The sequence below is a fragment of the Dendropsophus ebraccatus genome, chromosome 3 (assembly GCF_027789765.1).
Source record: "Dendropsophus ebraccatus isolate aDenEbr1 chromosome 3, aDenEbr1.pat, whole genome shotgun sequence".
Lineage (NCBI taxonomy): Eukaryota > Metazoa > Chordata > Amphibia > Anura > Hylidae > Dendropsophus > Dendropsophus ebraccatus.
The window spans coordinates 111,780,000-112,068,357 of NC_091456.1; the positions used below are offsets into that span (position 1 = coordinate 111,780,000).

Consider the following 288,358-nt stretch of genomic DNA (forward strand, 5'->3'; position numbering starts at 1 on the left):
CCATCTATAAGGGGGGGGCTGAGAGGGGGCCATCTATAAGGGAGGGGGCTGAGAGGGGACCATCTATAAGGAGGGGGGCTGAGAGGGGACCATCTATAAGGAGGGGGGCTGAGAGGGGACCACCTATAAGGGGGGGGAGGGGACCATCTATAAGGGGGGCATCTAGCATCTATGGGAGGGGGGGAGAGGGGGCTATCTATAAGGGCTGGCATCTATAAGGGGGGGAAAGGGGGCCATCTATAAGGGGGGATACACAGAGGGGGGCATCTATAAGGAGGCTACATAGTAGGGGGCATATACTATAAGGGGGGTACATATAGGGGGGCATACACTGTAAGGGGGTCACATAGAGTCAGCCTACCCACTAAATATAGTAGGGGGGGAAAAGTATTTGATGCTCTGCCGATTTTGCAAATTCTCCCACATACAAAGATGCATGTTTTATTGTAGGCAAACTTCAACTGTGAGGGACTAAATCTATAAAAAAAACATTCCAGAATATCACATTGAGTCAGCCTACCCACTAAATGAGGGCATAAAGGGGCCAATACAAAAGTGCAGTGTGTAGAAAAATGAGGATGGTGCCAGAATGAGGACCCTAATATGTCTGTCTGGCAGATTCTGTGGATTCGTGGCTCGGAGAAGTTCTTATGATGGCCCAGGAGGGATGGAGAAGATGAAAAGGGAAGAACTCCAATCAGAGAAGACGTCCTCTGTGAGTCACCTGATGTAACTGCACTGTGATGTATATGGTGTACAGAACCTGAGTGGAGCTGAGGCTACCTCTATATGACTGGATGCGGTGATACGTGTACAGTGGATGTTATTCAGTAGCAGCGGTGGTGTTAGTAGCAGCGATGGTGTTAGTCAGTATGTGGTGGTATTACTCAGTAGCAGCGGTGGTGTTAGTATATGGTGGTAATAGTCAGTAGCAGCGGTGGTGTTAGTCAGTATGTGGTGGTGTTAGTAGCAGCGTTGGTGTTAGTCAGTATGTGGCGGTGTTAGTCAGTAGCAGCGGTGGTGTTAGTCAGTATGTGGTGGAATTATTTCTTACTTGCTATCTGGTACTGTTTTTTTTTTTTTTTTAATTGGTCTTAGTATACTGGATTTGGTCAGTAACAATATGGTGGTGATGGTAGTGGTTGTGATGTGGAGGTAATATTTCCTTCCTATATACTGGTAATATTGGTCTCAGTATACAGGATTTGGTCAGTAACAGTTTGGCGGTAATATGTATGGTGATAATATTTTCTCTTCCTATATGCTGGTGTTATTGGTAATATCTGTCTTGGTGTGTGTATATATATACACCAATAGCATCACTTGTTCGTGAAAGGAGGGGGCCCAAGTTGACCTCTCGCACCAGGGCCCAGGAGACATTAGCTACGCCCCTGCAGCCGACTAATCTCCCTCCTCCCCCCTTCATAGAACAGACAGGGCCCGACTGTGTAAAAGAGTCAAGATTTCCTGATAATGAGCAATGGATGAGAGAGAGGAAGGGAGGGGGGACTTGAGGAAAGTCTTTAGAATGCAGATAATGGCATATTTGCCTAATGAACCCAATTAATAGGTTTCCTAAAATCGCCTGTACTATTGATTTCTGCAAAAAAAAAAAAACAAACGAAATGACAGTGACCACGTCCTAACATTGCATCCTGCATTCTACCACAGAGGAAAAGCACCTAGTCCCAGACTCCAGCACTCCCTCAGTTCTTCAGGCTCTTCTTTGAGGTAGCAACCTGGATGTTTTAGGCATTGAAGTCCATCCTGCCTTTTCACCGGCGGGTGCTGGTGAAAACTGGGAGCTCCTTAGACTCTGATTGGGGAAGGAATGCCAGCACTCCTCAGTGATCAAGGAGATCCACCTCCTTGTGCTTTACCCATGCATTACAAATAAATTGTACCCCCCTATCAGAAATATTTTCAGGTACACCATGTAGACAAAGAATACGGTTAATAAAGACATGCCAGGATTTCTTTGCTAGGGAGCTTCTTAAGGGGAATCAGAGGGCAGAGGTGTAGTACAGTGAGAGAAGGCACGAAGCCTGGTCCCACCCAGCTGACCCTGCCTACTTGCCTCAAACAGCCCTAGGCGAATGCAGACAACCACAGTGACAGTCTCTTACCTGAGGCTATAGTGAAAACACAGAACAGAGACAAGACAGACAAACACCAAAAGACAGTGGTACAAGCTTGGGTCAAACCAAAAAGACAATGCAGCACAAAATCAGGATGCAAATCGAATAGTAGCCAAGGGCATAAAAAGCCAGATATATCAACACAGAATATAAAACATGCTGAGCATGCTTTAAAGTGACAGTCACCTTCTTTTTGCGAGTGGGCGGGGCCTTGCGGCATTAGCGCCACTTAGCCCCGCCCCCTCATCAGCCATTAGAACAGGCTGGCCTAAAGGCTAACGGTGGTGCGGTGGACGGGGTTAAGTGGCGCTATTGCCACAAGGCCCCGCCCACTTAACAGTCTGCAGTTGATAAAAGATTACTTTTTACTTGAGCAAGCACCATGACGTATGATATAAAATAAGGTATGAAAAACGCTAAATTTACCCTTTACACCTGTGTAGAGATGTCAGAATGCACAAAGGGGGTGACAGTGTCACTTTAAGTAATGACTAATAGCCAGTGTCGAGAACAGGGCATAGGAGGTCATGGACCCAGTCCAAGACGTGATTGCACCAGACCCCTGAGCCTCCATTAAGAACACCTGCTGCCTACGAGAACTGACTGGCACAGAGCCCTGCCAGTCAAACCTCTCTGGATGTAGTACAACTTGGTCTGGCCTAGCTCCGAGGAGTGACGGGCTGTACTCCTGAGGCGCATGGCTGCTGGGGCGGGCCCCTGGGAGTCTGGGGTAGGGCTCCAGGGGCTGGAGCGTGGAGAGATACGAATGTTACAGAATCACTGATTTTTCAATAAGTATGTTCCTTTAATTCTACACATTAGTCTAAAACACAGTCTTACTAGCCAAAGGAAAAAGCAAGACCCTCACCATGTGAAAACAAAGACTTCAGTTTCCTATGGAACCATTTTCAAACCATATAGTAGGGGGGGAAAAGTATTTGATGCTCTGCCGATTTTGCAAATTCTCCCACATACAAAGATGCATGTTTTATTGTAGGCAAACTTCAACTGTGAGGGACTAAATCTATAAAAAAAAACATTCCAGAATATCACATTGTATAATTTCTAAATAATTATTTTGCACTTTATTGCTTGAAATAAGTATTTGATCACCTACCAACCAGCAAGAATTCTGGCTCTCAGAGACCTGTTAGTTTTTATTTAAGAAGCACTCCTACTCTGCATACTCAATCAATTTGGCCAAGACCAAAGAGCTGTCTAAGGACACCAGGGACAAAATTTTAGACCTGCACAGGGCTGGGATGGGCTGTAGCCTATTCTGTGTGATAATAGGCAAGCAATTTTTTAGATAATGGAAAAAACACACAATGAGGCCTGTCAATCTTCCTTGGTCTATGGCTCCATGCAAGATCTCGTCTTGTGGGGTAAGGATGATATTTAAAAAAAAAAAAAATCAGCCCAGAACTACACAGTAGGACCTGATTAATGACCTGAGGAGAGCCAAATCTCAAAGATTACCATTAGCAACACACTATGCCATCATTGATTAAAATCCTGATAGACAAGCAAAGTACCTGTGCTTACACGAGCACATGCAAAGGTCAATTTGAAGTTCACCAGTGACCATCTGGATGATCCAGACGGGGCATTGGAAAAGGTCATGTGGTCAGATGAGTATCAACTCCATTCTGTATTTGGAGGAAGAAGAAGGATGAGTACAACACTGTCCCAACTATGAAGCATGGAGATGGAAATATTCTTTGGGAGTGCTTTTCTGCAAAGTGACAAAAAGAAGAAAAAACACAAAAGGCAGAGCACTTATATCGAAGAGATCATACACATAAAGGGTGAACGGGTTACTGCTTACCTGGTGGGGTTGTGTCAAATCTCAACCACTGAATAAAGCATTAAAAATATATATTGAAGGATGGGCACAGCAGGAGTGAATCCACTGTAACACCTTAAGAATGAAGGAAAATGGAATAATCCTCTGCATTGACCATATACTGTAGAGCTTTATTGTTAAACTATAGTTAACACATTTCGGGACATCTAATCCCAAGGATGGCATATACCTATATGTCCCAAAATGCATTACCTATAGATTAACAATGATATGGCCATTTTTTCATTCCAGATATTCCACTTTTCTGCTAGGAGGACAGGACCACTTCACCATATTGAAGTGAGAATGGATGGAACCAACAACCTTTTTCCCTCAATAAGAGCATTGAAGATGAGCAGTGGCTGGGTAATTCCAGCATGACAATGACCTGAAACACACAGCCAGGGCAAATAAGGAGTGGCTTCACAAGAAGCATTTCAAGGTCCTGGAGAGGTCTGACCTCTGTAATTGCAAACAAAGGTTTCAAATATTAAGTTGTGTTCTTCTGTTGTATCAAATACTTATTTAATGTATAAAATGAGATAAAATAAATTATTTAAAAATCAAACAACGTGATTTTCTGGATTTTTATATGAATTTTTTTTCTCACAGTTGAAGTGTACCTATAATAAAAAATTACAGACCTCTCCATTCTTTGTACGTGGGAAAACTTACAAAATCGACAGTGTATCAAATACAGTGGTGCCTTGGATTATGAGCATAATTTGTTCTGGGACTGCGCTTGTAATCTGAATCCACTCTTAAACCAAACTAAATTTTCCCATAAGAAATCACTGATATGCCGACAATTGGTTCCACACCCCAAAAATTATTATTATTATTATGAATAACATGTAAAACAGATGAAACAAACATTCAGAAACAGCAGAATATGTGATATTATAGGTTACTGTACAGTATAGCAATCAGCATGTGGAGTATATTGTATAGTAACTGCATAAACCTGAAAAACACAGCAGTTTGTAGATACAGGATGGAGGTGCAAAATCCCATAATGCAGTAGTGTAGTACAACAGGCTAGAATAAAGAAGCAGGGCTGCTGTCAGAGGTCTGTGAGGTCACATGACAGCAATGGAGAGAGGGTGTGTGTTCAGCATGGACCAATCAGGACTGACAGACTGCAGGGAGCATGAAGAAATGAGCAGGACAGATTTGGGCACATACATGCAGCGCTCTCTGTTCGGGGAAAGAGGGGTTACAGCAATGGAGAGATTACCTCTACAGTCCTGTCCCCTGATGTAATCCCCAGCCTGTAGTGGATCTGCTATGATTTGGAAGGTGAGGGAGACTTCCTGGGTCAGAGTACAGTGCTGTAGACCCCACTATGCAGACCATGCCCCTCCCCAACTCCCGCTCCCACTCAGTATAGGGAGCTCTTAAACCAAAGCAATGCTCTTAAACCAAGTCACAATTTTGAAAAACTGTGAGCTCTTAAACCAAGTTACTCTTAAACCAAGGTACCACTGTACTTATTTTCCCATCTGTACCTGGGTACAATTGTTGTTTTATGCTACAATAAGTGTCTGATTGCAGAGTAGACAGACGCTCTCACATATCTCCCTTTCTGTAATAATCATATATACCCTGCCCAAACCCTTTTTTGGCATTCAGACATAAAGCCAGCACAATAATAAATGAAGTGCCTTCAATAGAGGTATTGTTATCCTGAGTATGTTCAAGGACAAGGTACAGGAGATTCTTTCACAGAAGCAACAGTCTAAAAATACTTTGCTAGAGATCCCATCCTATCTGCATAAAAAAAATATATACACATGGGAGAAGCCTGTTTGGGAATATACATCCCACAGGTTGTTCAAGGTTTAAGCTTTGGTCAAAACAAGAGAGCTTGCCTCCCTTTTGTATAGTTTCTGGCAGCATTCTCCACGAAAGCATCAGGGGGGTAACAGTACCAACAGAGCTATCTAGTTGGAAAGTGGTCTTTTTGAAAGATGCCTCTGACCCAGGACAAATTTAAAGAAACGGCCTTTATATAGTGTTGCCACTCCAAACTCTTCCACCTTGTTGTATTTACAAACAGTGATGGGGATTTTTCGCATTTGTTTCTGTTTTTTGTTTCCATTACTTTGTCAGACACTGCCTAGCAATGTCAATGAGAGGAAAAGAGAATTTGTAGTCCCGGAGAGTCAGGTCTTGGCAGATGATCTGTCACACCAAGATCATATTAACATTAAGGATGCAACAATGGAATTTTCAGGATCAGAGTGTGGAAAAAACTTAGGCTCTAAATGGGGCAACCTAGAGACCCATGGGTTTCTCAGAGAGTATGAGATTGGTTTTTTGGACAAAATGAAACAAAAGCAATGGGAAGATCTTGGATTATTTGGGATTTGCCGGGAAGAATCACAGGCTGCTAGCAAGGAAGCTGTGAATGAATTTGCAAGATTTATAGCAGAACCTGAGGGAAAACAGCTTGTTGTCCTGCAGCTTGAAAAAGGTAAGTCTATTTTAGTAGACATATGTTGTCATCTATCTGATATATAATATTCAACCAGTATAAGAATAAGTTTTATTCAAATTTATCATTGGATCTATTATTGTACCTATGTACATAGCACCATGGTTTGCATCAAGCATGCTTTTAAGATTCTTTGTTAATGGTAATACTTAAGTTACTTTGTTAATGGTAATACATACTTTTTTTTGGCTTACCTACAGTGGATTGGGAGCTTGGGGCCAGCTTCCAGTTTCAAGGCAATGTGAGGCACCATATCCCTCTTCTTCAACATCTGCACTTGCTCATAGCAGTCTTTTATCCTGATGCACACAACCTCACAATGGGATCACAGGTCACAGTATCAGGTGATGCTGTCCCACAACGTCAGGTAAGTCATTTAACAGAACAGTTATTTGTGAGTAGGGCTTAGTTCACACTGTGTTTTTGCAGTCCATTTTAACTATCCATTTCATAGAAAAAAAAAACGCTTAATTTCTTTACTTATGTTGTATAGCAGGAAAAGTCTGATTTTCCGATTATTGTTTTGCTCCAGGTTGTTTGCTTGTCGTCAGAAACTCGCTATGTTGTTGTCACACTGCATGGAAAGCTTATGAACATTGAGCCAGAGAATCTACGACTCAACACATCCTTCCAAATAACAAAATATTCAGATGGTAAGGATAAAAGCCATATTAACCAATGCCTTGTAATGCCTATTATTGTGTATATATTGTAAAGTATCCAGTGAAATACTCATTTAAAGGCAACCTGTCATGTAGGTTATGTTATTCTTGTTGAAGCAGGATAACATAGGGACAATTCATGTCCCTTACATTGGAATGTACTGTAACCAAGGATAATCTACTTTACCAGATAACATACAGCGCATGGCCAGAGAAGTCACTGCAACAGTGATAGAGGGAAATCCGCCAATCTTTGGCAGGTAGGCAGACATAGCAGCAGCGACTTTTCCCTGTCTGTCTATGTTATACTTTTGGCATGTAGGTTCTCCTAAGCTATAGCACACACCAACATAAGGAGCAAACAGCTAAAAACACATTTTTGTCCCTATGCTATGCTGTCCTAAGCATAACCTACACGTCTTAACCTACCTTACCTTTAAATATTTTCCAAGCTCTTTCTCTTTTTCTTATATTGAAAATATGTGACGCCATGCGACTTGCAGGTCGCTACCCATTGCAGTTTATTTGTATTGCAACTACTGTTTTTCATCTAGCTGTCAATAAAATCAGATTACACATAAATATTTTCCAATTAAAGTGTCATCTATGACTGGGTGTATTCATACATATTGTTACACAGTTTGTATGGATATATAGGTTTAGAAGGATGACTCACTCATCTGCAGATAAAAGGGAATTGAAAAACATCACAGGACAATATAGTCCATATTGAGACCATATTTTGAGAGGGGATTGGATAGAGGCTTGAAATAGTTTAGCATAAGCTGAAATGTAACAAACATATGGGTGTATAAATTGCTAGCTTCGGTTCATTTATTTTGAAGTGCTGATATCCATTTTTTTTGTGGCATAGAGAACATGGAGTTGGGGGGTTCATGTTTTTCCTTGTATGGCACTGCTTCCTTTGTTTCTGCTTTTCTTCCTTTCTTTCTCTTCTCTTCATTTTATTAATTTTTTTACTTTAATTAGTAGGATCTGTTCTTTCAACTTCAGAAGCCACTTGGCCCCTGTTTGGCGTGGACCAGAGATGCTTTACCAAGATCACACCAGTCATATTCATGGTATTAAGCCACAACGCTCCCTTAATAAGATCTGGTCATATTTTCCCAGTCACTGGGTGAGCATGTAACCAATTTCTCTTGGGTTCAGTGAAAATCTAAATATGACATTTACTTTCTGATGTATATAATTCTTATAGAATCTACTTGTAAAAACATAAGTGATCAATTTTATGGCCGGGATGATCTTCTCTGACACCGGCCTTTCCGTGACCCAGCCGGTGTCTTACGCTGTGGGAACATGGCCTTAGATTGTGGCAGTTTTGCAAAAGCGGGTCGTAAATAATTTGAATTGGCCATCCAATTTCTCTTTTTAGCCGTCCAATCTCTCTTTCTAGGCAATGTTCCCACTCCGGAATAATAGCCGGGAAAGCCAGCTGTCTCGTAATATTGATGGCCGCAAATAATGATCATGATCATATGCCCGTCAATATTACAAGACTGCCGCAGCTGTATTTTACTTCAAAATTACAGATGTATTTCACTTTTATTTTACAGTGTGTGAACAAAGCCCTAAAGTGTCACTGTCGTTTTAGAAAACTTTTGAAATGTCAAAGAGACACTTCAAAAGTTTTTATCGGTCAGGGTCCGAGTGTTCAGACTCATACCGATTGGGATATAGCACTGTCCTCTCCTGGCTCTGTGTCACGTGATCGTTCAGACTTATAATGGAGCCCGACTGATAAGTCCAACCGATCACGTGACACAGCCGGGAGAGGACCGCACTTAGGCCTTATTTATACGTCCTGTAATTTATGGATCCATATTTCTGTATTCGAGTTGCACATTGATGTCTATTGGGCTATTTACACTAGAGTCATCAGTAGATTACAAGGATGCAAACCAATGCAGATTAAAAAAAAGGACATGTCCTAGTGTGGACCCAGATTTTTTACAGATGCTCTCATATTCTCTTAAATCAATGGGATCCGCTTTTTTTTACGGATTGCAACATGTTTGACATTCGTATTTCCGTAAAAAGATACCGATGACTCATAGGTCATAAGCAGGGGCGTATAGAGGCAGGGTAGGCAGTTGCTATGGGGCCCATGCAGGAGGGCAGCCCGGGGGAGAAGGTAAGAGCATGTGTCCAGTTCTGCTTAACCCCTTGTGCACTGCAGTGTGTAAGTGACCCAATGTTTACTTAAATGCTGCAACACAAAAAAATGGCTAACAAGCAGAAGACAGAGATCTCTGCTTCACTGCACTGATAACCCATGACCTTTGTTCTCCAGCTGGCAATCAAGTAGAAAAATGTGAAGAGCTCCGTACAGAGGTCAGAGGTTATCAGTGCATGAGCAGTAAAGCAGATATCTCCTTGCCTTTGGAACTTTGGGTCACCTACACACTACAGAATATAAGGGGTTAAGCAAAACGTAGTCTGCTCCTGCACCTATGTATTAAACCATAAGGGCTCCTAATGGGCCCTTATAGGTAAAAAAGTGGACTGCCATAGCAAGCAGCCATTGTCTTTCTGCTCTGCCAGTCACTCTTGTGGCTGCAGGCAAGATTCTACCTCTGGCCACAAGAGATTTAATTTTATGGGCATATTACAGAGTATATATATATATATATATATATATATATATACACGCAGTGCTTTGTGTTGTGCATAGGGGAGGGGGGCCCCTTAAAATGTTTTGTTATGGGGCCCCATGAATCCTAGGTACGCTCCTGGTCATAAGTTTATGTTTCTAAGCAACCACAATCAGAAATAAGGAACTGCAGAAGCACGTGCTTGCAAACAGAAAGAGAATTAACTAATTGGAATATTGGTGCATTATTTAAGTTTAGGTTCAATATGGCTGCTTTTCACACCCTTATAAATTACAGTATAAGGACTGTGAGAAAAAAAAAATCTGTGTGAACTACATAAAATAACATTCGCTGTTCGCTAAATAACGTCCGTGAATTAATGACACGAATGTTAATTTTTTACATTGTGTGCACCAACGGCTGTTGCTTTCTTAGACATTAATAGAATTCATTGAAGACTGGGAAAAACAGCTGTTATTTTACAGTGTGTGAATATATCCTGAAGGTGAGGGCATTTCTGAAATTACCTTTATTTGCCCAGTAGCACTGAAATGTGACTTTTATTAGAACTCTATCTATAGCCACCAAGTGTAATTTAATGTAACTTTACTATAGTGTACATATTGTGATCAACTAGATCTATATGAGTGACTGAAGAAGTGGATACTGTACTATATAATCACTGACACCAAGCACCATGCGTGATTGCCAGCAATTAAATAGTAGTAGTATCCAATTCACCTTACCTAGATCCATATTAGTAACTGAAGAACACAATAGTGAAGGTATTTTCAATTACATTTGGTGGCTATAGAGATGTAATAAAGGATTAAAGGGGGAATGTACCAGCTGCAGTATATATATATATATATATATATTTATATATATATATATATTATTTTTTTTAATAGGTGGTACTTTTTATGGGCTGCGCAAAATTTTAGTTATTCCCAAAAATTATCATTAGGTGCAAGTGCCTTGATAATTCTTGCCAAATTTTTGCCCCTAACACAGCTTGGCTAAAAAACAAACAAACAAAAAATTATGCTATGGTAGCAGTAAACTACTGTTGCACAATTTTTTTTGCGCAAAAAAAAAAAAAAAATCAGCCGAAAAAGGTAGCTAATCTGAAACCACGCCCCTTATGAATGTGCCACAAGCTAGTTAATTTGCCTTGATAAATGTTGCACAAAAAATATTCTGTGCCCAGAAACTCAGTATTAACAAAAAAGAGCACACAGATGTTGATACATATGCCCCTAAGTTCTAAAAAAAGTTACTTTAGGGTACAAACTCACTGGGTGGATCCGCAGCGAGCTTCTCACTGCGAATTCGCAGCGGGACCCGCTGCGGATCCCCGCTCTCTAAAGTCTATGGGTAGACAAACTCGCAGCAGGATGCACATCCCACTGCAAGTTTGTCTGCAGCCCGCCCCGTTAACCCCCCGCTGGCCGGAGTGTACACATCACCTGGTCCGCGCTCCGGCTTGCTTCGGGGGTTCCCGACACGTCCCACTCAGCCAATCAGTGCACTGCGGCAGGGCAGCGCACTGAGTGGCTGAGCGGGATGCGAAGACACCGGGAGCCCTGATGTTCATCCTGCTGCGAGTTTTTCTGCCCATAGACTGTACAAGGCAGGGATCTGCAGCGGATCTTGCTGCGGATCCGCCCAGTGAGTTTGTACCCTTAAAGTGACTCTGTACTCACAATCTGACCCCCCCCCCAAACCGCTTGTATCTTCAGATAGCTGCTTTTAATCCAAGATTTGTCCTGCACTCCATTTGGCAGGTGATGCAGTTATTGTTCTAAAAAATAACTTTTAAACTGGCAGCTCGTGCCCTACGGGAGTGGCCTAGATTGTGTATGCATTAGGATGGCACAACCTGTCTGTCCCTCCTCCCCACCCTCCTTATCATTAGGAATGCTCCAGGCAGATTGCCTACTATTCGTCAGCTGTGTCAGCCCGGCACATGTGCTGCATCGTTAAGACACCTGTGCAAATGTTCAGCATGGAGAAAATGTTCCAGTGGCATTGCTAATGCTGAAGAGGGTGGGGAGGAGGGACGGAGGGGTGGTGCAAAGTTAGGGCACAGATATTCTAAGCCACGCCTGTAGGGCATCACCTGCTGAACGGCTCCCAAGACAGATCTTGAATTAAAAGCAGCTATCCAAAGTGTTTTTTTTGTGGGTACAGAGTCGCTTTAAGATACTACTGGGTACATTTTGGGAATCTATCCCTCTTGTGTTGTGACATGAGCCTCCGGTGCTGCAATCTCTTCTGACCGCAGGTGATGCCACCCAGGGCCCACCAAGCAATTATCGGCTGAATCAGCTGATTGTTGTCTTTTAACATGTTGAATAAAAACAACAGCAACGGTCTGCTGCTGGTTGCTTGGAGTAACAGGACCGGCGGCTGCAGACCGCTGCTTTCTTTAGTGGATCACCCAGACAATCTAGGGACCCCCTGCTCGCTGTCTGTTCATGTAATATCACAGTCAGCAAGTAAGGGAACGAGGAGGAAGCGAGCGCTGATCTGACAGGTCAGTGCTCGCTTCCTCCTTGTAATAGGGCCATGTAATACGGCCCTAAGGTGAAGCTTATGAGGTACAGTAAGTTTTCGCCACTGCATCTACAGTCGGCTTGTGAAACACTGTGTACTGTTAATGTATGTTGCCTATAGCCTAATGTAAAAAGCTGATATGTATATTGTCATGCTTACCTTATGCCAGATGTTTACATTATGCTTCTATGTCATGTTTACAGTGTTCACAACCAAATGATTAATTCTAAGGATGAATTTCTGGAAACCCTATCCCACTTCTCAACACTTCTGATGACCTCTCACACCAAACCATCTTCCACCATCCATGTGTCTATTGATCCTAATGATGAAAGTGCTGGTGACCTTCGTCCCCAAATGTTGAATGTTACAGAGGCTGAGGCATTGGAGTGGTTGGTGGACTCTCAAGAACCCCTTGTGTTTCTGTTTTTACCGGGAAGCAAACATCCATTGGCTAATAGAATCCAAGAAAGACTGAATGGGACACTGTTAGAGAGAATCACAGAAAAGACACAAGAGGTGCTAGAAGACATGAAAGATATCTTTTCAACTGGAAATCATATCCAAATCCTTCATAAACTCATTAACTCTTGCCACAGCCACTTCAACGTTAGCTATTTATCTATAAATCAGGAGACATCAGCACAGTTGGGAAATAAAGAGCATAGGAAGCTGCATTCATTAATGCTCCTTAAAACTTTACAGACAATTCGTGCCTATTGGAGAGAGCGCAAAAAATTATCTCGTCAGAACCGTGGAGCAGGCCTCAAACATCATTGCCGTCTGCAAGAGCTGACCATCAACTTAAAACCACATGCAGAGTATAAGGATATCCATTTCCCTGAAGAAATTAACATCAACAACTGCGTAGGACCTTGCCGCTTCCCGCAGACCACTCAAAGTAATTACCAGGCTCACGTTATTTTGCTCATCCAGCTCCAGGAGAGAAGACAGTCTGGCCTTGATCGACCACCCTGCTGTGTACCTGTTCAATACCAAGAACAATGGCTAATGGTGGCGCATAAGAATGACTTTAAACTCCACCTGTACCCCAACATGGTTGCTAAAGAATGTGGTTGCAGATAGGTATATAATGAATTAGCATTATATTCAGTTTTATGTTAAATATAAAGTGTTCATTTGTACAATTTGGGAACAAGAGAACAATCTCTGGCAGCCCAATTATTACAGTTTAAATACACAATAATAATTCTAGGCATCCAGAGGATATTGATTATACCATGCCATAAAAATGCAGAGTTCATCGAATTTGATAGTTGCAGTTGTGCTTATACGCCTGTAATACACATTGCAAGTATGCCATATTTGTTTAAGAATATGAGACATATAAAATACTGGGAACATTTCATTTGATGTAATCAATAAACTTCTTTGTGTATAAAAGTAGTTTAGTAGACATTAGCTGCAAGGCATACAAGGAGACAATTTCTTTTCATCCCCTCGCCACTCCTAAGCTGTGCCTTTCTGCATGGTGCTCTGTGGTGTATCTTCCCACATACTATCCTTTTGCAGTTGCTAAAAAGAAAATAAGTTGGAACTTTAGGAACACAGCCTTTTCTATTGAGTATGTGTAAAAGCCTGCCGAGGGGTTAGTCTCCAATGGTAGATTCTAATGTTTCAGGTGTATAATATATATCTTTTAATGAAACTAATAAATGACCAGAATGAGAAAAATGTGTTAAAAGAATTGACATGAAAATGGTTGGTGCTCCTATGGTCTGATTTCTGCTATTTGCAGCAAGAGTCACAGAAAGTCTATCCAAATTTAACATTACCATATGTATAACTTTATTAAAGAAATCAGAGACTACTAGTAATAATATGGTCAGTGTTTGCCTTTTTTGAAACAAAGATGCAAGTAAGTATGCAGATATTGCCATATACCTGCACCTAAAAGCTATGTTCACACTATGTTTAACAGCAACGGACGCTATTGAACTGCTGGGCACTGGACTGCATTTAGTGCGTTCTGTCCTTTTTAACACTTACTTACAGGCACCGTCAGGTGTGTCTGCAAGTCAATTAGCCATTCACTTCAATGTAATGTGCAACCACCGCCACACATTACATTGTGTGAACAGTCATTACAGCCATAATAGGCAGGTACATTATTTTAACGCTCGTTCTAGCATAACGCTATGTGAACACAGCAGGCAAAAACTGTTTTCACTAGTTTTAAATACAGCATTTACCCACCTTTGTTGCAGGAATTATTTTTGCCTGAAAACTCTAGACAAGACAATACTTTAACACAGCCAAATGAATTTTCATCGATTTGTCCTTTCTCACCTTCAGAAAGCCATAACTTATCTTTTTTCCAAACGCACTGATACCAATTTGTATACTTTTTTCTTCTTGTTTAATCTTTCACACGATAAATGGCAAAGCTTATGGACTCATTTTATTTAAAAACATAGGAGATTTTGTTAATCTTTGTAAAATTTCTCCTGGCGCAGAACAAGAGGAGGCATAACAGATCTCTTAAGAATTTCTTCTACCAAGCCAAATTAATTTACACCTTTATTAACTCATCCATTTTCTTAGAGGTACTCCTGAAATATTATAGAGGATTCAGAGTTTCTGTATACATGCCAGATATGCTTCCCATGTAAGTGGTTGAAGATTACCCCCTACCAATGCAAGTAATGTTGATAATGCCCATGGTGATTGAATTAGGGTGGATATATACATACATTACAACAATGAAACATATGCCATAAAAACATATGGCAGTATGTGACAAATAAAGCTGGTTTCCCAGTGATGTTTTTTGGGTGTTAAACTGGCTTTAAAGAGTACTTGCCGTTGAAGGATCGGCAGTGAATTTGACCAGAATGGCGTGTTCGTTGCTTAGCACATAAATCCATATGAAATCCTCGAGATGCGTGATGTGCTTTTGTGATGACTTTTGGCTTTTGTGTTTTTTTTATAACATTGTAATCAAAAACACTCAAAAGTGGCTATAAAAAGTCTTTGCTATTTAATTGATGGTGGTTTATCCTGTAAACTATTGTGGAGAAGGTTTGACTGATTGCTGTGGTATATTATATATATATATATATATATATATATATATATATATATATACACACATATATATATATATATATACATACACACACACATAATCCAGTAATGTATTCTTATTCCTTTATATGGTGGCAGAAAAGATTTTATACTTTTCCTGGATCAACACAGACGGAAAATCATAGACTAAATTGTGGTATTTGCTAAATAGTTGTCTGTAAACTAAATTCTTTGGAGTATTATGAATTATTCTATGTGAGCGAACACATTTTTCCTTCCTTTTTTATCATACCAATTTGAGTTGAGGAATAACCAAGGATAAAAACTCAGATATGGCTGTTTACTGTTTATATGGGTTCTGCTGTAAAAACTGGGAGTATTGCAGGACAGAAACAAAAATATTTAAAGAAAATAAATCCTAACATTAATATTATGATGAGGAAAATGTTGTTATTGTACAATACTTATTAAAGGCACATTTTTTTTATTATTATTCAAAAATCCTGCAAAATGTTTTTTTAACTATAGAGTAAGGCTTTACTCTCAGAATTTTACAGACATGTACCACTGAATTCCTACTGTGTATTTCAGTTTGGTAGGCTATGGATATGATCACACATAAACTCTAATGCATGTGTGGTTTACTGATATGGTTCACAATTCTGAATTAAATTGTCATTTGCACTCCCCCCCCCCCCCCAAAGTGGATTACAATCAAAAGCAATGGGACAAGAAATCCATGTAATAAATAAAAATTCTATTGGATGCTTGATTATTGGATTCTGGGTTAAATTGGGTCATACATCACTGCAGATCCAATCAAATAGGTAGTTTATTCTTTCATGATAGTGACATGCATATCACTTATGGTGCGTTTACACAGGCAGATTTATCTGACAGATTTTGGAAGCCAAAGCCAGGAATGAATTTGAAAATCTCAGTCTTTCCTTTATGACCCGTTCCCTGTTTATAGTCTGTTCCTGGTTTTGGCTTTAAAGATCTGTCAGATAAATCTGTCTGTGTAAACGCACCATAACATGGAAAAATAAACAGCCTATTAGATTGGAGCTATCTGGAGTAATGCAGATTCTTCTTGTATTTGGCAATTTAATCCTTGATCAAGAACCTAATAGCTAGGACCTGCCAAATACACTGGTATTGTGCAAAGTGCCCTGTTGTATGTAGATAAGCAGAGATAGACAGATAGATCCAACGAATAACCGCCAATCTCCAAGAGGTGAAAAAAACTTGTTGAAATTTATTTCTCATAAGACACGGCAGGAGACATTTTAGTCCCACGATAAGGACTTTATCAACCAATAGATAATGTCATATTACCATCAGTAACCACTGATAACAGTCCAGAAAAGACACCACCTGAATATAAGCTAGATCAATACAATCTAAAATGTAACTTTTATTATTAGCAATAAAAATAACCCTACAATACAGATACGAATTACCATAGATCTTGGTGACTGTAATTCGTATCCGATTAGACCAATAGACAGAAAAAAAAATCTGCAGCACTCGAACAAGTGCAAAAACAGTGGGATTTCTTCCCTCATGTTCAGTGAAACACTTCAGTCCTATTCCACTTGCTCAGCACTCTGTCTATCTATCTATCTACATGTGTCTATCTATAACAATCATGGAAGTAAATTGGACTAAATTTGCACGGTTATTTACGGTAAAGAGACACTTTTTGGGAGAAAATGGAAGTCACATGATTAATGATGGAGAACAAAGTCCAATGCTCCTTTACCACGAGTTAAAGTGACACTGTTACCCCCTATTTGCATTTTGACTGCTCTCCACAGGTGTAAAGGGTAAATGTTACAGCTTTCATTACTTATTTGATATCACACCTCATGGTGCTTGTTCTTGTAAAAAGTCGTTTTTATCACCTGTGGATTGGTACATGTGGGCGGGGCCTCATGGCCTTTGTGCCACATCGCTCCACCCCTAGCGCCACTTAGCCCGCCCCATCAGTGACATCATCGCCCTCAGCGGCCATTGGTGTGGGACAATCTAGGGGGTTGGGGCCTAGAGCTTTAGGCTGGCCCTTCCAATGGCTGCTGAGGGGGTGGGGCCTATGCAGTGATGACGCCACGGATGGGGGTGGGGCTAAGTGCCGCTAGGGGTGGAGCGATGTGGCACAAGGGCCATGAGGCCCCGCCCACATATACAAATCCACAGGTGATAAAAACGACTTTTTACCAGAACAAGCACCATGAGGTGTGATATAAAATAAGTAATGAAAGCTGTAACATTTACCCTTTACACCTGTGGAGAGCAGTCAAAATGCAAAAAGGGGGTGACAGTGTCACTTTAAGGGCAACTCTGGGTTTTACCCTTTGAAGTCCACAATTCCAGCTCTGGACAGTTTCCAATTTGCTGTAGAGTGAGATCTTAGAGTCCTGCATAAGAGCAACCCCAAGAACACTGCATTTTCTAAAAACTGCGACTGTTGTGCTGGACTACAGTAGGCATATTAAATTTTTAATGATAGTAATGTTTATAAGAGAGTAAAGGATAACCTAGAGGCAGCATGTAAATTATCTTTGCATCATCTGTTGGAGGAAGGCAGGAGTTTGGGTGTATTGATGGATAAAGATTTTGATTTTCTCATGGTTGATAGTCCCATAACTCCCATCTTCCACGGGCTCCCAAAAGTTCATAAAGATCAATGAAGATGAGCATATGGATTGATAAAGGATAGCAAAGAGGTGCTAAAATACATATATTATTTTAAATGGGAAGCTACATATCAATAGATTTCGTGTGAGGTAGTTGGCCTGTATTCCAGTATTCCTCATGAATTGGCCCTATGAGCGCTAGAATATTATCTGAAAAGAACTAGTCTATATTTTATTCATTTTATTGGCTGTGAATTTCCTGTTGAAAAACAATAATTTTTTTGTTTGAAAATGAGTACTCCTAGATTACAGGAGCCCGATGGGGTTGTGCTTTTCCCCCACTTTTGCCAATCTCTATATAGGGTTTGGTGGGAAGATGTTTTTCTGTTTTCAGAAAATAACCCTTTCCGAGATTACATCATATGGTATGGACTGTACATCGATGACCTCTTGGTCATCTAGGATCACGATGTATCGCCCATTCAGGATTGTAAATCACCATAACCTTACATTCACTAGTACAGCTCCTTCTGAATGTATTGATTTCTTGGATATGAACCTCAGAGGTAATAGTGCAGATGGTGACATCTTTACTCAGAAATCCTATGGCATGTAATAGCATTTTAGAAGCACTGAGCTGTCACCCTAAGCACATGATCTCTGCTATACCAAAAGGTGAATATTTAAAAAAGAAATGTGCATGCTGTAGAAGTGAGGATTATTTTAGTGAAATATCTGAGATAGATAAGAGACTGTCAGAAAGACATTTTGCTCCATGCTCTCTGTTATTTTCTGACTAATAAATCTAATAATGGCAGCAATAAAGAAACTCTCTACTTCTTACATTTCTTAATATAAAGAAATTAAGATTTTTTTTCTAAATCTACCCATCCTGTATCAAGACGACAAACTGAATAAAATCTTAGAAGGTGGGTGTCAGGTAGTGGCCAGAAGAGATGTAACAGTGGGTAATTTCATCTCCTCAACAGTGCCTAGATATGATTGTAAAAATTGGCTGTCTTAAAAGGGATTTTTCCCATGTGGAGGAGTCCGGTGTAATGTGTGTATATACTCCAAGAAATGTACTAGTTTTATGAGGGATCATAAGGCCGCATTCACGCATTCCCTGTTCCAGGACACGGACGTGGTATGCCTGTAACGAACTCCCCCTCCGCATTGTGATGAGATGCTGGGAGCGGGGGAACTGTATGCATATGCGCCATGCTGTAATGAAGCAGCTGCGGGGCACATATGCATACAGTTCCCTCGCTCCCGGCAGCATATCAGAGATATGCTGCTGGGGGAAGGGGGTGGGGGGAATTAGTCCGTTACAGGCATTCCACGCCTATATTCCGGAACTCGGAACGTGTGAATGCGGCCTAAGACAACAAAAATATGAGATTGTCTTTTTTGAGCTGTAATAGGGAGCACTGTTACACTGGGAAGCAATACAGTTGTTTCAAACGTCATTAAAATAGTATAGGAGAAAAATATTCTATTTAGCAAAAAAAAAAAAAAAATCAAAAAAAAAATCAAGATTTAAATCAAGAATCGTCCAAGTTTTTAAAAAAATTTAGATTTCATTTTTTGGCCATATCGCCAGTCCTAAGTATATGTTATTTATATTATGTCTTTTTGTGCTACATTTCAGTATTGTTGTCCAATTAAGACTGTGATGGATTCATATACTGCTGCGATCATGTGAGCTGATGCATGTCCAGCTGATGCGTCGCTCATGAGCGGACTCCTCCTCCCTGCCCTGCCGCGCGTGATGTGCGGGAGCCATGCTGTGTAAGCACACGGACGCCGAACTCTGGCCCGGCGCCGACGATAGCTCTAGCCGGAACTACGGTAAAAGGTGCTCCCTAGAGCTTTGATCCCTGATGTACCTACCCTTCCGGATCTGTCGGACACCTGCCTCGCGATTCCTGGTGCCACCTGTATGTCCCCGGACTCGGCTTCCTGCGCTTTAGATGGGTGAGATTGTTCCAGAGCGGGTGCATGTGGCTCGCTGCCTAGATTGAGAACGGAACTAGCGTGTGTGGCCCCTCTCTGGCTCTTATGTTATTGTGGCTATCCTGCAATTCAACTGACCCCCCTGAACTGAGGTAGTTTGTGAGGGGTGTGACTGAACTATACGGTGGCCTGCAAAATCCAGGCATATATACTGGGTCACTCCAGTATATAGTCAGAGGAATCTATACAGTTCCTTCTTTCTCTGTTCAGAGTGTGGTAAATGCCTCACGGTGCCAAACATATATCTGAATGAATTGTATATAGCTGGGTGAAGTATATATCCTGCGCAACAGTTAAGCCACCCATATGGACAGAATGTGAGAAAGGTTTCACACGAGAAATATAATCTGAAAACTTGTGAAACACTGGAGGTGGCGAGCTGGAGGAAGGCTATATGAATTCTAACTAATGAATACCTTGGGGGTAATGCCTCATGTTTGAACAAAACGGGAAACGCTCTGCAGGAGAGCCATACCCTGAGAGGCCATATACTGAGAGTGCTGGATATGCTGTTGGTTATGGTGGCAAACACACATCTGAGTGAATTATATATAGCTAAATGAAGCACATACCTCGCGCAATAGCTACGCCACTCATATGAACAGAATGTGAGAAATGGTTCGCAAGGGAAAAATCCTCTTAAAACCTAGTGAACTGCTGGATTTTGAGGCTCGACAGTTTTCTTTGAAGATGCAGGACAGGCGTCCAGATGGTTGGAAAACAAGGGGATTGGCTAATTTTGTAGCAATCTAGGCTAGTTCTAAAATACTGTATATTTGGTTATAAGTACTGTATTTGTATACGATTTAAATTAGGAGGTAAAGTATATATTCAGGGTAAGGTTATCTAGGTGGGAGGGGGAGAAAGCATTACGTGATCAATGTAGAGGTTCATGGTGGGTGGTGATTTTGTTTGCCTTCCATTTGAGCCAATGGGGATGGGCTGGTTGGTTGTTTGGATGTTTTTTTTTTCCCGGTGTGCTACCCTCTCTCCCGTACAAAGAGTATGGTTAACCTGGGTATTCTTGTTAATGGTTTTAGTGTATGGATAGTTTAAAAATCCTCTCATGGAATATTAGGGGAATGGCAGATAGACGCAAGCGTATAGCCGTTCATGATGCATTAAAGTCGCACCTTCCCGCTATTATTTGTCTCCAAGAGACCCATCTGACAGAAGAGACATCTAATCTGATTAATTTTAGATGGGCAGGGGCAAGTTTCCACTAATTTTACTCTACATTTTCCAGGGGTGTATCTGTCCTAATTCATAATGCCATTAGTTTAGTAGTATTGGGAAAAAAGATTGATAAATATGGTCGTTACATAATACTTCATATGTGTTGTGACAACAAAGAAATGGTGCTTGCGGTGGTTTAATTTCCCCCTCCCTTTTCTGTGAAACTTTTTTTGGAGATAGATGACATAATCCAAAAAATGCCTCAATGTCCAAAGTATTGGGTTGGTGATTTTAATGAGATCTTGGATGATGCAAAGGACAGGCATAGATTAAGTGGTAAGATCATGGTAGATTGGACCTCCCCTTTAGCGAGGCTTATTGGGGAGTTAGGATGGTATGATTTATGGAGGATTAAGAATGGGGATATTCAGGAATTTACATGTATCAACAAGACCCATAAGACTATGTCGCGTATAGACTTAGTGCTGGGTAACCTCTCTGCTTCCGAAATAACTAGAGAATTCAAAGTAGGGCGGAGGCTACTCAGATCATCTTCTATTAATATTCGCATGTCAGAAACTAGTAATATGCCCTGAGAGAGTAATAAGAATAAATCCTATATGGCTCCACCAAATAGATTTTAATTTGGTTGATATGATTACAGCGTATTTTGATATTAAATGTGAATACAGCAGACATTAAAAATGTATGGGATGCCTTTAAAGCCACAATGAGAGGTGAGCTATACAGTAAGATCTCGGCAAAGAGGAAACACAATAAAGAAAAATGGGCTAAACTGTTTCAAGAGGCAGAGAGGAAAGAGGAGATATATCGAAATAATCCAACTCAGAGAGCATGGGATGAATGGATGAGCGAAAGAGAGAATTGGGATAGAGAAAATATCTTAAGATTAGAGTTTAGAGATCAGTTTATAAGGGTAAAGAGTGGAATTGAGGGAGACGTCCCTGGTAGATACTTGGCCAGATTGGTACAGGTGCAGCAAAATAAACATCAGATAACAGTGATAGAGAAAAATGGAAAGTTGTTCACCAATCCAAAAGATATTTTAGGAATATTTAGGAATTACTATATTAAATTATATTCCTCTGAGAATACTCATAGCAGTCAAGAGATTGATACTTTCCTAAAGGATATATAGAGATTGTGCAATTGACGCCAAGGAGTTAGATCGTCCTTATCAGAGGTTGGGAGAGCAATTAGGGGTTTGGGGGGGTGGGGGGGGTGGGGGTAGGGCTCCGACGGACTTCCTATAGAAGTTTAGAAAATGGCTGAGGAGAATATTGCGGGGGAACTATTGAAAGTATTTAAATACTCCATTGAAACAGGTGATCTTCCGGGTCAATGAAAGAGGCAGTCATTATTTTAATACCTAAGGAGGGGAAGGACCCTCGGAGCCCGGAATCGTATCGTCCCATATCCCTTATAAGCTCTGATATAAAAATCTTTTCAAAATTATTAGCTAATCGTCTGCTCAAGGTCATGGATACTCTTATCCACAAGGATCAATCCGGTTTTATCCAGGGTAGAGGAGTTTATGACAATATTCGTAGGGCATTCTGTAATATTGTAGAGGGCAATAAACAGTCAACGGATAATGCTATTGTTACTTTAGATACCATGAAAGCATTTGACAGAATAGAGTGGGAATTTTTATGGGGGGTTCTCAGGAGGATGACTCTAGATAAAACAGAGGGAGGAATGAACCTACCTGATTTTGAGTGTTATTTTTAGCTGCCCAAATGTTGTATGTGATAAAATGGAGGAGATTCGACTTTGGTAGAGGTTGGAATGCCGACTTAACAACACTGCACATCGATCCATTCACATGGTTGGAAGCTGGGAGGAAAATAGATATGAATAGAGATCCTATAAGATTTATGCAAACTAAGGTATGGGCTATAACTAGGGGTAGACCATATACTGAAGGGAGTAATGAATTTACCCCTCTATGGGGCAACGCCAATCTCAATGAATTGGCAAATATTCACGACCACCTGTTCTGGGTGAAATATGGTATCACTAAAGTCGCACAATTAGTTGGTAGTGAAGGGAAATTGAAAACATTGGAACAAATACATGGAGAGTTCGGGATCCCTTATTCGGGTTATTTTAGATTAGCACAGATTAAACATGCTGTTCATATATAGATAACAAACAGATTTTGTCACTGTATAAACACAAATAATTTGTGAACGAAATCATAAATAGTCACAAAAATACGGTAGGGAAAATTTATAGAGTTTGAAAAAGTAGTTACCCCATTCGTGGGAACCAAACATATCAGGATAAGTGGCAAGAGGACACGGGGGAGGTAATTGATTGGGAAGCAGTATTCACGGCAGTAGATAAATGTAGTGTGAGGTTAAATCACAAGATTTCACAATTATTTATCATTTATAGAGCACATTATACCCAGTCTAGGCTGCATAAGATGAGAATATGTCAACAAAACATATGCTATAGATGTGAGGGAGAGAGAGCTGACACCTTTTATTTATTTTGGCGTTGCCCCAAGCTATTCAGGTATTGGACTGAAATAGTCCTAACCATAGAGCAGATTTTGGATGTGAAAATTGAGTTACAACCTAAGTTGTGTATCCTAGGAGACCTAACTAATCTTGAATATCCAATTAAAAAAAAATTGTTATTCACAGAGCCCTCTTTGCTGCTAGAAATTGTATATTGCATAGATGGATTTCGCCTAAAGAACCAACACTGGATGATTGGAAACGGGAAATGGGGAAAGTGAAAATATATGAGTATCTCGATGCAAAAAAAAAAAAAAAGAAAAAAGTAACAGCATTTAAAGAGATATGGAATCCTTGGCCATTAGAGATTATGGGAGGATGGTGTTAAAGGGAGAGAGGGAGAAGGAGAGGTAATAGGCTACCAAGTTGATTTTTTTTTTGTTTGTTTGTTTTGCGTCGTCTGTCGTTGGGGGGTGGGTTTAGGGTAAAAGTAGTTGCTGAAATGTTGGAAGGACTCCAATAAGGGCGAACGGGGGAAGGTCTAGGGAGTTGTAAAGCCTACTATGTCGTTTATTTTTTATGTGATTTTAACCCCTTAAGGTCCAAGCCAATTTTCGTTTTTGCGCTTTTGCTTTTTCCATTTTATGTTTAAAAGTCCATAGCGCTTGCATTTTTTCACCTAGAGACTTATATGAGTGCTTATTTTTTGCGAAACCAATTGTACTTTGCAATTACAGGCATAATTTTTCCATAAAATATGTTGTGAAACCGGAAAAAAATCATTTGCGCTGTCAAATTGAAAAAAAAACGAATTTGTTTTGATTTCGGGGAGATTTGCATTTACGCCGTTTGCCCTATGGTAAAACTGACTTGTTATGCATGTTCCTCAAGTCGTTACGATTACTATGATATATAACATGTATAACTTATATTGTATCGGATGGCCTGTAAAAAATTCAAACCATTGTTAACAAATATATGTCACTTAAAATCGCTCCATTCCCAGGCTTATAGCGCTTTTATCCTTTGGTCTATGGGGCTGTGTGAGGTTTCAGTTTTTGCGCCATGATGCGTTCTTTCTACCGGTACCTTGATTGCGCATATACGACTTTTTGATCGCTTTTTATTACATTTTTTCTGGATTTGATGCGACCAAAAATGCGCAATTTTGCACTTTGGAATTTTTTTGCGCTTACGCCGTTTACCGTGCGAGATCAGGAATGTGATTAATTAATAGTTCGGGCGATTACGCGCGCGGCGATAGTAAATATGTTTATTTATTTATTTATTAATTTATATTTATAAAATGGGAAAAGGGGGGTGATTTGGACTTTTATTAGGGGAGGGGATTTTTTATTAATAAAAACACTTTTTTACTTTTTTTTTTACATGGACTAGAAGCCCCCCTGGGGGGCTTGTATATACACAGCAATGATCTCTCATAGAGATCAATGCTGTGTATATACACAGCAAAGATCCATGAGATCGGTCATAGATTGCTATGGCCTGCTGCAGGCCATAGCAATCTACTGCCGAGCCGGGATCAGCGTCATTCCGACGCTGAGGCCCGGCACGGCCAGAAGAACGGATCTCCCCCCCGCGATCGCATCGTGGGGGGGAGATCCGACCCACTAGACACCAGGGATGTGATGTCTAAAGCCCTTCAATGCAGCTGTCAGGTTTGACAGCTGCATTGAAGTGCTTAATTAGCCGGCGCGGCAACGGGACCCGCGCCGGCTAACAGAGGCACTGCCCGGCTGCACGTGTCAGCCGGGATCAGCGCCGTTCAGAGCGGGGTCCCGGCGGGACCCCGCTCTAAACACCCCCCGCGGCGCCATGACGTATTAGATACGTCATGGGTCGCTAAGGGGTTAATAATGTAACCCGTGGCCAAAGTTTAACCAACCAGGCTCTCTGCCTAGTGAATAGGGAGTGGGGTAGAACATATAGGTGTGCAACAGTAATAGCAAATGGTTAGGCAGGGGGGTAGATCTATGGAGGTCTGCACTGAGCCAGCAGGAAAAAATATGGAAGTAGATTAAATAGTGTCGAATGAATAAAGGAGACTGTTGGTTTGGATCTTGCAGCCCCCGGTTTTGCCCCCTTTGTCGACCTATTGGTGATAGTTGGGATATGGGTTATATTGTTGGTGATAGTTGGGATATGGGTTATATTGTTGGGATATGATCACTATACTATATCTGGGCAAGGAAGGCTTTCTTCTACTAGATAGAGTCAAGGACAGGAAATAGGGCATAGTTGCTAGATATAATGTAGAAAGATAGATATATGGTATTCCACACCTCATAAAATGAATAAAAATGGGTAAGAATGATGTAGTACCGTTGCAGTGTGGAATAATATATTGTGATGATGGTACTTATGGAGATTATTTAAATACTATAGGACGACAACATAGTAACTATGGTATGGTATTGACCTTTTTTGTCCGCTCTCTCTTTTTCCTTTTGCCTGAGATATGTATAATTGTTAAATATGTCCTTCATTCTTTTTATAGAATATTTTATGTTTATGCTATATGATCATAAAGATTTAAAAAAAAAAAAAAAAAAAAGACTGATGGATTCTCCTCCCCTCCCCCATACTGTTAGTTGTCAGGTTTATGCATACTTAGCCTTGATTTCACGAAGGAGTATTGTTATCCACCTGGACAGGGGAAAGAGGGTGGAGGTAAGTTCCAGTGTTTTTCTGTATCTTACTTATATAAGACTGTTTTTTTAATGGCATGTGTATATGCTTTGATAAAGACTAGGACGTAGAAACTCCTTGCTGTACATGAACAATGTTTTATTTGGATTATGTTATACTTGTGGACCAATAAAGGACCTTGATTTTATAGGACTTAGTGGTACAGATTCTTTTCTCAGTTGAATTGGATTGTTTGAACCCAGCAAGCTCCTGGGCTTCCATTATACCTCCCTTGGTCTGGAAATAGTACCAGGACAGGTATTCCCATGTGGTGATTTGTGAAGCATGATTATGGTTGAGCAGTAACCTTTTTATGTTTATGTAAACATTTTTAGCTATTACCCTTTTCACCATTTTGTATGCTAACTAGATTATTAGCAAGTGCTATGAAGAAAAATATAACTTTAAAATACTATACCTTGAAACCATAAGGCTAAGTGTAGACACAGCAGATACTTTGTGAGGCAGATCCACAATACATCCATGACAAAATCTCAAAATCTGAAGTACATTGGTTTCATTTCTTGTTTTGCAATAGGTAATAATAATATTTATTTGTATAGCACCAACAGATTCCGCAGCGCTTAATTAGTGAAATTAGACAGGAACATTTTTATCTCCCACATGTACATACAATGGTGCACTGACAGATTCCTAGTGTTTTAAAAACATTATATAAAATATATTGTACAGTAAATTGTGGCAGACTTGAAGGGTGGACTCCTAAGAGCAAATCTGTAACAATTCCAACACACCCCAAGATTAGTGATATTAACTCAAAGTAAAAGGTAGATAACAGCAGTACATGTCTTTATAGCAACCAAGAAAAAGCGACTAGACTAATTACAATTGTATGCACACTCAAAAATACTCAAAAATATAGTAGTTTATTATAAAAAAAAAACCAACATCAACAAGAAATTTAAAAACACTTAAAAAGGCCTAAAAGGCCACGTAGAAGTTCACAAGTGCCCCTACAATGAAAAGAGCAACAAGTAATATGCCTGGTGGAAAGAATTGTTCCTGAATATATCAGAACTCGCTACTAATACAATGTAACATGGAGCAAATGCATGAAAATAAATAACAATGAATCAGAAATTAATCAAAACGTCCACAACAAAACCAACTACATACAAAATCAATGAATTGCTCCAAGTGATCAACCTATAACTGTATTAGCAAGAACACCCCGGCACATAGCACCCACACCCCACGCGTTCCGTTATGACACCATAACTTTATCAGGATGAATAACTCCTGATGAAGTTATGAAGTTATGGTGTCATAACGGAACGCGTGGGGTGTTTTTAAATTTCTTGTTGATGTTGTTTTTTTCATAATAAACTACTATATTTTTGAGTGTGCATACAATTGTAATTAGTCTAGTCGCTTTTTCTTGGTTGCTATAAAGATTTGTTCCTTGACTAGCTATTTGCTCCTCCTTTCATATAATTACATTCTTATACGCTGTGCCTACCACGCTATTCTCTCTTTTCTTAAACAGCAGTACATGTGGCATTATAAAAAAGCCCTATAGTATTAACTATAGCAATGCAGTTTTAAGGGGTTATCTAGTATTAAAAAAAACATGGCTATTTTCTTCTAGAGACAGCACCACTCTTGTCTGGGTGGGGTTTTGCAGCTCAGTTCCATTGAAGTCAATGGAGCTTAACTGCAAACCACACCTGACTTGGAGACAAGAGTGGTATTGTCTCTGACAGAAAGAGGACGTTTTTCCTTACACTGGTTAAACCCTTTAAATGTGGCTTCAAGTAATGGGGGGGGGGCTCTCGGGGATAAACATAACATAATCAACTTATTCTTACCCATCCTAGTTCCCTGGAGGAGACCAACTAGGAACCACGGAACTGTGGCTGCCGGCAGGGCTGTGGAGTCGGAACTAGTTTTGGCTGGAGTCAGAATCAGAAAAAATGTACCAGCTTTAAAAAAAAATTCTTAGAACAATTTAGAATTGAGTTTTGATATGAATTTTATAAGTTTTGCTCATCAATATAATTATGACCAACATTCTAATAGGACACTGGCCCTATTAGATAAGGGTGGTCGAGTTGTTGGTCACTATTTGGCAGCTTGTTTCTGAGCTGAAAGAGTCCATTGTTTTGGGGGGAGATCTGTGGTGTTTCCTCCCTGGATGCTGGATGACTGTATATGAGCAGCAGTGTAATATGTGTAATATAGAGGAGGAGAAGCCATAAGTAGTGTAGCAGTAAACTCTGTCCTCAATGTGGTGTTTTTCTTCAGTGTTCTATGGATGCAGCTGTGTGTGTGTGTGTATGCTATGGGTGCAGCTTTGTGTGTGTGTGTGTGTGTGTGTATGCTATGGCGCAGCAGGCTGTGTGTGTGTATGCTATGGCTGCAGCTGTGTGAGTGTATGCTATGGCTGCAGCAGGCTGTGTGTGTGTGTGTGTGTGCTATGGCTTGCCCCCACACCCACAGTGACCCCTCTATATCACTGTGTGACCCCCTCTATATCACTATGGCTGACATCTATATTACAGGTAGGCATTGTTAGCGGTGTTTCTGTGTGTATGGTGAATACTTAGTTATAAACATAGAAGATTGTCAGCAGGAAAAGACCACCTGCTCCATCTAGTCTAGTTGTGAGTAGTTCAGGACATGGAGGCTGGAGACTGGCTGCATCCACTGCACACAGGAGAAGCTGCTTTATATCTTTCCTTATTCCCTCAGAAGTCGCCCGAGGATTATGTAGGACATTAGGGAGAAGCTGCTGAGCCAGTGTGATAAATAACTCCCCTGGTATATGACTGGCCATTAATGAAGGAGCAGGAGTCGGACCTGATAAAATTCAGGAGTCGGAGCTGCGGCTTACCGACTCCACAGCCCTGGTTGCCGGGCACCACGATGGTTAGCTATAAGTTGATTATTATATTCCCACCATTCCCTGCCCACCCTGTTTTATTAATTTATTTTTCCCAGACTACCCAATTAAGGGTAAGATTCTATATATAGACAACACACACACACACACACACACACACGTGTCCTCTGTAACTAGAGGGACCACTGCACACTCAAAAACTTCACAAGTAACTACTACCGTTTGCTTATTTGTGCAAATACCATGATGCCGTGCCTTAAAAATACTTCTGTCTTTTATTTTACCAGCTTGTATTTTTAACACTGATAAAGTGCTATGGTAATTTCTAATATTTCTAATGTTGTCTTAGTCAACCATGTACAAATAAAACAATTATTAAATATTTTAAAATGAGCAGTAGAAATGCTTTACCTAAATGAAAGGCCAGCCAAAGCAAAAGGCTTTCATTTTTTATTAGAGAATTAGATTTTTTTTTTTTAAGAAAGTCTAAACTAGTGTTGCAATAAGACTGACATTGTTTTTTTCCCCAATAAAAAAAGGCCATGGTTGCTTTGTTCTCTACTTTCATTACCATATTCTAATGGCTGTATAAATCTACATTTACTTATACCAAGGCTACTGCCCTATAGTAGCAGAAGAGGGATTAACTCTAATGCCGTGAATTAGGCTTCCTCTTGTAGTCTTTTTCCTGGTGGTACTGCTTATAACCTTTACTCTCCTTATCCTCTCTTCTTCCCTTGTCTTGTTTAAAGTACTTATTTTGTTCCTCTTTTTCCTTTCTATATGGCTTGCCAAAATCCTGTTTCTTTAAGTGGTCATATTTGTTTTCATATTTTTTCTGATAATTTTTTTCTTTGTATGACTTTTCTTTTGCATCTGCAACATATTTAATTGATTCTTTGGGTTTCTTATGAAATGGAAATACATCCCTTCTTTGAGAACCATCCTCAGTTGCTGTTCGTATTTTGATAGCTTTAGCTTCCATGTATTTGCTCTTGGGCTTTAACCCCCATTGTTCTGTTGGCTTTTGGCTGTCTTTTTGTGACTCTGTTTTCTCATGGTGTGGTGATTCTTTTGTTATCAAATCTTCCTCACTTTCAATTGTTTCATCTACTTCTTCACTGGTTAGCTCCTGTTCTTCATCTTCCGGTGGTTCGGCTTCTTCTACCGTTGAATGGTCTGATTCTTCAATATTAGGAGGTGCTGGTTGCTCAGCTACAGGCAACTCTGGTTCATCTGAACCAAACCAAGCTTCAAAAAACCATGGTTCTGACTGACAGAAAGAAATTGTAAATGTCAACTATCATGTCATGTATTTTACATTATTACTAGATATGAGCGAATAGTGAAATATTCAATTCGATTCAAAGAGCACCCGATATTCATGCATCTGGGAAAGCAGGGAAGCAGTATTACAGGAATCGGTATTACCGGGGTGAGCGATCCCCGGCAATAATGCCGATACCAATAATGGTTAATATTTAATTAATAAAACAAAGTTTCGTTCTAAAAAAGTAATTTTCGTTGTTCAATAGCTCAATTAAAACGCATCCATGCTTTTGCAAATAAATAAACTGTTAATAAAAAAATATATAAATATGTATATTTATTTACAGTATATTTATTTGCAAAAGTATGTATTCGTTTTAATTAAGCTATTGAACAACGAAAATAACTATTAGAACGAAAATGTGTTTTATTAATTAAATATTAACTACTGCCGATAATAAAGCTCAATGTACTAATTAATACTTTACTTTAATTAAAACAGCAAATGTTTCTTCTAATGATGCTATTTTTTTTTATCACAATAGCAACACTAGAAGAAACCTTTAGATTTATATGTCCGCTCAGCTGATTGGACATATAAAGAGCTGGTCCCGTCACACTAAGCTCAGTGTGTCGAGGAGTGGAGAAGAAAGAAGATAGAACACATCAGAGGGTGAGTAGAAAGCTCTCCCCCCACCCCCCGCACTACACCCATCCCAGCAAGGAAGGGGGGGTCACTTAGCCCCTTCCTTGCTGGTATGGGTGCAGTCTGACATCAATCTGGCCCCCAAGGGGTTAAGTGGGGAGCCTTAGGGCCCTATTCCACCGGACGATTATTGTTCAGATTATCGTTAAATCGTTCGAATCTAAACGATAATCGTTCGGTTGAAATGCAGTTAATGATTAACGACCGAACGAGAAATTGTTGATCGCTTTATAAGACCTGGACATATTTTTATTGTCGGTTGTTCGCAGTAGACACGAACGCAATAGCAAAGAAATAGCAAAGAAAAAACAATCGCAAATACGATCATAAGTAACGATTATCGTTCCATGGAAATGAGTGAACGTTTTCAGGTCTTTCGCAATAGCGGTTGTTTGAGATTGTTAACGATTATGCGAACGATAATCGTCTGGTGGAATAGGGCCCTTACTTAATCCCCTGGGGGCCAGATTGTTTGGGTTGGCACCCAAAGGGTTAAGGGGGATGCAATGCATTCTCCCTTAACCCCTTGGGTACCACACTGTAAGCAGCAATCTGTAAAGATGCTGCATACTGTAAGGTGCACAACACCGCTCACAATGATGGGTGTTGTGCTTCAGTTTGTGGTTTTTTTGAGTGTTTCTCACTTTTTGTTTTTCAGATATTGGTATTCTGTGGATTACGGCGGATTCGTTGGACTACATCGATGACCAGCGGTTGTTGGGATTTTTTTTTTTTTTTTAACTAAAATGGTCAACAAGGGGTGTGGCGGTGTTTTTATTTGAATAAAAAATATTTTTCACTTGTGTCATGTCTTTATTTCTTTAATATATAGACGTAGTAGCGGAAGCCGTCTAATAGATGGAATCCATTACTAAGTCAGGGCTTAGTGTTAGCCACTATAAAATGGCTAACACTAAACCCCCCCCATTGTTACCCCAGTACCCAATGCCACCAGGGGTACTGGGAAGTCGGGTGCCTGTGGTCCCGGAGCGTCAAAATTGGCGCTCCTGGACTGGGCTGCAGCAGGCTGGTAATATTAAGGCTGGGGAGGTCCAAAAAAAATGGCCCTTCCCACCCTGGTGTTACTAAGCTGCTGTTGCTTGTTTTTTTACCCGGCTGGTTATGAAAATAGGGGGAACCCTACACGTGTTTTTTTTTTTTTTTTTAAATAAAAAAAAAACAAACAAACGTGTAGGGTTCCCCCTATTTTATAACCAGTCGGGTAAAAAAACAAGCACCAGCAGCCTAGTAACACCAGGGTGGGAAGGGCCATTGTTTTTTTACCTCCCCAGCCTTAATATTACAAGCCTGCTGCCGCCCAGTCCAGGAGCGCCAATTTTGACGCTCAGGGACCACTGGCACCCGGCTCTTCCCAGTACCTCTGGTGGCATTGGGTACTGGGGTAATAAAGGGGGGGGGGGGGTTAGTGTTAGCAATTTTATTCCGGCTAACACTAAGCCCTGACTTAGTAATGGATTCCGTCTATTAGAGGGCTTCCGCTACTAAGTCTATATAAGTAAAGAAATAAAGACACGACACAAGTGAAAAATATTTTTTATTCAAATAAAAACACCCCCACACCCCAATGTTGACCATTTTATTAAAGAAAAAAATCCCAACAACCGCTGGTCATCGACATAGTCCATCGAATCTACAGGATACCGATATCTGAAAAACAAAAAGGGAGAAACACACAAAAAAACAACAACACACAAACAGGGGCACAACCCCCATCATTGTGAGCGGTGTTGTGCACCTTATAGTATGCAGCATTTTTACAGATCGTTGCATACACTGTGGCACCTAAGGGGTTAAAGGAGGATGCATCCCCCTTAACCCTTTGGGTGCCATACTGAACAATCTGGCCCCCAGGGGGTTAAGTAAGGGTCCCCACTTAACCCCTTGGAGGCCAGACTGATGTCAGACTGCACCCACACCAGCAAGGAAGGGGTTAAGTGACCCCCCTTCCTTGCTGGGATGGGTGTAGTGCAGGGGGGGGGGGGGAAAGAGAGCTTCTACTTACCCTCTGATGTCTTCTATCTTCTATCTTCGCCGGTCCCCGACACACTGACCTTAGTCTGACGGGATCGGCTCTTTATATGTCCGCTCAGCCAATCAGCTGAGGGGATATATAAATCTAAAGGTTTCTTCTAATGTTGCTATTGTGATAAAAAAAATAGCACCATTAGAAGAAACATTTGCTGTTTTAATTAAAGTAAAGTATTAAAGGACAACTCCCATGAAAAACTTTTTTCCAGTAATTGAAGCACATTACAAAGTTATATAACACTGTAATATACTTCAATCACCTGTCTGTCCTCCTTCCCTATCTTTTCCCCCCTCAACCCCCCACCAGGAAGTGTAAGAAACTCCTTCATACCTAATTACTGTCGTCACCAGGCTCCTCTATCAGCTCCTTCTAGTGACGATGTGTCATCAGCAGGAGGGCTGGTCTAGGTCCTGTTACATCAGCCTCCCCCTCCCCTGCCTGGTCAGGTGACTCAGCTTGCTCAGCTCCCATTGGCTGAGCAACTGTAAGCCATCTGACATTCTGCAACTCAATAATGACTCATGACTGACTCCAGGCACATAACCAGCTACGGGACCCCCTCCCCCATACTCTCTCCTGCTGCCGAGCAGAGTGTGAGTGAGTAAGTCATGTCACTTACTTATCTTTCTCCTCACTCCTGGCATGTCAGCTACACAGACATCTTGTCTATCCCCTGCTGCCCTGACCTAATTAGGGACGGCGATCCTGCAGAATGTACACTACAGTGAAGTGTAAGTATGTGTGTGCAGCTTTAGTGTGTGTATATAGCAGACTGACTGAAGAGAGCAAGAGAGGGGGTCATGTTTAGTGTATGATGGGAGTTGTAGTGAATGGAGGGGCAAGCACTTGCAGTGTCACAGCAGGGGGCTGGCTTGTCACAGCAGCCAAAGTGCATCATGGGAAGCTGAAACCAGGAAGCAAGGAAGAAATGAAGAACAAGACTAGAAATCAGAAGGTACAAAGACGGTGGGAAATTCAAATAGTGACAGTTTAGGAGGGATGATAAGTATAAAAGCTAAAATTATTATGTTAATTTGTTTTCCCTGAGACCCATTGGCATCACAACATATGGGGTAAATTCGCCCCTGCGAGCCCCTGGGACGAAGGAATATTTAATGAAAAAATAACAATTAAATTTGAATCCCCTCCTCCATGAGGTATAAATAGGCTCCACCTCCCCCCAGACCTCAGTCCAATTATAAAGAAACATAAAACACAGGGAGGGAGTCTTGTGATGCCAATGGGTCTCAGGAAAAACAAATTAACATAATAATTTTAGCTTTCCTTACATCCCATTGGCATCACAACATATGGGGAATTAGCAAGCATTATCCCCAATGGGTGGGTTATTTATTACATCCGCACTAAGAACAGATCTTGCAAAGGTTGTTCTTGACAAGAAAGAAGTATCCGGCCTGAAATATCTCACAAAAGGTAGTCAAAGTAGACCAGGTAGCTGCCTGGCATATGTTCTCAAGTGGCACAGCGGCACGCTCTGCCCAAGTGGAGGCCACAGCTCTAGTAGAGTGAGCCCTGGTAAATTCTGGTGGATCCAGATCTGCAGAGGAGTAACATAAGGCAATGGAGGGGGCGGAGCTTGCTGCGGACATGAGCGGACGCGTCTGAGGAGAGCTCCCGCTACATCACCTCTTTTCAGGCGATAATCCTGCAGATATCCTGATATCATCACACCAAAACTATCTTCGGGTGCTACTGAACACTTGGGGCACAACATGAACCGGACCCGGCAGTCGCAGCTGAAGGACTTCACAAAACTAACTCCGCAGCAGACCGCAAAACAGTCTCGTGCTCACCAAGATGGCGAATCTGCAGACTCAGAGGAGCCTGAGCCCACTCTTGCGCAGGTATCGGCACAACTACTAGATGCCATACATGCCTCCACAATCTCCCTTACTGGCAAGTTGGAGGAGGTGAAGACAGATGTGGGGTTGCTAAGCCAACGTGTCTCCCAGCTTGAAGACAACATGGCGCCAGTCCCGGCTCGGCTTACCTCACTGTATAAAGTGGCGACGGCGTGGATTCAGCGAGTGGATGATCTTAAGAAAACACGCCTGCGGCGGAATAATGTTCGCATATTGGGCCTCCCGGAAAGATCTGAGGGAGGTGATCCATGCCTATTTGCTGACCGCTGGCTCCGGGAACTACTACCAGATCTCCCCGCCTCTGCTACCTTTGCAGTAGAAAGGGCGCATCGGGTGCCGGCTAAAACGCCTCCGCCGGGCACCCCTCCGCGTCCCTTCCTGGTACGACTCCTGAGTAGTAGAGACAGAGATGCTATTCATCGAGCGGCACGCCGTCAAGGTAAACTGACTTACCACAATTCACCCATCCTGATGTTCCCGGATTTTTCTGCGGCATTACAGAAGACAAGGGCTACATTTACCGCAGTAAAGGCCAAGTTGCGAGACCTCCAAATACCATATTCTATGTCTTAGCCAGCTCGGTTGCGGGTGATATCAGATGGCCGCGCTGTATTCTTTACTTCACCTGCCGAAGCTGAAGAATGGATCCAAGTTCAAGGATGACCCTAGGGACGTTGTGAGCTGTAACTCCGGATCGTGTCAGATATGTATGATCTGTTGGTCTCAGCCGAGACTCATGTCTGAGTCCCTTTGTCATGTATGTCTACTCCTCTATGTGTTTTATGCTCGGAGGATCTCCACCGGATGTACCGGAGAGCTTGCACTTGACTTTATCTCATGTATACTGTTGCCCTCTGTACCGCTATTCATGGGACGCTTTTCTGATATATACTGCTGGAGATCTCCTACCTATTGGATGCATCCTTGCGACACCTACTTCTCTCCCGCTTCTTGTTCCCCCTCCTTTTTCCTTTGCCCCTACATGCTGTGGATTCTGCCGACTTATGCACCAGCTCCCTTGAGAATCACCCCGAGTGGGAGTTTTTATTGCTAACTTTACTGATTGTTCGTTCAGCTGGATAACATTTGCGATTGATCTCTAGTTCTTGCCATCTGAAGCTCAGGGGGTTACTTGAGAAGTTCTGCAAACATATACTGTTAGCTGTATGATCGTTTCTCTGTTAAGCTTTTATGCATATTTTCTCCCATTCCTTTTCCTCTCTGCCCATCCTTCTTTCTTTCCTTATCCCTCTTTCCCCGTTCTCCTTCCCCCTCCCTTTTCCTCTCTCTCCTTCCTTTCCCTGTTTATGACTCTGATTAGTCTCTACCAGGTTCTACAGTGCATTTAAGTAGTTTTATGTAAGTGACTTCAGTGCCTTCTAAATCTGCTCGGCCTTGGCATGATTCTGATTGTTCATAACATATGCTGCACTGCGGGACTATGCTAGGTGCCGAGCAGAGCACTGATCCTGGTCTTTGCACCTAGATGATGTACCTGTTTTCATGACTATGATGATCTTTCATACGGATGGAAAGTTAGAGTGATGTTTATGTGGTCTGTGCTCACACCATCTATAGTGCAGACTACCCCCGTATATACTGATCACTAGTAACTTCTGTTTAAAGTTAGCTAATTCTGTGGCCTCCGTTGTGAGGCGTGTGTGTAGTTCTAACCTCCCTGCCTGTTGTAGGAGAGGGCATTTCAGTTCTCCCTTGTAGGAGTGTTTTGTGTATCTCCCCGTCTCTTTTGGAAGGCACATACGTAGGTTCTTCTTATCTATGTCTATTACAGTGTTCTCTCACAATGTCAGAGGTTTAGGTACACCTAAAAAGAGGTCTGTGGTTTTCTCACAAATTCACAAATATAAGCCACATGTGATATGTTTACAGGAAACCCATATGCAAAAATCAACACTTAAATTCCTACAAAAGCCATGGATTCAGTGGTCCTTACACTCTACCCACACCTCATATTCTAGAGGAGTCTCTCTACTCATCCACAAATCATTACGCTGGGAGCCTGGTGCCACATATAGAGATCCAGAGGGCAGGGGTGTCTTTGTTCAGGCCTGGATTGAGTCTGTTCAGGTGGTGATTATTGGAATATACCTACCCCCGCTGAACGCTGACCTGTATGCCGTATTAGACGCCCCCATAACTCTGGAGGAATTGGACATAGCTCTGCATGGCTCTGCGAGGGGGTAAGGCATCGGGGCCTGACGGCCTCCCACTGGAAGCGTATCTCCAATATAAGGACATATTACTCCCTGCTCTCCTCTCGGTGTTCAACTCCTCATATGAGCACCAGACTTTGCCCGAGTCCTTTTATAAAGCCACGATCGTACTTATACTTAAACCTGACAAAAATCCAATGCATTGTGGATCGTATCGACTTATATCCCTCCTTAATTCAGACTACAAATTGCTTACAAAAGATAATTGCTAATCACCTGTGTAGAGTTATTCCCTCACTCATTCACCCCAACCAATCGGGTTTTGTCTTGGGTAGGAGTACCTCTGACAACATTCACAGGGCACAGATCGCGTTACAGCGAGGGCGGGCGCAGAAGGCAGATTGGGCTCTGGCGGCATTAGATGCCGCCAAGGCCTTTGATTCTATTGAATGGCCATTTCTCCTAGCTGTGTTACACAAATTTAAATTCGGGCCCAATTTTATTAGGTGGATAAATATACTATATAAATGTCCCAACAGCAGCTATGTCGCTGAATGGACTTGTTCCTCCCTCCTTTCCCTTGGGCAGAGGCACCCGCCAAGGTTGTCCTCTGTCCCTGTTATGGTCAGTATGGCAAAGGCAGTCTGACAAGACACGGACAGTGAGCCCTGAGCTGACCCCACCCACTGACCCTGCCTAATTGCCACGGACGGCCCTAAACGGCCCGGACAACCACGGAGTCGGTCCCTACACTAAATAGGTGCGACACACAGAGCACGGACAGACAAACAAAACACAATAAGAGGTGTCAGACAAACCAGGTCAGCAACAGTCGGGCAGCAAAGTACAAAAACAGCAAACAGGAGAATAGTCGAGGTCAGATGCAGAAGGTCCAGAATACAGAGATCAGAGGAACTAAACAGGGAGCTGAGCAGGCGAGTGAACTCTAATAGTCAGCAGGGAAGAGAGAAACTTGCTGCTTTTTATCTGGGATCAGAGACTAAGTCCAGCAGATGATTGGACCAGCCCTGATCCCAGCAGCAAGTTCAGCTGAGAAGATCAAGCAGAGCAGTAACCCCTGCACTGCCAGGAGTCTGCCAGGAAAAGCGGGTGTGGCTGTCAAATACAACACAATTCAGACAGAGTAAAAAAAAGAAAAACACAGACAAGCTCAGCGCTTCCTCGACCGCCCAGCATGGACCGAGGAGCGCAAAGTCATATTCCTAACAGTCCCCTCTTCTTTTCATCCTGGCCATGGAGCCGCTAGCGGCTCTTCTCCGGGCGGATCCCATCTATAAAGGACTCGGGTATACTGGTGGGAAGGACAGACTTGGGCTCTATGCTGATGACCTACTACTTTTTCTTTCTGAACCCGATGTCTCCCTACCCAGAGCCATTCAGCTTATAGACAGGTTTGGGGACTACTCTGGTCTATTGATGAATTGGACCAAATTCTTTCTTCTATATGTCCATCCCTCGAGAATTAACCTTTTAGGTTCTACGGTACACGGTCTCCGAGTAGTTTCCCAATTCCGGTACTTAGGGGTACAAATTAATGCCACACCTGCGGATATGAGGACTGCCAACATAGATCCTCTTATTGGTCACTTTAGGGACTAATTTAAGGTCTGGAGTGCCCTCCCTCTTTCAGTAGCTGGAAGAATAATCTGGTCAAGATGGTGGTGCTCCCTAAATGCCTGTATGTCCTCCAACATGTCTTTATACCGGTCCCTAAAATTTTCTTTAGAACATTGGAGTCCGCTATAATTGGCTTCATCTGGGGTGCCTCTAGGTCTAAGTTGCAACTCGCGAAGCTACAGAGGCCCAAGGACATGGCAGGCTTTGCGGTTCCTGATTTATATTTTTATTATTTGGCGGGTCAACTGAAATGCCTGCAATGATGGATGGAGGCAGAACCTGGTGCTAGCTCAGAGATACATCTTCTTGATTACTCGCACTCCCCTTCATTATGGTCGATCCTAGTAGCGGACAGACTTCCCAATACACGGCTTCTCCCTATTCATCACACTGCCCGTCAGGTGTGGCGTGCCGCAGCTAACATTTCCAATTACAGACACCCCATTTGAGTCCCCTTAATGGCACAATGGTAGATTTGCTCACTTACTGATGTTTCATGATGTAGCTTATTGGGAGGGGGTGGGAGTCCGATATGTGGAACAAGTTTACAAGAATGGCACTGTTGTTTAATTCGATACCCTGAAGACATCATATTTTCTTCCTAACCGTCATTTCTATAAATACAGCTGCGTCACTCCTTGCAGGCTCAATTTAGCCCTACTGAACCCCCAATCTCTAGCTACCCCCTGATAGGCGTTATTAGATCACAAGGCCCTGGCGGACTGGTCTTGTCCATATACTCCCACCTCATACGCTTGAAAGCTACCTCGACGCCCCTCCCGGCGCTGGATAGATGGCGAGATCACATTCCTGCATTATCAGATGAAACATATGAAGTTCTTCTAGAATCCCACCTACATGTATCACCCTCTGTAAATAATAAACTCACGCAACTTTATATCATTCATCAATGTTACTTAACTCCTGTCAGGTTGCATCGTATGGGTAGGATTCCTGCTCCGACTTGCCCCAAGTGTCAAATGGAACCGGCAGACTTTTGGCACATGATTTGGGCATGCCCTAGACTTCAATCCTTATGGCGGGAGGTGGGAAACACCCTCACATCTATGTGCCCTATGCAGGTCCCGCTGGACCCCACGGTTTGTCTGTTTGGTTCATTGAGTGAGGAGGTGTGGACACACCACAATGTGATATTCCTCAGGGAAGCCCTATTTCTTGCCCGCAAGGCTATAGCTATGAGATGGATAGATAAACGACCCCCCACGTTGGCAATGTGGATCAATATGGTTAATTTAGTGGTGTCCTTTGAACAACTAGTATATAAACACAGGGGTTGCCCAGCTAAATTTGGAAAAGTATGGGACGCCTGGTGTAGATCCCCTCGGACTCTCATTTCTGAGTCTGAACTCCCTGGATCTGGGTAGGATTTGACATTGTACGTAGAGACACCTTCCTCCTCACGTATTTCCAGTGTGCCTTTCTGAGAGATGGGATTATATTTGCGTTATGTTGCCTTTTCTGAATAAGTTCTTTATTCTTTTTGAATTACTGATATTTATTTACATGGAGCACTACTCTACTTGTTGTCACCCAACTTCTACTCTATGTATGTTTTCTGTTGTACATGATTGTATATGTATATCCATGATGTATGTATTTTTCCTTGCATCTCCTAATAAAAACGAGTTAAAAAAAAAAACATAAGGCAATGGAGTCACAGATCCATCTGGATATTAAAGGTTTTGAAGCCTTCCTCCTCTTATTCTTTCCTGCGAAAGGGATAAAGAAATTCTCGTCTTTACGAAGATCACCTACTCTATGTAGATAGATCTTGATAGCTCTGGATACGTCCAATAATGAAAGATCCAAGTCTTCTTCAGATGATCCAGTAGGAGAAAATACAGGCAATACTATAAGCTGGTTGATGTTGGCAAATGAAGCCACCTTAGGCAGGAATCCTGGAAGGAACCTAAGGATAACCTTGTCTTGGGAAAAAAAATCACGTATGGAGGTGCGGAGACAAGGGCTTGAAGTTTTCCAACTCTCTTAGCAGAGGTAATGGCTAGTAAAAGAGAAACTTTCAATGTTAACTTGAAGTTTACTTCCTCCCACGGCTCAAAGGGAGGAAGACACAGGCGTCTCAACACAAAGGATAAGTCCCATGGGTCTACCTGCTTTACCAGGTTAGGCCTAGTCTAGCCTCAACAAAATTCTTTACCTCCAAGATTTGAAAAGAACGAGAGTTTAGGTGTGCAGAGAGGGCTGCTATCTGCACCTTGATGGAACTAGGTTTTAATCCTTTATAGAAGCCTTCCTGTAAAAATTTCAATGACTGTGGAGTAGAAGGTTTAGGTCCATCAATACTCTTGCTCGCACACCAATCTTAAAGTCTTCCAAATACGTGCAAAAGATTTATTTGTAGTGCTACTACGAGCGTGAGAAAGGGTATACTATACCTTCTCAGAAAAACTAGAGTCTAATACGGTCCTCTCAGTCTCCAAGCTGAGGCTGGAAAGATTCCTGCACAGATGTTGACCCTGGGATATTAGATCCGGATGCAGAGGTAACCTCCAAAATTCCCCTCTGCTCATATTCATGGGCAGGGTGAACCATGACCTCTTCGGCCAGAAGGGAGTTATTATTATTACTGACGACTGATTTAGACTGATCTTCGTCAAACTCTGGGAATCATGGCTATGGGAGGAAAGATATACCCCAGCTGGTATGTCCATAGTATTGTCATTGAGTCCACTACCGTGGGATTGTCTGCCCTGTAAAGGAAACAGAAATTCCTCAGTTTGGCATTGCTTGCTGATGCCATGAGGTCTCCCTGAGGAAGCCCCCACCTCTGGGTTAACTGAATGAACACTCTCCTTGAGAGAGACCATTCCCCAGGAAATGTCAGGCCTCGACTCAGTCGATCCGCCAATGTATTGTCGACACCCCTGATATGAATCGCAGAGAGTCTGGTTATTCTGGTTTCTGCCCAACAGAAAATCTTTTCTACTTCCCTGAGGAGAGAAGGGGATCTGGTACCTCCCTGTTTAGGTACCCCACGCAGGCCATGTCGTCCATCCGGATTCTGACTGCTCTCTGTAAAATAAGAGGAGAAAAATGAAGAAGAGCTAGGTAAATCACTCTGAGCTCCCTCACGTTGGAGGGCAGAGCGGAATCCTGTTGACTCCTAGATCCTGCAGTCGTGAGGACTGTTAGATGAGCTCCCCAACCTGTTTACTGAAGCATCTGTCGTGATGGTTACCCAGTGTGGTTCTGAAGTTAAAACTCCATGTTTGAATTGTCTCCACCACATTAGAGAATGTCGATAGAACATGCATCACATCCAAGTCCTTCAGTCCTCGGTTCCATACTGTTATGGCACATGAGATTTCTTCAGAGAGGAGCACTAACGCCCATGGCACCACATCCGCAGCTGAGGCAAGGAGCCCTAGAAAGCGCATTAATGTTTTTATGGATACCTGATGAGGAGAAATTAGGATTAAGTCTGATTTCTCTATGTTGATGAGCCAACCTAATTGTTGAAGTATGTCCTGGACATAGTTCAACTGAACTCTCAGAAGATCCTCAGAAGATCCTTAGTCATAATCAACCAATCGTCCAGGTAAGGGATAATCTTTATCCCCTGTAAACAGAAGCGAACCATCATGGTGACACTACCTTTGTGAAAACAGGAAGGACTTTGAATTGTAAGTGTCTTACCTTCCCCTGGATTTGGATGGCGATTCTTAAAAATCTCTTGTGAGCCTTCAGAATCGGTACATGAAGATATGCATCCTGTAGATCTATGGTGACCATAAAATCTCCCTCCTGGAGGATAGATTTTACCGATCTTATGTTCTCCATGTGGAACGTCTTCTTTACGATGCACCTGTTGAGATATCGCAAATCTATAATAAGCCTCCACTTTCCGGATGGCTTCGGCACTAGAAACACTGGGGAGTAAACTCCCTGACCGATCTCGGATAGAGGAACATCCTCTAGAGCCTCTATGGAAAGGAGGTGACAAATTTTTGTCTCTATGACTAAGTGTCTTTCTGGCTTAAGATTTCTTGACAGAAGAAATCTTGGAGGAGGAAGAGATGATAAATGAAGGACATAACCATTTTGAATAATATTTAACACCCAGTGATCTTTTCTTAATTCTTCCTAGGCAGGGAGAAACAAACTCAGACGTCCCCCCCACTGGACTGCTTCTGGCGTCAGAAGTCTGGTTTCTTGTTGGTGTCCTTATTCTGCTGCTTCCCGAAACCTCTTCTGGAAAAGTTTCTTCCTCGACCTGTACTGGTATCTCCCTTTGCCTCGCTGAGGAGATTTTGCTCTGTGAAAGGAATCACGGCTTTTATAGGACAATGGTAGTGACTTCCCCTGCATTAATTTATCCAGCTCAGAGCCAAACAGCCTACCTGGCTGGAACTCCATATTACAGAGTTGAATTTTGGAGTTAGCATCTCCAACCCAGGGATTTAACCATAGCGCCCTTCGGCAGCGGTCGAGAGCGCCCTAGTTTTTTTAACGCTAACCTGGTTCCCTGAGATGCAGCATATGGCCATAATGACCTTTTTTAAAGGAGCGAAGGACCTTGTCCCTGCTTGCTCCACCTTCCGAATTTTCCTGGACCTTGGCCAGCCATCTTCTTAGGCTTCTAGAAACCTCAAAAGATATGGAGACTGCCCCTTGGGCTGCCGCTGCCGTAAATGATCTCTTGAGGGCTACCTCCATCCTTCTATCCATCGGATCCTTAAGATTGGATCCGTCCTCCGCAGGCAGCACAGTACATTTTGACAGTTTGGCTATGGCCGTGTCCACCTTTGGAGGCTCAATCCAGTCCTTACATTGTTCTTCCTTGAGAACATATAAGGTCTTCCTCTTGCTCAAGACCGGAGCCTTTTCCGCTTCCTTCCATTCCGCCTGTAACATAGACAATTAAGTCTTTCCCACAGAAAAAGCCCTAGGCTTTTTTTGAGGAGGACAAACCCTTATCCTCTTCTATTTCCTCAGGGTGTATTTCAGCTTGCACAGCTTTGCGGAGCTTGTAAATTCTATCAGCTGTGAAAAACCCCTTGAATAATTCTTTCTCATCTTCAGAAGTAAAAGAGGATTAAGAAGAAGAGGATGACTTAACTTCATCAATCACAGTAAATTCAGACCCAGGCTGGGAGAAGAGGGAGAAATACTCTGTTTGGTCTTTATCTTAGGACACGGGCGGCGATTCTCATTAGCCGCTAAAGTCTTTTGCACATAGTCGACATCCTGAACATCAGGATCCTCATAGGTTTAGGTCTGCATGAAGGACAGCGTACTGAAACACATAAGATTTATTCTTTCTTTCATAAAAATATTTATGAATGCCTATCTAGGAAAAATGATCCTCCTACGGTATCCATAGCCGTCAGGTAGAGGAGTCTCACACTCGGCACATAAAGTGCTTACTTAGAATGTCTTTTGCCAGCAGCAGGACTGTTCTCCATTTCAGATATCTGCAAATAATCAATGTATTACAATACATATAAACCACTAACCTGGCTAGAGTGATACCAGAAAGAGACACTAGGTGGCAGCAACACTTACTTTTAAGTATATAGAAGAGAGATCACAGCACTTTGCACTCAGATGATTTCTATTAGATCCGGATGAGCCACAGAAAATCCTTCCAGAGGAAGACAGCCAGACCTAGAGGTAGCAACAGCTTACCTTCTGCCTTATAAATGAACAACAGCTAATCCGGCGTGCAGAGAGCGCACGTGGCGCTGCTGGACCCCGGAAGTGACATCACGCAGACGCTGCAGTGCTGAGACACACGCAATGCTGATCCGTTCCACAGTCGAACGCAACCAGAAGAGACGCCAGCGGCTCGGTGACACGCAGAGAGCGTTTTAAGAAAACCTTAAAAGCTAAGACCTGCAGAAGCAAATATCAGGATACTACCTGGACACCGGCTCCAGCAGCATCCCAGCAATCATTACCTGAAGAGAAAACCTGAATGCAACAGGTAAACAAAGCATAAAAACGGAGGAGGGACAAAGTCCCCTAGGGCTAACAGCAACGAGCAGTAAACTTTATTAAAACAGCTAAATAATTGTTTAGCTGTTTTAGTATAGTTAATTTAGATTCGAATATTCACATATTTGATCGAACTCGAATCTTTCAAATACTGCAGTATTCAATTGAATACTATTCGCTCATCTCTAATTATTACATGAAAATGACAAGAATATTGAAAAAAGGGTGTGATATTGAAAAAATGTGATAAATATGTAAATACTAGAAAATGTACCCGGCGCTGCCCGGGTATAAAGTGTCAGTGTGTTAATTAGATTTGTTCCAAGGTCACCCAGGAGGCAAATCTATGTCCTAGTTTTTTTTTTTTTTGTTTAACCCCTAGGCACCCTGGATGTACAGTTACGCAATGGAAGTCTGTCACCAGATGACCCTGGGTGTAACTGTACTACCAGGGTGCTTCTCCTGCTATGAAGCGCGATCCGGAGCGGAGAGCGCTTCATAGGAGGTGGGGACCGGCTGCAGTGAGAAGCCGGCACCTCACTGTTAATGACAGGCCGTGGCGTTTAAGTGTAAGTGACAGGGGGAGTCCCCTGTCACTTACTGATCGGGTGACTGCGGGGGTCTCGATCGTTGAAATGGACAGCCGGAGGTCTCTCACCTGCCTCCGTGCGGTCCGATCGGCGATCTGCTCACTGAGCCTGCACAGGCAGGCTCAGTGAGCAGATCGCCTATCACACTGATCAATGCTATGCACCAATACACTACCCCAAAGCGACTCCCTTAATAAAAGTTTAAATCACCCCCCTTTCCCATTATATAAATAAAACATATAAAAATAATGTGAACATAATATACCGTAGTGTGCGTAATTGTCCGATCTATTAAAATATAACAAGCCTCATTGCGAACGGTGTACACAAAAAGAGGGAAAAAAGTGCGCGGATTACCAATTTGATGTAACATTATATTAAAAAAAAAATTATAAAAAGTGATTAAAAGATCCGATCTTCACAAATATGGTATTAATAAAAAACTAGAGATCATGGCGGAAAAAATGACACCCCATACAGCCCCGTAGGTGAGAAAATAAAACCGTTATAAGCGTCACAATAGGCCCATTTATTAATAATTAATTGCCAAAAAAGGATTTCATAAAATTTTTTTTTTAATATTATATATATATATATATATATATATATATATATTATATATATATATATATATATATATATATATATAAAACACATTAGAGAATCTGTGTAACCTGCTTATGGTTGTGTTAGGACTGACCTATAGAATAATGGTACCATGTCACTTTTACCATATAGTGCATTACGTAGACACCGGAACCCCCCAAAAGTTACAATATTGCATTCTTTTTTACAATTTCACTAATTTATATCTTCATAAATAATAATTTTGGGATTCCCTCATACATGTTATGGTAACATGAAAGGCGCCATTACAAAGTACAACTATTCCTGTAAAAAACAAGCCCTTACACAGCATGTAGATAGAAAACTGAAAGTGCTGGAGCTCTTAGAAGGGGAGGAGGAAAAAACGAAAACACTAAGATCAAAATTTGAGCGGTCCACTGGGTCATTTTGGGCTTGGTCCTCAAAGGGTTAAGGGGAAATCACCAGGAACCCTATATACCCCTTTATACGCTATATACCCCAACAGTTCTGCACTGTTTATGTAAATTATGTAAAGCTTATGCACATTAGAAATTAAAAACTTTAAACATCCTAAATATCTGATTTAAAAAAAACAAAACACCTAATAGCCAAACTGAGATGTCATGTGATCAGACTGTATACAGAGCCTATATATAAAACTGCCTATACAATACTGGCAGTTTTATATACAGAACCTGGTTATATACAGCCTGGTTATATGCAACATTGTCAGTGTAATATACAGCCTGGTTATATGCAACACTGGCAGTGTTATACAGTATACAACTTGGTATACAACATTAACAGTGTTATACTGAGCCTGGTTATGTACAACATTGGCAGAGTTATATGCAGCCTGGTAATATACAACATTGGCAGTGTTATATGCAGCCTGGTTATGTATAACATTGAGGCTGGGTTCACACTACGTATATTTCAGTCAGTATTGTGGTCCTCATATTGCAACCAAAACCAGGAGTGGATTAAAAACACAGAAAGGCTCTGTCCACACAATGTTGAAATTGAGTGGATGGCCGCCATATAACAGTAAATAACTGCCATTATTTCAATACAACAGCTGTTGTTTTAAAATAACAGCAAATATTTGCCATTAAATGGCGGCCATCCACTCAATTTCAACATTGTGTGAACAGAGCCTTTCTGTGTTTTCAATCCACTCCTGGTTTTGGTTGCAATATGAGGACCACAATACTGACTGAAATATACGTAGTGTCAACCCAGCCTGATAGTGTTATGCTGAGCCTGGTTATATACAACAGTGCTTCTCAAACTTTTTCTACTGGAGCCTCACCCAACAGACCAAGGCAATGTATGGGCCTCACCAGAATGACCAAGAGGGTGCCTGGGCCGCACTATCTGTAGTGAAAGTCCATTTAAGAGCTGAAAACAATGCTAGGGCTACATTTCACCCATCACCCATCTCTCTCTATATGCTAATGAAGCAAGTACAAAATAAATAATAATAATAATGTGGCTAAAATGGAGATTTTTGCAAACAGAAAAAGGACTGCAGATTATAGTTACTTTTGTTAAAACTGGCTCCCCAGCTAGGCCTCTGAACAACTAGGGGGCCCGCCTCACAGTTTGAGAAGCACGGATATACAACATTGACAGTGTTAGTGGAGGTCCTGCATACTTGTAGTATATAGTTGGTGTTGGTGGAGGTCCTGTATACCTGTAGTGTATAGTTCTAGGGTCCTGTATACCTGTAGTGTATAGTTCTGGGGTCCTGTATACCTGAAGTGTATAGTTTGGGCCCCCCCCGCCCCCGCCGCCGACTGCAGACCATATGTGTGTGCAGAAAACCTGCAGCTTATAATAATAAGTGCATACACAATCCAGCATCATCATAATCTGGCCCTCTTAGGCACTACCTTTCATCCTTGAAAGAGGTTTCAAGGTATCCAATACTGTATACACGCCCCCTGCAGGTAGCCCCTGTACTGTATACACCCCCCCCCTTTGCAGGTACTCCTATACTGTTTACACTGCCTCCCTGCAGGTAGCCCCCATATTGTATACAACCCCCCCACCGCAGGTAGCCCCCATACTGTATACACCTCCACCCCTGCGGGTAACCCCCATACTCTAAAAACTCTCCCCCCCACTTGCAGGTAGTACCCATACTCTATAACCCCCTCCCCCTTGCAGGAAGTCCCTATACTGTATACACTCCACCCCCTGTAGGCTTCCCCCATACTGTATACAATCCTCCTCACAGGCAGCCCCCATACTGTATACACCCCCACCCCTGAGGATATAGTCCCCCTCTATACACTCCCCCCACTTGCAAGGAGCCCCCATACTCTATACACACCCCATGCAGGTAGTCCCTATACTGTATACACTCCACCCCTGCAGGTAGCCCCCATACTGTATACACTCCTCCCCTTCTTGCAGGTTGCCCCCATACTGTATACACTCCACATCCGCAGGTAGCCCACATACTGTATACACTTCATCCCCGCAGGATGCCCCCATACTGTATACGCTCCCCCCTACAGGTAGCCTCCATGCTGTACAAACTCCCCTCTGATTGTAGCCCCCATGCTGTATACACTCCCCCTTGCAGGTAGCCCCCTATGCTGTATACACCACCTCCCCCAGCTAGCCCCTATGCTGTATACATTCCCTAACACCCCCTTACTGTATACATTCCCCAATATCCCCACCCGGCAGGTAAGCCCCTCCCTGTATACACAACGGGGTAGATTTATCAAATATGGTGTAATGAGAAACTGGCTCAGTTGCCCCTAGCAACCAGATTCCACTTTTCATTCCTCACAGACTTGGAAATAAAAAATGAAAGGTGGAATATGATTGGTTGCTAGGGGCAACTGAGCCAGTTTCACTTTACACCATGTTTGATAAATCTCCACCTGTAAATACACTGTTAGGGTACAAATTCACAGGGCGGATCCGTAGCAAGTTTCTCGCTGCGGATCCCTGCCCTGTACAGTCTATGGGCAGACAAACTCGCAGCAGAATGCACATCCCGCTGCGAGTTTCTCTGCAGCCCGCCTCGTTAACTCCCTGACCGCCGGAGCCTACACATCACTGGGTCCCCGCTCCGGCTTGCTTTGGGGCTCCCGGTGTCTTCACATGCCGCTTAGCCAATCAGTGCACTGTGGTGGGGCAGCCATTTCTGCTGGGAAGCTGCATTGCTAATTATATCACCTGTGTGTGTAGCGTGGAGATTTTCCCATTCATCCCTATGGGGCGCTCTCCCCCTCCCCTCCTGTACATCTGGCAAAGACGGGACCTTCGCTCTAACCTTCCCAGGCACCCAATGTATCTGTGTGCCAAATTTGGGGTCAAACGGTTCAGGCGTTTAAGTGTATAGAGGACAGATAGACATTCATTTTTAGGATATAGATGTCTGCAGGTCAATTAGGATAGTTGCTGCAGATTCCAACCAAACCACTACCCTTAATTAATCCGTAACTAATTAAAGGGTGTCTCTAGTTATGCTGCTGAGAGTATCTTATAATAGCAAGGGGAGGATTCCACTTTGTGTGTGGTACTGCAGCTTAGTTCCATTAATCTTAATAGAGCAGAGTTGTAATATCACAAAACGTTACAAACTCAGAGGTGCTCTTTCAGGAAGAAAACGGACATCATTTCTCAAAAGAAAAAAGAGTTTTCAATATATTTTTGCAAAAGTGACCTTCATATGTCAGTGGAAACTGTCAAAATATTTGTTTAGGGTGGGATCACACACAATGGATCCGCAGCGATTTTCACTCTGTGAATTTGAAGCAAAATCCACAGAACAATGTGTTTGTACAACTCCCTTAATCCCCCGCGGCCTGGTGTACAGTCATGGCCAAAAGTTTTGAGAATGATACAAATAATAATTTTTGCCAAGTCTACGGCTTCAGTTTTTAAAGTGCGAATTTGCATATACTCCAGAACGTTATAAAGAGTGATCAGCTTAACAGCAATTACTTGCAAAGTCAATATTTGCCTAGAAAATTAACTTTATCCCCCAAAACACATTTCAACATCATTGCAGCCCTGCCTTAAAAGGACCAGCTAACATCGTTTCAGTGATTGCTCCATTAACACAGGTGTGGGTGTTGATGAGGACAGGGCTGGAGATTAAGACTGACACCACTGGACACTTTAAAAGGAGGCTGGTGCTTGGCATCATTGTTTCTCTTCTGTTAACCATGGTTATCTCTAAAGAAACACGTGCAGTCATCACCGCACTGCACAAAAATGGCCTAACAGGGAAGAGTATCGCATCATCAAGAACTTCAAGGAGAGAGGTTCCATTGTTGCCAAAAAGGCTCTAGGGCGCCCAAGCGCCAGGACCGTCTCTTAAAAGAGTTTCAGCTGCGGTATCAGGCTACCAGCAGTGCAGAGCTTGCTCAGGAATGGCAGCAGGCAGGTGTGAGTGCATCTGCACGCACTGTGAGGCGGAGACTCTTGGAGCAAGGCCTGGTCTCAAGGAGGGCAGCAAAGAAGCCAATTCTCAACAGAAAAAACATCAGGGACAGACTGATATTCTGCAAAAGGTACAGGGAGTGGATTGCTGAGGACTGGGGTAAAGTCATTTTCTCTGATGAATCCCCTTTCCGATTTTTTGGGACATCTGGAAAACAGCTTATTCGGAGAAGATGAGGTGAGCGCTACCACCAGTCTTGTCTAATGCCAGCTGTAAAGCATCCTGAAACCATTCATGTATGGGGTTGCGTCTCAGCCAAGGGAATCGGCTCTCTCACAGTCTTGCCTAAAAACACAGCCATGAATAAAGAATGGAACCAGAATGTCCTCCAAGAGCAACTTCTCCCAACCGTCCAAGAGCAGTTTGGTGATCAACAATGCCTTTTCCAGCATGATGGAGCACCTTGCCATAAAGCAAAGGTGATAACTAAATGGCTCAGGGAACAAAACATAGAGATTTTGTGTCAATGGCCTGGAAACTCCCCAGATCTTAATCCCATTGAGAACTTGTGGTCAATCAAGAGACGGGTGGACAAACAAAAACCAACAAATTCTGACAAAATGCCAGAATGGACTGCTATCAGACAGGATTTGGTCCAGAAGTTGATTGAGAGCACGCCAGTGAGAATTGAAGAGGTCCTGAAGAAGAAGGGTCAACACTGCAAATATTGACTTGCTGAATTAACTCATTCTAACTGTTAATATAAGCTTTTGTTACTCATAATATGATTGCAATTATACTTCTGTATGTGATAAAAAATCTGACAAACACACATAAAAACCAGAGGGCAGCAGATCATGTGGAAATATAATATTTGTGTCATTCTCAAAACTTTTGGCCATGACTGTATACATAGTAATCACAGCCGTTGTTATTTCTACAGTATTTTCACACAATGGGGCGTGCGGCTCCGTGCGCAGCAGGAAATTCGGATGCGGGCACACATAGATGTGCCCCCATCCGAATTTAGTAGCGCTAAAGATCATCTGGCCGATACTGCAGTACCACCCGGTATGATCTTTTCTGAGACTGTCCGTTCCGTTACCTGGCCGGTCTTATACAGAGTGTGAACATAGACTTAGGCTATGTTCACACAATGTCTCTGCCCGGATCATCCCGGTCGGTACTGTGGGATAGGTGGGAGAAGAGGGAGGCTGTAGCCTGCAGACAACGGAGACCATGCTGTCCCTGCAGGTTCACGGCGGCAATATGACTGTGGGGCAGTTGAGGAGGAAGATGTAGCCTACCCCGGAAAACAGCAGCAGTACAGGAGGGAGTATTGCAGGGCCGAGCCGCACTGTGTCTGGGAGCAGCAGGTGCAGCTGATGCACAAACTATGAGAGCTGCCTCCCCAGTTGAGGAGGAGCCTGACCCTGTGGAGATAGACCTTGTTGTACACCCTCCCTGTCCAACATGAGAACACCACATCGGCTGCTGCCACTAATGGCCTTGTTAGTGTGACACCTGCTGCCGTCCTAGCACACATGGCTCCCTGCAGTGTTATCCTGCTCCTCCCGGGATAGTGGACTGACAGTACATGCAGCATACCAGTGCACCAGGGATAATACCACCAGTATATGCCTGTGCTTTACTAGGGACATCACTGGGGGTTAACTAGTCTACAAGGGACATCATTAGGGGTTAACCAGACTACCGGGGATATCACTAGGGCCAACTTTGATTAAAAGGGACATCACTGGGGGTTAACTAGGACTACCAGGGACATCACTGGGTATTGACTAGACTACCAGAGGCGTAACTGGAGGTTAAAGCGACTCTGTACCAACAATCTGACCCCCCCCCCCAAACCACTTGTACCTTCGGATAGCTGCTTTTAATCCAAGATCTGTCGTGCCGAATGGACCCCAGGACAGATCTTGGATTAAAAGCAGCTATCCGAAGGTACAAGCGGTTTGGGGGGGGGGGGGGGGCAGATTGTGGGTACAGAGTCGCTTAAGGTTGGGTGCATCACTACGTCACTGCCCCGCACAGTATAACATTGATTATATAAATGCTGTATGGACCTAGACAAGAAAAAGGTCCCCCACCCCTTACTTAAAGTGTCACTGTCGTTACTTTCAAAATCTAAATCAACTGTAGATGTTTAATAAAGCAAATTTGCAATACACAGTCATTTTTTTTTTTGCCATTATGCTGTAAAACAAAGATATACTTACCAGAAATCCAGGTCTAGTCTCCTGAAGACAGATTTTCTGACTTGTGCTGGATGAAAAAAACAGACTAAACACAGGAGTTCCGGCCAGTACAGAGGGTCACGGCTTAATATGTCTGTCAATCACATGGCTGCCTTCTCTCTGTGAGGACTTCCTGTTTTCTGACTGTTTTTTTTTCTCAAAAAACAGGAAAGAGTCAGAAAACAGGAAGTGCCGTGTTTTCCATGATAACAAAAAAAATAAATGAAAGTTGTAAACTTGCTCTATATCACTATATCTACTGTTGATTTAGATTTTAAAAGTTATAATGACAGTGACACTTCAAAGGATGGATTCTTAGCGTAGTAGGTCCTTACTAGTTCATCACTTTGATCAGGTGGAGTCCAGATTTCAGCTTCATCTGCCAAGTCGTCTTCAGCAGCATCTGAATAAAAGATTTTTCTCAATTAACTCTGCTTAACAGGATGCAAAATTATAACTCAGGTTAAAACAACACACAGCAGCAAAAGTAAGCAATTTAGCTACTTAAAAACATTTGCAAAATTGCTTACTTTTGCATTACACTTAAAAAAACTGAATACCCTTTAAACAGTACGACATATCAGTTCTAATATGCTTATGAAAGATTAATCTCACTGATAATGCAAACAATAACATATTTCATGATATAATCATGAGATAATCCTGTTGATAATTGAACTTCTAGCCAGAATGCTAATTTATTAATTTTTAAGAAAAAAAAATCAAGAAAATTGTTACCTAGAAAATAAGGCAAATACTTTAGATACTAAGTAGTACCTCAGCATTACTGATGCACATTCTACGTTGTGTTTATAAAATATAGAATGAGAACAACTTTATTAAAGGGGTATTCCAACTTAAAATCAATTGTTCCCTATTCACAGGAATCTAGGATCTCTCCTCTCAGCAATCTCCTTATCGTCCCCTGGCTCCTTTGTTTTGAACAGAGTACTTGACCCATGGCTTTATTTATACTCTATGGAGCTGCTGGAAAAAGCGGAGTGCTGGCCTCAGCTCTCTCTGGCAGCTCCATAGAGAATGGATACAGTCACAGGTCGCGTGTAGTACCTGCAGCTCTGTTCAAAATAAAGGAGCTGGGGGCTCATATGGAGATCGAAGGGTACAGAGGTCTGACCCCTGCAATCTCTTACTTGTCCCCTATCCTGTTGATATATGTCATAAAAATGGAAGTCTGTCTGTATGTCCTCTACAGTCTTCCAAACACCTGAACTGTTTGACCCCAAATTTGGCAAACAGATACATTGGGTGCCCAGAAAGGTTAGAGCGAAGGTCCCATCCTTGCCAGATGTACAGGAGGGGAGAGGGAGCGGAAAGAGCGCCCCATAGAAGTGAATGGGAAAATCTTCACACTGCACACACAGGTGATATAATTACCCCTGCATCTCTCCAGCAGAAACGGCAGTTGGAAGCCTTAGCAACCAACAGGATTACTACTTTCGTTTTCAAAAGGGAGCTGGAATCTGATTGGTTGCTAGGGCCAACTGCCTCACAACATCCACAGAAATAAATACAATAAGGGTGCCTTCACACCTACAGGATCCGCAACACATTTCACACTGGGAATTCACAGCGAAATTCGCTGCGGATCCAGTGTCCTTCAGCCCTGTGACCCTACATACTCGCAGCGGCATTAACATCCTGCTGTGAGTATGTAAATTAACCCCCTTGGTGGCCGGAGCGTAACTTACACTGACCGAGGCACCCATCATCCCGCCCACACAGACCGCTGTTAGATCATGCAGGCTCCCCTCCAGTGTGTTCAGCGGTGTGCTGCTGCAGCCGGGCACAGCTCTCTCCTCACGGCTCTGGATGCTGCACACACCGATCCAGCTTGCTTCGGGGGGGACGTACAACGTGCAACAACCACAGTCGTGAGGAAAGAGCCGTGCCTGGAAGCAGCAGCACAGCGCAAGGATGAAAGTTAGTGCCTAAGAGGGCCATATTATGATGATTGTGTATGCACTTATTATTATAAGCTGCAGATTTTCTGCACACACACCTTACTTATGGTCTGCGCGGGGGGGGTGGTGACCTCCACTAACACTGTTAATATTGTATATAACCAGGCTCAGCATAACACTACCAATGTTGTACATAACCAGGCTGTTTATAACACTGCCAATGTTATATATATATATAACCAGGCTCTGTATATTACACTGCCAATATTGTATATAACCAGGCTGTATATAACACTGCCAATGTTGCATATAACCAGGCTGCATATAACACTGCCAATGTTGTATATAACACTGCCAATGTTGTATATAACCAGGCTCAGTATATAACACTGCCAATATTGTATATAACCGGGCTGTATATAACACTGCCAATGTTGTATATAACCAGGCTGTGTATAATACTACTAGTGTTGTACATAACCAGGCTGTATATAACCAGGCTCAGTATAACACTGTTAATGTTGTATACCAGGCTGTATACTGTATAACACTGTCAATGTTGCATATAACCAGGCTTTATATTACACTGACAATGTTGTAAATAACCAGGCTCTGTATGTAAAACTGCCAATGTTGTATATAACCAGGCTCTGTATACCATCTATTCACATGATGACATCTCAGTTAGGCTGTTAGATATTTAGGATGTTTTAAGTTTTTAGTTTATTGATAAGCTACAATTTACATAGACAGTGCAGAACTGTCGGGGTATATAGTGTATAAAGGGATATAGAGGGCTCCTGACATAGATTGTCCTCCTGGGCACCCTTGGAACAAATCTAATTAACACACTGTCACTCTATACCCGGGCAGCGCCGGGTACATTTTCTAGTATAATATATATACTGTCCTTTTGATTGCAGTTTTGTTGCATTTGTGCAGCAATATTTCAGCGAATTTTGCATTTATGGTAAACTACTGGGAAAATCACAGCAAAGATGTATTAAAAACTCCATGTGTGGACCCAGCTCAATTATCAATCACAAGCATTTGTTTGTAAATCCTACCTTGAAGTACCTGAAAACCCATACTCAGAAGGGCAGCAATAGCAGCTACAGCCAGGCATCTATTAAGAGTAATACCATTCCATGGAGAAAATTCCTCATCTCTCACAGGACTGCCACTTTTCGGCTCTGGCTTCTTTTTCATTATTGTACTTTATATGCTACAAAAAAAAGGATAATATTTCTTACCAATCCTATATGTATTTATTTTAATATTAAATTCCCCTCTGTATTGACTATGGACACTTTTGCACGTTTCCTAAATAAAAAATGATATAGCTTTTTGAATACTCTTCTAAACGTTCTACCATATAGCTGCTACTCAGAGTAAAACTTTTTGCTCTTTCAGTGTTAGATAACCGCAGGGAGTGGTAGGGGGTTATACACGAGCTAAGCTTGTGGATAAGGGATTAGAGAAACCTTGGAGATATAGATAGGAGAACACACAAAACATTGAGAACCATATAGGTTTTGTACCAATATAGAGAGAAAACAGCTAGCTCAATAAGCTGCAAAGGCAAAAGAAAGAAAAAACTTTTAAATAAAGACCTACAAAGAAACATTGTTTTTTTTTTTTTAATTCTTGCCTTGTCTTTATGATGCAAAAAAACTCAATCTTTCCTTTATTACCTGTTCTCTGTTTATAGTCAATTCCTGGCTTTGGCTCAAGAAAAATCTGTCAGATAATCTGTTTGTGTAACAGGGCCCTAGGACAAAACAAAAAAAAAACTGGGGACAAGGTTTACTTTGGAGAGAGTTTCTAGAGAAAAAAACCCAAATTGATGGCCTATCAAAAAGATGAGTCATTAAAAGCTGATGAGTAGAGTTTCGACACCCCCACCAATCAGCATCATTGCACATGCCTTTTCTTTGCATGTCATGCCTTAGTTAGGCTATTCCACCGGACGATTATCGTTCGGTTAAGTATATCTTTGTTTTAAAGCATGATAACTAAAAAAAAAAAAAAAAAAAAAAAAAAGATTGTAAATTGCAAACTTGCTTTATATCATATACCCTACTGATTTAGATTTTGAAAGTTATAATGACAGTGACACTTTAAAGGGGGACTTTCAGCAGGCGACAGTGAGGAGGAAGGTATGTCCTACCTTCCTATTCTGCGCTGGTCCCCCTCTGTTAGTCGGTGTGATCTTTGGCCAGGGGCACTGTTAGGAGCACTGCTCCACTTAGCCCCCACAGCATCATCCAGCCAGCCAGCTCCATTCATAATCTCCCCCCACCCCCACTCCCTATTGTGGCATCATACAAAAAAAAATAAAATAAAAATAAAAATAAAGAGTGTACATGACCATAATAGATGTTTTTACTGTCATGCCATTTTAACCCCTTAAGGACAGAGCCTGAAATGGCCTTAATGACAGAGACAAATTTTATGAATATGACCAGTGTCACTTTAGTCATTAATAACTTCGGGATGCTTTTACCTATCCGGCTGATTCTGAGATTGTTTTCTCGTGACATATTGTACTTTACATTTCTGGTAAATTGGAGTCGATAATCATAACAAATCTTTATGAAAAAAACCCAAATAATGTGAAAAAATGTGAAAAACTGCATTTTTCCAACTTTGAAACTTTTTTGCGTATACAGAAAGTGGTTATACCACATAAATTATATATTAAATAGCATTAGCAACATGTCTACTTTATGTTGGCGGCATTTATTAAACGATCTTTAATTTTTTTTAGACAATAGGAAGCTTAAAACATTAGCAGCAAATTTCCAAATTTTCAGTAAAATTTCAAAATCAGATATTTTTAGGGACCTGTTCAGGTTAAAAGTGTATTTGAGGGGCCTGTATGTTAGAAAGCCCCACAAAGCACCCCATTTCAGAAACTGCACCCCCCACACTCTGCAAAAGCATATCCATAAAGTGTTTTAACCCTTTAGGGGAGTCACAGAAATAAAAGCTAAGTGTGTAAGAAATTTGAAAATTTTAATTTTCTGTGCAGAGATTTTATTGTAATCCAATATTTTTCATAATTATAAACCTATTACCAGAGAAATGCACCCCAATAATTATTGCCCCGTTTCTGCAGTTTATAGAAATACCCCATATGTGGCCCTATTGCGCTATTTGACGCAACCACAAGCCTCAGATACAAAGGAGCGCCTAGTGAATTTCAACGCCTCCGTTATATTTGGTCATTTCTGACTGTACCACTTCAGGTTGGCAGAGGCTCTGGGGTGCCAAAACCTAAAAAACACCCCTAAAGGGACACCATTTAGAAAACTACACCCCTCAAGGAATGTAACAAGGGGTGCGGTGAGCATTTGGACCCCACAGGTGCTTCACAGATTTTCCGAACAATATGGTGTGAAAAAAGAAAAATTTATTTTTTACACTAAAACGTTGTTCTAGCCTTCAATTTTTCATTTTCTTAAAGGGGTAAGAGGAAAAAAAAGACACAAAATGTGTAGCGCAGTTTCTCCCGAGTACGGAAATACCCCACATGTGGCGATAAAGTGCCAAGGGGGCGCAGGACGAGCCTCCAAAGGGAAGGAGCGCCAATTGGCTTTTGGAAGCTGAATTTCACTGGAAAGGATTTCAAGGGCCATGTCGCATTTACAGAGCCCTCGTGCTGCCAAGACACTGGACACCCCCCACAAGTGACCCCATTCTGGAAACTACACCCCTCAAGGAATCTAACAAGGGGCACAGTGAGCATATGGACCCCACTGGTGACGGGCACAAATGTGGAACAATGTGACGTAAAAGTAAAAAATTTCATTTTTTCACTTTCATGGCACAAATGTGCCCGTCATCAAGGGGTCCATATCCTCACTGCACCCCTTGTTAGATTCCTTGAGGGGTGCAGTTTCCAGAATGGGGTCACTTGTGGGGGGTTTCCAGTGTTTTGGCAGCACGAGGGCTCTGTAAATGCGACATGGCGTTCATCATCCATTCTAGCCAAATCCAACCTCCAAAATCCAAATGGCGCTCCTTCCCTTTGGAGGCTTGCCCTGCGCCCACATGGCGCTTTATGTCCACATGTGGGGTATTTACGGACTCGGGGGAAATTGCTCTACACATATTGTGTGTTTTTTTTCTCTTTTAACCCCTTGTGAAAATGATAAATTCAAGGCTAAACCAACATTATAGTGTAAAAAATGTAATATTTCATTTTCACGCCACATTGTTCCACATTTGTGCCCGTCACCAGTGGGGTCCATATGCTCACTACACCCCTTGTTACATTCCTTGAGGGGTGTAGTTTCCATAATGGGGTCACTTGTGGGGGGGTTCAACTGTCTTGGCAACACAGAGGCCTTTTGAATGCAACATGGCCCCTTAAAATCCATTCCATCCAAATCCAGCCTTCAAAAACGAAATGGCGCTCCTTCCCTTCGGAGGCTTACCCTGCACCCGAATGGCGCTTTATGTACACATGTGGGGTATTTCCGTACTCAGGGGAAATTGCTCTACACATTTAGTGGTTTTTTTTAACTTTTAGCCCCTTGTGAAAATGAAAAAATCATGACAAGATTAATGATTTAGAGTAAAAATTTTACAAAAATTAGACTAAATGTTGGTCTAGCCTTGATTTTTTCCATTTCCACAAGGGGTTAAAAAAGAAAATTAACACAAAACGTGTAGGGTAGTTTCCCCTGATTACGAAAATACCCCATATGTGGGCATAATGTGCCATATGGGCACAGGGCAAGCCACCAAAGGGACAGAGCGCCATTTAGAGGCTGGAATGGAGGATGGAGGCCATGTCGCAATTACAAAGCTCCTGTGCTGCCAGGTCAGTAGAAACCCCCGACAAGTGACCCCATTCTGGAAACTACACCCCATAAGGAATCTAACAAGGGGTGCAGTGAGCATATGGACCCCACTGGTGACAGGCACTTACGTAGAACATGTGCCGAGAAAATAAAAAATACCATTTTTTTCATTTTCACGTCCCAAATGTGGCCGTCACTTGGGGGCCATATCCCCACTGCCCCCCTTGTTAGATTCCTTATCGGGTGTAGTTTCCAGAATGGGGTCACTTGTGGGGGGTTTCTACTGTCCTGGCCGCACAGAGGCTTTGTAATTGCATCATGGCATCCTCTAATGGGAATGGCGGCCATACCTATTTAGCTGGGAAAAAGGGACAATTCTAATTTATTTGGGGGTATTAGGGCAATTATTAGTTTATAAGGTTGAAAATGACAGGTGTCCATCAAATTCAACCTGTGTTGATCCAGAGGAAGGCAAAAAAACCCTCGTGAGGCAGACGACAGTAGCCTCATCAATGGGAAAAATTCCTTCCCGACTCCATAATGGCGATCAGAATAACGTGACCCCTGAAATAGGAATAAGGGACAGAATTTAGATAATGTAGAACCCCAGTGACGTGTGGTACGCCTTGGAGCGATCCAGTATGCAGAGGCCGGGGGGATCAGGACAGGCGTCACACTGGAAATGGTGTCCTTCCTGATCCCCCTGTTACGCCACACTCTGCACTTCTTCTGGGGTCTCCTGTTCTCCAGTGTGGGGGACGTCACCTGGAAAATGTTGTCCTGGTGCGATACGGGGTCCTTCATATCCAGAAGCGCTGGGTCCGCTCCATGGCTGCTAAATATTAGGGCTCTATTACTACTTCTGATATGTTCGGATCGTGCCGCAAGCTACAGTAGCTCGGGCAGCGAGGGACCGGAAGAGGGGGTGCTGGTATAAATGTTATCACCGTACAGGTGGTGACCTTTATCCAGCAGTGGGAAGATCAGTTCCCGGACGATCTTCCCACTTGTTCCGAGGATGGGAGGGGGGGGGGCATCTGGGGCTGGATTCGGGTGTTCCTTCCTACATACACTCTAAGGGTACATGCACACTGCGGAATCGCGACAGATAACCCTTCGTGCATTCCGCAGTTGGCACCCGCCGGCGGACTGATGCAGGCGCACGTCTCCGTCCGTGTCATAGACTCCATTCTATGCACGGGCGGATTCCGCTCTCCGTCCAACGTGTTCATTCTTTGGATGGACGACGGAATCCGCCCGTGCATAACATGGAGTCTATGACACGGGTGGAGACATGCGCCTCCATCAGTCCGCCGGCGGGTGCCAGCTGCGGAATGCACGTACCCTAAATCTGTAAGTGTACCCAGAGGTACTCTCACAGAGTTTGTAGAATTTCACACCATACCGTCATCTCTTATTGGGACGGTACTGGCGGAAAAGACGTGTCTGGGGGGCAGCGTACGCTACGCTACCCCCAGACACGTCACTGGATGATGAGGATGAATGGAGGAAAGAACGATCCCCCCCATTCATCCTCACTGGCTGTTTCGGTGTCGGAGGCAATAATAACGTATCCCTCTGACACCGAAAACACCCTGGGGGCCATCTTTATATGGGGACTAGTATATGGGGTATGTAGTGGTGTAGTGTCAAACTTTATTCAATGTAGTGTGGTGTAATGTAGTGTTTTTTACGTGTTTTTTTTACAGTAAGTATAAAAAAAATCTACGGCAACAAAGGCGTTGCTGATAAATGCCGCACTTATGTGCGGCACTTATAAGCAGACCGTGGCAGTAGAATATAGAAAAAAAACACCCTACGCCAAAAAGGAGGAGTTGCTGATTAGCAGCTAATCAACACTCAGCGGCGATAGGGTGCGGAAAATAGAAAAAAAAAAATTGGGGAAAAAAAAAAACACTTTTTCTATATTCTGAATATCCCTGTAGCTGCTGATAAGTGTATTACACATATCAGCCGCTAGGGGGCAGCAGAGCGCAAAATCCGGAAAATGACGAGGCTGGAGCCGAAAATAGCCGAAAGAAGACGACGAGGACCGCCGGAAAGACCCGAAGACCGAACGGAATGACGGAGGACGCCCGAACCCGGAAGCCGCCGATCAGGAGCCCGGGACAGGTGAGTAATGTACAAATACCTGCTCTGGACCCCTCGGCTACCTAGCTGAGGGGTCCAGGGCAGGTATTTACTATTTTGTGGGACTCTGATCGCCGTGCCACCGGCCCGATCGCCGTGAACGGCCGGCCGTTCACGGCGATCGGGCCGGTGGCACGGCGATCAACATTACTTTTTACAGTAATCGGACAGCACCGACCGCCATTTTTTTCCGGGTCATCGGGTCACCGATGACCCGGAAAGGTTCCGATCGGCGCTATTGGCTGATCTGAATTGATCAGCCTATAGCAGCGATCGTAAGCACGGGGGGGTGTTAACCACCCCCCGTGCCGAGAAGCTATGATGGCCTGCTATGATTTATAGCAGGCCATCTTCCCCGACCGCTGTGTGTGAACACGCAGCGATCGGGGAAACATCGGGCGTAAATTTACGCCCTGATGCGCTAAGTACCAGGGCGCCAGGGCGTAAGTTTACGCCCGATGTCGTTAAGGGGTTAAGCATCTTCTTTTACAACAACTTGGTGTCTGAGTCATTGAAGGAGTCTATTAACAAGCCATAGTATTTTTAGCATCTACTTACAGCATATCTTGTTGCAATCTGGCAAGACATTTAAAAGTGACTTTTAAAGTACTTTCAAAATAAACAGTGTCCACAGTATCTTAAAAGGAGTCAAACCACCAGCATTAAAACAAAATAATTAGAGATTAGTGAATCGCTCATCTAAATGAAGAGCTTCATTTAATCCGTGCTCCGCTCATCGAGCCAATTGCCTTTAAGCGTTGCTCCGCTCCCTGCCACTCCTCCTTGGATGCCAGTAAAAGCTGGATCCAATCCTGGGAAACTTCTCCCATTTTCCCAGGATTAGATCCAGCTTTTCTCTGGCATCTTGGGTTGAGCGGCAGAGATCGGAGCAAAATTTGTCCTCTTTTGCCCCTACCCCTGTGTATACATAGCTCGCCACATGAAAAGCAATTTCTACAAAATAACACAAAGTAATAATGCTCACTGGTCAGGGTAAGTTCAGATTTTGAGGCACAATACAATGTCAGCAACCCGACTGTAAAGCTTCTTTAAGTCGAAGGAACTTTTGACTATCTATAAACCATATTTTCTGGCATATAAGACAACGCCTAACTTTTCCAGTTAAAATATAGAGCTTGGGATATACTTGCCGTAAAAAATGACTCCTCCTCCATCGCAAACCAATAAAAAATTGATAGAAAACATCAGACAGCAGCAAGATGTGAGAGGCAAAGAAGGAGGTACAATAATACTGGTAGGAAACAGGGGCGGGTGAAAGAGGTGTGTTTTTCTACCGTATCTCTTTTTTTTCCATACTCCGGACGCCTGCAGCTTGTGCTGCCCATCATATGGTCACCGCATATGGTAGCGATGCGGTTATTTTTTTAGCTCTCCCCACCGTATGCGGTGACCACAGATTCTCCAGTCCGAAGTTTTTCCGCACCCGCACTTTTAAGACGACCCCTGACTTTTGAGAAGATTTTCCTGGGTTAAAAAGTAGTCTTATACGCAGGAAAATACAGTATATAACATTTTTTTTTTTTTAAAGAGGATTATCTTTGTTTTACAGCAAAAAAATTCTTGGTTTTGTTTTCGCTCAAGGAAACTTTAAATTGACTTTCAGCCTAAATAGCAAAAAACTTAGACAGTATTGAACTATAATTTCTTTAACCATAGGGTACATTCACATGTACAGGATCTGCAGCTGATTTGATGGTGCAGATTTGAAGTTGCAGTATCAAAGCAAATCTGCGCCAACAAATCTGCTGCAGATCCTGTACGTGTAAACCCACCCTTAGGCAATGTTTACACATAGTATTTCTGTCAGGTTTTTTTCAACTAAAACCATGAGTGGGTTAAAAAACACAGAAACTGTGCAAATCTTTCTATTAATATTTTGCCCTGTCGGTCCCAGTCCTGATTTTGGTTGAGCAAACACTGACGGAAATGTGTAAACATAGCCTTAGGATGCCTTCACATTAGTGAGTTTGCAACAGTTTTCACGTTGCGAGTTTCACAGTGAACTCCGCAGAGATAGTCAGTACCCCTATAGTCTATGGCCCCGCATTCTCGCTGCATAAATGTACAGAGCCATGTTTAACTATTTAGCTGCCGTGCCAGTAAAAATATTAAACAGCCCATGCTTACCTGGCTATACTCCCTCGTTGCACTCCTGCTTGAGTCTCCGGGTCCTTGCTCACTGACAGCCTGCTTAGACAACCAGTGTGCTGTCCCACCATAGCCAGTGGATGGTAAGAATGGTCTGCCTCTACATTCTTGCAGCAGAATGACAATCAGCAGCGAAAATGCTGGACCACAGACTAGCATGGTACTGAATATCGCAGCGGATTTCACTGCAAAACTTGCAATGTAAAAGTCATGCAAACTGGCCAGGGCTATGCCCTTACAATACAATGTATGAACATAGTGGAACAGCAGTTTTTTTGCATTCAATGTTGGAACAGGATGCTGTTTAACTCATACCTGTAAAAAAAAACCAGTTATCAGTTCAGACCCCAATCACCAGAACAAGCCAAGAAAAGAACACATTTAGTGCATTCTCACATGACCTAGACAGACTGATGTACTGCTATGGGGCCTTACCGGTCAGACAGACACAAAACAGGGAGAAAAATACAAGATATTGCTCGTCTGTCCTCACTGTCCTTTAGCATGATTTTTTTTTTTTACTAATGTACAATTAATTTTTCTTTCCCTCTAGGCAATATAAGTAAAGGCCAAGTTACACAGGATGATTAACTGCCCAAATGGCAGATATCGCCCTGTGTGATAAAGACAATGGTCATCTGAGAAGCCAATCATTGGCTGATTGTTGTCTTTCAGCAGGTTTAAAATTCATTGGCCACCAACCGCACTTCGCTCTGTGTAATAGGAGGTGCACGGTCAACAGCTGATGCAACAGTATACAGACAATAAGTAATACCAGTCTACACTCCTGTGTCCTCTTGGCTTCTCCCTGATCCCCACAGCCACTGCCGATGCACCTGAGGCCATCTCTAAAGTGCCACTGATTGACTGGCTGGCCTGTCACTGCAGAGACATGTCAGCAGCGGCTACAGTGAGAAGCCAGGAGGACACTGGAGAGCTTGGACATGTAAAAGTACTGCTTTATTATTTTCGATACACGCAGCAAGGGGAACATCACTAACCATCTAGAAGATCAGCACTCGCTTACAGCTAATGTTGGGCCATATAATACTTTTGGAAGTTTCTTGTATTGTTTTATATGCCTGTATCTTCATTCTTAATAATGGTTTTCTGTTTGGAAATTAAGGTGGTTATGTTTAGATTAAAGGGGTAGTGCGGCGCTAAGAAATTATTCACAAAATAAACACACATTACAAAGTTATACAACTTCTTAATGTATGTCATGTATGTGAATGGCCCCCTTCCCCGTGTTCCCCGACCCCCGCCCATGTACCCGGAAGTGTAGTGCAGTATACATACCTGATCCGTGTCAACCGACCCCGGCAAAGACGTCATCTTCGGGAGGCCGGCCGACCCGCTCCTGCCGTCCCCCCTCCGCCGCGTCATAACTATGCTCAGCCAATCGCGGCCACATCATCAGCTGCTCAGCCGCGATTTGCTTAGCACATCAAATCCAGAAAAATTGCAATAAAAAGTGATCAAAAAGTCGCATATGCACAATCAAGGTACCGATAGAAAGAAAACATCATGGCGCAAAAAATGGCACCTCACACAGCCCCATAGACCAAAGTATAAAAGCGCTATAAGCATGGGAATAGAGAGATTTTAAGGAACATTTGTTAACAATGGTTTGAAGTTTTTACAGGCCATCAGATAAAAGTTATACATGTTATATATCGTTGTAATCGTAACAACTTGAGGAATATATATAACAAGTCAGTTTTACCCCAGGTTTTGCAGTGTACTTTATGAAATAATTCAGCCTGTCATTGCAAAGTACAATTAGTGGCGCAAAAAATAAGGGTTCATGTGGATTTCTAGGTGAAAAAAATGCAACTGCTATGGCCTTATAAGCACAAGGAGGAAAAAACGAAAACGCAAAAATCGAAATTGGTCCGGTCTTAAAGGGGTTAATTTATTTGATTCTATGTGAGCTGATGTCCTTTTCCTTTAAAGGGGTAGTGCTGGCCGCCCTCTGCCGCGTCATCAGCTACCCAGCCGCGATTGGCTGAGCATAACTGTGCTCAGCCAATCACGGCTGAGCAGCTGATGATGCGCACGCGTCATCAGCTGCTCAGCCGCGATTGGCTGAGCACAGTTATGCTCAGCCAATCGCGGCTGGGTAGCTGATGACACGGCAGAGGGCGGCCAGCACTAGGGATGGTCGGAGCGGTTCGGCTGTCCGTCCGAAGATGACAGAGCACTACACTTCTGGGTCTGGTGCGGGTGGGGGGAAACACGGGGAAGGGGGCGATTCACTAACATAACATACATTACAAAGTTGTATAACTTTTTAATGTGTTATTTAGTGAATAATTGTTTAACGTTGCACTACCCCTTTAAGAGCTCCACTTTTATAAAGGTTTAGTTCTAAATATATACATAAAAATTTCCCTTTGTTTTTTTCAGCTCTAGTGGATGAAAAGACAGGAGTGGGCATATTTTTCTCCAAGCTGATCAATTTTGTTTTATCTGGGACGCACAGTGATCCAGATGGCAGTTATCTGCTGGTGACCGGAGCATTGCAAGGTTCTTCTGTCTCCTTTCTGTCTTCTATCTATTTATCTTTCCATATGCAAATTACACCTAGCAATCATCTGTTATCTGATTGGCTGTCTGCTTTCTTAATGACATCACAGAGGGATATCAGCCGCACATGATGTCATACATGAATGATAAGGCGTTGCAGATCTCAGAACTCTTCAGAGTTGGAGTAGGAGTTTAGGTGTAAGTAAGTATCTCCCCCTCCCCCACCCTATGCTGAGCCCTCTGCCCCCCAAGTCTCACATAGTAGAGAACTTACATTGGTGAGTGATCTGCTAGATCCATAGAAACACCAAGAAGCTGCACTAAAAGCAACATTTCTTCTTTCTTTCTCAGGTTCTTGTGTTGATCACAATGTCTATGAAGGGCCTGTTCACATTGTCACAGTCTCTATAAATCTCCACTGCAGTCACCAGGACACCATGTGTCAGCCTCTAGGGGGCGCTGCACCCATTACAGACACATTTACTTCCTCCAATCTCCACAATCTATATCATAAAAATGAAAGTCTGTCCATCTGTCTGTCGTCTAGAGATTTCCAAATGCCTGAACCGTTTGACCCCAAATTTGGCAGGCAGATACATTGGGTGCCTGGGAAGGTTATAGCGAAGGTCCCCGCCAGATGTACAGGAGGGGAGGGGGAGGGGGAAGAGCACCCCATAGAAATGAATGGGAAAATCTCCACACTGCACACACAGGTGATATAATTAGCACTGCAGCTCTCCAGTAGAAATGGCAGTTGGAAGCCTTAGCAACAAATAGGATTACTACTTTCATTTTCAAAGAAAGCTGGAATCTGATTGCTTGCTAGGGCCAGCTGTCTGACAACAGCTCCACAGAAATATATGGTAGACCCCCTACTCCAGTGTTTCTCAACTCCAGTCCTCAAGACCCACCAGCAGATCATGTTTTGAGGATTATAACTATAGTCAGTGCACCAGTAACTGCCACTGCTGTTTGTTGTAACTGCCACAGCTGTTTGTTGTATGGGATATCAGCAAAACATGACCAGTTGGTGGATCTTAAGGACTGGAATTGAGAAACACGGCCCTACTCCAACTATACAGTACAGGTATACAGGACCCCATAACTATATGGTACAGGTACACAGAACCCTCAAAACTATACCTAGAGTGTATAGTTTTGGGAGTCCTGTATATACCTGTAGTGTATACAGGATTCCCAAAACTATACACTACAGGTATACAGGACCCCCAAAACTATACACTACAGGTATACAGGATCCCCCAAACTATACACTACAGGCATACAGGACCTCCACCAACTATATACTACAGGTATACAGGACGCCCCCCCAAAACTCTACACTACAGGTATATAGCACCTTCACCAACTATATACTACAGGTACACAGGATCCCCAAACTATACACTACACCTCCACCATCTATACATTAAAAGGTATAAAGGACCCAACTCTGCACTACAGGTATACAGCACTTCAACAACTATAAATAAAAGGTATACAGAACCCCCAAACTATACAGTGCAGGTATACAGGACCCCCACCACCACACACACACTACACTAAAGGTATACAGCACCTTCACAAACGTTACATAACAGGTATACAGGACCCCCAAACTATACAGTACAGGTGTACAGGACTCCCAATAAACTACAGGTATACAGGACCCCATAACTGTATGGTACAGGTATACAGGACCCCACGAACTATACAGTACAGGTATACAGGACCTCCACCAACTATATACTACAGGTATACAGGACCCCCAAAACGACACTACAGGTATATAGCCCCCCAACTATAAATTACAGGTATACAGGGCCCCCCTCAACTGTACACTACAGGTATACAGCTCCCCCACCCCAACTATACACTACAGGTGTACAAAAATTCCACTAATTAACTCATATGAAACAATATCTTTAAGACGATTGCAGTTTCCTGTTAAGCACCATTTGCAATGCCAATAAACAAGGCCCACGCCTGATCACTGCATGTTTTCCACATGAACAATTGTATGCTGCTGCTCCACAGTTTTATCAGGTAAAAATCGTTATGTCAATGCACCTGGCAATAACACTGCCAATGTTGCATATTACCAGGCTGTATTCAACACTGCAAATGTTGTATATAACCAGGCTGTATAAAACACTGCCAATGTTGTATATAACAAGGCTGTATGTAACACTGCGAATGCTGTATATAACCAGGCTGCATATTACATTGCCAATGTTGTATATAACCAGGCTCTGTATAACACTACGAATGTTGTATATTACCAGGCTGTATATAACACTGACAATGTTGTAGATAACCAGGCTGTATACAGTCTGATCACATGACATTTCGGTTTGATTTTTAGGAAGTTTAAAGTTTTTAGTTTATTTCTAATGTGCATAAGCTACAATTTACATAAACAGTGAAGAACCGTCATGTAAATAGGGCTCCTGGTGATTTCCCCTTAAACAAAAATACAAGGGCACAGATTGGCCTCATGGGAGACCTTGGGACAAATCTAATTAACACACTGGCACTTTATACCCGGGCAGTGCCGGGTACATTTTCTACTTATTCATATTTCTAACCATGAAGATATTTGATGGATTAGAGATTGGGGAGATTTATCCTGCTGTCCTATAGTAAGATGCTTCTCATTGCCCCTAGCAACCAGATCTTCCATAGCAACCAATCACAACTCAGCTTTCATTTTACCAGAGCAATGTGAGAAATAAAAGCTGAGCTTTGATTGGCTGCTGTGGGCAAAAAGGAGAATTTTACTGTAAAATATAGAGCCATAAATCTCCTGCAAGGTTACCTGCTGTGTGTTTCTGGTGCTGCCCCCTGCTGGTCTCCATCTGTTTCTGCTGTGCTGCAAGTTGTTCTATCTCTATCTATCTATGTGTAGTGGAAGCGAGTGGCACTACAAGTTGCAGCGATGCAGGTGCCAGCTAGCTTGGTCCAGAAAACGAACCTTAGTCCAAATAGCAAGTGATGACCAGCGGCACACCAGTTACGTGGAATCAAACGTGAAGATTTATTGTGGATCAAAACATCTCAACAGGTGCAACACAGTGTAGCACGTTTCGGCGGGGATCCGCGATTTTCAAGTGCCTTGAAAATGGCGGATCCCCGCCGAATCGTTGTGCTAGACTGTGTGTTGCACCTGTTGAGATGTTTTGATCCACAATAAATCTTCATGTTTGATTCCACGTAACTGGTGTGCCGCTGGTCATCACTTGCTATCTATTTATCTATCTATTTATCTATCTATCTATCTATCTATCTATCTATCTATCTATCAAGAGTAACAGCTGAAATCTTCCAATGACACTAACTTGCTTTACCCTGTTTTATCATTACAGAAATGGTCTACTGTGTGCGACTTGTAAGTATCACATTCAACCAACCCCCCACCATCCTACCCTTTAACTATTGGTTATTGATAAATCTTTATCTTTAGCTGCATTTTGTGTTACTTCCATTGTTGCTGCTCATATTAAAATTATTCGGATCATCTCAAACAGGGAAGGGGCAGGGTTGTCTTTCCCATTGGACAGGAGGGTAGGCTTGATATTTAGGAGCAATATAAGTGCTATTATGGAGTGGGGGGGGGGGCAAGGAGCAGCTAACGATTGTCTGGGTGGCGCATGGAAAACAGCAGCGGTCTAGTGCTGCCGCTCCTATTACACAGAGCAATGGCCAGCAGACTGTTGCTATCGTTATCGAGACTTTGGCTCATGCAGAAAGGTAACGATCAGCTGACATTATGCATGTTGGCTGAACGTTGCCTTTCTGCATGAGCTATTACACCAAACGATTATTGTCTGGAACAACTAGTTATTGGCCAAGTAGGGCTGATAATCACATTACGTAATAGGACCCATAGGGGTCCCCTCTGCTCTCTGAACTGACTGTAAAATATTGACTGACACACAAAGCAGCGATGAGCAATTCGCTCCTCTGTCTGTCAATGTCATTCTCTCTTGCAAGAATGTGGCCTCGGCCCGCACCGCAGGGACCTGTCTTCCCCACCCAGCCCACCCCCACCCCTGCTGCTCTTACTAGAGTCAGCGCTTCACAAATCCCTGAGACAAGAAGCTGTCAGACCCATGCACCGCACCATTGTATCATCATAATGCGTGTGCGCCGGATGGGGTCTCAAAAACAATGAGAGAGTATAGCCTAGAGCAGAGATGGGGAACCTTCGGCCCTCCAGCTGTTTGGAAACTACAATTCCCATCATGCATGGACAGCCAAAGCTTCAGCTAAAGTGTCAGCTTAGTATGGTACATGTCTGAAGTGAGCCTTCCAGGTGGCATCAGCACCCAGGAAGTGCGGGCCCCCTGCTCTTGGGGGGCCCACTTAGTCACTGGATGCTGTGCCCGGCCAGGGCTGGTTCTCCTCTCTTCTCTCTCTGCCTGCACGCTGCTGCTGACACCCCCTCCTGTACTCCACTGTCCGGCATACCTTGTGTGAGGAGGAGAGGAGAGAGCATGTGGTGACAGGGCAGTAGGGATCCTGCGGGTTTATGGCTGCCAGGGACAGGACTGTGAAGTGGAGCAACAGCAGCGGCTCTGACAGTGAGTGCTTAATGTCAGTGTGTCAGGGTGGTGGCAGTTGTAGGATAAAGGGTGGACTATGGAAGAGAAAGCACAGAGCCCTTACCCTCTGATGTTGATGTTTGATTTTAAGTTTATGCCTTTTTTTGCCAATAACTGTGCCCCTCCCCCCTTCAGCATGGATGGTTTTTTTCTCTTTCATCTCCCCCCTAAGGAGCCACATACAGTACATGTATCCCACCTGTGCAACCACATACAGTACATGCACCCCATCTGTGCCTCACCAGTGGTTAAGAGCCCATGTGTTCTATCCCCTATTAGTGCTGTTCTGGGGACACCGCCACACTCTGAGCTATATATTCTGATTTCCCACAAAGCATCCAGTGTACAATGCACACAGGACCCTCCAAGTACAACAGCTGCAAACAGTACAACTCCCAGCATTTACTGCAGTCTGAAGCTCTCAGGATATGCTGGGATTTGAAGTACAAATGAGTAGACAACTCAAGGGGTTGTCCCCTCAGAAACTACAACTCCCAGCATTCTCTTAGGGCTTCATAAGTGTAAGGCTTTCTGAGAGTTGTAGTTATTGTTATTCTGGATATACAGGATGGGACAAGGTCAGCATGTCACTTCTGACGGGTTCTTTATTTGGGTGCCCCATAATAATTTCTATTGGTGGGCCACAGGTACCCCGGTCCCACACTGGGGCCTGCACAGACTGCAGTACAATCCTTTAGTGGTCCCTGGCATCTGTGCTGCGCTGTAGGGCCCACCAGAGAAACCAGGACACATGTACCGGATATCCGGGTGTACATATGTGTGCGCCTTTAGGCTATGTTCACACTACGTAAGTTTCCAGCCGTAGCGCACTCCGTGAATATGCGGCCAGAGATTTACGTAGTTTGCGTACAATGCAAAGTATACGATCTATGGCTGCACAGTTCACACTACGTACGAACTTATGCCCGGATCGTATGTGGCGCCGTAAAAAATGAACCAGACCATTTTTTCGGGACGGAAATGCTGTAACTTACGCCCGTAGCGTAACATGCGGTCCCATACGGAGTGGTGATTTCTTCTTTTTTCACACTTTGATTTGCCGATCCAAAAGGTTCTGTGGGGTGTCCGGGGCTAGCCGAAGATATCCAAGTAAAATACCGCTGTCAGATCGCTACGTACGCCGCTCGGGAAGCGTACGTAGCTTACGGCGTAAGTTCGCGGACCGTACGTAGCCGGCCGCAACTTGCGTAAATTCCGGCCGCGAAAAATATGTGGCCGGACATATACAAAGTGTGAACATAGCCTTAAGGCAGAAAGTAGGAGATATGAATAAGTTATGGGGGCACAAACACATTTTTTGCACAAGGGCCTTTTGCAGTCTGTGTCTGCCCCTTTGTCTTACTATGCACCAAACACAGGTCAGGTAAAATTTTTCCCAAGGCATGCTTTGAACACTTGCTTCCCATTTTGTGGGTCAGCTTATATTTGCTGGGGACACAAATTGGCACTGGATGCGACCTTGGGTTATATGACCCTTGAAAAAGGAAACGGTACAGTTCCGAAACACGTTGGGTCTTTTTAAATTTTTTTTATAGTTTTACATTATTCATCTGGTCACCATTAGTCGGACCTGCGCCTGGATCCCCGTTGTTGGAGTTTGGTGGTGTTTTTCCTTATTATTCCCTTGGTGGAGTTCGGGAGTGGCTGCGGTTTGCAGGTTTATACTTTTCATGCTATTCCGAGAGTTGTGGCTCCTGTTCAGCACAACTCTATCAGGTGAGGGTTACCATATTCTATCCCTTCACCCCCTTTTGTCCAGCTGATCCGCGCCATGGAGTGCTGTCCCTGTTTTTCTTTTACCCTGGATATAAAGATTGGTGAAGCACCTAAAAGTCCTGACTATATTAGGCTTGAGCTGAGCTAGACTTCTTCATGTGTATGATTTTGTTGATGAATGGCGGTCAGCTAATACGACATCTCTTATTCACGTATTGATCATATCCTTTTATCCTTGCAGCTTTCTTTCAATTTATCTAATTCTAAAATTATTCTTACAACCTGGTCTGAACATGACCCAGTCTTAGTTACTTTAGATTTTATTTGGGTGACCCCCTACTCGTTTGCCTTGGAGGTTTAATGAAACCCTTTAACTAATGACTTTGACTAATTCCTCCTCCTGTAGGAAAATAATGGCCTTTTTCCGAATTAATGTGGCTCAGGATACTTCTCCGTTTATACATTGGGAAGCATATAAGGCAAGCTTGAAAGGTAAATTGTTAAAGCAGCACTATCAGCAGGTTCAGCCCAGAGAACCTGCTGATATGCCCTAGAAGCTGCTTACCTAAGCAGCAGATAGCCGTTACTAACGTTTTCCTCCTCCCCACATTCCTGAGGAATCCCCTATTTGCCCCTATGCAAGTAAGGTGCTTAGGAGCATTTGAGGCGTCTCCCTGTTGCTCCGAGCCTCCTGCTCACTCATGCTGTCAGCCAGTATCTGCTGTACTGTCAGCCAGTATGTGCCAGAGGACTTATCTGCAATGAGATATAGTTGAATCTCCTAGCCTGTGTAGGAGCTGTGGTATAGGGGTGACTCACCTGTCTAGAGAACAACAGCTTTTTTTTAATACAATGATGAGAAAAATAAAAATCTATATATTTATTTTCTCATCATTGTATAAGCGAGAAGTTTAAAACAGATTTGTACCTGATTGGGAATTCTTTGCACTTTAAATCACAAAAATGATACAATAATGAGAAAAAAAATATATATAACTATATTTAATTTCCATCAGGATAATTGAACCTAAGAATGAACTGCTGTATTCTCTAGACAGGTGATTTACCACAGCTCCAACACATTTGGGCTCAGAGATTCAACTATATCTGTTTCTTTCAGACACCATCTGCCTACATAGGACTGATCTGCAATCAGAGACACTAACTGACAGCTGAGTGAGCAGGAGGACAGGCAGCAGAGATTATTCATAAAGGAGAGGGAGGAGAAAGCAGTGGTGAGATGTGCTAGAGTACAGCCCAAACGTGGAGGCACAACTCCTCTTTGACTCTTCATTTTAGTAGGAGTGCTGAGATTGTTGTACCTTTTGGTAATTTGTCTGTGCAGTGGATTATGCACAACCACCAAGAACAAATCACAAGCCATACTAACCCTCCCTTACTCCACCTGATGTATGATTTTCTACTCCACAATCAAGGCTTGTTTGTTTTATTCCAGTGGGAGGCAGTATGCACAGTTAATGTTTTCTGCCGACAACCTCTTTATAATCATCTAGTGAAATACATAAAAAAGGGGTAATCGCCTGCTGCGGTTTCAACCATTGCCAAGTCTCTGCTGCCACAGCAGTGACCAGACAGTTATTGGCTGACTGAACAAAACTAAAGTTGTGTTCCTCCAGCATTGACAAGCCTTCCTTTGTTTAAAAAATTCTACTTCATTAGTGATGGCTAAAAACAGGTATGTGTGCACACTGTGCACAGTATACTTATTGAGGTCTGCTCCACCCGGTACCTGTTTCACTTTCCCTTAAACAATAAAAGCAGTGAGCGGATTTGTTTTTTTCCTATCACTTATTAGATATGCAGGTTTGTAGAGATATCACCAGGAAGTGGTGCGAAGACTGGATATGAGCAGTACAGCATCCGTGGGAAATTGGGAGCGACAATATCTATTTTCTTTTTACACCATTGACCTTTTTAAACGCCTTTTACACTGACTGATTAGTGGGCAAATAAGTGTTGCTCCAAACAATCAGCCTTTGTAAATGGGCCAGTGATCAGTCAACAAATGAGCAAACTCTTGTTCATAATCTGATTGAAAACAGGTGAAGTTTGTCCAACAGTGATAAATTCAAATTAACTACATAAATGATGCGAAAGCTATGTGAAGGCTCAGCAAATGATCACTGCTCATTTAGATCAACCCCTAATCTATGATAAAGGGAACCACAATGTAATTCTTCTTCCTGTATAGCCTATATTAACTAGAAGTCTTTTCATTTTTCTAAACCTATGAGTATGATAACTTGTAAGTTTCCTTCATTGGTCTACGTAAAAAGACCAGAAATCAGCCAATGATCGTTCACCGGCTGATTGGATCTTTTGTGCAACCCACTAAATGCACTGAAATGCAAATGTTATCAGCCAACAATAATAATCTGAATGGGCCGTGCTAATGATGCATCAATTGTTCATGCCTCAATTTAAGGAGAAGTCCAGAGAAAATTTTTATTAAGGTATTGTATTGCCCCCCACCCCCACCCCCAAAGTTATACAAATCACCAATATACACTTATTACGGGAAACGCTTTTGAAGTGCTTTTTTCCATGCACTTACTACTGCATCAAGGCTTTACTTCCTGGATAAAATGGTGATGTCACAACCCGACTACCAGAGCTGTGCGGGCTGTGGCTGCTGGAGAGGATGATGGCAGAGGGATGCTCAGTGTCCCTCCAGTGCCCTGTGTCCCTCTGCCATCATCCTCTCCAGCAGCCACAGCCCACACAGCCCTGGGAGTCAGGTCGTGACATCACCATTTTATCCAGGAAATGAAGCCTTGATGCAGTAGTAAGCGCAGGTAAAAAAGCACTTCATAAGCGTTTCCCATAATAAGTGTATATTGGTTATTTGTTTAACTTTTGGGGGCAATACAATAATTTAATGAAAATTTTCTCCGGACTTCTCCTTTAAGACTGAACAGTCTAAGAATCTGACAGATTTATTAACCCCTTGCCTCCGCAGCCTGTTTTGTCCTTAATGACCAGGCTCATTTTTCAAAATCTGACCTGTCTCACTTTAAGCGCTTATAGCTCAGTGATGCTTTAATGTATGCTAGCGATTCTCAGACTTTTTTTTTCGTCACATATGGCACTTTATATTAGTGGCAAAATTTGGTCACTACTTTGTGTGTTTTTTGTGAAAAACATCAAAATATTATGAAAAATTAGGAAATTTTGCATTTTATGAACTTCTGAAATTGTCTGCTTCTAAAAAAGGAACTCATAGCACATAAATTAGTTACTGAATCACATTATAAATATGTCCTCTTTATTCTGGCATAATTTGGGAAACATATTTTACTTTTTTAGGGTGTTATGGGGCTTAGAAATTTATTAGCAAATTATCACATTTTATGAAAGTTTCCAGAACTGATTTTTTTAGGGACCAGTTCTTTTTTTAAATGGATTTAGAAGTCTGGTATCCTGAAAACCCCCATAAGTGACCCCATTTAGGAAAATAGACACCTTAAAGAATTAATCTAGGGTTATAATAAGCATTTTAACCCTACAGGGGCTGGAGGAAAGTATTCACAATTAGGCCGTAAAAAAATCGAAAATGAAAATTTTCCAATAATATATACATTTAGATTAAAGTTTCTCATTTTCAAAAGGAACATGAGAAAAAAAGCATGCCAAAATCTGTAACGCAGGTTCTACTGAATACAATGGTACCCCATATGTGGGCGTAAACCACTGTATGGGCACACAGCCGGACTCGGGAAGGAGCGCCAATTAGCTTTTTTAATGCAGATTTTGCTGAAGAAATTTCGGAGCGCCAGGTGCGTTTGCTGTGCCCCTGTAGTGTCCGCAGAACAGAATCCCCCCAAAAGTCACCCCATTTTCGAAAGTACACCCCTCAAAGAATTCATCTTTGGGTAGGATGAGCATTTTGACCCCACAGGTATTAGAGGAAAGTATTCAAAATTAGACAGTAAAAATGAAAAACATGAATTTTTCCAGTAATATGTTCGTTTAGTTTAAAATTTCTCAATTTCACGAGGAACAAGAGAAAAAAAGTACCGCAAAATTTGTAACGCAGGTTCTCCTGAGTACAACGGTACCCCATATGTGGGCATAAACCACTGTATGGGCACACAGCCGGGCTCAAAAGGAAGGGAGCGCCAATTAGCATTTTCAGTTCAGATTTTGCTGAAGTAGTTTCTGAGCGCCAGGTGCATTTGCAGTGCCCCTGTAGTGTCCGCAGTCACCCCATTTTGGAAAGTACACCCCTAAAAGAATTCATCTTGGAGTGTGGTGACCATTTTGACCCCACAGGTATTAGAGGAAAGTATTCAAAATAAGACAGTAAAATTGAAAAACTCGAATTTTTCCAATAATATGTTCGTTTAGTTTGAAATTTCTCAATTTCACTAGGAACAGGGGAGAAGCTGCATGCCCAAATCTGTAACGCAGGTTCTCCTGAGTAGAACGGTACCCCATATGTGGGCATAAACCACTGTATGGGCACTAGGGATGTCACGATACCAGAATTTTGAGTTCAATACCAATACTAGCTTTCTTTTCGATACTCGATACTAATTCGATACTAAATAAAGTTTGAAAAAAATATGTAAAAATACAAATATAATATTTTTTTTGAAAAAAGGGAACAGGGATTATTAGAACCTTTATGATGATTTTTTTTTAATTTAAACTTTTTTTAACACTTTTTAATTCCCCTCTACCATGCAGCATACCTTCCTGTGCACAACAACTCCCAGTATACCTTCTTATGCACTACAACTCCCAGCATACCTTCTTGTGGCGATTTGTAGTGCACAAGCGGGTATGCTGGGAGTTGTGGTGCATAAGAAGGTATGCTGGGAGTTGTAGTACACAAGGAGGTATGCTGGGATGTTGTGTCGGTAGGCTGCTGCTGCACAACTGCAACTTTCAGCATACCTCCTTGTGCACTACAACCCTCAGCATACCTCCTTGTGCACTACAAATCTCAGCATACCTCCTTGTGCACTACAACCTTCAGCATACCTCCTTGTGCACTACAAATCTCCAGCATACCTCCTTGTGTACAACTCCCCACAAGAAGGTGTGCTGGGAGTTGTAGTGCACAAGAAGGTATGCTGGGAGTTGTAGTGCACAAGAAGGTGTGTTGGGAGTTGTAGTGCACAAAAAGGTGTGCTGGGAGTTGTAGTGCACAAGAAGGTATGCTGGGAGTTGTAGTGCATAAGGAGGTATGTTGAGGGTTGTAATGCACAAGGAGGTATGCTGGGAGTGGCAGTTGTACAGCAGCAACCTCCTGACACAACTTCCAGCAGCACAACTTCTTGTGCACTACAACCCCCAGCATACCTCATTGTGCACAAAGAGATATGCTGGGGGTTGTAGTGCACAAGGAGGTATGCTTTTGGGAGTTGTAGTGCATTAGCAGCCTCCTGACACAACAACTTCCAGCAGCATACCTCCTTGTGCACAACAACTCCCAGCATACCTGCTTGTGCACTGCAACTCCCCACAAGAAGGTATGCTGGGAGTTGTAGTGGACAGAGGTATGCTGGGAGTTGTTGTGTCAGGAGGCTGCTAATGCACTACAACTCCCAGCAGCATACCTCCTTGTGCACTACAACCCCCAGCATACCTCTTTGTGCCCAAGGAGGTATGCTGGGAGTTGTAGTGCACAAGAAGGTGTTTCTGGAAGTTGTAGTGCATTAGCAGCCTCCTGACACAACAACTCCCAGCATACCTCCTTGTGTTAAACAACTCCCCACAAGAAGGTATGCTGGGAGTTGCTGTGCCACTGTACCGGACGGCCCAAAGGAAAGGGGGGGGGGGCGCAGTATTGTGGACACTGGAGGGTGTGACACTGCGAGGGACCGCAACAGCGGGAACTGGCGTGTACGGGGGACCCGGCTGCAGCAGCGGGTCCTGAGTGTGTGGGGGGGAATAGTTAAATGACTGCCGCCCGCGAGGTCGCGGCCAGCAGTCATTAGCAGTGGCGGCCCTCCATATGCAGAAGACTCTTGCTGCATATGGAGTGGCTCAGGAGGGGTTAAATGCCGCCGTCAGGTGTGACAGCGACATCTACCCTGTAAAATAGCCGACACAAGCGATCGCTATGTGCCGGCTATTTAAATTTGGCGCCGCCGGGAGCAGAGTACGAGCGGGCCGAGGAAGTGACAGGTGGGGGCCGGGGGGCGGCACACAGAGAACATGGCCGGCGCTCAGATAGCCGCCGGCCGTGTTCTCTGCGCTATACCTTATGTTAAGCTGCGTTATTAGGCAGTTTAACATAAAGTATCGATACCAGAAAATCCTGGTACCGAACGGTTTTTATGCCCGAAATATCGATAGTAGTTTCGATATTTCGGTGCATCAAGCATCACTAATGGGCACCCAGCCGGGCTCAGAAGGGAAGGAGCGGCAATTGGCATTTTCAGTGCAGATTTTTCCGAAGAAGTTTCTGAGCGCCAGGTGCGTTTGCAGCCCCCCTGTAGTGTAAGCAGAATAGAACCCCCTCAAAAGTCACCCCATTTAGGAAAGTACACCCCTCAAAGAACTCATCTTGGCGTGCAGTGAGCAGTTTGACCCCACAGGTATTAGAGGAAAGTATTAAAAAAAAAAATATGTTCGTTTAGTTTAAAATTTCTCAATTTCACGAGGAATGGGAGAAAAAACGAACCCAAAATCTGTAACGCAGCTTCTTCTGAGTAAAACTGTACCCCATACGTGGGCATAAACCACTGTATGGGCACACAGCAGGGCTCAGAAGGAAAGGAGTGCCAATTTGCTGGAGCAAAACCGCAGCTAGTAATAGTTATTAGAATAGCGCAGTTACTAAAATACAATAAAAAAATGAGATTACAGGTAATGTGGGGTGGTCACGGGCAACCTGGGATGGTCACAGGCAACCTGGGGTGGTTACAGACCATCTGGGGTGGTTACGGGCAACGTGGGGTGGTAACGGGCCACGTGGGGTGGTTACGGATAAACTGAAGTGCTTATAGGTAACCTGGGATGGGTACCTGTAATTTGGGGTGGTTACAGGCAATCTGGCGTGGTTACGGGCAATCTGGAGAGGGTCACTGGCAATTTGGGGTGGTCGGAGGCAACGTGCGGTGGTCGGGGGCAACGTGCGGTGGTCGGGGGCAACGTGCGGTGGTCAGAGGCAATCTGGGGGGAATTACGTGTTATTAGGGGCAACCTGGGGGGGTTACAGACAATCTGCGGTGGTTACGGGCAACTTGGGGTGGTTACAGACAATCTGGGGTGGTTACGGATAAACTGAAGTGCTTATAGGTAATCAGGGGTGGGTACATGTAATTTTGGGTGGTTACGGCAATCTGGTGTGGTTACGGGCAATCTGGAGGGGGTCACTGGCAACGTGCGGTGGTTAGAGGCAACGTGCGGTGGTCAGAGGCAACGTGCGGTGGTCACATGCAATCTGGGGGGTTACGGGCAATTGGGGGTGACTGGGGGACGGGGGTGACTGGGGGGGTGGGGGGCGACTTGGGGGGCGACACTGTATCACTTTTTATCCCCTGTCACCAATGATTTATGGTGACGGGATAAAAAGTGCTTTTTTGCACTGGGAACAGGCGATCAGCGGTATATAGTATATACCGCTGATCGCCTGCTCCGGGACCACACGGGGGGGTCCCCGATCACTGCCCCATGCTCTCCGCTACCTCCGGTGGCGGAGAGCATGGGGCTTTGATCATTTATTCATTTCCATCCCTGCGAACAAACATAGTTTGTTCGCAGGGATGGGGGCGGCCATCTTGGATGTGATGGCCGCCCGGGTAGGGGAGCGGGTTAGTGATCGCCCACTAGGGGGGCTGATCTGGGGTCTGGGGAATACATTTTCATTGGCGGCGCCAGCAATGCCCGGTACCGGCGGATCGCCGCTATAACGGTGATAGCGGCGATCCGCCGGTATCGGAGGACGAGGGGAGGGGGCCGGGGGACACACTGTTAGTGGCGGTGGGGGGAGGCAACGTTCTGCAGCCTCCCCCCGCCGCCCGATCGGCGGGAGGACACGGAATCTCCCCATAGATGCTGCGGTCGCATTGACCGCGGCGTTTATGGGGTTAACTGCCCGGGAGGAGCGCGGCTCCCCTCCGGGCAGAGGCAGCAGGAGGAAGCTGTGTCACACAGCCTCCTCTTGCTGCTTGATCTTAGATAGGGTCAGCGGGGGGAGGCAGGGAAGCCATGACGTCCAGGGACGTCATGATGCGTTTTGCCACTGCTTTTCATGACGTCCCTGGACGTCATATTGGGGGAAGGGGTTAAGTAACAAGATACACTTTTACAAAATCAACCTGTTTTGACAGCTAAATCTAGCAGATTACTGGCATATAAACCAGAAAACAAAAGCCAGTGCCAGCTATGTATTTAGATACTAGTGGATCAAATGTTCATACAGCTATCTCTCCTTATGTGGTCATAGGGAAATTTATCATAACAATTAGGGTACTGACGTCCAACATGTCTGACTGCTCTCTCCACTGACATCTGTCATTGGGGAACATGGTTGTCTGATATTGTGATATTCACCTACATAAGTCTCTCACAGCTCCCGTTCTAGCACCTTCTGGTCTCCTACTCTTCACCATTTGTTCCTGTTTCCAAGACAAGAAGTCACAGTAGGACCTATGTGGTCAGCCAATCAATGACTAAAGCGGGACACATTGCATCCCCAGCATAATGTAAACAAAAAAAATTATAGTATTGGAATAACTAAAACGTATCTTCTATCCGCTAGGAAGGAAAACGTGTGTGAGGATAGTGAATGCAAGGGCACAGAACAGAAAATGACTAAATTAAGCCAATAAATATATTCACAGTGTGGTCATTTTATAAAAAAAATAAGGCTGAAATTTTTACATGACCTTAAAATGTGATCATGATGTGAGCAAACACTAATATGGTGATTTGTCCAGTTTTCATGTACACAGTTGTTTTTTGAACTGAGTGTTAAAATTGAAAGGACTCACAATACTCTTTAACATTAACAATGGTTAATGCAAACCTGTCCACGGACCATACATTACTGTATAACAGGGTTTTTAATGAGATGTGCAATACTGAAAACCTTTTAAATGTATGACATCCAAGGAACAGCATTTGTAGATAACTGGTTACTTTTCTGGTCTGAGAAAAGACCACTGCTGCATTTGAAGGCATTTAAGAGAAGTGACTGCCAGCTCTAACAAGCTACCTTACTAAATATAGATTGAATATCTGTCCTGCATAACATTACTAGACTACTTGAGTAATGTATTGCTTGTTTACAGCTACATTAGAAGGTTCTTAATATTTATTCCTACATTAATTATATGTTTGGAAAGAACAGGAAAAAAAAAGGTGTCTCTTACCTTTTAGATTGCAGATCCACACTACATGTCCACACCCCACTGGTGCACAGTGAACGGCTAAATATACAGAGACAGGTGCAAATCTCAGCTGGTGTAAAGTAACACCCAATCATGGAGAAATATGAGCCATGTCGATGTAATTTTCATATGTTGCTATAGCTGAAGACGGCTGTGGAAGAGAAAAATAATTCTTTTACAATATGCAATATTTTCACAAATTTTCTAGAACTATGTTTTTTTTTAAATACATAAAGTACACAGCAGTATTATATACTATATGGTTAATTTTATTGCATGAACTGTAATGTACACATCCCTACCATATATTGAGGTCACATGTTTCAGCTACACTGTAACAGCTGCCTAAAATCAAGTCCACAGCCATGAAGTCTCCATAGAGCACCGCTTCTCAAACTGAGGCATAGCTCTCCGTTTGGTGAAGAGTGGGGTCCAAAGCATGGACACACAGCAAGAACTCTATGGCATGTGACCATGCCCCCCTCAGAGTCCACCACAGAGGACATGTGGGGGTGTGGGGGCATGGTCACATGCTCCTCCATGCTCTGCCATCTTATGGACAGAATCACCACCGAGCAGGACAGTACAGCCTGGAGAAGCTGCTGTCAGTGTTGTGAGTACACTTATTAATACTGTGCATAAAACTTTTACTATAAAGTGGTCAACTCCTGTAACAAGGCCTCTTTGTTTTTTCAGAAATGGAGTGAGAAGACAAGCGCTTGTTTGTTAATCACCTTCTGCAATTAATGAAGTGACAAATTAAAAGGGGACATTGATCAGCATCTGGATCAACTATCACCCCAAATACTGGCAAAACCCACAGACATACAAAAAGCAATAAAGGTTATGTACGGCTGATCACTGGCCCTATTAGGCTGTCCCTATTATGTCCATACCTGACCTTTAGCATAAAATCCATTGAGTGCATTAAATTATGTTGAGACATTTGGTATTATTGATTAGGATTATGCTACGTTTACACGGAGCGATAATTCGCCTGATCGTACGATTAACGATGTCGGAGTAACGTTTTTTTTTTCATAACGATCAGCGTTAAGACCTACAATATATCGTACGGAAATTCGTTTTGCGATCGTTTTAAGATCGCTTAAGCCGGCCAAAAGCCTGCCCATCCACAGCCCTGCCCCCCGCCCGCCCGGCCCCGCAGCCCGCTCCTCCGCAGCCCGGCCTGCATTCTTCAGCCCCCTGCACCGGCTCGATCGGTAGGATGGGTGGCCGGGCTGCGGAGGAGTGGGGTTCGAGCTGCAGGCGAGGCGCCGGGCTGTGGGCGGACTTTCGCAACGACTGTTTACACGAAGCAAAATTTTAGCGAACGACCAACGATGATTTGAGAATTTGTTCGAAGATCAAAGTGAACGATTTCTCGCTCATCGTTTGATCGTTCGCTGCGTTTACACGTATGATTATCGTTCGAATTCGACAGTTATTGTGCAAATTCGCACGATAATCGTTACGTGTAAACGCAGCATTAGGGAGATTAATTATATACATACATGCACAGTAATGTACACGCACAGTAATGTACACGTACAGTTCATTAGTTAACTTTATAGAAATTAGGCACACAAGAGTGTAGTATAAAATAAAGTTAGATATTTTTATACAAAATCAGTATCAGTGTAAATCCAAATTGGAAGTGTAAAGCGTAACTTCAATTGGAAAACATTGCAAAATTGGATTTTTAAAGATAAAAAAATGCCTGGTCATATCCAGGTTTCTGTTGTGCCATACTGATGAGAAGTCAGAATATGGCTCAGACAGCATGACACATGACAGGGTTGATACATCAATTCAACAGTTTATGCTGTTGGAGGTAGCGTACTGGTGTAGAGATTTGTTTTGTTTTTTTTACACACCCTGGGTCATCCGATACCTGTGGATGGGCATTTGGACAATACAGCTTAAAGTGTCACTGTTGTTTCATTTTTTTGCAGAAATCAATAGTACAGGCATTATCTGCATTCAAAAGACTTTCCCCAGGTCCCCCCCTCATTCACTGCTCATTATCAGGAAATCTCGACTCTTTTACAAAGTGGGCCCTGTCTGTTTTATGAAGAGAGAGGAGGGGGGGGAGGGGGATTAGTCGGCAGCAGAGAGCAGAGAACAAAGGATTACACATTGGAAGCTGTATGAAAGCCCCTATTCAGAGGTCGGAGAGGTCAGTGCTGACTGTTAGAGGAGATAGCCTGGTGATGTAGCTGTAAATTAACTCTTTGTTGTCCTGTTTTGGTGCCTCATCTCCCTCCACCTGTCCCCTCTCCATAGAGAACGATGAAGACAGTGGTGAGAGCTTCAAACTGCTTTTTCATGATAAAAATGCATTTTTCGGCTAATAAACCCAATTACAAAGTTTCTTAAAATTGCCTGTACTATTGATTTCTGCAAATAAAATTTAAACGACTGTGACACTTTAAGGCTATGTTCACACACTAACACAACGGCCATTGTATTACAGCGCAGTACTAGCCGCATATCGGCCAAAGGAACATTGCTGAATGGCTATTTGAATTGCGGGCATCTTTGGGTGTGCCTGCAATTCAATTAACCACTGACCTTAATACAATGCACGGTGTGAGAACGTCCATACACTGTGTGAGCAGACTGAACAACGGCTGTTCACATACTGCGTCCGGAAATAACTGACATGTCAATTATTTCCACGGCCGTAGGGGAATGTATTAGGCGATCAAGTGTACTGATTCTCTATTTACTTAGAGAATGGGCCCCAGAAAAAAAATTCAATGTGTGGTGAAATTGAAAAAAACCCAAAAACACATTGCTTTTATTTGTAGGGTATTTTTTTTTTTTACGCCATTCGCCCTAGGGTAAAACTGACATGTTATATATGTTCCTCATGTCGTTACGATTACAACGATATGTAACATGTATTTTACTGTTATGTGATGGCTTGTAAAAAATGTAAACTATTGTTAACAAATATATGTTCGCTCCATTCCCATGCTTATAACGCTTTTATCCTATGACTATGGGGCTGTGTTAGGTGTCATTTTTTGCACCATGATGTGTTCTTTATATCGGTACCTTGATTGCGCATATGCGACTTTTTGATCGCTTTTTATTACAATTTTTCTGAATGCGACCAAAAATGCACAATTTTGCACTTTGGGATTTTTTGGCGCTTACGCTGTTTACCATACGAGATCAGGAATGTGATTAATAGTTTGAGCGATTACGCATGCGGCGATAACAAACATGTTTATTTATTTATAACATGGGAAAAGGGGGGTGATTCACACTTTATTAGGGGAGTTTTTAGGGTTTTTTTTACACTTTTTTTACACTTTTTTTTACACTTATACTAGAAGCCCCCATGGGGGACTTCTAGTATAAGTACATTGATGTCTCATACAAATCTATGTTGCTGCAGCCGGAAGCAACCGAATGCCGAGCCGGGATCAACGCCATTATGGCGCAGACCCCGGCCGGGTCAAGACACAGGGATCGCTCCTCAGGGACAACATCCTGGTGGGGCAATCTCCGCCACTAGACACCAGGGAACAGCTGCATCAAGTAATCGGATGCAGCTGTCATCTTTGACAGCTGCATCCGATTATCTAATTAGCGGGCACGGCGATCAGACTGTGCCTGCTAATAGCCGCGGTCCCGGGCTACATGCGGCACCCGGGACCGCGGTGGTACAGAGCCCGACCCCGCCCTGAACACCTGTGGGCGGCCCTGCACGTACGGGTACGTCCAAGGTCGCCTAAGAGTTAAAGGAGAAGTCCAGCGAAAATTTTTATTAAAGTATTGTATTTTCCCCTAAAAGTTATAGAAATTACCAATATACACTTATTACGGGAAATGCTTATAAAGTGCTTTTTTTCCTGCACTTACTACTGCATCAAGGCTTCACTTCCTGGATAAAATGGTGATGTCACGACCCGACTCCCAGAGCTGTGCATGCTGTGGCTGCTGGAGAGCATGATGGCAGGGGGACACTAAGGGACACAGGGCACTGGAGGGACACTGAGCATCCCTTTGCCATCACTTTATGTGCATTTCCCGTAATAGGTGTATATTGGTGATTTTTTATTTAAACTTTTGGGGGACAATACAGTACCCCTCCAGGACCGTGAAAAAATGTTGTTTTTGTGTTTTCATTTTTTCCTCCTCATGTTTAAAAGGCCATAGCGATTGCATTTTTTCACCTACAGACCCACATGAGCACTTTGCACCACTAATTGTACTTTACAATGACCGACTTTTTGCATTAAAGTATGCTGTAAAACCAGAAAAAAAAATATATGTGCAGTGAAATAAAAAAAAAAAAAAAAAAAAAGGGATTGGTTTTCATTTTGGGGGGTTTTTGTGTTCAAGCCATTCGCCCCATGGTAAAACTGACACATTCTATATGTCCCTTAAGTCGGTACGATTACAACAATATGTAATTTATTTAACGTTTATTTTATCTGACAGCTTTTAAAAAATTAAAAACTTAAAAAAAAATATATATATATACCTCTTTAGGACAGGTTTCCTATGAGAATTTGCTACTGCTCTGGACAGTTTCTGTCTCGGCCAGAGATGTCAGTAGAGAGCACTGATTCTGAATGTAAATTAAAGGGGTTATCCAGCGCTACAAAAACATGGCCACTTTTCCCCCTACTGTTGTCTCCAGTTTAGGTGCAGTTTGCACCTGGAACTGAGTTTCAAAACCCCACCCAAACTGGAGACAACAGTAGGGGGAAAGTGGCCATGTTTTTGTAGCGCTGGATAACCCCTTTAAACAACACTTCCTGCAGGACATATAGTAGCTTATAAGTATGGAAAGACTTGAGTTTTAAATAGAAGTAAATTACAAATCTATATGTTTACATATACACATATGACTTTTTCCAGACAGTTATAACGTGATGTGTGTTCCAGGTTGGAGCGCACGTGACCTCTGGCTATACTACACACAGGGGGGGAACGTAATATCAATGCTCCCCATTGTTGTGCGTTCCAGGATGGAACGCACACGTGACCTTGTGCTGTATGGAACGCACTGAGACTTTGGGACACACAGCGCTGACTTCTGCCGCGCCTGTGCCGGTTGCGTTCCACCTTGTGGAGCACACAGAGTTACAGCTACTACGGCGCTGACGGCACTTTGGAAATGACAAGATCAACATGATTGTAAGTTTCTGTATAGATATAGATGTGCAATAGATAATAGTATTTAGGCTTGATAAAGGTGACATTGATCACACTGTGACTTATTGGACTTTTTCCTTGTGACCTGTAAATAAATCTGCTTGCTAAAGGAGACTTACGTGTGGACCTGTTGCATGCTGGCCTGGAGGGGGACATAGATAATGGGGGACGTTTAGAAAACACCGGACTAAAAAATATCCCCGCAGCTCTGACAGTACTGAGATTTATGTAGAGGCACACTGTGCGCACACCAGGAAACCTACACCAGCTCAGAGCTGGAGTAGGTTTCCTGACTATTTTTTTGCGAAACAAATGATGAATAGAGCAGAGTCCCCATTTTAAAAACTGCACCCCTCAAAGAATTTAAAACAGGTGTTAACCCTTTAAAATGGGTCACAGGAATTAAAGCAAAGTGGGGGTAAAATTATGAAATTTAAACTTTTTTTTGCAAATTTTCAATTTTAGTTAATTTTTTTTCTCTAACACCGCAAGTATTAACAGAATAAAAATCAACAAAATAATATCTATTACCCTGAATCTGCAGTTATTAGAAATATACAACGCGTGGGCCTGGTGTGCTGCTAGGCATGCATACAAGTCTCAGAAAGAAAAGACCACCCCGTGGTTTTTGTGACCTTCTTTTCTATTAAGATGTTTTACAGGCACCATAATGGGTTTGCAAAGGATTAAAGCTTCCAGAACAATACGCCACCCCAATAAGTGACCCCATTTTGAAAACTGCACCCCCTAAAGTCAGATAAAAAAAAAATTTAAGTTAGCTTTTTCACAAATGCTTTATTTGTAGAAAATTTCTCTGATAGTTTGTAAAATGAAGGAAAAGCACCCCAAATTTTATCATGCAGTTTTTCCCGTATCAGACAGTATCGCCACATAGGCTATGTTCACAATAAGTAAAAGTATGGCCGTTGTTGCCATGTGGAACATTGCCTACATTTCTATGGGATCCTGGCCGGAGCGTATACACATCGTATCCCGTGCGGCGCCGCAAATAACTGACATGTCGGGTTTCTGCGGCTGCAATTCAATGAAACCCTGTCAGTTCACAGCATTGTGTGCTGTGGGAGGTTCTGATGTGGGCGCACGCTGATGTGAACATAGCCTTAGGCTGTATCTGGTTGCTTGGCCTCATAGTGGGACTCAGAAGGAGCACCCACTGGCTTTCAGCAAATCATTTTAGGCTTCATGACCCATTCCATTTTTGTACCTTGCTGCCCGCTCGTTGTGACCTCGGCCTGTCTGACGTTCCCTTGTTTGTTTATCTGTCTATGCTTTGTGTTTGCATGTACCTAGGTCAGGGACTGTCGCACAACCACCTAGGACTGACAGTGGCAAGTAGGCAGGAACAATGGGTAAGGACAAGTGCGGGGTCCACTGTCTGTGTGTCTTCCCCGTTCTCTCTCTGGCTGAGTGTTAGAGACTTTCCCTAACGCTAAACCTAACTAGCTATTTCTAACTAACTTTCCCCCTACATAACACCCTACACCTAACACTTATGTCTTAGCTAGAGATGATCGAAGCCACAGTAGAAGCAAAGCAATTTGTTCCTATCTGCATTCTGCTCATCCGGCTGAGGGCATTGAAGTCCATTCCGCTCTGTGCCACTTCTCCCCGGGTACTGGGAAAAGCTGGATCCAGTCCTGGGAAACTTCTGGCAGTTTCCCAGGACTGGATCCAGTTTTTTCCAGCACTGTAAATTCAGTCATCTCTAGTCCTAGCCTATGTATGTGTGTGTGTATATATATTATGTGGGAAAAGGGAATGTGGTTTTTGGGGGTAGTAACAGTATTTACAGCTCCAATCTCCTCGCAAATAATTGCAAAATAACTTTTGCAATGCGGAAAGCTAGACAAAAAGGGGGGAGGACAAGGGCGTGGAAATGATGGTGCAGGCACAAGCCGCGGGCAAGCACGTGGGGAACAATGCCTGCTGCTAAAGGGCAGCCAGAATTATGCTCAATTAGCATCCCTGGTTTCATCGGACAGTTAAATGGGAGGACGGGGTACACCGCTGTTGAAGCAGCAGGAGCAGGTGATCAAATGGATAGTGGAATAACCCTTCGAGTCACCTGTCCACCACCCAGTCCGAGATGAGACACAGTTGTCAGCAAGGAAGTTTGTTGGTATGTCCAGTGTGGAGGAGCAGGGTGAGGAAGTGGAAGTGTTGGACGACAAAGTGAGTGACCCGACCTGGCCAGGTCTCATGTCTAGTGGGGAAAGCAGTGCAGATGTGGATGCATGCGCAACACCACAAAATGGCAGAAAGGGGCAGTTGGGTGGCCAGAAGCAGAGGACAGTCCATAGCCAGAAGGGCTGCATCTCTTCCCTGTCGCAGCCTCTTATGCAAAGCTCCCCTATCGAAGGCTCATTCTTCCTTGGTGTGGAGATATTTTAACTTGTGCACAAACGACAAATTGAGCGCAGTTTACGCACTGTTCCATTCAAGTTGAGCAGGGGGCTGTGAAAAGAGCAAACTGACCACCGGCATGCGGTGGCACTTGGACGCCAAGCACTGGACTGAGTGGGAGACAGCGAACAGACGACAACAACCTGTGCTCTAAAGATGTTGAAGTTTAGGCAACCTCATAGCGGCTGCATTCCCTCGGTGTTTGGTCCCTAGCCATCACTTTTCCCGTTGTGCCGTCCCTGCCTTGCACCAGCATGTGTCCCTACCCCACCCAAGACTGCGGGCTCTGGATGTCAGGGTTTCTGCAACTTTGTAGGACAGTACGGACAACCCCTTCTCGTCTGTATAGTTGCCCTCAGCCGCTAGCTGGAAGTGCTGCAGCACTGGCGTGGAAAGATGTCAACAGGCTGTGCTGAGGCTCATCACCCATGGTGAGAGGCACTGCACCTCAGAGGTGCTGCACGCCTTAAGGCAAGAGACCAAACTGTGGCTCTTGCTGCTGCACCTAGGACCAGGCATGGTCGTGTGTGATAATGGCCGTTACCTGGTAGCAGCTCTGGAGCTTGGTAAACAACCACACGTATCATGCATGGCCCACGTTTTTAACTTAGTGGTACAGCGGTTTTAAAAAACATACAATTTGCCAGAGCTACAGGTGAAAGTGCGCCGCTTGTGTTCCCACTTCCACAAGTCAACTGTAACCGCTGCTAGCCTGAAGAACCTGCAGCAGTGCTTACATTTGCTGTCTCACTTGCTGTTGTGGGACTTCAGCACACACTAACTCAACATACTATATGTTGGTCAGTGTTTGTGAGTATCAGATCCAAAACCTGTGTGCTTCCCACTCAGCTAATGCAGTTTGCTAGCCATAAGTGGCAATGGATGTCCGACACATGCGAGGTGTTAGTCATTCAGAAGGTGAGCTGCGATGACGCTATTGTGAGCTTAACACCATCACTTCTCTGTTTACTCAAAGAATCTCTTATCACTATAAGGGAGAACGCATTGCGTACGGAGGAGGCCAGGATGGGAGGTGTAACAGCGCTTGACCCTCAGAGCACACTTGTGTTGGCTTCTCAATTTCAGAAGGAGAACGAGAAGAGGAGCAGACTGTCGGCTATACTGCAGAGGGTAGAACTCTATTTAGGTCCATTCTAATTGTTCAGGGTGGATGGGACTAAGAGGAGGCAGAGGAGGAAATGCAGAGTCATCCTCCTGGTGGGGGCAGCAAAGTCATACCTATTCAGAGTCTGGCACACATTGCTGACTTCATGTTGGGCTGCTTTTCCCATGACAAACGCGTTGCCCACATTATTGTAAACAAAAAATACTGGATCTTCGCATTCCTCGTCCCCTGGTATAAGAATAATGTATCCTCTCTTATTTTGGTAGAGAAGAGGAGCAATAGGTTGGCGGAATACCACAAAGAACTGCTTCAGAACATGATGGAAATCTTCCCACCTAAGATCACTGGCGCCAGAGAGCAGAGTTTTGGAACATCCAGCAGGTCTACAAGCATTAGTACACTCTCCAAGGTGTGGGACACTTTCATGGCACCCCCTCGAGAAACTTCAACCAGTGCGGATGTTGAGAGAGTACCTGGACGGCCATAACCCTGTCCTCCCCTTTGAGGGCTCACCTCAAGGGCCTAAATAATTTATGGAAGGCTCACCTCAAGAGTTTTAAACTCCATTTTTGGAGGGCTCACTTTTCACATTTATAAAAAAATAAATGTATAATTTCTGTTTGTTTGTTTACGCCATTCACCGTGCGGGAACAATATTGTTATATTTTAATAGATCGGACAATGCCGCACGTTACAATATATGTTTATTTTACATATGTTTATGTTAATAATGAGCAAGGAGGTATTTTAAACTTTTACTGGGGGGGGGGGGTGGTAAATACTTTTAAAAACTTTTAATTACTTTTTTTTAATTACACTTTTATTTTACTGTTAAACATGCAATTATTAAATTGCATATACTGATTTATGCTTTGCCATCAGTACTATTATAAAGTACTCTTTATCACCAAATAGCAGTAAGGACCTCCTTTGTGTATTCAGTCTCCTTCCCCCAGTTCAGAGCTGCTTCTTTCTGAAGACACATAGAACACCTAGCTTGTAACCTTCTTTATAATGTTGATAGATTTAATCTGAGGTCAAGTTAATGATAAACTGTGATTAATCCCTGTTTGATTAATTACAAACTTGCAGATAAAGCCTGCCAGGGACTTGTTCATATCAGCCATCAAGGGAGAGGGAGAAGCGGGAGATGGAGAGAGAAGCTTACAGTTTTTAAATCTTCAGCAGAAAGCAGCAGCAGCGGAACTAGGGAAAGGAGACAAAATAGATAAGATAAGAAATTGATAGTTTCACCATAGGCAGTAACAATGGAAAAAGTATGTTTGAGTGTAATGCCCCTTAAATTCCCTCTGTATATTAGCCCCACTATACCCTCATAGAGTAGTATGGAATAGTAGTGAGGTCCCCTCTGTGCCCTGTATAGCAGTTAGTTCTCTTTGTGTCCCCATATAGTATAAGTATGTAACCATATAGAAGTTAGTCCGCTCAATGCAGGTAGGCCCCAGTAGGTAGTATTGCTCATGTAGTTATACTCCTTTGCGGCTAGCCCTCCCTCGTAGGTATGCCCCATGCAGGTAGTCCCTGTGGAAGTTAGCCCCACCCCATTAAATGGTATCTCTATGCAGGTAATCCCCCTATAGGTAGTCAACATCTCCTCCCTCATGCAATCACCCCTCCTCTGTAAAATATAATAAAATAATGCTGCCTATAACCACAAGAGTGGCTGGCAGGGCACAGAGCCAATGGCTTCTTATTCTGTCAGATATCTGCATTTAATTTTAAGTGCTCATTAGGAGCACTTATACTTAAAGGGCTAGGCATGGCACCCAGCAGCCCACCCCAGGAGCAGGGGGCCCCAGGACTTGCCCGCATTCACTGGCCAGCCCTGACCCAATTTAAAGTGATACTGTCACCCCCTTACTCTTGCTTTATGTCATCGGTTAACATAGTCATCTAGGCAGGGCTTCACAGCAGTTTGGTCCCATCTTATGGCAAGAGGGAGGGCCCAACCGTCACGAAGCCCACTTCATTTAGACTGTCCACTGAGGAAATTAAAGGGGTAGTAAATAGAGATGAGCGAACCGGGTTCGGGTTCGAGTCCATCCGAACCCGAATGTTCGCCATTTGATTAGCGGTGGCTGCTGAACTTGGATAAAGCTCTAAGGTTGTCTGGAAAACATGGATACAGCCAATGACTATATCCATGTTTTCCACATAGACTTAGGGCTCTATCCAACTTCAGCAGCCACCGCTAATCAAATGCCGAAAGTTTAGGTTCGGATGGACTCGAGCATGCTTGTGGTTCGCTCATCTCTACTAGTAAATCATAAAAGTTCTTTTAAAAACAACTGACCACAAAGCCCCACCGTTAGTCTAATGGCAATAAAACATAACTTTTATTATAAACCATCTAAAAAGAGGTATTCGCCTCACAGAAATCACACATATACTCATAAGTGCTATAAGAACACAAAAAGTGCTATAGATATAGAGTAGGGAAGTGGTACTGGAATATGCGATAAATTCTGATGAACAGGAGGGACAGATACAGGGAAAGTGAGCCCTGTTCTTCTAGATACAGTCTTTACCTACCTTTTGGGGTGCCCACCTCCTTAGCAGGGTGGCCCCAACCACGAAGACAATCCCTACTCTATTAAAGTGCCCGGGAGAAAATAATAAATGGACAAACAAGAAAACGTGTATTGTGACGCGTGCATAATATCACACAAATATATACAAATATATAGAGACGTGTGGGTATCACGTCTAATATACCACAATTACGCTACTAGATGGAATGTAGATTTATACTTGTTCCAACGCGTTTCCCCTGAGAGAGATGCCCTAGGTTCATCAGGGAACATAACTTAGGTCGTGCTATGATAAAGCATTAACAGCGTACTAAGGTATATACACGTTTCAAATTGGAAGCGAAACCTCAGATAAATATAGACAACAGTTCACTTACAGCAAACAGATAGCCTGATAAACTGATAAATCCGTCAGCCCATGCAAAGAATATACAGTGGGGAAAAAAAGTATTTAGTCAGTCACCAATAGTGCAAGTTCCACCACTTAAAAAGATAAGAGAGGCCTGTAATTGACACCATATGTAGACCTCTACTATGGGAGACAAAATGAGAAAACAAATCCAGAAAATCACATTGTCTGATTTTGTAAGAATTTATTTGCAAATTATGGTAGAAAATAAGTATTTGGTCAGTAACAAAATTTCATCTCAATACTTTGTTATATATCCTTTATTGGCAATGACAGAGGTCAAACCTTTTCTGTAAGTTTTCACAAGGTTGGAACACACTGTTGTTGGTATGTTGGCCTATTCCTCCATGCAGATCTCCTCTAGAGCAGTGATGTTTTGTGGCTGTCACTTGGCAACACAGACTTTCAACTCCCTCCAAAGGTTTTCTATAGGGTTGAGATCTGGAGACTGGCTAGGCCACTCCAGGACCTTGAAATGCTTCTTACGAAGCCACTCTTTTCTTGCCCTGGCGGTGTGCTTTGGATCATTGTCATGTTGAAAGACCCAGCCACGTTTTATCTTCAATGCCCTTGCTGATGAAAGGAGGTTTGCACTCAAAATCTCACGATACATGGCCCCATTCATTCTTTCATGTACCCGGATCAGTAGTCCTGGCCCCTTTGCAGAGAAACAGCCCCAAAGCATGATGTTTCCACCCCCATGCTTTACAGTAGGTATGGTGTTTGATGGATGCAACTCAGTATTCTTTTTCCTCCAAACACGACACGTTGTGTTTCTACCAAACAGTTCAACTTTGGTTTCATCAGACCATAGGACATTCTCCCAATACTCTTCTGGATCATCCAAATGCTCTCTAGCAAACTTCAGACGGGCCCGGACATGTACTGGCTTAAGCAGTGGGACATGTCTGGCACTGCAGGATCTGAGTCCCTGGCGGCGTAGTGTGTTACTGATGGTAGGCTTTGTTACATTGGTCCCAGCTCTCTGCAGTTCATTCACTAGGTTCCCCCGCGTGGTTCTGGGATTTTTGCTCACCGTTCCTACGATCATTTTGACCCCACGGGTGAGATTTTGCGCGGAGCCCCAGATCGAGGGAGATTTTCAGTGGTCTTGTATGTCTTCCATTTTCTAATTATTGCTCCCATAGTTGATTTCTTTACTCCAAGCTGGTTGCCTATTGCAGATTCAGTCTTCCCAGCCTGGTGCAGGGCTACAATTTTGTTTCTGGTGTCCTTTGACAGCTCTTTGGTCTTCACTATAGTGGAGTTTGGAGTCTGACTGTTTGAGGGTGTGCACAGGTGTCTTTATGTCTTTTATTACCACAGGTAATGAGTGGAGGAAAGAGGAGACTCTTAAAGAAGTTGTTACAGGTCTGTGAGAGCCAGAAATCTTGATTGTTTGTAGGTGACCAAATACTTATTTTCCACCATAATTTGCAAATAAATTCTTACAGACAATGTGATTTTTGGGATTTGTTTTCTCATTTTGTCTCTCATAGTTGAGGTCTACCTATGATGTAAATTACAGACGCCTCTCATCTGTGGGAGAACTTGCACTATTTGTGACTGACTAAATACTTTTTTTCCCCACTTTTTTCCCCACACCACGACGTGCTGATAGAGGTAAGATAGCACCTTACTGATAAAGGTATCATTAGTAAGGTGCTATCTTACCTCTATCAGCACGTCGCTATGTAGTAAAAACATTACATCCCACTATTCCCCTGTACTAAGTATACATATCGCTATTTTAGACTGCGCATGCCCTTAGATGGAACACAATCAGCGTTCCAAGCATGCACTAATCGCTATGCATGCCCAGGTTACGTTCTCAACAGGAGGTGGAACGCAAACAGCGTTCCAGGCGCGCATCGCGTGCCGCTTCCGGTATCACAGCATTACACCGCTCTGGGCGGGGTCACCCTTTCCCTGTGTCCAGGCTGTTGGCTGAGTTCGTTTCCGTAGTTCGCCGCCCGGCCACGTGATGCAATCCATCCCCCGGAAGTGTAAGGCCGGCAGCTATTTAAGTGTCCATTTACTAAGACAAGGGCACTGACAACACATACCAGTACAGCCAGCCATTACAGGTATTACTTGGAACTATGTCCAACTACTATGTAAGTGCAGCGGGTAATATATAGTGGGGGTTACTTATCATATATGCTTTCTCACTTCTAGGTCTTATCACCTACGACCTTAGGAGTTAAACTACTGGACATCTATCCAGATACTCCGAATAACTACTGCAGCTAAGTTATCTGTTTATCTTTACAGACAAACGTTATCATTGTTTATCATCTGCATGTAGTTTCCATTATAGGTTGCAGCCATCCTGTATAATGTTCCGTATTGCAACATGGGGTCTATCTTGACCACCTATGAATTTCTTTTCCTATAACCATCATGTCTAGGAGGGTGACATCCTGTATTGTTCTTGTACATGGGTGATATGGTCATGGTGTGGCGACTTGTATTTATATATATTCTTTGCATGGGCTGACGGATTTATCAGTTTATCAGGCTGTTTGCTGTAAGTGAACTGTTCTCTATATTTATCTGAGGTTTCGCTTCCAATTTGAAGCGTATATATACCTTAGTACGCTGTTAATGCGTTATCATAGCACGACCTAAGTTATGTTCCCTGATAAACCTGGGGCGTAATTGTGGTATATTAGACGTGATACCCACACGTCTCTGTATATTTGTATGATATTATGCACGGGTCACAATACACGTTTTCTTGTTTGTCCATTTATTGTTTTCTCCCAGGCACTTTAACCTCTTAAGGACCAATGACGTACCGGCACGTCATGGATCACTGTCACTTAAGGACCCATGACGTACCGGTACGTCGGACCTTTAAACGGGCGCCGCGGCCGGCCGGGTCCCGATCGGGGGAGATAGCCTGCTATAATACATAGCAGGCCATCTCTCCCTGTCGGCATGGAGGGTTGTTAACCCCCCCCCCCCCCCCCCCATGCCGACGATCGCCGCTATTGGCTGATAAGCCCATAGCGGCGATCGGAACCTTTCCGGGCCATCGGTGGCCCGATGACCCGGAAAAAAATGGCGGTCGGTGCTGTCCGAGGACGGGACCGACCGCCATTACTGTAAAAAGTAATGGTGGTCACGGTACCACCGTCCCGATCGCCGTGAACGGCCGGCCGTTCACGGCGATCAAAGTCCCCACAAGTAATAAATACCTGCTCCGGACCCCTCAGCTAGGTAGCTGAGGGGTCCAGAGCAGGTATTTGTACATTACTCACCTGTCCCGGGGTCCTGATCGGCGTCTTCCGGGTTCCCGGCGTCCTCTTCATCTTGTCGGGACTTCGGCTTCTTCCGTGAGTCCCGATCGGCTTTTTCCGGCTCCAGCGTCGTCTTTTTTCGTATTTTTCCGGCTCCAGCGTCGTCTATTTTCGGATCTTGCGCTCTGCTGCCCCCTAGCGGCTGATAAGTGTAATACACGTATAAGCCACTACAGGGATGTTCAGAATGTAGTAAAAAAAAATTTTTTTTTCCCAATTTTTTTTTTTTCTATTTTCCGCACCCTATCGCCGCTGAGTGTTGATCAGCATCGCACGAAAGTGCGCTGCTAATCAGCAACTCCTCCTTTTTGGCGTAGGGTGGTTTTTTTTTATATCCTACTGCCACGGTCTGCTGATAAGTGCCGAACATAAGTGCGGCATTTATCAGCAACACCATTTTTGGCGTGGGTTTTTTTTTGTATACTTACTGTAAAAAACACGTAATTAAACACTACATTACACCACACTACATTGAATAAAGTTTTACACTACACCACTACATACCCCATATACCAATCCCCATATAAAGATGGCCCCCAGGGTGTTTTCGGTATCAGACGCATACGTTATTATTGCCTCCGACACCGAAACAGCCAGTGAGGATGAATGGGGGGTCCTTTGTTCCTCCATTCATCCTCATCATCATCCAGTGACGTGTCTGGGAGTAGCGTAGCGTACGCTGCCCCCCAGACACGTCTTTTCTGCCAGTACCGTCCCAATAAGAGATCACGGTATGGTGTGAAATTCTACAAACTCTGTGAGATTACCCCAGGGTACACTTACAGATTTAGGGTACGTGCACACTGCGGAATGGCGAAGGATAACCCTTCGTGCATTCCGCAGCTGGCACCCGCCGGCGGACTGATGCAGGGGCGCGTCTCCGCCCGTGTCATAGACTCTATCCTATGCATGGGCGGATTCCATCATCCGTCATTCCATCAACACGTTGGACGTAGAGCGGAATCCGCCCGTGCATAGAATGGAGTCTACGACACGGACGGAGACGTGCGCCTGCATCAGTCCGCCGGCGGGTGCCAACTGCGGAATGCACAAAGGGTTATCCTTCGCGATTCCGCAGTGTGCACGTACCATTACAGTGTATGAAGGAAGGGACACTCGAATCCAGCTCCCAGATGCCCACTCCCCCCCCCCATCCTCGGAGTTAGTGGGGACATCGTCCGGGAACTGATCTTCCCACTGCTGGATAAAGGTTACCACCTGTACGGGGATAACTTTTATACCAGCACCCCCTCTTCCGGTCCCTCGCTGCCCGAGCTACTGTAGCTTGCGGCACGATCCGAACATATCAGAAGTAGTAATAGCACCCTAATATTTAGCAGCCATGGAGCGGACCCAGCGCTTCTGGATATGAGGGACCCCGGATCGCACCAGGACAACATTTTCCAGGTGACGTCCCCCACACTGGAGAAAGGAAGACCCCAGAAGAAGTGCAGAGTGTGGGGTAACAGGGGGATCAGGAAGGACAACATTTTCCAGTGTGACACCTGTCCTGATCACCCCGGCCTCTGCATACAGGATTGCTTCAAGGCGTACCACACGTCACTGGGGTTCTACATTATCTAAATTCTGTCCCTTATTCCTATTTCAGGGGTCACGTTGATCCGGGGATTATTCTGATCGCCATTATGGAGTCGGGAAGGAATTTTTCCCCTGTGATGAGGCTACTGTCGTCTGCCTCACGAGGGTTTTTGCCTTCCTCTGGATCAACACAGGTTGAATTTGATGGACACCTGTCATTTTCAACCTTATAAACTAATAGTTGCCCTAATACCCCCAAATAAATTAGAATTGTCCCTTTTCCCCAGCTAAATAGGTATGGCCGCCATTCCCATTAGAGGATGCCATGATGCAATTACAAAGCCTCTATGCGGCCAGGACAGTAGAAACCCCCCACAAGTGACCCCATTCTGGAAACTACACCCGATAAGGAATCTAACAAGTGGGGCAGCGGGTATATGGCCCCCTGGTGACGGCCACATTTGGGACGTGAAAATGAAAAAAATGGTATCGGGGCAATCAATATTGGGGTGCATTTCTCTGGTAATAGGTTTATAATTATGAAAAATATTGGATTACAATAAAATCTCTGCACAGAAAATTAAAATTTTCAAATTTCTTACACACTTAGCTTTTATTTCTGTGACTCCCCTAAAGGGTTAAAAAACTTTCTGGATGTGCTTTTGCAGAGTTTAGGGGGTGCAGTTTCTGAAATGGGGTGCTTCGTGGGGCTAACACACAGTCCCCTCAAATACACTTTAAGGCTGGGTTCACACTACGTATATTTCAGTCAGTATTGTGGTCCTCATATTGCAACCAAAACCAGAAGTGGATTGAAAACACAGAAAGGATCTGTTCACACAATGTTGAAATTGAGTGGATGGCCGTCATTTAATGGCAAATATTTGCTGTTATTTTAAAACAATGGCTGTTATATTGAAATAATGGCAGTTATTTACTGTTATATGGCGGCCATCCACTCAATTTCAACATTGTGTGAACAGAGCCTTTCTGTGTTTTTAATCCACTCCTGGTTTTGGTTGCAATATGAGGACCACAATACTGACTGAAATATACGTAGTGTGAACCCAGCCTAAACCTGAACAGTTCCCTAAAAATATCTGATTTTGAAATTTTACTGAAAATTTGGAAATTTGCTGCTAATGTTTTAAGCTTCCTATTGTCTAAAAAAAATGAAATATAGTTTAATAAATGCCGCCAACATAAAGTAGACATGTTGCTAATGCTATTTAATATATAATTTATGTGGTATAACCATTTTCTGTATAAGCAGAAAAGTTTTAAAGTTGGAAAAATGCATTTTTTCACAATTTTTCACGCTATTTTGGGTTTTTTCATAAAGATTCGTTATAAGTATCGACTCCAATTTACAAGAAATGTGAAGTACAATATGTCACGAGAAAACAATCTCAGAATCAGCCGGATAGGTAAAATCATCCCGAAGTTATTAATGAATAAAGTGACACTGGTCAAATTCATAAAATTTGCTCCGGTCCTTAAGGCCATTTCAGGCCCGGTCCTTAAGGGGTTAATAGAGTAGGGATTGTCTTCGTGGTTGGGGCCACCCTGCTAAGGAGGTGGGCACTCCAAAAGGTAGGTAAAGACTGTATCTAGAAGAACAGGGCTCACTTTCCATGTATCTGTCCCTCCTATTCATCAAAATCTATTGCATATTCCAGTACCACTTCCCTACTCTATATGTATAGCACTTTTGAGTATATGTGTGATTTCTGTGAGGCGAATACCTCTTTTTAGATGGTTTTTAATAAAAGTTATGTTTTATTGCCATTAGACTAACGGTGGTGTCTCCTCCTCTGTGATATTGTAATAGTAATTACCACTGGGTCGACCCAATCCCAGGTTTACAGACCTGTAGATCCTTCTGTATTTTGGAATATATGTTGTCTGCCAGTAGACACTATGATGGTCTCAACTTAGACTTTCTCCCTCGGTTATCGGACAATACTTAATACTTGTTATTTGAGTGTTGCGTTACATGTTTGTTTACCTTGCTTGGAGAAATGGAAGGTTGGGGGGGGGGGGGAGGGCAAGCCCTCTCAGGAGGGGAGGTGTTTGCACTGGGAGATAACTTGTTTTGGGGGAAAAAACAAAAACAAAAAACTTTCAACTAAAAAAAAGGAGTGAGCATTGTTGAATCCTCATGTTCCCAGTGAAGGTGTGTGCTGGTGAATACTATTCCATTGCTATCCCCTACAAATCCTGAGCCTGTTCCTTGTATTACACTTGCCTGTCTGACCCTTTTTGTACCGCTTGCCTCTCCCGCTTGACTCGGACTGTCTCACCTGCATCTGAAGCAGCCTCCCCTAATTCAGCTCCTGATTGACTATGCTGCGGTCTAATCCCTGGTAACATGCTTGCTGATTACGCTTATTTGACCTGTTCTGCAATGCCCTGCACTGACACGGTCAGGTTTTTGCAATTGGCTGCTACCCATAACAGGCCTATACCTGTGGGTTGACCGGGTGTCCTGTAGTCTCAAAGGTCCAGCTTCCACATCCTGTCCAAAACCTGTCAGGGAGACACATGCATACTGTTGTATTCATGGAATAAGCGAAGTCTGTTGTCATGTGTGGCAAAGAAGTGCCACCACCTCTTAAACAATGGCTCCATTCACTCTCTATGAGCGTCAGACTCATCTCTGATGAGCGTGCGCTGGGTTTCCGACGGTGATAACTCGGTGGCGGGACTGGCTCCAGGAGCAGGACTTTGTGCACAGGGAAAGTTTAAGGATCTCTAGCAGGGGGGTCGGCCTCTTTAAAATGTTCCTGTCATTATAACTTTAAAAACCATAATCAGTAGTATATGTAAAATAAAGCATGTTTATAATATACATTTATTTATTTTAATTCTCATGCTGTAAAACAAAGCTATACTTCCCAGAAATCCAGGTGCAGTCTCCTGAGGCAGATTTTTAGCCTTGTGCAGGTTAAAATAAAAAAAAGAAAAAAAAGAAAAAAAGAAAAAAAGACTGAACACATGAAACCTGTACAGTGTCACGGCTTAATGAGTCAATCAATAAATCACATGACTGCCTTCTCTGTGAGCATGCAAAATGACCTGGGAAACACAGGACTCTCTCGGGGAGAACAAAAAAGTCAGAACACAGTAAGTGCTGCTTTTTCCATAACAAAAAAAATTAATAGTAATTAATGTAAATTGCAAACATGCATTATTTCACATCTACTGTTGATTTCGGTTTTGAAAGTTATAACAGGCCAAAATCTACTGTGTCCTTAAAGTGTCAAAGAAAAACAGGTCTGCGAGTGCCAGAATTCTTGCTGGTTGGTAGGTATGTGATCAAATACCTATTTCATGCAAATTCATTATTTCAAAATCCAATATAATTTTCTAGATTCTGTCTCTCAAACCTGAAGTGTCTATGAAAAAAATTACAGACCTCTTCACCTCTTTGTAGGTGGGAAAAGGTACAAAATCAGCAGTTTATTAAACACTTATTTTCCCCACTGGATATCTGAGTATTAGATAATCCTCTACCATGAGTTACACAGATGCTTTGCCCTTGGGAGCCTATGCGCATGCCCACTATGAATTTAAAGTGGAACTATAATGTAAGTAACCAAAAAATGAAATTCAAATAAAAAGCTCACGTGTTACCCTTTAAAAAGAGCCCTAACTTGTGTGGATATCTTGTGCGGTTGCTGAGATATCCCCAGTTGTTTGGCTCAAACAAATAAATGAGTTTTTTCATGGCTGACAGAAAGTGGGCGTGGCCTCCCTCTCCCTCACACCACAGCTAGCTCTACTATGAATCAGTGGGTTGCTGGTGGAGGATCAGTTGATGGAAGATGGGCAATCTGAGATGACAACTAGCTGGGACAACTTTATATACTCCAGGGTTCTCCAACCTGTGACTCTCCAAAACTACAACTCCCAGCATGCCCAGCTAGCCTTCATATGGCAGGACGTGATGGGAATTGTAGGAACACTGGTATAGCCAGATACAAATTCTACAAATATAGCCAGAAAGATACAATTCTACAAGACAAGCAGGGATGTGTATACATCACTACAAAGATGGCTGCATAGGGATAGCGGAGAGAATAATGGCTGCACACATGTAGGGGTATGATGTGAGATCAGGACAACCTTACACCAGACCCAGGGGCGTAGCTAAGGGTGTAGCCTAGGGGGGAGCGAGAGAGTCTGAGCAAGAACCTCAGCAGACCACTATCCATCTATCTATCAATAAAATATCTACCTGCTATCACATATCTGTCTAATATCTATCAGGAAGCACAAGGATGATAAGGTGACCTCCATCATACTTAGTTAAAGATGCTGAGAATGCTGAGTGACCTCGATTATACTGGATATAGGGTGCTGGGAAAGCTGGATGACCTCTATTATACTGGCTATAGGGAGCTGGGAAAGCTGGGTGACCTCTATTATACTGGCAATAGGGTGCTGGGAAAACTGCGTGACCTCTATTATACTGGCAATAGGGTGCTGGGAAAGCTGGGTGACATCTATTATACTGGCAATAGGGAGCTGGGAAAGCTGGGTGACCTATTATACTGGCTATAGGGTGCTGGGAAAGCTTGATGACCTCTATTATACTGGCTATAGGGAGCTGGGAAAGCTGGGTGACCTTTATACTGGCAATAGGGAGCTGGGAAAGCTGGGTGACCTATTATACTGGCTATAGGGTGCTGGGAAAACTGGGTGACCTATATTATACTGGCAATAGTGTGCTGGGAAAGCTGAGCTAGTGTTGTCGGCGAGTAGGAAGCTGGGGGGGTCTGTGGGTACAGTGCACCTGACACCTGCTGCTTCCCTAACATAGCAGAGCCCATCAGAGCCTTATGTAGGGATGGGCAAAATTGGCCTAAATCAATATCGCGGTTTATCGCATATGTAGCTGCGGTAACGATAACTGGACCATAACTATGACACACACCCTTTGTACACCACACCCCTTTTTACAAACCACACCCACTTGGCCATACCAAAATGGGGATATTTTGTTTCAATAAAGTTTTAAAAAAGTACAGTGGGGGCTTCCGGTTCCGGCGCCATGCTGTGAGGACGCAGTAAGGAGCAGCTCCGCACCACACTCTCCCTCCCGAGCTACATTCTACCCGCAATCTCCTACCTTTCCGTTCCGGACGGACGGTATATGTGACGGACGTGCTCATGGACCGGTTCGTCAGCAAAAGGGGGCAAAGGAACAAAGCCAAGGCGACAGGGAAGTCGGCAAAGGCGGCGGTGCAGGCTGACAAAATGGCGGGCGCTGGCCTCACACAGGATACGGAGCTGCAGGACGGAGATCTCTCTGAGCAGGAGGACACACAGGTACCGGTCCAGCTAGACTACAAGAAAATAGCCACTGAGGTGGCAAAGCAGATAGCCCCGGACCTGCAAGAGTCCCTAGCCACTACAGTAGCAGCCACCCTGAGGCAATTACAGGAGGAGGTAGCGCAGCACACAGAGAGGCTGGACGAGGTGGAGGCGAGATTACAAAATGTGGAGGACTTTCTGGAACAAAAATCCGCACATTTCTCTGCCTTAGAGGAGGACAACAGGCGGTTGTGGGAAAAGGTCCAAGACCTGGAGGACCGCTCCAGGCGCAACAACCTTCGCATTCTGGGGGTGCCAGAAGCAGTAACACCAAGGGAGTTGCGGTCATTCTGCGAGATCACCCTGCCTAAGCTACTAAACATGCCACGAGACTGTGAAGTGGAAAGGGCTCATAGACTCGGTCCAGACCTTAGCCAGCCGGCCCAAGATGTCCCTAAATCATTGCAACACAGGGTCAGGCCGAGGCAAGTGATAGTGCGCTACTTAAGGTTCACAGATAAAATGGACTTACTGCAGGCCTTTCGGCGCCAAAAAGAGCCCCTGAACTTTCACAACCACAGGCTGCTGCTGTTCAGCGACTTTTCGGCAGAAACAACCAGACGCCGCCGCCTCTTTTCTCCAATCTGCTCTGAACTGTACACTAAGAAAGTAAGATTTGCCCTGATATATCCTGCCACGCTGCGCATATTCCATGCGGACGGCTCTATGTCTACATATACCTCCCCGGCCGCAGCGATAGAGGGCTTAGCCGAGATGCTTGACACTCCAACACGTCAAAAGACGCACAGTTCACCGCGGGATCCACCCCGTGATAGCCCGCAACCGCGTCGATCCCCCAGCTCGTCTTGGCCCTCGGATGTGCCTAGGGATGTACCAGACTGGAAAGAGATGCCGAAAGAACAACGCAAACGTCGGTCCTCATTACCGCAGCCATGACGAATGGTCACCCTATAGCTCAGATAGGAGAAACCTGCTGAACTGCTACCGGAATTTATGATCTGCTCATCCTTTGGTCTCGGGAGGACCATGACAACATTGATTTTACTCTTTATGCTAATAGGTGTGGGGGGGCCCACGCTCCACAAGCCGAGATTTGTGTTGTGTTGAGTCAGCTATGTTTTCGGGACACTCGCCTGAGTTATTGATAGCTGCACTGCAGCATGGAAAAAAGGGAGCCAAGAGGCTTAATGTATCCCCAGCTATCGGTTTTGGTGGTGTGTGTCTGGGATACGCCTATATGTTTTTTGTTTTCTGTGTTTGGGGCATTGTTTATGTTCATATTTCTGCTTGTGTTGGGGGGGGAAGGGAGGGAGGGGGGTGGGTTTTTCTCGCGGAGGGAGTCTCTCATAGGTTTGAACCCGTTTTTTCCTCATCCTGCCGCGTCATGCGGATAGTTTCTTGGAATATTAAGGGGTTGCGTTCCCCACAAAAACGCAACATGGTGCTTACACACCTCAAAAAGCTTCGCCCCGACATAGTTCTCCTACAGGAGACCCATCTGCCCGAGGAGGATTTCGGCAGGATGAGGAAATTATGGGTAGGGCTGGTGCTAGGTTCTCCTGCGGTAAACGGGAAGGCGGGGGTGTTAACCCTGGTGAGCAAACATTTCCAGGGAGAAGTCCAGCAGACCCACTACGACTCAGCAGGTCGCCACTGTGAAGTCCAAGTTAAGATAGCCAATGAACTGTATGTGATTCATAATGTCTATGGCCCCAATGAATCTAATCGCTCCTTTTTTTCAGAACTGTCGACTAGGGTGCTGGCCTCCCCGACGCGCCACGTCCTGGTGGCTGGGGATCTAAATGCGGTCCCGTCTCCAGTGGAGGACAGAAAGCGGGCTAATCCAGGTCCAGGTAGACCAACACCTAATGATACCGCCTTGGGGGATTTCCTATCCTCTTCGGGGCTCTTAGACACATGGAGACTCTTACATCCCGATGGTAGGGAATTCTCACACTACTCCCACGTCCACTCCTCCTGGTCCCGAATCGATGGCGCTCTTGCCTCAGCTCACCTATTCCCCCGTATAGTGAAACATGATATACTTGACATGGTGATTTCCGATCACGCCCCCATCAGCCTAGACATCCTTGATGTATTCCCAAGAGGGACAGATTTCCAGTGGAAATTCCCGATTGGGTTGGCAAAAGATGAATCCTTTCAAGATATTCTTAAGGGCTGGTGGATGGATTATGCATCCACCAACTCGGAACACATTCCTAATAGCCAACTTTTCTGGGACGCCGCTAAGGCAGTATTGAGAGGTCGCGTACTGGCATATGTAGCCTCCCAGAAAAAGAAAGCCCAAGCCAATCTTTCCCGCCATAGCCAAATGCTCAGGGGGGCGTACACGTCCTTCCTCTCTGACCCCACGAGCAGCAATAAGGAACTCTGGAAAGCAGCCAAGCTGGAATACGACACTTGGTGGGAGAGGAGGGAGGTGCTGAGTCGCTCTCAACTAGAGGCCCAATTGTTTAAATATGGTCATAAAGCTGGACGCTTGTTGGCTCGTTTTGCCAAAGGCCCGTACCCGCCCACTAGGGTAACCAGGATTAGAGACGCTCGGGGTTCGTATCAGAACTCTCCAGCGGCGATAAACAAAGTCTTTGCTGACTTTTACGCCTCTCTATACGCAGCCCCTCCTCCCCCACCTCACCCCCCTCTACAGTGGCTACAGATGCTGCCATCACTTAGTGAGGAGGAGAAGGAAACCCTAAATGCGTCCATCACAGTGGAGGAAGTTAAGCGCACTATATCTTCCCTTCCACGCAATAAAGCGCCGGGCCCTGACGGTTTCTCAGGCGAATTTTACTCCATTTTGGTGGACGACATTGCTGAACCCCTGACGTCTTTGTACAATGCTTACCTGTCGGGGGGGGTGATTCCATCTCAGAACAATACAGCTAATATTATAGTGCTGCCAAAACCAGGCAAGGACCCGACTATGCCGGGCTCTTATAGGCCTATTTCTTTAATAAACGTCGATCTGAAAATTGTGGCCAAGATCATGGCAGACAGATTGGCCTTGATTCTCCCCCGATTGATCTCTCCTGTACAGGTGGGCTTTGTCAAGGGCAGGGCGGCGGTAGCCAACATCAGAAAGGTCATTGCAGTCCTCGACGAGGTGACCTTGCGACCGGAGCTGCACCCATCCCCAGCCATATTGTCCCTTGATGCAGAGAAAGCGTTTGACAATGTGAGCTGGGGATGGCTGGGGCAGGCATTGGGGAGCATGGAATTCCCTGAGGCTTTTACCAACTTGATCACTGCAATGTATCATGCTCCACAAGCTAGGATTTCCACCCCAGGCTTTTTGTCTAAGCCTTTCCCATTATACAAAGGTACACGCCAAGGTTGCCCCCTTTCTCCCCTACTATTTAATCTGGCCATAGAGCCCCTGTCGCGTTTCTTGCAATCTACACCTGACATTAGGGGAATAAGGGTGGGCAGCCAGGAAGTTAAGATTGCACTATTCGCGGACGACCTTTTGTTGTTTTTAGAAAACCCGGCCCGCGACTTACCGGAAGTATTCCGCCTATTAGATTTATTCGGCCAACACTCGGGATACAGGGTAAATGTGGGTAAAAGTAAATTATTAGACATCTCCCCTCCACTATCACCCCGACTAGGCCCTCAGCAAATACCGGTCCAAGTAACACGCACACATATCTCTTATTTAGGTATTCAGGTAGGACATTCTCCTCATTCCCTGTATACCCTAAATTTCCCACCAATCATACAGAAAATAGTATCGGAGCTCCAAAAATGGTCTACTATGCCGCTGTCTTTCCTGGCAAGATGTCATTTGCTAAAAATGATGTCGTTCGCGAAATTGCTGTATCCGCTGCAGACGTTACCGCTCCTTCTCAGACACCGGGACGTGCAGAGGTTGCACAGGGCCTTTACTTCCTTCATATGGGCAAACAAACGCCCGCGAATAGCATACAGAAAACTAGCACTAGATAGAGATAGGGGGGGTCTAAACATGCCGGAGGTAAGGTACTATAATTTGGCCAGTTTGTTAAGACATAGTATTGATTGGCTGAGGGGGTCAAACACATACTCCAACCTAGCTATTGAGTCTGCTCTGGCGTCGCCGTGGTCCTTGGGGTCCATCCTACACACCAGGCTGGCCTCCATGCCCCTTGCTGTGAAGCGCAGTGTTCTTTTTAGGGACACATTGGCGGCATGGAGGTCAGTGCGCATTCTATTACACCAGTCTCACCTGGCAGGTCGGTACATGGACCTCTGGAGCCACGCCGAGTTTAGAGCTGGTAGAGAAAATAAACTGTTTGGGGAATGGAAATCCAAAGGCATCTGTACAGCTGGAGACCTTCTTCATGCGTCGGAGCCCAGACTACTTTCCTTCTCTGAATTGCAACAGGCCAAGGGACTGGCCTCAGGCCACTTCCTGTCCTATGGCCAGGTGCTCTCTTTCCTGCAGTCCCGCCTTCGGGACTGGAGTAAAGAGATCCAGACGGGTGTCATAGAGGGGTACGTAGATAGTGAGGAGGTTGGCCACTCCCTGTCTTCCTTATACCGTGACTTAAAAAAGGAGGCGCTAGCTCACCTTGAACCACATCTGTTCGCATACTGGGAGAGGAAACTGGGGGAACAAAACCTCATGGAGGCAATTCTGAAGGGTTGGGGAGTCGTTAAGACTGCTGTCACTAATGAACGTTGGAGAGAAACGCAGTACAAGATAATTCACCATGCTTTATATGGCTTTTCCCTGCCAATCTCTCCCACCGACCCCTCTCGCCTCACCGCATGCCCTAAATGCGACACTCCTCACACTGATCTGTTGCATGGCCTACTGGTGTGTCCCAGGGTGGCACCGTTTTGGACCGCCTTGGGAGACACATTAAGGACTAGACTACACCAGCACTTACCGGTGCGTCCCCTAACTATTATATTACACGTACCTGAGGAGGACTCACCATTATCCCTCCTCACTCACGTTTTCATACTGGTGGCCAAGCGATGCCTACTGGCCCATTGGTTAACACCCGAAATCCCCACAATCACTGAGGTTATTGGTCAGGTTAAACACTACCTTAAAATGGATCAACTTGATACTGAACTTCACAAATCAAAAAAGACCAAGCAGTTTATTTCAAAATGGAAATCATTTATATGCTCGTTTCTGTCTGACAGTGAGATATGTCAGACTATATCTCCATTTCGCCAAACAGAGTGGTACCTGAAAGAGGCCCTGGCGGGATCCTTAGGGAAACTGAAGGTAGACTAGGATGTTCCCTGCATGCTAAGCTAGACGCAGATGAGAAATAATATGTGCACAAACAAGTTTGTTGTATTATGGTACATCAACCATGGGGGACGACTCCGCGAGAGGGGAGGGGGGAGGGATTGGGGAGTTGGTTTTGTTTTTGTTTGTTAAGCTATGTCAACTATTTTACCATTACTGAACAATGGCAACCTGACCTTCTGTCATTTAGCAAAAGAGCTACCAGATGTGCCGCAGCCCTTTTGGGGCTTCGACGGCCGTTCCTGGACACCTAAGGGATTGCTGCCACCGCTACGCTCTGTTTCTGACAGCATGTGGTACTTGTGTGACTTTGTACATGTCCCTTTCATTCTTGTAATGCATAAAAGTTAATTATGAAAATAATAAAAATATATTTAAAAAAAAAAAAAAAGTACAGTAACTCAATGAGCAGCAACCCAAACTATGTACACACCACAGGACATGTATATACAGGTATAGAGCATACAGCTATGGACACACCACAGGACGTGTACATACAGGTATACAGCTAAGGACACACCACAGGACATGTATATACAGGTATACAGCTATGGACACACCACAGGACATGTATATAGCTATGTACTATAGGGAGTATATACAGTAGTATAGGGACTATAGTACTATAGGGAGTATATACAGTATGATGTGTATATAGTATAGGGACATACAGTATATATGATGGGTATACAGTATGTTATGTATAGGTGACAGTACAAAGGCATAGTTATGGGGACACTGAGTGGCACATTATAGGGGGCTGTAGATGGCACTGTGCTGACATGCCGTGAAGATATCTCCTATCTCTCTATCCATCTATCTATCGATCGAGGAGATAGAGAGATATAGAGAGATAGAGGGATAGAGATAGAGGGATAGAGATACAGATACAGATAGATGGAGACAGATACAGATAGATACAGATAGATGGAGACAGATACAGATAGATAGATCTATCTATCTATATTCAAAAAGTAGCAGCATTCCAAATGGACCAACAAAACACAGTTATCACTGTACTCAAGGAGAACAGTGAAAAAAATTTCAATGAAGTACTCAATCAAGAGTCTCCACTGATGCCCCCAAAAATTTAAATATGCAAAACAGGAGTCCGTGGAGCCTCGGTTGCGAGTCTCAAAACACGGGATAGCCAGATATCTCTCGCCTGTTGCCACGGGGTGCCTCCATTATAGGGAGAGCACCACACCACCCTGATACATAGCCCCTTAAGTCCCACTCGGTTGCGAGTATTGGAACATAAATAGGAAAACACCAGGGTTGCCCCTTTTTGTCAATGTCTAACTCAAGGTGCGAGTATTGTGATCATGACAAGGGCTTGCCAAGGCAGGCTTCCATCCACAGAAAGCAGTTTCAGGGTTTTTGGATCCAAATGGATTGTGAATAAATCTACACCTTTTTTCATTCAAGTCAAAAACAGCAACGTTTCTGACCACAACCGTGGTCTTTTCTCAAGCCAAATAACATTGTTGTGGTCAGAAACGTTGCTCTTTTTCTCATGGGTTGCTGAACAGGTTGGAGGATGTCTCGTGTGCTGTGTGTGCAGGGACGCACAGACAGCACATAGGAGACTGGCCGGGATGTTCTTACACGCTGGGCAGGTGGCAGGGGGCACTGGGACGTGCCGTGCCGCTGAGAGAGGCATGTGTGAGCCGCGGGAACTGGCTGAGATGAGTAGGGGTGGTGTGCCGTGCCGGGCGGGTGACGCGGGGTGCTCTGACACGCTGGGAGGTTGGGGGATGCTTGGACGGGCGGGTGGCGGCTCCGCTGTGTTGTGCCGAGTCGGTGGGCGCTGGGGCGGGCTGAGACGACCGGGCCGCTCTGACACGCCGGGCAGGGGCGCTCAGACACACAGAGTCTCCTATGTGCTGTCTGTGTGTCCCTGCACACACAGCACAAGAGACATCCTCGAACCTGTGCAGCTCAGGGCTCAGACGGGGAGATGAAAGTGAAAATACAGCAGATACCGACGCCAGAGACGGCATCGGTATTTTCACGGTATACCGCCCAGCCCTAGCCTTGTGGAAATAAAATTTTTTATGAATGTACAGACTGTACTGTTGTTGCTATCAGCGCCCCCTAGCTAAAACAGCCCTGCCCTACAATACATATAACAGTGGGTTTGGGGGGGATGAATTACAGTGTGAGGGCTGCCTAACATGTCCTTGCTGTCTGAGAATCCGTACAGAGCTCAGCCAGAGTACGGATTTCCAGGGGGGCGTGGCCAGCAGGAATGGAGAAATAATGCAGTGGCACACACAGGGCTGAGAGCACATTCAGCTACATGTATTAGAAAAAAACAGTCCAATTTAGCTTATTATTGTATATTGCAAAACTTCTTAACATGGCCTTAACTAACTAAAACTAGATGGTCAAAATATTTTATAGTTACGCTTTAAAGGGACTGTACCATCAGGCCTGGGCTGAAGCACTGGAGGTGGGCTAACCCACCCCCAGTGGGAGGAAACCGCTGCCCCTCTATGACACTGCTCCATTAGAATCAATGGAGCTGTATCATAGAGGAACAGGGGGTTTCCTCCTATTGGGGGTGGGTCAGCCCGCCTCCAGTGCTTAAAGTGTAACTATAATTTAGATAGCCAAAAAATGAAATTTCTCAGATAAAAAGCCCACGTGTTACCCTTTAAAAAGAGCCATAAACTGCGTTCCTATCTTGTGCGGTGGCTGAAATATCCCCAGTTGTTTGGCTCAGAAGAATAAATGAATTTTTATCCTGGCTGACAGAAAGTGGGCGTGGTCTCCCCTCTCCACCCCTCCCTCCTTATCTCCTCCCCTGCCCCGCCCTCCGCACTAGTTTATTTCTGAAGTGTGTTATAAACCCCATAAGGGTAGCTTCACACACACCGGATCACAGCAGATCCCCAGCAGATTAGATCTAAATAACTGAACACAGCATCAAATCTACTGTGGATCCGGTGTGTGTAAATGCACCCTAAAACACCTCATTTCAAAACTTTACCCCTCAAAGAATTCAAAAGAAGCCATAGGACCTTTAATAACCCTTTTAGGTGGGTAACTGAAATAAAAGCAAGTGGAGGAGAATTGTATAAACTTTTCAGGGGAGATTTATCAAACATGGTGTACAGTGACACTGGCTCAGTCACCCCCGGCAACCAATCAGATTCCACCTTTCATTCCTCAGAGACTCTTTGGAGAATGAAAGGTGGAATCTGATTGGTTGCTAGGGGCAACTGAGACAGTGTCACTTTACACCATGTCTGATAAATCTCCCCCTTCAACTTTTTTTTTGTGTGCAAATTTTTTGAGAATAAGGAGGGGAGGGAGGGGGCAAGGTGGAGGGAGGGGGGAGTGGGCATAATAAGAGGAATGATGAGAGTGAGAGGGATCGTGAGAGTGGATGATGAGTATGGATGATGACAGTGAAAGTGGATGATGACAGTGAGTGGGGATCATGACAGTGGATGATGACAGTAAGAGAGGATGATGAGAGTGAGAGTGGATGATGAGAGTGAGAGTGGATGATGAGAGTGAGAAGGGATGATGAGAGTGACAGAGGATGATGAGAAGGAGGGGGAGCCAGGCTCACTGAAGCGCCGCAGCAGGGCAGAGAGTGGAATTACTCAGACCCAGGTATATGGCAACAGCCGCGCACTGGCATAGTTGGCAACAGTCCCGGGTATGACGCGGTAAGCCCCGCCCCCATCTTACCACAATGGGGGCGGGGCTTACCGCGTTATACCCGATACTGTTGCCAACTATGCACTGTCATGAGAGGGAAGGGTGGAGCAGCAATGGCAGAGGGCCCAGTAACATGGCGGCCGGCGCTGAAGGGGTGCCCGGGGCACGGCTGGCTCAGGCACACCCCTGCTGGACACCGGTCTTAATGGATCAGGTAGTGATGAAACTGAAGGGGGGACCAGCCAGACCAGCGGGGCAGCCATGAAGACAGCAGCCACAGTGCCAAGGCTGCAGGGAAGGGATGAAGGCAGGGGGCAGGATGTAGAGAGAGGGGCGGGGCTGGGGCGTGGACCTATCTGAGAATCCGTACAAATCAGAGGACGGATTCTCAGGAATGTAGGACAGTTTTGAACAAGTAGCTCACAGCCAAACACAGCTCTGAGGGGACATCTGCATGTATTTCAAAAACGGTTCACTTTTCATTATTACTATAAATTGCAAAAATTATCATCATGACCTAGGCTTATGGTGCGTTTACACGTAACAATAATTGGCCCGATCGTACGATTAACGATGTCGGAGTAACGTTTTGTTTTTTTTCATAACGAGCACCGTTTAGACGGTACGATATATCGAACGGAAAATTAGTTTTGCAAACGCTTAAGCCTATCTCAAACATTGGTTAAATCGGCGAACGACTGTTCACACGGAACGATTTGCGAATTTTTTGCGAACGACGAACAACGATTTGATAACATGTTGAAAGATCAAAATGAGCGATGTATCGTTCGTCGTTTGATCGTTCGCTGTGTTTACACGTACGATTATCGTTCGAATTCGATCGTTATCGCACAAATTCGTACGATAATCGTTACGTGTAAACGCACCATAACTAAAAATAATAAATATATTTTTTTTTATAGTTGCGCTTTAAGCCCAGGACTGATGGTACAGTCCCTTTAACCATTCAAAGCTCCGCAATGAGGAAATACTGACATACTTCTGTTGTGAATTCTCATTTCATGATACAGTGGCACCTTGAGTGTTCTTGGACTTAATTGGTTGAGGAGGGCAGTTTGAGAACCAAGAGCAATGTCTTCGGGCCCTTTTACACAGAAAGATTATCTGACAGATTATCTGCCAAAGATTTGAAGCCAAAACCAGGAACAGACTATAAACAAAGATCAGGTCATAAAGGAAAGCCTGAGATTTCTCCTCTTTTCAAATCCATTCCTGGCTTTGGCTTCAAATCTTCGGCAGATAATCTTTCTGTGTAAATGGACCCTTCCCAGAATGTATATACTGTAAATGTGTTTAATTGATTCCAGCACCCACCAATAATTAACTACAGTACTGATTACATTGAAAAGTGCCCAGTTTATTCACAGCAGTACAGAACTATACTGTACAGTAAATTTTAAACAAGAAATGTTTAACAAACAGCAATTATAGTACAGTAGTCACTAACTCCTATAGCACTGTAAATGATGCGAGATGGTGGAGCACTGACTGAACAAGTATGTTTAGTGGCAAACTGTTTACATTAAAAAAACAAAACAAAACAAAAAAAAAACAAAAAACAAAAAAACACAAGAGAATGAGAATAATTCATACTACTTTCTTTTAATAATTCTGGAAATAGTACTATTCACAGAGCCATATTTTTAATGTGTCAAATTAATATTTTGCATGTTCTAAATACTGAACTAATGCAGATAATGAAGAAAATGCTCGTTTAGGGACATTACAAGTCTCAGAATGACATACCTTATGAATTGTTTTGATTATATAGTGTGTCCTTTGAATGCAGGAAATCTGCCAACAAATTTCTCACTACCAAGGTCAAGTAACTCAACAATATTTTAAAATACATTTGTGAAACCCACATTCCACATCAGAAAATTACAAGTTGCTATAGCACAGAATAATACAAAAAAAATACAATGACATTCTAGTTCCCACATGATGTGCCTTTGGGGTTATATTTTTTTTTTTAAACAGTCTATTTATTATTAGATAAAGCTGGGTTCACATTTCGTCCGGAGCTCTGTTCAGAAATGTGAACCTAGCCTAAGCAATTCGGTTAAAGGGGGACTATCAGCAGGTTAGATAAATCTAACCTGCTGATGGCCTCCTAGAGTGCCGGGGATGCTGAGGATATGTCTTACCATTCTCCTCTTCACCAGTCCTGCAGTGTCGGGGTAAACTCTGCTTCAGAACACCTTTGCGTCATCCAGCGTGTCCCCTCCCTCCATTGATTATCATAATTACGTCTAGTAAAATTGTCCGTGGTCGTGGATTCGCAACCATGGACATTTTTAGGAAAATTTCAACCGAATGCAGCCATTCACACGATCCATGCTGCAACCCCCACAGCAAAAAAAAATAGGACATGTCCTAGTGCGGATCGCGGCACCGACGACCCCCCCCCCCGTCCCCCCCCCCCCCCCCGCCAGCACAGAAGACAACTCCATGCCTACACTCCCCGTGCCGGTGAACATGTGAGCCAGTTGGCATGGGGCAAGTTGGCGAGTAGTTGTCTTCTGGGGTCCAGTCATCTCTGTTGCCGGAGGCGGGGGATCTGTGCCGCGATCCTCCTCTGGTCATCGCAGCGCGAATAGTGGCACAGATTGTGTGATGGAGGCCTAACAGTGCGGGACTGGCCAAGGAGAAGGGTAAGCCACATACCTTCCTCATCAGCATCCTGGGCACTAGAGGGGGCTATCAGCAGGTTAGAGTGTTTGTTAATGGACAATAATGGATCATTAACAAAGTTCAGGTCATAAATATCAAACCATCTATTTCAAGCATGCAGCAATTTTACAAGAATTTAGTTATTTTCCAAAAAAAAAAAAAAAAAAAAAAAGAAATAAAAAGCAAATTTCCAATATATTTGTAATAAATATCTTGATTTTACAATCTTTGCTAGGGACAACTAAGGGTGTCTTTACACAGAGAGCTTTATCTGACAGATTTTTGAAGCCAAAGCCAGGAATGGATTTGAAAAGAACCAAAATCTCAGCCTCTCTTTTATGACCTGTTCCCTGTTTATAGTCTGTTCCTGGCTTTGGCTTCAAAAATCTGTCAGCTAAATCTGTCTGTGTAAAGGCCCCCTAACCCAGTGATTTTCAGTAATGTTAATTTCCTCCCCACCAAGATCCCTAGGGTTTTAATTATAGTATATTTCTAGCAGAGGCTCTGGACCCTTAACTGGATTAGGGGACACTGATTATCTAGACTGCGTGGCACTTCTGTCAACCAGCATCTGAATCAGCACTTGTGGATTCCCCTTGTGGAGAGGGTCAAGTTTTTGAAGTGTTTGAAGTGGTCTTAACCGATTTCTCCGCATTAATCTCCCACCTGAGTTTCTTTAAAATCTCTTCTACGTGTCTGACCTGTGTCTGTAGGGTCTCAGGGGAATCTCCTACTTTGAGGAAATCATCTAAATATGGCACGATGATAATATCCTGCTCTCTAACATGGACCATAACTTCCGTCATAACCTAAGCGAACTTAGGGGCTTGGGAGATACCAAAGGGCATGGCTCTAAATTAAAGGTGTAGAAGGGACCCTCTAAATCTGAATGCAAACCTAATGAATTTTTGGTGATCTGGGTGAACCGGGATATGGTAGTATGCATCCCGGGGGTCAGGGGTGAGCAAGAAAGGTTCGGTATGGGAGACGAGATGAACTACATTCTATCTATTAAATTAATAATAGTATGGAAGGTATTATTATTTATTTATAAAGCGCCCTTAAATCCAGAGTGCTATACAATAAATAGGGGTAACAAACAGGAACAATACAAGATCAGAACACATTACATGAAGGCAAAAGACAGGCTGGTACATGGGGGAAGAGGACCCTGCCCGCAAGGGCTTACAATCTATAGGGTACAGGGAGAGAAACAGGAGGTAGTGCAGCCAGTCAATGCAATGTGATGCAGAATTATTATAGGTTGCAGCCTAGTTTGAAGAGATGGGTTTTCAGGTTACTTTTGAAGGACTTGATGGTGGATGTGTCAGGGTAGCGAGTTCCAGAGTATGGGGGAGGCTCGGGCAAAGTCTTGGAGGTGGTTGTGCGAAGTACGAACAAGGGGGGAGCGCAGACGGAGGTCACTGGAGGATCGAAGGTTGCGTGAGGGACGGTAGCGGGATATCAGGTCAGAGATGTACAGAGGGGACAGGTTGTGGATGGCCTTGTACGCCATGGTCAGCAATTTAAAGTGAATACGTTGGGCAACGGGGAACGGCACAGGCAAAACGAGGGGAAAGGTTGATTAGTTGGGCAGCAGAGTTAAGGATAGACTGGAGGGGAGTAAGGGAGTTAGATGGAAGGCCAGAGAGAAGGATGTTACAGTAGTCCCAGCGGGAGATAATGAGAGCATGTACCAGCAGTTTTGTGGAGTCAGAGGTGAGAAGAGAGCGGATTCTGGAAATGTTTTTGATGTGAAGGTGGCAGGAGGTGGTCAGGGCCTGAAAATGTGGTTTAAAAGACAGGGCAGAGTCAAAGTTGACCCCAAGGCAGCGGACTTGGGGGACAGGGAACAAAGTGCAGCCATTGATAGTGATTGACAGGTTAGATGGAAGGGTGGAGTGAGATGGGGGAAAGATGATTAGTTCTGTTTCGTCCATGTTGAGTTTTAGAAAGGGGGAGGGGAAGAAGGAAGATATAGCTGATACACACTCTGGAATCCTGGATAGCAAAGAGGTGACATTCAGACCAGAGAGATAGATCTGAGTGTCATCGTCGTAGAGATGGTACCTGAAGCCGTGGGATTCTATGATATGTCCCAGGTCATAAGGTATCCTGACCAGGAAGAGGAGTTGAGTAAAAATCTTCTCCCCTTTCTGGCACAGGAACCAAAACATGCTTGTCCATGAGAGATTGTACCTCAGATTCCATGACCACCTGACGCTTGGGGTTCCGGAAATCTGTGGTAACAATCCAAACTTTGTTCAATAAATTTGTGCTGGCAAAGATCTTCTCCAACTATTGACTAAATAGGGCAAGATGACCTCACACCGGGGCCTGGCGTCATTGGGTATTACGTTTTTTTTGTAGAATCAGACCCTGCAAATAGGAACCAATTAGGGTGCATGCACACTACGGAATTCCTGCGTATGACCCGCAACAGATACCCGATACGGATACAGTGACGCTTTCTCTAGGATAGAAGCCATTGTGGAATCAAACTGAAATTCCTCTTCACAGGGATGTCCCCTTTCCAGTTCTTAAGCCGCACAGCTCTTTGTGCAGAATTGGACAAAGCCACAACCCAGGCAGAACGGTTCAGAGAATTGGATGAAGCTTCAGAAAGAAGCTTTACTGCACTTATAGTAGGCAGAGAGGCAAGTAAACGTTCCTTCGGGGGTATCATCCTTAATATGGTTAATCAGTTTCTTTATTTCCACATCCAGAGAATGTAGCAGCAATAAGGGGCTTTTCACCCCTTCTTCAAGTATACCTCCACCCTTTTGTCCATGGGGTCCTTTAGAGAACCCGAATCCTCAAAGGATGAGGCAGCCTTATTGGATATTTTAGCTACCGAAGGATCTATCTTAGGGGCGCTATTTCAGGTAGTGGTGTCCTCCTTGCAAAAAGGGTATCTCTTTCATTGCCCTAGGGACAAATAATTTTCTCTTCGGGTTAGACCATTCCTTTTTAATTACCCTAAATTCTTAATACTCTGGTGTATGGAAAAAGAAAAACCCTTTTTTTCTTGGGTGTGAGACCCTGGAACATCTTATCTAACTCCATAGTGAGTCTGACCACCTTTACCAAGGAGTCTATCTTCTTAGCAGAAGCAGGGTTTGGGAAGAAAGGCCGGACTTAATTTCCTCCATGATAAGGTCCTTGATGTCTTTCATAAAGGCCGGAGTCCCTTCCTCCAGGAATCTATTTCTACAGGAGCTACACAAAGTCTTATTGGCTGGGTCCTGTGTTTCGAGACTCTTCAATGAGGCTCCATGGGCTCTTCTTTTGCATATCCATGTTTCCCAGGGGGCAATGCACCTAGAATTTCACTGCCTTGAGCGCTATCACTAGCAGCTGGGGGGAGGGGGGGGAAGCAGCCACACCCTGGTTTCCCCATTCTTCCGGTGCTCTCATACTTTAGGTGGTATGAGGATACTAACGTGTTTAGGAGAAAGGGTTCATCCTCCTTCGTCTCCTTCCCTAACGAGGGAAAATGGACCTTTTCTCCGAAATGCATTGGAAGGACTTTTGGTCACTTAGGGGCACCATACTACCTGTCCGTGACGTCACACAAACTAAGGGCAAAAGTGAGTGGCGCACGTTACTGCCCGGAGCATGCCCACACCTGACACTTCACAACAGTGGCCATTAGAGTTCTATGTTCCATCTTCCCCCTACTGCTGGATGCACAAAAGAACTAAAGGTGTACACAGACCGAGGAAAACAACCTTCTGTCTGCCATATACAAAGGACTACACGCACCAGCTTACTGCCGCGGACAGTCTCCCTTCCGACCAGGATCCCATGAACTCCCATGAGACACCCAGGTATATCTAAGCCACGAACACTGTTGTACACTGGAGTCGGCGTTGATGTCACTGTAGAGCTATTGCGGGCTTAGCAATATATTGGGTGTGTATTGTCATATAGCGACATTAAAGTGACACTGTCACCCCCTTTTTGCATTCTGACATCTCTACACAGGTGTAAAGAGTAAATTTAGCGTTTTTCATACCTTATTTCATATCATACGTCATGGTGTTTGTTCACGTAAAAAAAGTGTCCTTTTATCAACTGCAGATTGTATTAAGTGGGCGTAGCCTCGCGGCATTAGCGCCACAGTTGGCCCCGCCCCCTTGGAACAGGCTGGCCGAAAGGTCTAGACCCCACCCCCTTTATGTCGGCCAACCCCCTTTATGCGAGGCCACGCCCACTTAATACAATCTGCAGTTGATAAAAGGACACTTTTTACTAGAACAAAAACCATGACGTATGATATGAAATAAGGTATGAAAAACGCAAAATTTACCCTTTATACCTGTGTAGAGATGTCAGAATGCACAAAGGGGGTGACAGTGTCACTTTAAGTTCGTCCAATGTGGATATACATGATGTCTTACTGTTTTAGGTCTATGAGCAGCATCCATTACTCTTTTATATTGTTGATGGCCATAGTTGTAACAATATCTTATCATTGCTCATATTTAAAGGGGTATTCCCCCAAAATTACTTTTGCATTAATACATTGCCCACCCGTAGCTTTCCATCTTTCCAATATAAAGTTATTATGGATTCTGCATAGTTTTGCAATTATCTAGATGCATTAACCCCCACCAAATGCATAGAATCATCATATCTCAGTCCAACCTGACACGCTCCCTGCTGCTGGCCCCCACCCTCCATGTCGGCATCACGTATCCTCCGTCTCTTTAATAGGCCGGGTTAGCGCTTCTAACCAAGTCCACTGAAGTGAAGGAGGACACTGCCGGCGGTGGCTGCTGTAAGAGAGGGAGACAGTGATCAGTGCAGCTGTCACTGTCTCCCTCTCTAACAGCAGCCAGCCTCGTCACCCGCACCATGTGTCCCCCCAGAACACTGTTCCCCCTGACTGTGTTGCCCCTCCGCCCGTCACTCTCCCGCAGCCGCCACCAGTACCCCCCCCCCAGCACTCAGCCGCGGCACCTTAATTCCCCCCCCCCTTGCTCTCATTCACGGCAGCCCCCCTCTAACCCACGGCACCAACCCAACGGCACTGATCCCGCGGCACCCAAAGCCCCCAACACCACCCACCCGCGGAACACTGACGGGGTGGCTGCTGTTAGAGAGGGAGACCGTGGTGATCAGTGCAGCTGTCAGTGTCTCCCTCTCTAACGGCAGCCAGGCCCGTCACCTGCACCATGTGCCCCCCCAGCCCCAGAGAACTGTTGCCCCCTCACCCGCGGCGGCCCCTCCCCCCCGTTCCTCAACCGTGCCGCCCCCCCTCCCCTGGCACCCTATCCCCCCCCCCCGGTCCTCACCCACAGCACCCCCCCTCTCGGCCCTCCCCTGCAGAAAGCCCCCGAAGGTGCTCACCCGCAGCACTATACCCCAACAGCACCCCACCCACACGGCAACCACCCCACCCCCACCTCGCTCACTGTTCCCCCCTTACTGACCCACCCCTCACCCGCCTCGCTCTCATCCGTGGCAGTCACCGTGGCACCCCCCCACCACCACCAAACTCACCAGCGGCACTGATCCTGCTGTCACCCGTGACACCCTCTCACACCCGCAGCAGCCACAGAGCACTGTTCTCCCCTTACTGCCCCCCCTTTACCTGCGGCCGTCAAACCATCCCCCGTGGACAGTGCGGCCCGCCCTTTCCCCTGCTCAACCACGGCCCTGTGCACAGTGCGACCTCCCCCCCGTCACCCGCGACCCTTCTCAACTCACCTGCTACTCAGCTGCCTCAACTCTGCTACCCCGCTGACTCAACTCGGCTGCCTCAACTCTGCTATTAAGCTGACTCAACTTTGCTACCCCGCTGCCTTAACTCTGCTACTCCGCTGTCTCACCTCAACTCTGCTATATCTTGTGGATATCAGCTCTGCTACATCATGGACCAATCAGGCATAAGCATTGCATGATGGGAGATGTAGTTTTCTGGCCAGCGCCATGTTGGATATATTTTGGCTTTTTAAAAAATGTGTAACTTTGGAACGGAAGCAGCTAGAAAGACAGGAGACGGCTCAAAATTCTCAGGGGGACTTGGTGAGTAAGGCCAGCTAGGTTTGGGACCATTTTATTTTTTTAGCTCTTGGTGGGGAATACCCCTGTAATGTTTGGTAAGTCTACCACTTCTTTTTGAATCCCTGCTACTTGTTCTTTGGAATCAGTCTACAAAGTGTTTAAAGCTCTGTTTGGAACCACCATTGCAGAGTTTGTGTTAAATTACCAGACCCCCCCCCAAAAAAACACACACTTTTTACCTCGACCCATTACTTAAATGAGTTTTGGGGTGGAAAATCTGACAGACCCCTTTAAAGGGAACCATTCAGCCCATTTGGGCTGATATGGTTCCCTTGAGTATTGTATAAAGCACCTGGAGCGGCCGCAGCCGCAGCAGGTGCTTTATAACGGAGAAAATGACTTTTATTCCCCGGCTCGTGACTAGATATGAGCGGGGAAGTAGTCATGGTGGGCGGCTCCCTGCTCTTATCTAGTCACTGCGCTCTGCCTGTCAGCGCGCTCGGCGGGATGATTGACAGGCAGAGAGGCCAGTAACGGCCGCTCCAGGTGCTTTATACAATGCTCAAGGGAACCATATCAGCCCAAACAGGCTGATTGGTTCCCTTTAAAGTCAAAATGGTTTGTCAGGCTCCATGTATGTCTAGTGGTGCAGCAGTAGGTTTGGTTCGGTTTATCAGCGCCAAACAGACTCTATAACCAGACGCAGTATGACCCTAGTGTTAGACTGCATTCTTACATGCCAATGAATGAAAGCAGCCAAAACCACAACCCATTTGTTCACCAATGACTGAGCAATGTTGCTGATGATCCCATTAACAATGAGCAACCAATGGTGAATGTACAGTGGCATGATTTCAGTCTTTTGCATTTATCAGCATGTGGAAAGGCGGCCATAAAGGGGTACTCTGGAGAAAAAGATTTGTTTATCCACCATACTGTACCCTGCCCGACTATGCTTATTTTTCAGTATTTATCCGTTACGGTACGTCCTGCAGAAAGTGGTGTATTCTTTCCAGTCTGACACTGTGCTCTTGGTTGCCACCTCTGTCCGTAACAGGAACTATCCAAAGAAGGATGGGAATTTCCTACTGCTCTGGACAGAGGTGGCAGCAGAGAGCATATTGTCAGACTGGAAAGTATACACCACTTCCTGCAGGACACACAATAACGGATAAGTACTGAAAAATAAGTAAAGTCAGACAGATGCTAGCCAGGCCAGGCAGGGTTTAGTATGGTGGATAGACAGTAGTATAGAATTTCCAAGCACTCTAGAATATTCTTGCTTAGGTGGTACAGTTTAGTTTGACAGTTCATCACAAAAATGTAGGCAGAATGCAGTTAAAGTGAATCTGTACCGGCAGGTAGTCACCCCCAAACCAGCAGTATTGTGCTATATAGGTCCTCACGTCGTGTCTGGTTAGGGTGGTGGTGGGGAGGTTGGTCTTTCTCCTGATGCTAGTATTTTGAAAGTAGTTTTATTTCTGCGACCCTGCCAGAGCCTTTTTTTTAAACATTGCAGTAGTGTGCTTCTGACGTTTGCACCACCGTACCTCCTACTGTGACATGAAAAAGGTTGAAATGTCCTTTGTTGCAATTCCAGAGTTTATCTCTTTACCTCAAATTAGTATCCTAATACATGGCAAGTTTATCGCTTAAATTTGAACTATGTAACTATTTTTTGCACATTAAAGAAGTCCGGCCAAAATTTATTTTTTTATATGTTATTACTTATGGAAAGTTATACAATTTTCTAATGTACATTAATTATGGGAAATGCTCATATACTGCTATTTCCCTTAATTTAGTGTATCAGGAAGTGTTAGAATTCTCACAGAACCAGTGACGTCACGACGAAAGGTGTAATTCCTATGGAGTGTCCAGCAGGAGGCGCTCTCTATATAGAAGTCAATGAGTACCATTGACTTCTATATATAGTGCGCCCCTGCTGGACACTCCATTGGAATTACAATGGATGTGTGTATGTAATGTTATGTACTGTACTTTGCGATTGAATACATTTATGGAATACTTTGGGGAGCAAGTGTCCTTGCTCCCTAAAGTATCCCATAAATGTAATCAATGAATACATTTGCAGGGCACCAAGCAGGGAGGGAGAGAAGTGCCATCTACCTCCCCCCTCCTTGCTCGGTGCTGGGAACATATACAAAGTACTACAGATAATTCAGATAATGGGGGAGTAGTACCTGTGCTATCTTATCGCCGCCCGCTCCGCCGCCGCCGCTCACACTAGTGACGCTCTGCCGCCGCCGCTCACAGAAGTGCCCTCTCCTCCTCCGCTCCCCCTTCTCCTCCCGGCTTGAAACACTATGGCCCCGCTGCCTCCCTGCCGCTACTCACACTATCCGTCCAGCCGCTGCTCTCTGTACCTGCAGGCGGGCCGCGTCAGCCCTCTCCCACCCCGGCCGGGAGCACCAGGAAGCACCAGGAGCTCCGGGGTGGGTGAGGGCTGACGCGGCCGGCTTGCAGGAGCAGAGAGCAGTGGCCGGCCGGATAGTGTGAGGAGCGGCACGGGCAGGCGGCGGGGAGGCAGCGGGGCCATAGTGTTTCAAGCCAGGAGGAGGAGGGGGAGCAAAGGAGGAGAGGGCACTTCTGTGAGCGGCGGCAGCGGAGCGGCACTAGTGTGAGCGGCGGCGCCGGCGGGGATAAGATAGCACAGGTACTACTCCCCCATTATCTGCAGATAATGGGGAAGTAGTACTTTGTATATGTTCCCAGCACCGAGCAAGGAGGGGGGAGGTAGATGGCACTTCTCTCCCTCCCTTCTCGGTGCCCTGCAAATGTATTTATTGATTACATTTATGGGATACTTTGGGGAGAAAGGACACTTGCTCCCCAAAGTATTCCATAAATGTATTCAATCGCAAAGTACAGTACATTACATACACACATCCATTATAATTCCAATGGAGTGTCCAGCAGGGGCGCACTATATATAGAAGTCAATGGTACTCATTGACTTCTATATATAGAGCGCCCCCTGCTGGACACTCCATAGGAATTACACCTTTCGTCGTGACGTCACTGGTTCTGAGAGAATTCTAACACTTCCTGATACACTAAATTAAGGGAAATAGCAGTATATGAGCATTTCCCATAATTAATGTACATTAGAAAATTGTATAACTTTCCATAAGTAATAACATAAAAAATAAATTTTGGCCGGACTTCTCCTTTAACCTTTCCACGTAATAGGGCTCTTACTGAGAGGCACATGCAATTAGGCTACAAAATCAGTGTAGCCCAGCCCTGAGTCTGAAATCACCCCTTCATTTCTTCACCAGCAGCTGCACAATGTTGCCAGGATTATTTCATGTTTTGGCTCAAAAGATGCAAAAAAAACTAAAACAGCAACGTGTGCGACAGCAGCCTAAACACAATCTAGACAACGCATGTGCTTTACATACAGTTATACTGGTATTGTGCGGAGGGACTGGCGTAAGGCAAATGTAATGCCGATTTTCAAAAAGGGCTCTCGAACTTCCCTAGGTAACTATAGACCCGTAAGCTTAACGTCCATTGTGGGGAAACTATTTGAGGGGCTTATAAGGGACAACATCCAGGAATATGTAGTGGCTAATAGTATTATAAGTGATAAGGACAGAAGCTGTCAAACCAAAGTGATATGTTTCTACGAAGAGGTAAGTAGAAGCCTGGACAGTGGCGCGGCTGTGGATATCGTGTACCTGGATTTTGCTAAAGAGTTTGACACAGTTCCTCATCGACGTCTGATGGGTAAGTTAAAGTCTATCTGTTTGGAAAGTTTAATGTGTAACTGGATTGAAAACTGGCTTAATAATCGTACCCAGAGAGTGGTGGTCAACGATTCCTACTCCGAATGGTCCCCGGTAATAAGTGGTGTACCCCAAGGGTCAGTACTGGGCCCTCTTCTGTTTAACTTGTTTATTAATGATATTGAGAATGGAATTAACAGCAATGTTTCTATCTTTGCAGATGACACCAAGCTTTGTAGTACAGTCTATGGAGGATGTGCAGATGTTACAGGATGACCTAGACACACTGAGTGTTTGGGCGTCCATATGGCAAATGAGGTTCAATGTGGATAAATGTAAAGTTATGCACCTGGGTACTAATAACCCGCATGCATCATATGTCCTGGGGGGAGTTACTCTGGGAGAGTCGCTAATGGAGAAGGATCTGGGTGTACTTGTAGATAATAGACTACAGAACAGCACACAATGTCAGTCAGCTGCTTCTAAGGCCAGCAGGATATTGTCATGCATTAAAACAGGCCTGGACTCTCAGGACAGGGATATAATATTACCGCTTTATAAAGCTTTGGTGCGGCCTCATCTGGAGTATGCTGTCCAGTTTTGGAACCCGATTCATAAAAAGGATGTTCTAGAGCTGGAGAGGGTACAAAGACGGGCAACTAAACTAATAAGGGGAATAGAGCATCTTAGTTATGAGGAGAGATTAAAAGAATTACATTTGTTTAGTCTGGAGAAGAGATGTTTAAGGGGAGATATGATTAATTTATTTAAATATATAAATGGCCCCTACAAGAAATATGGGGAAAAGATGTTCCAGGTAAAACCCTCTCAAAGGACAAGGGGGCACTGCCTACGCCTGGAGAAAAAAAGGTTCAATCTCCGGAGGCGACAAGCCTTCTTTACCATGAGAAGTGTGAATCTGTGGAACAGTCTACCACAGGATCTGGTCACAGCAAAAACAGTAGAGGGCTTCAAAACCGGCCTAGACAAGTTCTTAGACCAAAATAATATAAATACATATATATAGAACCCATCACCCCTCCCCCTTCCTTGTATCCATCCCCTCCTTGGTTAAAGGGGTTGGCCACTTTATAGTAAAATAGGTCAGTACAAAGTATTAGTAAGTGTGCTCAATGTATATACTGAAAGCAGCTCCCTGTGTACCTCATAGAGCTAAAATCAGACTCCCCTTCACCAGGCTGGGCTGCCCTGCTCTGTTTTGTTTCAGTCCATAAAATGGCCGACATGGAGGAGCATGTGACCAGGCCCTGTCCCCTGTGTCCTCCATAGACATATACAGGCTCAGTGGAGGACACTGGGGGCGGGGCCTGGTCACATGATCCTCCATGTAAGCAATCTTATGGACCAAAACACCACAGAGCAGGGCAGCCCAGCCTGGAGGATGGAGTCTGATGTTAGCTCTATGAGGTACACAGGGAGCTGCTGTCAGTATATACAGTAAGTACACCTAATACTGTACACTAAGCAATTTTACTATAAAGTGGCCAACCCCTTTAAACTTGATGGACATGTGTCTTTTTTCAACCGTATTGACCATGTAACTAGATAAGCAAATGCTGGAACGGTCCTAAAGTTGGGATTTCTACATGTGTTTAGTATGGTGGAAACTCCATTTCTCTCCCCATAGCTGTGATGTTGCTGGGATTAGGCTCTAGACAGGCCACCTAAACAGAAGGATATCTACCCAGGGTAAGAGTGTATACCACTCCCACCACGGTTAAGCCCAGACTTCCCTATACAGAACATTAGGCCCTAAGCTGTGAGAACAGGAGAACACGCAGAAGAGTCACGTGCGCCCCTATAGCATGTGACGCTGACGTCATCACACGTACGAGGCAGCGCTCCCTTCTAGACGCGACCTTCACCTCAAACACTTTACTTCCGCAAACGTCATTTACCACGTGATTAAGCTACCATAGCAATAATTACGTCATTTATCGTCTTACAGTGATACAGCATTCATGCAGAAGGGATGCCTGTCCCCCTACGGTGGCACCCTCGTGTGCCAAGGCCCCCGCACACTTACCCTGTGTCCGTGACCCGGACTTGACAGTAGGTGTTTCTACCCATTTAGATATCGCCAGCTTTCTCAGACTTCTCTACTTACTACAGTAGCAGTTTTAATACCGTACCTGTGCGCGGTCTCGTCTGGCCCTGTGACGTCACTATCAGTATCCCGTGTGCGCGCTGTTGCCAGGCCAAGATGGGGGCGAGCACATGAGTCATGTGACTTTTCCTCCCGCAGCTCTTGTCATCCACCAATCAGTTGTGGGGCCTGGGAGCGCGCGACCGAAGGCGGCCTAGTACGGTGGCCCTGCCATTGGCTGTAGCTGCTGACATGGTGTGGGCGGGGCCACAGCCAAATACTAAAAGCTGTTATTCAAGGCAGCCGTGCGCCATTTTGAGAGACTCCGAGGGAAGAGGCAGAAGGCCGGGAATTTTCTGGTTCTGTGACCAGAGAGGCCGGATGGTGAAATCCTCCCTCCAGCGGATACTCAATAGCCATTGCTTTGCCAGAGAAAAAGAAGGAAATAAAAGAAGCAGCACCATGCCTCTTCTGAGTATTCCCAGTAGTAGTGAAAGGTAGGAGGCTTTCTCCTTGTCCCCGCCGCCATTCTAATTCTACGTTTGTCTGATGACGTTTGTGCTGCTGCGTTTTTAGTGAGTTATTGTGGTGACGTCATAGTTCTGATAAAGGTGTCAACGTGTATCCCAAGAGCCAAGCCTGTTATAAAGCAATGCTATGGGTGTGCGGCTTGCTGGATGTGAACAGGCGAGTGATGAGACAGAGACCCTCAAAGTGTCTTATTGCGTCACCGCACCTTACTCGGTGACGTCACATCAGCCGTCCCCAGGGTGACTATAGATGAGGGACTGGCTGCTGGAATGGATGGATCAGAGCCTATCACTTGGTACCTGGGCAGCCAATGGTGATGCATTACGTGTCAGTGCTGCCTGGGACTGTGTATTGGGGCCTTGAGCTTGGATGACGGTTATTGTATTAGGATGGGGAAATCCGGCTTCTTCAGCATGCCTGAGGGTGATGTGGTGAGCCAAGATGGGTGTTAGGAGGGTGTAGTTTGGGCTGGCCCAGGTGGTGCCTGGATGAGGTGCCAGCTCTATATTGACTCTTAATTAGCATGAGGCTTCCAGAACCTTCTTGGTAGAACAATGGCAGATGGGTCTGTGTGAGGCGATGCCTTTAGCCTGTATATGGCAGATCATGGTTGTGTAGATCAGTAGTATAGGAGACTATGGTGTCTGCTAGGTTTTCCCCAGCTGGTATTGTGGGTCTGCCTGTGTCTTTTCCTCTGCCTGTTTCTGTGGTGCTGGGGGTTGGCTCTAGGCTCCGGGGCCTGTGGTGATTGTGCACATTTTGAACAACTTCTCCTTGTGGCCAAGGCTTGTAAGTGCAGATCTGCGCTGCTGCGTAGTAGAAACAGCATTAGGATTCTCAAACTACTCCTCCTCTCTGTGCCTGGACCTGAGAAATCCTTTAGAGACGTCATATGTTCTATCTGGTGGTCAGCGTAGCTGTCATAGTACAGCATGCTGGCATGGTTCAACCTCGTGGTGTCGTTCACCTGGTATACAAAATGGAGGGGGCATTCTGTGTGCGCATAAGGCAATATGCAAATGGCTGCTGTTTTTCAGGGCCTCGGAAACCTTTGGGCATCTGCTTGCTACATCTGGTGAGATGACGCGAGCTGCAGGGTGAGAGATGGTGCATAGGGAGGAGTTAGGGCTTCATATGATGGAGAGCATGATCCTTTTGTAGAGCCGTCTAGTGGGACTATATTCGCACAGACTACCACTTGCATCATATGTACTCAGTTTAGGCTTTTCTTTTGTATAGTAGTAGTGGGGGTTGGTGTAGTTAAGTTCTGTAGTTAAGAATTCTTATTATTATTTTTTTTTATCGTGGGTTTATTTAAATGTAGGCTTATGTTCAGCAGTCCTGCATGACTATTGATGGAAAGATGACTTCCTATCCCTAGTACTACCTCCACAATGTCTTGTGGCTGTTCTGCCTCCCCCCCCCCCCCCCCCCCCAAAAAAAAAAAACAAAAAACAAACAAACAAACCAAAACACGCTTATTTTAGTGGTTGGGACTTTAAGAGCTTTGGAGTATCTTTGTTAGTGTAATAAAACTGCAATATGAGCAGTTTCCTAGCCTGATTGTGTTATATGTATAGAACTTATCATCCCTCCCCCTTCTCTGTATCTATCCCCTCTTTGGTTGAACTTGATGGACATGTGTCTCTTTTTCAACCATATTGACTATGTAACTATATCAAGGTGTTTTAGAGGAGGAGGTGGCTTAGAGATAAAAGCTTGCAGTCTTCTAAAACTTAGGGCCCTATTCCACCGGACAATTATCGTTTGCATAATAGTTATTGATCAAATGACCGCTATCACGAAAGACCTGAAAATGTTCACACATTTCCATGGAACGATAATCGTTACTTATGATCGTAATTGCTATCGTTTTTTCTTCGCTATTTATTCGCTATTGCGTTCGTATCTATTGCGAACGACCGAACGATGTCTTATTCAATGCGAACGAGCAACGATAAAAATAGGTACAGGTCTTATAAAGCATCAATGATTTCTCGTTCGGTCGTTAATCAACAACTGTGGAACCGGAATGCAGAACTTGTGGAATTTTTTTTTTTTTTGCAGAAATCAATAGTACAGGCTTTTTTTTTTTTTTTTTTTTTTTTTTTAGAAACTGTCATTGGGTATTAGCCGGAAAATGCATTTATATCATGAAAAAGCAGTTTTAAGCCCTTCCACCTGTCATTGTTCTCTATGGAGAGAGGAGGGGTGGGGGGGAGATGAGGCACTAAAACAGGACAACAGAGTTAATTTACAGCTACAACCCTGGGCTATCTCCTCTGACGTCAACACTGACCTCTCTAAGGTTTTCACACAGTTTCCACTGTGTAATCCTTTGCTCTCTGCTGGTGAATAATCTCCCTCCTTCCCCCTCACCTCCCCATAGAACAGGCAGGGTCCATCTGATGTAAAAGAGTCGAGATTTCCAGATAATGAGCAGTGGATGAGAGGAGGGAGGGGGGTACCTGGGGAAGTTTTTGAATGCAGATAATGGCATATTTGCCTAATAACCCAATTACAAAGTTTCTTACTACTCTTCTCTACTATTGATTTCTGCAAAAAAGAATGAAACGACAGTGACACTTTAGGGCAATATGTGCTTCCTGTGAGGGGACCTCTGTAAAGGACAGGGTATGCTCAGTAATTCATCTCAGTGACAGATTAATCAGAAAATAGGAACAGATCAGAAAAAAATTGGTCTCTAATCGGTAACAATCTGTAAAGGGAATCAATGAGCAGGTTAGAAGTGTCACTTGTGTGGGGTACTGAGGATGAAGTTTTTTTGTCTTTTTTTTTTTTTTCTCAAACCTTGATCCTCATTTTTCAGGAACTTATTACACATGTAAATGAGGCAGTTTGGTGCACTGGGGGTGGGTGTACCACTTCACTGGTGTGCCCTAATGTATACTGGGGCAGCGCTCTACAGTGACATTACTCCGCCGCTCATCACTGCACAGTGCCGGATGAATATTAGGAGGGGCCGACCAGGGGAGTAACAGTCCTAACCCAGTGCAACAAATTGCCTAATTTACATATCTAATAAATTACAAAGTTTCTAACAGTCTTCAAGGATGAAGGTAATAAAGTTACCTTTATCCTTGGTGCCCAGTGTGGTATGGTAAGCAGGTTAAATGCTTCTCTAGGGTATTTCCCTCTAGGGGGGGTTTCACACACAGCATCATGTGGCAGTCTTTTATTTTAGTTTTAGAAAGAGCGAGATGTGGATTAAAAGTAGTAAATATAAAGAAGTCGGTCTTCCTGCTGTATCCTCTTCTCACTTTGTCTCAAGAAACTGAATAAAAACTGCCACAAAGCTGTGTAAGGGTAAATTCACACGGACAGATCTGCAGCAGATTTTACGATGCAAATTTGCTGTGGAATCTGCTGTGGAGCCTGTGCTGATGGCTTTCAATGAGGATACATACTTGCAGGCGGATTAATATCACACTGGGAGTATGTACGTGACAGTTCTATTAATCCCTGTCCAGGCAGAGCATACATCACCTCCCCGCTCCGGCTTGCTGTGGGGGTTCTTGGCTTGCTGCCCCGCCGCAGCCACTGATTGGCTGAACGGGACGTGAAGACACCGGGTGCCCCTGAAGCAAGCCGGAGCGGTTGTGGTAAAGAATGCTCCGCCCGGCAGGGGGTTAATAGCACTGTTACGTACACACTCCCAGTGGGATGCAAATCCTGCTGAGTATGTATCCTCGAGATACTTGAGATACCGAGTTGGCTATCTATTCATTCGTGGCAGTATAAGCACATTGTTGAACTTCAGATCTTGACTTTTACCAATACAACTGTTTTCAATGTGTTTTTTTTTTTTTTTTTTTTCTCTCCCAAGTTCCAGGGTTTCTTTCAATTGCTGTAGTAACCTGGGTCCCGGGCCTCGGTGGTGTTCCTGATGTCCCTCACCCACCCCTGAAGATCCCAGGTGGGCGAGGGAATAGTCAAAGGGATCACAATCTTTCAGCTAATTTATTTTATTCTGTAAGTATTAGGAAATTGTAATGTGTTGTACTATGCTTTCACTCAAAAGGAATGTCATGAGAAAATTACCTATTGTCTAACCCCTTGATGACCCAGGATGTACCTTTATGTCCTGGTTAGGGGAGCTCAGAAGGCGGGTCACATCGTGACCTTGTTCTGAACTGCGTGGGGATCTGCGCTGTAATGGTGCTCATCCCAGCTTGGTACTCAATTACTCTGGGCTCTCAGTAATAGATCATTGAGCTCATTGATCAATGCAGTATGCATGTACTGCATTGATCTGAGAGATCAGTATAATTAATATAGAAGTGCCCCAGGGGGACTTTAAATTACAGTGTAAAAAAATAGTTTTTTTTGTTTTTTACATTAATTCAGAAATGTAATAAGTAATCAAAATGTCTCATATGCAAGCAAGGTACTGATTTAAAGTACAGATCATGGCACACACCTCTCAGCCCCATAGACTAAAAGATAAAAGCCTGAAAAGGATCAGAATAGAGCTGAAAAGTGAGCTGTAAAGCATTACAGTGAAACGTGATGCCAGTAGGCTGCATAGACTACAGCATCTCTGCTTCCTCCACCCTGTAAAGTGACCTTTTGCATAGGTCACAGAAGTTACTGAGCATACTTACAAGTTCCCATGCTGTTAGCTGTGTAAAACACCGAGGAGGAAGCAAAGACATCTCATTCTCCTTGATGCCCTGTAAACCTGCTGATAGTTCCCCTTTAATACTACTTGGGCTGTAACCCTCTTAAACATTATTCTTTATGTAGGCAAATATTTATTACTGTGCATTTAATATGGTATGATGCTACAGGGTAAGGCAGTGTTGTGGTTTTTTTTTTGTTTTGTGTAGGCTTTTTCTTTTAATATAAAGATGCATACAGTCTGTAACTTGAATTTGAGGAGTTTTGGCTTTTTTTTTTTAGGATAATAGGCTGATTATTACAGAAGACCTTGCGTCCAATAACAGGACCAGAGTTCTTAATGTCCAATCCAGGCTGACAGATGGCAAGCAAGTGGACTGGAGAGCCGTGCTAAACAATAATAACCTTTACGTTGAAATCCCGACCGGCACGCTCCCTGATGGGAGCAAAGATAGGTAAGCAATTGCATGTTGTTTAAAAGGACACCTCTCAAAGTATTCAGCCGTAAAGGGTTCAGCAAATATCTCTAACATGTCTGTCATTGCCTGTATAATAGATGCTTTTTACATAAAGGGAGAAATTTGTAATATAATTTGTAAAATAAGTAATGTAACATTAAGATAAAATGTCTAGGTTTTTCCTTTACCACTCAACTCTTGGCAGTAGTAAGGGAGAACATAGGCCATCTGCTGCCACCAAGGATTGTCCGGAAGTCTCCAGTCCTTGCTCTGATCAAATGCTGCTGCACAGCACTAATGATCCAGAGCAGTCTCCCTGGGGGAATTGGAGATTGCATCAGCATCTCCACAGCAAGTTGTGATAACCATTGGAAGTTGAGTGGTAAAGGAAGATTATTTTAATGTACTACAGTGTAATATAACTCAAAGAAATATTTGATTAAAAAAAATCCACAGTACGGTTACCCTAATAGTATATATGGAAAGCATATAAAATGAATTCTTTCATCCCAACAATACAATGGAGCTCACATTGAATATTGCTCTGTACGTCACATGACACTAGATTATCTTGAGCTACATAACTCTAGGGGTGATATTGGGGGGGGGGGGGGGGGGAGAGAGATTAAGAGCAAAATTCAAGCAAGCACTTCATTTCTTTTAGCTTTGCTGTTCTGTTGGAATTTTCGGAGGAGCAACTCCAAGTCGATCATGTCTTCATCTGTTTCCATAAGAACAGAGATGATAGAGGTGAGTAGTCTGAATAATCATGAATTTAGTTTGTGCCGATAGCCCCTTTCTTTGATTTATGCACAAAAAATATGGTCAAAACAAATATCATGGCAGTAACCCTTTAACTATGGAAAGCTACAACTCCATGTGCCTGATTTATAACTGCGCACATTGATTTCTTGACTGCTTTAAAGGGGTATTATTCCTCCCCCAAGAGCTAAAGAATAAAATTCTAAAATCTGGTCTTACTCGCAAAGTCCCCCTGAGTATTTCGAGCCACCCTCCCTTTTCTGGCTGCTGCCGTTCCTGAGTTACAAGTTTTTCGAAAAAGCCTTTTTATATCCAAGATGGCACCGGCCTGGAAACTACATTTCCTATCATGCAGTGCTTCTCCCTGATTGGTCCATTTGTATCCACCCCCTAGGCTTTCTTTCATGCTCACTGCTCATTACTACATTGCACAGTATTAGTAAGGAGAAGTATTCAGCTCACCACACCTGCAAGGAATCCACCTGTCTGGTGCAAGGCAGTGCAAGCTTCACCAGGTATAAGACTATAAAGGCCAGCAAACCTGGATTCCATCCATAATACTTTACTGGGTCTTCACATAAAATACAGATTTACAGTTTAGCTGACGTGTTTCAGCCGGAGGGCATTACTCATGGCTATGAGCAAGGCCTTCCTGCTGAAATGAGTCAGCTAAACTATTAAATCTGTTTTTTATGTGAAGACCCAATAAAGTATTAAACAGTTTAGCTGACTCGTTTCAGCCAGATGGCCTTGCTCATAGCCATGAGTAATGCCCTCCGGCTGAAACACGTCGGCTAAACTGTTAAATCTGTATTTTATGTGAAGACCCAGTAAAGTATTATGGATGGAATCCAGGTTTGTTGGCCTTCATTGTCTACATTGCACAGTAAAATCAGGACTGTGCAACTGAACATACACAGTGAGGAGAGACTGGTGGGGCTTGGCGTCATTGTCATACAGAGAGGGGGACTGACCTGCAGCAGCGCCCAGTCTCTGACGCTAACTCTCCCTCCTGCAGGATCACTGATTCATCCTCCTCACTCTTGTGTCCTTCCATCCGGTGTCTTGAGACCGCTAACACCCCCGGACCCCTGCTGCAGATCAGTCTTGGGGTGTACATTTGAATGTAACCCCCCATCCCCCAACACCACCTTCTAAGCTTTACTGAAAAACTGAAAACTAAAATGTACTCTTTTAGATGCTTCCTTTGTGACTAAACATGTCAGAAAAATATACACAAGTTAATTTACCAGGATGTAGGACTCCTTCTTACATCCTGGTAAATTAGCTTGTGTATATTTTCCTGACATGTTTAGTCACATAGGGAGCATCTAGAAAAGTACATTTTACAGTTTTGTACAGGCTCCAGTGCAAAAAGCGCTGACTTATGTAATGCATATCCTGGCAGACAATAGTCAGTAAAGACTCCTTAAAGCTGCACACCAAAGTCATTTGTAAGCCAAAATAAGAGATTCAAATGTCTTGGGTTAGGTTCACATTTCTGCTGGGACATCTGTGATGTGGCTTTGAGCTTATGGTTTTTGCTTCTCCTTTCAGCTGCACTCCTCCGGACCTTCAGCTTCTTAGGCTTTGAGATTGTGAGACCTGGACATCCCCTTGTCCCTAAAAGACCAGATGCTTGCTTCATGGCTTACACATTTGAAAGAGATTCTTCTGATGAGGATTAGAAACCTGCGATGTTCTGCAACTTTTTAGATTTTTTTTATTTTTTTTGTCCGTTAAGCAGTTGTGAAATATTGTCAACATCTTTCCTTTTTTACTGGTGTAATTACTGGACCCGGGTGGAGCATGTAGCGGGGGAGGGAAAAATGTCGAAGTTTTTCAGGCCAGATCATCTTTTCTGAAATATTTTTTGCATGCTTGATGTTGAATAAATGCGCACTCCAGATTACTGCTGTGTCAATGGAGGTTTCATGTGTTTGTTTTTTTGTGATAAATTCTTGCTTTAATTCTAAATAAAACATTTATATTTGTTTCCTGTTTTTAAGAATAAACCTTTAATTTACAATTTATCCACTTATCTGCAGACTATATGTAGGAGACTCAAGGAGTGAAAATAAGTCGGAAACAAAGAGTATTAACAGGCAACACATCGGCAGTTGCTTATGTAAACCAGCAGAGTGGAATAGCTCATTAAATGTTTAGATTACCTAGACTTTTAATTTTTCAAGTACAATTTTTAGAAAACCGATACTGTTGGAAAACAAAGAAATAAAAAAAACCGTCCATACAAAAATATCCAACATCTTGCAGATCAGCATACCGAAGCACAGGAACACATTATTTTATACAGAACTACTTCCAATAGCCGACCATAATATGCAGCAATAGCTAAGTGAGACACCTCTCTCACCTCTTATGCAACCCACCGTACGCCCTTGGGTGCGTACATCTTTTTAGGCATCTCCACTACAGCCATGAGCTACAGGGGTCGATGGTGGAACACGTAAACTACCCAGAGTGCCTGCCAAATCACATTTTCAATACCACTCTGTGTATCTGAATGGGTACATTGTCATGTATCTCTTGGACACTAGTGGGATTCTACGAAGGATCGCTAAAGTTAGGAAAAACCACCTAGCCTCTTTGAGCTCTCCATCTCAAAGGTTCAGACAATATAACAGAAGACTACCATAGCAGGTACTATTTGAACTAGGCAGGGAAAAGAAACCTTGATAACCTGTTGAAACAAAGATTGGCAGTACCAAGACAGGGCATCAAGCTTGTGGTTAGTTTAGAAAAGATGTTTTTTTTTTTTTTTTTTTACCATCAATTGGAATTTTTACTGTAAAAGCAGTTGGACTATAGAACTGTCTGCCATATGATGTTATCGTGGCTGATTGAGACCAAGGGAGGCCTGGATGTTCTTAAAAATATGAAGATTACCTAGACCTTTAGGCAAGCCTGTTCCAATGGCTGATGAGGGGGTGGGGCCAATGGTGACATTGTGGGTGGTGCTAATGCTGTGAGGCCCCGCCCACTTAACACAATCTGCAGCTCATAAAAGATGACTTTTTTTACTTGAACAAGCACCATGACGTATGATATAAAATAAGGTGTGAAAACTGCTAAATTTACCCTTTACACCTGTGTAGAGATGTCAGAATGCACAAAGGGGATGATGTGTCACTTTACGCTTACAGCCCAACACAATACAGGGTGATTGGCATTTGCCAGAGAACACCAACATTGGCAGATTCCATATTTGCACTCTGATCTTCAAGGATAGGAAGAGCTGCACAGCCCCTCCATGTGCTAGTCAGAGGTACAGTGACTACCATTAGGTACTGTGATAAGATCAAACCATATGCAAGTGAACTGGGTCCTGTGTTTCTTCTGATACATGACAATGCTAGGCATCATGTGGTTTAAGTGTGTGTGTGCATAATAAAGGCAATAATTCTATGGAATGGGCTGCTTGGTACCCAGACCTGAATATGACCAATATAGCCAGGTGTGCTTCCTGTAGTCAGGTATTGCCCATGGAGCCACTTATACCACCTGTATCTATATATGCCCCATATATTTAGGTATGCCCTATATAATCATTTATAAACCATGTAACCAGGTATTCTTCCCGTAGCTAGGTATATCTCATGTAGCATTTTTCTAGGTGAAAACAATGCAAGTGCTATGGCCTTTTAAACACAAGGAGATAAAAACTTAAACGCAAAAACTAAAATTGGCTCCGTCCTTAAGAGGTTAAAAGAGAAGTTCGGCTAAAAGTATTTTTTTAATGTTATTACTTAAAGAAATTTAGACAAACTCCTAATGTACATTAATCATGGGAAATGCACATATAGGCAGGGTTCAGATTCTGTAAAAAACTACTGATGTCACAAATCAGTTGTAATTCCTATGGAGTGTCCAGCAGTGTATGAAAAGTAATGTAGTGTACACTATGCTTTATTGATTGAATACATTTATGGAATACTTTTGGGAGCAAGTGTCCTTGCTCCCCAAAGTATTCCATAAATGTATTTAATCAATACATTTGGAGGGCACCGAGCAGGGAGGCCTGTGCATCTAACTACCTCCGCTCCCCCCTCCCTCCCTGCTCGATGCTAGACACATATACACTGTACTACTCCCATCATCTGCTCATAGTATGAGCAGATGATGGGGGAGTAGTACCAAGGCCTTCACCACCACCATCCCCCGCAACCACAAATGCTCTGTGCTACTCCTCCCATCATCTACTCATAGTATGAGCAGATGATGGGGGAGCAGTACCAGGGCTATCCCAATCACCAGCACTCCCTGCTGCTGATGTTTCCACTGCCGCACTACAGTTCATATCCCCTGCCGGGGACTGCAGAGCTTACCGCCGCCCCCATGTCCTTCCAACTTATTCCCTGATTTCACCCCGCAAGATGCGGGGCGCCGGTGAGCTCTGCAGTGCCCGGCAGGGGATGTGAACTGCAGTGCAGCAGCGGCATCAGCGGAGACATGGGCTGTTGCGGCAGGGGGTGCTAGTGATGCAATAGCCCTAGTACTCCTCTCCCATCATCTGCTTATACTATGAGCAGATGATGGGTGGAGTAGTACAGTGCATATGTGGCAGTGTGTGTGTAATGGGAATGGCCCTGGTACTACTCCCCCTTCATCTGCTCATACTATGAGCAGATGATGGGATGAGTAGTACAGTGTATATGTTTCCAGCACTGAGCAGGGGGGGAGGTAGTTAGATGCACAGGCACGTCTCTCCCTCTCTGCTCGGTGCCCTTCAAATGTATTGATTGAATACATTTATGGAATACATTGGGGAGCAAGGACACTTGCTCCCCAAAGTATTACATGAATGTATTCAATCAATAAAGCATAGTGTACATTACGTTACTTTACTTTACATACACTTCCTTAGAAACAATACAGTTCCACAGACTTCTACATATAGTATCCCCCCTGCTGGACACTCCATAGGAATTACAACTGATTTGTGACGTCACAGTTTTTACAGAATCAGAACCCTGCCTGATGTTCAGGGCCGTACTTTTACATCCTTGCAGGCTGGGCCTTAACGTAAAAGGGCGTAAACGTATGCCTTGCCGGGAAGCTGAGCTCTAGCGGGGGGGGGGGGGGGGGCGGCGCGACCGGCTGCATTTAAGTGTAAACGATCACACGGTGTTTAATTATGGGACAGGATAATCTCCTGTCACTTACCGATCGGGACCCCAGCATGGGGTCCCGATCGCATGGTCTGACTGTCGGAGGTCTCTTTCTTTCCTCCTTGCAGTCAGGTCTTCACTCTTCTGACAGAGTCTGCCACAGGCAAAAAATGTTTTTAAAAACACGCCAGAGCCCCTCCCCCAATAAAAGTTGAAATCACCCCCCTTCCCATTTTATAAATAATACACATAAAAATAATAAAATAAAAAAATAATATACCACAACATGCATATTCGTCCAATCTATTAAAATAAAACAATATTATTTACAAACAGTGAACAGCGTGAACAAAAAGTGGTAAAAACCGCAAGGTTTATAGGGTTTTTTACATTTTATATATTAAAAAAAATAATAAAAAGTTATTATTGTGGCACAAAAAATGATGCCCCATACAGCCTTGTAGGTGAAAAAAATAAAAGCGCTATTAGAGTCAACATAAGGGCCATTTTAAATATACCTAATTGCAAAAAATAAGTTTTACTGTTAATAAAAACCATAAAACATTGGAAAAGCTATATAAACTGCATATCGCTGTATTCAAACTGACCTATAGAACAAAGATAAAATGACAGTTTTCCGTAAAGTGCATTACGTTAACACGGAACCCAACCCCCCCCTCCCCCCCCCCCCCCCCCCCCCCCCAAAAAAAATAAATACATTTGCGTAGTTGCATTTTCTCCATAAATGATATTTTGGGGATTCCGTCATTCGTTTTATGGAAGATTAAAAGGCGCCTTTACGATGTACACCTGTTCCTGAAAAAAAACAAGACCTCACTTGGCCCTGTAAAAAAGAAAATTAAAAGAGTTATAGCTCTTAGAAGGCAAGGAGGAAAAAACGAAAATGCTAAACTGAAAATTGGCCCGGCCCTTAAGGCCACTTTGGGCTCTGTCCTTAAGGAGTTAATATTTAATTAATAAAGCAAATTTTCGTTTACAATAGCATAATTGAAACAAATGAATGCTTTTTCAATTAAATATACTGTTAATAAAAAAATAAATATATAAATAAATGTATATATTTTTTTATTTATTTTCAGTATATTTAGCCCCTTAACAACATCGGGCGTAAATGTATGCCCCCGCAGGCTGGGCCTTAACGCAAACGGGCGTACATTAACACACACAGCGATCGGGGAAGATGGCCTGCTATAATGTATAGCAGGCTATCTCTGCTCGTCGGCACGGGGGGGGGGGGGGTGGTTAACACCCCCCCCCCTTGCTGACGATCACTGCTATAGGCTGATCAATTCAGATCAGTCGACAGCACCAATCACCATTAGTAACCTCCGAAAAGATGTAGCCGGTGCCAACCAAAGGATCGCTGTGATGGGCCGGCCAGTACCGGCTGGCCCATCACGGCGATCAAATAGTTAAAAAACAGTGTCCCCGTGTCCCCGCAAGGTAGCTGAGAGGTGCAGAACAGGTGTGTATAGTATAGGTGCACTATACTCACCTGATCCCGGTGTCCGGAGCGAAGATCGGCGGTCCCGCGGCATCCTCTTCTTCCTTCGGCTCGCGTCAGGTCTTCGGGCTCTCTAGTCTAACTTCGGAAATCTTCGTCAATCTTCGGCTTTTCGGGCTTCGTCTATCTTCGGTAATCTTCAGCAGCTTCACTCTACTGCCCCCTAACGGCTGATCAGTGTATATTATACACTGATCAGTTGCTTTAGGGTAAAAAGAGTTTTTGGGGTTTTTTTTCAATATGTTTTGTCTTTTTATGCGCCCTAATGCCACTGAGTGCTGATCAGCATCGCACATAAGTGCGTCGCTGATCAGCAACTCCTCCATTTTGGCGTATGGTTCCCCCCCCCTTTTTTTTTTCTATATCCTACCGCCACTGTCTGCTGATAAGTACCGCACATAAGTGTGGCATTTATCAGCAACTCCTTTCTTGGTGTAGGTTTTTTTTTTTCTTACTGTTAAAAAAAAACATAAAAAACACTACACTACACTACATGAAATAAAGTTTTACACTACACCACTACACATTTACATACCCCATATACCAATCCCCGTATAAAGATGGCCCCCAGGGAGGCATACGCTATTATTGCCTCCGACACCGAAACAGCCAGTGAGGATGAATGGGGGGGGGGGGGGATCCTTTTTTTCTCCATTCATCATCATCATCATCATCCAGTGACGTGTCTGGGGGTAGCGTAGCGTATGCTGCCTCCCAGACACCTCTTTTCCGCCCGTACCGTCACAATAGGAGATGACGGTATGGCGTGAAATTCTACAAACTCTGTGAGAGTACATCAGGGTACACTTACAGATTTAGGGTATGTGCACACTGCGGAATGGCAAAGGATAACCCTTTGTGAATTCCACAGCTAGCACCCGCCGGCAGACTGATGCAGGCGTGCGTCTCCACCCGTGTCATAAACTCCATTCTATGCACGGGTGGATTCCGTCGTCCGTCCAAAGAATCAACACGTTCATTCTTTGGACAAAGGGGCAGAATACGCCCGTGCATAGAATGGAGTCTATGACACGGGTGGAGACGCACGCCTGTATCAGTCCACCGGCGGGTTCCAGCTGCGGAATGCGTGAAGGGTTCTCCTTGCATATGTGCATGTACCCTCAGAGTGTATGAAGGAAGGGAAACCTGAATCCAGCCCCCAGAATGCCTCCCCATTCTCGGAGTTAGTGGGAAGATCGATTGCTTAATGATCTTCCCACTGCTGGATAAAGGTTACCACCTGTACGGGGATAACTTTTATACCAGCACCCCCTCTTCCGGTCCCTTGCTGCCCAAGCTGCTGTAGCTTGTGGCACCATCCAAAAATATCAGAAGCAGTAATAGAGCCCTAATATTTAGCAGCCATGAAGCGGACCCAGCGCTTCTGGATATGAAGGACCCCGTATCGTACCAGGGCAACATTTTCCAGGTGACGTCCCCCACACTGGAAAACAGGAGACCCCAGAAGAAGCGCAGAGTGTGGCCTAACAGGGGAATCAGGAAGGACACCATGTTCCAGTGTGACGCCTGTCCTGATCACCCCGCCTCTGGATCGCTTCAAGGTGTGCCACACGTCATTGGAGTTCTACATTTTCTAGTAGTCCCCAGTGAGGAGGCTACTGTCGTCTGCCTCACGAGGGTTTCTTGCCTTCTCTGGATCAAAACAGGTTGAATTTGATGGACACCTGTCATTTTCAACCTTATAAACTAATAATTGGCCTAATACCCCCAAATAAATAAAAAATTGTTCCTTTACCCAACTAAATAGGTATGGCCGCCATTCCCATTAGAGGCTTGCAATGATGCAATTACAAAGCCCTTGTGCTGCCAGGATGGTAGAAACCCCCCATAAGTGACCCCTTTTTGGAAACTACACCCCATAAGGAATCTAACAAGGGGGGCAGCGGGGATATGGCCCTCTGGTGACGGGCACATTTGTGCCGTAAAAATGAAAAAAATTTTTTTTTTTCTTTTCTTTTCTTTTTTTTTTTTTTAAAGAATTTATTTAACCCCTAACGACATCGGGCGTAAGTATACGCCCCCGCAGGATGGGCTTTAACACAAACGGGCGTATACTTACGCCCGATGTTTCACCGGTCGGGGAAGATGGCCTGCTATAATTTATAGCAGGCCATCTCTGCTCGTCGGCACGGGGGGTGATTAACCCCTCCCGTGCCGACGATCGCTGCTATAGGCTGATCAATACAGATCAGCATATAGCAGCTGAAAACAGCTTTCCGGGTCATCGGTGACCCGGTGACCCGGAAAGGAATGGCGATTGGTGCTGTCCGAGATAGCACCAATCGCCATTAGTGTCCAGGGAAAAGATGGCGCCGATGCCACCCCCACGATCGCCGTAATAGGCCGGCCAGTACCGGCTGGCCCATCATGGCGATCATACTGTAAAAAAACTGTTTTGCCGAGTTCTGCACCCCTAAGCTAGGTAGCTGAGGGGTGCAGAAAAGGTGTGTGTGGTGCAGGTGTACCATACTCACCTGATCTGGGCGTCCGGAGAGAAGATCTGCGGTCCGCGCCGTCCTCGTGTCTTCGACGGGTTACTTCCTGGTTCGGTCGTCCAGCGTCGGAAATCTTCGGAAACACTCGGGTCCTCGGGTTCGGCGGGCCTCGGCAATCTCTGGCAGTGGCGCTCTGCTACCCCCTAGCGGCTGATCAGTGAATATCATTCACTGATCAGTTGCTTTGGGTTAAAAAGATTTTTATTTTTTTGCGCCCTAACGCCGCTGAGTGCTGATCAGCATCGCACGTAAGTGCGCCGCTGATCAGCAACTCCTCCTTTTTGGCGTAGGGGCGTTTTTTTCCCTCTATATCCTACCGCCGCTGTCTGCTGATAAGTGCTGATAGGCGCACCACACGTCATTGGAGTTCTACATTTTCTAAATTCTTTCCCTTATTCCTATTTCAGGGGTCACGTTGATCCAGGGATTATTCTGATTGCCAATATGGAGTCGGGAAGGAATTTTTCCCCTGTGATGAGGCTACTGTCATCTGCCTCACAAGGGTTTTTTGCCTTCCTCTGGATCAACACAGATTGAATTTGATGGACACCTGTCATTTTCAACCTTATAAACTAATAATTGGCCTAATAACCCCAAATAAATTAGAATTGTCCCTTTTCCCCAGCTAAATAGGTATGGCCGCCATTCCCATTAGAGGATACCATGATGCAATAACAAAGCCTCTGTGCTGCCAGGACAGTAGAAACCCCCCACAAGTGACCCCATTCTGGAAACTACACCCCATAAGGAATCTAATGAGCGGGGCAGCGGGGATATGGCCCCCTGGTGACGGCCACTTGTGGCGTGAAAATGAAAAAATTGTATTTTTTATTTTCATGGCACATGTTCCACATATGTGCCCATTACCAGTGGGGTCCATATGCTCACTGCACCCCTTGTTGGATTCCTTATGGGGTGTAGTTTCCAGAATGGGGTCACTTGTGGGGGGTTTCTACTGTCCTGGCAGCACAGGAGCTTTTTAATTGCGACATGGCCTCCATCCTCCATTCCAGCCTCTAAATGGCGCTCTGTCCCTTTGGTGGCTTGCCCTGTGCCCATATAGCACATTATGTCCACATGTGGGGTATTTTCGTACTCAGGGGAAATTACCCTACACGTTTTGTGTTCACTTTCTTTTTTAACCCCTTGTGGAAAAGGAAAAAATCAAGGCTAGACCAACATTTAGTGTAAAAAATGTTAAATTTTTACACTAAATCATTGATTTTCACAAGGGGTTAAAAGATAAAAAAAAACACTAAATGTGTAGAGCAATTTCCCCTGAGTACGGAAATACCCCACATGTGGACATAAAGCGCCATGCGGGTGCAGGCTAAGCCTTTAAAGGGAAGGAGCGCCATTTGGCTTTTGGAGGCTGGATTTGGTCAGAATGGATGATGAATGGATTTTGAGGGCCTTGTTGCATTTAAAAGGCCTCTGTGTTGCCAAGACAGTTGAACCCCCCCACAAGTGACCCCATTATGGAAACTACACCCCTCAGGGAATGTAACAAGGAGTGTAGTGAGCATATGGACCCCACTGGTGACGGGCACAAATGTGGAACAATGTGGCGTGAAAATGAAATATTACATTTTTTACACTATAATGTTGGTTTAGCCTTAAATTTTTCATTTTCACAAGAGGTTAAAAGAGCAAAAAAGACACAAAATGTGTAGAGTCCGTAAATACCCCACATGTGGACATAAAGCGCCATGTGGACGCAGGGCAAGCCTCCGAAGGGAAGGAGCGCCATTTGGATTTTGGAGGCTGGATGTGGCCAGAATGGATGATGAACGCCATGTCGCATTTACAGAGCCCTCGTGCTGCCAAAACAGTGGAAACCCCCCACAAGTGACCCCATTCTGGAAACTACTCCCCTCAAGGAATCTAAGGGGTGCAATGAGGATATGGACCCCTTGATGACGGGCACATTTGTGCCATGAAAGTGAAAAAAATGAAAATTTTCCCTTTCACGTCACATTGTTCCACATTTGTGCCCGTCACCAGTGGGGTCCATATGCTTACTGAACCCCTTGTTAGATTCCTTGAGGGGTGTAGTTTCCAGAATGGGGTCACTTGTGGGGGGTTTCCAGTGTTTTGGCAGCACAAGGGCTCTGTAAATGCGACATGACCCTTGAAATCCATTCCAGTAAAATCAAGCTTGCAAAGGCCAATTGGCGCTCCTTCCCTTTGGAGGCTCGTCCTGCGCCCGCTTGGCACTTTATGTCCACATGTGGGGTATTTCTGTACTCGGGAGAAACTGCGCTACACGTTTGGTGTTTTTTTTTTTCTTTTTTTTCCCCTTGTAAAAATGAAAAATGAAGGCTACAACAACATTTTAGTGTAAAAATTAGAATTTTTCTTTTTTACACCACATTGTTCTGAAAATCTGTGAAGCACGTGTGGGGTCCAAATGCTCACCGCACCCCTTGTTACATTCCTTGAGGGGTGTAGTTTTCTAAATGGTGTCCCTTTAGGGAAGTTTTTTATGTTTTGGCACCACAGAGCCTCTGCCAAGCTGAAGTGGTACAGTCAAAAATGACCAAATATAACGGAGGCGTTGAAATTCACTAGGCGCTCCTTTATATCTGAGGCTTGTGGTTACGTAAAATAGCGGCCACATATAGGGCCACATATGGGGTATTTCTCTAAACTGCAGAAACTGGGCAATACATATTGGGGTGCATTTCTCTGGTAATAGGTTTACATATATGAAAGATATTGGATTACAATAAAATCTCTGCACAGAAAATAAAAATTTTCAAATTTCTTACACACTTAGCTTTTATTTCTGTGACTCCCCTAAAGGGTTAAAACACTTTCTGGATGTGCTTTTGCAGAGTTTGGGGGTGCAGTTTATGAAATGGGGTGCTTTGTGGGGCTTTATAACATACAGTCCCCTCAAATACACTTTTATAAACCTGAACAGGTCTCTAAAAATATCTGATTTTGAAATTTTACTGAAAATTTGGAAAACTGCTAATGTTTTAAGCTTTCTATTGTCTAAAAAAGGAAAGTTTAATAAATGCCGACATGTTGCTAATGCTATTTAATATATAATTTATGTGGCATAACCATTTTCTGTATAAGCAGAAAAGTTTTAAAGTTGGAAAAATGTTCACGTTATTTTGTTTTTTTTCATAAAGATTCGTTATAAGTATCGACTCCAATTTACCAGAAATGCAAAGTACCATATGTCACGAGAAAACTCAAAATCAGCGGGATAGGTAAAAGCACTCCGAAGTTATTAATGAATAAAGTGACACAGGTCATACTCATAAAATTTGTCTCTGTCCTTAAGGCCATTTCAGGCTTTGTCCTTAAGGGGTTAATTGAAAAAGCATTAATTTGTTGCAATTATGCTATTCTAAACGAAAAATAGCTTTATTAGAACAAAAATTTGCTTTGTTAATTAAATTATAAGTATTACATGGAGCAGTGTATTGCCGGGGACCGCTAATATAGCTCAATGTAATATTTTATATTTAATTAAAACAGCAAATGTACCTTATAATTATGCTATTTTTTGTTCACAATAGCAAAATTAGAACAAACAATCAAGGCTCCAGCAAAGAGAGAAGACTTCAGACAATGAGTAGAAAGCTCTCCCCTTCTCCCTCTCTGCACTGCACCCATCCCAGCAAGGAAGGGGGTCGCTTAACCCTGGACTGGGCGGCAGCAGGCTGGTACTATTAGGCTGAGGAGGGACAAAATAAAAGGCCCTCCCCAGCCTAATAATACCAGCCTGCAGCCGCCCAGTCCAGCATCGGGACCACTAGCACCGTCTTAATAATGGATTCTATCTATTCTGCTGCCGCCCAGTCCAGGAGCATCAATTTTGACGCTTCGGGACTACTGGCACCCGGCTCTTCCCAGTACCCCTGGTGACATTGGGTACTGGGGTAATAATGGGGGATTAGTGTTAGCCATTTTAGACAGGTTCCAATACTAAGTCTATATAGTAAAGAAATAAACACAAGACACAGGTGAATTTTTTTTTTTTTCAAATAAAAACACCCCACACCCCTGGTTGACCATCATTGTGAGTGGTGTTGTGCACCTTAACGTATGCAGCATCTTTACAGATCGCTGCTTACAGGCATCGCTTCTCCCTTAACCCTTTGGGTGCCATACTGAACAATCTGGCCACCAGGGGGTTAAGTAAGGGCCCCCACTTAACCCCTTGGGGGCCAGACTGATATTACACTGCACCCATACCAGCAAGGAAGGGGTTAAGTGACCCCTTTCCTTGCTAGGATGGGTGCAGTGCAGAGGGGGAGAAGGGGAGAGCTTTCTACTCACCTTCTGAAGTCTTTAGCACCTGGCTCCCTTTTCCAGGTGCTGCTTGACAGCCGCACAGCCTGTGATTAGCTGAGCGAGCTGCCACTCTCCAGATAAGAGGACAGCCTGCTCAGCCAATTACAGGCTGTGGTACTGTCCTGTCTCATTCAGTCACTGATTGGCTGAGTGGCCAATCAGTGACTGAGAAAGAAAGGGACTGCAGAGGAGGCCAGAAGAGGCTGAAGATAACGCCTTGGGAGCGCGGATGAGGCGAGTGCCCAAGCAAATGTCCCACGGCATGCCACAAATATATACCCTGTTAAGGAATAGTATGACTAGAAGCATTTTCAAGTGTTTGCACTTAAATAGAATGTAGGTATCATGGGGCTGTGTTTAAGTTTGTCTGCAATACAGATCAGTTGTATCCTGCATTTTTATATCATATCCATCACGTTTCACAGTGGTGCTCATCTACTACATTCTAGTATTCTGGAATGCTTCCAATTCAGTATATGAGGCCCACACATCTGCCAACTTTTATTGACCTTGAATATGTCCCTAGAAAGTCTTTATAACAAGTATCCATTTCTAATCTCTAGTTTTGGAATTTCATGCAATATCCAATAGCTTATGTTATTTTAGAGTTGGTTAGGAGGATCAACAGGTGCAGTTTGAGAAAAAATATCTTTTTACAGTAGCATTTCTTGGAAATTAACCCTGTTATGCACAGTGCAGACACTGTTAATATTAAAGGAGAAGTCCATCCAGACCTAGTATTTTAACAAATGCTGGGCCGGATAAAAGAAACTAGATTTGCATTTTCAGGGAAATACATAGTGCTTGAAAAGAGCGCCCCTTTACCAGTGACTTCCCTTTAAGAAAAACTTTAACCCTGGGTACCATCCCTTTAAGAGTGACTTGGGTCCCATCCTTTTTTTAAGAGCGACTTGTGTCCCTTTAAGAGCCACTTGGATCCCTTTAAGAGCGACTTGTGTCCCTTTAAGAGCAACTTGGGTCCCTTTAAGAGCAAATTGGGTCCCTTTAAGAGCGACTTGGTTCCCTTAAGAGCCACTTGGGTCCTGTCCCTTTAAGAACCACTTGGGTCCCTTTAAAAGTGACTAGGGTCCCTTTAAGAATGACTTGGGTCCCTTTAAGAGCGACTTGGATCCCTTTAAGAGCGACTTCGGTGCCTTTAAAAGCAACTTGGGTCCCGTCCCTTTAAGAGCGACTTAGGTTCCGTCTCTTTTAGAGCGACTTGGGTCCCTTTAACCCCTTATGGACAGAGACAAATTTTATGAATATGACTTTTGTCACTTTATTCATTAATAACTTGGGAATGCTTTTACCAATCCGGCTGATTCTGAGACTGTTTTCTAGTGACATATGGTACTTTACATTTCTGGTAAATTGGAGTCGATATAACGAATAACGAATCTTTATGAAAAAAAACAACAACAAAATAACGTGACAAATTGTGAAAAAATGCATTTTTCCAACTTTGAAACTTTTCTGCTTATACAGAAAATGGTTATGCCACATAAATTATATATTAAATAGCATTAGCAACATGTCTACTTTATGTTGTCAGCTTTTATTAAACTATGTTTCATTTTCTTTTAGACAATAGAAAGCTTAAAACATTAGCAGCAATTTTCCAAATTTTCAGTAAAATTTCAAAATCAGATATTTTTAGGGACCTGTTCAGGTTAAAGAGTTACTTGGGTACCGTCCCTTTATGAGCGGCTTGGGTACTGTCCCTTTAAGAGCAGCTTGGGTACCACCTCTTTAAGAGTGACTTGGGTACCGCCCCTTTAAAGGGGTATTCCCCCCAAAATTATTGAAAAATATGTTGCCTACCCGTAGCGTTCCATCTTTCCAATATCAATTTATTATGGATTCTGCACAGTTTTGCTGTTATCTAGATGCATTCACCGTTTGCATAGAATCATCAGCTCTCAGTCCAACCCGACACGCTCCCTGCTCCTGGCCCGCACCCTCCGAGACGGCATCACGTGTCCTCCCTCTCTTCAATGGGCCAAGTTAACCCAGCCCACTGAAGAGAGAGAGGATAGCTACAGTATCCCTCAGCTTCCTCCAGTGCTTCTGTTACCCCCTCCCCACACACACATCCAACCATGCCCGCTCCTGTCAGCCCCCCTGGCTCGCCCCTGTGCTGTGTCATCCCCCGTCCCCCCTAGATTCAACCATGATCGCTCCTTTCAGCCCCCCGGCTCGCCCCTGTGCTGTGACATCCCCCGTCTCCCCTACATCCAACCATGCCCGCTCCTATGATCCCCCGGCGCGCTCCCCCCTAATCCAACCATGCCCGCTCCTATGCCGCGCTGTGACACTTCCCCCTGCACACACACAGCCCACTGTGCCTGCTCTCCCTTCAGTGCCAGCCCGATCCTGCACAATGTCAGCATGGGTATCACAGCAGAGGAGCAGGCACCGTAGGCTGTGTGTTTGCAGGGGGAAGTGTCACAGCAAAGGAGCGCTCACCTGCAGCACACACACACCCGCCGGGTGTGTGTGCTGCGGGTGATTGCTCCTGTGCTGTGCTCCTGCTCCAGTGCTCACCCAGCAAGTCCCGGCGGGCGCAATCGGTGCTGCGGCGGGGAAGACTCACCGGCAGCCCGCGGCACCCCCTCCCTGTGACTCGGCGCGGCATCCGCCTCACCCGCGGCACATCAGACACGCCCCGCCCCCTGTGTGACTAGCCCGCGGCGCCCCCCCCCCGTTTGATTGGCCGCGGCATTCCAACCCCCCCCCCCCGTGCGACTAGCCTGCGGGATTACCCCCCCCCCCCCCGTGTGACTAGCCTGCGGCATCCCCCCCCCGTGTGACTGGCCTGCGCCATTCCCCTCCCGTGTGACTAGCCTGCGCCATTCCCCCCCCCCCCCCCCCCTGTGTGACTAGCCTGCGGCACCCCCCCCCCCCCCTTGTGTGACTAGCCCGCGGCACCCCCACCGCTCTCGCCCCCGGCGGCGCACGGCTAAGGCTGTTCCCCAATGCCTCCCACCCACACACGACTCCCCCGCAGCACCGCAACACCCCCCTGCAGCAGCCCAATTGCCTCTACAGCCCCCCCACCCACTCACATCACAACTCACTCAACTGCTATGCCGCTAACTCTCACTCACTCGACTCTGCTATGCCGTTCACTCTCACTCACTCGACTCTGCTATGCTGCTCACTCTCACTCACTCGACTCTGCTATGCCGCTCACTCTCACTCAACTCTGCTATGCCGCTCGCTCTCACTCACTCGACTCTGCTATGCCGCTCGCTCTCACTCACTCGACTCTGCCGCTCGCTCTCACTCACTCGACTCTGCTATGCCGCTCGCTCTCACTCACTCGACTCTGCTATGCCGCTCGCTCTCACTCACTCGACTCTGCTATGCCGCTCGCTCTCACTCACTAGACTCTGCTATGCCGCTCACACTCACTCGACTCTGCTATGCTGCTCACACTCACTCGACTCTGCTATGCCGCTCACTCTCACTCACTCGACTCTACTATGCCACTCGCTCTCACTCACTCGACTCTGCTATGCCGCTCACTCTCACTCACTCGACTCTGCCGCTCGCTCTCACTCACTCGACTCTGCTATGCCGCTCGCTCTCACTCGACTCTGCTATGCCGCTCACACTCACTCGACTCTGCTATGCTGCTCACACTCACTCGACTCTGCTATGCCGCTCACTCGGGCTCTGCTATATCTTGTGGATATCAGTGCGATGCCCTGGCCCCTGGGGGCCACTTCCGCAGTGCTGGTGTTATGAGCGGGCAATGACCGGGGCAGCTGCAGGGGTTATACTTGTCACGGTATAGGCCTGAGGGCAGCACAGCTGTAGGGCTGGTCTGTGGAATCTGCGGGTGATGATGGGCATGCGATTCTTCGCTGCACTTAGTCAGGGCACCAGTTAGTGGACACCAATGCCAGGGTTCAGTAACAGCGGTTTTATTATAGATGAGGTAACTAGTAGCAACAGTTCTGTCCGGATGCAACCGGGTATATAGCAGGCTTTGACCAATAAAGCAGGAGTGGTGCTGCATAGGCTGTGAGAATACGTGCCGGATGATGGGAGTAGGAGTATGAGAGAAATAGCGTTGCTGGGTGGATTAGCTTGAGAATAATACTTGTGAATCCTTGCAGCAATGGGGAGAGATAACGGAATGACACCCAGATGAGAGAGAAGACTCCGGACACTTGAGCAGGCAGATACAGCCGAAGACTTGAATATAGCAGAGCACTCGATCCACACTTCTAGTGGTGAAGTGGGAGCTGCAGAGAAGAAGCCCAACTCCTCTGAGGCAGGAGAGGGACGACACACATCCTCCTTGCTTGGAAGCAGGGGGAAGACTCACTTGTTAGGAGGAAGTGGGAGGTCACATGGTTGTTCCTGGCCAAAGCTAGTCGGCCATTGGAGGAACCATAGTTACAGGTCACGTGATCAACAGCCTTGCATACCACTGTACAATGCAATAATACACAGGAATACATGAGAATACACATGAGAATGCACATTACCAGAGAATACTAGGGGAAAACCAGCATCAGTTGCAGTGCAAACACTTACCAGAACAGGCATTGACACAGCAAGAGAAATGGCCATAATAGGAGTAGTAGTCTGCATGTTCTGGGACACTGCATACCTCCCTAGCAAGTTTGAGCCGACCTCGGCGAATCTAGAAGGCAGAAAACATGAATAGACTGGACAATCAAACAACAGGAATGAATGATGAGAGTGAGTGTGATGAGGTGTGTGTTTCCCACGCCCAAGGCACAGGTGAGAAGAGAGAGAGGATGAGAAACCCTAGTGGCAGGACTTATCCTAGGGGTGCCTAACGTACTCTGGCGACCAGGTAGCTAGTGCGTGAACCATCTGACGTGTAAGCCAGGACAACTTAACTGCTGGCGGGTGACCCTCCATATTCCAGCCAGTTAGACAGTAGGTTTTCTGTTAAATGTGTTACACTACTGGAGGAGAACGTGAAGACCTGTGTACTACCTTGTCGTGTCTGAGTAGTGTCTTGGATACCTGGAAGAGAAAAGAACAAAATAATAAAAGCAAACATACATGGGGAGCTCCCTTTCATACCACTCAATCACACACACAAGCACTCCACAGGCCAAACACACGAAAAGATATCCAAGGTGCGATATGTATGGACAAGTGTGAAGGTTAGGGATGACTATGTGTGATAACTACTGTGTTGGGACAAGACGGAGGTGAACAAATACTGGAAACAAAAAGGAAGGGAAACACAAAAGACAACAAATACTGCGAGGTCTTGAGGAGAACTGGCTCACATGAATCTGAATGAAACCTGAGAGAAATCTGAATGAAAATCTGAGGAAAATCTGCATACGAACTGGCTCAACTAGATCTTTCCAGCTATAGATACGATAATAATACACAATAATGAGACTGGATGAGAAAATACACTCCTACATAAACTGGACTTTCTCTGAGGTATATGTAAACTGACTTCTCTTACTCAGAGGAGGAGCTATCTGACTTAGACACTGGAAAATATACTGTTTTACAAAAGAGGCACTCTACTCTGAGGCTATCTATGTAACCCTTGTGCTTACTCAGAGGAGGAAATACAAAGACTTCGATAACACTGGAATGCAATAGTAGAAAAAAATGCAATAATGAAATGAGTGCAATAATACCCTGTGTGGAACACACAATCACAGGAAAGTGCATTAGGAAGGAATGGGTTAAGTGTCTCTGTTAGGTAGAGTCTCTTTTAGGCAATTAGACATCGTCCATGTAAAAGGCTCTGGGACAGGCACTAGAGAACCTTTTGTTATTGTAAGTGTCCATCAGCTCATGGCTGGTTAGTACAGGGAACTTGGTCAGGAGGACCAGGCACGAACCTTAAACGTTGCAGGAACTGGAAAAAAACAGTTAAACAACAAAACAGTTTAAGGGCTCTGGTCTCTGTAAGGATACTTAGCAGAAATGTCCTGGAGGACGATGAGTAGGCTTCTTCTTTTTCTTCTTCCACGGATAGCGATAGCGTGAAGGGCTTGGAGCAGAAGCATCACTGGATGCCGTAGTGACTACAATGCTGGGCGTCACCATGGTGATAGGAGAGATGATGGGGGCCACATGATAGGTGACGGTCGTGGTAGAAGAGGCAGCCTTAGCCACAGCAGTGGGGGCAGTAGAGGGGACTGCCATAGTAGACGGGCCCGCTGTAGTGGAAGCTGCAGGAGTAGCGCTAGGCATAGCGGTGGCAGCTGTAGTGGCAGACGACAGGGCAGCGAGGGCCTGCTGAATGTCCTTTATCAGCTGCATAATCTTAGGCCCCGGCCCGAGCATCCATTGCGGCAGGGGCGGCGAATCACGCCCTGGAGGTTGCCACAGACCCGGGGATATGAAGGCCTTAGCAGAGTTCTCCCCTTTAGGGCCAGGGACTGAGGACAGAGGAGTCGGTCCACTTACGATCAGGTCACCCTCCGGTGATGTGAACCCTCCGGTACAAGAAGCGAGGTCAGCGGTGCTGGAGTGACCGGGTCCCGGAGAAATGCTGGTCTCAGGTATGGGCCCCTCATTCTGATCAGCAGAGGCCGGGATGAAGGCCCGGCGAAGACTTCCGTCGTCCGACGGGGCAGCGTCCCAGCTGGTGTCGCTGTAGGATGGGAGCGGTGCTAGCAGGCAGGCAGGATTGCTCTCCAGCAGCTCCGGCATCACTGGTGCTGCGGCTGCAGGCAAACGTTTCTCGGGGGCCGCCATCTTGTCACGCTCTGGCCGGAACTTGTAGCAGGAAGGGGAGGAGCGCCAGGCTGGAGGATCAGGTTCCAGAATCTGCCCAGCAACAGTGACGTCATCTGGCCCAGGCAGCCAATCAGGAGCAGCCAATGGAAAGTCTATGGCGCCGGACGATTCCCGCGCTTTGGCAGCATGGCTGTTAACCCCCTCCTCTCCGGGGTATGGCGCAGCCAGAAATTGAAGAAGACGGCGGCCATCTTGTGTACTGTTTAGGGCCCGAAACACTTCAATCACCCCCATAGTAATTGGCAAAGTCTCTGGGGGGTAGCAGTACAGTTCTGGGGACACTGACAGTTGGCACAACACAGTCTGTATCCTGTTCGTGACGCCAAAAATGCGATGCCCTGGCCCCTGGGGGCCACTTCCGCAGTGCTGGTGTTATGAGCGGGCAATGACCGGGGCAGCTGCAGGGGTATACTTGTCACGGTATAGGCCTGAGGGCAGCACAGCTGTAGGGCCGGTCTGTGGAATCTGCGGGTGATGATGGGCATGCGATTCTTCGCTGCACTTAGTCAGGGCACCAGTTAGTGGACACCAATGCCAGGGTTAAGTAACAGCGGTTTTATTATAGATGAGGTAACTAGTAGCAACAGTTCTGTCCGGATGCAACCGGGTATATAGCAGGCTTTGACCAATAAAGCAGGAGTGGTGCTGCATAGGCTGTGAGAATACGTACCGGATGATGGGAGTAGGAGTATGAGAGAAATAGCGTTGCTGGGTGGATTAGCTTGAGAATAATACTTGCTGTGAATCCTTGCAGCAATGGGGAGAGATAACGGAATGACACCCAGATGAGAGAGAAGACTCCGGACACTTGAGCAGGCAGATACAGCTGAAGACTTGAATATAGCAGAGCACTCGATCCACACTTCTAGTGGTGAAGTGGGAGCTGCAGAGAAGAAGCCCAACTCCTCTGAGGCAGGAGAGGGACGACACACATCCTCCTTGCTTGGAAGCAGGGGGAAGACTCACTTGTTAGGAGGAAGTGGCAGGTCACATGGTTGTTCCTGGCCAAAGCTAGTCGGCCATTGGAGGAACCATGGTTACAGGTCACGTGATCAACAGCCTTGCATACCACTGTGCAATGCAATAATACACAGGAATACATGAGAATACACATGAGAATGCACATTACCAGAGAATACTAGGGGAAAACCAGCAGCAGTTGCAGTGCAAACACTTACCAGAACAGGCATTGACACAGCAAGAGAAATGGCCATAATAGGAGTAGTAGTCTGCATGTTCTGGGACACTGCATCAGCTCTGCTGCATCATGTACCAACCAGTATAAGCATTGCATTAACGGAGATGTAGTTTTCTGGCCGGCGCTATGTTGGATATAGTTTGGCTTTTTTAAAAACTTGTAACTATGGAACGGAAACAGCTAGAAAGACGGGAGACGGCTCAAAATTCTCAGGGGGACTTGGTGAGTAAGACTAGCTAGGTTTGGGAGCATTTTATTTTTTTAGGTCTTGGGGGGAATACCCCTTTAGGCTAGGTTCACACTATGTAACTGTGCGGCTGTATTTTTTATGCGGCTGTAAATGTGCGGATGAAACTACGGCCGTGGGAAAAAATAGACATGCGGCTCAAAACATACGGTCATTTACTTGGAAATCTGGTTCAACTAAAAATAACAAATAAAATCTTAAGAAAGTGATGCAAACACCTCTGGATGCATCTGGGAAAGCAGGGAACACAATTTACATGAATTGCTATTACCGGGGTTTGCGATCCTCTGCACTATAGCCGATGTCTCTCATGGTTAATCTATTAAAATAATAAAACACATTTTCGTTGTAATAAAGTGCCTTTCGTTGTTCAATAATTAAATTTAAACTAATCCATCATTTTGCAATTAAATATACAGTTAAAAAAAAAATATATATATAAATAAATGTATATTTATATATATATTTATTTTTTGACAGTATATTTAATTGCACAATGATGGATTCGTTAGAATTAAATTATTGAACAACGAAACTGAATTTATTTAATCGAAAATGTGTTTTATTAATTAAATATTAATTAGTACAGGAAGCTCCATAAGCCGTTAATTCATATTGCCGGCAAAAGAGCATTCTGTACTAATCATCACTTTACTTTAATGAAAACATCAAATGTTTCTTCTAATTATGTTATCACAATAGCATTATTAGAAGAAACATTTATAATTATATGTGTGCTCAGCTGATTGGCTGATCGGCTGAGCGCACATATAAAGAGCCGGTCCGCAGTACAGTGACTTCATTGTGCTGCGGACCAGCGAAGAGGACACATCGGGGTGAGTATAGAGCTCTCCCCACCCCCTCCCCAGCACTGCACCCCTCCCAGCAAGGAAGGGGGGTCACTTAACCCCTTCCTTGCTGGGATGGGTGCAGTCTGACATCAGTCTGGCCCCCAAGGGGTTAAGGGGGATGCAATACATCCTCCCTTAACCCCTTGGGGGCCAGACTGTAAGCAGCGATCTGTAAAGATGCTGCATACTGTAAGGTGCACAACACCGCTCACAATGATGGGTGTTGTGCTCCTGTTTGTGTGTTTTTTGTGTGTTTCTCCCTTTTTGTTTTTCAGATATCGGTATCCTGGGGATTACGTCGGATTCCGTGGACTACGTCGATGACCAGCGTTTTTTTTTTTTTTTTTTTTAATAAAATGGTCAATGAGGGGTGTGGGGGTGTTTTTATTTGAATAAAATTTTTTTTTTACTTGTGTCTTGTCTTTATTTCTTTACTTTATAGACTTAGTAGTGGAAGCCGTCTAATAGACGGAATCCATTACTAAGTTGGGGCCTAGTGTTAGCCGGTATAAAATGGCTAACACTAACCCCCTATTATTACCCCAGTACCCAATGCCACCAGGGGTACTGGGAAGAGCCGGGTGCCAGTGGTCCCGGAGCGTCAAAATTGGCGCTCCTGGACCAGGCGGCAGCAGGCTGGTAAGATTTAGGCTGGGGAGGGCCTAAACCAATGGCTCTTCCCACCCTGGTCTTACCAGGCTGCTGTCGTTTGGTTTTTAACCCGGCTGGTTATAAAAATAGGGGGGACCCTATGCATTTTTTTTTTTTAAATAAATAAATAATTTAAAAAAAGCGCATAGGGTCCCCCCTATTTTTATAACCAGCCGGGTTAAAAACCAAACGACAACAGCCTGGTAACACCAGGGTGGGAAGAGCCATTGGTTTAGGCCCTCCCCAGCCTAAATCTTACCAGCCTGCTGCCGCCCGGTCCAGGAGCGCCAATTTTGACGCTCCGGGACCACTGGCACCCGGCTCTTCCCAGTACCCCTGGTGGCATTGGGTACTGGGGTAATAATAGGGGGTTAGTGTTAGCCATTTTATACCGGCTAACACTAGGCCCCAACTTAGTAATGGATTCCGTCTATTAGACGGCTTCCACTACTAAGTCTATAAAGTAAAGAAATAAAGACAAGACACAAGTTAAAATTTTTTTTTATTCAAATAAAAACACCCCCACACCCCTCATTGACCATTTTATTAAAAAAAAAAACGCTGGTCATCGACGTAGTCCACGGAATCCGACGTAATCCCCAGGATACCGATATCTGAAAAACAAAAAGGGAGAAACACACAAAAAACACACAAACAGGAGCACAACACCCATCATTGTGAGCGGTGTTGTGCACCTTACAGTATGCAGCATCTTTACAGATCGCTGCTTACAGTCTGGCCCCCAAGGGGTTAAGGGAGGATGTATTGCATCCCCCTTAACCCCTTGGGGGCCAGACTGATGTCAGACTGCACCCATCCCAGCAAGGAAGGGGTTAACTGACCCCCCTTCCTTGCTGGGAGGGGTGCAGTGCTGGGGAGGGGGTGGGGAGAGCTCTATACTCACCCCGATGTTGCCTCTTCGCTGGTCCGCAGCACAATGAAGTCACTGTACTGCGGACCGGCTCTTTATATGTGCGCTCAGCCGATCAGCCAATCAGCTGAGCGCACATATAATTCTAAATGTTTCTTCTAATAATGCTATTGTGATAACATAATTAGAAGAAACATTTGATGTTTTAATTAAAGTAAAGTGATGATTAGTACAGAATGCTCTTTTGCCGGCAATATGAATTAACGGCTTATGGAGCTTCCTGTACTAATTAATATTTAATTAATAAAACACATTTTCGATTAAATAAATTCAGTTTCGTTGTTCAATAATTTAATTCTAACGAATCCATCATTGTGCAATTAAATATACTGTCAAAAAATAAATATACTGTATATATAAATATACATTTATTTATATATATTTATTTTAACAGTATATTTAATTGCAAAATGATGGATTCGTTAGAATTAAATTATTGACCAACGAAAGGGACTTTATTACAAAGAAAATGTGTTTTATTAATTTAATATATTAACTATTAGAGGCATCGGCATTCGGCATCATTGCCGGCTATTTTTTAAGTACTCCGTACGGACCGCCTGTCAATCCACGGCCGCGTTTCCAGCCGCAAACAATGGTCTTGTTCATTTTTTACGGGTCCGTTTACGATCGGGCCGTAGATTTATACATAGTGTGCACTGTGCAGCCGTATATCCTATACTTTCCAGCGTACGCATGAACCACCAAAAATACCGCCGCACAATTACAGACGCAAATACAGCCGCACAGTTACATAGTCTGAACCTGGCCTTAAGAGCGACATGGTTACTGTCCCTTTAACAGCGACTTATGTAATGCCCCTTTAAGAGCGACTTGGGTACCATCCCTTTGAGAGCGGCTTGGGTACCGTCCCTTTAAGAGCGGCTTGGGTACCATTCCTTTAAGAGTGGCTTGGGTACCGTCTCTTTAAGGGCGGCTTGGGTACTGTCCCTTTAAGGGCGACTTGGGTATCGCCACTTTAAGAGTGACATGGATACCGCCCCTTTAAAAGCGACATGGGTACCGTCCCTTTAAGAGCGACTTGGGTACCGTCCCTTTGAGAGCGACTTAGGTACCATCCCTTTAAGAGCGACTTGGCTACCGTCCCTTTGAGAGTTACTTGGGTACCGTCCCTTTAAGAGCAACTTGGGTACGTCCCATCAGCTCTGCTACTTTACTGACTGAACTCAGCTACTTAAAATGGATCATTGGTCGGTTACCATGACAATCTTACTCATGTCAGTAAGACAAAATCGTTAAGGACCTTCTATATATTACATCTTCTATTGGCCAATAGTGGACATGTGACTGTGGATGTTGTGAGACATTGCCTGACAAGACCTTAGAATTTCTATTGGCTGCTATATTTCAGCTATTTGCATATGTGCTGTGATTGGCTGTTTACAGTGTGGCCATTATTTCCAATGGGCCATCATTTTTTATGTGAAATTAGTGCTCTTTAAACGTAAACTTTTAAAAAAACGACAAATCCTATCAAAACCAAAAATAGATAGCACACCTCTCACCGCCGAGGGCTTCAAAACGAAGTTTGAACGGAGTCTGTGCGCAAAGCGGTTCAGGTTGTATTAATCGCAGAAAAATAACTGGAAGAAGAAGAAGAAACGGAAGAAAAAGAAGAATACGGATTACAATATAGTGCTTTTTCAAGCACTATAATAACATGCTCCAGTAGCGGATTACAATAGGTCAGTTTCGGGCAGTGGCCCGGGGCCCTGAGCACCTGAGGGGCCTATAGCCCCCCAAACAGACTTATACTTTCAGTGGTGTATTATCTCCAGACTACAGTTCAGCCATGAGTTGCATAAAAAACGCTGCTTTTTACCGCAATTTTGCAGAAATCAGGGCAAAACTGCAGCCAGGAGACAATGCAGTAACATTAGAGAATATATTGAAGGACCTTATCATGTGACAATGTTGTCACCACAGGTCCTTTACAGGCTTCTCTATGGACAAAAAAGAGTTAAGTTAGTGTCGCCATAGTTACAGTGGGTTGGGGGGGGGGGGCAAGCTTGGTGAAAAGCCCGGGGCCCATAGTAAAGTTAATCTGCCCCTGACATGCTTTTTTTTACCTCCTCCGCTTCAGCTCGGGTTTTGATGTGTAAGGTCCGATCAGCCAGTCAGCTGCCAAGGGACCCCACTAAGGTTGCTGACAAGCTGAGTGGATCTCACACGTCACAACCCGGGTCCCTGCTCAGACCAGGAAGAAGGCAGGGACCAGATTGGCAGCATGCGGTCACCAGTGCTGGATCGGGGGAGGTAAGAGCACTTTATTTCTTTTATACTCCCCCTCCCCAGCACTTGCAAAAAGAATGGGTCTTGCCAGACTTCTCCTTTAAATAGAATCTGTTAAATGGTTTCACATAATGTAACTAAAAACTGCACCGGCCTGGAAATTTAGTGTATTGCACCAACCTCCAGGAAACTGCTTTCCTTAACAGCATCTGTGTCCTCGGGATGCCATATATGCAACTCTGTAGCCAGATAAGCCCCCTGTACCCAAGTATGCCCCTTGTAGCCAGTTATAATGCCCTTGTAACCAGGAATGCCACCTATAACCAGGTATGCTCCATTTAGCCAGTGTCCTCCAGATGCAGATGCAGTGAAATAGATTTTTTAGTTCCCTGCTCTGCTGTTCACTCACAGGCCTAAGGTGCCAGCAGCTAATAAGCCGCCGAGATATCATCCCCACACCTTCCTGCAACTCACAGGCTTCATACCTGTAAAGGGACATCAAAGCTTAACTCATCGTGGAGACTCTAGGTGAGGTAGGTGAGTATTTGTGTTTATTTATTTACTTTTTGCTTAGACACAATGAACATTGGCATAAGGGCATGGGGACAATGTTAACATATGGGGACACCATAGGACATTATTGCTCTATAAGGGACACAATATTGCAATATGGGGAGGCACAGAGGGCATTATTACAATTGGGTGGCACAGAGGGCATTGTTATTATATGGAAGCACAAGACATCTTTGCAAAGGGCCAATATTACAATATGAGAACACCTGATGACATTATTATTGTTTGGGGGGCACAGGTGGCATTGTTACCATATGTGGGCACCAGGGAATATTATTGCTCTATTGAGGGCACAGGAGGCATTATTACAATATAGGAAGGCAAATGTGGCATTATAACTGTATGGGGGCACAAGGGTACAATATTGCTAACAAAGCACAATCCAGCACAACATAAAATTTCTAGTCTTTATCAATGTATTAAATGATAACAATACACCACAGTGCACAGAAATTCCCCAAGCATTTCAACACATGCTCACTCTTGATATATTGTTACAGTGCTTGAAAAAGCACTACATTGTAATCCGTATTCTTCTTCTTCTGCTTCTTCTTCCAGCCATTCTTCTGTGATTAATACAGCCCAAACTGCTTTGCGCACAGACTCCATTCAAACTGCATTTTGAAGCCCTCGGCGGTGACAGGTGTGCTATCTATTTTTGGTTTCGATTATCGGATTTGTCGTTTATAAAAAAATTACGTTTAAAGACCCCTAATTTCCCATAGAAAATAATGGCCTATTGAAAATAATGGCCACACTGTAAACGCCAACAGCCAATCACAGCACATATGCAAATAGCTGAAATATAGCAGCCAATAGAAATTCTAAGTTCTTGTCAGTCAATGCCTTACAACATCCACACAGTCACATGTCCACTATTGGCCAATAGAAGATGTAGAAGTTGGAAGGTCCTTAATGAATTTGTCTCACTGACATGAGTTATGATTGTCATGGTAACCGAGCAATGATCTTTACCATATAAGTCGCAGAGTTCAGTCAGTAAAGTAGCAAAGCTGAGCCAGCCCGACACCCACACTATGTAGCAGAGCTGAGCCAGCCGTATAGCAGAGCCGACACCCGCACTACGTAGCAGAGCTGAGGCAGCAGTGTAGCAGAGCTGACACCCGCACTACATAGTAGAGCTGAGGTAGCTGTGTAGCAGAGCCGACACCCGCACTACGTAGCAGAGCTGAGGCAGCCGTGTAGCAGAGCCAACACCCACACTACGTAGCAGAGCTGAGGCAGTTGGGTAGCAGAGCTAAGCCAGGCGTGTAGCAGAGCCGACACTGGCACTACATACGTAAAACGTAAAGGGACGGTACTCAAGTTCCTCTTAAAGGGACGGTACCCAAGTTGCTCTTAAAGGGACTATACCCAAGTCGCTCTTAAAGGGACAGTACCCAAGTCGCTCTTAAAGGGACGATACCAAAGTCTCTCTTAGAGGTACGGTACCCAAGTCGCTCTTAAAGGGATGATACCCAAGTCTCTCTTAAAGGGACGGTTCCCAAGTCGCTCTTAAAGGGGCGGTACCCAAGTTGCTCTTAAAGGGACGGTACCCAGATTGCTCTTAAAGGGATGGTACCCAAGTCGCTCTTAAAGAAGCGGTACCCAAGTCACTCTTAAAAGTGACGGTACCCAAGTCGCTCTTAAAGGAACTGTACCAAAGTCGCTCTTAAAGGGAGGGTATTTGTAGTGGTCTTTTTACTCCTAGGTCTGTAACAATGACAAGGGGGCATCCTCTACGTCTAGAGGAAAGAAGATTTCATCATCAGCATCGACGCGGGTTCTTTACTGTACGAGCGGTAAGACTGTGGAACTCTCTGCCACATGATGTTGTCATGGCTGATTCAGTAAATAAGTTCAAGGGAGGCCTGGATGCTTTTCTTGAAAAATATAATACTACAAGTTATGGGCATTAGATTTCTGGTGATACGTTGATCCGGGGATTGTTCTGGTTGCCATTGCAGTCGGGGGAGGGGGGGGGGAGTTTCTCCCTGTGGTGGGGCGTTTGTCTTCTGCCCCATAGGGGTTTTTCGCCTTCCTGGATCAACACAGTAGGATTTTCCTAGGTTGAACCTGATGGACTCTTGTCTTCTTTCAACCTTATTTACTATGTTACTATGAAGGGTTAAAGTTTCTCTTAAAGGGAAGTCCCTGTTAAAGGGGCGCTTTTTTTCAAGCACTATGTATTTCCCTGGAAATGCAAATCTAGTTGCTATATAAAGACACTAGAAGCATTATTGCTAAATGGGGGCACTGAGAGCATCAACACATCAGCACAGGAGGAACTATTACTGTATAGAGGAACTGGGGGCACTATTACTGCATGGTGGGGCATTAAACTAGGACACAGGGACATTATTAATGGGTGGGAGTACTGTTGGGACATTATTAGTGACTTGGGAGCACAGTTGGGCATTATGAAGACATTATGACCATATGGTACACTAACAGGGGGCACCATATTCTGCATAGACGAGTTGGAAGACGTCATGGAGGTGAGGAGAAGAAGAAAATAAAAAGAGATTGACTGGCTGGATGTCACTGTATAGTGTAACACTTAAAAGGGCACTGTCATTACCAATAAATTAAGTTAAAACTGTGGGGAGGGGATATACTACATCTTTGCATTTATTTTTTTCGCCTATTTTCTATATGTAATAGAAAGCTATACATTCAATCACTAGGTATCTTACTTGCTGGAAAACTGCAGTCAAGGCTCCAACACTTTGACCATTTGGTCTTTAGTAGAGATGAGCTTTTTTCCCAGTGGGTGGACCGGCGGCATGACGTAGGAGCCGCACTTCCGGTGCCTCCCCTCCCCCCTCTCTCCGTGGGGAGCCTGAATCCCTGATGCTTGACCTGCCTGTGGGAGGCGGCTCGGAGCGCCGTGAGGGGAGCCGGGAGTGGTGGTGAACGGCGGCGTCTTCCTTGCCGGCCGGCGGCGTGGGGCTGGACTTGTCGGGCCTCGGAGCCTGCCGGCGGTCACGTGGGATGACGCGGCTTGGATCAGCTGACTCCTGGCCGCCTATGAACAGCGGGGATGGCGTTAGCACGGCACCGGCCGACGCTCATTGCAGGGAGATCTGAGACGCTGCAGCATGTGGTGAGGCTATTGGCGCAGAGCCCTATTTTGGATCCCTGCTTCTTGCCCTTGACTTTGTGCGCTATCAAGGTTCCCGCCTGAAGCCCCAGTGGTGGACCTCGCTGAGGTGATCCTCGGGTTCCCCCCCATTCTCGTGGCTCCCCTCTGGCGGTTCTGGGGAAAGTACTCTTTCTGGCTGGGACCAGTGGCGGCCCCCCTCTCACGGTTTGGAAGGACTGTAAAGTATACGTACTCTGGCCGAATATTTAAGAACTATTGGTCTTTTTGTCATGGCTAATAAACCCCATAATAAGAAAGCTGGGAAAGGGGTTCTTGTTAAAGATTCTACTCCACCTCCCAAGATTGGGAAGTATTTGAAATCTCTGGCATCTAATAAAATTGATCTCTCCCTTAACTCCTCTGTGGGAGAGGCTCTTCCTCTCCAGTCGGAGCTATTGGAGGGAGATTTAGGACATAGAGCTGGCGCTGATCCGGCAGTTTTAAAGGAAATTCTATCCGAAGTTTCCAAATGTAGCCAGGCTATATTGTTGTTAACTACGCAGATGGGGACAGTATCATCGGATATAATGTTGGTGCGTCAAGATCTTTCTAACATTCGTGATAAAATGGCTGTGATGGAAAAGCAAATTTTCCCTCTGGAGAGCTCTGTGGCCCAGGTTCATAAAGAGATAAACAGTTTAAAGAAGGATAATATGGGGCTTAAGGACAAGCTGAACGACCTGGAGGATCGGTCTCGCCGATCCAATGTTCGTGTGGTGGGCTTACCAGAGGGGGAGGAGGGTGATTCCCCAGTCTTTTTTTGCCAGAAATGGTTGACTGACTTATTTGGGGCAGACTCTTTTTCCCCGCTTTTTGGGCTGGAAAGAGCCCATAGGATTCCAGGAAAGAAACCTCCTGTGGGGAGCCTTCCACGAACAATGTTAATTAAAATTCTTTGCTCTTTGGATAGGGATGTCTTATTGAAACTGGCAAGAGCAAAGGGTGATATTATTTGGAATGGTTCAAAGGTTTTTTTTTTATCCTGGTTTTTCTAGGTGTACGCAGGCCAAGAGAGCCTCCTTTAAGAAGGTTAAAAAACGTTTGTTTAATGCTGGTATTTCTTTCTCTTTGTTGTTCCCTGCTCGTCTTCGGGTTGTTTACAAAAACTCCGTCCACTTCTTTGCCTCTCCTGTTGAGGCAAATGACTGGATGGAGACAGAGGGCATAGAATGAGAATGGTTTGTTTTTGCATCAGGGATTATGAATCCTTAAGGTTTAGTGTTTGTTCTCCTTGGGGGAGGGGGGGAGGGGGGGGGGTGGAATTGGTATAGGATGAGTTGCTGTGTATTTGGCAACAAAAGAGGGGGGGGGAGGGGGGGGCTGGATGGAGGTGGGTGCTGTTTTTTTTTTTTTTTTTTTTTCTCTCTGAATGTCTGTTAGAATTTTGACTTGGAACATCAGAGGCATGGCTGACAGGGTTAAGAAACACACAATTATGGGGGTAATAGTGAGACATCTGCCTGCAATAGTTGCTTTGGTTGAGACTCATATATCTAAGGATGCTGAAATTGTTAGCAAGTGTTGGGTTAAGTATGAATTTCATTCCTGCCTGTCATCCTACTCCTCTGGTGTTTCAGTTTATGTGCACAAAATGGTTGATTTTGATCTTCTTTGTAAGAAAATTGACTCTAAAGGTCGTTATGTTTTTCTTTATGGCAAGTTAAGTGGGGTACCCGTTATTTTGGCGTTTGTTTATATTGCCCCTCCCTTCAGGACAGAGGTCTTAGAAGCCCTAGTGGGATTTATGTGTAATAAGGAATATGTTGCTCTTTACTCAATGGGTGATTATAATTGTGTATGGGATGACTCAATGGATCGCAGAGGGAGGAGTTCCGGGTGGGGCCTTGGCCCAACCCCTCTCAAGAGGTTTTGCTCTGAGGCGGGCTGGGTCGATGCATGGCGTAAGTTATACCCCTCTATGAGGGGCTTCACCTGTTTTAGTGCATCTCACCAGGCCGCTTCCAGGATAGATTTAGTGATCTGCGACAGATGCTCTTTGTCCTTTATAAAAAAAATTAAGCTGGAACCTAGATCAGTGTCTGATCACTCTCCAATTTCTTTAGAACTAAGCTTGAATCATTCAGTCCAGGCCTTCGGCCCTTTTAAGATGAACCAGCATTGGTTTATAGTTCTGAATAAGGATGAAGAGTTTTGCAGAGAGCTATCGTGGTTTTGGTCGGTCAATAAATCCTCCACTTCGGTTACAATTGCTTGGGATGCCATGAAGGCGTATATGCGGGGGGGTTTCTTTAGGGATATTTTGGCGAAAAAGAAGGATTGGAGGAATAAAGAACAGGAAGCAATTGACGAAGTGGAGGCTAAAAAAGTAGAGTATGAGCAATGTGACACCCATGAGTCCTGGGCAGCGTTATGTGAAGCTCAAAATAAATACGAAGCTATTTTAAGGGTTAAAGCACAACAAAAAATGTTCTTCCAGGGGCAAAAAAAATTTATAGCGGGGGGTAAACCAAATAAAATTCTTGCAAAGCTTCTTAAGGGGTCCCAAGAAAGGACCTCTATTCCTGCCATTAAAACTCAGGACGGGAGGGTAACTAATGTGGATGCGGAGATAGAAGAGGAAATTGTTTCCTTTTTTTCCTCATTATACACCTCTGAGGCCCCAGTTAGTACCGAGGAACAATCACTATTCCTGAGTAAGCTCGATTTACCAGGGCTGTCTCCGGAGCAGAAAGACCTCTTGTGTGGAGACATTACCTTGGCGGAACTCAATGAGTCTCTTAGTACTTTTGAAGGTAATTCTTCTCCTGGGTCTGACGGACTCCCTTTTCAGTTTTATAGAAATTTTTCCGGCGTCGTGTTGCCCATTCTGCTCGAGGTCTTAAATGAATCCTTTAGGGGGGGGGGGGATGTTACCACAGTCGATGAGAGAGGCCCATATAGTGCTAATTAAGAAGAAGGGGAAGGATCCCTCTGAGATTGCGTCCTACCGTCCTATATCCCTTCTGAATACGGACGTCAAGATACTTGCTAAAATCCTTGCCTTGAGATTAAAAGCTGTGATAACTACTCTTGTAGGGGAGGAGCAGGGTGGCTTTATGCCAAATAAAACGGTTCATGATAACATCCATAAGGTATTTGCGGCTATTCAGGCAGACTGTCCAGGGCCCCGCTCCATCCTGTCTCTTGATGCTACTAAAGCATTTGACAGGGTGGAGTGGGGTTTTTTATGGTCAGTAATGAAAAAGATGGGCTTGGGGGGACGCTTTTTGGAGTGGGTTAAACTTTTGTACCTGAGTCCGTCAGCGAGATTAGTTATTAATGGCTCTCTTACACGTTCTTTTAGTTTATCTAGAGGAACTCGTCAGGGGTGTCCTCTTTCCCCGTTATTGTTTGTTGTTTATATGGAGCCTCTGGCGGAGTGGGCAAGACGTCACCTGGAATTTCAAGGCTTTGGCCTATTGGGTTCTGCTAACAAAATCCTATTGTATGCGGATGATATTTTGTTGTTTATGAAAGAACCGGTGAGGGTGTTGCCGGGTGTTGTCTCTGCACTTGAGAAATATGGTGTTTTTTCGGGATTGGAGATAAATTGGGGTAAATCCTATCTGCTCCCTCTGGATGAAGAAATTACTTCTCCTCTTGGGAAAGTTAGGATCTTGAATTTATCTGATTCATTGGAATATTTAGGGGTTCAGATAACAAGAGATCCGGGGAAATTTGCTCTAGCTAATTTAACACCTTTTGAACGTAACTTGGAGAAACGTATTAAGGTATGGGCTAAGCTGCCAATCGCTATTGTGGACAGAGCCGCGATTATAAAGTTAGTGGTACTGCCCCAGATTCTTTTTCTTTTTGGTGCTGCTCCAATCTGGATCAGCAATGCATGGATCCGCCGGATAGAGGTGAAACTTGGTGGTCTTATTTGGGGCAGGAAAAGGGTTAAATTGAAATATTCTACCTTCGCTGCCCCGGGCAGTAGGGGGGGCTTCAACATGCCGAATCTCCGACTTTATTTTGTTTCGAGTTATTTTGCACGTATTCTCAAAGGGGAAAGTAATGAGGTTTTTGCACATTTATTGTCTTTGAGTAAACACGATAACTGGTTTGAGCTCCTAGAATCAGGGAATTTGTTGGAAGGGAGATTTAAACGTCTCTCGTTTTGTACACTTATTATGAAGGTGTGGGTATTAAAGATAAATGTGGGATTGTGGGTAGCACACAGTTCACTCCGCTTTGGAACAATTCCTTTTTGCAGCAGTTTTCGGAGATATCTAGCAGATATTTTTGGTTTAAGAAGGGGGTCACGAGGGTGGATCAGATTTGTGTTAATGGTTCCCTTATAAAGTTTGATAGTCTTAGGGAGGCCTATGGTTTGGAAGCGAATCACTGGTTTTATTATAAACAATTGGAGTTTGCAAAAATCCACACTGAGGAGGAGCAAAGGTTTACAATATCAAGTTCGGCACTCTTTAATAGATTGGTCGTTGATTCGGCATGTAAGAAGTCCCTTTCATATGTTTATAAGTCCCTGGTTTTGGCGGCCCCATGCAAGACTATGGATGGATGTTGGTCCAGATGGAGCAGATACCTGGGAGAGATAGAAGAAGATAGTCAGGAACAGATACTTTTGAACCTAAATAGGGTTTCACTGAGTGAGGCTCATAAATTTATTCAGTTTAAGATTCTGCATGGTGCTTATTACTCTCCTAAACAGATGGGGAAAATGGGGTTTTCAGAAAAATCCTTGTGCCCAAAGTGTGAGCAAGAGGATGCTGACCTAATCCATATGCTGTGGTCGTGTGGGAGTATCCGTTGTTATTGGGAAGAGGTATGTGGAACATTAGACCAAAGGTTGAACTATAGTGTTCCCAGAGATCTGTTAACTCTGATCCTTGGCGATTCTTGTAGGGTTAAAAAATATGAGATGCTTATTGTGAGGGTGATGTTTTATGCGAGGTTAGTGATTCTTAGAAATTGGATCTCCCCGACTCCTCCCTCACTGCAAGAATGGATAAATACGGTTGATAAAATTATGTTGTATGAACGGTCCTGGTATTCACATAAAAAAGATGGGGCTCTTAAGTACCGATGTTTTTGGGGAAAATGGGACCCCGAATAGATTTCTTTTTGCCTTTATAGATAGTAGTGGGATATCTTTTTTTTTTTTTGTTTTGTTTTGTTTTTTTTCTCTCCTCTGTCCAGGGTGGGTGGGAATGGGTGGGTTTGGGGATAAAATGGAAACTGTATAACATTTGTAACTTTTATGGCTCTTGATTTAAGAGGTTTGTAGTGTGTTGTATAATAAAAAGTTAAATTAAAAAAAAAAAAAAAAAAGAGATGAGCATTTGATTACCAGGGGCTGAAGTAGATAAGGGGTTATCCAGCACTACAAAAACATGGCCAATTTCTTTCAGTACCAGTCTTGTCTCCACTTTGGGTGCGGGTTTGCAACATAGTTCCACTGAATTGAATGGAGATTAATTGCAAACCCCACCTGAACTGGAGACAAGAGTGGTGCTGTCTCTGGAAGAAAGTGGCCATGTTTTTGTAGCACTGGTTAATCCCTTTAGGGCCCTATTACACAGAGCGATAATCTGTCAAATAAGGCCGATTTGGCAGATCATCCTTCCGTGTAATTAAAACAAAGATCAGCCTATGGAGACTTCCAGTTCCAGCGCGCACAGGATGGCAGCACTGTGAAGGAGCTCCCACAGTAACTCGCTATAGACTCTGCTCCCAGCTGTTACCCGTTACCACGGTAAATACCAGAGCACCTGACATACTCCTCTACCCGTTAGGGACATGGAGAAACAACAGCAGCGCGCTGGGAAGCAACACAGAGCCCCCTCTTCCTCTATACCTCTCCCACAGAGGGAGAAAACTAAATCTAAGATGGCTGTGTCTCCTCACACAGCAGCGTAGCACATCACCTCAGGAGACACAAATATAAATCATTCACCTCCTGCTTCTTCTGAAATGGTCACAAATGACCCCAACACTGAATCTTTTATTCCTGGACTGTCTATTTCCTGTAAATCACTAGCCATAGAAGTGGCCAAAATAATAATACCAGACATTACTGCTTCCTTGGAAGCCACTATAATGACCTCACTATCTGCTATACAGGGAGACATTTCTCATCATACCTCCCAAATACATGAATTAGAAGAGCGCCTAGGGTTAGTGGAGGATGAACTAGCCATGATTAAATCTAAGCTACAAACAACTATGAAACTTACAGCAACATTAAGGGACAAGACAGATGATCTAGAACAATGATTTTCAACCAGTGTGCCGCGGCACATGGTCGGGTGTGCCGCGGAGAAAGTTCCCCAAACTGTGGTGCCCCTGTGTTTTGTTCCCAGGCAATGCGCAGCGATCAGTGGCGGATTATAATGTGGGCGGTTGCGTGGTGCACAGTGCACCACGCTCCCGGTCTCCGCTGATTGGAGGAGCACATCCGGGCCCTACGGGCGGCCAGTAGGTGAGGCGGACAGCAGCGGCGACCATCTCGGAGGAGGTGAGGAGGAAGGGGGGAGAGAAACCTGGGGATGGGGGAGAGAAACAGCGGAGAGAAGCAGGGGGGAGAGAAGTTTGGTGGAGAGAAGCAGGGGGGAGAGAAGTATGGTGGAGAGAAGCACAGGAGAGAAGCATGGGGGAGAGAAGCACAGGAGAGAAGCATGGGGGAGAGAAGCACAGGAGAGAAGCAGGGGGGAGAAGTATGGTGGAGAGAAGCACAGGAGAGAAGCAGGGGGGAGAAGTATGGAGGAGAGAAGCAGGGGGGAGAAGTAGGGGGGAGAAGTATGGTGGAGAGAAGCACAGGAGAGAAGTAGGGGGGAGAAGTATGGTGGAGAGAAGCACAGGAGAGAAGCACAGGGGGGAGAAGAAAACAGGCCCAGTTTCCACACTGAATGAGTATAAATACATTTAGAATCTATATTATTAACTATATGCATAATATGTACTGTTTTAGTGTCATTTTGTGCCATTTTTGTTGGTGGTGTGCCCCGGGATTTTTTTAAGTATAAAAAGTGTGCCGCGGCTCAAAAAAGGTTGAAAACACTGATCTAGAAAATAGATCAAGACGAAGTAACCTTCGCATAATAGGTCTGCCTGAAAGCATAGCATTGTCACAATTATCCATCATCTGTACCTCAGAATTACCACAGACCCTAGGTTTACAAGGCTCTTGTCAAGTAGAAAGGGCACATCGTATAGGCCCTCCAGCAAACACTTTAACCCCTTCCAAAAAGGCTACTACTAACAAACCGAGACAAGTAATAGTCAAATATCTTATAAAGCTGCTATTTAACAGGCGTTCAGGAAAATGAAAACTGAAGTTCTTATAAGAGGTCACAAAATTCTGATATTCAATGACTATTCTGCTACAGTAGTCCAAAAACGAAAAGCATTTGTACCAATATGTATGGCTCTAGTACATCAGCAAATTAGATTTGCACTCCTCTTCCCTGCTATTCTAAAAGTCTTCAAATCAGATGGATCTACCAGTGTATACCAGACCCCTGAAGAAGCTTCGTCTCTCCTAGAGAATTTGAGAGACCCGACTTCTGCTACTCCTCCTGGGGATAAGAACAAGAGACGACGTCTTGATAGTCCTACATCTCCTTCAGCAGCTATGGAGTGATGAACTATACTGACTAACATGTCTAACAAGAGTCATCATCTTACTCCAGATATTTATTTATATCTCCTATTCCTTTATATTCCATCATTTTCTCCCTTTACTTATGCTCCTCCTATTCTACTATGACTTTCTAAGGTTTCATCTTAAAGAAAGAGTTTTCCTTTACCAAATTAGTCATGGCATTTGTTTACTTGTACAAATCCTACTTGAATAGGAAAATGTATAGGAAGAGATATTGCTATGTAGTATTATTGATATTAGCGAGTTACGTTTTCTCGCCATGTTTCTATTTGTTTTCTATTTCTTCTTTTACTTGTATCTTTCTATTTTCTCACCAGGCTATATGCCTGCTCGGAGTCAGCGAATACTCCGTATGTTTCTGTGTGAAAAAAGTGAAGTCTTATACCAACTTTCTTTCGCTTATTTAGTTGTAAGATTTAGATATATTGCAATATTATTGCTATACTGCTCTCTGTATATATTATGTAAGGTTTTTTTCAGTTTCTATGCTCTCAGGTCTAATTGTAACATGAATCTCTCATCTATATTTTTCTTATCCCTACTACTGCTGTGTGCTCTTGGGGTGCCTGCCTCTTATCACTTCATCCGCTCCTGGCTTTTATGAAAATCGTTTCTTGGAATGTAAAAGGTTTGCGCTCTCCTTCCAAAAGAGTGCTCATCCTTAAACACCTTAGAAGACTGGGAGCGGATGTAGCGTTATTACAGGAATCTCCTTTGTCTGAATCAGATTATGTTAGAATGAAAAGGTTTTGGGTAGGTGAAGTCTTTGGATCTCCTGCTCAAAATAGGAAGCGTGGTGTGGTAACTCTTATTCATAGAAATTTTGTCCACTCTATTGTTTCTCAAACCTCAGACTCAGAAGTGAGATTTCACCACATGGTTTTGGATACTCCATCTGGACATATAAGCTTATATAATGTTTATGGCCCTAATAACAGACGAGCTCCATTTTTCCAACACTTAGAATCGTCCCTTCTTCAAGATGGTGAAACCAAAATAATAGTAGGAGGTGACCTCAATACAGTTTTACACCCGCATGAAGATAGGAAATGTTCCACTCCTCTGACAAGGGATTCTCCTCCTCCTGAATTATTTTTAACAAATTTGTTATCTAGTACTCATCTAGTGGATTCCTGGCGTCATCTTCATCCTGAAGAAAGAGAATTTTCTTTTTTCTCACATTCTCAGATGGCTTGGTCCAGACTTGACTATATGTTAGTCTCACAGGGAGCCTTGAGCCTACTAGATGACTCTGTCATAAATGATGATATGGTTATATCTGACCATTCTCCGATTACTTTAACCCTACGTGATTCTTACCCTAAAGGAACAGACATTATTTGGAGATTCCCAGCAGTTTTAGCTTCAGATGAAGTCTTCAAAAATCTTCTTAAAAAATGGTGGTCACAGTTTTGCGACACTAATTCGCATCATACCACAACTCCTATACTGTTCTGGGAAACTGCCAAAGCTGTACTAAGGGGCAATATAATCTCTTATCTCTCTGCACGTAAAAAAGAAGCGGCCACCTCTTACAATACTCTTACTACTAAACTTCGTAATGCATACACTACCTTCTTATCTTTACCTTCTGAACAAAATAAATCCCTTTGGTGTATAGCAAAAAAGGAATTTGAATTAGCTCAAGAAAAACTTAATAATTTATATAAAGATCACTATTTTTCTCGTCTTTATAAATATGGTAATAAAACAGGAAAATTATTAGCTAACTTAGCAAAGAGCAAACGCCCTATTTCCCATATCAAAAATATGAAAGATCATAATGGTTTATTACATTCTGATCCAAAAACTATTTCTAATATTCTTAAAAAATTTACAGATCCCTTTACTCTTCTGATCTTATAGATCCTTCAGCGGGTCAACAGTTTCTCCAGTCTCTGAATCTTCCCAAATTGGATGAATCTTCTCTGGCATCATTAAATGCCCCCATCTCTCCTGAGGATATCTCTAAAACAATATCTACCCTTCATAATAATAAAACACCAGGGCCAGATGGATTTAGTGGAGAATTTTATAAAGTTCTAAATACTGATCTGGTTCCAACTCTCCAAAAAGTATATCAACATATAATAGATAATAAATGCATGTTACCTTCAGGGGAAATGGCCTATATTAGTTTACACCATAAACAAGGGAAAGACCCACAACTTCCATCCTCATATCGGCCTATTTCTCTTATAAATCAAGATTTAAAAATTCTTACGAAAATTATGGCTGACCGGCTTGCTTTATTTCTCCCTAAGTTAATTAGTAGCCACCAAGTTGGCTTTATAAAGGGCCGCTCAGCGATAACTCATATTAGGACAGTTCTAACCGTACAGGAAGTAGTACGATGAAGGGAAAATCCAAACCATTCACCAGGACTGCTTGCCTTAGACGCCGAAAAGGCATTTGATAATCTTAACTGGGAATGGATGGATATGACCCTCTCTCGTTATGGCATTACAGGACCTTTTAAAGATCTTATCTCTACCATATACAATAACCCAATAGCTCGCATTCATACACCTGGATTCTTGTCTGACACTTTCCCAATCCTTAAAGGAACCAGACAAGGTTGCCCAATGTCCCTCCTTCTTTTTGATTTAGCATTAGAGCCCTAATTAGATTTCTTCTCCTTACACCTGAATTTAAAGGCATTCAAGTAAGCAATGAAGAAGTACGTATAGCTTGCTTCGCTGATGACACCTTATTATTCCTAGAAAATCCCACATCACACATCCCTGGTGTTTTAAAAATCTTGAAAAACTTTGGCTCATTTTCTGGTTTTAAAATTAATATTACTAAAAGCCAATTGTTACCCTTAATACAACACTTGGCTCCCCATATTTACCCTGAAGGTATAGGTATAGCAAAACAACACCTTTTATATTTAGGAATTTAAAATTGGACATACCCCTTCTTCTCTCTGCTCATTAAATTATATCCCAATCTTCCAAAAAATAGAACAAGAACTTGATAGGTGGAAAAATTTACCCCTTTCAATCTTAGGCCGTATTCATCTTAGTAAGATGATGTCATTTGCTAAATTATTGTATCCCTTACAAATGATCCCCTTACTGTTAAAACATAAGGATATTTCTCGACTAAAGGATATTTCAGCCTTTACTAAATTTATTTGGAGGTCAAAACGACCAAGAATAGCATATGATACTCTCAGCCTCCTCAAACATAAAGGTGGTGCTCAATTACCTAATATCAGATTCTATAATTTGGCCTCCATTTTCAGACACATCAGAGACTGGATTAACGGTACTTCTTTTTTTTCTAATTATTCCTTGGAGTCTGCTCTTTCTTCTCCTTGGCCTTTGGCTTTGCTTCTTCACTTCTCTATTTCAGAACTACCCTCACATTTAAAACACAATGTTATTATCGCTGATACCGTGGCCACATGGAAAACTTTAAGAAAATTGTCTAAACTCTCATTTAGTCTTTCTAAGTTTTTCCCATTATGGGACAATCCCCTTTTTCTACATTGTAACATTAATCCTGACTATATGGTATGGAAACAAAAACAAATCACTCACTTAAGTAACTTACTGGACTCAGATAAGGGAGAGTTGTTATCTTGGGAAAAATTTAGAGACATGTATGATATCCCTCCCCATCACCAGGTTTTATTTGAACAACTGTGTTCTTTTGCTATTAATAGAGTTAAATCTTGTGCGACGGCAGAAAGAACTAATGCTCCAATTCTTCTCCCACCTTATCTCTTTCACAAATATACTGTAGGATATGTGTTGATTCCTTACACAAATCTCCTCCCCCTTTTCTCCGGAAATGGGCTGCAGAAATACAAACAGATAATTTGGAACAAAAATTGCTAAATAGCATCCGATATGTTACTGCAGCCACTCCCAGTGTGAAATTGAGGGAAATCCACTTCCGGCTACTTCATAAGGCAATTTACGCTTTTAACTTTTCTTACTCCACCATGCCAGATGATTTCTTGGCATATTGTCCAAAATGTAAAGAACCTAGCGCAGATTTATTACACTGTGTTTGGTCTTGTTCTCAAATTCAGACATACTGGCAATTAGTACAAACCTTTATTCAGAATACATGGAATGAATCCATACCTCTAACTCTACTCAGTTATGTTTTTCATGTTGTGGTGGCCGGGGATGGAGATCCCTCTGAAAAACCTATAGCCTTAAAATGTATTCATCTTACTCTGTTATTGGCCTTAAAAGGCTTACTAAACCACTGGATCTCTGACACACTTCCCACTATTTCTGAGCTAACAACCTCGCTTAAAGAAACACTTAATTGGGAAATGCTTGATGCAATCCGCAATAAAGATGTTTCCACAAAAAATTTCAATAAAAAATGGAAATTTTTTCTCATAAAGGTTATGTCGCAGGAGGAGAGGGAAGCTGTTATGAAACACTTTTGTTATACTGTTTGGTATCAGACGGCAGAGGCAAAGGGCACCCTAGGAGTACTCAGAGTTCCTTAATTAAAATAAAGATAGAGATTCTTTATTTTCATTTCTTTCTATCCTGTAGAGCATTAATTTTTGTTCTTTAGATTCTATTGTTCTTTACAGCAAAATTGTTTTCAAACTTACTATATTGTATCCTATTTATGTCTTCCTTTGATATGTAACTGTATTGTTATAGATAAAATTTTAAAAATCTAATAAAAATATTTGTGAAAAAAAAAGATCAGCCTATGACCTAAAATCATCTGGCTTTGACTGCGCATCGCTATGCGTAATAACAATGAGCGGCCGACGGCTGACAATTGTGCAAAACATAATAAAGTTCATACATACCTGACCATGCTTCCAAATGCTTCTGCCAGCTCCCTGGTACCTTCCTGTCTTCTGCCTGATCCCGCAGCCATCTTGAGTACTGCAGAGACGGCCTCTAAAGCGGACAGTGATTGGCTGAGCGGCCTGTCACTTCAGAGGCTTGCTCTGCAGTACTCACAGCGGAGGTACCAGGGAGCCGGCAGAAGCCCCGGGAATCATGGTCAGGTATGTGTGAACTGTATTATTTTACACTGGGCACTAACGATATCCATGCAGCCCTTATTGCACGATGGTCCAGCAGATCAGCACATGTTTACATTATGCATAAGCCCAGATGGAGCCTTAGGGCTGTCTGGAAAACATGGATGCAGCCAGAGGCTGCCCCCAGTGCCTTCCAATTTGTCTTTTCTGATATGGCTTTTTTTTTTTTCATTTTAACATCAGTTTTAAGACATGAATGATTTGATTTTAGCCATTTGTGTTTGTCACCTGTAGGAATAAATTTAGCAGTACAGTTATTTTTTTGCACACAATAAAAAAATCACAGATAATAAATCTGGCAAAAAATTAGCTAACCTAAAACAAGCCCCCCACCATGCCCCCTCTAAAGAATTTCAAAAATGGAGCAGCCGACATAAACTGCTCAAAAATGGTGCAAACTGTTTCATAAATGATGCATACAATTTTACACCCTGCACCATAAGACTAAATATGCCAGAATAATGGCACAAAAAGAATAATAAATGTGGCCCTAAATATTTTTGCTCTCCCAACATGTCTTTGCTTGCTACACTTCAAGCCAAAAGTCACTATATTGTGATGCTGTTACTAAGGTGTACTAAGGTGTACTAAGGCGACTCTGTACCCACAATCTGTCCCCCCAATCCGCTTGTACCTTCAGATAGCTGCTTTTAATCCAAGATCTGTCCTGGGGTCGATTCGGCAGGTGATGCAGTTATTGTCCTAAAAAACAACTTTTAAACTTGCAAGCCTGTGTCAAATTGGTGTAGCCTAGAGTGTCTGTTCCCTAGGATTGTGACACCCCTCCGTCCCTCCTCCCCGCCCTCTTCATCATTAGGAATGCCTTTAGAACAATTTCTCATATTCATCACCTGTTGGAACACTGCACATGTGCCGGATTGTTAAGGCACATGTGCAGTGTTCAGACAAGTGGAGAAAAGGAAAAATCCTACCCAAGGGCATTCATAATGGTGAGGAGGGCAGGGAGGAGGGACAGAGGGTGCTGCAGGCCTAGGACAGTGGTACTCTAGGCCACGCCAATTTGACACATGGCTGCAAGTTTAACCCCTAGGCAACCTAGGACGTACCAGTACGCCATGGGTGGCTGTCCACAGACGACCCTGGGCATACCGGTACGTCCTGTGCTATGAAGCTTCCTAAGCATGCTTTACAGGAGGTGGGGGCCGGCTCCGGTGAGCAGCCCGGCCCTCACTATTAATGAAAGGCTGCAACGAACATGCTGCAGCGTGTCATTAATCTCTTAACCCCTTAAGGACCGGGCCTGAAATGGCCTTAAGGACCGGAGCAAATTTTTTGAATTTGACCAGTGTCACTTTATTCATTAATAACTTCGGGATGCTTTTACCTATCCGGCTGATTCTGAGATTGTTTTCTCGTGACATATTGTACTTCACACTTCTTGTAAATTGGAGTCGATACTTATAACGAATCTTTATGAAAAAAACCAAAATAGCGTGAAAAATTGTGAAAAAATGCATTTTTCTAACTTTAAAACTTTTCTGCTTATACAGAAAATGGTTATACCACATAAATTATATATTAAATAGCATTAGCAACATGTCTACTTTATGTTGGCGGCATTTATTAAACTATATTTAATTTTTTATAGACAATAGAAAGCTTAAAACATTAGCAGCAAATTTCCAAATTTTCAGTAAAATTTCAAAATCAGATATTTTTAGGGACCTGTTCAGGTTGATTAAAGTGTATTTGAGGGGACTGTGTGTTAGAAAGCCCCACAAAGCACCCCATTTCAGAAACTGCACCCCCTAAACTCTGCAAAAGCACATCCAGAAAGTTTTTTAACCCTTTAGGGGAGTCACAGAAATAAAAGCTAAGTGTGTAAGAAATTTGAAAATTTTAATTTTCTGTGCAGAGATTTTATTGTAATCCAATATTTTTCATAATTATAAGCTTATTACCAGAGAAATGCACCCCAATATTGATTGCCCTGTTTCTGCAGTTTATAGAAATACCCCATATGTGGCCCTATTGCGCTATTTGACGCAACCACAAGCCTCAGATATAAAGGAGCGCCTAGTGAATTTCAATGGCTCCGTTATTTTTGGTCATTTTTGACTGTACCACTTCAGGTTGGCAGAGGCTCTGGGGTGCCAAAACCTAAAAAACACCCCTAAAGGGACACCATTTAGAAAACTACACCCCTCAAGGAATGTAACAAGGGGTGCGGTGAGCATCTGGACCCCACAGGTGCTTCACAGATTTTCCGAACAATATGGCTTGAAAAAAGACTAAAGTATTTTTTACACTAAAATGTTGTTCTAGCCTTCAATTTTTCATTTTCACAAAGGGATAAAAGGAAAAAAAAAACACAAAACATGTAGCGCAGTTTCTCCCGAGTACAGAAATACCCCACATGTGGACATAAAGTGCCAAGCGGGCGCAGGACGAGCCTCCAAAGGGAAGGAGCGCCAATTGGCTTTTGGAAGCTGGATTTGGATGGAATGGATTTCAAGGGCCATGTCGCATTTACAGAGCCCTCGTCCTGCCAAGACCCTGGAAACCCCCCACAAGTGACCCCATTCTGGAAACTACACCCCTCAAGGAATCTAACAAGGGGTGCAGTGAGCATATGGACCCCACTGGTGATGGGCACAAATGTAGAAAAATGTGACGTGAAAGTGAAAATTTTCTTTTTTTCACTTTCATGGCACAAATGTGCCCGTCATCCAGGGGTCCATATGCTCATTGCACCCCTTGTTAGATTCCTTGAGGGGTGTAGTTTCCAGAATGGGGTCACTTGTGGGGGTTTTACAGTGTTTTGGCAGCACAAGGGCTCTGTAAATGCGACATGGCGTTCATCATCCATTCTAGCCAAATCAAACCTCTAAAATCCAAATGGCGCTCCTTCCCTTCGGAGGCTTGCCCTGCACCCACATGGCGCTTTATGTCCACATGTGGGGTATTTACGGACTCGGGGGAAATTGCTCTACACATTTTGTGTTTTTTTTTCTCTTTTAACCCCTTGTGAAAATGATAAATTCAAGGCTAGACCAACATTATAGTGTAAAAAATTTAATATTTCATTTTCACGCCACATTGTTCCACATTTGTGCCCGTCACTAGTGGGGTCCATATGCTCGCTACACCCCTTGTTACATTCCTTGAGGGGTGTAGTTTCCATAATCGGGTCACTTGTGGGGGGGGTTTAACTGTCTTGGCAACACAGGGGCCTTTTGAATGCAACATGGCCCCTCGAAATCCATTCCATCCAAATCCAGCCTTCAAAAACCAAATGGCGCACCTTCCCTTTGGAGGCTTACCCTGCACCTGCATGGCGCTTTATGTCCACATGTGGGGTATTTCCTTACTCAGGGGAAATTGCTCTACACATTGTGTTTTTTTTTATCTTTTAGCCCCCTGTGAAAATGAAAAAATCAAGACAAGATCAATGATTTAGAGTAAAAATTAAAAAAAAATTACACTAAATGTTGGTCTAGCCTTGATTTTTTTCCATTTCCACAAGGGGTTAAAAAAGAAAATAAAAGCAAAACGTGTAGGGTAAATACCCCTACACGAAAATACCCCACATGTGGACATAATGTGCCATATGGGCACAGGGCAAGTCACCAAAGGGACAGAGCGCCATTTAGAGGCTGGAATGGAGGATGGAGGCCATGTCGCAATTACAAAGCTCCTGTGCTGCCAGGTCAGTAGAAACCCCCCACAAGTGACCCCATTCTAGAAACTACACCCCATAAGGAATCTAACAAGGGGTGCAGTGAGCATATGGACCCCACTAGTGATGGGCACATGTGTAGAACATGTGCCGTGAAAATAAAAAATACCATTTTTTTCATTTTCACGTCCCAAATGTGGCCGTCACTTGGGGGCCATATACCAGCTGCCCCACTTTTTAGATTCCTTATGGGGTGTAGTTTCCAGAATGGGGTCACTTGTGGGGGGTTTCTACTGTCCTGGCCGCACAGAGGCTTTGTAATTGCATCATGGCATCCTCTAATGGGAATGGCGGCCATACCTATTTAGCTGGGGAAAAGGGACAATTCTAATTTATTTGGGGGTATTAGGCCAATTATTAGTTTATAAGGTTGAAAATGACAGGTGTCCATCAAATACAACCTGTGTTGATCCAGAGGAAGGCAAAAAACCCTCGTGAGGCAGACGACAGTAGCCTCATCACGGGGGAAAATTCCTTCCCGACTCCATAATGGCGATCAGAATAATCCCTGGATCAACATGACCCCTGAAATAGGAATAAGGGATAGAATTTAGATAATGTAGAACCCCAATGACATGTGGTACGCCTTGGAGCGATCCAGTATGCAGAGGCCGGGGTGATCAGGACAGGTGTCACACTGGAAAATGGTGTCCTTCCTGATCCCCCTGTTACGCCACACTCTGCACTTCTTCTGGGGTCTCCCTTTCTCCAGTGTGGGGGACGTCACCTGGAAAATGTTGTCCTGGTGCGATACGGGGTTCTTCATATCCAGAAGCGCTGGGCCCGCTCCATGGCTGCTAAATATTAGGGCTTTATTACTGCTTCTGATATTTACGGATCGTGCCGCAAGCTACAGGGCAGCGAGGGACCTGAAGAGGGGGTGCTGGTATAAATGTTATCCCCGTACAGGTGGTGACCTTTATCCAGCAGTGGGAAGATCAGTTCCCGGACAATCTTCCCACTAACTCCGAGGATGGGGGGGGGAGGGGGCGTCTGGGGGCTGGATTCGGGTGTCCCTTCCTTCATACACTCTAAGGGTACGTGCACACTGCGGAATCGCGAAGGATAACCCTTTGTGCATTCCGCAGCTGGCACCCACCGGCAGACTGATGCAGGCGCGCGTCTCCGTCCGTGTCGTAGACTCCATTCTATGCACGGGCGGATTCCACTCTCCGTCCAACGTGTTGATGGAATTACGGATGATAGAATCCACCTGTGCATAACATGGAGTCTATGACACGGGTGGAGACGCGCGCCTGCATCAGTCCGCCGGCGGGTGCCAGCTGCGGAATGCACGAAGGGTTATCCTTCGCCATTCCGCAGTGTGCACGTACCCTTAATCTGTAAGAGTACCCTGAGGTACTGTCACAGAGTTTGTAGAATTTCACGCCATACAGTCATCTCTTATTGGGACGGTGTCTGGGGGGCAGCGTACGCTACGCTACCCCCAGACACGTCACTGGATGATGAGGAGGATGAGGATGAATGGAGGAAAGAAGGATCCCCCCCATTCATCCTTACTGGCTGTTTCAGTGTCGGAGGCAATAATAACGTATGCGTCCGATACCGAAAACTTGCCGGGGGCCACTTTTATATAGGGATTGGTATATGGGGTATGTAGTGGTGTAGTGTAAAACTTTATTCAATGTAGTGTAGTGTGGTGTAATGTAGTGTTTTCTTACGTGTTTTTACAGTAAGTATAAAAAAAAAACCTACGCCAAAAACGGTGTTGCTGATAAATGCCGCACTTATGTTCGGCACTTATCAGCAGACCGTGGCAGTAGGATATAAAAAAAAACACCCTACGCCAAAAAGGAGGAGTTGCTGATTAGCAGCGCACTTTCGTGCGATGCTGATCAATACTCAGCGGCGATAGGGTGCGGAAAATAGAAAAAAAAAAAATTGGGAAATTTTTTTTTTTTTTACTACATTCTGAACATCCCTGTAGTGGCTGATACGTGTATTACACTTATCAGCCGCTAGGGGGCAGCAGAGCGCAAGATCCGAAAAAAGACGACGCTGGAGCCGGAAAAATACGAAAAAAGACGACGCTGGAGCCGAAAAAAGCCGATCGGGATGTCACGAAAGAAGCCGAAGACCCGACAAGATGAAGAGGACGCCGGGAATCCGGAAGACGCCGATCAGGACCCCGGGACAGGTGAGTAATGTACAAATACCTGCTCTGGACCCCTCAGCTACCTAGCTGAGGGGTCCGGAGCAGGTATTTATTACTTGTGGGGACTTTGATCGCCGTGAACGGCCGGCCGGCCGTTCACGGCGATCGGGACGGTGGTACCGTGACCACCATTACTTTTTACAGTAATGGCGGTCGGTGCCGTCCTCGGACAGCACCGACCGCCATTTTTTTCCGGGTCATCGGGCCATCGATGGCCCGGAAAGGTTCCGATCGCCGCTATGGGCTTATCAGCCAATAGCGGCGATCGTCGGCATGGGGGGGGTTAACAACCCTCCATGCCGACAGGGAGAGATGGCCTGCTATGTATTATAGCAGGCTATCTCCCCCGATCGGGACCCGGCCGGCCGCGGCGCCCTCTTAAAGGACCCGCGTACCGGTACGTCATGGGTCCTTAAGTGACAGTGATCCATGACGTACCGGTACGACATGGGTCCTTAAGAGGTCAAACGACCTCAGCATTTAGGTGTAAGTGATGGGGCAGTCCCCGTCACTTACCGATCGGGACCCCTGCAGTCTGACTGCGGGGGTCCCGATTGCTGTTTCGGATTGCCAGAGGTCTCTTACCTTCCTCCATGCAGTCCGATCAGCTTTCTGCTCATTGAGTCTGCCACAGGCATGAGCAGAATGCCTATAACACTGATCAATGCTATGCCTATGTCCTAACTTTAAACAAATACACTCTATACATTACTAATGTGGTAAATGAGTATTCTAGCTGCAAATGTCTGGTTTTTGGTGCAATATCTACATAGGTGTATAGAGGCCCATTTCCAGCAACTATCACTCCAGTGTTCTAATGGTACAATGTGTCTGCTCATTGACTCAGAAGGCTAATTGAAGATTAGAAAATCCTTGTGCAATCATGTTCACACATCTAAAAACAGTCTAGCTCGTTACAGAAGCTACAAAACTGACCTTCCTTTGAGCAGATTGTGTTTCTGGAGCATCACATTTGTGGGGTCAATTAAACGCTCAAAATGGCCAGAAAAAGAGAACTTTCATCTGAAACTCGACAGTCTATTCTTGTTCTTAGAAATAAAGGCTATTCCATGCAAGAAATTGCTAAGAAATTGAAGATTTCAATTTCCTACAACGTGTACTACTCCCTTCAGAGGACAGCACAAACAGGCTTTAACCAGAGTAGAAAAAGAAGTGGGAGGCCGCGTTGCACAACTAAGCAAGAAGATAAGCACATTAGAGTCTCTAGTTTGAGAAAAAGATGCCTCACAGGTCCCCAACTGGCATCTTCATTAAATAGTACCCACAAAACACCAGTGTCAACATCTACAGTGAAGAGGCGGCTGTGGGATTTTGGGCTTCAGGGCAGAGTGGCAAAAAAAAAGCCATATCTGAGACTGGCCAATAAAAGAAAAAGATAAAGATGGGCAAAAGAACACAGACATTGGACAGAGGAAGACTGGAAAAAAGTGTTGTGGACGGATGAATCCAAGTTTGAGGTGTTTGGATCACAAAGAAGAATATTTGTTAGACGCAGAACAAATGAAAAGATGCTGGAAGAATGCCTGACGCCATCTGTTAAGCATGGTGGAGGTAATGTGATGGTCTGGGGTTGCTTTGGTGCTGGTAAGGTGGGAGATTTGTACAGGGTAAAAGGGATTCTGAATAAGGAAGGCTATCACTCAATTTTGCAACGCCATGCCATACCCAGTGGACAGCGCTTGATTGGAGCCAATTTCATCCTACAACAGGACAATGACCCTAAACACCCCCCCAAATTGTGCAAGAACTATTTACAGCAGAAGCAGGCAGCTGGTATTCTATCGGTAATGGAGTGGCCAGCGCAGTCACCAGATCTGAACCCCATTGAGCTGTTGTGGGAGCAGCTTGGCCGTATGGTACGCCAGAAGTGCCCATCCAACCAATCCAACTTGTGGGAGCTGCTTCTAGAAGCGTGGGGTGCAATTTCTCCAGCTTACCTTAACAGATTAATAGCTAGAATGCCAAAGGTGTGCAATGCTGTAATTGCTGCAAAAGGAGGATTCTTTGACAAAAGCAAAGTTTGCTGTAAAAACAATGTTATTTGAAATACAAATCATTATTTCTAACCTTGTCAATGTCTTGACTCTATTTTCTATTCATTTCACAACGTATGGTGGTGAATAAGTGTGACTTTTCATGGAAAACACAAAATTGTTTGGGTGACCCCAAACTTTTGAACGGTAGTGTATATATAAAAAATTTTTATTAAAAAGTGATCAAAATGTCTGAGCTACACAAATATGGTATTTATAAAAACTAGAGATTATGGGGCAAAAAATTACCTACCATACAGCCCTGTAGATGAAAAACTAAAACCGTTATAAGCGTCACAATAGGGCCATGTTATTAATAATTAATTGCAAAAAAAAACAAAAAACGATTTGATAAAAAAAATATATACATTAGAGAATCTGTTTTAGGCTATGTTTCCACTAAGCAGTGTTCTGATGCGGGCGCATCAGCGCGCGCCCGCATCAGAACTTCCCATAGCACACAATGAAGCAAGCTGCCGGAGCCGCTCGCTTCATTGTGTGAACTGACAAGTCTTTCTGAGGCCGCAATTCACTGAATTACATTCTTTTTTACGATTTCACAAATTTATATCTTTATAAATAACATATTTGGGGTTCCATCATACATGTTATGGTAGAATGACTGATGCAGTTACAAAGTACAACTGTTCCTGTAAAAAACAAATCCCCACATGGCCCTGTAGATAGAAAACTGAAAGGACAATAACTGCATCACGGACCTCAGGACTGATCTTGGATTAAAAGCATCAATCTGACGGTACAAGCGGTTGGAGGGTCAGGTTGTGGGTACAGAGTCGCTTTAAGGACAGTGACATTCCCAATTAGCTCTGCATTGTTAGATATAACCAGATCCAACAGTGCATCACTTCTTCTTGGCTCCTCCACAAATTGATCCAGAAAATTATCCTGCAGTACATTAAGGGTGCCTTCACACCTAACGTATCGCAGCAGAAAATCCGCTGCGGATCCGCAGCAGATTTAACTAAATGAATGAACACAGTATCAAATCCGCACTGACAAATCTGCTGCGGATCCGCAGCGGATTTGACAGTGCGTATTTGATGCTGTGTTCATTCATTCAGTTAAATCTGCTGCGGATCTGCTGCGATACGGTAGGTGTGAAGGCACCCTAAGGGTGCCTTCACACCTACCGGATCCACAGCGGATCTCACTTCTGCGGATTCAGAGCGAGATCCACTGCGGATCCGGTACCATTCACCCTAATGATAGCACATACCCGCAGCGGGATTGACATCCCGCTGTGAGTATGAGCTTTAACCCCCTGTTGCCTGCAGCCCCACTGCATCCCCGCCTCCTGCAGCTCCGCCGCTGCCCCCATCAGCCCCGGTGCCCGCATCCCCAATCGCTGCCCGCACGCATCCCCCATGATCCCTGCAGCCTGCACGCATCATCCCCGCAGCCCGCCGGCCGCCGCAGAGAGCATACATTACCTGCTCCTCGGCGCAGCTGCTGGGATGATGTGGGCGGGCTGCGGGGATGATCGGGGTTGCGGGCGGCGATCGGGGATGCGTGCGGGCTGCAGGGAAGATGGGGGATGCGGGCGCCGGGGCTGATGGAGGCAGCGGCGGAGCTGCGGCGGGCTGTGGGCGCCAGGGGGTTAAAGCTCATACTCACAGCGGGATGTCAATCCCGCTGCGGGTATGTGCTAGCATTAGGGTGAATGGTAACGGATCCGCAGTGGATCTCCCTCCGAATTCGCAGAAGTGAGATCAGCTGCGGATCCAGTAGGTGTGAAGGCACCCTAAAGGAGTTATCCAGTGAAAATATTTTTCTTTCAAATCAACTGGTTTCAGAAAGTTATATAGATATGTAATTTATTTCTATTTAAAAAACTCAAGTCTTCCCATACTTATCGGCTACTGTATGTCCTGCAGTAAATGTTGTTTTCTTTTCAGTCTGACACAGTGCTATCTGCTGACATTTTTGTCAGCAGAAATCACTGTGTCAGACTGAAAAGAAAACAACATTTCATACAGGAATACAGCAGCTGATAAGTACTGGTGTAGTGTCCTACTACATGTTTTCTCTTCTTGTTCTTACACCTTGGTAAAATTGTATCTCTCTAGTGTCACAAGTTAGGACAGGTGGCTGCTGTTCCATACTCCAACCACTAGATGTCACCCTTTCACAGCACAGCTGCAGTGAACACTAGGTTCTAACTACACACATACTGTACTTCCTTTGTAGTGACTACTTCCCTGTAGTAGTGAAGAAGTTAGTGTCTGGCTACAGACCAGGTAGGATGTGTATATAGTTGCCCCTGCAAGCTAGCTTCTTAACCTTCATGGGTTGCTAGACAAGAACCACTCTTTCCTATGCCGTAGATAATACTGCTAAAACAGGACAGTCAACCACCTTACAGAAAAGGGATGGATAACTCAATACGAGACCTGCAGTAGTGCACAGTGCCAGTAAGCCACTCTCTACTGACAAGACACTCAGCTTTATAGGAAGGTTCTTACATGCAAGCTACACCCAGACCAGGGACCAGTAGTATGTAAACTTGACATTGTGGTGCAGAAGGCGGGTTAGGTGTGACAACTGAGACTCATCCATACGTGAGTACGAGAATTCTTCAAACACTAGAGACACTTCACAGAGTACCTACTGTGTTTCCCCTTATTTTGAGGGGGGATGCCTTATTTTAAGCTATCCTGTAAATCCTCCAATATGCCTGTCAGGAAATGACATACAAACCAGACAGTGGGCCCTGATCTGAATCCACCCACTGTCCCTGCCTATTTGCCTCAGTCGACCCTAGGCGGTCGCGGACAACCACGAAGACGTTCCCTGCACTGAGTACGTGGGACACAAAACACAACAGACGGACAAAACACAATAGAGAGTAGTGAACAAAGCCAGGTCAAACCACACGAGCAACACAGTACAGAATCGGCAAGCAAAGAATAGTCACAGGTCAGGCGGAGGGTCAGTAACACGAGAAAACAGGCAGAAGGGAGTAGGTCGGGGGACGCAGGAATAGACTGGGAAGAGCTGGGACCAGGAGTTAATCTAATGGCCAGCGATCAGTAAATGACCGCTGGCTCTTTAAGTACTAGACCAGGAGCCCGGACCAGAACATCATTGGTCCGGACTCCTGAGTCTTTATCCCGTACAGCTGATACACTGCATAGTGTACTATGTGCAAAACACCGCTCAGCTGAGCGGCCAACTGAATGGTTGCTAGGGACGCCGTCGGGTCTCCGTGACGTCACTGTGCTCCGGCGGGCGGAGCGCTCCCGAGCCGGCCGCCGGAGCCGAGCTGGGAACGGACGCCGCTGGATTGAGGTGAGGTAAGTTGCTGACAATGCCCTATTTTTAAGGATGTCTTATTTTCGGGGAAACAGGATGGTACATTAGGCAAGGGCCCTCCTATCTGGTCCCTGACACAAGTTACAGTATCTTCTATCAACTCACCTATCTATTTATTGGAGTACAGTGTCAAACTGGGGTATCTGGGGCCCACCAGAGGAAATAATTCCATTGGCCCAACAATGAAGAACCAGTGAGAAACAACATGTCAGTCAGTGTTTGTGCAGGTTCTAAAGCTGGGGGCCCACTGGAGGATCCTCTGGTCCTCTGGTGCCAGTCCGACACAGTTGGATATAAATCTTTCTGTGTAGGCACCCGAAGAAATGCTCTCCCCTTTGCGATTTTAGCTGAACCGTGACCTCAGTCTGTATCTGGATAGTTAAAATCTCCCATTATCACTACTGTACCCTCCGGGACAGTCCACTCTATTTGTGTGTGCAGCTGACCATCAATTGCTACAGTGATGTTGGGGGGGGGAGGTGTCTATAGATTAGTTCTATATATCATTGTTAGGAATTTACCTGTTCGGACCTGGGCGCAGTCCTCTGGTCGTAAGTTACGACCGAGACTGCACATTTGTTTTGTCCATGATTTGAAACTGGTTCTTTGTTTATTTGCATTTTGCCTGAACTCTGTTGGAACACTAGTCTATCCCTGTTTAGGTTTGTTCAGCCCCACCCATCTTGCCTGTTGTGTTCTGGCAACCTCTTAATTCTGCTGCTTCTTCATTAGCCTGATTGGCAGTTATTCATGCCAGTCAGGTTGTCTATTTAATATGTGACGAAGCAGTAAGGGTGCCGTTGACCGGGGTAGCTTTGGCTGTGTTGTGGCTGCTGGGTGGGCGTAGGGTCACTTGGGTTCTTGTCACGGTAGCCTGGAGTAGCGTTGGTATCCACCCGTGGTCAGACAGGTACTGCTACCACAGATTTGGATTACCCAAGTGGAACCTGGTTGGTGATTAGGTGCAGAATGATAGACTCCAGAGTCCAGTAGCTTAACCGGAATAACGTCAGTTTACTTAAAGTGACACTGTCACCCCCTATGTGCATTTTGACTGCTCTCCACAGGTGTAAAGGGTAAATGTTACAGCTTTCAATACTTATTTTATATCACACCTCACGGTGCTTGTTCTGGTAAAAAGTCGTTTTTATCACCTGTGGATTGGTATTTGTGGGCGGGGCCTCGCAGGCCATGTGCCACATCACTTCGCCCCTAGCGCCACTTAGCCCTGCCCCATCCGTGATGTCATCGCCACATAGGCCCCGCCTCAGCCTCAGCGGCCTCAGCGGCCATTGGTGTGGGACAATCTAGGGGGGTGGTGCTTAGAGCTTTAGGCTGGCCCTTCCAATGGCTGCTGAGGGGGCAGGGCCTATGCGGTGATGACATCACGGATGGGGGCAAGGCTAAGTGGCGCTGTGGCGGAGTGATGTGGCACATAGGCAGCGAGGCCCCGCCCACAAATACCAATCCACAGGTGATAAAAATGACTTTTTACCAGAACAAGCACCATGAGGTGTGATATAAAATGAGTAATGAAAGCTGTAACATTTAGCCTTTACACCAGTACAGAGCGGTCAAAATGCAAATAGGGTGTGACAGTGTCACTTTAAGTTCTTCAGTGCCTCAAAAAACAAAAGCTTCAGTAACTGCAAGTGCAGGCAAGAGGTAGAAGAAGTAGTAACCGTATAAGTCAGCAGCCGAGGCTTAAAAAAAATGTCCGACCCCAGATTTCTCCTTTAATAGTAACTCATAGTTAATGAGGTTGAAAGAAGACAAGAGTCTATCAGGTTCAACCTAGAGAAACCCCTATTGGGTTCATCTAGGGGAAGGCAAAACCCTCTTAGAGGCAGATTTCCCCATCACAGGGAGAAAATTCCTTCCCGACTCCAATGGCAATCAGAATAATCACTGAATGAACGTATCGCCAGAAATCTAGTGCCCATAACTTGTAATATATTTTTTAACAAAAGCATCAAGGCCTCCCTTGAACTTATTTAATGAATTAGCCATGATAACATCATGTGGCAGAGAGTTCCACAGTCTTACTGTTTGTACAGTAAAGAATCTGCATCTGTGCTGATAGTGAAACCTTCTTTCCTCTAGACGTAGAGGATGCCCCCTTGTCATGGTTACAGACCTAGGAGTGAAAAGATCACTTCAAAGATCTCTGTACTGTCCATTCATATATTTGTACATTTTGATCAGATCGCCCCTAAGACGTCTTTTTTCTAGAGTAAATAACCTCAAGCTTGATAACCTGTCTTGGTCCTGTAACCCACCCATTCCATTAATAACATTGGTCGCCCTCCTCTGCAAACGCTCCAGTTAAAGGGGTAGTGCGGCGTTTCAAAATTATTCACTAAATAACACATGGCCCCCTTCCCCGTGTTCCCACCCCCTTCCCCGTGCTGAGCAGCTGATGACGCGGCAGAGGGGGGCCGCCATGAGGAACGGACGGAGCGGTTCGGCCGGCCTCCCGAAGAAGACATCATTGTTCTAAAATGGCGGACGGGGGTCGACACGAATCAAGTGAGTATAGTGCATCACACTTTCAGGTCTAGCATGGGTGGGGGGGAACACGGGGAAGGGGGCAATTTACTAACATAGCATAAATTACAAATTTGTATAACTTTGTAATGTGTGTTATTTAGTGAATAATTTTGAAATGCCGCACTACCCCTTTAAAGCTGTTTCCTTCTTATATATCAGTGCCCCAAACTGTACACAGTTTTCCATATGTGGTCTGACCAGTAATCTATAAAGGGGCAAAACTATGTTCTCATCTTTAGCATCTATACCTCTTTTGATGTATCCCATTATTTTATTAGCCTTGGCAGCTGCAGCCTAACACTGATCACTAAAGTTGAGTTTACTGTCCACCAATACCTTTTCAGAAGCAGTTTTACCCAGTGTTTTATTATTTAGCACATAACTCTACTTACTATTTTTACGGCCCAATGCATAACCTTACATTTATCCACATTAAGCTTCATTTGCCATTTCTCTGCCCAAGCCTTCAGCTTTCCAAATCCCTCAGTAATATATTATCCTCCTCTGTGGTAATTACTCTACCAAGTATAGTATCATCTGCAAAAATGGAGACTCTACTCTGTAGCCCCTCTACCAGGTCATTAATAAATTAAAAATAAACATATTAAAAAGAAGTGGACCCAACACTGACCCCTGCGGTATCTCACTAGTTACTGTTACCCAATCATAGTTTTTTCCATCAATGACCTCCCTTTGTTTTCTATCACTTAACCCATTTACATATATTTTCCCCTAGTCCCAGCATTCTCATTTTGTAGACCAACCTTTCACGTGGCACAGTATGAAATGCCTTTGTAAAGTCCAGACACACAACATCCACAGCCTCCCCCAGGTCCGGTCTATAACTGACCTATATCCTATATCCATAACTATCCCTGTGTCTAAAGAAAAAAAAAAGCAAATTCCATACAATATACCAATATTGTAAGGAATAGTATACTGGTATTAGTTGTCAGTTATATCCACATTCCACAACTAAAGTAAAGTCACCGAAGTTCATGTCAACCGATCCCCCAAGAGTTTAGCTTTTGCTGTCTCAGGGTAGTGAGGAGATGGACAAGGAAGCTATTGGTCCAACTAGTGAGCTGAAAGGTAAGGTGTTAGATAAGAATGCTTTTGGAGCTGACAGGGGGCTACAAGAGAGACCTGTCTAGGTATTGCAGAACTCTGTCAGGGTGATCTAATACTTGGCATTTGATAGAAGAAACCCAAACTCATGGGTTGAAGAATACTGCCTCATGCCAGAAGAGGTCACATAGCATGGGCCCCGGGCTTGAACAACTGGGCATAATTAACCTTTCAAGTTTACCCAAGAAGGTTGAGCGATAGTTCAGGGGGGTTCATCAGCTTTAGCTGCTTTTTGCCTCCTCTGGGGATAGTCCAGACAGCTGAAGGACTTCCTGAAGAATACACTTGTAGAGCTTGGTCACCCTGGATGTACAGAGGTTAATTCCCTTTGATGTTAGTTGCCCATTTTTAAGTGTTAGCAACGCATACTGCTTTGACACAAACAGAAACTAAACTAAATAGTCTCCCCTGCTAGTAACTCACTACTAGTCTACCTCACCACTAGGAACTCGCAGGGAGAGGCCAGGTCTATTATCCTCTTTCTATTTTTTACAAACAGCTCATATCTCTGAAACTGACTATTATTATTTATTTATAAAGCACCGTTGATTCTAGAGTGCTATACATTTAATAGAGATTAACAAACAAGGACATTGCAAGATCAAAAACACATTACATGAATAAGGTAAATGGCAGACAGTTATATGGGGATAGAGGACCCTGCCTGTGAGGGCATACAATCCACAATGTAAGTGGAGAGAGTCAGAAGGTATAGTGCTATATGTATAAAGCTAGTGGGCACCACTAATAATCATGGAGTGCTAAACCAATGCATATAAGTAATACATCAACCTCTCAAAGAAAAAAAGCATATGTGCTACCATTTTTTTGTGCATATGCTTTTTTCCTTTGAGAAAGCAGCTAGTCAAAGTATTGTGCAGAATTATTATATGTTATAGGCTATTTTAAAGAGAGGTTTTCAGGTCACTTTTGAAGGTCTTGATGGTGGATGAAAGTTTGACGTGTCGGGTAATTAGTTTAAAAGTACGGGGGAGGCTAGGGAAAAATCTTGTAGGCCTTGGTGTGAGGTACCAACAAGGGGGAGCACAAAAATAGATCACTGGAGGATCTAAAGTTTTGTTAGGGACGGTTAACAATTTAAAAAAATTTATTGGGCAATGGGAAGGGATTAACAGAGAGGAGAGGTAGAGGTAAGGTGTGGGGAAAGTTGGATTAGTCTGGCAGCAGAGTTAAGGATAGACTGGAGGGGAGGAACAGTATTAGATGGAAGGCCAGAAAGGAGAATCTCCCAATAGGCCAAGTAGGAGATAATGAGAGAATGTACCAGCTGTTTTGTTGAGTCAGGGTTGAGAAAAGACTGGATTCTGGAAATGTCAAAGGTGATCCCAAGGCAGCGGACAGAGGGCAGCCATTAATTGTGATTGAGAGATTAGATGGAGGGATGGGCGAGATGGGGGAAAGATGCTTAGTTCTAATTTGTCTATGTTGAGAGAAGGAGGAGAAGAAGAAAGATATAGCTGATAGACACTCTGGAATCCTGGATAGCAGAGAGTTAACATCTAGACTGGAGAGGTAAATCTGAGTGTCATCGGCATAGAGGTGGTACTTGAAGCCATGGGATTCTATGATGTGTCCCAGGACAAAAGTATAGATGGAGAGAAGAAGAGGACCGAGGACAGAGCCTTGGGGGACACCAAAAGTGAATGAAGTAGGTGGTGTGGGAGTGGGAGACACTAAATGTGCTCTTAGAGAGGTAAGATGAGATCCAGGAGAAGGCCAAGCTAGTGACACCTGGGGATGAGAGAGCTTATAGGAGATGGGAATGGTCAACTGTGTTGAAGGCAGAGGATAGGTCAAGGAGAAGGAGCAGAGTATTGGCATGAGGCTTTGGCAACTAGAAGGTTATTGACCACTTTGGTTAGAGAAGTTTCTGTGGAGTGGTGGGGGTAGAAGCAAAATTGAAGGGGGTTGAAGAGTGAGTTGGACGAAAAGTAGGAGGATAGTTCATGGTGGACATGTTGTTCCAGGAGTTTGGAGGCAAAGGGGAGAAGTGAGCTTGAAGCTGAGGGGACTGTAGGGTGAAACTTTCTGGGATATCTTCAATTTTCTGTTTGAAGACTGTGGCAAAGTCCTCGACAGATAAGAGGGCAGGAATCTTATAATGTGATGTGATGCTATAACTTCAGAATTTTCAACTAATTTGATTTTTAACCCCTTCAAGACCGAGCCTATTTGCACCTAAAAGACCAGGCTCATTTTTCAAAATCTGACCTGTCTCACTTCATGCGCTTATAGCTCAGTGATGCTTTAACGTATGCTAGCGATTCTGAGATTGTTTTTTCGTCACATATGGCACTTTATATTAGTGGCAAAATTTGGTCACTTCTTTGTGTGTTTTTTGTGAAAAACATCAAAATATCATGAAAAATTTAAAAAATTAGCATTTTATGAACTTTGAAATTCTCTGCTTCTAAAAAAAGAAAGTTGTATTACATAAATTAGTTACTAAGTCACATTACCAATATGTCCTCTTTATTCTGGCTTCATTTCATAAATATATTTTACTTTTTTAGGGTGTTACGGGGGTTAGAAATGTATCAGCAAATTACCACATTTTCGTGAAAGTTTCCAAAACTGATTTTTTTAGGGACCAGTTCTTATTTTAAGTTGATTTAGGAGGTTTTTATACTGGAAACCCCCATAAGTGACCCCATTTTGGAAACTAGACACCTTAAAGAATTAATCTAGGGGTATAATGAGCATTTTAACCCTACAGGGGCTGGAGGAAAGTATTCACCATTAGGCTGTAAAAAAATGAAAAATTAAAATTTTCCAATAATATATACATTTAGATTAAAGTTTCTCATTTTCAAAAGGAACATGAGAGAAAAAGCACCCCAAAATTTGTAACACATGTTCTCTTGAGTACTACGGTACCCCATATGTGGGCGTAAACCACTGCATGGGCACACAGCGGGGCTCAGAAGGGAAGGAGCGCCAATTAGCTTTTCCATTGCAGATTTTGCTGAAGAAGTTTCCGAGCGCCAGGTGCATTTGCAGTGCCCCTGTAGTGTCAGCAGAGAGAAAAAACCCCATAAGTCACCCCATTTTGGAAAGTACACCCCTCAAAGAATTAATCTTGGGGTAGGATGAGCAATTTGACCCCACAGGTGTTAGAGGAAAGTATTCAAAATTAGACAGTAAAAATGAAAAACTCACATTTTTTCCAATAATATGTTCCTTTAGTTTGAAATTTTTCAATTTCACGAGGAACAAGAGAAAAAAAGTACCCCAAAATTTGTAACGCAGGTTCTCATGAGTACAACGGTACCTCATATGTGAGCATAAACCACTGCATGGGCACACAGCGGGGCTCAGAAGGGAAGGAGCGCCAATTAGCGTTTTCAATGCAGATTTTGCTGAAGAAGTTTCTGAGTGCCAGGGATGTTTGCAGAGCCCCTGTAGTGCCAGCGGAGTAAAATCTCACCATATGTCACCCCATTTTGGAAAGTGCACCCCTCAAAGAATTCATTTTGGGGTGTGGTGAGCATTTTGACCCCACAGGTATTAGAGGAAAGTATTCAAAAGTAGACAGTAAAAATGAAAAACTCAAATTTTCCCAATAATATGTTCGTTTAGTTTGAAATTTCTCAATTTCACGAGGAACAAGAGAAAAAAGTACCCCAAAATTTGTAACGCAGGTTCTCCTGAGTAAAAAGGTACCTCATATGTCGGTATAAACCACTGTATGGGCACACATCAGGGCTCAGAAGGGAAGGAGCGCCAATTAGCTTTTTCAATGCAGATTTTGCTGAAGAAGTTTCTGAGCGCCAGGTGGGTTTGCAGTGCCCCTGTAGTGCCAGCGGAGTAAAATCTCGCCATAAGTCACCCCATTTTGGAAAGTGCACCCCTCAAAGAATTCATCTTGGTGTGTGGTGAGCATTTTGACCCCACAGGTATTAGAGGAAAGTATTCAAAAGTAGACAGTAAAAATGAAAAACTCGAATTTTTCCATAAATATGTTCCTTTAGTTGGAAATTTCTCAATTTCACGAGGAACAGGAGAGAAAATTCACCCCAAAATCTGTAACGCAGGTTCTCCTGAGTAGAACGGTACCCCATATGTGGGCATAAACCACTGTATGGGCACACAGCCGGGCTCAGAAGGGAAGGAGCGCCAATTAGCATTTTCTCTGCAGATTTTTCTGAAGAAGTTTCTGAGCACCAGGTGCATTTGCAGCGCCCCTGTAGTGTCTACAGAATAGAATCCCCCCAAAAGTCACCCCATTTCGGAAAGTACACCCCTCAAAGAATTCATCTTGGGGTAGGATGAGCATTTTGGCCCCACAGGTATTAGAGGAAAGTATTCAAAATTGGCCAGTAAAAATGAAAAACTTGAATTTTTCCAATAATATGTTGGTTTAGTTTGAAATTTCTAAATTTCACAAGGAACAGGATAAAAAATGTACCCCAAAATCTGTAACGCAGGTTCTCCTGAGTACAATGGTACCCCATATGTGGGCATAAACCACTGTATGGGCACACAGCAGGGCTCAGAAGGGAAGGAGCGCCAATTTGCTGGAGCAAAACCGCAGCTAGTAACAGTTATTAGAATAGCGCAGTTACTAAAATACAATAAAAAAAATTAGATTACAGGTAATGTGGGGTGGTTACGGGTAATCTGGGGTGGTTCCGGGTAATCTAGAGGTGGTTTCGGGCAGTCTGAGGTGGTTACGGGCAGTCTGGGGTGGTTACGGGCAGTCTGGGGTGGTTACGGGCAGTCTGGGGTGGTTACGGGTAATCTGGGGTGGTTACGGATAATCTGGGGTGGATACGGTCAACATGGGGTGGTCACAGGCAACCTGCTGTGGTTACGGCAACCTGGGGTGGTTACAGGCAACCTGGTGTGGTTAGAGGCAACCTTGTGTGGTTAGAGGCAACCTGGGGTGGTTAGAGGCATCCTGGGGTGGTTGTGGGCAACGTGGGGTGAATACGGACAACCTGCTGTGGTTACAGACAATCTGGTATGGTTACAGGCAACCTGCTGTGGTTACGGACAATCTGGGGTGGTTGCGGACAATCTGGGGTGGTTACAGGCAACCTGCTGTGGTTACGGATAAACTGAAGTGCTAATAGGTAATCTGAGGTGGGTACCTGTAATCTGGCGTGGTTACGGGCAATCTGGAGGGGGTCACTGGCAATTTGGGGTGGTTAGAGGCAAGGTGCAGTGTTCAGAGGCAAGGTGCGGTGGTCAGATGCAAGGTGCGGTGGTCATAGGCGATGTGCGGTGGTCATAGGCGATGTGCGGTGGTCAGAGGCAAGGTGCGGTGGTCATAGGCGACGTGCGGTGGTCATAGGCGACGTGCGGTGGTCAGAGGCGACGTGCGGTGGTCAGAGGCGACGTACGGTGGTCAGAGGCGACGTGCGGTGCTCAGAGGCGACGTGCGGTGGTCAGAGGCAAGGTGCGGTGGTCAGAGGCAACCTGCGGTGGTTGCGTGCAATTTGGGGGGTTACATGTAATCTGGCATGATTACGGGCAATCTGGGGTGGTTATGCCCAACCTGCGGTGGTTATGCCCAACCTGCGGTGGTTAGGGGCAACCTGGAGGGGTTACAGACAATCTAGAATTGTTACGGATAGAGTGAAGTGCTTATAGCTAATCTGGGGTGGTTACATGTAATTTGGGGTGGTTACAGGCAATCTGGGGTGATTACGGACAATCTGGAGGGGGTCACTGGCAACGTGTGGTGGTTACGGGCAACGTGCGGTGGTTACGGGCAACGTGCGGTGGTTATGGGCAACGTGCGATGGTTACGGGTAATCTGGGGGGTTACGTGCAATCTGACGTGATTACGGACAACCTGGGGTGGTTACGGGCAACGTGCGGTGGTTACGGGCAACCTGCGGTGGTTACGGGTAATCTGGGGGGGGGGGGGGTTAGGGGTAATTTGGGAGTAAACTGTAATTATTACTATAATAAAAAGTGTGTGTTTTATTTTTTTGTATGTTTGTCACTTTTTGTACTTTATACATTCATTTTCACTGTATTACTATGATTACTGTGATATTTTCTATCACAGTAATCATAGTTCAGTGACAGAGACCAAATTGGTCTCTGTCACTTTTAATTTTCAGAGCTTGGCTGGTTGTGGAGCGCATGCGCACTTCATAACCAGCCAGGACACGGAAGAGGAAGGAGCTCCGTGGATCCGGTGAGTATATGGGGAAGGGGGGGTGACTGGGGGACGGGGGTGACAGGGGGGGTGGGGGGCGACTTGGGGGGTGGGGGGACATCACTTTTTATCCCCTGTCACCAATCATTCATGGTGACTGTGGATAAAAAGTGCCTGGAGCACATGGCACAAGCGATCAGCGGTATATAGTATATACCGCTGATCGCTTGTACCGGGACCCCACAGGGGGGGTCCCGATGACTGCCCCATGCTTTCCGCTACCTCCGGTGGCGGAGAGCATGGGGCTTTCATTCATTTTTCTTGCTTGATCACTGTGAACAGACATTAGTCTGTTCACAGTGATCGCGGCGGCCATCTTGGATCCGATGGCCGCCGCGGGAGGGGGGGGTTAGTGACTGGGGCACTAGGGGGTTGATCTGGGGTCTGATTTTTACTTATTTCATCTCCCCCCACCGTGGATTCACGGTGGGGGGAAATGAAATACAGCGGCGGCACCGGCCCATTAGTGACCGCCGTTTCGGCGGTCACTAAGGGGTTAATGGGGGTCAGCTGCGGGATCGCAGCTGATTCTCATTATCTCCGGTGCTGTACACAGATGAGAGCGGGATCGCTGTCCCTGCATCGATCCCGTTCTCATCACAAAGCCCCGTCAAAGCCGGAACGTATATGTACATTCCTACTGCACGGGGCATGTGCAATAGGAACGTATATATACAGATGGCTGACGTGAAGGGGTTAAGGACAAATTTTTAAAAACAATTGTTTAAAAAAGATTTTTTATAAGTTTTTGAAGACTTTTTTTAATTCGAGATTTAGAAGTTTTTTTGTAGACAATTTAAAAAATTTAATTAATTTTAGAAGATAATTTTTAAGACTTTTTTTATAATTTTTTTTTTTTTATTTAAAAAAAGAAACATGGTTCTGACTAGAGATGAGCGAACCTTGAGCATGCTCGAGTCCATCCGAACCCGAACATTCGGAGTTTGATTGGCGGTGGCTGCTGAAGTTGGATAAAGCCCTAAGGCTATGTGGAAAACATGGATATAGTAATTGGCTGTATCCGTGTTTTTCAGACAACCTTAAAGCTTTATCCAATTTCATCAGCCCCCGCTAATCAAATGCCGAAAGTTCGGGTTCGGATGGACTTGAATCCGAACCCAGTTTGCTCAACTCTAGTTCTGACCCTTCACTCCTCCAAATCTGTCCCATTGATCAGATATCTACTGAAAGTAAGAGTTTTGACCAATTCTCCAAAAGAAAGATGTTCTGGATATAATGCCTGCAGACTTCACATCCAGCAGGCTTAAATGAGGTCACAGAGCTTGTAATATGCATTGTATTGGTTGGAAAAAACAAACAAACAATAGACAGTGTGGACATACAGCAGAGCAGATGCTTAAAGAAGTTGAGTGGTAATAGCTTGTTTCACGCTCTACGGCGGTTCTATGAACCTCCCCGACGCCCCCACCCCATATAAATATCTGGACAAGAGAGCACACATGGCCATTCTCTCCTGGCCGCTTGCACATGGAGGTTTCCGGTCTCTGGAGTAGGAGAAAGCTGCAGGGGCCACGAGATCGGGTTATAGCGTCGCTGCGGATACTGGAGCTGTACAGTGAGATCAGGGGACCCATAGCAGTTTTTTTTGCTATGGGGCCCCATGCCTAGCTACGCCCCTGACTGTATCTTATGTCCATTAGAGAGCACGAATCTCAAGCACGCTAGGGCCTCCGAACCCAAACTCTCAGCATTTGATTACTGGTGACTGAAGACGTTGGATGCCCTAGGGAAATCCTGGAAAACATGAATGGAGCCTATAGGTGTATCTATGTTTACCAGGCAGCCTTTTGAAACCTCTCAGAAACAACAAAAAACATAGGAACATAGAAAAAACTTCTGGTTTTATTATGTTCTAAAATAGATATTATATTTAGATATAAATCAATAGTGATATTATACAGGGTTTTTTTAAATAATTGTACTAATAAATCCATATAAAATAACAACTTTCTATGGTTTTGTGTTATTAAAGCAGCTAATGTTTTTGTTACCTACCACCAGCAGCTGATGTGTGCTGTTCTTAACATGTACAAAAGGAGGAGCTGTTGGCACAGTCTATGTGTGTTGTACACTGCTGTTAGAGCTAAAATAATCTGGTCAATGTGAAATGCTATAGGTCAGAAAAAAGTCATAAATCAGGGTCAGTTCTATCTACCCTTCTGCGTCCTCTTAGAATAGAGTCATAAGAAAAACTATACTGGAGTATCTTAAAGAAAATAATCTTATGACGCAGCACCAGCATGGATTTATGAGGGATCGGTCCTGTCAGACTAGTCTGATCGGCTTCTATGAAGAGGTAAGTTATAGACTGGACCTGGGGGAGGCTGTGGATGTTGTGTATCTGGACTTTTCAAAGGCATTTGATACTGTGCCGCATGAAAGGCTGGTCTACAAAATGAGGATGCTGGGACAAGGGGAAAACATATGCAAATGGGTAAAGTAACTGGTTGCGTGATAGAAAACAGAGGGTGGTCATTGATGGAACATATTTAGGGTTTTAGTCACTAGTGGGGTACCACAGGGGTCAGTGTTGGGTCCACTTCTTTTTAATATTTTTATTAATGATCTTGTTGAGGGGCTACAGAGTAGAATCTCCATTTTTGCAGATGATACTAAACTGGGTAAAGTAATCAGTACAGAGGAGGATAATATCATATTACAGAGGGATTTGGAGAAGCTAGAGGCTTGGGCGGTGAAATGGCAAATGAAGTTTAATGTGGATAAATGTCAGCTGTCTCAGATTTAAAGGGCCAGTCCGTCCCTAATTGGTAGTTGCACACAATCACTCCCTATAAATCCTAGCATGCCCTGTCCCTCGTGTTGGAGCCTCTATATGCTTCCCATAGCGTTTGGCCCAGCTCCCTGTTGTTCCTGACCTTAGTCCTTGTCCCTTGTTCCTGTCCTCAGCCCTAGTCCCTAGTCCTTGCCCGCTGCCTTCCCATTGTTCCTGAGTCCTGTCCGCCACCTGCAAGCACATATACTATCCTCCGCCTGCACTACCTCCTGCCTACTGCTCCTGTCACGCCTCGCCTGCCGTCACTAGCAACCAAGCCAGGGGTAGCGACCTGGGGGTCGCCTGCCGCAGCAAGTTCATCCCGCCTTGCGGCGGGCTCTGGTGAAAACCAGCGGGCCCTTAGACTCCGCTCCCTGGTGAGGTCAGTGCTATCGCTGGTGACGGTCCAGTGGATCCACTACTCCAGGCGTTACAGTAGGCTCCAACCATGGATCCCGGCGAGGTGCCTGATATCCGCGAAGTAGCCCGAGTGGTCGCCCTACAGGCTCAACAGATCCAGCAACAGTCACAGCTGATCCAACAACTGACTGCAGCCGTACAGCAGCATACCACAGCTCAGCAGTCATCACCTCCTGCAGCCTCTTCAAAACTACGACTGGCTCTCCCAAGTAAATATGGAGGTGACCCCAAGTTGTGCAGAGGATTCTTGACCCAATGCACTATGTATATCGAACTTCTAAGCAGTCAGTTTGCCACCGAGCGCTCTAAAGTGGCTTTCATTATCAGCCTATTGGAGGGTAGAGCTCTGGCCTGGGCCACACCACTATGGGATCGTAATGATCCAGTTGCTGCCAATCTCCAAATCTTCCTGGACTAGTTCCACTCTGTCTTTGAGGAACCTGCCCGTGCGTCTTCGGCTGAGACTGCTCTCCTCAATTTATCCCAAGGAACTTCCTCCGTTGGTGATTACGCCATCCAGTTCCGCACCCTGGCTGCGGAACTAGACTGGAATGAGGCCGCTCTGATTGCCACCTTTAAAAAGGGCCTGTCCAGTCAAGTGAAGGATGTGCTCGCTGCCCGAGACCTGCCTACCTCTTTGAACGAACTCATCTTACTGGCTACAAGAGTCTACACCAGGTTTTCCGAGAGAGAGGAGGAGGTCCGGCAAGAACGGCGTCTGAGTCTGCCCCGTCGCCATCCTTGGCTGGCACCGGTGTTCCAGAATCCCGTTGCTCCCATGTCCCAGTCGTGTCCAGAGGTTCCTATGCAGGTGGAACGTGCTCGCCTGACAACTGATGAGAGGACTCGTTGACTGGACCTGAATCTCTGCCTCTATTGCGGTGGCGCTGATCACTATCGGCAGAGATGTCCCCAACGTCCTCAGCGTCCGGGAAACGCTCGCACCTAGGTCCGGTGGGAGAGGCCTCCCTAGGTGTGAATGCCACCTCTCCAAGGTTGACTATGCCAGTCTCCATCCAGACACCCTCTGGGCAAGTTCGTCAGACCACTGCCCTCATCGACTCTGGCGCTGCTGGCAGTTTCATTTCTGCTTCCTTGGTCCAAAGATGGCGGCTACCCGTGATCCAGCTAGCCCAATCCCGGTCTATCTCTTCGGTCACGGGCGAGATTCTTAACGAAGCGGTACACTGCCAGACTGTACCCCTAATCCTCCAGGTGGGCGCTTTACATCAGGAGAGGATCTCCTTCTACGTCTTGCACCATTCCTCTTCTAACATCCTGCTGGGTCTTCCTTGGCTGCAATTACATACCCCTAAGCTTGACTGGAGAACTGGGGAGGTTCTCAGTTGGGGCCAGGACTGTCCAAATAGGTGCCTGAGGTCTCCTCAACCCAAATGCTCTACGAGGTCACCTGCTTACGCCAAGCCTCTGTCTGGACTACCGGAGGATTACCAAGACTTCGTTGATGTCTTCTCGGCTAAGGAGGTGGACTCCCTACCACCTCATCGGCCCTATGATTGCCCTATAGAACTTCTTCCAGGAACTTCTCCTCCACGGGGTCGAGTATACCCCCTCTCTGTGCCCGAGACTGAAGCCATGTCCTCCTACATCCGGGAGAACTAACAGAAGGGCTTCATTCGTAAATCCACGTCTCCCGCTGGCGCTGGATTTTTCTTTGTGCAGAAGAAGGACGGTTCCCTCCGCCCATGCATAGACTACCGGGGCTTAAATAAGGTGACTGTCAAGAACCGCTATCCTCTTCTGCTAATTCCCGAACTATTCGACCGCCTTCGTGGAGCTAGGATCTTCTCCAAGCTGGATCTCAGGGGAGCGTATAACTTGATCCGTATTCGTGAAGGAGACGAATGGAAGACCGCTTTCAACACCAGGGATGGGCACTACGAATATCTGGTCATGCCATTCGGCCTATGCAATGCCCCAGCGGTCTTCCAGGAATTCGTGAACGATATCTTCCGAGACCTCCTCTATGTCTGCGTCATTGTCTATCTTGACGACATTTTGGTCTTCTCCCCTGACCAGCAGACTCATGTGGCACAAGTGCGTCAGGTCCTGCGAAGACTACGGGCCAATCATCTGTACGCCAAGCTAGAGAAGTGCGTTTTCCATCAGCGCAGTCTCCCGTTTCTTGGCTATATCGTCTCCGACCAGGGTCTACAGATGGATCCGGCCAAGCTCTCAGCTGTCCTCCAGTGGCCACGCCCTGTGGGACTTAGAGCTATCCAACGTTTCCTTGGATTCACCAACTATTATCGGCAATTCATCCCTCACTTCTCGACCCTGGTCGCACCCATAGTGGCTCTCACCAAGAAGAAGGCGGATCCCAGACGTTGGCCTCCTGAGGCCGAACAAGCCTTCAATAGCCTAAAGTCTGCCTTTGCCTCTGCTCCTGCTCTAGTCCGTCCGGATGTCACCAGGCCGTTTTCGCTTGAAGTCGATGCATCTTCTGTGGGCGCAGGAGCCGTCCTCTCGCAAAGGGACAGATCAGGCAAGACCAGAACCTGCGGGTTCTTTTCTAAGACTTTCTCCCCTGCCGAGAGGAACTATACGATTGGAGACCGTGAGCTCCTGGCTATTAAGTTGGCACTGGAGGAGTGGCGTCATCTTCTAGAGGGGGCTAAACATCCCGTTAACATCTACACGGACCACAAGAACCTCCTCTACCTCCAATCGGCTCAACGCCTCAATCCCCGGCAGGCCAGGTGGTCCCTCTTCTTCTCTCGGTTCAACTTTACCATTCATTTCCGTCCAGCCGAGAAGAATATAAAGGCCGATGCATTATCCCGAGCATCCGATGTTATGGGGCAAGAGGAATCTCCTCGTCATATAATACCTCCCGATCGCCTAGTACCAGTTGCCACTTCTGCTCTGCAGAGACTGCCTCCTGGTAAGACTTATGTGCGCCCCGCACTCTGAAAACGTATCTTGAAGTGGGGGCATTCCTCTTTGGTGGCCGGGCATCCAGGAGCTCAAAAGACCGGGCAATTGATCTCCCGTCACTACTGGTGGCCCAATCTCCTCCAGGATGTCAAGGACTTTGTGGCTTCCTGCGCAGTCTGTGCCAGGAATAAGTCTCCCCGTCAAAGACCTGCCGGCCTACTTTTGCCCTTGCCAGTCCCGGACCATCCCTGGCACCACATTGGGATGGATTTCATCACGGACCTACCCCCATCTGCGGGCAATACAGTTATTTGGGTGGTGACTGACCGCTTCTCTAAAATGGCTCACTTCGTGGCCCTTCCTGGACTACCCTCTGCTCCTCGTCTGGCTCAGTTGTTCTTCCGACACATCTTCCGCCTGCATGGACTTCCTCTTCACATTGTGTCCGACCGAGGCTCTCAATTTGTCTCCAAGTTTTGGCGTGCCCTCTGCTCGCAGCTCCAAGTGAAGCTGGACTTCTCATCGGCCTACCATCCCCAGACCAACGGGCAAGTGGAGAGAGTCAATCAGATCCTGGGTAACTTCCTACGTCATTTTGTGTCCAGCCGCCAAGACAACTGGTCCGATCTACTTCCATGGGCGGTATTCTCCTATAACCATCTGGACTCGAGTTCCACAGGCAAGTCTCCTTTCTATGTGGTCTACGGGCATCACCCTCGTCCTCCTCTGCCTCTCTCTCCATCCTCTGGGGTCCCAGCCGTGGAGGAGTTGTTATCTGACCTGCAGTCGATCTGGGAACAAACTCGACAGTCCTTACTCAAAGCCTCTGAACGCATGAAGGACCAGGCTGATAAGAAGAGGAGACCTGCCACAAATTTTCTTCCAGGTGACAAAGTCTGGCTCTCGGCCAAATATGTTCAACTCAAGATTCCCAGCTACAAGTTGGGTCCTCGATTCCTTGGTCCTTTCTCGGTGCTAAAACGCATCAACCCTGTCACCTACAAACTCCGCCTGCCCCCTACGATGCGGATTCCGAACGCCTTCCATGTCTCCCTCTTGAAGCCAGTGGTCCTCAACCGGTTCTCCGATAAGTCTCCGTTCTCTGTTCCACAAGCCGTCTCTGATGACGTCTACGTTGTTAAGGACATTCTGGCCATGAAAACTGTCAGAGGGAGACGATTCTTCCTGGTGGACTGGAGAGGACTTGGTCCTGAGGAGAGATCCTGGGAACTGGCTAACATCCTGGACAAAGATCTCATCAATTGGTTCCTGCAGGCTAGAAAGAGGGGGAGGCCAAAGGGGGGGAGTACTGTCATGGCCGCGGCGGCGTCCCGTGCTCCGGGCCGCCGCCGCGACCGCCCTCTATCCCACGCAGCTGCCGGGGTCCCTGTGCAGGGACCCGGCGCTGCGGTCTGTTCGGCCCCGGGGGGCTCCTCACCTCGTCCCGCTCCGGTCTCCGTCTGTGCCGCCCGGCGCGCGCGTCCCCGCCTCCTAGGGCGCGCGCGCGCCGGCTGTCTCAGATTTAAAGGGCCAGTCCGTCCCTAATTGGTAGTTGCACCCAATCACTCCCTATAAATCCCAGCATGCCCTGTCCCTCGTGTTGGAGCCTCTATATGCTTCCCATAGCGTTTGGCCCAGCTCCCTGTTGTTCCTGACCTTAGTCCTTGTCCCTTGTTCCTGTCCTCAGTCCTAGTCCCTAGTCCTTGCCCGCTGCCTTCCCATTGTTCCTGAGAGCTGTCTGCCACCTGCAAGCACATATACTATCCTCCGCCTGCACTATCTCCTGCCTACTGCTCCTGTCACGCCTCGCCTGCCGTCACTAGCAACCAAGCCAGGGGTAGCGACCTGGGGGTCGCCTGCCGCAGCAAGTCCATCCCGCCTTGCGGCGGGCTCTGGTGACAACAAGCGGCCCCTTAGACTCCGCTCCCTGGTGAGGTCAGTGCTATCGCTGGTGACGGTCCAGTGGATCCACTACTCCAGGCGTTACAATACTGTGTACAGTTTTGGGCACCGGTATATAAGAAGGACACAGCTGAACTGGAGCGGGTGCAGAGGAGGGCAACAAAGTTCATTAAGGGAATGGGTGGGTTACAGTACCAAGACAGGTTATCAAGCTTGGGGTTATTTACGCTAAAAGAAAGACGTCTTAGGGGCGATCTGATCACAATGTACAAATGTATGAATGGACAGTACAGAGATCTTTGTAGTGGTCTTTTTACTCCTAGGTCTGTAACCATGACAAGGGGGCATCCTCTACGTCTAGAGGAAAGAAGATTTTATCATCAGCATCGATGCGGGTTCTTTACTGTACGAGCGGTAAGACTGTGGAACTCTCTGCCACATGATGTTGTCATGGCCGATTCATTAAATAAGTTCAAGGGAGGCCTGGATGCTTTTCTACAATATAATATTACAAGTTATGGGCATTAGATTTCCGGGGATAAGTTGATCCAGGGATTGTTCTGGTTGCCATTTTCTCCCTGTGATGGGGCAATTGTAGTCTGCCTCATGGGGGGTTTTGCCTTCCTGGATCAACACAGTAGGATTTCCCTAGGTTGAACCTGATGGACTCTTGTCTTCTTTCAACCTTATTTACTATGTTACTATGTAACTATGTAAGTGCGCAGGTGGTGAGGTGTGATGTGTAGAGTAGTTTGGAGAGATGTTCTTCAGTGATGGTGGAGAGGTAAGTTAGTGGGGAAGAGTACTGGACAGGCATGAGGGGGGCTGAGGGGACTGTAAGGTGAAGCTTACTCTGATGTCATCGATTTTCTGCTTGAAGAATGTGGCAAAGTCCTCAGCAGAGATGAGAGAAGTGGGGGCTGGTAGTGGGGGCGGAGAAGGGAGTTGAAGGTGTTAAACAGTTGCCTAGGGTTGTGACATAAGGAAGATATGAGGGAAGTAAAGTAGTCCTGTTTAGCAGGGGTGAGGGCAGATTTGAAGTCAAAAATTGCTCGCTTGTATGTCTGTAAGTTTTCCTCGGAGTGGGTTTTCTTCCCACGCCGCTTAGCAGCTCTAGATGCTCACCTTAGTTGTTTGGTTAGGTTGGTGTGCCAGGGCTGTCTGTTGATGCGTGTTCTCTTTTTCGTGAGAGGGGCGACAGAGTCAAGAGCTGAGGTAATTATGTAAAAATGTAAAATCATGTAATTCAAAGAGGATGCACTCAGCATCTCTTACAAACCCCTCAAATACTTTACCCACTATAGATGTTAGACTTACGGGCCTGTAGTTTCCAGGATCACTCTTTGACCCCTTTTTGAATATTGGTACCACATTAGCTATGCGCCAGTCCTGTGGAACAATCCCTGTCGTAATAGACTCTTTAAATATTAGGAATAACGGTCTGTCTAACACAGTATTTAATTCTTGCAAAACTCTAGGATGGATACCTTCTGGGCCCGGTGACTTATGGATTTGAATGTTTTTAAGGCGTCTCCCCACTTCTTGTTGTGTTAGGCAGGTGAGATTTATGGGAGGATTTATATTATCCCTAGTCATGTCGTCTGTTATGGGATTCTCCTCTGTGAATACAGTAGAGAAGAATGTATTTAGTAGATTGGCCTTTTCCTCTTCCCCCTCCATCATTACACCCAGATTATTTTTGAGGAGACCAACATTTTCGGTTTTAAGTCTTTTGTTGTTTATATAGGTGAAGAACATTTTGGGATTCGTTTTACTTTCTGTGGCTATCCTTCTTTCTGTTGCTATTTTTGCTTCTTTTATTTGCTTTTTACACATTCTATTCTTCTGTCTATAGTTGCTCAATGCTTCCCCACTACCTTCTTGTTTTAGTTGTCTGAATGCTTGTTTCTTATCATTTATTGCACCCCTTACCGCTGAAGTTAACCACATTGGATTTTTCTTATTTCTACTACTTTTCCCATGTACCAGTCTGCCATGTGCCTTCATGTAATGTGTTGATCTTAAATTGTTCCCAATAATAATAATAATAATAATAATATTGTATGTATTTGTGTGCATCGTTTTTTCTGTTTTATTTACCCTTTTCTTTTATATTGAAAGTCAGCGGAAAAATGGATCAAAATGAATGCACAAAAATACATACATTTTTTCATCAGTTTTTTTTTTTTTTTCATAAAACTGCGTAAACGTAGTGTGAGCTCAACCTAAGTCTTAAAAAAACCATTACCTCAAATTATTGCTGTTAAGGGTTGACTCACAAACTACTGGTTCATGGAGTGTACTTACAGTAGTGTTTCAAAGCTGGCTTTTCCATTTTAGCTCTATTTTTGTCCTACTAGGCAGGCTCAAAACCCGATCTATGCACCGATAAGACGGACTGTGGAGAGCAGTTCAGCACTCAAGAACCGACCACAGAGTCAGGCCATGCCTAGCCAGGCAGGAAACTTAAAGGTGGTGTTGATAAAGTCTGTGTCACCTGGGGGAGGAGATATCTTTGCACTGGGGGTGCCGGTCCCGCCTCCAGTGCACAATGGACCTCATTTGCATTTCTGAAGATCACAGAAACCAGCTGACTGATTCAAATAAGGACCACTTTAGTTGATTCAGCGCAGCATTAAGCTGGGTTCACACTACGTATATTTGAGGCTGTATATTTGAGGCTGTATAGCAACCAAAACCAGGAGTGGATTGAAAACACAGAAAGGATCTGTTTACATAATGTTGAAATTGAGTGAATGGCCGCCATTTAATGGCAAATATTTGCTGTTATTTTAAAACAATGGCTGTTATATTGAAATAATGGCAGTTATTTACCATTATATGACGGCCATCCACTCAGTTTCAACATTGTGTGAACAGATCCTTTCTGTGTTTTTAATCCACTCCTGGTTTTGGTTGCTATGAGGACCTGACAAGAGGACCAAATACTGCCTGAAATATATGTAGTGTGAACCCAGCCTTAGTGATATGTAAAACTTATTATTGTCATTGAGATGGTACATTTTCTTAAAGGTCCTGAAGCTGCATTTCTATTGAGTTGAGATCTGTACTTTGGTTTTAATAATCTCTCTGATACATCTGTCTGTGTAGACACACCATGACACATTGATTCTTTTCTTCTCTTCTTTTTTGCTGTTCTTGGGATCATTATCATGTTGCAAAACCCAGATTTAGGTGTTGGATAGATGGCCTCTTATTTGACTCTAGAATTCTTTAGTTTACAGAGGAGTTTATGGCTGCCTCAATGACTGCATATTGCCTAGAACTTGTTGTATCGTCCCAGTACAGTGGTCACTAAGCTTTTTACCGCCTGTCAGACTGTAACTCTTTTTTTTGTGTCATAACAAGTGCTGTCAGCTGTGATTTCCACTTCATCCACTAGGTGTCTTACTCTCCTCAGTGCGCAGCTGCAGTATGTGTAAAAGGATTAGCCTCACTGTATTATGCTTAACCAATCACAGGTGCTTCCACTCTACCTTTCTTGCACTCTCTTACCCTTACTTTCTGTCACACCACCCTATATAAGGTAAGGGTTTCCTGTCAGAAGGGAGTCTAGTCGTCTAAGTTCTGACCTAGTTCAGTAGGGTTCAGTTCAGTCTAGTTCAGATTCAGTTCAGTGTGGAGTCTAAGACAGCCAGTATGCAGTTGTAAACCCAAGACGTTGGGTATCCAGAAATTTAGGGCCAACCCTTGTCTACATTGTGTATCTTCTTCAGTCAGGACAGTCATCCCCTAAGAAGAGGAAGAGAGACTGATGCCCAGTAGAGCAAAGATGCACTAAGCCGAAGTACTTTATTGACACTATGCTGAACTGCTAGGGGAAATCTTAATTAGTTAGAGGCCTGTGACTCAAACTACCTCACTTGGTGGTCTCCAAACTAGTGTAGGCAGATGGCCGTCAGATATCTTCAGACATATCTAAAAGTGAGTAAGAGAACTTCTTCTTCAAGCAGTTCAACACACATCCCTGCAGAGTACTGTTACTATTTAGACAAGGGCTCCTATCCGGCCCTATACTTCCCTTGCACACAAGCTTCTTTTCTTCCTATCTCAAGTTTACCTCAAGTTTCTATTGGATTATTGACTTTTTGCACTACACACCTGTGAACAGTATTGTCCATACCTATTGCACTGAAGCTTTCAAGTAAAGTTAAACCACTTTTTAAGTCGGGACTCTGTCATCACTTGCGCTGCACCTTGCACCTGCACCTCACACCAGTTCTACCAATGTCTGGTGCCCATATTTCCGGGGGTGGGTACTACCATTCCTTTCCACCATGACAAGTTACCCCAAAACACTAGAGCCCACAAGCTGCAAACAACACCTGCAACCAGAGCCCAGGTCCACTGCACTGTGGCTGCAAAACAAGTTCAAATCATCACACCACCACCATGTACCATCATTTTACCAAATGTGATGCTGTGCACTATGGTAAACAATGTAGTCTTGTCTGTCCATAGGACATTGTTCCAGAGCTTTTGTGCTTTGTTAAGAGGCAAATTTGTAAATGTCAAGTGAAAAGTGAATCCGTCACGTTCCATACTACTGACACTGTTAGATAGCTGTTAGGTCGAAGAGACACATGGACATATAATCATGCAGAAATAGATATGGAAGTGGGTATTCTAGCTTGCTGCACTTCAGGGTTGTGGTAAAGCCTCTTTGACACATTGCAACAAAGAATAAAAGCATTTTTTCTACATTCTGGAAGGACAAATTGATTTATATCATAACACACATCAAACAATTTGTTCTGTTAGGGTCTAGGTGCTAAGATGGCCATACACCTTCAATATCTGACAGCTGAGCGATTGTCCGGCCATCAGTTATCTCTCTCGTCCAGCCCCTGTCCTCGACACACACAGGAAAGTTTGGCACAGACAATTTTTGGATCCCTTTTGTGATGATAAAATCTTAGAAATCAGTATCAGTATTGCAATGAGCTAACATTTTTGGAGGTAGTTCTTTATATTGTTCTTATATTGTTATATTGTTGTTTATATTATCTAATTTACTATGATCTGTTTCGCTTTAACTTTAAAAAACAACTGCACTGTAAGAGCACCCTAAGGCTAAGTTCACGCAAAAAATTTTTTTTAACACCGGCTGCTATTTATAGAAAGTTAAAATAACACTGTGTCCTATGGAATCCTGGCTGGAATGTATTACTCTCTATACATTCCGGCCTGGATTCCATGCGGCCGCATAGAAAACTGACATGTCTCTGGACACATTTTACATTGTCTGCTATGGTGATTTGGAATGCAGGCACACCCGAATGCATCCGCATTCTAAAATTTAAAAAGAGTGATGGTCATCCGGCCGGTACTGCCGTATGGGCCGGTGTGAACTTCACTGGCAGTGGCCGTTCAGTGTCACAGAACAGCTGCTGTCATACCTTGTGTGAACCAGGCCTAAAGGAGTAGTGGTTTGGACAAGGTCTTACTTTAGTTTGAAGAATTTTTTTTGCTCACCCTAACATTTGAGTCTCCCAGATCTGGAACAAATCTATCTCTTGCATCATTAGCTGTTTGTTAGAATTAAAAAAAAGTGCTAGGAATGAACATGAATGTTTAATTTAATAACAGATTCATTTCTTTCGTCAATTACAGTCCAAATTTGGCAATCTTTGTAAAACAAAAACAGTGTAATTTCACTGCGCAAATGTTTTGTTTCCGGTTTCACGGCATATTTTATGGAAGAATTAAGTTTGTCATTGCAAAGTACAATTAGTGTCGCAAAAAATAATGGTTGTGTGGGCCTGTAGGTGGAAAAAAGGTAGTGCTACGACCTTTTCAAACGCGAGGAGGAAAAAACTAAAGAACAAAAATGAAAATTTGCACGGTCCTGAAGGGGTTAAAAGCTGCTGACAATGGTGCTGTATGTGCAGGGGTCAGATGTGTCTGTGTGTGTGGGATCGTAGGTACAGAGTTGCTTTAACCCCTAGACGACCCTGGACGTAGGGTTACGTCATGGAAGTCTGTCCCCAGACGACCCATGACGTAACCTTACGTCCTGGGTGTTTTTCCCGCTATGAAGCGCGCTACGGAGCGGAGCGCGCTTCATAGCAGGTGGGGGCCGGCTGCAATCAGCAGCCGGGACCCCACCGGTAATGACACGCTGCAGCGATCGCGCTGCCGCGTGTCATTAACCCCTTAAACGCTGTGACCGCGGCGCGACCGCGACGTTTAAGTGTAAGTGACAGGGGGAGTCCCCTGTCACTTACCGATCGGGACCCCCGCAGTGTGACTGCGGGGGTCCCGATCGTTGAAACCGACTGCCGGAGGTCTCTTACCTGCCTCCGTGCGGTCCGATCGGCAATCTGCTACACTGAACCTGCACAGGCAGGCTCAATGAGCAGATCGCCGATAACACTGATCAATGCTATGCCTATGGCATAGCAATGATCAGTGTATAAATCAAAGTACTGTATGTAGAAGTCCCCCAAAGGGACTTCAAAAGTGTAAAAAAAAAAAAGTTCAAAACACTAACACACTACCCCAAAACCCCTCCCCCAATAAAAGTCTAAATCACCCCCCTTTCCCATTATATAAATAAAACATATAAAAATGAATAAATAGATAAACATATAATATACCGTAGCGTGCGTAATTGTCTGATCTATTAAAATATAACAAGCGTCATTGCGACCGGTAAACGGCGTACACGAAAAGAGGGGAAAAATTGCGCAGATTACCGATTTTATGTTACATTATATATTAAAAAAAATCAATAAAAAGTGATCAAAACGTCCGATCTTCACAAATATGGTATTAATAAAAACTAGAGATCATGGCGGAAAAAATGACACCCCATACAGCCCCGTAGGTGAAAAAATAAAACCGTTATAAGCGTCACAATAGGCCCATTTTATTAATATTTAATTGCCAAAAAAAAGGATTTCATAAAAAATACATATATAACATTAGAGAATCTGTGTAACCTGCTTATGGTTGTGTTCGGACTGACCTATAGAATAATAGTGTCATGTAGCTTTTACCATATAGTGCATTACGTAGACACAGGAACCCCCCAAAAGTGACCATATTGCATTCTTATTTACGGTTTCACCTATTTATATCTTCATAAATAATATATTTGGGATTCCATCATACACGTTATGGTAAAATGAATGACGCCATTACAAAGTACAACTATTCCTGTAAAAAACAAGCACTTACATGGCTTGTAGATAGAAAACTGAGAGTGCTAGAGCTCTTAGAAGGGGAGGAGGGAAAAACGAAAGCACTAAGATCAAAATTTGCGCGGTCCACTGGGTCATTTTGGGCTTGGTCCTCAAAGGGTTAAGTTATGTTTTGACTGGGATTTATTCACATGTTATTATAGAATAAAAAAGACAACACATTGTTAACCACATCTTTATTTGAAGACGTTACAGAGAAAAACCCATCAAGAAAAAAAGATTGTTGTTCACAACAAAAGAAATTAAATTTAAAAAGCAAACACACAAATTGCCTGTTTGTGTCTCAGCCTAAACTGCAGAGGCAATGACATAGTTAGTTCTAATCAGGACCTATGAAATTACATGAAGTCATTTAATGATGCAGAATTCATGGCAGATCTACCACTGACCATGTTTTTACTGAGGCTCCAAGGTACATGGAACTGCTGCTTCACAATAAAAGGATGGAGGTGGGAGGTGTACATTTATTAAAGTAGTTGTCTGGCTGTTTACAGGTTTTTTTCCCCAATGGCTCAGAATGGTAGAAAGTAAAATAAGTCAAACTACCCATACCCTTTCCCCACTTCCCATCTCCTATTTACAACTCTGGATTCCGTGATACTCTCTACCTCCTGGTCCTTCTCAACTCAGAGCTGATCACTGGCTCCAGCCTTTTTTTTAGCCTTTTTTGTGATTGGCCACAGTGGTTATATATTTTGTGTTAATGAGTACCTGTAAGAACAGAGACTGGCAGGACATGAGCATTGTTGAAACGGTAGCAAGAGGGAATTGGTAAGGAGTATCCTTACTTTTATTATTTTTCACCATTCTTCGCTGTTAAAAAATGAAAGCATTGGTTCAACCCCTTTAAAACTTGTTTCCCTCTTTTTTTATCCAGAATCCGTACTCTGCAGGCTGCAAGGTTTCCAAACTATTTTCCTGTTAGTCAGGTTAGTATATTATATGCATTCCTCTGCCACGCATTGATACAATACATCTTACCCCACACCCATATCTATTCTATGGAAGTCCTAATCTATGGAAGTCCTATTAGCAACATTGCAATTTGTTTTACAATACTTCATGCATTCAAACACAAATATTTATTTCTTAATGCATAGTAGTGAAAAAAATGATTTCATTAGCATTCATCTTAGTGGAATTGGCAGTAAAAGTTCAAGAATTACAGTTCACAATCACTTGATTCCCCTAATTTCTATGTAATCATTGACCTGTTTCATGTTTATTTACAATGCCTCAAAATACATACTTGATAAATTGATTTATGATATTGTATTGCTATAGGGTGATTTTTTAAAAAAAGATTTAAAGGATAACCATGAAAATTAAAGGGGTAGTTAAAAAATAAATAAATGTTCAAATCAACTGGTACCAGAAAGTGCCAGAGATTTGTTATTTACTTCAATTTAAAAATCTCAAGTCTTCCAGTACTTCCAGCTGATGTATGCCCTGCAGGAAGTGGTGTATTCTTTCCAGTCTGACACAGTGCTTCCTGGTGCCACCTCTGTGCATGTCAGGAACTGTCCAAAACAGGCACAAATGCTCATAAAAAACCCTCTAATTATTATTTTTTTTTTTTGCTGAACTACCCCTTTAAGCAAAGTGGTTTTTATGTTTAAGTATGATGCCTGGCTGGATACTTTCTTTTGTCATTTAGAGATGAATTTATTTTACATTTAACAAGATGGATGACTGTGTAAGTTGGCAAACAAATAACTAAATCTAGTAAAGTCAGGCATATGTCAGAGTTTGTAATACAATGTTTCCTTCCACAGTTCGATATTACACTTTAAACTAATCCCGATCTACTAGATCAGCGCTCACTTACCATACATGGCTCGGTTATCATAAAGCAAGGGTTGCATATACTGTATATTGTTAGTCCGAGCAGCCCTTGCTTGTCTTCCAGCCTTGTGTCTGTGTTCCCCGCTCACTGCAGCCGCCTCGGGAACTTCTGATCCTGTCTTTAAAGAGACAGGCCACTCAGCCAATCACGGGCCGTGACGGGACAATGCCAAAGCCAGGGATTGGCTGAGTGGCCTGTCACTTTAGAGAAGAGCCAGCAGCGGTTGCGGTGAGTGGAGAACACAGGAACAAGACAGTAGAACAACAGGGAAGCCTGGACAGGTAGGTACAATCTTTATGTTTTTCTTTACCCTAGCATCACTCGTTGGCTGCGCATCACTATTACACGTAACAATGCACGGACAGTGGTCGATGATTTTTAAAGATGTTAGAGGACAACCATCAGCCAATAATTGTTTCTTTGGCTGATCGTTGTCTTTATTACACAGAGAGATAATCTGCTGAATCAGCCTTATTTGGCAGAATTTCGCTCAGTGTAATAGGGCCCTTAGTTTTCCCTATGGATCCAAGTTAAAGTTATGCAGTGCTACAGAAACATGGCCACTTTCTTTCAGAGACAACATGATTCTTGTCTCCAGTTCAGGTGTGGCTTGCAATGAAGCTCCATTCACTTAAATGGAACTGAGCAGCAAAACCCCGCCCAAGCTGGAGACAAGAGTGGTGCTGTCTCTGAAATAAAGTGGCCATGTTTTTGTAGCACTGGATAACCCCTTTAATAGATCCAATAGTTAAAGACGGCTGGCAGATCGGTGGTACTATACAACTATACATCACATGAACCCTCCACTGCGAGGTTTCCATGTAGGAGCTTTCTGGTTGGAGACAATGACATCAGCAATGCTTAAAAAAAATGCACTACTGGACCAGCAGCTAACCTTAAAACCAATTTCAATTTGCCTTTGAACAATGAAAGCAGATACCTGGTCACTGTGTTCAACTGGTCCAGTTGCAGCAAAATAGGTTTTTAGTTTAAAAGCCACAGATCACATGTAGTTTGTTCTTCATAGAGATTAACACATTTAATATGGCAGCAATAATAAAGTAGTCCCTTATGGAGAAATAGTAACAGTGCTAGAAAAGAGCAGGAAAGTGTAGGGACATTTTTTGAAGATAAAGAATACATGGAGGGAGATGATTCATGTCTGTATCTATTGCAGTGCAGGGAATTGCATGATACTTTTAGCTGAGGAGGCATGGACTTTGAAATGGATCAAATACATTTCTAAGCGGATAAGCATTGGAAGTTCATAATGGAAAAACCTGCATGCTTTATGCTGCATGTAGAATGGCAATATTACACTAAGGCTATGTTCCTGCTATGTACAGATGAGAGCAAACAATGGCCAGAAACAATGTTCATGATCATTAATTCCAGTTTTACAGTTATTGTAAAATTGTTATTGTTATGTCTGTGGTTTTAACAGCAGACAGCAGACATTGAGTTAAGGACGGCCGTAGTTAGTACATAGTGGGAACATAGCCTAAAGGTATCCAGCAAATAAGTACAAGTATGTTATGAGCTATACTTCTATTTAAATCAAAGAGTTGAAATATATAATAGAGTGAAAGGAAAAAGTAGGTGTCTGAAAGCAGTGGGCACAATGTGCAGTGGGTCATAGCTAAACATAATGTATGTTATTTTTACATAAGTTTGTAAAAATTGAATATTATTACTACATTAAAATAACTGTATGCAGAAATGCTATACGCCTCTCAATATCTTAGTATCTTAAGACAACCAAAAAAAGCTATTCAGCTATACAGAAAAAAGTGAATATTAACTGTGCATTGTAAGTGCTGCAGGTAGTATTGCACAAAAGTCACACTGTTATTAGAAGCTAATAGATTATTTGTGAAATGGACAGAACGTTACCTGCTTTTATTAATAGTTTAATATATACTGGTCAATTGCTAGACCTTGTGGGCCCTAGAATTATGTTGAAACTTGAGACCCAGTGTAGGATTCCCTGGTTCTTTGGTGGGTCAGTCCAATGTTGTTCATTTGTAAATTCAGCAGTAGCTGAAAGTTATTTTATTGGTTTAGCATATTGCCATACTCACATATCGCTAAAACCTGAACAGGGCTACCAATGTGGGCCACTTGGAGATTGCACTGTCTGAATTAAGTTATGTAAATTGTTTGCCTAAAAACAAGATAAAAGATTAAATAATAAAAAGTAGCAAAGTAGCTACATTTTCCCGGATGCTCACTGGATGATGCTACTATATCCCAATTTTTTCTCCAACGTTTTATCCAGTATGTGTAATACATTTATTTTAATGCTGTGAAGGCTTGCAGTGGGTGGGATTACCAATGCAGTGTCGGACTGAGGTATCTGAGGCCCACTGGAGGAAATTATCCTTGGGGGCCTACCAATGAAGAACCAGTGAGAAATAACATGTTAGTGTTACTGCAGGTTCTGAGCTGGGGCCCCACCAGAGGGTCCTCCGGTCCTCCAGTTTGCCAGTCCAACACTGTACCAATGCCAAGGATTACAGTTCTCTTGATTTGTCTCCCATTTCACAGATATTGCCTCAGATTATAGTGTCCTGCATATTACAGTGTTATATGCTATACAGTAGTGCTGTAATTACTTACTTACGTCTTAATACACAACACTGGTCATTTACTGACATATTGTTCTGCTGTTCCCCTTGTCACTGGACACTGTGTTTTCTGCTTCTCAACATATAAAATCATCCCTCTAGAGACAGGTAGGGAGGGTCAGGGAGCAATGGGACAGAATGGAGCTAACCACATCAGTACGGTGGGCCACACAAGCAGAAAATAAACAGCAAAAGCTCCCTCCCATTGAACATCTGTCTGACACTGCACTCTCTACAGAGCAGTCCTTTTCTAGAGAATAAGACTCAGCTTCAGTACCAGGCACAGCTACTACCAAATGTACAGAGCTTTACCTGGGGAAAAAATGAAGGGGACTCAGCAGTCAAGCTCATTGTGCGTTCAGCTAGCTGACTGGTGCTGAAAGGTGGACCCCCATGAGCTAATGCTGATGTATTGTCCTCAGGATAGGTCATCAGTAGCAACATTCCAGATTAGCAAAATCATATTATCATATTAACATTTTAATAAACATTGCATATGTTTAAAGTGCCTCTTTTATTTAAAAAAACTTTTGACGTGTCACTGAAATTATTTGGGCACCCACAAATTGTTACAACTAAGGATTGGCTGAGTGCATCTCCCAGGGTCTCTGCTCTTTCTTTCTCTGCAGGAAACAGGCTTCATAAACTTCTTATTAAACCTGTCTCCTGCAGTGAGGCAGAGAGAGGAGCGAACCGGAAGAGAAATAGCTCAACCACTTGTTTCTCCTGGCTCATTCCAATGATCAGAGGGAGTCGGAAAACTTAAGCCCCTCTGTCAGCGCTTGTTTGCTCCTCGTTCACCACTGACTGGTGAAGAGTGAGCGGGTGAGAGCCGGGAGGGGGGCGCGGAAAGGTGTGGGGGGGCCGTGGGGAGCTGCGGTGGTGCCTATACAAGATAGCGGTGGTCTGCTGCCACCACTCGTATTCCACGGAACAACAACAGCAGACCGTTGCTATCCTGGTCGTTTGTCTTTCAACATATTGAAAGATAAACAGCAGCAACGATCATTCGGCATCGTTCATGCCGGCTGATCGTTGCCTTCTATTACACGAGACGATTATCGGCCAAATACGGCCGATAATCGTTTCGTGCTAAAGGGCCTTCAGACCCTGACTGATCTCCGTGACATGTCAAAAGTTTTTTAAATAACAAGGACATTTTAAACATATGCTAGATTGATTACAATGATATTGGAATAATGTGATTTTGCTTACCTGTTATACCAGTGGCCTTTTCTCTGAACTCTAGAAATCTCAAAAGCAGAAAAAGAAGATATGTAAAATATAATAAAAGTCTGTGCCGAAAATTAAAACAGCAACATGACAAGCCTTTCTGAGGCATAACAGAAGGCATGCATTAGCTTGTATTTCAGCCATCTTATATAAAACTGAGAAAATGGGATAAAACATGTTATTAGCTAAGATATGGTGATAAGAGTTGCAGAAAGAGATTTATGAAAGCACTGTATTGCATACTTTTATTCTAATATGAAACATTTCTACTAAGGAATCTTCTTAGGCTAAGTGCTTCCTAAAAGGAAATATTGTTTAACAAAGATAAATTATTCCGAAAAAAAAATTAAAAACATTTTTCAAAAAATTTAACGGCATGTCATGTGCGTTGCCCAAAAGCTACAGAATATGTGACTGCATAGATGTGGAGCCACAGTCTGTGACATACACAATTGGACTTTCTTATACAATATATTCTGCTGCCATACTCTTTAAGACAAAGAATAGTAGAAAAAACAGCATTGTAATACTTTTGAAATAAAGGTTTAAAAATACCGGTGCTCAGTCTCAGTCCTCTCTGTCCAATGGCTCAGTCCTTCAAGATAGAAATGTGTGTAAGGTACCAATAGAGTAAGCAGTAGATCAGACAGTGCTGAAGTATTAACAGCCCTTGATTCCGCAGCACTGGTAAGGCTATGTTGTCACTGGGTTAGGGATTTACGTTCAGACCTGCTATTAGCTTTCTTCTAAACTGGTAAACAACCTTTTCACTTAGTCTAAAAATATATAAGTTTCATAATACCCCCCTCCCGAACATTATCGATGCCCCCTTAATCCTCCATACCCCATTTTGTAAAAGTTTCCACCCATCTGACTATTCAATGAAAAGTTTACTAATAGTAAACACCTATATTTGAGGAAATGGTGGTCCATAGCAAGAAAGTGAAAACTGTAATAAGGCCAGCTGAAGCTTTAAATGATATTTATAAACATTTTTTTTTTTAACAGACCACAGGTCTGAAATGAAGCTTGTTGACTGTTCTCAATAACAAAACACATACTGCACATGGACAATGTCCAGACCTAAAGGTCCTGCGTACAGCGTGTACGTATACAATGTTTTTGGATGCATATTTTCTGTTTACACAGAGAGATGTGTGGCCGTTAATTACCTGTGTAAAAGGGCATTTAACAGGGGAATAGAGAAGTCTGGAGTGGATGATGGAGTACAAACTTTGAAACTTTATTTTGAATGCACAAAAATGATCCAGATATTTCAAGTAAGTAGAATATCAATGAAATAAAATCAGTTCTGACATTTTAGTCAAGATGCATTAAAGGCATTAATATTCTACTTTTCTGTGATGTCTAAATCAGTTTTTATGCATTAAAAGGTAAGGCTCCAGATCTGGATCCCTATATTTCTTCTTAAATAAATGTAATATTATGTATTTGCAACATTATTCATCTGTTTACATGGAGTTATGCTTTGGAAAATGCAGAGCAATGAAATCTGCCACATGGAAGTCAATGAAACGTGACATGAAATGTGACAAAGCTTAATAAATTGACAACGATAAGCTATTTTCCCCCAAATCTGTGTCCATTAATGTTAAGGTGGTGAATGGAAGCAAATAAATTATGACTCTGTTACCTCTTATGTGTCAAAACATGGTATGTCCTTTTTTAATTTATTTATATTACTACTATACTGTTTGCTTTATGATAAAAAATTAATTTTAAAATTGCAGTCCTGTGCCCTAAAGGCGTATCTGTGCCCTAACTTTGCACCCCCCCTCGTCCCTCCTCCCCACTCTCTTCATCATTAGGAATGCCACTGGAACATTTACTTCTGTTTAAACATTGCACAGGTGTCTTAATGATCCAGCCCATGTGCCGGGGTAACACAGGTGGTGAATAGGAGGCAATCTGCCTGGAGCAGAGGGGTGGTGCAAAGTTAGGGCACAGATACGCCCGTAGGGCACGGAGCTGCAATTTTAAAATTCATTTTTTATGGCAATAACTGCATCACCTGCCAAACGGACCGCAGGACAGATCTTGGATTAAAAGCAGCTATCCGAAGGTACAAGCGGTTTGGGGGGTCAGATTGGGGGTACAGAGTCGCTTTCAGGCTGGGGCTTACATCATGGGACAGGACTGTGGAGGTACTCTCTTCATAGCTGTAACCCCTCTCTTCCCGGACAGAGAGTGCTACTATACTGTGCCTACATCTGCCCTGCTCATTCCTTCATGCACGCTGCAGTCTCTGTCAGTCATTGAGTTTCTCATCCTCTCCATTCCTGCTATATTGTGCCTGCACTTACACTCAGCTATACACACTGCTGCTATAATGTGCTCACACTTACACTCAGCTATACACACTGCTGATATAATGTGGCTGCATTCACACTCAGCTGTACACACTGTTGCTATAATGTGCCTACACTTACACCCAACTATACACACTGCTGCTATGATTATAAAATGATTTTTGGGGTGTGGACCAATTGTCTGCCTATTAGTGATTTCTTATGGGAAAATTTGCTTTGGTGTAAGAGTGGATTTGGATTACAAGCACAGTCCAAGAACGAATTATGCTCGTAATTCAAGACACCACTGTTTATATATATATATATATATATATATATATATATATATATATATATACATTCCAATTTGTTAATAATGTGTCTGTTCTCAGTTGACTCAAAATGTCTGATGATTCCTGAGAAGTCCCCTGTATATGTTTGTTATTGTTCTATATTTTTATATTATTATTGTTATTATTATTATTTATATATCTTATTTAATTTGTTTGCCCTGGAGTGGATAAATTTTTTACTAAACCACTTTTCTGATTTTTTAAAGCTTCTTCTTATATTATTTATGTTAACCCTGCATTATTGTATACATCCCTAAAAATGTTGACTTCACCAAATTTATTAAAATTTGTATTTTTCTGAAACTTGACATTATATAACTATCCCTGTTAAATTGACTTAAATTCATCGATCATCACATAACATCGCATGTGGCTTCTGGAATGCTGAGATTTAGATATCAAACCAACTCTGCTATATTTTACAAAAATTGCTGTATGTAGCTGGTTAGGGCAAATGATTTGGCAAGAGCCAAAAATAGCCCTTGTTGTTTATTTGAATGGAAGAATAATGATGGCATAGGTGAAAATGCTATCTAAGCCCATTAAAGGAGAAGTCCGGCGAAAATTTTTATTAAAGTATGTATTGCCCATCAAAAGTTATACAAATCCCCAATATACACTTATTACGGGAAATGCTTATAAAGTGCTTTTTTCCCTGCACTTACTACTGCATCAAGGCTTCACTTCCTGGATAACATGGTGATGTCACGACCCGAATCCCAGAGCTGTGCGGGCTGTGGCTGCTGTAGTGGATGATGGCAGAGGGATTCTCAGTGTCCCCCCAGTGCCCTGTGTCCCTCAGCGTCCCCCGGCCATCATCCTCTCCAGCAGCCACAGCCCGCACAGCTCTGGGAGTCGGGTCGTGACATCACCATTTTATCCAGGAAGTGAAGCCTTGATGCAGTAGTAACTGCAGGGAAAAATGCTTTATAAGCATTTCCCATAATAAGTGTACATTGGAGATTTGTATAACATTTGGGGGGCAATACAATACTTAAAGAAAAATTTTCGCTGGACTTCTCCTTTAATGAGACACTCCAATTAACCTTTCAACTTATTGCATGTAATAAGTAAAATATCACAGTGTCCAATCCATTAGAGCTGACTATTTTCATATCATTTTCATATTAAATTTTCTCGCCCCACCTTGTCCTGCCGCAGAGGTAGGCCCATCAACCTTACGGAAAGAGTACTCAACTGAAAAGTTATTTTTGTGTTGTCCTCTACCTCTGCTCCATACAAATAGTAGAAGAAAGCAGAAAAGAACCACTCCCAAGAAGGTAATACAACCCATGGCTGTTGATACTAAGATTGTTTTTAGGTCCAAAGTAAACTTCAAGAATACATGTGTGTCATTGTGGTAGGTATCATTGTATTCTGCAAGATACATTGTTCGATTAGCATATGGTGAGTTGTCACTTTTTACAGTCAGTGTTGCAAAGTATGTGTCATTTCCTCCTGCATTAGTGGCAATGCATATATATGTACCACTGTCTTGAACCTGAGCATATCTTATCTCAAGAGTACCCTCTGGCAGTACAGTAGATCTTCCTACACTCCTGCTGGTGATCATCCTTCTCTGTGGTGAGACCCAGACAATGAGTGGAACAGGTTCTCCATCAGCCCGGCAATGAAATGATACAGGCTGTCCTTCATGAGCTATAATATGTTGAAGCTTCCTGTCCCTTATTTTAGGTTTTTGGCATGTAAAATATTCAAAAAGTATTGAATCTGGGAAGTCACACAATGCATTGCCTTGTATTTCAGCAGGAGAAGCACATACAGGCTGGTGGCCATCAAAATTGAGAGTTTTCCTTCTTTGCAAAATCCATAGCAAACGGCAGTCACAGGCAAGGGGGTTGGCATCCACTCGCAGCGTCTCCAGAGTGTTGACTGACTGGAAAGTACTTTCCTCCAGGGTTAAAAGTAGATTGTTGGAGACATTTAGCAGACGAATCTGTCTCAAGCCATAAAAAGATTGAGGCTCCACAATAGTAAGGAAGGCCCCAACCATGTGGAGCTCTCTTAGCCGTATCAGATCCCTAAAGGAGCCTCGCTGAATAACTCGGATAGGATTGTAGGAAAGATTTAGATATTCTAGGTATGTAAGACTCCTTAATGCAGCTGCTGGCACTGAGGTGAGATTGGTATAGGTAATGGAAAGAGAAGTAAGATTTAGTCCCTGGAAAGCAGTTGGGCAGATGTCTTCTAAAAAAGGCCAGCAATCGATTTCTAGGTCTTTGAGGTTGTAAAGCTTCTGAAAATTCTGTTCCTCCAATGAACTGATGCTCAAGTGACGGAGATGCAGAACCTCAAGACCTTGCAAATAGGAAAGTGAGTCAGGAGATATAGAAGTTAGATTGCATTTTTCAATTGTTAGTTGCTCTAGGCCTACCAGTCCAGAAAAGGCTTTCTGTGAAATATACAATAGTTCATTGTCCCCAACTTCAAGACTTTTTAAATTACGGAGGTCTTGAAACATGAAGTCTAAGAGTATGACAATTTTATTTTCACTGATATCGAGCAATGTTAGATTGGTAAGTTTGCTAAACACTCCAGTTGGAATAAGTTTCAGTTGGTTGCCTTTCAGTTTAAGAGTTTGAAGAAAAAAGAGGTTGGCAAAAGCTCCTGGTTCTATTACTGAGATAATATTTTCACTTAGATCTACTTCTTCAAGTTGTAGGTATGTGGACAGTTCACCAGGATTCAGGCATCGTATGCGGTTCTTGCTGAGGTCTAAGAGTTTTGTTTCAGATGGGATCCCTTCTGGGATAGAAGTTAGGCGTTTGCGGTGACAGATGACTGACCGGATCTGAGGTGCACAATCACAACGTGCAGGACATCCTAGAGTCTTTCTTTCTGAACATAGGAGCAGAAGGTGGAAAAGTAAGATGGAGGGCCAACATGATGCCATTTTAGTAGGCATCATATAATCAGAGGGCCTACCATTTTGTCAGGCACCTACAAATTGGAAAAAAAAAAAATCAAATGATGAGTTACATTAACAGTTTTACATCTTCCATGCACAATTTTGATGTGACATCCAAGCATGATAAAGTTTGTGTAATATTGTTACAATTACAATGTATTTACCTAAACCAAGCTATTTATAAAGTTCAGGAGCACACAAAATATTACATATGCAGTGATGATTTTTTATTTAATTTAATAAGATATAATGTTATTATTTTTTTTACTTTTATTTATCCTATAACTGTAACACATTTTTTAAAAAGGCAGAATACATTGACATGTATGTTTGATTGGCGCACCAATGGGGGGAATTAGGAAGCTGTGTTCGGTACTTCCTATCCCAGGTACTTCCGCACCTGATTCACTATGATTTATGCTTGCTAGCAGGCGTAAATCATGGCAAGAATCTACACCTGCTCCAGAGCTGGTGTAGATTTTTATGGCAGTCACAGTTACACCAGCTTTTCTAAGAGGCATGTGCCTTCTAGTAAATCCAGTGGAGTGCATAGGGATGGGGCTTTATGTTAGAGCAACGTATTTGTATGCTGATCTTGATAAATACCCACCCAAGGTGTCAACTGCTTGGCAGTGCAAGTGCATTGACCATGAAAAATAAGTGTGTTAAGATTTAGTAAAGAAAGATGTAATGTTTATTTAAATAATTATTAACAACATGGTTAAATCATTGAGTAAGAAAAATAAACTTGTGAAATTAGTCAAAGTAGCCAAAAATTTTAATTGTAGTCCTGGATGTACTTGAACAGTGTTTCTTGTTTTCAGTCCTCAAGTACTCCAAGAGGTCATAATTTGTAAATTTCCATCTGTCAGATCAATTCTGGCAGCAGAGACATCTTCCTTTTCCACCCAGCCAGATTAGGAGTGCAGTGATTTACAGTAGAAGGTGAGTGCATTGAGTAATGAGCTGCAGAGTTATACAACTTCCCTCATCACACTGCCTGTTTCTTTTGTCCACACATTGCCCTGTGTGATGCATCCTGACACTCCTGAGAGTAAGTGTCCTATTCCACGGGCCGAGGAGGGCCCGATCAACTATGTAAACGAGCGGCGATCTGATAGATCGCCGCTCGTTTACTGGGACTATTTCACGGCCCGATGATTGTTGAGCGAGGGCTGCAAGGACATCGTTACCAGGCTTCTTCTCCGCGCTGTCTTCATCCCCGGGTCCCGCGTGCTCTATCTTCAGAATGGCCGGTCAGCTGACGGAGCGCTCAGCTAATCACAGAGACATGTCGGCCGGCCGGCCCATAGAATGGTGTCTATGGAGCCGGCGGAAAGGCGTGCGGCCGTGTGCGGACATACTGCGGAATTCCGCAGCGTTTATCCGCGAGAATTCCTCAGTATATAACCACCCTAAGAGCTGAAACCCCTCACAAGGTGACTTCAGCTGTATCACACATGATCTTCTGTAGTGTGGGTGAGGGTATTAAAATTGTATGTCACTGATCTAACTTGCTGCTCTTAGATACACACAAGTTGTCCCCAAAATCAGGCACTGTGGGAAATGTAAGATTCATTAGTAAGCCACATCAGTGGGGAAAAAGGAATGAATATCGAAGACAACACATGCATGCCACATCAACTAAAATAGGTAAACACAAGCCATACACAAGAACCTCTGCAGTATTATTTAATAATAGGCTATGTGCACTATATACCGTATTTTTCACTTAGTAAGACACCGTCCGACCCCCCCCCCCAAATTGGGGAGGAAAAACTCAGTGCGCATTATAAAGCGAACATGCCAGACTCAAATGCCGGCATGCTGCTGTGGACTCTTCCTAGCGTGGGGGAAGGTGCCGTCAGCCTGTCCCAGCCTCAGAACCTCTGCTTCAGCCTGCCCACCTGCCAATCAGCCTCCAGCAGTGGCCAGTGCAGTGTTCGATCTGCCACTGCTGCTATCTCTCCGGCCCTCTGGGGACATGGCCACCAATCTGGCCCTAGCCTGCCGGCTGCCGCTGCTTGACGATCTGCCAGCGATTGGCGGCAAGTTTAAAAAGCTGCACCTCCCGTCGCTGGGGACATGCCCCCCGGCCTGCCCCAGCCTAAGGAAGCCCCAGCCTAAGGAAGACTCCTCCAGCCTTCACCTTCACTGGCAGCAAGAGAAAAAACAAGTGTTGGCTGAAGCAGCTGCTGACAGAACATCCACTCGACCACTGCAATGATCTGACAGCAGCTGCTGCTTCAGCTGACACTTGTATATCTCATATCTGTGCAGTAATTATTTTTGCTTATAATGTGTGCCCATGGTGGTCTCCCCCACCCTCCACATCCAGCCTACCTCCCACCCTCAATCTCTAGTAAGCTACCTAGCACAAGTGATGTTCTGGGAGCAGTCGTGCCAGGGAGTTAACATTCAATTACCTATAGCCTTTTACAGCTCATTGAGGGTTAACTCTCTGGTACTGCTGCCCCCAGAACAACCTGATACATTTTGCCCATAGCAATATACAGGTGTAACTGCGGCTCAGCTCCTATTCACTTGAATGGGGGCTGAGCTGCAGCTAAATATCATCACCACTACACAATGAATGGAGACAAACTCCTTTCACTGTGTAGTGTGGCACCGAACAGCTTTTTCTCATTTTCCCTGCTCTAAAACCTAGGTGCGTCTTATCATCAGTGCTTCAAAAACATGTTTTGGCTTTGCTTTTTTTTCCCACCTTATATTTAATATATTTTGCTGCAACCTTTTATTTAACACTTACATCTAATTTCTAGTTTGTCAGTTTTTCTAACAAGTGAAAGGGTTATTTTTTCAGCAAGAGAGGAGAAACAGGAATTTTCCAGCCACAAAAAATGACATCTGTTGCTCCTGCCTAATCCTGTCTAATGTCTGAAAATCTGCAATATTATGTTACATATAAATCCAAGAGATAAAATCTGGAGGAGAAACTTCATCAGGCTGAGTCTGAGTCTGAGTGTCTCTCAAACCGTTAAGATTTGTATTTTGTATCTTTAATCTACTCAGGCTTTTGCTTCTGAAGACAATGGTACTAAGAAAGTGTTAGTGCATAATATGCCTCATAGTAAAGGTCCTATTCCACGGAACGAATATCGTTCGTATTCGGCCGATATCGGCCGCTACGGACGATAATCGCCCCGTGGAATAGAGTGCAACGATCAGCCGACATCGTTCATGTCAGCTGATCGTTGCAGTCGCTTGTTTTTCAACATGTTGAAAAACAAGCGACTGATATAGCAGCGATCTGCTGCCGTCGCTCCGTTGAATAGGAGCATCGGCAGCAGACGCTGCTATATCCTATGGGCTGCCCGGACGATCTAGCGATCCCCTGGGCAGCCCCCCCGCAGCTCCCCGCCGCCCCTCCCGCACTCACCCGCTCGCTGCAGCCGCGCTGAATAGCGGCGGCAGCGAGCGGGGAACGAGGAGCAAACGAGCGCTGAGAGCGCTCGTTTGCTCCTCTGACGACCAGTGGAATAGGGGCATAAGGACGACTGAAAGGTGAAAAGAGGAATGGCCTAGCCATCACATTCCTTATAACATCTTTCAATGATTAATATTAACTATTTATAGGCATATAATGGCACCTAATCAGAAAGAGTTGTTTATATATATCCATAATATACTTAAAGCCATTCTGAAAAACTTCTTAGATGTACTAGGGACAAATCAAAAGTTCAGTGCCTATGTGAGTGAGACGGCTCCCTGGACTTCCATTTTAATCACATGACATGGAGCCGTGAGAGAATGCTTTACACGTGTCCTTCTCCTGGCTCATTCTCCTCATCAGTCATGGTGTGAACACTTAATAGTTCAGGCAATTACGCACGCAGCGAAACCAAACATGTTTATTTATTCATTTATATTTATAAAATGGGGAAAGGGGGTGATTCAAACTTTTTTTAGGAGAGGTTTTTTTTTATTTATTTATTAATAATTTTTAATAATAATTTTTTAACACACATAGTAGAAGTCCCCCTGCAGAGTGTTTAAAATGCAGCTGGCAACTTTGACAGCTGCATTTAAAAGGCTAATTAGCTGCGCCTGCTAATTGCCACGGTCCTGGGACAAGCAACCCCCCTCTGAACTCCCCTAGAAATGCCAGGACGTACAGTAACATCCTGGTGCATCTAGGGGTTAATAAATCAATCACGAGAGGAGGGCATGCCTCTTCCATGCCCTGCTGTGCCCCTCCCTACCCATCAAGCAAGTGGGGGATACAGCTAGTGTACACCAGGAAGAAAGCAAGAATCTGTACCTTCTCTCTGGTGTACGCCAGGGGAACAACATTAGTAAACCCCCTCCTAAATCTAGGTAATCATCCCCTTCACAGCCTTCTGTTAAGTCATAAGTTTATGTTTTTACTATCTAGGCCATGTTCCCACTGTGTAAGTTTCATAGTAATCACAGCCATGATTTTCGTTGTAACAACAGCCATGATTACTACAGTATTCACGTCGTGGTACCTTCTAAGAAATCCCAGCTGAAGTGTGTACACTCCGGCTAGGATCCCTAGCGGCGCCGCAAGAAACTGACATGTCAGTTTTCTGCGGCAGCTATTCAATGAATAGCGGCTGCAGAAAACCTTGTCAGTTCACACAATGAAGTGTGTGGCTCCGGGCACCTGCATCCGAATTCAGCAGTTGTAAAGATCTTCAGCCCGGTACTGCAGTACCGACCGTGATGATTTTTTCTGACACCAGCCGTTCCGTGACACGGCCGGGTTGCGGAATGGCCGGTCTCTTACAGAGTGGGAACATGGTCTTAATCTGCATCAGAGATGAAGAAAACAAAACAAAACTATTCCAACACAGCACCATACATTGGGATGCAAAAAATTATTTTATTTAGCCAGAGTAGTTAAAAGATAATGTAGTTATAAAATAATCCCTGTGAAGATTACATGTAGTACACAAATTCACGTCTTGCTCATGGGACTTTTTTATCTTGAATATTAATTGTAATCTCACCATAAATGATTGCATTCCCCACTGCTGCTGCCGCTGCCAATATGATATATTCCAATTTGTGTGTCTTTCAGTCAAGGATTATAAAATGGCAGTTTATGTGCTTCATGTCTTCTGCTTCCAGTATTACCCACAATTTAAATCCCACAGAGCACAGCAGGATTTATTATGCATTAGTCTATGCAATATCATGATGCACAAATGGATTTCAGGGGGATAGAGGTCATTTGACCTGGATGAAAGTTGTATGCCAGTCTCAGTGAGGTTTGGCTATAGAAGATATGAGTATTTTAACATTATAATATTAGCCTGATATCGATATTTTCAGTATTTTATGATAAAAACATGATACCTGTAAAAATATGTAAAAACCTGTATTTTATGATAAAAACATGATACCTCTAAACTGTATTTGCTATGCTGTTATACTGTGCATTGAAATAATATATTGTTTACTTAAGCTGAATGGGCTTCAGGAGCTTTGGAATGAAAGACCAAAATAGCCACAAGACAGTGAGTTTACAGTGGATTTTAAACTCCCTTCCATCTTAGAGGGCATGTATACAGTCAATTCACATTATTATGAACACTAGGTAATATCAGGAGTAATTTACAAGTGCAGCACAGACAACAGCTGGGAGTGACTCAATAAGATCCTGGTAGGCTGTCACAGGTATATGAAGCCATGCTGACTGCACTGCATTTCACAGCTGCAGGAGTAACTATTGGAGTCATTTTTGGGGTACATACGATCTATTTCTTTTTATAATTTTTGGCGAGAAGGGAGGCTGAAGTAAACACCAAAGCCCAGATTTATTAAGTTGTGTATTACAGAAATTGGTTTAAACCGCCAATTGAAACCAATCACTGCTCAGTTTTTATCTCTGGTATTTTACACAGTTCAATAAATCTTGACATGTCTATCTAAAAAAATTATATCATGTGTTATAAATGATAAGTTTGTTTTATTGTACAAAGTATTTTGATTTTGTAGGTTATAAAATATGTTTTATAAATTTTAATGAACTTTACATAGGAGGGTGGATTGTGAATAGATCCTGGGTAGATTGTGGGTGTTTTTTTTGTGGCAGCAGGGAAGCTGGTGTCCAGTATCACAAGTTACTGGGTGCTGCTTTTTTATTTAGCTCCCTCAACCATTCAAGTATGAAGCACACTAAATCATACAAGGTAACCTGCCTTTCAGCAATAAATTGCTGCTGGTAGTAGCTTTAGAAGGTTGTTCTATCACAGATCCGTATCTATCCGTGATATATACTCCAGAACAAAACATTTCTATAGCCTTATACCACTCAAGAAACCCATGAGAGCCATTCAAAATTTCCTTTGTTGAACCAGTGTGCAATATCCAACTATCCTGGTGATATTGTAAAAACTCTAAGAACATTTATCAGCCAGTCTCTATGCATGTCCGTAAAAATGGAACATGAATGCTACTATTCCTTATCACAAGAACCAGCGACTAAAAACCCCACGGCTATGGCAACAAGAAGGGAAATGTCCTCTTTGAGAAACATAGTCATGGGGATTTGTGCCTGGATAATACTGTTTTAGGGGTATGGGTTACATGGTGCACTTTATGGAGGTATTGAGCTGCTGTGGAAAATATATGCCTGTGTTGCAAATGGTGTAATTGGTCTACAATAGAGATAAGCGAATAGTGAAATATTCGACTTTCGAGAATTCGAATCGAATTCGACTATTCGAACGAATATTCGATCCCAAATTCGACCACTTGGAGGTCACGAAGTACCCCATGAACCCTCCCTAAACGATGCCAACACCTCCGAAATGACACTTTGACATGAGGGGGAGCATGCCTGGGTGCACCCAACACCCCAAAATCGCAGTATAATGCTACTCTCCGCAGTTGCGAATGAAAAATATTTGCGAATGCTTTACAAATGTTTATGGCAATGTTTACACATTTCCTTCGTATTTCTTGTGCAGCGTTACATACATGATTCCAATGTGCGTCCGTAGAGCGTCACGTTATTCGCGCGTATCACGCATCATGCTGTACGAACGTTACTGGAACAGTATGTATGACGTGCCTTTTACTAGGCTACTAGAACAATAGCTACACGTGACTTTTACTAGGCTACTGGAACAATAGCTACACGTGCCTTTTACTAGGCTACTGGAACAATAGGTATCACTTGCCTTTTACTGGGCAACTGGCACAATAGGCATCATGTGCCTTTTACTGGGCAACAGGCACAATAGGTATCACGTGCCTTTTACTGGGCAACTGGCACAATAGGTATAATGTTTACGTGCCCTTAGTGGGCTAAACCAGGGACACTATAAGTCACTTGTACACACAGGGTACTGGAATGAATACAGCTGCTGATGCTGATGCTGCTGTTGTTATATCATCTCTTAGCACTGAAAAGTGCTTTGGATTCAAAGATGACTTTTTCGCTGGATATTAGCCCTGAAAAGGACTTTTGGGTTCATTAGTAATCTTGCCTAACCAAAACACTACTAAAACCTATCTCTCCCTGCTCCAAGATCTTTCCCTGGCTAGGTTCAAAGCGTATCTGCGGTCGAGAGGTGGAAGTCAATTATTAAATATTCAAGGTCATGTGAGGGTAGACGCCGTTTTCGCGCTGCATGCATACTCCCAGGGTCCCTCACGGCCTCCCTGCATGGTGATTGGATTAAAAAAAGCGACAACTGCGATGGGAGGGCTTTCAAATGTTTCCCCCCGTATTCGTCAACCTACTCGATTGAATTCGAATCTTTCGAATACCCCAATATTCGATCGAATCGTATTCGCTCATCTCTAGTCTACAACATTGGCAGTAAATCTGAAGTTGTGGTTCTTTAAAAGTATGCAAATTGACTATGTGTATTTCCTACTGGATTATCATATTTTTGGGGGTGTAAAGGGGGGACATTACTTGAAAAAATTTCAAAAATGTAAATACTTATGGTGGGCAAATATTTTTATGGGGACTTTTCTTAAAGAGACACAGGGAAGTGCCTAGTAGCTCATTGCTGGCTTATGTCGGGGCCCTGGGTCGGGGCCACCAAGGGCAACATCTGACAAAAGTTTGTATGTTCTAGCCATGTTTCCATGGGTCAATTTAGATTTTGAGCCCTAACTCCTCCACCACCACCATTTTGTCACTCTCTGGGCCCAAGTTCACATGGTAGACCGTAGCACTGCGGCCCTCGGCAATGATGTTCCTCAATGCAGTCTCCATGAAGTGAAGCAGGAGGATGACGTCATTCACGCCACAGTTGTAATGCACAATGCAAATGATCCAGGGAGTTCACATTTATTTAGTTATATTGGTTATTATCAGTATATTGTAGTGTGTTGTATATAGTTCATTAACCCTTTTCCTATAACTTAGCCTAGAGAACTTAGTCTCATGCCAAATTTGGAGATGGGGCTGCGCAATGGTAACTGCACCTGTTGTTTATTATGGGCAATGAGGTGGTGGCGTTCCATGTGCTAACACATAGATGTAGTACCTGGGTTTGTACCAAAATCCGACCCACTTTATGCTCACAGATGCTACTGGGTCTTGCCGAAATCTACTGGTATAAGAGGTAAGATGTTCTTGACCTCCTGCTTCCAAGTGAGGCTGCTGACCCCTGACTTGCAGAGATGGGGCTGCACGATGGTAGCTGCAGCTGTTGGTGGTTTTGGGCAAGAAGTGGGGTTTCTTACAGGCAGTCAGGTGGTGGCGTTCTATGTGCTGCTGCATAGAAGTTGCACCTTTAAACACATACCCGACCCACTTTATGATCACAGATATTACAAATAGCATCATGTTTATTTTACAGCACCGACATGGAAAAACTGACACATTACTGATAGCAGTCAGCTATCAGTCCACGTCCACGTCTAATCTGTCTATATGGGGTCTACAACCCAAAGAGTGCCCAGGATGTACAAGTAATGCAATAAAGCACAGGCTCCACTGCTCTAGTACTGCTGAAAATATTTTATATGTCTATATTTTAGTGATGATACCTCCTTGTGCATAATTTTACCTCACCTTGTGTCATTTTTTAATTGTTGTGATTTTGCTTAATAAAGAATATTCCATTGTTTATCAGTAGGATTTGCCTTTTTTTTGTTTGAGATTTTTCAAAGCGGACACAGGCACAGGGCAGAGGAAACGTCCTGCTCTTGTCATAAATTGGTGTTGACATTACTACGTAAGGACCCTTCTGATGAGTGCTGGCTTTGGGACTGACTACTGACTGCAGTGGAGCTAAAACTTTGAGGGATCCTTTCCACAATAACAGCCTGGCTAGTATTCACCTGACCACTGGGTTACTTACTGGAAGCTGCAACTGACTTACTAAAAGCTGCAACCTTCATCCAAACCTGTTGGGATCACCACTTCCACGACCCCTGAGGCATTCCTGAAGGCTGTTAAAAATGATGGCCCGTCAGTTGAACTGTTACCAGACTGCAGCTCACACTGGATCACTCTACATCAGTGGCGTAGCTATAGGGGTCGCAGGGGTCGCCCCTTGCCACTTGTCTCTTTAAGCATCCCGAGAAGCTGCGGCCGCACAGCTTCTCGTAATGCACAGATCGCTTTGATGTTCCGCCCGCTCACATTAAAGCGAGCAGAATGCAGGAGCAGGACCTGTCAGCGTCCTCCTCCTGCATTACCTCCCATAGGCTGCCGACACTTCATACCAGCAGCCTATGGGACGCTGGGACGTGACCTCTCCGGCAGGCGTGATGATGTGACGTCATCACGCCTGCCGGAGGTCCCGTCCCTGCGGCTCACAAGATGGAGCCCGAAGAGGAGGAGAGCTGCTGCCTGCAGCCACAGCGCGCCTTAGGTGAGTAGGATGTTTGTTTTTTTAGGGGCACCTCTGGGGACATTATTAGTTCATGGGGGCACCTATGGGGGCATTATTAGTTCATGGGGGCACCTCTGGGGGCATTATTAGTTCATGGGGGTACCTCTGGGAGCATTATTAGTTCATGGGGGTACCTCTGGGGGCATTATTAGTTCATGGGGGTACCTCTGGGGGCATTATTAGTTCATGGGGGTACCTCTGGGGGCATTATTAGTTCATGGGGGCACCTCTGGGGGCATTATTAGTTCATGGGGGCCACCTCTGGGGGCATTATTAGTTCATGGGGGAACCTCTGGGGGCATTATTAGTTCATGGGGGAACCTTCTGTGGGCATTATTAGCTCATGGGGGCACAGCAGAGGGCATTATTAGCTCATGGGGGCCACCTCTGGGGGCATTATTAGCTCATGGGGGCCATCTCTGGGGGCATTATTAGCTCATGGGGGCCACCTCTGGGGGCATTATTAGCTCATGGGGGGCACAGCAGGGGATCCTACATACAAGGGGCATCCCACATTCCTACTCGCTTTACTGCACATAACACCAAACAGCGCAGTTACTATGGGAGCCTACAGGGGCGAGAAAGGAAAGGAAGTTGCTAGAAATGTGCGGAGCCTAAATTGTTTGTCTCGCAGGTTCTGAAAAGATGAAACATATCTGGAAGGAATCATCATGGAGGACTGGGCCGGATGGAGAGGAAAAGGGAAAGTGACGCCTCAGATCAAAGAAGACGTCACCTGTGAGTCACTGTATGACCATTTTCCTATTTTGTAGAACATTATTTTGGTAGGGGTGCCCCGAGCTAATTTTTTTTTCCAAGGGGTGCCCCGAGGTGGAAAAGGTTGGGAAGCACTGCACTAATCTGTCCCGCTGCGCCCGCTGGCACATGCTGTCATCTGATTGGGCCTCTTACCTAATCAGTTGACAGCAAGTACCAGCGCCCCCTCCTCCAGACATCTGCGTTGGCAGCCCAAGCTGTATCCTATGGCCGTACCTTTATGGCGTTGAGCTCCAGCTTGTGCTGCAATCCACCTCTCCTCAGCGTTGAGGCCCCTCCCCCATGTCAAATGACATCACTGTACAGCCAGCAAGTAACATCAGAGAGTACAGCAATGTTGTGATCCGGTGGGGGGGGGAGCCTCAACCCTGCGGGAACCACTTACACCACTGAGGAGAGGAGAAGTGGCCTGCAGGTGGCATCTACATTATCTGTACTCAGAGATATCACTGTGTTATCTGTGCTGTTACATAGGACTGCAGGTGACTACTACATTATCTACTCTGAGATATCACTGTGTTATCTGTGCTTTTACATAGCACTGCAGGTGACTACTACATTATCTGTACTCGGAGATATCACTGTGTTATCTGTGGTGTTACATAGGACTGCAGGTGACATCTACTACATTATCTGTACTCAGAGATATCACTGTGTCATCTGTGGTGTTACATAGGACTGCAGGTGACTACTACATTATCTACTCTGAGATATCACTGTGTTATCTGTGCTTTTACATAGCACTGCAGATGACTACTACATTATCTGTACTCGGAGATATCACTGTGTTATCTGTGGTGTTACATAGGACTGCAGGTGACTGCTACATTATCTGTACTCAGAGATACCACTGTGTTATCTGTGCTGTTACATAGGACTGCAGGTGACTACTACATTATCTGTACTCAGAGATATCACTGTGTTATCTGTGGTGTTACATAGGACTGCAGGTGACTACTACATTATCTGTACTCAGAGATATCACTGTGTTATCTGTGGTGTTACATAGGACTGCAGGTGACATCTACATTATCTGTACTCAGAGATACCACTGTGTTATCTGTGCTGTTACATAGGACTGCAGGTGACATCTACATTATCTGAACACAGAGATATCACTGTGTTATCTGTGGTGTTACATAGGACTGCAGGTGACTACTACCTTATCTGTACTCAGAGATATCACTGTGTTATCTGTGGTGTTACATAGGACTGCAGGTGACATCTACATTATCTGTACTCAGAGATACCACTGTGTTATCTGTGCTGCTACATAGTACTGCAGGTGACATCTACATTATCTGAACACAGAGATATCACTGTGTTATCTTTGGTGTAACATAGGACTGCAGGGGACAGCTACTACGTTATCTGTACTTAGAGATATCACTGTGTTATCTGTGGTGTTACATAGGACTGCAGGTGACATCTACTACATTATGTGTACTCAGAGATACCACTGTGTTATCTGTGGTGTTACATAGGACTGCAGGTGACTACTACATTATCTGTACTCAGAGGGATATTACTGTGTTATCTGTAGTGTTACATAGGACTGCAGGTGACATCAGGTGACTTATCCAGGTTGCAGAAGTTCAAACTTCATCATGCCCTGCTGACAGTTTATTATGGGAGTTGTAGTTTTGCAGAATATGGCTCTTCAGGTTGCAGCACTACAACCCCCATAGTTTCCAACTGGCAGTTCATGATGAGAGTTGTAGTTTTTCAGCTGGAGAGTCAAAGATTGGAAAACAATGATTAGACAATGACACAGTACAGTCCATTAATTATAGGGGGCAGTAGTGCAGTACATGAGGTGGAGGCAGTGATAGTGCATTAGAACATGGTGGCACATTAGAGTAATTGGATATAACGTTAGATATGACTTTGCCTGATCGGGTGAGATGGGGGGGGGGGGCCCCAAGCTATAATTTTGCACCAGGACCCATCAGCCTTTAGCTACGCCCCTGCTCTACATCTACATTAAAATAAAAAAAAATATTGAAATTAAATAGGCACTCATATTGGTGCCACTTAAACTAATGGAATACAAAGGTTGCCACACAAGGGGAGGTGAAAGGGTACTTGAAGGGGCATTGGAACGTGTTAAATGGTTAATCAGAAAATGTATATATTTTATGCTACTGTTCCATCAAGGTCCACTGTTGTCCATGGCAGAAACTGAATGATTGTCATTTTACAATTTTTGACACTCTAACAACGTCTGTCGAAAAAGTCGCTAATCTGTAAAAGTCCCACTATTGTAGCTTCTATAGTTTGGCTGTTTTAATGAGATTCGTTTGCATTTGAATTGTAAATATTATTGAATCCGTCGCAAAATTTGCAAACCTCACAAAACAAATTTTCAGTGGCTCATCTCTATTTCTGACTAAATATTCACCATACACAAATCAAAACTGCTAACAAGCCAGAAACCTGTGATATAGAGATCAGACATAGGTCCAGATTTATCATCTGTCAGCTTTCACGCTCCTGAAACATTGCGCCCTCACAGGAACTACATGCTCAGCCAGTGACTGCACTGCATTGCACTGCAGTGGGCATTTCTAAGTGGGGCCGTGACATCTCAGGATCGGCAGCCAGTTGAGGGAGCATGAGCCGTGATGCTGCACTTCAGGGGCAAGGGGATAGGTAAATTCTTTATTATGATCCCACCACCCCCTGTCCCCCCTGGATTTTTCACTGTTGCCTAAAATACCCCTTTAAGTTCGGCTTCTCCCTCTCTCATCCAGGAAGAAAACTGCACAGATCCCCCCCTCAATATGGACTCCGGATCAGAAACAAACTGCCAAATAGTGACTTCCAACTTTTCTCTGACCACTCCTATCTAAAAGGGCAAGACATTTTTAACTAAATTGCTATTGTTATAACTATATAACTATTGTTAAAAATAAAGTGCTTAGATTGATAGGACATAAAATATATTGATGTGTAATGTGGTGTCCCACCACTGGTGTTTTTCTCTTCTTTTGTGCACCTGTCGTAAAGCTTTCTCTCAGGTTGAAAGGTGGATGAAGTGTGGTTTTTCCACTAGGTGTCAGTATTTCTTGTATACCATGTGTTTCATGCTGACCAATAGGAGGTGCTCCTCTCTTCTAACCTATCTCCTTTTTCCTTTATCCTGCACATACTTATCCCCACCACTCACAGGCAGGCATACAGAAGGCCCCTGTAGGAGGAGTTTTACTGGTGGAGGAAGTACAGTCATTCTTATCCAAATCCTCAGAGAGGAAGGACACAAAAGCAACCAGTTCCTGCAGAAGTTAAACCCGGACCTGGCTGATGCCAGGAACCCTGTCAGGGACAACAACGCAGTTCAGTATAGTCTAGTCTAGTCACCGAAGTGAACAGATGCAGTTAGAGACGAACAGTTCTTTTACCACTACCACTCTATCTTCTATGCAGTGCTAAGCACACCCAAGGGAGAGTAGTCACCAAGTAACACCCTGACCCACGCCAAAAACATGTCTAAAAAGGGCTCCTCTGGCAAATTCCTCTCCTCTACTTTCTAGTGACATCACTTCTGGAATACTGTGTCCAATTCTGGAGACCTCACCTACAAAAAGATATTGACAAAATAGGGCGGGCTAAAGACGTGCTACAAAAATGGTGGAGGGTGTGAGGTGTAAAACATATCAGGAAGGACTTATGGATTTGAATATGTACAGTTTGAAGGAAAGAGGGGACCTTTATATATGTAAAAACAACTAAATAAGGTTCAAAAGGGAACTGTTTTTAATTAAAAATTTTACTCAAGAACAAGAGGATATAATGAAAGGAAGGGGAAAGAAACAACATGAGAAAACATTACTTTATTGTAAGAGTAGTAGATGTTTGGAACAAACGGTGGGTTAACCAACATTACAAAGTTATATATAAGCTTGTAATGTGTGTTCATTAAGGGAGAAAATAACACTCCGGAGTTGTCCTTTAAAAAAGCACTAAAGATTTAACCTTCCATATATGCTCCTGCATATATGGAAGGAAAAACTGTGACATTGCAGGGGGTGGCTTGCAGCTGATTTGGTGGCTGCAAGGGATTATAGATAATCCTTTGCACCTGCTCTTTTACTTAAGTGTACTGCGACATGTGCGGCTGCCATTTTGAAATGGGTTCGTATGAAGTTTTTTTTTTTTTTCCAAATATTTTTATTAGATTTTTCTAATTTTATCTATAACAATACAGTTACATAACAAAGGAAGACATAAATAGGATACAATATAGTAAGTTTGAAAACAATTTTGCTATAAAAAAACAATAGAATCTAAAGAACAAAAATGAATGCTCTACAGGATCGAAAGAAATGTAGATAAAGAATCTCTATCTTTAATATAATTAAGGAACTCTGAGTACTCCTAGGGTGCCCTTTGCCTCCGCTGTCTGATACCAAACAGTATTACAAAAGTGTTTCATAACAGCTTCCCTCTCCTCCTGCGACATAAGCTTTATGAGAAAAAATTTCCATTTTTTTATGAAATTTTTTGTGGAAACATCTTTGTTGCGGATTGCATCCAGCATTTCCCAATGAAGAGTTTCTTTAAGCGAGGTTGTTAGCTCAGAAATAGTGGGAAGTGTGTCAGGGATCCAGTGGTTTAGTAAGCCTTTTAAGGCTAATAACAGAGTAAGATGAATACATTTTGAGGCTATAGTTTTTTTCAGAGGGATCTCCATCCCCGGCCACCACAACATGAAGAACATAACTGAGTAGAGTTAGAGGTATGGATTCATTCCATGTATTCTGAATAAAGGTTTGTACTAATTGCCAGTATGTCTGAATTTGAGAACAAAACCAAACACAGTTTAATAAATCTGCGCTAGGTTCTTTACATTTTGGACAATATGTCAAGAAATCATCTGGCATGGTGGAGTAAGAAAAGTTAAAAGCGTAAATTGCCTTATGAAGTAGCCGGAAGTGGATTTCCCTCAATTTCACACTGGGAGTGGCTGCAGTAACATATCGGATGCTATTTAGCAATTTTTGTTCCAAATTATCTGTTTGTATTTCTGCAGCCCATTTTCGGAGAAAAGGGGGAGGAGATTTGTGTAAGGAATCAACACATATCCTACGGTATATTTGTGAAAGAGATAAGGTGGGAGAAGAATTGGAGCATAGAAAATCAAAATAATTCGTTTTTTTCTGCCTTCGCACAAGATTTAACTCTATTAATAGCAAAAGAACACAGTTGTTCAAATAAAACCTGGTGATGGGGAGGGATATCATACATGTTTCTAAATTTTTCCCAAGATAACAACTCTCCCTTATCTGAGTCCAGTAAGTTACTTAAGTGAGTGATTTGTTTTTGTTTCCATACCATATAGTCAGGATTGATGTTACCATGTAGAAAAAGGGGATTGTCCCATAATGGGAAAAACTTAGAAAGACTAAATGGGAGTTTATACAATTTTCCTAAAGCTTTCCATGTGGCCACGGTATCAGCGATAATAACATTGTGTTTTAAATGTGAGGGTAGTTCTGAAATAAAGAAGTGAAGAAGCGAAGCCAAAGGCCAAGGAGAAGAAAGAGCAGACTCCAAGAAATAATTAGAAAAGAAAGAAGTACCGTTAATCCAGTCTCTGATGTGTCTGAAAATGGAGGCCAAATTATAGAATCTGATATTAGGTAATTGAGCACCACCTTTATGTTTGGGGAGGCTGAGAGTATCATATGCTATTCTTGGTCGTTTTGACCTCCAAATAAATTTGGTAAAGGCTGATCTGAGTTGAGAAATATCCTTATGTTTTAGTAGTAAGGGGATCATTTGTAAGGGATACAATAATTTAGCAAATGACATCATCTTAATAAGATGAATACGGCCTAAGATTCAAAGGGGTAAATTTTTCCACCTATCAAGTTTTTATTCTATTTTTTGGAAGATTGGGATATAATTTAATGAGTAGAGAGAAGAAGGGGTAACATTTTTTAAGAATATTAGAAATAGTTTTTGGATCAGAATGTAATAAACCATTATGATCTTTCATATTTTTGATATGGGAAATAGGGCGTTTACTCTTTGCTAAGTTAGCTAATAATTTTCCTGTTTTATTACCATATTTATAAAGACGAGAAAAATAGTGATCTTTATATAAATTATTAAGTTTTTCTTGAGCTAATTCAAATTCCTTTTTTGCTATACACCAAAGGGATTTATTTTGTTCAGAAGGTAAAGATAAGAAGGTAGTGTATGCATTACGAAGTTTAGTAGTAAGAGTATTGTAAGAGGTGGTCGCTTCTTTTTTACGTGCAGAGAGATAAGAGATTATATTGCCCCTTAGTACAGCTTTGGCAGTTTCCCAGAACAGTATAGGAGTTGTGGTATGATGCGAATTAGTGTCGCAAAACTGTGACCACCATTTTTTAAGAAGATTTTTGAAGACTTCATCTGAAACTAAAACTGCTGGGAATCTCCAAATAATGTCTGTTCCTTTAGGGTAAGAATCACGTAGGGTTAAAGTAATCGGAGAATGGTCAGATATAACCATATCATCATTTATGACAGAGTCATCTAGTAGGCTCAAGGCTCCCTGTGAGAATAACATATAGTCAAGTCTGGACCAAGCCATCTGAGAATGTGAGAAAAAAGAAAATTCTCTTTCTTCAGGATGAAGATGACGCCAGGAATCCACTAGATGAGTACTAGATAACAAATTTGTTAAAAATAATTCAGGAGGAGGAGAATCCCTTGTCAGAGGAGTGGAACGTTTCCTATCTTCATGCGGGTGTAAAACTGTATTGAGGTCACCTCCTACTATTATTTTGGATTCACCATCTTGAAGAAGGGACGATTCTAAGTGTTGGAAAAATGGAGCTCGTCTGTTATTAGGGCCATAAACATTATATAAGCTTATATGTCCAGATGGAGTATCCAAAACCATGTGGTGAAATCTCCCTTCTGAGTCTGAGGTTTGAGAAACAATAGAGTGGACAAAATTTCTATGAATAAGAGTTACCACACCACGCTTCCTATTTTGAGCAGGAGATCCAAAGACTTCACCTACCCAAAACCTTTTCATTCTAACATAATCTGATTCAGACAAATGAGATTCCTGTAATAACGCTACATCCGCTCCCAGTCTTCTAAGGTGTTTAAGGATGAGCGCTCTTTTGGAAGGAGAGCGCAAACCTTTTACATTCCAAGAAACGATTTTCATAAAAGCCAGGAGCAGATGAAGCGATAAGAGGCAGGCACCCCAAGAGCACACAGCAGTAGTAGGGATAAGAAAAATATAGATGAGAGATTCATGTTACAATTACACCTGAGAGCATAAAAACTGAAAAAAACCTTACATAATATATACAGAGAGCAGAATGGCAATAATATTGCAATATATCTAAATCTTACAACTAAATAAGCGAAAGAAAATTGGTATAAGACTTCACTTTTTTCACACAGCGGGCATATAGCCTGGTGAGAAAATAGAAAGATACAAGAAAAAGAAGAAATAGAAAACAAATAGAAACATGGCGAGAAAACGTAACTCGCTAATATCAATAATACTACATAGCAATATCTCTTCCTATACATTTTCCTGTTCAAGCAGGATTTGTACAAGTAAACAAATGCCATGACTAATTTGGTAAAGGAAAACTCTTTCTTTAAGGTGAAACCTTAGGAAGTCATAGTAGAATAGGAGGAGCATAAGTAAAGGGAGAAAATGCTGGAATATAAAGGAATAGGAGATATAAATAAATATCTGAAGTAAGATGATGACTCTTGTTAGACATGTTAGTCAGTATAGTTCATCACTCCATATCTGCTGAAGGAGATGTAGGACTATCAAGACGTCGTCTCTTGTTCTTATCCCCAGGAGGAGTAGCAGAAGTCGGGTCTCTCAAATTCTCTAGGAGAGACGAAGCTTCTTCAGGGGTCTGGTATACACTGGTAGATCCATCTGATTTGAAGACTTTTAGAATAACAGGGAAGAGGAGTGCAAATCTTATTTGCTGCTGTACTAGAGCTGTACATATTGGTGCAAATGCTTTTCGTTTTTGGACTACTGTAGCAGAATAGTCATTGAATATCAGAATTTTGTGACCTCTTATAAGAACTTCAGTTTTCATTTTCCTGAACGCCTGTAAAATAGCAGCTTTATCTGCATAATTAAAATATTTAACTATCACTTGTCTCGGTTTGTTAGTAGTCGCCTTTTTGGAAGGGGTTAAAGTGTTTGCTGGAGGGCCTATACGATGTGCCCTTTCTACTTGACAAGAGCCTTGTAAACCTAGGGTCTGTGGTAATTCTGAGGTACAGATGATGGATAATTGTGACAATGCTATGCTTTCAGGCAGACCTATTATGCGAAGGTTACTCCGTCTTCATCTATTTTCTAGATCATCTGTCTTGTCCCTTAATGTTGCTGTAAGTTTCATAGTTGTTTGTAGCTTAGATTTAGTCATGGCTAGTTCATCCTCCACTAACCCTAGGCGCTCTTCTAATTCATGTATTTGGGAGGTATGATGAGAAATGTCTCCCTGTATAGCAGATAGTGAGGTCATTATAGTGGCTTCCAAGGAAGCAGTAATGTCTGGTATTATTATTTTGGCCACTTCTATGGCTAGTGATTTACAGGAAATAGACAGTCCAGGAATAAAAGATTCAGTGTTGGGGTCATTTGTGACCATTTCAGAAGAAGCAGGAGGTGAATGATTTATATTTGTGTCTCCTGAGGTGATGTGCTGCGCTGCTGTGTGAGGAGACACAGCCATCTTAGATTTAGTTTTCTCCCTCTGTGGGAGAGGTATAGAGGAAGAGGGGGCTCTGTGTTGCTTCCCAGCGCGCTGCTGTTGTTTCTCCATGTCCCTAACGGGTAGAGGAGTATGTCAGGTGCTTTGGTATTTACCGTGGTAACGGGTAACAGCTGGGAGCAGAGTCTATAGCGAGTTACTGTGGAAGCTCCTTCACAGTGCTGCCATCCTGTGCGCGCTGGAACTGGAAGTCTCCGTATGAAGTTTTTAAAAAGTTTGGTTTGTTAACAAACTGAACTTTTTGCAACATTCGTAACAAATCTCAGTTCATGAAGTTCGGTTTGCTCTTCTATAGCAGGGAGCCAATGGTTCTTCGTTCTGTCAATGAAACTCATTTGAGTCATTTAACTACGAGCACTTGGCTAAACTGATGCAGACACTACATTAACTGCATAAATGGCTGAGTAGATCTATCACTCACCCATTCCAATGTTGCTTCTCTAACAGTCTGGCAGCTGGCACCCTTTCTGACCGCACTGGTCACACATAGCCAAGGTAAGCCATGCTGACACTGTTACATAGCTATTAGGACTATCTTTCATATACCTAGCTGCTAGTGATGAGCGAATAGTGAAATATTCGAATATTCGATATTCGTATGAATATCTCCCGAATATTCGAATATTCGATAAAATATTCAATCCCTTTAAAGTCTATGGGAACAAGTATTCGATTATTGAAAAACATCTATTTGACCACTTGGAGGTAAAAAACGGAAGCTGGGGGATTTGAACGCTTATTGAATATTTCTCGAATATTCGGCGAACTATTCGATAATATTCAATAGAACGAATACCTTACTATTCGATCGAACAGTATTCGCTCATCATTACTAGCTGCTTTTATAACACAGTAAAATAACATAATGAGGCTTTTAAAAAGCTCCTGAAGGGCAAGTGCCAAGGGTCGTAACATGTCTTTACTGCCCCTCCTATTCCTATTCCAGCTGGAAGCTGAGCACTAATTGACAAACAAACAGGGTCAGGGATAGGAAGGAGGAAGTGATACAGTTTGCAATAGATCAGACTCTTGGAAAAGTCTCATTGACTCTTTGCACTGAGGAATAAAATAATTTTTTCTACATCCTGAAAGCACAGATGGATATATGAAAGATACCGAGATACTGAGTTTGCAGCGAAATTCGCTGCGAATCCTGGTGTAGTGAAGTTCTATGAGGCCACATAACCGCAGCAGAATTTTCATTGCGCTGCAGATATGTGACCCGGCCCCTTTAACCCCCGGCCGCCCGCAGCCCCAGCCCAAAACATACATTACCTGCTCATCGCCGCGGCTGTGTGAAGCTCCCAGCTCCCCTCGCTCCTCATCAGCCAATCAGTGCTGCCGTGCACTGATTGGCTGATGAGGAGTGACGGGAGCCGGGAGCTTCACACAGGCGCGGCGCCGAGCAGGTAATGTATGCACTGGGCCGGGGGAAGTCCTGGAGTATACATTACCTGCTCCAGTCTCCTGCTTGCTTGGGAGTCTCCCTGTATCGGCCGGGCAGCACACTGATTGGCTGACCGCTGGGAGATACTGGGAGGCCTTGAAGCAAGCAGGAGCCTGGAGCAGGTGATGTATACTCTGGGCCGGGGCTGCAGGGGTTAAAGGGGCAGAGTTACATATCCGCAACGGAATGAAAATAACAACAGAAGAATATGATGTTTTGATATGAGCTAACAGGGCAGGGGACACTAAGCAATATTATACCTTTTATTTTCCTTCTCTACTGCACCATTTGTCTGTAACATTACTTTTTATTATAGCATATTATAGATGTTAATGAGAGTGTGTGGTGCACTGAGGAGAGTACCTTACCCCTTGGTGTACTGAGAGTAGTACCTTACCCCTTGGTGCGCTGATCCACCTGCCTGCTGCTTTCTCATGAAGCAGGAAAAGTAACATGAAAAAATTTCAAATTATTTTGTAACTTCTACTTTGTTAAAAAGAGAAGCACCAAAGACTGTATTAATCTGCACTATATGAACAATGCCTTTTAGAAATGTAACAAAAGCTACGTGATACAGCATATATATAACTCACCTAAATATTTTTATACACAATGCACTCTAGCTACAGTGACAGAGATACATGTGATAGAACGTCCATTTGGTTAACATTGTCTTCTACTTTTCCAAGTGTAAAACATAAAAAGGATAGAATATTGTGCAGAAAAATAACACAAATCATGTAGTGGTTTATTAAAGCTCTGATACTAGAGGATGTCCCTAAGGGAATACGCTTCAGCACATCTGTTGTGCTTTAATGAGTGTCCTAGCAAGAGAGCAACGTGCTTTGATTACTCTCTCCTTTTCATACCACAATAATGAAATGCCAAGAGTCCATTAATTATGATTTCCAGACTTAAAATCTGTTGTACAAGTGATGTTACACACAGCAAATATGAAAATATTAAAATTAAATGTAGGTTATATCTAGAGATGAGCAAACCAAACTTCTGAATCCTACTTAACCGAATCAGTGCAGTACAGTAAAAGAGAGGGTGCAAGGGATTTACCATAATCCCTTCCAGCCGCCCAATCGGCTGCAATATCATACTTCCATCTTATATATACACAAGCATGCCGTCAGCCCGCCATTCAACTTGTGTACACACACACAACACACATACAGTATTTAGAGAGAGAGAGAGAGAAAAAAGGGAGAGTATGGGAGAAAAAAGGGAGAGGCAGGGAGGAAAAAGGGAGAGGCAGGGAGGAAAAAGGGAGAGGTTACAAGGTTATAAAGCCTTTAAAGGTTATATAAGGTTCATTGGGTATAAGAGAGTGACACGATCCCAGACTTAGATGAGAGCTTGCAGGGTTTACACTGGACCTAGCAGACTATAATAGATCCATTTTGGGGCGGTAACCCAGGGCTCTGAGCTCCTGGGGGGCCCATGGCCACCCAAACAGACTTAGGGTACTATTACACGGAACGATAATCAGCCGAATCGGCCCTATCTGGCCAATTATCGTTCAGTGTAATAAAGACAACAATCAGCTGATGATCGTTGTCATCAGCTGATCGTTGATATAGGTTTTGACCTATAATCGCCGGACGCCAACCGCGCACCGCTACGTGTATCCAGGTTGCAGGGCTCCTCTTCCTCTGAGCTTCTCACAGGGTCCCACGCGCTCCGGCTTCACATCGGCCTGTCTCACCTGACAGGTCGCTCGGCCAATCACAGGCCGGGACCGCCACGGCCAGTGATTGGCTGTATCACTTAATGCCCGAAGGCAAAATACCTATTATTGCCCCAAGGTTAAAACTTAACTTTTATTAGTCTTTATGTCTAAAAGAACCATGATTGTGTATATACAGTGTTAGTTTAAAATAGATGCACTAAGAGTTCCGATCCTGTTATATTATATTGTAGCACCGTTGACTGTGTATGACAATCACTTAATAGATTACACCAGGGGTTACTTCACCTCCCGGATACACTCTGATTAGTGTGTTGTATTTTGTGGTATGACTGTTCCCTGCTGTAAGCAATAATGGGATACAGGTAATACCTATGTTGTACACGGATACTCAAGCAGGTATACACCAGATACACTGATTAGAAATGGATGCTTGAATTAATTTACGGAGCTTTGATATGCAGTGGGATGCGTGGTCGGTCACGGTTGCTTTACTGGTTAGTGAATGGGTTTGCAACTAAAGCTACCGTGTGCTAAATAGACTTACACAGCCAAAAGATGTACTATTAGAACAGGCGAGTATTTGAGAACAGTTTGAGCGCTCACTGTGCCGTTTTATTATGTTGCTGCACTCAGCGTACTGGCACTTAGCGTGTGTTCACAACTGTTCTTTATTCATAGCTGTAGATACCTTTAATGCCAGTAGGTAACCCCCCCCTGTCTGACACTATGGCTGGTTTGTCCTATCGGACTTTCACTGACTTAGCTCACAACTATGGGTAGATGTAGCAGAGCCGTGTAAGCGCTATGCTACTTTGTCTCATAGTACTACTGATGTGTCCTAGCGGACTTTCAATGCAAAGCGGATATCAATATTGAAAGATTGTACAAAGTGTTCCTGTTTGTTCTGCATGCATCAGCATGCTCTTACCACTGGCTTCTATGTGGCACAGAGAAGAGCACAGCACAGAAGATAGTAATTTATTGAAAGACATATTAATGGGATATTTAATTATCAGAAAATTTTATTTACCTCTTTATGACCAAAGGTCATTGCTGTACATATGTCCAGGTCACACTGAAGCAGTGCTCTTAACTAACCTATGGGGCTGTTTGTGCTCGCTTTCTTGCACCATAATCTATAGTTTTTATTGGTACCATACTGGTTTAGATGGGAATTTATTATAGCTTTTTAAAAAAAAAAAAATAAATAAAATCTGATATATAATGTGAGAAAAAATTGCAATCCTGTTATTGTGTTTCTCTTTTTGTTTATGCTGTTCCCCATAAGGGAACAATATCATTGTAGTTAAATATTTTGCACAATTATGCATGCTATGATACAATTCTAAATGCTATTTTTATTTGATTTTATTTGTAAAATAAAAAAAGTGTGATTTCAAACTTTATTGGGGGAGGGGCTTTGATAAATTTTTTTAAACATTTAAAATACTAGCCAATTGCTATTGCATAGCATTGATCAGTGAGATCAGCGCTCTGCCACTAGAGTCTGCCTGAGGCAGACACTAGAAGCATTTCCTGAGCAGATAACACAGAGATAGATAAGAGGGTAATCAGGCACAGGGCAATCGGCAGTGTAAGTGCGGAAGTACCATTTCTGTCACTAACGTCCTTAACCCCTTCAAGACAGAGCTTTTTGATGCACAAAAGTCCGGGTCAAATGAATGCAATGTTCCTCCTTACCTTCTAAGAGTCATAGCACTTTTATTTTTCCAATCCTGCAGTTTTTTTTTTATGCCGTTCATTGTGCAGGAACAATAATTTAATATCTTAATAGATCAGACAATGACGCAAGCTACGATATATAAGATGTTTATTTTATTTTTTAAAATACTTGAAAAAAATTTTTTAACTACACTTTTTTTTTTTTACACTTGTTTTCACAGTAAAACATGCAATCATTAGATTGCATGTAATGATCTATTCTATGCCATAGCATAGCATAGATCAGTATTATCAGCGATCTATGCATAGAGCCTGCCTGAGAGCGCTGAACCGAGAGTACGGAGATAAGAGGCTTAGCCCTGCCCATCGGTACATGCGATTGGATCGTGATCTCTTAGTGACAAATGCTTGTTCTCTCACTGAGTACCTTAACACCACGATCGCTATAGATTGCGGCGTTTAAGGGGTTAATGAGACGCAGCTGCGGGATCGCAGCTGCCTTTCATTACCCTCAGCTCCCCGGGTACTGATGTGTGCGGGACTTTTAAACTTGAAGTCCGTGCCAAACGGGAGCATCTGTGCCCTAACTTTGCACCACCCCTCCATCCCTCCTCCCCACCCTCCTCTTCATTAGGAATGCTCAAGATAGATTGTCCCCTTTTCGTCAGCTGTGTCAGCCTGGCACATGGGCTGGATCGTTAAGGAAATGTTTTAGTGGCATTCCTAATCATGAAGAGGGTGGGGAGGAGGGACAGAGGGGTGATGCAAAGTTAGGGCACAGATACTCCGTTTGGTATGGGCTTCAAATTTAAAAGTATTTTTTTAGGACAATAACCTGCTGAACGGACCCCAGGACAGATCTTGGATTAAAAGCAGCTATCCGAAGGTACAAGTGGTTTGGAGGGGGTCAGATTGTGGGTACAGAGTCGCTTTAAAGTGCACTAATTTTGGATCACCATTCTTGTGTCTATGCACCAAAATCTGGTGACCCTTCTGCTTTTTGAGAAGGAAACCCTATAGCACACATAAGGAGCAATGCTTTTTATTACATACACCAATTTTGGCTGTCCGTTCACCACTTTTACCTGAATACTGCATGTGCCACTTGTAGATGAATTGCATCATAAATAAATTTATGCATAAAAACTGGCAATTTTTAACCAATCATTTTGGACGGGGATCCTATGTCTATGTAATGCAGTTTACAGTAAAACTGACATGATATCTTTATTACAGTAATTATTTTATAGTAAAACTTTTTTTTGCAAAAGAAATCCTGATCAGGAGGCCTCAAAAGGCATCAGGAAATCAGCAGGATTTCCTGACAGCAATCCGTTTTTACGGTCAGGAAACCATCAGGAAATGCCTTCAGAATTTCCTGATCCTCCTAGAGTATTTTGCCAGCATATCGCATTCGTGTACTGTGCCAACTTTCCCCCCGTGTACTGTGCCACCCAATCCCCCTCATGTACAGTGTCATCCTCCAATCTCTTGCAGAACTACAACTCCCATTATGTGGTGTAGTCCTGCATATTACCCCACAAACCATGATAGGAGATGTAGTTCTGCATATTACCCCACACACCATAATGGGAGATGTAGTTCTGCATATTACCCCACACACCATGATGGGAGATGTAGTCCTGCATATTACCACACACTACGCTGGGGAATGTAGTCCTGTATATTACCCCACACACCATGCTGGGGGATGCAGTCCTGCATATTACTACACACCATGCTGGGGAGTGTATTCCTACATAAATACCACACACCATGCTGGGGGATGTAGTCCTACATATTGCCACATACCCTGCTGGGAGATGTAGTTCTGCATATTACCACACATCATGATGGGAGATGTAGTTCTGCATATTATCCCACACACCATGATGGGAGGTGTAGTCCTGCATATTACTCCACACACCATAGTGGGAGATGTAGTCCTGTATATCACCCCACACCGTGCTAGGGGATGTAGTCCTACATATTACCACATACCATGCTGGGGAATGTATTCCTACATAAATACCACACACCATGCTGGGGGATGTAGTCCTACATATTACCACACACCCTGCTGGGAAATGTAGTCTTACATATTACCACACACCCTGCTGGGAGATGTAGTTCTGCATATTACCCCCCACACCATAATGGGAGATGTAGTCCTGCATATTACCCCACACACCATGATGGGAGATGTAGTCCTGCATATTACCCCACACGCCATGCTGGGAGATGTAGTCCTGTATATTACCCCACACCATGCTGGGAGATGTAGTCCTGCATATTATCACACAGCATGCTGGGAGATATAGTTGTACACAACCCCCACCCCTATACTGTGCCATCCACTAATCTGTTGCAGAATTATAACTCCCAACATGAACTGTCAGCAGGGCATGATGGGAGTAGTAGTAGTAGTAGTAGTAGTAGCCTGCTCTGGCTCTTCTTGTGTTTTTCTCCTCCTTCCGAGGCTGGTGAGATGGAAAGGGGAGGGGGTCTGGCTTTTAGCACAGGATTTTGGGGAGGGGGCTTTTTGGCACAGGGGTGCTGCCAAGGTTCGGGGGAGGGGCACAGGGGTTGTTTTGGGCAGGGTATGGGTGGTGTTAGGGTCCACGCATTAGGCTGAGGTCCGGGGAGGGGGGATCACGCGGGGGAGAGAGAGGCTCTGTGGTGAGATGGGGGTGGGGGTGATTCTCCAGCGGCAGGCAGCACACGTCCGCAGCTCGCCCCCTGCTTGCGGACACATGCATCTCCACTGTCCCAATAGGTTTTATTCTATGGTTTCCCAGATTCCACCATCTGCCCGGAGAATGAACCTGCTCATTCTTCAAGCGGATGGCGAAATCTGACAAACCATAGAATGAAGCGTATGGGACCGCGTGCCCAATCTTTTAAATTATCCCAATCCTGATCATGCACGGTAAATGGTGGAAAAAATTCCAAAGTGTAAAATTACACATTTTGGGTCACATTAAATCCAGAAAAAGTGTAATAAAAAGTGATCAAAAAGTTGCATACATGCAATCTAGGTACCGATAGAAAGTACATATCATGGCCAAAAAATGAAACCTCACATAGCTCCAGGGACCAAAAAATAAAAGTGTTAATCCTGTGAATCCTGGGAATCCTGGTACTGTGATCTTCAATGGAGTATCTTCAATGATCTTCAATGGAGTATGTAACACCGACCCCTTTAACCCGCCGCCACCCGGAGCGTATATTACCTGCTTGGCACTGTGGCTGCATCTGAGGCTCTCAGCTCCCGTCAGTCCCGCTCAGTTCCGGGTGGCGGCGGGTTAAAGCGACCGGATTTACAAACTCACAGCGGAACGGAAATTCAGCTGCAGGTATGCAACCCCATTGATGATCACAGTACCAGGATTCGCAGCGGATTTAGCTGCAAATCCGTTACGTGTGAAGTAACATTTTCTTTTGTTGTTTCTGATCTTTCCCCCAACTAGCCTTGTGTCCCCTTTTTTTCTAGTTCCTTTTTTTTAAATTAAAAACACTTCCCTCTTGAACCTTATTTAGTCCTTTAACATATTTAAAGGTTTTGATAATGTCCCCCCTTTCCCTTTCATCCAGTATATACAGATTTAGATCCTTTAGTCTTTCCTGATAGGTTTTTTGCTTCAGACCAGCTACAATTTTTGTACAAATTTTGGACCTGTTATATTTCATCAATATCCTTTGGTAGGTGAGGACTCCAGAACTGGACATAGTATTCCAGATGTGGGCTCACGAGAGCTCTATACAGTGGGATCACAATCTCCCTCTTCCTACTGGTTATACCCAGTAGTGGATCATAATAGGGGCGTTTCGGGCGGCAGCCCGGGGCCCTGAGCTCCTGGGGGGGGGGGGGCCCATGACCACCCAAAAAGACTTATACTTTCAGTGGTGTACTGTCTCCTGGCTACACTTCCGCCATGATTTGCAAAAAATCACTGTTTTTTATTTAAATTTTGCACAAATCAGGACAACATGACATTATCTGTCCTGTACTATGAATGCCAGGCTAATGCGTCCATAGTTACAATGGGGTGAGGGGGCCCAGGCTTGGTGAACAGCCCGGGGCCTATGGTAAAGTTAATCCGCCCCTGGTTATACCTCTAGATATACAGCCCAGCATACAATGTGCAAGTTTTATCTATATGGAGTGAGGCAGCTCTTTTCACATACTAATAGTAAGTCAATTTTAGTTTATCCCCCTACAATATTTTAAAGCAACTCTGTACCCACAAATTGACCCGCCAAACCACTTGTACCACCAGATAGCTGCTTTTAATCCAAGATCTGTCCTGGGGTCTGTTTGACAGGTAATGCAGTTATTGTCCTAAAAAACAACTTTTAAACTTGCAGCCCTGTGTCAAAATGGCGTGGCCTAGAGTGTCTGTGCACTAGGATTGCAACACCTCTCCCTCCCTCCTCCCCATCCTCTTCACCATTAGGAAAGCCTCCAGGCAGGATTTTTCCTATTTATCACTTGTCTGAACACTGCACAGCTGCCTTAACAATCCAGCACATGTGCAGTGTTCAGACAGGTGATGAATAGGAGAAATTGTTCTAGGGGCATTCCTAATGATGAAGAGGGCGGGGAGGAGGGGTGTCACAATCCTAGGGCACAGACATTCTAGGCCACGCCAATTTGACACAGGGAAGCAAGTTTAAAAATGATTTTTTTAGGACAATAACTGCATCTCCTGCCGAACAGACCTTTTATTAAAAGCAGCTATCTGGCGGTACAAGTGGTTTGGAAGATGAATTTGTGGGTACAGAGTCACTTTAAAATATTGTAGGGGGAGAAACTAAAATTGACCTAGTATTAGTATAAGAAAAGAGCTGCCTCACTCCATATAGATAAAACTTGCACATTGCATGCTGGGCTGTATACTCTAGGCCACGCCTAATTGACACACGGCAACAAGTTTAAAAATTGTTTTTTAGGACAATAACTGCATCTCCTGCCGAACAGACCCCAGGACAGATCTTGGATTAAAAGCAGCTATCTGGCGGTACAAGTGGTTTGGAGGGGACAGATTGTGGGTACAGAGTAGCTTTAAAACACGGCACAGTTTGCAGTAGGTGGAATGCTTTGATATGTCCTGCAGGTGTATTCTTTTTAGTCTAACACAGTGCTCTTTGCTGACATCTCTGTCCATGTCGAGAACTGTCCAGAGCAGGAGAGGTTTTCTATGTGGATTTGCTACTGTTCTGGACAGTTCCTGTCTGGACAGAGATGTCAGCAGAGAGAACTGTGCCAGACTCTAAAGAATCCACCACTTCCTGCAGGACATACAGCAGCTGAAAAGTATGGGAAGACTTTAGGTTTTTAAATAGAAGCAAATTAAAAATCTGTATAACTTTCTAAAACCAGTTGATTTGAAAGAAAATGATTCTTTGCAGGATACCCCATTTAAAGGCAAATGGCCAGCAGAATATTGTGCAGAATAATCTTTATTTTTCTTTTTTTTTTTTTGTTTGAAAGGATTTGCATGTATTTATGAATCTGCAAAGCAAATATATAATTACTCAGAAAGTCCAAAATACAGTTAGGTAATAGGTACCAGTAGGTAAGGATGTCTTTTAAAAGAAGTGTCCCACTATTTATTAGATTAAATGTGATGACTAAGCTAATGAACTTTATGGCTCACAATTACTTTTACCTCTTTGCTGATTTTTTAAAATCCAGGTACCTATATATTTTTTTCACAGGGCCCCCTACTCTCTAGCTTTGCACCTGCTTGAATGAATTATGCATGTCAGAGATGTGGAAACACTGTCTGCACTTTCCTGTTGGTAAAAAGTGTCACAGGCAGCTGCAGCTGTTCTTTACTTTTTATCTATTTAAAGGGAAACTAAATCTAGAAAGTAATGATGGAAAAATATATAAAAAAGAAAACACTCACCATTATGAATCTGCAAAGACTTTCCTGTTGTTTAAAGTGTCACTGTTACAGCTGTCTTTTTCTTTTCATTTATTTAAAGGGATGCTAATCCTAGAACTGAAAGAGGAAAAAAGAACAACAGTAAGAAAACACTGTTATGAACCTGCAAGGACTGTGAAATTCTTTATGTTGAAAGAGCCTTAAGACTGGGGCTACACTGTGATTTCTGGTTGCATGACCAGGAATCACTGTGTCGCACTGCCTGGTTGTGCGAACTCTTCACTAATACAGGTGAATGGAGTGGCTGGAAATAGCAGTGTATCCTAGAATACAGGGAACTTGTCATCACTTTCATGCTCACTGAACCATCAATCAGGGGGATGGTCCCCAGTCTTTCTGCACCACCAGCCTTGATTGATAGATCTCTCCCTGTTTGAGTATAGGCAGTATAATTTTTTTGCCCCAGGCAGCTGAAATGCTACAATATCCCTGGAAACTAAAACTTCACCCGACCTTGGGAAACGTTTATAGAGAGATTTGTTTACCTAGGGTGAAAATATTTTTGGGAAAATTCAGAGAACTGTAATACTTTACCATCTCCCCTGAATAAGAAAATAAAAACGCGTAGACACATCTTATACTTGACTTTCATTAAGCACATACTAGTATTATACACATCCGGATGTTTTCCTCTATCTTTGTGCAGTTTTTAGCTTTAATTAAGAAAACCATGCAATTTTGTAAAATAAATGTTATTTTCCAAAAAGGTCAATAGTGCACAGATATTTAGGAATGGTTTGCACATGGTCATGCTTTCCAGAAATAGGTAAGTAGTCAAAGGTAGGAGTTATCTTTCTTTGTAACAAGACCCTGATACATGTGTTACTCTAAGAAATCCAGATGTAATCAATACACAGACACGGGTTCTAATGACACAGGCCTATCAGGTTAGTTACAGAAAGAGGAGGCTATGTAAAATGGGCAAAGTTCACTGACAAAGAAAAAGCACTACAATGCATGACATTTATTAGAAACTGATCAATAGGATGCAATGAACCAGTTGATTTACAGTGTATCTCCAGTCGTGGGGGTCAGTTTTGAGAAACATACAGTTTTTAATTCTGTGTCGGATAAGATTTTTGAGTGCAAATTCTCCTTGCTACATGTAACTATACCTTATGAGACAACCCTTCTCCAGAATCTAGTAACTGGAACCTGTAGTAATAGTGCACCCCAGGCCCTTTCTGCAGGGCCGCTTTAACCTAGGTGCATATGGTGCACGTGCACCGGGCCCCCTAGTTCAGATCACGTGACAGGGGCCCCCCGGCTGAGGAGAGCAGTGAAGGGGAAGGAGCTGAATACACAAGTGTCGGCGCTCTGTGACACCTGTGGCAGTGTGGGGCTGGTGGTGGTCGGGAAGGAGGAGGACTGTAGCTGCTTCCTGTGAGACAGTGCACAGTGCAGAGTGACCGGGTCTTACAGGAAGCAGCTACAGGCTGCACTCCATGCTCTGCTGGCCCTGTCTGCGGGGGAGCCCAGGAGGCAGTGCCCACTTCACAAGCATCCAGCCTCTCCCCAGGCAGAGTGTGTGGAGGCCGGGGAGCAGCGCCTGCACCATAGATGTAAGTAGTAGCGAGGGGGGGAATTGAAGCTGGGGGCCCACTGACAGAGGATTAGCCCACCAGACCTGTCCGGAGTATGTCCCGATAAGCTCCGCCCCCTGGTCTCAAGCCCCGCCCCCGACACAGACCACAGGTGGTATTTTAACACTTACTGCCATTCAGAAGTCACCCAGCTTTCCTGCATCTTATATTGTATGACTGAGGCCACCCAGCTTTCCTGCATCTTATATTGTATGACGGAGGCCACCCAGCTTTCCCAGGATCTTAGTCTTAGTATGATGGGGGGTCACAAGATCTTACAGACTAGAAGGACTGAGTCAGTCCTCCTAGTCTGTAAACTCCTGTGTCCCCCAGTCCTCCTCCTAGTCTGTAAGCTCCTGTGTCCCCCCAGTCATCCTAGTCTGTAAGCTCCTGTGTCCCCCCCAGTCCTCCTCCTAGTCTGTAAGCTCCTGTGTCCCCCCCAGTCCTCCTAGTCTGTAAGCTCCTGTGTCCCCCCAGTCCTCCTAGTCTGTAAGCTCCTGTGTCCCCCCAGTCCTCCTCCTAGTCTGTAAGCTCCTGTGCCCCCCCAGTCCTCCTAGTCTGTAAGCTCCTGTGTCCCCCCAGTCCTCCTCCTAGTCTGTAAGCTCCTGTCCCCCCCCAGTCCTCCTCCTAGTCTGTAAGCTCCTGTGTCCCCCCCAGTCCTCCTAGTCTGTAAGCTCCTGTGTCCCCCAGTCCTCCTAGTCTGTAAGCTCCTGTGTCCCCCCAGTCCTCCTAGTCTGTAAGCTCCTGTGTCCCCCCAGTCCTCCTCCTAGTCTGTAAGCTCCTGTGTCCCCCCAGTCCTCCTCCTAGTCTGTAAGCTCCTGTGTCCCCCCAGTCCTCCTAGTCTGTAAGCTCCTATGGTCCTCCCAGTCCTCCTCCTAGTCTGTAAGCTCCTGTGTCCCCCCAGTCCTCCTAGTCTGTAAGCTCCTATGGTCCCCCCAGTCCTCCTAGTCTGTAAGCTCCTGTGTCCCCAGTCCTCCTCCTAGTCTGTAAGCTCCTGTGTCCCCCCCCCAGTCCTCCTAGTCTGTAAGCTCCTGTGTCCCCCCAGTCCTCCTCCTAGTCTGTAAGCTCCTGCGCCCCCCCCAGTCCTCCTAGTCTGTAAGCTCCTGTGTCCCCCCAGTCCTCCTTAGCTGTAAGCTCCTGTGTCCCCCCAGTCCTCCTAGTCTGTAAGCTCCTGTGCCCCCCCAGTCCTCCTAGTCTGTAAACTCCTGCGCCCCCCCCCCAGTCCTCCTAGTCTGTAAGCTCCTTTGCCCCCCCAGTCCTCCTAGTCTGTAAGCTCCTGTGTCCCCCCAGTCCTCCTCCTAGTCTGTAAGCTCCTGTGTCCCCCCCAGTCCTCCTAGTCTGTAAGCTCCTGTGTCCCCTTAGTCCTCCTAGTCTGTAAGCTCCTGTGTCCCCCCAGTCCTCCTAGTCTGTAAGCTCCTGTGTCCCCCCAGTCCTCCTAGTCTGTAAGCTCCTGTGTCCCCCCAGTCCTCCTCCTAGTCTGTAAGCTCCTGTGTCCCCCCAGTCCTCCTAGTCTGTAAGCTCCTATGGTCCTCCCAGTCCTCCTCCTAGTCTGTAAGCTCCTGTGTCCCCCCAGTCCTCCTCCTAGTCTGTAAACTCCTGTGTCCCCAGTCCTCCTCCTAGTCTGTAAGCTCCTGTGCCCCCCAGTCCTCCTAGTCTGTAAGCTCCTGTGTCCCCCCAGTCCTCCTAGTCTGTAAACTCCTGTGTCCCCCAGTCCTCCTCCTAGTCTGTAAGCTCCTGTGTCCCCCCAGTCCTCCTCCTAGTCTGTAAGCTCCTGTGCCCCCAGTCCTCCTCCTAGTCTGTAAGCTCCTGTGTCCCCCCCAGTCCTCCTAGTCTGTAAGCTCCTGTGTCCCCCCAGTCCTCCTAGTCTGTAAGCTCCTGTGTCCCCCCAGTCCTCCTAGTCTGTAAGCTCCTGTGTCCCCCAGTCCTCCTCCTAGTCTATAAGCTCCTGTGCCCCCCAGTCCTCCTAGTCTGTAAGCTCCTGTGTCCCCCCCAGTCATCCTAGTCTATAAGCTCCTGTGTCCCCCAGTCCTCCTCCTAGTCTGTAAACTCCTGTGTCCCCCCCAGTCCTCCTAGTCTGTAAGCTCCTGTGTCCCCCAGTCCTCCTCCTAGTCTGTAAGCTCCTGTGTCCCCCCCCCCAGTCCTCCTAGTCTGTAAACTCCTGTGTCCCCCCAGTCCTCCTAGTATGTAAGCTCCTATGTCCCCCCAGTCCTCCTCCTAGTCTGTAAGCTCCTATGTCCCCAGTCCTCCTCCTAGTCTGTAAGCTCCTGTGTCCCCAGTCCTCCTCCTAGTCTGTAAGCTCCTGTGTCCCCCCAGTCCTCCTCCTAGTCTATAAGCTCCTGTGCCCCCAGTCCTCCTCCTAGTCTGTAAGCTCCTGTGTCCCCCCAGTCCTCCTCCTACAGACTAGGAGTAGGACTGGGGGACACAAGAGCTTACACACCCATACTCCCTACAGTGGGAACCTGTTATAGCCAGAAACTGTTCCAGTGGTGATATTAGGTCTGTACGTGCCCCCACCAGCTTCACTCTCCATTATTCATAAACCTTTAGGGGTATTGTACCTGACATAGGAATGCTCCCCGACCATATTCCCTTTTTATAACTTGTCATAAGTCATAAGTGCACTGAGTATAATGCACCAGTGATAATAGCTGATAAATATAATTTAGTTAAGCTTTATAAGGAGAGGGGGCCCACTCTTGAGGTCTGTGCACTGGGCCCACCAGTGTATTAAAACGGCCCTGCCTTTCTGAACTCTTTTATTGAGTTTACCATGACCACTTCCTATGGCAGAGAGTTCCATAGCCTCACTGCCCTTACAGTAAAGAATCTTCTCCTGTGTTGATGTAGAAATATTTTTCCTATAGAGGAAAAGGGTGCCCCATGTTATTATTATATTAGAGATATTCTGTATTGCCCCTTTATATATCATTCAGTTATTGTGATCTGTTGACATATGAATGCTGATTTTGTTAAATCATTCTGTGTGGCATAAAATCCATAGCATTCATGATTGCCAAGGACTCCACATTGAGCAGCTGCGGATTAGCTTCACTGAATTACTTTGGGGCTAATCCAGGTGCAGATCCTCTGGCCAGTCCATGGCAGATGTCCAAGTTTCTACAACATGCAACATGGCTTAAATGGCAATCAGTAACCGTAGCTGGAGTTCTGTCAGATAATTTCACAAGTCAGAAACTGAAGATGTGTTTATTTTACCCATGAGGTAACAGGAACAACACTTCCTTCATAAAAAGATTGGCTTGTGCCAAATGGGTTTTACGTCTCAAATAATGGGAGGAGGGAGCAACATTTTTTTTAAGAATTATCTTTTTAATCACATTCTTTTCCTTTCCTTGATGGATATGTTGTTCCCAACTGTGCCAGGTCATTTGTCTTTTACGCAAGAGCAGGGCATATATAACCAAGGTTCTTGCATTTTGGTCTGCTGGGCCACAAATCTGATGAAAGTCATGTAGATGAAAATGTTTACCATAAGGGTGCAGTCACATGTACCGTGTTGCTGCTTATTTCTCGCACAAAACTCGCATGAAACTCACATCAAACTTGCATGAAAGTAGCTGCGTTTTTTTGTGGTGTTGAACTCGCCTGTGAAAATCATATGAAAATCAAAACTCACTTGTAAAAATCGCACTAAACACGCAGTGAGAATACACATACATTGGCTTGACAGAAATCAGTATCACTGTGGATTTATGTGCGAGAAACTCGCAGCGATAAATACACAGCGATACGATACGTGTGAAGGCACCCTAAATATGAACTGCTGGAAGAAAAAACGTATGGGCAAGATTATACTATGTGCATACTGTTACATATGACTCTCCAGCATGCAGTTAATGAAAATACATGTGGGAAACTCACTAGACAAAAACAGCTTGTACAGAAGGACAGCCTCCTTTGTCAGATGATAAATCAGTATTACTGTCCACAGAGTGTGGATGTAAGAGAAGAGGCTTTGACTATCCTTCTAGCTTTCTACAAAATGAAAAAATAGTCGCTGCAGAAAAAAACATATAGATGATGTCAGCACTTAGCTTTCACTGACATTGGAGTGCTGCAGTTTATTCTTCATTGCTATTGATCTATCTAGCTATCTTTTTATCTAATATAAACTGTAGAGTTACTAATTTAAATCATGGAGCTTTTAAAAGTGTACAGGGCTGGCTATTACCTGTTTAAAGTGAATCTGTACTCACCCCCCTAAACGATTGGTACAGCTCATCTGGTGACAGTAAATCTTTTCCCATCATGTGATTCAAAATCCGCCTGCTGCTGTGGTTGGGGTGAAAAATGTTCTTTTTATTAGCTGCAGTGTCAATGAGGCATGGCCGATGGGCATCCATGCAATAGGCCTACAATGCCTCTCCTCTCCCATCTGTATTGCTCCTAATTCACCCTGGTTATAATACTGTTTATGCAGCGGACACAACAAAGCATTGTGTTCTATGCTACCATGCCTAATGCACCTGCCGTCTTCACCAGAATTTGGGATGTGTCATTTGAGCGGAGCAATCGCATGTAAGATGTGCTATACGAATTAGAGATCCTGATCGCTGATGAAGATGGCCCAGGTGATTTAGACATGGTAGCCTAGAACAAGATACACAGTCATAGTGAGCAGTAGTGTAACCAGGACTGAATAGGAGAAAAACAGCCCAGGAGGTGCGGGTGGAGTGGGTGTGGGGCTGGGGGAGAACTAAAGACGAGAGGGGTGGGAGGAAGAAGGAAGAGAGACGTTGTAGGTCTAGGGCATGAATGCCCTAGGCAACGCCTCATTGACACTGCTGCACATAAATAAAAGAACATTTAGGATTTACTGTCAGCAAACAAATGGTACCAATGGTTTTGGGGGTTGGATTAGCTCCCCTGTGGCGCCATCATAGGAAGACAATTTGTTGTCACAAAGCCCTAAGCTTTCGTAGCTGTAGCTGTGACAAATCTACTGTTGCAGTGTGGCATAGATGGGCTGCAAAAGTAGACCAATGATTTAATAGATTAATGTGTAAGAAAAAAGTAATTTAAAAAATATATATATAAAAAAACTTTTATAGTAAGAGTTTAAATTACCTCCTTTTCCCTTTTTTTTCAAATAGAAATAAAATAATATCTCTATTTACAAAGTTGTCCAAATATAAGATTATTGATCCCACACTGTGAAAAGCATAAATATAAGAAAATATCTAGACAGATTTTTTTTTTTAATCACATCACATCGCAGAAGAAATTGAGTAAAAAGTGATCAAAAAGTCTCAGCCACACTTAAATAGTGCTGATAAAATTAAAGACCACAGTGCAAAATATGAACCCTTGCAAAGTTTCATGGAGGATTTTTTTAAAGTTATAGAATGATTTAAAGCTTTTTTTTTATTCTTTATTTTTTACTATACAAATTGGGTAGTTTTGTAATCATAATGACCAGAAAAATACAGATCAGAATACAGATAACATACAGTTTTAGGCTATGTTCACACTGCGTATGATTCCGTCCGTAGTGCGAACCGCGAATATACGCATATAGTTTTGAGGTTGATGCGTTCGCTTGAAAGAATACGATATACGGCCGCACAGTGCTCACTAGGTATGAGCTTACGGCCGTATCGTATACGGCGCCGTGAAAAACTAACAAGATCATTGTTTGAGGACGGAAATGATGAAACTCACGGCAGTGGATTTACATGCGGTCACGTACAAAGTACTTATTCCAGCCAAATTGAACTTGATTTTTCGATCTAAAAGGTTCTGTGGGGTTTACGGGGCGGGGCGAAGATTTCCAAGTAAATGACCTGCCTCAGATCGCTTCGAAACAAGCTAGGGAAGCATAACTGTACTACGGGCGTATGTTCGCGGTGCGTACGCATCCGGTGCATGTCGATTTTTCACACGCCCATAGTTTCAGCCGCACATGTACGGCAGCGTAAGACCTGCATACGGATTCATACGCAGTGTGAACATAGCCTTAATGCAGTTACTAGAATAAAACTACGATCTCCTATGGCTCTCTTTCTTAAGCAACACATAATCAATGCACCTTCTTTTCCAAAATAGACTGTATAAAAATTGCTTGGAAAACTTAAAAATAAAAAGGTTATTTATTTAACCTTAGAATTCCAAAAATTGGCAAATTCTATCTGGTCGTAAGTGCCACAGGAATTATGGTCTAGACGTATATGAAAAATCAATATTGGCAAGGTCTATATATATGTGTTTCACATCAAAAACTTGTCAGTGTCAGGAACAGCAGGGACAAGACAAGACAGTGAGCCCTAACCCTGAACCCACCAACTGTCCCTACCTACTTGCCTCAATCGGCCCTAGGCGGCCATGGAAAACCACGAAGGCGTTCCCTGTGCTGGTATAGTTGCACACAGAACAAGAGAGACAAACAAACACAATAAAGAATAGTAAACAGTCCGGGTCACAACATTTGGGCAGCAGAAGTACAAAATCAGAATCCAATAGGCAAAGTCAAAGTCCAGGCAATATGGTCAGGGGCAGGCGGCAAGCAAGGGAGGTCAAAGATACAAGGCAAAGATCAGGAGATGCAAAGAAACAGAACATACAAGCAGGCAGAGACAAAGTCAATAACCAGCAATGAGTGCACAGACTGGGGTTAGTTATATAGGAGGTAAGGGTTCTGGTCCAGAACGTAATTGGACCATTCCCCTGATCTCCAAGCTCAAACACCTGACAACAAACAGATCCACTGGCAGGAAGACCTGTCAGTCACAGCAGAATCAAAACACAGATTAACCCTGACATGGCCAGACAGAAATCAGCAGGTGAGTAAGGTGTATCCACCAAACAAAGTGAGCAGCCACTGCAAAACAAAACAGAAAACAAGAAATCAGCGCCTTCTCGGCCGCACAGCACGAGCTGAGGGGCGCATCACACTCCGCAGAGATACAGTCCTGATAGTTAGAGTGCCAAATCTTTACTTCAGCATTTAGTGTACAGTCTGAGAATACAGTACTGTCTTTTATGCCTTTTTTTTAGCTAAACACAGGGTGGATATAGAAGGGGGGAATGCATCTCATTGTTAGCAGTCACAGTTGGTCTGTTCAGGTTGTTGTTTTGGACAGAAATGCCATATAATAAAAGGATATATGACTAATAATTGGCACATCAGACTCCTTGGCTGCCCCAACATGAACTGCTGAAAAAGTCCTACAGAGAAAATATAGTTTTCATAAAATATCTGCCATTGTTTAGAATTGTCACACTCATTCGTGTCATGAAAAGTTACCAAACGTTAAAAAAAACTGTGAGTTGCCCATTGTATGGAATATATTTATCATATAATATATATTTATTTAAGTATTTATTTTAAGTACAGAATGTAGAGGGATTGTACTAGAAAAATTTTTTGGTTCTAGCTGTGATGGGTACCTCTACATTTCTAACAATGTAGAGCTGTCTATAAAACCCTTAGTGATAGCAACCACAATATAAAACTTGTGTAAAAAGTGTAGAAAACCTGTATTTAAATTTTAAAGAAGGCCCAGGGTCAAGGTCTGCACTTCACGGCATAGACTGGGACCAGCTGCTGTCAACTACTGATACAGATGATAAATAGGAAATCTTCAAATCAACACTACATAACAGTAGTGTTACATTGTTCCTACACATGGCAAATATAAACAATAAAAAAGGCCAATAAATAACAAAAAGCATTAAAAAATACAAACGGGAGGGGTCAGCTGTACTCTTTAAAATTTAAAAAGTAAGATCTGCAAAAAGGTAACAAAGGCTGCAAAAATTCACAATGAAAGGCAGGTGGCCAAATGCTATGTTCACACATTTTTTCAGCTCTGTTTAAAATGACGTCCGTCTTTTTGAGTCTATAATAACGGATGTCATTTAGCTGTCTGGCCTTCCCTTAGTGCAATGACTGGTGTTTGTACATTATTCTAGTTTGGGGTTACTACTTGCCCTTTGGGTGTGTCTTAAGTGAAAAGTCTATTGAATTTAATAGTAAAAACTGAGAAAGAACGGTAGCAAAAGAAAAAATCCGTGTCAACAACTAATAAAAAACGTCTGCTTTTTGCAAAAGACATTTGAAAATAGTGATCATGTTCATTATTTTGACGTCTGCAGTAAAAACGTCCGTTATTCAATACATTGTGTGTATTGGACCTCTATCTTTCCATTGACTACAATCCATTTTTTTTCTTTTCACTGGTACATTTACCATATAATATATAACAATGGCAGGAAAATAAAGGACACTACATGTTAAAACTCACAAACTAAATGTTTTTTACTAGTCAGTATGAATATAGCAATATCATTTTTCCACCTGTGTTAGGGCTCTATTCCACAGTAACGATAATCGTCCGAATCGGGCCAAATGGGGCCGATTCGGCCGATTATCGTTCGGCGAAATAGAGAGAACGATCAGCCGATGATTGTGTAATCGGCTGATCGTTCATTTAGGGCCAGACCTAAAATCATCGTTCCCCCACCACGCATCGCTACGGTTGAATTAGCGGCGGGAGACCGACAATTTCAGAAGCGAAGCATCATACATTACCTGCAGGTCTTCTTCTCTGCGCTGTCTTCATCCCCGGGACAGGTGCAGTGCAGGGAGGGGGGCGTCATACCCACGATCAGACGTCTCCTTTCTTATTCAGACCCAGCACACTGAGCTGAATGTGTGGGGGGCTCTGGCTACTCAAATGTCCACTCTCTGTGCCTCCACCTCCGATTGGCTGATCGATAGAAGAACTCACAGAGGGTAAGGTTAACCCTCCATTCCTGGTAGATTAAATCTTTACATGCCATACCAGATCAAGACTAGGCTTGATCGAACAGCGGAAAAAGCTAGGTTCTACCGAACTCAAACGTAGCCGGACCTTCCGCATTTGATTCCTGATGACTTCCCGGTCTGTGCGGAAGGAGGAGACAGTCCGGGGACCGCCTGGAATTCCGGGATTCAGCCTAGGTAATAGGCTGTATCCTGGAAATCCAGTCGGTCCCCGGGCTGTCTCCTCCTTCCGCACGGACCAGAAGGCATCAGCAATTAAATGCGGAAGGTCTGGCTAGGTTCAAGTTCGATTAAACCTAGTTTTTCCCGCTGTTCGATCAAGCCTAATCAAGACCACGACATGTAAAGAGTTAAGTGCTCTATACTTACCAGTTGGCTTCCACATGTGAGGATCTCCAGTCCGACGCTCCTCCATGGCAGCTTTGTAAAGACTATGTCTGCAGCACGGCCAGGTACAGTGCCTGTAAGCACATCACTGACAGGCTTAATGCCTTCTGTAATATACTGCATTAGATAACTAGGGCAATGTGTTAGGGTAGTGATCAAATGATTACTGTAAAAATCCCCTTGTCGGACATGAAAAAAGTAAAAAATAAATAAAAATGTGCATAAAATAATGTAATAAAAAATCCCCCTAGAAATTAAACAATACTTTTCCCCCCTCCGTTTTTCTAAATAATACATGCATAAATAAAAATACACATATTTGGTATAGCTGTGTCTGATATGACCTGAACAATAACAGTAAGCGTGAAAAAAATGGATAAAATCAATCTCCTAGGATTGCTAATACAACTTGTCCCGCAAAAAATAAGCCCTCATATGGCTATGTTGATGGAAAAATAGAAAGGTTACACTACTTAGGAGGGGACCATGAAAAAACAAAAATAAAATAAAATAAATGACTTGGGCATTAAGGCCCAGAATGTATGAAGGGGAAAGGGGTTAAGCTGCTCTGTAGTACTGCATCCCATTTCCTTCTCTGCCACCTAGTGTGGAAACATTGCAACATGCACCCCTATTGACAATGCACCCCTATTGACCATGACCATTTACTCCCCCCCAACAGAGAATTAAAGCGTAACTGTCATATTTTTTTTTATTGCAGAAATCAGTAGTATAAGAGATTTTAAGAAACTCTGTAATAGGTTTTATCAGCCAAAAAAGCCTCCTTCTGTACTCAAGAAGCAATTTCCCAGCCTTACCCCCTGACTTCTTATCTGTGCATTATCAGGCATACACGTCTTCATTACAGAGAAGCCAGTGAAGACAGGCTCTGTTCTCTCCATTCTATCCCTATGAAAGGGGGGAGGGGCTGAGGGAGATGAGGGAGCAGGAAGAGGTGACATGAAGGTTAGCTGTTTGTAGACTGTCTGGGCACCTAAAACTCTGGATTCTGGGGTCAGAATGATTAGTGCTTATCTATGAACTTACTGAGAGAAGATTGCAGGGTGTTGTGCTTTGCAAGACTGCTCCGTGCTCAGTCACTCCTAAAAGCCCCTCCCCTCTCTATAGCCACATAATGGAGACAGAAATCCTGCTTCATCTGATGTGAGGGGGGAGGCTGGGAGATTGCTTTTTCAGTGCAGAAGGAAACTCTTTTGGTTTATAAAACCTATTACAGAGTTTCTTAAAATCGCTTGAACTGTTGATATTTAATGTTTTAAAAAAAATGACCCTGAAATGACAGTTACGCTTTAACACTAGACACATATCCCACCCAACTGCGCTTCCCTTATTCACTAATGGAGAATCCACCTCTCTCATTGGCCATATCTTTTCCATAAAATCTATCTACTGCCTAAACTTCTACACTTTTTCAAAACTCTCTTAGTAAGGGTCCCCCTTGCTGAATAACACACCTTACAAGCATAATTTCTAGACTTTATCTGGGACTATACAAGCCATAGGCTAGCAAAGTTATGTTGGTCACCAAGGGCAAGGGGAGTCGCGTAGTACTTAACCTCCTCCACTACTATTGGGCGGCTAACTTAAACAAAATCCCTTCCCGGGGCCACACACCAAGCCTACACACAATAGATGGAGATCGAAAAAATGTGGCTAACTCCAGTCCCCCTTACCTCCCTACTATGGGTCCAAGAGCTCCCTACACCTCCAACTGAACCCTCACATCACACAACTCCATTATAGTCTCTATAGTCATTACAGTCTCTAATCCTTGACAACTAGGCCATCACCAATTAGGCTGTGACCAACTAGGCCATGGATTTTCCACCTAGTGGACATTGTCAGCCTGTTTACTCTCTAGCTTTGCCCCTTTCCTTATTTATTTGACTCCATTAACTCTATTTCTTTTTTGGGGGGGTTTCCGATATTTTTTTGCTTACACAAAACCATGGTTGACTACGTTTTGTATACATTAAAAGTAACCACATAAAAACAGATATGTAAACAGACTGCTAAAATGCAGTGAGAACCCAGCCTCATAAATAAATAAATAAATATATTTGCTAATATGCTATATGTTTCATTGTATAAAGACACAATTGTACTGTCATACTATGTGTATTATGATAAGAAAATGGAGACTACATGGTAGGTTAATTCAGGATCCCCAAAAAAAGATCTGAACACATTTATAAGGCTGGGGTCACACTACGTATATTTCAGTCAGTATTGTGGTCCTCATATTGCAACCAAAACCAGGAGGGGATTGAAAACACAGAAAGGATCTGTTCACACAATGGTGAAATTGAGTGGATGGCTGCCATATAACAGTAAATAACAGCCATTATTTCAATATAACAGCCGTTGTTTTAAAATAACAGCAAATATTTGCCATTAAATGGCGGCCATCCACTCAATTTCAACATTGTGTGAACAGATCCTTTCTGTGTTTTTAATCCACTCCTGGTTTTGGTTGCAATATGAGGACCACAATACTGACTGAAATATACGTAGTGTGAACCCAGCCTAAGTACAAAGAATAACAAGCTGGGATCTATCATTGTGTTTAGAGAACACTCCACAGGTTCTGTTTTGAGCTGCCTACACCATGTGACAGGCATTGGTGTACACCAGCTGGTAACCCAACTCCTGCTTACCTCACAATGGGTATGGTGAGGGAAGCGTGAATGAAATTATTCATGTCAGACAGACAGGTCACTCTGGGTTTTTTCTGTATTGTGAGGCAGCCAAAGAGAAATTGGAGAACTTGTAATACATGAAAGGAGTAGAAACTTTATACCTGCCCCTGCTGTGTAACCTGTTCAAATACACAGATAATGGCTCACTTAGCCAACACACACTACAGCATTGAACTAAATATAACAGACTGTATATACCTTTAACTACTAGCTATATCATGACTGTTATCAAACCATACTTCTTGTATACTTGACTGATGGTAACAGCTGCAGATGGCACAAAGAAGCCTGTAATTATTTGTTACATTGTTAGTTTGCTTCTGGCTCATGAACTGATTTGCTACAGAGGATGTTAAAATGGTTATCCAGCCTTTTAAAATTGATGTCCTATCCTCTGGGAGTCTGACTGCTGGCCACATCACTGATCAGCTCTTTAAAAGGGCTGCATAACTACTATTTTTTTACCCCAGTTTCAGGGTGGTTTGGGATTGTTTCAGGCTGCAGTCGCAGTATTTTTAGTGGTATTTGCAGATATTTCAGCATTGTCTCACAAATTACAGCGTATGTGCAATGTTGAACACAGAAGAGGTTATCAGTGGAGGTATTGGGAGTCAGAAGCCCACTAATCCAATATTGATGGCAATATTGATTCTTGCTTTTTAACATGTTTAAAAACCATTGTCCACCAGCCGCCCATCGCTACATGCAATAATGATGCGTAGCTGACGGCTGATGTAAGGGTAAAGAAAAAAAGATTATACTTACCTGTCCAAGCTCCTCAAAAGTGACAGTCTTCTCAGCCAATCACTGTCTTCTTCAGTGGTTGGCTGAGTGGCCTGTCACTTCAGAGGTGAGATCAGAAGTCCTCAAAGCAGATGTGGTGAGCAGAGAACACATGAATAAGGCTGGAGGACACAGGGAGAGCACTGCCGCATGACTATGGAGCTGTGTATAGGCCCAGTAAGCGAGTGCTTATCTTGCAGCTCGGTGCTCATGTACAGTGTGGGGTCAGGCCGTGTAATATGACCCTAACAATGTAACAAATAATCACAGACTTTTGTGCCATAAAGACTTACTAAGTATCAAAAAACTTGCAAACATGCCTTGCATCAAATGTATTATCCCTGGTGGGGCCATTAATTGGTTTCTTCAGCAATGTGTTGGGATAACGTGTCTTTACTACAGCAGCAGAAGCAAATACTGTCAGTAGCCATCAGTAAAGGTATGGCCAGGGCTGTATTAACAGCTGCTGCTGCCCTAGGCACTAAACCTGAAGACGCCCCATCTAGACGCACCTATTGGCGATACCAGACCTGACCAATACCATCATACCCCCCACCACCCTGGAAAAGACACCAGATTTACTGGCAAGTCTGAACAGGAGGAGGGAAACTAAAAAAATAAAAACAAAAAAATTAGTTTTTTCTGTTCCCCTGCTCCCTGGTGCTGCCCCCCTGCAAGGTGCTGCCCTAGGCACCGGACCACAGGTGCCTAGTGGTAAATACGGCCCTGGGTATGGCAGGGACTTTATAATGTAAGAGGAGGAAACTCATTTTCAGTATATGTAATGAGAATGTTATGTTATGTTAATGATATGTTATGAGAACCTACAACTCTCTGCTGAGTATTTTCTTTTCTGGCATGGAGACTACAGAGACTAACATCAAAAAGTTAGGGTCTGGGTATGGATATAGGATATTGGACTGATGGGTATTACTAAAGGAATAATGCTGACCGATAAAAGGAAAGAAGAAGGTGAAAAGGTGAGTGTGTATGTTTATGAATTAGATAGAATGGATTGCTTTGGAGTAAATCTCCAGTTTTAAGACCATTGCTTGACAGTGATTTTAAGTGGTGTAGTATTGATCTGTACAATATTTCAACACATAAAATTGCAGTGGAAATGTGGTCAACATGTCAAATACTGTACATTTTAATACTTGGTAGCAGGCTCCAAGCACACCACATTATACTTTTAAATAGTATATACTGACTAAAATTCAGGGCCGGACTGGGACTAAAAAGATGCCCTGGTACATCAAGAGCCCATCAAGCCCACACAAAATATCACTCCCTCCTGTAATTTTTTTTTTTACAAACAGGGAAAATGGCAGCGCAATCTGTCTATCACATATCTATCTATAATACTAATACCACTTTACTAATACTAAATTAAATCCACTATATAAATGTCACCAATAAGACAACTAATACTGTCACACCATAAGCACTACCCTCACCATACAGTGATTGGATAATACCACTAAACTGTCACTCAACAAAATCCACTATATACAGACCAATATTCTCCCTAAGCAGTGACTATGTAGAGGTAGATCCAGCTATATACCCAAGTAGGTAATATCCCCCATGTAGCTATTCCCCTAGTCAGCACCCCCAGTAAATTGTATCCCCTCTGTAGATAATTTCCCTGTGGTAACACCCCCACCCTCCATAGGCAATCCCTTTATAGCATGCCTCCTTTCCTGTAGGTAATACACCCCACACCCCACAACATTCTCTCTATAGGCAATCCCTCTGTGGACAATGACCCCTCCACCTGTAGGCAATGACCCCCTTCTTGTAGTCAATCCCAATGTAGGTGATGCCCCCTAAAGGCAATGTCCTCCCCTGTTGGTGATGCCCACTATAGGCAATCTATTCAGACCCCCTCGCCCAAGGCATTATTCTCTCTAAAGGTGATACAGTGATACCCTCTATAGGCAAAACCAGTGTAATTCCAATCCCAATGCTCCCTGTAGGCAACCTCCCCCTCCTCTTTAGGCAATCCATGTCAAGTAGATATCCCTCTAAGTATTTTCCCCCTCCTGTAGTAAGCCTCTCCTTTCTAAATCCTCCTCCAATCACCTTGTAAGACACAAAAAACAACAAACTCATATACTCAACTGGCTTCTGAGCCAGCAGAGTGCCACATCTTTTTCCTCTTCCTCTCTCCGCTCTGCCTGCCTGTCATTGGGCACCAGGGAGGTGGGGGAGGGAGCGGCCTCTTGTGGCTAGAGGTTGTAGTGCTGCCTCAGGCCACAAGAGTGACTGGCAGAGTAGGGAGCCCATGGCTCTTCTCCCTGCCAGTCAGGGCACCATGGTCCTATTGTTTAACTGTGAGCCTTTATCGAGAATGCTCACAGTTAAAGGGCCAGAGCACAGTGCAGCAATGGAGCTGTTACTTCTCCCGCTGCATAATTAACTATGCAGTGGGACAAGCGGGCTAATTAGTGGAGGCGGTGGCAGCGTTATAATGGGGACAATCTCACTGGGCCCCCTCAGGGCCCCAGGTGGTAGGCCAGATTGCCCTTATTATAATCTGCCTTTAGGGTGGGGATCTGTAATAGGATGGGGGCCCATGCTTAGGGATTAAATACGAGAGGTGAGCCATGATGTGGACAAGAAATTAAATGTGGAGTCAAACTGTGAACTAGAAATGAGATGAGGATCTATGCTGGGGACAGAAATAAAATTAGAAGCCATTCTAAGCACTAGTAATGAGATAGGGAGTCCTTTCGGGGACTACAAATGCAATAGGAAGTAAGATGAGGACTCATAATGGGGACTAGGAATGAGATGTTACAGTAGGGACCAGGGATAAGATGGGGACTAGGAATGAGATGGGAAGTCATGCTGGGGACTAGGACTGAGATGAGAAGTCATGTTGCGAACTATGAATGAGATAGTGAGTCATGATAAATTAAGCCATTCTGTTAAATAGTAATAGGTTGGGAAGCCATATTGAGGACCAAGAATGAGATAAAGAGCCATATTGTGAATTTGAAATCCAAATGACCTTGCAACAATGGTGGATTCCTTGGCGCTCAAACCTCCAGGCACAGTCACTCCACTTCAATCAAGATGCAGAGATTTCCAGTATTTTTGGCAACCAGATGTGTTCTTTATTGCTACGCGTTTCAAGGGTTAACCACCCTCTTCATCAGGCATGATGAAGAGGGTGGTTAACCCTTGAAACGCGTAGCAATAAAGAACACATCTGGTTGCCAAAAATACTGGAAATCTCTGCATCTTGATTGAAGTGGAGTGACTGTGCCTGGAGGTTTGAGCGCCAAGGAATCCACCATTGTTGCAAGGTCATTTGGATTTCAGTCCTGATCCCACATCCAGGGATATCGGAAGGTGGAAGGCAGCAGCCCTCCTTATATACCTACAAGCCTACATTAGAGTCGTGCCTAATACGTACGACCTAACAAGGTGAGTGTGCATTTGTGTGAATTTACACATACACATCTCACAGGGTTAATCCGCCTGCACATGCAGCGCCACTGTGTTTCCTTTTTTTCTTTTTATGTACAATATTGTGAATTTGGAATGAGATGGGGAGCTATAATTTGGACTACGGATGAGATGGAAAGCCATATTGGGGCCAAAGAATGAGATGAGAAGCCATACTATAAACTAGGAATGAGAGAGGAAGCCATGATCTGGACAAGTCCCCATGCTGGGGACTAGAAAAGAGATACAGAGCCATACTATGAATTAGGAATGAGATAAAGAGCTATGTTGGGGACAGGAATAGACTGAAAAGCAATGTTGAGGACTATCAGTGAGATGGGGAGCCATGATTGGGGCCTGTAATGAAATATCAAGTCATACTAGGGATTACAGATCAGATTGGGGACCAGAAGTAAGATTGGGGGGGGGGCATTAACGAGAGGTGAGCCATGCCTGAGACAAAATATGAGCTGGGGACATATGCTGGGGACCAGAAATCAGATGCAGAGAAGAGGAGCTATGCTGGGGACAGGAATAAAATGGGAAGCCATGTTGGGGACTAGAGATGGGGATCCATGCTGTGAACTTGGAATGAGATGTGAAATTGACATGTCAAGATATCCATACATGCCAGGTCAAGGATGCATTTTTGCACATTGTGGAGTCAAGAGAGAAACGGTAATGAGCATTCAGCCAACTGTTATTTACTGTGATTTCCCTACTTCACAACTAAAAATTATTGGGGTACAGTAGGGTGATATACTAGTTAGTATATCCATCACCACACTTCTGACACCAGAAAACCTGGCATTGTTTAGCACCATGCTTCTCTTAAGAGCAGGCCTTAAGTAAACCAGTCAAACTGTAGGGTTGTTAGGCCATGCCCTTTTTTCTAGAGACAAATGAATATTGCTGTTTGCATTGACTAAAAAGGCTAGGGAGTTTTACAGAATAAAAAAAAACTGCTGGAATTGTATTTATATGAAGATATATATAACTATTTTGGAGAAGCAAGTATATACATTGTGTAAAATTCAGTTATCACGATAACACTGGGAATACAATAATGTCATCAATAAAATTTGGCAGAAATGTCCTTTCCTTCTCCCTGTGGAGCCTGCCATGTGCGTTATGTAGATATTTGATAAATGTAATAAAAATATTTTACTCTGTAGAAAATATGAATATGGAGAACCATTAAATTTATTTTTAGTTACTTTGCATGTGTTCTTTGAGATTTCTTGGATGTATCTTCCTATTATGATAGTGTGTCAAGAACATTAGAGAGTCTTATAGGCGATCATGCTTACTACTGCTCCACTTACCTGGGGGACAAGAGACCCCCATTTTCATAATTCGTGGGGGGGGGCCACACCCATAATTTACTACCTTTTATATATGTGATGACTTTTAACCTTGCCATAAAGACTTCTCTCTATATATACAACTTTATAAGGCTCCACATGCATACTGCTCCCTCTGGCCCTCTCACCTATATACACTGCTCCCTATGGCCCTCTCTCTCACCTATATATACTGCTCCTTATGGGCCCCAGTCTCCCATATTTACCACTCCCTATGGCCCCTTCTCTCCCATGCATACTGCTCCATACGACACCCCCCACCTCACATATTCTACTCTATATGACCCCCTATCTTACCTATACTTCTCCCTATACCCTGTATATGCTGCCTAATGCCATCTGCCATCCCTTACCTACACTTTTCACCCACCCCCAAAGTTTTTCTATTACCTCCTTTAGGTATAAAAAGTTTTTTTTTTTTAATGTGTTCTATTCAAGTCTATGGAGGAACGTCTAATTACAATGTTGGAATTACAGCTGCTTTTTTATACAGTGTGTGCAGTGATGAACACTTTTCCGTAGACTTTATTAGAACATATTAGTAGAGTTTAAGGGATATCCGGAGAACAGGAAAGGTCCTACCTTGTCTGCTTCAGTGATCCCCTTCCTCCCTCTTACTGTCCGTGCAGATGAGAGGAGGGTGGGAGCAAGTTCAAGGCAGTGACCAATAGCTGCCTAATGTTACAAATGTCGCAAGGACATCAGTTATTGGAAATTACATGCGGATGTGGGTTCGCCCACACACATTGGCCACAGCACACGCAAATGCTCCCGTCCCCTCACATCTATGGAAGATACTTGCACGGAACAGGCAGAGCGGGGAAGTCGACCTTTCCTGCTCTCTGGATATCCCCTTTAAAAAAATATCCCCTTTAGGGTGGGTTCACACGTAACAGAATCACAGCAGATTTCGCGCTGCGAGTTCCTGTCACTTTCAATTGTGATCCCGCTGCAAGCATGCAATCCTATTGAAAGTGACAGGAGGGGAATCGCAGCAAATTTCACTGCGAACTCGCAGCAAGAAATCCACTGCGATTCTGTTACCTGGGAACTCACCCTTAAAAAAATATTTTGTGGATGTTTTTGTGATTTCATTTCTGTCCACCGATAAATTAAAGCAATTTTAGAGCGGAAAGAAGACAGACAAGTTTTATACAGGTATGTGCAGCATCTAAGCTTGTAGATGGGGTGGAGAACTGCACATAAAGTAAGGTGGGTGGCATTATCACTAGAGATGCTCGAGTCGATCCGAACCCGAACATTCGGCATTTGATTAGCGGTGGCTGCTGAAGTTGGATAAAGCCCTAAGGCTATGTGGAAAACATGGATATAGTCATTGGCTGTATCCATGTTTTCCAGACAACCTTAGAGCTTTATCCAAGTTCAGCAGCCACTGCTAATCAAATGCCAAACGATCGGGTTCGGATCGACTTGAATCCGAACCCGGTTGCTCATCTCTAATTATCACTTTAATGACATAATCACTTATCCTTACACTGAATTAGATAGTATTAGTAAATGTGGGCCATTGTCTTTGGCCTTAAGTCTTGAGCTGACCTGGAAAAACTGGGAATACTAAAAGTTGATGCAAGAAAATCTTTAATGATTTTAAAAAACCTGGCTTCCACATCTTTTTGGCATGACTGGAAAATTCATGGCAAAACTAATGGTACAATTTTGAAACAGCATCGTATGCATAAATTCATGTAAACTATATCTGCACCATGGATGCTTTCTGAAACCCCAGACCTGAGTGGGGGACCTGTATAGGTACGGTATACGTAATCTGTGGTACATATGGATTTAGAGGATTTTAGATGACTTGAAAGCTATAGCAGTTTCATGTTACAAAACACACACATAAAAAGTGGCAGACATTTTCCTATCAGCATTAATGAGACCCAAATGAATTCTCAGCAGTATATAAAAGTAAGACATGTCAGCCACTTCTGGCATGTTCAATGCAGCTGACACAACCTGGCTGGTAAGCACTGTGCACAATGTTTTAACAGTGGGTACTGAATGCTGTGTGTCATATATTGTCAAGGTAAGCTCTGCTAGAGCATTATGCACTATATTATTAGCAGCCCTCGCATTTGTTCCCAAGTCATTTTTATGTAATTACTTTTCAAACTATACAGAGACCATATTTTTCTATTCTATGGACCTACTTGTAGATGTATTGTGAAGAGAATTACAATGGCGTATCTGGCTCATGCCTGATATCTAATAGTTCACCTTTGTTTTAAGAGAATACTTGAAATGAATAATTTTCATGCATTGTGTATAATGTAATGTTACGATGGGGGAGAAGCTTGTCAATGGAAGTACATATTAAGTTTGCAATATGGCATTAATATACGTATGACTTTTTCTAGGATTTGACCGCAAATGACCAATATTAATTAACATTTTGAATATATTTGCCCTACTTAGACTGATCTCATAATGAGGAATATAAGCATTTTATTTTGCTTTAAAGGTAATGACTTTTCCTCTGTTAATAATTCCAAAAGATTTCCGTGTGTTAATTGCAGCTCAGATGACATTTACAATAATGAATTATTGGGACTACAGTCTGATTAGGGCATTATTGTTATATGTAAACCCAGCATTAGATACAATCTGCTAAAGAATCCATTGAGGATGATTTACTCTTGTTATTAGACTTGACATATAATATGCCCTTATTATCAAACGAAGCGTGAAATACTGTTATTAGGAGGCTGTGTGTGATGTAACGTATTGACTGCCTATGAGAATGATATACTGTTATTATCAGTTTGTGTATGATGTTCCGTTTGCAGTGCAATACTTTTAATACCTTTTAAATCATGAAACCTCTACATGACGTGTAGTCCATGGTCGGCTAGATGCATCATGCTTTAGCGGTAGGTTAAATCTGCTTGTTTGTTTACCAGTGTATGTGGTCTTTGCCTTTTTCTGTGCATAGAAGCAGGAACAAAACACATGCCCTGAAGTCTTCTGTACACATGTGAACATGCAGAGCTATTGCAGTCATTTCAAAAGAGCTCCACTAAGGTGTGAATACAATACGGTCAACACAACAAAGCATGCCTGCATTCCTCTACACTGTGCAGTCAAAATTGTAGGTAATATGTGGGGTATCTATGGATTCTCTATTCTCTATAGGGATTTGCTGATAGCTTACAGTAAATGTCTAATAATAATAATAATAATAATAATAATAATAATAATAATAATAATAATAATAATAGAAAAAACATAGCAGCCTTCTTTTTTCTCTATGGGCAAATGTACGGTTGCACTGTGCAGTATGCCATTGATAAACCTTGCAGTAGATACTATACTACATTATGCTGCACACCACTATTATTTTAGTATTGACGTCCCCTTCACAGCACCCCAGTCTGCACTGCAGCTCTCTGTGCTCATCATGTCCTGACCCTATATGCATGCAGCTATATCAGTTTGTCCGCAATACATCAAACACTCACTGTGCTTGTGTCCTCCGTGTTCTCCCTCCTCATCCTCGTACAGCTTATACTCAGTGTGTGTGTGTCCCAGTGTCTCTGCCTTGTGTCCCTCCTCCCAGTCATTCTGTGCAGTTCCCTTACTGCTCAAACATATCACTGGGCTGCAGCATGCTTCCCAGTCAGTGACTCCATCTCCAGCCCTTCCTCCTCTCATTCTCATTCTCACCCTGTCTATTTTTGTCACCCCTTCCATGCTTTCCCTTTTACCTATTGTAAAACATCTAAGTCTTTGCCTCATTTCCTTATGCTTATATACCTCATCTTCTAGCTTCAAGTGTACTTTCGAATTAGAGGTTGAAAAACTTTAAAATCTGTCTCATCAATATTTCAGTATATCTATCTATTTAGTATCCTATAGAAGGCAACCCACAAAAGAATTAGTTATCACAAATAATGTAAAGCTAAAAGGTGAAAATAACTACAGAAGAAAAATCCATTAAGAATCTTAAAATGTACGCTAGCTGTTGAAAGGCATAAAATAATAATAATTACTATAATTTTTATTTATATAGTGCCAACATGTTCTGCAGCAATTTTGGGAGTACATATAACAAAATACACTAAATATCACTAAATAAAGAATCAGGCTATGTTCACACTACGTAAGAGACCAGCAGTTCCGTGACCACGGCCGGGTCATGGAACGGCCGGTCTCTGGCCGGTAATCTCGCCGGTACTTAAGTACCGGCCGGATGATCCTTTCGGCCGCAGAGCTCTGATGCGGGCGCATCAGCGCGCGCCCGCATCAGAGCTTCCCATAGCCCACAGTGAAGCGCTCGCTTCACTGTGTGAACTCACAGGTCTTTCAGTGAATTCCGGCCGCAGAAAACTGACATGTCAGTTGTTTGCGGCGGCGTATGGGATCCCGGCCGGAGCACACACGATGTGTGTACGCTCCAGCCTGGGATCCCATAGAAGAACAGGCATTGTTCCATCGCTGTAAAAGTACGGCCGTTGTTGCCATCGGCAACAACGGCCGTACTTTTACGTAGTGTGAACATAGCCTCAAAGTGACAAAGACTCGGGGAAAATCATAGTGTCTGATGGCTTTCATGACTGCGTTTGAGGATATGTTCTGGACTAACTGACCTTCAAGCTTTAATGTAGTCATAGACTGATGTTTCTTTTTACTTATTTGAGTGATTTTTACCATAAGGTGGATTAGAACAGTAGTGAATGGGGCAAATACTGTATGAAACTGTGTATCAATCCTATCTCTGCACAACACAACTGATTCTCATACATATCATAAAAGCAAGAAATTCTACAAATTATTAATGCATACCTGTTAATTGAAAACAATTCCAGGTGACTACCTCATAAAGCTAATTGTGAGGCCAAGAGTGTGCAGAACTGTCATTAAAGCTGTGCTGCCCCTGGCAAAGGTGAAAGTAATAGTGTAGAACCAGCTGGGAGTAGTAGTATTTCAAAGAGAGTTCATAGTACTGAGGGTCATGGGTGGGACTTTGAGTATCTTCCTAATAAACTCAGCATTCTTTCAATAGGGGGTCTACATGTGGCAGTATAGGTTGGAACCCCAAGGCACACTAGAGTGATACTGTCTGGCTGCAGGTGTGCATGTGATGTTATGTGCAAATGTATTGGACCAGGCACAGGTGCACAGTTACACCATAACATCTTAGTATAATTCTCTCCTCTTCTGTTTACTTCTAGAGTAATCTGGATAGAGTCCAATCAGGGGCGTAGCTAATGTCTCATGATCTCTGGTGCAAGAAAACCGCAACCCGACCCCCGCCCAGCAATGGTGGCACAGGCAGGGCTGCTTCTAACTTTTTTCGTTCGAATCTAAACGATAATTGTTCGGTTGAAATGCAGTTAACGATTAACGACCAACGTTGTTGAAATCGTTGATCGTTTTATAAGACCTGGACCTATTTTTATCGTTGCTCGTTCGCAAAACGTTCGCAAATTGTTCGCCTTGAATAAGACGTTGTTCGGTTGTTCGCAATAGATACGAACGCAATAGCGAATAAATAGCGAAGAAAAAACTATCGCAATTACGATCATAAGTAACGATTATCGTTCCATGTAAATGAGTGAACGTTTTCAGGTCTTCGCAATAGCGGTCGTTTGAGATTGTTAATCGTTAATGATTATGCAAACGATAATCGTCCGGTGGAATAGGGCCCAACTGTACCTCTAGCTTACAGTCATACAGTTACCAAATAATCTCAGTAAACCAAGAGCAAATACTCTCACAATACACAAACCAAGGAATGACACGATGCACCAACCCCCCTCCCCAGCAGGGCCGGATTAAGGTTGGTGGAGGCCCTGGGCGACAACCCCCCCCAATAAATAAATTAACTATGCCACGATCTATACAGATGGCAGCTTACTGTAGGCGACTTAGCACAGGCCCTCCTCGCTCCTGGCTGTATTGCTTAGCATCCTCCTCTGTTGCGCACGTGATGGTCACTAGAGGCTGCAGTGCAGAGGAAGATGCCAGATCCTAGAGACAGGAGCGGGGAGGGCTAAGTATCAGAGTTTATTCCCACATTGTGTTTGTGTTAATAACGCAATGTGAGAACACAGAACTTTCTGTGCGCTGTTGCCCACCGATCTACTAGGGTTCCTGTTGGTGGGGGCCCCTAAGTGGTGGAGGCCCCGGGGCACGTGCCCCTGGTGCCCTCCCTTTAATCCGGCCCTGCTCCCCAGTATACAGGGAAAAAATATACCCACTATAAATATACCATCAGATCAGGGGGTAGTTGCTAGGAAAAAACAGCGTGTGTATTATGGCTTAGAGCAGTAATGCCCAACCTTCCCCCCCCCCTTCCCCGGAGCACCCCTTCCCAATGTTCTACAAAATACAAAAAACATTTTTCAGCAACTCACAGGTTACATCTTCTTTGATCAGAGGCGTCATTTTCCTTTTCCCATACCTTAGTAATTATGTTGTTTGATGTTATGTGCAGTAAAATGAGTAGGTTTGTTGGTTGCCCCTATCCAGGATCACCTGCTGTACCCCATATAGTAATAATTCCCCGTCTGAGCCCCCATGTAGAAATAATGCCCCCTGCTGTTCCCCCATATACTAATAATGTCCCCTGCTGTGCCCCATATAGTAATAATATCCCCTGCTGTGCCACCATATATTAATAATGTCTCCTGCTGTGCCCCCATATATAGTAATACTCTGTCCTGCTGTGCCCCCATATAGTAATAATGTCTCCTGCTGTACCCCTGATATAGTAATAATGCCCCCTGCTTTGTCCCCCATATAGTAATAATATCCCCTGCTGTCCCCCATATAGTAATAATTTCTCCTGTTGTACCCCCATACAGTAATAATGTCTCCTGCTGTGTCCTCTATATAATCATAATAATAATAATAATAATAATAATAATAATAATAATGTCTGTGCGACCATATAATAATGTTTCCTGCTGTGCCCCATATAGTAATAATGCCCCCTGCTGTGCCACTATATATTAATAATGTCTCCTGCTGTGCCCAATATAGTAATTATGTCTCCTGCTGTGCCCCCCATATAGTAGTAATGCCCCTGCTGTGCCCCATATAGTAATAATGTCTCCTGCTGTGCACCCCAGTATGTGGTGTCCCATTAGGGGTGTTACTGCTATTCACACCCTTCATAAAAGTCTGTACTTTTTGTGGTCCTGTAGTACTAAAAGATGATCACTAAAAGTGTTTTGTAATGAAGTGTGTAAGCTGCACGGCTGAAGTATCTCAAAGGGTTATTGTGTTTATATGTGTACCAGATTCTGTTAACCAGTAGGATCCTTCCTTTCTTCTGTCCTATCAAATCTCCCCTTTCTACTCTTCTATTGCACTCTTTCTACCTAATCGCAGCGCTTCTCACACGCTGGTTAGGAAGTTAGTCCCTTGGGTGAGGGAGGTGTCTTAGTTGAGATTCTGTGGAGAAAGGACGCAGCTCCAGAGTGGCTTTTTCCTGGGCCCTGGCCCTCTGCCAGGTCCCCCCTAACAAGTCGCAGTTTTAGTCAGTACCCCGCATGGGTAGGACGCAGGACACTGCTCTTTTACAAATTTCTTGAAGCACCACACCTGTAGTATGATGTGCTAAACCCTTCAAGAGAGGACTAGCCAATAGATCATCTCAACCCACGCCTTGGATTAGGAGTTCTACAGTGCAGGACAGTATCCATTACAGAGCCAAAGAGCTAGGAACTGATCAGGGTGGAGCAAAGTTACTGGAAAATCTAGGAACTCCACCTCACAACGCGAGTGTCAGCCAGGGAAACCTCAGCACTCTGATCATCCCAGGTAACAAGGTCTGGGGCCTGTGTCACCCATTAGTACGGTTCAGCCAAAGCTAGTGGGCATCAGGTGGTGTAAAGACTATAGGAAATGTCAATACAGGGGCACAGGTTGTTCTTCTACAAATATTCTTCTCTACACTCCAACCTCCCGACAGAGCACATTACTACTTGGGTTGAGATTCTCACGGCACTTTCCTCTCTACTACACTACCTCAGTACAACCTTATCAACTCTGCTACATCTTATCAGCACTTATCCTACAGATCTGGTGGTTCTCTGTTTGTGTATTTATTGGAACTGTATCAAGTGTATTTTTAAGATTCGTTGTATTACCTGCTGCACATTAACAAGTAGTAAACCAAGTCAACGTTACCACCTGAGTCTGTGATTATTCACTACCACCTGCACAACACTTACACCACAACCTTGGGACACTTCTCCTTTCTGTGGGTGGGAGGTCCTACTACCATCTGGGAGGGTCATTACACCGCTCTGGCCATCTGTGACTATATCACCTGTGACAACACTATCCAAAGGGACCCTGTAGCAACCCGACAGGACACCGACCACGGGGGAAAGGGTAAAACCGGCCTTACACCTTAAAAGCAGGCGTGCCATCACACCTGTGTGCCCACCAGGCACTGGCGTCACGTGACAAAACCAAAGGTCCGGCTGTATCTCGGCCATCCACCTTCTTAGTGGCGTCACACTTCCATCTAGGAAGTGACCGGCCGTCCCAATGATACATCATCATCCGGGGGTCCCCTGCTGCGCCCACCATATAGTAATAATGTCTACTGCTGTGCCCCTCATGTAGTAATAATGTCCCCTGCTGTGCCTCCCTATAGCAATAATGTCCCCTGCTGTGCCCTCCATCTAGTAATAATGTCTCCTGCTGTGCTTCCCCTCCCCCATATAATAATGCCAACTGCTTCCGTCTGATATACACCAATTTAACAGGACATCATAGCCCAGTATACCACACTACTGAGTCCAGGTAAATTAGTATATTTCAATGGAGAGTGTCCCAAACAATCTGTAGCTGACTACATTATGCCAAGTGAAGTAAATGGGGCCTGGTGCACTACACAACACTTTATGTCAGCATCTCTTTGGTGGTGGGATGCTGAAAGTGTACCTGTCATTATAGAAAACATTTCACATGTCATAGAGACATCATAGAGACATGTCATAAAGACATCAGGGAGACATGTCATAGAGACATATCATAGAGACATGTCAAAAGTTTTTTTTTATATAATGATAGGTACACTTAAAGCAGGGATGGGGAACCTTCGGCCCTCCAGCTGTGGAAAAACTACAATTCCCATCATGCCTGGAAAGGCCGAAGCTTTAGCTTCGGCTGTCCAGGCATGATAGAAATTGTAGACTTGCAACAGCTGGAGGGCCGAAGGTTCCCCATCCCAGACCTAAAGGATAGCTCTGATGTGGATGTGCTGCTCTCACATGTGTATTGTGTCATTATGTATTGGGGAAACATAATATCAGTAGCGGATTATAATAAAGGTCCTTTTTGGGCGGTATCCCGGGGCCCTGAGCTCCTGGGGAGCCCATGGCCAACCAAAAAGACTTTATTTGCAAAAATTGCTGCTTTTTTACCACAATTTTGTACAAATGAGGGCATCATGACATTATCTGTCCTGTACTATGAACACCATGCCAGTGCTGCCAAAGTTAGAGTGGGGTGGGGGGCCCAGGCTTGGTGAACAGCCCGGGGGCCTATGGTAAAGTTAATCTGGCCGCTGCATAATACACACTGCTCTCTTCTCTGGCTGATCCTGTCTCCTTATCTATGGCTTTTATTAAAGAAAGGCAGGTTTAACCCTTTGAATGCTTTCTTCCAGATACTTCTGTTACGTTAGCAGCAGAAGAGCAGTAGAAGGGTTAAACCTGACCTGCTCTAATAAATAAAGAGTTACAGATAAGAAGATAGGAAAAGCCTGCCGCCCCCCCCCTGGCTGGTGGGCCAGGTCACAGCTGTGACCTCTGCGACTGCTGTAGCTGCACCACTTTTCACACTGTTATAAAGAATCCTATTACCCTCACAAGTCTGAGAATCATATCTCTGTCTTTAGAAAGTAAGACCTTATTAAGAATAGTCCTTAATGGGGCTCCAGGAGGGGGCTTTTTTCTAGGTACTCTATGCGCTCTTTCTATCTCAAAGTGTGGTAATAACTTTTTAGGGTATAAACCCACACACCATATACGCAGCAGATATGCAACAAATACGCAGCAGATTTGTTGGTACAGATTTGATGCTGTGTTCAGTTATTTAGATCTAATCTGCTGCGAGTTTGCTGCGAGTTTGCTGCGTATCGCAGCAGTAAATACGCTGCATATACGGTGTGTGGGTTTATACCCTTAGGGTATAAACCCACACACCGTATATGCAGCGTATTTACTGCTGCGATACGCAGCAAACACGCAGCAAAAAAGCAGCAGATTAGATCTGAATAACTGAACACAGCATCAAATCTGTACCAACAAATCTGCTGCGTATTTGCTGCGTATTTGTTGCGTATCTGCTGTGTATACGGTGTGTGGGTTTGTACCCTTTTAATATCAAAATTGTTCTTAAAAGGGGTTTTCCAAGATTATTAACATAGTCTAAAAACCTGGTCTACAACTGCATTGCCAAAGCTTAGAAAATCCTTCCCATATCCTTTTTTCTTCTCTCTCAGCTTCTCCTATCATGATACAGCTTTGTTTACATCTTGAACTGTTTGTTTACATTCTGTTCTGCTCGTTTCCTTACACAGCACACCTAGTGGCCAGAGGCGGAACTGCACTTTATACTTCTTACAGGCACAGGCACGCAATCACGGAATGAATATAGGACTAACACATGAGCAGTGTATTATATACTTATTATTCTCCTCCTGTATGAGTGTGTATATGTTGCAGTGAAATGATAGAATCAGGGATTTTATGAAATCCCTAAGGGATTTGATGAGATCCCGGGAAATGATGAAATGACGTCGCCTGAAGAAAGTAAGAGATTTAATCAAATCCCTGACCCCTTTCTTGGAAATGATGGAATAAATTCTACCATCTCCCTGCAACATACAACTTGCTTACTGTAATTGGGCCTCCTGCTCCCCCCAGCCTGTTGGGAGGTCTGGTGCATGCCGCTCTCGGTTTGCTTACTGTATTGGGCCTCCTGCTCCCGCTAGCCTGTTGGGAGGTCCTTGCATGATGCTGTGTTCTCCGTCCTCCCTGCCTCTCTGCTCCCCGTCCGCTATGCCTGCCGGGAGGTCCGGTGCCGTCTTGGCCCTCCCCCTTAACCCGCTGCTGCTGTGATGGGAGGTGATGGGATGGCGGCACGCTATCATGGGCCTCCTTCTCCCCGTTCACCTCTGCCGCCGCTCTGCTCCCCATCCGCCTCCATCGCCATGCCTGCCAGGAGGTCGGGGGAGGTCCGGCATCATCTTGGGCCTCCTCCTCGCCGTCTGCCTGCTGCTGTGCCTGCTGGGAGGTGACAGAACGCTGGCGCACTATCATGGTCCTCCTGCTTCACGTCCGCTGCTGACCTGGGTGAGTAACAGACTTGAATAGGTAATTCATTCCATCATTTCCCTGAAAGTGGTCAGTAATTTGATCAAATCCCTGATTTTCCTCAGGGAAATGATGGAACGGCATGGTCATTTCATCATTTCCCGGGATTTGATCAAATCCCTGATTCTATCATTTCATTGCAACATATATATCTATCGCTTGATTCTGTGTAGGTGATGAGCAGTGTATCTATCTCTTGGGCATATATACACACACTCATACAGGGGGGATAACAAGTATATAATACACTGCTGATCCTCTACACAGAATGGAGAGATATATACACACTCATACAGGAGGAGGATAATATGTATATAATACACTACTGATCCCCTACACAGAATGGAGAGATATATACACACTCATACAGGAGAATAATAAGTATATAACACACTGCTGATCACCTACACAGAATGGAGAGATATATACACACTCATACAGGGGGGATAACAAGTATATAATACACTGCTGATCCTCTACACGGAATGGAGAGATATATACACACTCATACAGGAGGAGGATAATATGTATATAATACACTACTGATCCCCTACACAGAATGGAGAGATATATACACACTCATACCCGAGGATAATAAGTATATAATACACTACTGATCACTTACACAAAATGAAGAGAGATATACACACACTCATATAGGAGGATAATAAGTATATAATACACTGCTGATCACCTACACAGAATGGAGAGATATATACACACTCATACAGGAGGATAATAAGTATATAATACACTGCTGATCACCTACACAGAATGGAGAGATATATACACACTCATACAGGAGTAGGATAATACGTATATAATACACTGCTGATCCCCTTGACAGAATGGAGAGATATATACACACTCATACAGGAGGATAATAAGTATATAATACACTGCTGATCACCTACACAGAATGGAGAGATATATACACACTCATACAGGAGTAGGATAATACGTATATAATACACTACTGATCCCCTTGACAGAATGGAGAGATATATACACACTCATACAGGAGGATAATAAGTATATAATACACTGCTGATCACCTACACAGAATGGAGAGATATATACACACTCATACAGGAGGATAATACGTATATAATACACTGCTGATCCCCTACACAGAATGGAGAGATATATACACACTCATACAGTAGGATAATAAGTATATAATACACTGCTGATCACCTACACAAAATAGAGAGATATATACACACTCATACAGTAGGATAACAAGTATATAATACACTGCTGATCCTCTACACGGAATGGAGAGATATATACACACTCATACAGGAGGAGGATAATATGTATATAATACACTACTGATCCCCTACACAGAATGGAGAGATATATACACACTCATACAGGAGGATAATAAGTATATAATACACTGCTGATCACCTACACAGAATGGAGAGATATATACACACTCATACAGGAGTAGGATAATACGTATATAATACACTGCTGATCCCCTACACAGAATGGAGAGATATATACACACTCATACAGGAGGATAATAAGTATATAATACACTGCTAATCACCTACACAGAATGGAGAAAGATATACACACTCATACATACATATGTAAGGTATATTTACACAATGCATTACTGCAGATTTTCTGCAACTGATCTGCAGCAGTTCTGCTACTGATTTAAAATATATTAATTTGGTTTGGGGCACTGTATAGCAGATCTGTACAGAGGAATTAAAAATCACTTCAGAATGATGCTCAGGCCCGGACTGACAATCTGGCAGACTGGGCGAATGCATTTTGGGCATTTTCTGTTTGTGGGCCACCTGGACTTCATATAAATTTTGCAGCAGTGCAGCAGTTGTTGAGCACAGCACTGTTTAATCAGTTAGTGATGGCTTCTGCTGGGCTTTGTGTCGGTAACTGAGGGCCGCTGCTGCCAGACACTGACTGTCAAAGACATCACTTCCACATCATTATGCTTATTATGTGCAGCCTACTCTGCCTGCAAGCATTGACTGACAGATGCCTTTACATCGCTGTTTTATTACTGCAGCCTCGTTCCAGAAAAACAGGGTCCCTTGGGAACTTTGGACAACAGATAGCTGCCAGAAGCACCCATAATCTAATTTACATGGCTCTTGTTTCCAGGCACAGGCGGTGGCATCATCACCCACTACCTGCGCCAGGCACAACCTTAGGAGAGACGCAGCATGGGAGCCAGGGGAGGTATGTGGCAGCATACCTTGGGGAAGGGGTGGTGTTGCTGTGGTTTGTTCTCAGAAAGAGGGGCGAGAATGGTGACACTATTGGGAGGGCAACTAGCACATGGGTAGGTATTGGGAGGTATATGGGGTACTATAGGGGTGATACTACAATAGGGGGGCCTTAATACTTTATGGGACACTATTGGGTGCCTAAATACTTACTACATTAGGCTCTATTGGGCAGGAGTACCAGTATATGGGGCAGTACTAGGAGATGTTAGTAAATATATGGGAGACTATTGAGTTGATTGAAACTACTATGTGGGGCACAATTGGGGGGCTGACTACTACATGAAGCACAATTAGGGAAATTAACTAGTATATGGGACAGTTTTGGGAGGGTTACCTACTACAGTCATGTGAAACTCTGACCCGCAGGCCAAATCTGGCCCTTGGTGCCACTATTTTTGGCCCGCCAGGCAATTCAGAGTTTGACTTACATCTGGCCCCCCATAGCTACTATATAAGAGGGTATGGGGGAGAGCTGGCTACCAGGGCCGTTTCTAGCGGCGGGCGGGCCGGGCGACCGCACGGGGCGCCGACAGCTAGGAGGCGCTGGTGGCACCTTCCCAGACCTCACCTAGCTGCGCACGCCCCCGCCAGCCACCAGCCCTTCTGCCGGCCACATTATCAGCCTCCCCCGCCCGACCGCAGCTCCTGCTGCCCCGCGCGACAGCCGCATGATCTGCGCAGATCACCGGACTTCAGCTCCTCCCCGGCCCATCACCTGACAGCAGGCCGCCGCCCCCGAACACATCTTCTCTATCCTCCAGCAGGCGCCGTGATATGACGTCATTCGCCTGCTTGAGGATAGAGAAGATGTGTTCGGGGGCAGCGGCCTGCTGTCAGGTGATGGGCCGGGGAGGAGCTGCAGTCCGGCGATCTGCGCAGATCATGCGGCCGGCGTGCAGAGAGGCAGGAGCTGCGGTCGGGCGGGGGAGGCAGATAATGTGGCCGGCTGGTGGGGAGGCAGGAGCTGCGGTCGGGGGAGGCAGATCATGCGGCCGCTGGGCGGGGAGGCATGAGCGGATCCTCGCAGGCCAGAAGAGAAGATCTGATGAGAGAGAGAGGGACCCGCTGTGTGCAAGAAGGTGAGTATAATGTTTTTTGTTTTTTTTTGTGTTGTGTTGCGGCAAGGAGGGGGGGGATTATTATTATATAGCAAAACATGGGAGGGGGATTATTATTAT

The 288,358-nt window shown here is 44.0% G+C and overlaps 4 protein-coding genes across 12 annotated transcripts; 2 read left to right on the forward strand and 2 right to left on the reverse strand.

The window, feature by feature from the left end:
* The first annotated feature begins 5,798 nt into the window (after positions 1 to 5,798).
* On the forward strand, positions 5,799 to 15,353 carry AMH (anti-Mullerian hormone). 2 transcript variants are annotated; one of them, XM_069962505.1, is made up of 5 exons: positions 5,799 to 6,460; positions 6,682 to 6,848; positions 7,014 to 7,134; positions 8,137 to 8,281; positions 12,521 to 15,352. In XM_069962505.1, exons 1-5 carry the CDS (start codon positions 6,046 to 6,048, stop codon positions 13,401 to 13,403), a joined length of 1,731 nt encoding a protein of 576 aa, XP_069818606.1. In that variant the 5' UTR covers positions 5,799 to 6,045; the 3' UTR covers positions 13,404 to 15,352. The 2 variants fall into 2 exon arrangements, with proteins under 2 accessions (XP_069818606.1, XP_069818605.1); XM_069962504.1 differs by having other exon boundaries at positions 5,801 to 6,460; positions 8,134 to 8,281; positions 12,521 to 15,353.
* A 12,938-nt stretch (positions 15,354 to 28,291) lies between these two features.
* On the reverse strand, positions 28,292 to 127,648 carry JSRP1 (junctional sarcoplasmic reticulum protein 1). 8 transcript variants are annotated; one of them, XM_069962510.1, is made up of 7 exons: positions 127,520 to 127,647; positions 101,093 to 101,153; positions 91,988 to 92,025; positions 82,074 to 82,242; positions 55,790 to 55,947; positions 53,136 to 53,203; positions 28,292 to 30,530 (listed from the first exon to the last, which is right to left on the reverse strand). In XM_069962510.1, the coding sequence occupies exons 5-7, from the start codon at positions 55,929 to 55,931 to the stop codon at positions 29,907 to 29,909; spliced, it is 834 nt and encodes a 277-aa protein (XP_069818611.1). In that variant the 5' UTR covers positions 55,932 to 55,947; positions 82,074 to 82,242; positions 91,988 to 92,025; positions 101,093 to 101,153; positions 127,520 to 127,647; the 3' UTR covers positions 28,292 to 29,906. The 8 variants fall into 8 exon arrangements, with proteins under 8 accessions (XP_069818611.1, XP_069818613.1, XP_069818609.1 ...); XM_069962512.1 differs by lacking the exons at positions 91,988 to 92,025; positions 101,093 to 101,153 and adding an exon at positions 81,253 to 81,317 and having other exon boundaries at positions 127,520 to 127,648; XM_069962508.1 differs by lacking the exon at positions 101,093 to 101,153.
* Positions 127,649 to 127,760: 112 nt separating this feature from the next.
* OAZ1 (ornithine decarboxylase antizyme 1) lies at positions 127,761 to 135,868 on the forward strand. Its single transcript, XM_069962515.1, is given in 6 exon segments — positions 127,761 to 127,970; positions 131,852 to 131,909; positions 131,911 to 131,997; positions 132,928 to 133,100; positions 133,768 to 133,853; positions 135,423 to 135,868. Coding segments are annotated over 6 exon segments (651 nt in total). The 5' UTR covers positions 127,761 to 127,854; the 3' UTR covers positions 135,554 to 135,868.
* Positions 135,869 to 222,478: 86,610 nt separating this feature from the next.
* Positions 222,479 to 224,313, reverse strand: LINGO3 (leucine rich repeat and Ig domain containing 3). Its single transcript, XM_069964515.1, has one exon. The coding sequence runs from the start codon at positions 224,294 to 224,296 to the stop codon at positions 222,479 to 222,481; it is 1,818 nt and encodes a 605-aa protein (XP_069820616.1). The 5' UTR covers positions 224,297 to 224,313.
* Positions 224,314 to 288,358: the final 64,045 nt, after the last annotated feature.

Bases quoted from the DNA above. Each gene is read 5' to 3' on its own strand.
- AMH (XM_069962504.1), top strand. From the start codon at position 6,046: ATGGGGATTTTTCGCATTTGTTTCTGTTTTTTGTTTCCATTACTTTGT. The intron at 6,461-6,681 runs GTAAGTCTATTT...GCTTACCTACAG, and splicing joins TGTCCTGCAGCTTGAAAAAG to TGGATTGGGAGCTTGGGGCC. The intron at 7,135-8,133 runs GTAAGGATAAAA...TACTTTAATTAG, and splicing joins AATAACAAAATATTCAGATG to TAGGATCTGTTCTTTCAACT.
- JSRP1 (XM_069962512.1), bottom strand. From the start codon at position 55,931: ATGAAAAAGAAGCCAGAGCCGAAAAGTGGCAGTCCTGTGAGAGATGAG. The intron at 53,204-55,789 runs GTAGGATTTACA...TCTTTTATTCAG, and splicing joins GGGTTTTCAGGTACTTCAAG to ATGCTGCTGAAGACGACTTG. The intron at 30,531-53,135 runs GTAAGGACCTAC...TCTTTCTGTCAG, and splicing joins CTGATCAAAGTGATGAACTA to TCAGAACCATGGTTTTTTGA.
- LINGO3 (XM_069964515.1), bottom strand. From the start codon at position 224,296: ATGATGCCTACTAAAATGGCATCATGTTGGCCCTCCATCTTACTTTTC.